At 44.1% G+C, this 288358-nt stretch overlaps 2 protein-coding genes across 3 annotated transcripts in view; both read left to right on the forward strand.

The window, feature by feature from the left end:
• Positions 1-43440: 43440 nt before the first annotated feature.
• Col6a5 (collagen type VI alpha 5 chain) lies at positions 43441-163146 on the forward strand. Its single transcript, XM_045136651.1, is given in 44 exon segments — positions 43441-43507; positions 45885-46490; positions 53961-54590; positions 58993-59185; positions 59187-59566; positions 62089-62332; positions 62334-62641; positions 64425-64994; positions 70017-70592; positions 73739-74035; positions 74038-74078; positions 74189-74270; positions 77456-77598; positions 78154-78246; positions 80745-80798; positions 82643-82714; positions 83609-83635; positions 83774-83818; positions 84303-84356; positions 86813-86875; positions 87869-87934; positions 90234-90287; positions 93352-93387; positions 93888-93950; positions 95802-95864; positions 97221-97283; positions 99270-99332; positions 101386-101436; positions 101559-101594; positions 102864-102926; positions 105360-105422; positions 109440-109475; positions 109594-109630; positions 111318-111329; positions 115225-115491; positions 115494-115711; positions 124112-124205; positions 124765-125424; positions 130611-130701; positions 133569-133774; positions 155018-155707; positions 158257-158353; positions 160588-160814; positions 163013-163146. Coding segments are annotated over 44 exon segments (7821 nt in total). The 3' UTR covers positions 163033-163146.
• A 42909-nt stretch (positions 163147-206055) lies between these two features.
• Positions 206056-288358, forward strand: part of Col6a6 (collagen type VI alpha 6 chain) — a 168539-nt gene continuing 86236 nt past the window's right edge. The window contains exons 1-12 of one of the 2 annotated variants that reach the window (XM_045136583.1): positions 206056-206102; positions 256585-256682; positions 259385-259981; positions 262465-263085; positions 264655-265215; positions 266270-266827; positions 269597-270172; positions 272777-273346; positions 277927-278270; positions 278359-278437; positions 285435-285589; positions 288007-288099. In XM_045136583.1, the coding sequence (XP_044992518.1) occupies positions 256616-256682; positions 259385-259981; positions 262465-263085; positions 264655-265215; positions 266270-266827; positions 269597-270172; positions 272777-273346; positions 277927-278270; positions 278359-278437; positions 285435-285589; positions 288007-288099 (4221 nt within the window). In that variant the 5' untranslated portion in view covers positions 206056-206102; positions 256585-256615. Of the gene's footprint in view, positions 206103-256584; positions 256683-259384; positions 259982-262464; positions 263086-264654; positions 265216-266269; positions 266828-269596; positions 270173-272776; positions 273347-277926; positions 278271-278358; positions 278438-282340; positions 282409-285434; positions 285590-288006; positions 288100-288358 lie in introns of those variants that run through there. The other variant, XM_045136585.1, reaches the window with a different exon arrangement.

Here is a 288358-nt window from a genome sequence, read left to right on the forward strand (position 1 = left end):
ATTGTATAAGCATAATCAGGTACCACTTTTGCTGTATACTAACCTTTTTGGCTTGCAAAAGGAGGTGATAGTCATGAGGTACTTATCCAAAGAGAATTCTGCTCCTCAGTTGGTAGTGAAAAAAGAGTTCTTCAGAATTCTCTCCCTAGGATGTTGAAATCAATCAATCAAACAAACAAACAAACAAACAAAAAATCATAAGATTGCCAAGGCCCTTGGTTTCCTGTGAGAAAGACATGGTAGGACCCCATTGCTGAAGACTTCACATGCGTGAGTAGCAAAGTCACTGAAAAATCAAGCTGGTGCTGAGCAGAAAACCTTCTCCCTGTAGCCCAGCCAACTGAAAGCTGGAAAACAAAAACTGCACTGTATGCAGTCTTATGTGACACAGAAGTCATGAGCGGTGAAAACAGTGGACATGGGAAACCTCAAGTTTGGCCAGATAGGCCAAATGACTGAATGAGTGCAATAGTGGAGCGTCTGCTCTAGGGGAAACCAACTGCTCTCTAATTGGACTGAAGGCCCACTCTATGGGAGGGAATATGTGCCTGGTACTGAAAACGTAATCAAAAGCCTATGGCAGGGGAGGTTATGAGCCTTAGGGGTATAAAACCTGCTCTTGGCTGGATAAATACATATATTATTCTCACCAAATTGCCCTGAAAGCACTACACTTAATGTTCATATTCACATACTAATGCAACTCTCACTTCTGGGTGGAGAAGCTTCTCTTTTTAGATGGCAATGACCACTGGGAATGCCCAAAAGGCAACATAATGCTAAGAAGAAAGGATGGAGGAGTGTCTAGCACTGAAACATCTCACGCCCTCCAAGGCTCAGGGTCCTTTGTGGAAGAGGTAGTGGAAAGAATGTAAGAGCCAGCCGGGCGTGGTGGTGCACGCCTTTAATCTCAGCACATGGGAGGCAAAGGTAGAAGGATCATTGTGAGTTTGAGGCTGCCCTGAGACTACATAGTTAATTCCAGGTCAGTCTGGGCCAGAGTGAGACCCTACCTCAAAACAAACAAACAAACAAACAAACAAACAAACAATGTAAGAGCCAAAGGAAGGGTACCACCCCTTCCATACAACTGTCTGGACAGAATTTAACCTTGATATCCAAGACCTCACAGTGCCTAGCAATACCCACACAAGACCCTCATAATAGGCAAAAAAAAGCTGATGCCATCAACTTAAAAGAGAGACTAATGGAGAGAGGGAGGGAATATGATAGAGAGCAGAGTTATGAAGGGGAAAGTGGGGGAGGGGAGGGAAATACCATGGTTTGTTGTAAGTATAGAAGTTGTCAATAAAAATATATACATATTAAAAAATTATAAGGACTTTAATTGTGTGGAAGTAAAAGAAAATATTAAGCTTGCTGGGTATTTTGGTGCCCTTGGGATGCAGAGGAACACCGTGAGTTCAAGGCCATCCTGAGACTGCAGAGTGAATTTCAGGTCAGCCTGGGTTGGACTGAGACTCTACCTCAAAAAGCCAAAACCAACCAACCGACCAATCAACCAACCAACCAACCAAACAAACCAACAAAACATTAAAAGAAACCAAACAAACGAACTTAAGCTTGACCTTGAAAGCAAAATTTTTCTCCTCTATTGTCATGAATTTCAGTTAATGTGTGTTTTTGTTACTTTTCTCAAAAAAAAAAAAGAGGTGAGCCCTTGCTGGAGGATGTTTGTCACTGCAGGGAGGGCGAGGGCAGACCTTGAAGTTTACTTGTCCTGTGCTCCTGGGCGTGAACTAGCTACCTCACTCTTGCTGCTACCTTCCGGCTCATGTAACAAGACGTGATGTCCAGTTTTGCTCTGTCATGCTTTTCCTGCTGTGGTGAAACTTCTCTTTGAAATTGCGAGCTGAAATAAATCCTGCTCTCCTATAGGCTGTTTTGGTCTGTTTGTCTCAGCAACATGAAGGTAACTGCTATAAGGAAGTCTTTCAAATAAATATTTCAAATAAATATAATTTTATAATCTGGAGCCTTTGATTGGTGGAATCTAGTAAGTTCCTGAAATTCCCTCAAGGCTTGACTTCCTTTTTTGTTAAAAGTTTAAAAAAAAAAAACTTTTATTTGGTACAGAGAGCGAGAGGAGAGAGAGAGAGAGGGAAAGGGAGGGAGGGAGGGGGAGAGAGAGAGAGAGAGAGAGAGAGAGAGAGAGAGAGAGAGAGAGAGAGAGAGAGAGAGAATGGGCACACCAGGGCCTCAAACCACTGCAAACAAACTCTAGATGAATGTACCATGGTGTGCATCTGGCTTACATGGGTCCTAGAGACTGAAACCTGGGTTTCACAGGCAAGAACCTTAATCACTAAGCCATCCCTCCAGCCCTTGAATTCCTTTTAATGGTGGTAATCTCTCTAATATCCAAGTACCCTCCCTTACTCAAAACTTTCAAATAGGGCTGGAGGGATGGCTTAGCAGTTAAGGTGTTTGCCTGCAAAGCCAAAAGACCCAGGTTTGATTCCCCAGGACCCATGTTAGCCAGATGCACAAGGGGGCACATGCTTCTGGAGTTCGTTGTCAGTGACTGGAGGCCCTGGTGTGCCCATTTTCTCTCTCTCTCTCTCCCTCTTTCTTTGTCAAATAAATAAATTAATTAAAATAAAATTATTTAAAAAACCTTTCAACTGACTCCTTTGTGGCCAGAATGCACATTCTATAAATCCTTCTTTCCTGTTGTTTGCTCCCAATCTCACTGTAACCCTGGATAAAAGTGGTAGCAGTAGTGATGCCACAGTCTAAATGCTATGGTGTCTTAAATTTTCCTCTGCTCGATTAATTGGTCTGCCATTAAAGTCAGCCTCCCACAAAGGCCCAAGACATGACAAAATGAAGACAAATTCTTTGCCAGAATCTAACACAAATGATGTGAAGTTCAATTCCCAATGCAGTCCTTGTTCTCATCTGAAACTTCACCATTCAGACTTTCCTGTTTCACATTTTTATTAGCATTCTGGTCTTCCGAGCTCCCATCAGAATTACCGAGTAAGCTCTGGTTGCTACAGTTTAGGTGTTCTGTAATTCTCATCTCTAAACTCTCCTAAATTCCTTCCACACACCAGTTTTAATGGCTCAAGAGCCACACGTGAGGTTTAGCTATAGCAAGGATCCCACCTCGCTGGTACCCGTTTTGTGTATTAGTCGGTTTTTCATCACTGTGAATAAATGCCTGACATAAACAATTTAAGGGAGGAAAGATTAACTTGACTATTGGTTTCAAAGGGTTCAATCTGTGATCCCCTTAGCCCCACGCAGAACAGCATGGAAGCAACGGTGTATATTGGTAGAGGAGTCTGTTCTCTTCAGGGCAGACCAGGTAGCAGAGAGCCAGCCAGGAGCTAACCAGAAATAATATCACTGCAAGGACTTACCTCCATTGACTCACTTCCTCCAAAACCTGGAGAACCTCCCCTACAGTAATACTAGCCAGTTTTAATGGCTCAAGAGCCACACGTGAGGTTTAGCTATAGCAAGGATCCCACCTCGCTGGTACCCGTTTTGTGTATTAGTCGGTTTTTCATCACTGTGAATAAATGCCTGACATTAACAATTTAAGGGAGGAAAGATTAACTTGACTATTGGTTTCAAAGGGTTCAATCTGTGATCCCCTTAGCCCCACGCAGAACAGCATGGAAGCAACGGTGTATATTGGTAGAGGAGTCTGTTCTCTTCAGGGCAGACCAGGTAGCAGAGAGCCAGCCAGGAGCTAACCAGAAATAATATCACTGCAAGGACTTACCTCCATTGACTCACTTCCTCCAAAACCTGGAGAACCTGCCCTACAGTAATACTAGCTGGAGACCAAGAATTCCAACCCTGAGCCTATGGGGTCATTTCAGATTCAAACCATGACAATGTGAGCATAGATTTCATTATATTTTCTACACACTTGGGTTTGGGAAGCATTTGGAATTCTTCTATAAAATCCTTTATACCGGGGCTGGAGAGATGGCTTAGCGGTTAAGCGCTTGCCTGTGAAGCCTAAGGACCCCGGTTCGAGGCTCGGTTCCCCAGGTCCCACGTTAGCCAGATGCACAAGGGGGCGCACGCGTCTGGAGTTCTCGTTTGCAGAGGCTGGAAGCCCTGGCGCGCCCATTCCCTCTCTCTCCCTCTATCTGTCTTTCTTTCTGTGTCTGTCGCTCTCAAGTAAATAAATAAATAAAATTAAAAAAAAATCCTTTATACCAAGAAGAAGGATAACCAAAAATTTCCATCTATCCACTGAAGATATATTATAGACTTCTAGTGTGACCAAAACATAAATGTTCTCTTTTCAAGCATTTCTTGTCTCACTTAGTTGTGCTATATTTCTTTTGGGGAAAGAATGCAGATAATGGAAATGCTAGGCTATATAGCTGGAATAATATCAGGGAACCCCATTTTAGACCATCTTGACAGTATATGACTTGGTAGTTGAGTAAAATTAGCATTGGGAACTTGAATGTTTTCATTTTTAATATGATTTAGGGACATTTTTATCCAATTATGCTGATGCTTGACAGATGTTTAGTGATTCAGGGATAAACAATGGAGAATTTAAATATGTAAACATAGATCTCAGTTACTCAGTAGGTCAGGCAGGGAGTCAATTTCCCAAGAGAACCAAGTAAAATAAGTAGAAATGGAGCCAAAGCACCTAATAGTTCTTTTGAAATTTTTACTTGGATATACGTGGATCACAACATCTAAATTAGTTTCTTTTGATTCTTGGTGTATAAAATAATTTCCAAAGCATCATTATAATAAGAACTAAGAGCCCACCCTTCCTTCCTTCGTCCCTCTCTCCCTCCCTCTTCTCTTCCTTTTCCTCTTCCTTCCTTCCTTTCTTTTTTTTTTTTAGGTAGGGTCTTACTCTAGCCCAGACTGCCCTGGAATTCTCAGGCTGGCCTTGAACTCACAGTGATCGTCCTCTGTCTGTCTCCTGAATGCTGGGATTAAAGGCATGTGCCACCATGCTTGGCTCTTTCTTTCTTTCTTTCTTTCTTTCTTTCTTTCTTTCTTTCTTTCTTTCTTTCTTTCTTCTTTTCTTTCCTTCTCTTTCTTATGGTAAGCAGTTGTTCTACTACTGAGCTACATGCTCAACCCAGAATATAATGAATTCACTTCGAGATAGTAAAATGACCTCAGACTACAGTGTTGTTTTGGACAAAAGTCCTAGAAATGTTGCGAGACTGAATAAATCAATAAGCCAATAAATGCATATATTTGTAAATAGAACTGGAAACTAAAAGACCCAGGGCTGTGAGAAATTCTCTGTAGATGGAACCTATAGCCTAGTTCATTTGTGAGAAAATGTTACTTAGAACAACCAAGAGTGTTTCATGCTGAAAGACTAGAGAGCAGAAGGCTCAGAGGCAAGTGGCAGGGTGATTAGTGGAAGAAACGTGCCTGTAGTTTTCCCTCATCTTGGGCCATGTGTCAGCACTGGGGGAATCTTCCTGCTCCAGGCAAGATACAGGCTCTTGAGTAATATTCTGAAAGAAATCTGGAAGCATGGCAAGAGGTATGCCCCATTCTTTGCCAACTTCACTATAGGCAGTGTGGTGGGCCAAAAGGCCAGCAGCTTGCCTTTTCTTTTAAGATTATTTTTATTTATTTATTTATTTTTAAGATTTATTTATTTATTTATTTGAGAGCAACAGACACAGAGAGAAAGACAGATAGAGGGAGAGAGAGAGAATGGGCGCGCCAGGGCTTCCAGCCTCTGCAAACGAACTCCAGACGCGTGCGCCCCCTTGTGCATCTGGCTAACGTGGGACCTGGGGAACCGAGTCTCGAACTGGGGTCCTTAGGCTTCACAGGCAAGCGCTTAACCACTAAGCCATCTCTCCAGCCCTATTTATCTATTTATTTGAAAGAGAGAGAGAGAGAGAGAGAGAGAGAGGGAGAGAGAATGGGTATTACAGGGCCTCATTCTACTGCAAACGGACTCCAGACACTTGCACCACATTGTGCATCTGGCTTACATGGGTCCTGGGGAACCGAACCAAAGTCCTTTGGCTTTGCAGGCAAGTGCCTTAACTGCTAAGCCATGTCTCCAGCCCAGCAGCTCTTTCTTACTTCCCCTCCGAGTGGGCTGTAGGAAATCTCAACTACAAAGACAATCTACACAATGAAAGCTCACCTGAAAGTCAAATAAACCCAGGGCCATGCAAGGACAAGACCTGCACACCCAAGGAAGTGAGGTGAGTGGAGAAGTAAGGACTCCACACACCGTTTGATCAGACTCTGATTCTGTGCAGTTCTCTCAGCAAACTTTCATCTCCATATGAATTTCCTTCAGGGAAGCAAAACACAGAAGGGATTTTAGGCTTTGGACCTGTATATCACACCTGCCAGAAAAATTGAATATCCAGAATTAGACTGGAGAGATGGTTCAGCAGTAACAGGTGCTTGTTTGTCCTGGTTTGATTCCCCAGGACCCTTGTAAAGCCAGATGTACACAATGGCTCATGTGTATGGAGTTCATTTGGAGTAACTACAGGCTCTGGTACATGTGCACACAGACACTTTCTCTCTCAAGTAAGTAAATAAAAAAAATATATATGTTTAAGAGAGAATATCCAGAATTTCTAGCAAGTAATCTGAGAGGCAGATGGCCAGGACCAATTCTTAAACAGTTCATGTGTCAGAGGACAGCCAGACTCTGAATGGATAACCTTGGATTGCTTGAACCAGTGATGGAAACAAAAGGGACATTACTTGATTTCTTAGGCCAATCAAAATCAGTTCCTGAAAATGGATATTGCCCCATGCTTTTATACTCACAGAAACTTTAATTCTTTCCAGTCTCAAGCTTGCTGGCCTTTGGACTAGGAGCAGAAATATCAACTTAAAAAATTAAAAAAAAAAAAAACTTACTTATGAGCTGGAGAAATGGCTTAGTGATTTATGTACTTGCCTGCAAAGCCTAAGGACCCATGTTTGACTCTCCAGATCCCATTTAAGCCAGATACACAAAGGTGAGGCAAGTGTAAGGTCAAACATGCCCAGTAGGTGGCGCAAGCATCTGGAGTTGGTAGTGGCTGAGGCTCTGGCATGCCAGTTCTCTCTCTCTAAAAAAAAAAAAAAACACTGGGCTGGAGAGATGGCTTAGCGGTTAAACGCTTGCCTGTGAAGCCTAAGGACCCCGGTTCGAGGCTCGGTTCCCCAGGTCCCACGTTAGCCAGATGCACAAGAGGGCGCACACGTCTGGAGTTCGTTTGCAGAGGCTGGAAGCCCTGGCGCGCCCATTCTCTCTCTCCCTCTATCTGTCTTTCTCTCTGTGTCTGTCGCTCTCAAATAAATAAATAAAATTAAAAAAAAAAACAAAAAACACTCTATTTTGGGTGTATACATGTGGTCATGCCAGTGTCTCTTGCTATTTCAAAAGAATGCCAGATGCATATGCCACTTTTTGCACCTGGCTTTACATGGGTGTTGAGGAACTGAACCAGGATTGTCAGGCTTTACAAGCATGTGCCTTTAACCATGGAGCCTCTCTTTATCTCCAGAAACATCAGCTCTTTGGGCTTGGTCTAGAACTATGCCATCAGTTTTTCTGGGTCTCCAGCTTGCCAACTCAGCTGGAGAATCTTGACATTTGTTAGTCTTAATAACACACACAGGCATGCACAAATATGCACTCTGGTTCTGTTTTTCCAATGAACACAGAATTACAACGTTTTAAGGTATCAAGGTCAAGCATGTAGAGAAACAGGCTTCTTACTTAGTGAAACATCCATTGAGAGCATCATGCCAGCAGTACAAACTGCACACTTCTTTTGAGAAGCAATCTTCAGTACCTTTCCATACAGGTTATAGGAGTTCTGGGCCATTGTTTTCACTCCTCTCTCTCTCTCTCTCTCTCTCTCTGTATTTGACTTGATGAGTTCCTTTGTTTGTGTTTAAGGGAAATATTTCCCTACTCTAATTTTAGCTCTGTCCATGTGAACCATAGATTTAAGAATGTGGAGCTGGAGGGATGGCTTAGCGGTTAAGGTATTTGCCTGCAAAGCCAAAGTACCCAGGTTCGATTCCCCAGGACCCACATTAGTCAGATGCACAAGGGGGCACAAGCGTCTGACGTTTGTTTGCCGTGGCTGGAGGCCCTGGCACACCCATTCTCTCTGTCTCTTTCTCTGTCAAATAAATAAATAAATAATAATAAATTAAAAATAAAAAGAATATGGAGACCTGCTACCAACCCAAAGCCTGCAGCAGAGCCACCTAGGACAACCTGCAGCCTGCATGTCAGACAGATAAATCTTACTGTGATGAGCCCGAGCCTTGAGAGGTTTGCTAAGCATGGTTATTGCAGAGACACAGGTGTCATAGAGGTGGAAATGAGCCTCTAAACAGGGTAAGTTTCAGACTGAGCCCCAAACAGGAAAAAAACCCACCTAGGTATGAAAGAGATGTATGATGTGCAAATGTGGATAATTAATTATATGGTCACCTTTTGAAGTGGAGGGAATTTTTACAATTCCTCAAAGTCATTTATTTAATCACAATTTTGTTTTAAAAATTATAGGTTGGGCTGGAGAAGATGGCTCAGGGGTTAATTGTGGCCACACACTTCCGTAATCCCCATCTTGCAGGAGAGTGGAGACCGGGGAATCCCTGGAAGGAGTAAGGGGGCGGGGGATGTGCAGGGGTGGGGAGACCAAACTCTGGCTCAAAATAAGAATTTCAGGGGCTGGAAAGATGGCTTAGAGGTTAAGCGCTTGTCTGTGAAGCCTGAGGACCCCCGTTTAAGGCTTGACTCCCCAGGACCCATGTTAGCCAGATGCACAAGGGGGCGCACGCATCTGGAGTTCCTTTGCAGTGTGGCTGGAGGCCCTGGCGCACCCATTCTCTCTCTCGATCTGCCTCTTTCTCTCTCTGTCTCTCTCGAATAAATAAATAAAAATAAACAAAAAATAAAAAAAAAAAGAACTTAAGAACTGGTTGAAGATCTATTGAGTCAGACACTTGAAGAGAGTTTGATTTCGGGCCCCCATAGGCCAGAGAACCTCCCTGTAGGTAAGTACATGGGGTGTCACAAGGAGGGCACACACACACACACACACACACACACACACACACACACACACCCCAGGGTCTCTTGTCACTGAAAACAAAGGCCAATCTGGCTTTACATAGGTGGCTAGGGAATTGAACGCAGACCAGAAGGGTTTAACAGCAAGTATCATTAGCACTAAGCCATCTACCTAGCCTCTGTGACTCAGTTCTTTGGGCTAGCAAACCTCATTTTGGCAGTAATTTTATATATTTATATAATGTATTTTGATCATAATTCTCTCCTATATTTACCTTCTCTTGTCCTTTCTTCCCTCATACCCCTTTCATTGAGCCCTTCTTCTCAACTAGTTCTATTTTTTTTGAGAATTTTATTATACGAACATATTGCATACTGGTTATATTCCCATAGGGTTATACCCTTCCTCTCCCCTGTCCCCATTCCAATGAGGGCCCTCCTCAGTGGGGTTTATTGGTATTCAGTGTGGGGTCATGAATACAGCAGTCAGTCTCTAGGATTGGGGGAAAATGTCTCAGATACACCTCAATTGGATGTATAGCTGTTGAAGATTCCTTCCATTCTGTATACTGTCTCTGTTGATGGTTTGCTTAGTGGTACAAAAAAATATTGATTTCATGATATTCCAATGTTTGAGTGTTTATGTCATTCTCTGGGCTATTGAGGTCTTACTCAGAAAGTCTTTCCCTATGCCCATATCTCAGAGTGTTATTCCTACTTCTTCTAGTTATTTTAGAGTTTCAGGTCTTATATTGATGTTCTTGCTTCATTTGAAGTTAGTTTTTGTGCAGGGTGAGAGAAGGGGGAGTTTAAATTCATTCTTCCACATGTGGTAATCCAGTTTCTCAAGCACCATTTAATGAAAATGCTGTCTTCTCTTCAGTGTAACTTTTCATCCTTTTTATTTAAATGTAGGGTCTAGCCCAGGCTGGCCTGGAATTCACTATGTAGTCCCAGGCTGGCCTTGAACTCACAGTGATGCTACCTCTGTCTCCTGAGTGCTGGGATTAATGGATGTGCCAGGACCTCTAGCCACTGCAACTGAACTCCAGATGCATGTGCCACTTTGTGCATTTGGCTTTACATGGATACATACTGGGAAGTCAAACTTAGGTCATTAGGCTTTGTAAGCAAAAGTCATCACTCCCACCCCAGTTTTAGACTTTAAAGATCAAGTAGGTGCAGTGACTAGAACTTATACCTGTATCTTCTATTCCATCGATTTGTATGAGTTTTTGTACCACTTCCATGCTATTTTATTACTATGGCTTTGTAGTATATCTTAGAATCAAGAATGGTGATTCCACCAGAAGTACTCCTTTTTGCCAAGGATATTTTTGGCTGTCCAAAATCTTTTGTGCTTCCATATGAATTTTGAAAGCATATTTTACATTTTTGTGAAGAATGGTCTTGGAATTTTGATTGGAATTGCATTGACTCTTACATTGTTTTTGCTAGGATGACCATTTTCACAATATTAATTCTTCAGATTCATGAGTGTCAGAGAACTTACATCTTCTTCTGGCCTGATCAATTTCTTTCTTCTTTGGTGTTTTTTTTTTGGGGGTGGGGAGGGGGTGGGGAGGTTCTTGTTCTAGTCCAGACTGATGTAGAATTCACTGTGTAGTTTCAGGCTGGCCTTGAACTCACAGTGATCCTCCTACCTCTGCCTCCTGAGTGCTGGGATTAAAGGCGTGCACCACCATGCCCAGCTCTTCAGTACTTTGTTTTCACTGTGGAGTCTTTCACTTCTTGGTTAGGGATATTTGAAGATATTTAATTTTTGTAGTTTTTTTTTTTTTGAGGTAGGGTCTCACTCTACCTCAGGCTGACCTGGAATTCACTATGTAGTCTCAGGGTGGCCTTGAACTCACGGTGATCCTCCTACCTCTGCCTCCTGAGTGCTGGGATTAAAGGCATGCGCCACCATGCCTGGCTTGTAGTTATTATAAATGGGACAGTTCCCTGATTTATTTCTCCATATGGTTATCATTGTATATTTGAAGGCCACTGATTTTTGGGGGAATTTTTCTTCTACAATTTTGTTGAAGATGCCTACTATGCCTTTGGAGTGGAATTCTTCTCCTTCTATTATGCCCTGAATTCTTATATGTGATCTTTTAATAGTGTCCCAAATATCTTGAAATTCCCACTCATACTTTACTGTAAGTTTTTCTTTCTCTTTGTTGGCCTGTATTAGATCTGCCACCTGGTCTTCTAGCTTAGATATTCTGTCTTCTCCTTCATCCATTCTACTAGTGAGATTTTCTACAGAGTTTTTTATTTCATTAACTGTGTTCTTCATTGCTAGTAATTCTGACTGTTTTTTCTTTATTATTATTATTATTATTATTATTATTATTTTTTTTTTGGTTTTTTGAGGTAGGGTCTCACTCTAGCTCAGGCTCACCTGGAATTCACTAGGAGTCTCAGGGTGGCCTCGAACTCACGGTGATCCTCCTATCTCTGCCTCCCAAGTGCTGGGATTAAAGGCATGTACCACCACACCCAGCTTCTTTATTATTTCTATTTCTTTATTTATGTCTTGTATTGCCTTCTTTATTTCATGAAATTGGTGTCCTGCGTCTTCTTTGATTCCTTTGATTTCCTCTTTGAGTTCCTCTTTGACTCCTTTGATTTGTTCTCTGACTTCTTTGACCATATTTACAATCATTCTTTTGAAATCTTTCTCAGGCATTTTCTCTAACTCGTTCTCACTAGAGGTCATTTCTGATGCATTAATACTGTTGGGTGGATTTATATTGTCTTACTTTTTAGTGTTTCTTGTGTTATAATGTATATATTTTTGCATCTTGGATTACATTAATGCTTGGATTTTCTAGCTAGTTAGGTATTCTTAGCTGTATCAATTGATTTGATGTTATATATCTTCAGGATAGGAGCTTAAGGTGTTAGGTGTGGCTCTCAGAGTATCTACAAAGATGCTCCTAGGGGTTGAGTTTCCCTGATATGGGAGTATTCAAGTAGGCTGAGTGGAATAAAATACAGGTAGATTCCAAAATTTAACTAAACACTGTACACATTCAATCAAAAACAGCACCGAATATTTATGCAAGAGTAGTTATTATAACAACCAGATCCTCTATCAACAAAGAGGTTAAGATTTCTGGTCTGTTGAGGGATCCAAGTCAGCTTGTGACCAAGTGAGATCCTTCCCTGATACAATCAATACCAGTTACCTTTTTGGATGATTTTGGTCTCAGTCAAGTTGCTGGCTGGGTCGTTGGGCTGCTGTCCTGATTTCTGGAGCTGGGCACTGGCTTTCCCTGTGGGGCAAACCGAGCCTGGCAACTGTGGCCCTGCAGATCGGCACCCCCGCTGCTGGAACTGCTACTGCTGCTGCTGAAGCTGCCACTGCTGGGTCTGTCACCGCTGCTACTGAAGCTGCTGCTGTTGGATCTGCTGCTGCTGCCTCTGAAGCTGCCGCTACTGGCTCCGCCGCTGCTGGGGCCGCTATTGCCGGTGCTGGAGCCGCTGATGTTGCTGCTGGACCCTGCTCCTGCTCAGGTCCCATTGTCAGCTCAAGTTGGCATGGCCGGTCCCAGGACGTTGCTCTGTTCACTGGAGCTGGGCTCAGGCGGTGGGGGAGGGGAGGGAGCCGCAGCTGCTCTGGTTCTCTCGCTGCTCCACGTGTTCTTCTACCTCGCGGTCTGCTCCTCCGTTGCTCGCTGCCGCTCTCTCTTCAAGTGTCCTGAGTTTGCGGAGAGCGCGGTGTGAGTGGAAGCTCCCCTTGCCTGGCTTTTCCTGCGGCTGGAGCTGAGCCTGGCAGCTTTCTGGTATGCTGCCACCACTGTCGCTGCGGTTGGTGGACCTCCCGGGGCTGCTTTTGCCGGCCTGTGCGGGCTCTGGATCTCTTCTACTTCTCCCCTACAGTTTCAATTTCTTATACACCTCGTTTTTTAGTAAAAGTGTGTATTTTGCTGTGTTTTTTTGGTCTCCCCCCGCCCCCCAGGCTGCTTTGGCGTGGTACCTACACCATCATCTTAACCGGAAGTCAAGGCCACTGATTTTTGTGTATTGATTTTATATCCTGACACTTTGTTTAAAGAGTTTATTAGCCCCAGGATTTTTTTTTTGTGGACTCTTTTGGTCACTTACATATAAAATCATATTGTAAATAAGGTTAGTTTGACTTCTTCTGTTTCAATTTGAATTCATTTTATTTATTTCACTTGTCCCATTGTTCTTGCCAAGACTTCAAGTATAATGTTAAATAGCAGTGGGGAAAGTAGACACCCCTGTCTTGTTTTAGACCTTGATGGGAATGCTTCAAGTTTTCCCCATTTAGTATGTTATGGGTTTCATATATATATATATGTATATGTATATATATATATTTCATATATATATGTATGTATATGTATATATGTATACATGTATATATGTATATATATGTGGAAGAATCATATTTCAACATAGTAAGGGGGAGATACATGCATATACATATACCTCCCCCTTATTATGTTGAAACATGATTCTTCTATCCCTAGCCTGTTGAGTTTTTAAAATATATTTTATTTATTAATGAGGGAGAGAGAGAGAGAGAGAGAGAGAGAGAATGGGTGCACCAGGGTCTCCAGCCACTGCAAATGAACTCCAGATGCATGCACCATCTTGTGCTTACATGGCTTACGTGGGTTCTAGAGAGTCGAACTGGAATCCTTTGGCTTTGCAGGTAAGTGCTTTAACCACTAAGCCTTCTCTCCAGCCTGTTTAGTGTTTTAATCACAAAAGGGTTGTTGCATTTTGTCTTTTTGTCAAAGATCCTTTCTGAATCCATTGAAATCACCATATAATTTCTCTCCCTCAATTTATTTATGTGATGCATTATGTTTATTGATTTCCATTCTGTCGAACCATTTCTGTATCCCTGGGATGAAGCCTACTTGATCAAGGTAGATGATATTTTTGATGTGTTCTTAGATTTGATTTGTAGGAACTTTATTGAGAATATTTGTGTCTAAGTTATTAGGGATATTGCTCTATAATCTTCTTGTGTCTGGTTTTGGTATAAGTGTAACGTTGGCTTCTTAGAAGAGGTCAGGGAGCATTCCCTCACCTCAGTTTTGTGAAATAACTTGAGATGAAGTGGTTTCAGTTCTTCTATAAAAGTTTGGTAGGATTATGCAGCAAATCCATCTGGGCCTGGACTGTTTTTTTTTTGTTGTTGTTGTTGGGAGACTTTTAATTATTCCTTCAATCTCATTAGATGTTATAGCTCTATTCAGGTAATTTATATCTTCTGAGTTTAGGTTGGGTAGGCCATAAGAGTCAAGAATTCATCCATTTCTTTCAGATTTTCCAATTTTGTGGAATATTGATTTTTGGCAAATGGCCTAATGTCCTTCCCTCTTTCATTGCTGTCTGTTGTAATGGCTCATTTTTCAATTCTAATCATTGATTCAAGGCTTCTCTCTTTTTCTTTGATAAATTTAGCCAGGAGTTTATCAATCTTGTTTATTTTCTAAAAAATTAGCTCTTAGTTTCATCAATTAAAAAAATTGTTCACTTCATTTCTAATTCATCAATTTATGCCCTGATCTTGATTATTTCTTTTCATATGGTGTTTTGGAGTTTGGATTGTTATTGCATTCAGATGGTTCACTATTTATGTGACCTCACTCTCTTTTTGTAATGTAGACATTTAGAGCCAGAAACTTCACTCTTAAGACTGTCTTCATTGTGTCCTGTACGTTTTGGTATGTTGTATTTTGTCATTTAGTTTAAGGCTTATTTTAATTATTATTTTTTTTTATTTCTTCAACAACCCAGTCATTGTTCAGTAGTATGTTTTGCAATCTCTGGGAATTGGTGTATTTTCTGTTGTTTCTCTTGTTGATTTATAGGTTTACTGCATTGTAGTCAAATATAATACAGGGAGTAATGCTAATTTTCCAAATTTTATGGAGGCTTGTTTTATCTCCTGATATATTACCTATTTTAGACAAAGTTCCATGAGCTGCTGAGAAGAATGTATATTCTATAGAGTGTGGAATGTTCTATTGAAGCCTCTTAAGTCCATTTGATCTATATATTGTTTTTTTTTTTTTTTGGTTTTTCGAGGTAGGGTCTCACTCTGGTCCAGGCTGTGATCTATATATTGTTTAACTCCATTGTTTTATCACTTATTTTCTATTAAGATAATCTGTTCATTGATGACAGTGGGGTATAATGACATTCCAATTATTGTGATGGGATTTATTTCTGATTTAATATCTAGTAGATTTTGTTTTATAAAATTTGGTACACTTATTTTGGTGCATATATGTGGATGGTTGTAATATCCTCTTATTGAATTGTTCCCTTGCTAAGTATAAAGAGGCCTTCTTTGTTTTGATTGTTTTTGATTAGAGGCCCCCCTTTTTTTGAGTTAGGGTCTTGCCCTAGCCCAGGCTGAACTGGAATTCACTATGTAATCTCAGGATGGCTTCAAACTCATGGTGATCCTTCTACCTCTGCCTCCTCAAGTGCTGGAATTAAAGGCATGCACCACCATACCTGGCTAAAGTCTAATTTTATTTATTTATTTTTATTAATTTTTTTGTTTACTTTTATTTATTTGAGAGCGACAGAGAGAGAGAGAGAGAGAAAGAGGCAGATAGAGAGAGAGCATAGGCATGCCAGGGCCTCCAGCCACTGCAAACCGAACTCCAGATGTGTGCACCCCCTTGTGCATCTGGCTAACGTGGATCCTGGAGAATCGAGCCTCGAACCGGAGTCCTCAGGCTTCACAGGCAAGTGCTTAACCATTAAGCCATCTCCCCAGCCCTAAAGTCTAATTTTAAATACTATTTTTATTTACTTATTTGCAAGGAGAGAGAGAGAGCAAGCGAGAGTGAATAGGCATGCCAAGGCCTAATGCTCTGCAAACAGATTGCAGATGCATACACCACTTTGTGCATGTGGCTTTACATGGATACTGGGAAATTGAACTCAGGCCATTAAGTGCCTTAATGCTTAATGCTGAGCCATCTCTTCAGCCCTTAATGTGTATTTTGTCAGATATTAGTATAGACACACCTGCTTGTTTTCTATTTCAATTTTCTTGGAATATATTTTTCATTTTTTCACCCTAAGGAAGTGTCTGTCTTTAATGGTAAGGTGGGTTTATCAGAAGACAGAAAATGTATGGATCCAGTTTTCTGATCTAGCCTCTTAACCTGTGGCTTTTCACTGGGGAACTGAGTCCAGTGATGTTCAGAGTTCTAAAGAAAGTCATCTCTCCAGCCCGCCAGCTCTAATCTTTAGACAGATGCTTTCACTGTGACGAGAATGTGACTTCTTCTTCTTCTTTCTTTTGCTTTTTCAAGGTAGGGTCTCACTCTAGCCCAGGCTGACCTGGAATTCACTATGGAGTCTCAGGGTGGCCTCAAACTCGCAATGATCCTCCTACCTCTGCCTCCTGAGTGCTGGAATTAAAGGCGTGCGCCACCACGCCTGGCTGAGAATGTGACTTCTATCACTTTGGACTCACATTTGTCTTCAGAAAAGTGGAAACTCAGTTTTCTTGCATCTCAGATGCTAGGGTTGATGGGACAAACTTGGGGGAGGGGGCCATCCCCAGCCTAAAACTGTGGCTAACAATATGAGCGCCTAAAAACAAAATGACAGCCCTGCTTGGAGTCATGTAGTTAGGAAACTGCTTCCCAGAAGAGAGAAAGGAAGATGCATTCAGGGATGCAAAGCAAAATAAGTGTCCAGTATAGTCATGATGGTTACTTGTTAGAATCCTTTTGTGGATGTGGTGGTTTGAATTAAGTGTCCACCATAAAGTCATGTGTTCTGAATGCTTGATCCCCAGCTGATGGATAACTGGGGAAGAGGAGGTGTGTGGTTAGGGATGGGCTTTTGAGTGTGGTAGCCAGCTCCCCCTTTCCAGAACTTGCCTTAACTTCCTGATGCTATTGTGCATCTGCTGTGGTGGAAGTTATATCTAGTCTCTGCTTGTCTTTCCCCTGCCATCATTGATCTTCCCCTCAAGATTGGAAGCTAAAATTTAAAACAAACAAACAAACAAACAAACAAATAATGTGTCCCCCCCTCCCATCAGCCGCTTTTGGTTGGCTGCTTTGTCTTTGCAAAGAGAAGGTAAGTACCACAGCAGCTCTCTCTCCCTCCTTTCCTCACGTCCTCTCTCCTTCTCTCTATCCCTTTTTCCAAAGTAGATTAGGTTAGATTAGAGAGGCTGAATGGCTTGTCTGTGAAGGAGGGAAAGGTTTAGGACCCAGCTCTGCCTCCTGGAAGCTGAGAAGTGGGATGAAGCCAGGCTTCTCAGTATAGGGGGATGAGGTAAAGTGGGCTGTTCCAGCAACAGGCTGTAACTGTGTCCAGTTGTCCCTGGGGCAAAGGGAGAAGGTTCATTCTGCAGCTCTAGGGTCATTGGGAAGGTCTTGAGCAAGACACTCAAGTAAGAGCAGGGTAGAAAGTGGTCTCACTTCCTTGACAGTAGCAAACAGAACTTGGAAACAGGGCTGGTGAAATGGCTTAATGGTAAAGGTGTTTGCCGGCAAAGCCCAAGGACCTGGGTTCGATTCCCCAGGACCCACGTAAGCCAGATGCACAAAGTGATGCATGCGTCTGGAGTTCTTTTCAGTGGCTGAAGTCCCTGGTGTACCCATTCTCTTTCTCTCTTTCTCTGTCTCTTTCTCTCTCTCCCACTCTCAAATAAATAAATTAAAAAAAAAAACCTTGTAACTACAATGGAGACGCCAACTCAACTGACTCACTTGTCTGGAGACCCTGAACTGTGTAAGATAGGCTCTTGCTGTTCCTCAAATTTGCTGTGCTCAGGATTCCTGGAATAAGAGCCCTAGCAGTCTCTGGAGAAGCAAAACTCTTGTCCCCATTGTCTCTGGCCATGTTCCCACAGGGACCAAAAGGGTAAAAAGGTGTTTTGCTGGCAACTTTGATCCCAAAAGTCCAGACTACATTGAGAGCCTGGTGGACCAGCTGGTGACCCCAGTGCAGAATAAGGACCGTCTTACCATCTTCACCTTCCTGTCCATCTACCCAATGTTTTCTACCACCTGGGCGGTGCCAGACCCGGTGTTGAAAAGCTCTGCATACTTCCAGGCCGAGTGTGGAGAGGATGAGACAGACAAGAAAGCCACAGTCTTCCTTTTGCAATTGTAGATGGACAAGTTGCCACAAGAGTTTTGGGAGACTCCAGACCTGGCCAGGCTGAACCAGCAGATAGCCTTCTTGGATCTCAACATACCTTCCTCAGACCTTGCAGCCCATGTCCATCAGCTCCTGTCCCTGCTGGAGGACCAGGAGGACAAGAAGGCAAATCCCAAGGCTGAAGACATGTTTTGCCCAAGCCTGCCCCGAGACTGTAATTTGTGGAGCCAAGTATGTCAGCAGCTGCAGAGCCAGCACCTCTCCCCAGTGCTGCTCATGTAGAGCAGCCTCTGATCACATTAGCCGACACAAAATCATGCCCTGATGTGAAGCAGTGTCTTTCGTTATTCTCCACTCCATTCACCAGGCGAACCAGCCCGTAAGCTTCCGGCAGGTTCTCCCGTCTCCACCTCCCTTGTCACCACAGGTTACTGGAAATACAGATGCTCACTACAGCATCCAGCTCATTATGTGAGTTCCGAGGATCCAAATTCAGGTAGCTCCCCAGCCCACAGCATCAGATTTTTAAAGAACAATGAAATTAGGAGCAAAGCATCTAGAGTTTAAAATCAGTTTCATCAAAAGGTGGTGGGGGTGGGTGTGGGTGGAGAGATGGTTTAGCGGTTAAGGCATTTGCCTGCAAAGCCAAAGGACCTCGGTTTGATTCCCCAGGACCCATGTAAGCCAGATGTACAAGGTGGTGCATGCATCTGGAGTTTGTCTGTAGTGGTTGAAAGCCATAGTGCACCCATTCTCTCTCTCTCTCTCTCTTTCTGCCTTTTTCCCTCTCTCAAATAAGTAAAAATAAAATATTAAAAGAAGGTGGGGGGGGGCGGGGAATGGAGAGATGGCTCATTGGTTAACAGTACCTCTGGTCGGTGTAAGCATGAGGGCCTGAAGAGGCCTGAGACACTGCTCACGTTAGTTGCCCGGCCCCAGCTGAAAGCACAGAGGAATTGGGGAAATGAGCAAGAGCACTGCTCTCTCGGTGAACCTGATACCAGCACAGGGGTGAAGGAGACAGACACGGAGGACACTCAACACCTACTAAACCCGAGCTCCAGAGGCTCCTAAGGGCCCATCACTGAAGTAGACTTAAAACAAACCTGACATGGCTCAGGGAATTTTACGGAAGAAGGGGCAGAAAGATTGTTAGAGGCACAGTTGGGACATTACGCACAGAGACATTGCCTGTCCCCCATAGCTGACGTTTGCATGCATGACCCACAGTCCCCATGGGGATGACGGGCATCCCCAGCGAGGAGGGTCCCTTTGGAAGGGGGAGGCAGAGATGAGGGAAAGGATGGTACCAACATGTGCTGTTTACATCCTAACTATGCCCATAACTAATAAACAAACAATTAGATGCCCAGGACCCACATAAACACTTGGACCTGGCCACACGTGTCTGTATCCCAGTCCTATAGGGGAATAGAGATCCAATAATTTCCAGAGCTCCTCCCACCAAAAAAAAAATCAAGTGGACAGCAGGCCTGGTGAGCAATGAGAGACTTTGACTCAGATAACAAAAGGCAGAAGAATGATGGAGAAGGATACCTGCTGTTCTGCTTCAGTCATCACAGGAGAGAGTGAAGGAACCCCAAGACAGGGACCCCACGCTCTGCCCGGATATGGCGACACCCCAAATCACTCACGAGAAGCGGTCTTGATGCAAACTGCAAGAGGACTTTATTCCAAGCGCTCTGGGGCCCACAGTCGTACACCACGCAGGGGTAGAGGACTGCAGAGCCCCGAATGCAGGAACGGGACAGTTTTTATAGGGTTTCTAACAAAGCCTGTGCATTAGACCAATCATTTTTTTAAACATCAGGAGCCCACGGGGTGCAAGCCAGTCAGTTTGTGCCACTCCATAGTTTCTAAGCCAATTAGTTTAATTTGTTCAAGCCCCTCGTGGACCAATCATTCTCTTATGACCTTGGAGGTCAGCATTTGCGCAGGTCCTTGGGTGGGAGTAGCAGAGTGTGGTATCAGTCTCCTATGACCTTGGTGGTCTGAGGCAGGCTGCTACGGTTTATGGTGCGGGCTACTAAGGCTTACAGTGTGGGCTATTAAGGCTTATGGTGCAGGCTATTTACAGAGACCAAATAAGTGGTTCACTTCATTACTCATTTCCCATCCTTGAGGGCTATCTCATGCCCTTTTTACCTAGTTTTATATTAGGAGCGGGCTCTGATATAATGAGAAGAGGGATTCTTTACTTGCTTCCAACAGAGAGTAAAGCCTGGAGTTTGAGGTATGCAGGGGCCCGCTTAAGCTCCCTTTGGAGCGTGATAGTATTTCTGGGCTTCTGAATTCTTGGGCCTTTCAAGAGCAGCCCCTTGCAGGAGAGAAAATGTACCACATGGGCATATGCACATACATGCACACTCACTACATCACACACACACACACGCACACACACACCCCAGAAACAAATTCACTTCATCCAAGATCCTAAAGCAAATCTCATAAAATGTATTCACATGGCTCTCAGATGTGTAGCCCAAGCAGGAGAGGACACAGTTCTGGTAGAGTACTTACCTGGTTTGCACAAGGCCCTGGGTTCAACCCCCAGCAGCTCAAATGTCGGGACGGCCTCTTAGCAAGTTGGCGGCACGTGCAGCCGAGATGACACGGAACCTATGCAGCTGATGCTTAATGTTCATTTCCGACCCTGGTGACATTTCAGTGCTGGTTTTCAAGTATTTGACAAGTGCTCCTTACAGGATGCTTTCCTATAAACCCAACACCAGCCCGAGCCTGAAATACTTTAATATTCTTATCATTTCTTTTGCTTGTGTGTGTGTGCGCATGTGTGTGTGCATGTGTGTGTGTGCGTGTGTGTGGTGTATGCACAAGCATGTTCTCATGCAGCTCTCCATGAACTTGACAGGGTGTGCTCCTTTAGGTGCTGACACCATCATTCATCTATCCATTCTTTTTTGTTTTAGAAAGAGAGAGAGAGAGAATTGGTGCACCAGGGCCTCAGCTACTGCAGGCGAGCTCCAGACACTTGCAACACATCGTGCACATGTGCAAACTTGATCTTGTGCCACCTTTTTACATCTGGCTTACGTGGCATCTGGAGAAAGATCAAACATGGGTCCTCAGGCTTCGCAGGCAAGCGCCTTAACCACTAAGTCATCTCTCCAGCCGTCTTCCACCCATTTTTAATACGCTAGAAATTCTTACTCACCCTGAAAGTTGCTTTTTTGTGTGTGTGGGTCCGAGTGATGCTAGGTTCTCTGTTCCACAACAGGGCTGGGGTTTGCCGAGGTCCAGCCTCAGCGGGGCTGTAGAACTCGCAGGGGACGTGTGGAGCCGGCGTTGTGAGGAAATGATTTGGACCAGTAGATCACGTGAAGCATACTGGTTGCATCTTAAACATCTTAAACAAGAAAGTCAAAGCCTGCAAGCTGGTTAATATCTTACCCAGGCTCATGGAAACTAGCCAAGAGCCCTGGTAGGTAGCTCTTGCAGCTGTTAGGTGGTAGACATTTTTTACCTTAGAAAGGGCCACTCTCTGCATAATATTACTTTGCGGCCTGAATAACAGTGTGTTTCTCTATTTCTAATCCAGTACTGATTTAATTGTCTTTCTATGACCTTTCTTTGTTGTCCCATTTTACAGTTTGGCCCTGACCTTGCAAGTTTCTCCATAAAGGAAGATTTTGATATTTAAATCTTTTTCCATTTTTCTAGACCATCCTTACACCATTAATGAATGCCCCTGTGTATGGTAAAGGCTGATCTATCCAACCAGTGTTTTGCATTGATGTCTTTCCTTTAGGAGCCCACCAAACTCTATTGTTCATTCTGAAAGTTACATATTCTGTTTTACTTCCTTGTGTGGGCCCAACCCGATTATGTGAAAGATGTTTACTTTTGATCCCTAGCAGTTCAGGCTCCTTTTCTAGTAAGTCACCTGTAGGTTCAGGAAATGTGCCCATTAATTCCTGTCATCATCTCGACAACAAGAATTTCTTTGTAAGAAGTGTTTCTTGGGAACAAATGATAAGGCATGTAGCATAGCATTGCCAGGATCATGTCTCATTAGGTGAAATATACATTTGTGGTGTTAAGGAATTTTGTTCCTTCAATCTAGTCGTAGGTTCTGGATCCATAATCCATTTAAACATTACAGCCTCAGAAATTCCTGTTTAATCATTGGTGACCGTATAAACTCATCTGAATTGGATCCCTTATTATTACTGAGAAGGGGAAAATGAAAGCAAAAATAAGTAGTAACAAACTTACAATAACTCCAAAAATTCCAAGGAAAAGATAGCAATAGCACAGACTGTCCAACAACAGGCGCTCCAGGAGGTCGCCGAAAGGCTTCTTGGCACTGCCAAAGAAAGTCTCGGATGCCGCAGCCCTGCCGAACGGTGTCCCATCGGCGTCACACTCCATTGATGCCATTTGGCCACTGTCAGGGGTTATAGACACACATGGCCATGCTCAGCTGTTTATGTGGGTTGAACCTCCTCAGGCCCTTATGCTTGCAGCAGAAGTGTTTTTAACTGCTGAACCATCTCTCCAGTTCACCTTATATATGTTTTATTATTATTATTAATTAGTTTTGTACTCAGTGAATACAGTCAAGTTGGTACCATTGTTAGGCTCTTCCATGTCCTACCCCCTCCCCCGGCCCCTCCTTGTTGAGATATATGGGTCGTGCATTGTGGAGTTAGCCCACAGTTATAGGTGGGAGAAGTGTCTCTGCGTATCATGACCCAACATGTGGCTCTGACATTCTTTCCACCCCCTCTCCAGCAAAATTTCCCTGAGCCATGTTGGGTTCATTTTTGGTCAGCATCCGTGATGAGGTGTTGGGGGTCTCTGGGTCTCTGGATAACTGATTTGGTAGGAGTTGATTGTTCTCTGTGTCAATCTCCTTCACCCTTGTGCTGGTACCTGATTCACCAAGAAAACCTTGCTTGTTTCGCCAATTATTCTTAGTTTCAGCTGGGGCCCTTTTGAGGTAGGATGGGGTGGTTCTCTACTTAGGATCTGCGTCCATCTGAAAAAGAGAAGCAGATCCAAACATGAGCCTGCTCTCCATTATCAAGCTTATAATTTTATACCTTATAATTAAAAAAAACTACCTTTTCATTTATTTGCAAGGAGGGGGGGGAGAGGGAAACAGAAAGAGAGAAAGAGAGAGAGAGAAAATGGGAAGACCAGGGCCTCCAACCACTGGAAAAGAACTCCAGATACATGCACTGCTTTGTGTAACAGGCTTTTCAAGCAAGTGCCTTTAACCACTGCACCATCTCTCCAGTCTCCCTTGCAATTTTATATCTGTGCATCAATCGTATTATGATCACATGTTCATTTGTTAACAAATATTTATTGAAAGCTTAGTGTGTTCCAGTCTATTTTAAGTGTTGGAAGCAGCTGAATAATAGATAAGATTCCTGTTCTTAGAAGCGTCCATTCTCAAGTGAAAGAATTCAGAACCCCCTGCTTCCCGAGGAGGAGAAGAAGCGTGGGGTGACACTGTCAGAGTCTGGAGAGATGCTCTGGACAAGAGTCCCTCTTGGAGGCAGTGACCTTGAAGTTTGGCTGAAGAAGCCACAGTGCTTGAAGAGCCAAGCAGGGGAGCTCTGTGCACAAAGGCCATGCATCCGGGCAGACCTCCCTGCATTTCCTAGGAATTGACACAACCCAGTATCATCCAGACACAGTATGGGGGAGGCACTGGCTTGTAAGGACGTGGGGACGGAGCCAGAACCTCGGCAAGACTGTGCGAGTTATAATGAAGGGGCTGGATTTTATCAGCATCGTGATGAGGAATTTGTTGAACACATTGAAGGAGAAGAAGCATAATCCATGAATAACATTTCTTTTTAAAGCTTACATGGGCTTTTGTGGGGAGGAGGATGGGGAATCGTCAGCTGGAAACCCGGAGGGTTAGCTGTCAATGCGTTGGGTAGCCAAGCAGAGATGACGGCAGCCTTGACAGGGGCCATCGGTGTCACACTGCAGTGACATGACAAGGGTCTCACCTCCCTTTGTCTTTCTGTCTTTGTGGCAGGGAGCAGTGAGCAGTACGTAGCCCTCACCACACAGCCATGCTGGCTGGGCTCCCCCAAGCTCATCCATCCTCTGAGGAGGGTCTTCTGGGAACCATGGTGACTCAGCCGCATGTTCTCCAGAATCTTCTGGATTCTGAAAACATCACTGCAGTTTACAGCTGGATTAAACCGTAGGTGTTTTTTTGTTTTTCTTTTCTTGAAAAGTTAAACTTTTGGACTAGGGAATATGGCTCAGTGGCTAAAGTTCTTGCTGTGCAAACATGAATAAACAAGTTAGGACCCCCTAGACTCCATCTAAAGCTGGAAGCTGTGGTGGGCTTCTGTATACCTACAGAGAGATGGGGGGCAGATGGGAGAATTTTCTAGAAGCTCATGGGCCAGCAAGCCTGGAGAACCAAGCAGTAAACAACAGGAAAACTTACCTCAAACAAGAGAGAAGGTGAGGACTGACACCCCCGTGTTGTCCTCTGACCCATGCACACTATAGCACATGCCCACCAGCACTTGTACACATGAACACACACACACACACACACACACACACACACACACACACACACACACACACCTGAACTTGTTTTCATGTCTTCAGTTGGGTCTGTGAAGGCGCCTATTTACCTGCTTATCTATATTCTGCTAATCCTTAAAGATGCACTCAGATATTCTTCTCTGCATTCTCTTCCCCATCCTTATCTCCACTCAGTGGTTGTTGTTCTGGTCTCTGTTGGTCACACACACACACACACACACACACACACACACACACACACGCACGCACACGTTGAGTGCGACTCACAATAAAATATTTTTTTGCATGCGTGTCATGTATGGTGTGGTGTTTGTGTGGTGTATGCACTCACCCAGTGTGCACCCAGAGGCCAAAAGAGAATGTGGGGTGTCCCTCTATTGCTCACCCTCATGTGGAGAAGGTAACTGCTGTGCATGGAATCATAAACCCCGGGGGGGGGGGTGCTGCCAATGCCAGGCTCCTCCGAAGCCCACCAGAATGCCCTGACGATCAGACCTACTGCAGTAAAAGGGAACTCCGCCGCCATGGGGCCTCCTGGGTTTCTTAGAAAGGCAGTTGTGGGGGGGGCGGGCGGGGGTAACAACAGGGATTAGGTCTCAGCCTGGATGGTGGGGTTTGCGTGCCAGAGAAATGCTTGGGTCTGGGTGGTGTGTGTGACGTAATGACTGGGTGGGTGGACCGCAGGGTGATGAAGGACCTGAAGCGAGTCTTCTTGAGCAAGCTGGTTTTGCTTAGTGTCGTAATAACTGCCTCGTTGTTGGGACAAAGCACCCAGCCAAAAGCAGCTGATGGGAGGTTATTTTGGTTTACGGCCTCAGGGGAAGCTCTGTGATGGCATGGGAAAGCATGGCATGAACGGAGGCCGCCCATCACCTCTGCCACAGCAGGTGGAAAATGGCAGCAGGACAATGAGCTGAACTCTGGCAAGGGGAGCAGGCTATGACACCCCAAAGTCCACCCCCAATGGCACACCTCCAACAAAGCTCCACCACCACACTTCATTGGTACGCAAGCGGTTTTGGTGAGCCACAGTCTTGCTTTTAGAAGCAAGTATTTCTTGGAGGAAGCAGCAAGTCACTTTTACTTCTTGTTGGCATGGCCTCAACGTAGAGAAAGGAAAGTCAAGTAGATTCTAATATTTAACAAAAAGAGAAGAAAGGGTGCTGGTTTCAGTTATCAGCAACGTGTTTCAGTTATGAATTTATTTTCTAAGGACATGTAGGCATGTTGAAACCACATTGAGAAAAGTGTTTCCTGTTGTTCATTTTTTTTTTCCCCATGAAATAGTATCTCACTCTAACATAGGCAGACCTGGAACTCATTCTGGAGTCCCAGGATGACCTCAAACTCACAGCGATCCTCCTACCTCTGTCTCCAAGAGTGCTGGGAATAAAGGCGTGTGCTACCATGCCCTGCCTGGTTTCATCTTTTTTGTTTGTTTGTTTTTTTTTGGGTTTTTGAGGTAGGGTCTCACTCTAGCCCAGGCTGACCTGGAATTCACTATGGAGTCTCAGGGTGGCCTTGAACTCACGGTGATCCTCCTACCTCTGCCTCCCGGGTGCTGGGATTAAAGGTGTGTGCCACCACGCCCGGCTTTGTTTCATCTTTTAAAAAATATTTTTTTTACTTACTTGATCATGTGTATGTGTGTATTTTTATGGGAGTGCCAGGGTTTCTTGCCACTGCAAGGGAATCCCAGTCTGGCTTTATGTAGGTGCTAAGAAATTGAAGTTGGACTTGCAGGCTTTGCAAGCAAGTGTCTTTAACCCCTGAGCCATTTCCACAGCTCCTTTATTATCTTTTGGTTAACTGGGTTAATGAAAAGCCAATATAGGTCAGTGGGTAAAGTGCTTGTTGTGAAAGCGAGTTTGTAATCCCAACACTTGGGGGGTGAAGACAGGTGGACGGACCCCTGGGGCTGGCTGGGCAACCAGTATAGCAAATTAGGTGAGCTCCAGGTTCACTGAGAAACCTTGTCTCAAAAAATAAAGTAGATGGGTTGGAGAGATGGCTTAGCAGTTAAGTGCTAGCCTGTGAAGCCTAAGGACCCCAGTTTGAGGCTGTATTCCCCAGGACCCGTGTAAGCCAGATGCACAGGTGGCACACGCATCTGGAGTGTGTTTACGGTGGCTAGAGGCTCTGGCATGCCCATTTCTCTCTCTCTCTCTCTCTCTCTATCTATCTGCCTCTTCCTCTCTCTGTCTGTCGCTCTCAAACAAACAAACAAACAAACAAAAAGAGGCTCAGAAGTTAATGGTACATGCTTGCAAAGCCTGATAGTCTGGGTTCAACTCCTCAGTACCCACATAAAGCCATATGCACAAATGGGGGTAGGCACAGCTGTTCTCTGTCCCTCCCCTAAATAAATAAACATTGAAAAAATATGATAGTGAAGAGACATAGAGGGAGACATCTAATGTTGACCTCTGGCCTCCACACACATGCATATCCATCCAAACACATGTGTATATCAACATACACATAGATCACAGATATATACACACATATATAAAATGAAAAAAACAGGGCTGGAGAGATGGCTTAGCGGTTAAGCGCTTGCCTGTGAAGCCTAAGGACCCCGGTTCGAGGCTCGGTCCCCCAGGTCCCACGTTAGCCAGATGCACAAGGGGGCGCACGCGTCTGGAGTTCGTTTGCAGAGGCTGGAAGCCCTGGCGCGCCCATTCTCTCTCTCTCCCTCTATCTGTCTTTCTCTCTGTGTCTGTCACTCTCAAATAAATAAATAAATAAAATTTTTAAAAATATGGAAAAAACATAACTAATGATGAGATATACTAGGAAAAAATAATTAGTGTTTCTATACTTGGAGATTCTAGGTTTGTTTTTCTTTTATTCCATGTCTTGCTTTTCTGGAGAAAATGCTCAGGGAAATCCAAATCAAATAAAGTAAATCAAGTCCATTTGAGTCCTTTTCTGTTCTGCAAAGTTGTAAACCTGATCTTTTTAGTGCCTGAATTCTTTCAGCTGTTCAGCCCCAAACTCTAACTTTCTGAACTAAATTAAATACCAATAGAGTAAGTGCAATTCTCTGTAGAGGATTAATTTTGCATCCAATTTCTGTAGGGAAATTTTTGTCTCCATTTTACTAGCAGAAGAATTTTCTTTCTTTCTTTCTTTTTTAAATGACTCCAGTGCTTTTTGACTATTTGCCCAATTATGATGAATAAAACTTCACACTTCTCTTGAAGTGAGGTAGACTCCTCTCCCCTTTAAGGTTTCTCTTTCTTTGGAGTTTGGAAGAAGAGCTCAATGAGTAAATCTTTTGTGTGTGTGTGTGTGTGTGTGTGTGTGTGTGTGTGTGTCTATCAGGGGAAAAGCTTCTTTCCAGCCTGCCATGAATATGAAGCGGAAGTCTATTTTGTCCCTAGACTCCAGCTTCCTGATAGTTCAGCCCTTGCTGTCATTCTGTGTTGCGCCGTCGTGGCCACTGATCTTTTAAAACCGGGACAGAATCTCAAACTAGCTGACACTGAAGAGCACGGAAAATTCAGGGTTCTCAGGATGCTCTGTGAAGGACACTGTGTAATCCCGACTGTTCTAAGTGGGTTCAGAACAGAGCAAACAAACTCTTTTGAGACAAATAATTTGCTTCCTGCATCATACATGCATGCGTGTACACAGAGATGCATAAATAAATAAATGAAGGGGGAAATATGGGGCTGGTCATTTTCTGATTTCATAATCCTCTGGACCCTGTTCTTTTGGGGGGTAAATTTGGAAACTTTCTTTTTGATTTTTAAAATAACATTTTATTGGGCTGGAGAGATGGCTCAGCAGTTAAAGGTACTTGCTTGACAGCCTGGGTTCAGTTCCCCAGCACCCATGCAAAGCCAGATGCACAAAGTGATTCATACAAGTGGAAGTAGTTTGTAGGGGCAGGAGGCCCTTTTGCACTCATTCTCTTTCTTTCTTTATTTCCTTCCTTCCTTCCTTTCTTTCTCTCTCTCTCTCCCTGTGTTTGCAAATAAATAAAAAATATTTTATTAGAGAGAGAGACAGAGAGAACACAAGGGTCTCCTGCCACTGCAACAGAACTGCAAAAGCATTCACCACTTTGTGTAGGTGGCTTTATAGGGGTATTGGGGAATTGAACCCAGGCCAACAGACATTACAAACAAGTGCATTTAACCATTGAGCCATCTCCCCAGCCCTGAAAACTTTCAAACTTCACAAGTAATCCCAGAATGGGGTGGACTGGTGCTCTAGAGGTCCTTGCTGAGTGAGAGAGAGCCCCTCATCCCTCATGCTTCCTTTTGGTCTTTTAATAAATTTTCATCTGTGAAAGTAAGTAATTATAGCAGGTGGCTTCAGGGCAGCCATACAGATAAAGATAAAGATAAAGATAAAGATAAAGATAAAGATATAGATATAGATATAGATGATATAGATATAGATGATATAGATAGATATAGATGATATAGGTATATAGATAGATAGATGTAATAAGAAATCTCAACCCTGAGTACACATCCATGAGAAACAAACAAGCAAGTGTAAGAAAATAAGCAATCCATGGAAGAGGATAGTTCACACTCTCGAAGAGTTATTCACTCTGGTGTGCTGTTTGTGCCAAAGTTACCCTTTCCTCTTCCTTCCCGGCTCCATCTCTCACCCTGGCCCTTCCTTACTTAGCAGGGAACTGTCTTTCTTCCGCTCTTGGGGCATTGCCTCTCACGTGGAGATTTTTCTCTGCTTCCCTGCAAGCTGGCTCTGAGGAGCAGCAAACCTCAGAGCCAGATGGCCACTCCTCGACCCCAGTAGCAGCGGATGACCTCAGCTAGCTGAGACGGATTACCCTGGGTTTCTGAGAAACTGTCTTCCAAAGTTCTTGCAGCTTCCCTGAAACCCGCTGCCGGGTTGTCTGTAGACCAAGCCAAGAGCCAGCTGGAGAGACCTGCGGAAACTCACATTCAAATCTGCAAAGAGTTAAGAGTCTCAGGGGAGGGCCGGGTCAAGGGCATCAGCCCGGGCGGGCTTAAAAGAGCCGCACAGGGCAGGCAGTGAGCGGTGAGCATTCCCTGCTCCTGGGCTCAGCACCTGCTGCTCAGCAGCCTGAGAACCAGGGACTCAGGAGCTCTGTCCTGAATGCGCAGTTGAAGAACCAGGAGCTCCAGAGGGCTGGGGTGGCTTCAGAGAACCCAGGTGTCCCCGAGGTCTGGGAAATCTTGGTGAGTGTGAGGTGCCTGAGGCGGGAGGGCAGAGAGTCCAGGGTGACTGCCTGGGTGAGAGGATTTTTCGCATGGGTCTACGGTCCAGGTTGAGGAATTCTGCCAATGGTTGGGACTAAGGTTCTTAGAACCTAGTGCAGTGTCATTTCCATCTTTTGGAAACTTGTTAGGAGTGGTCATTCTTGGGCTGGGGAGATGGTCCAGCAATAGAAGGTGCTTGTTTGCAAAGCCTGAGGGTTCTGGTTCAATTCCTCAGTACCCATGAAAAACCAGATGCACAGAGCAGCACATGCATCTGGAATTCATTTTCCCTTACTCTCTCTTTAATAAAGTAAAGAAATATGAGCCAGGTGTGGTGGCACACACCTTTAATCCTAGCACTAGGGAGGCAGAGGTAGGAGGATCACTGTGGGTTCGAGGCCACCCTGAGACTATGTAGTGAATTCTAGGTCAGCCTGAGCTAGAATCAAACCCTACCTAGTAAAGCCAAAAAGAAAAAAAAAAGCACAGCAAGAATATGGGGCTGAAGTGATGGCTTAGTGGTTGAGGCACTTGTCTGCAAAGCCAAAGGAACCAGGTTTGATTCCCCAGGTCCCACATAATCCAGATGCACAAAGTGGTGCATTGGTCTGGAGTCCCTTTGCAGTTGCTGCAAGCCCTGGTGTACCCTCTTTCTCTCCCTATCTTTCTCTCTCTTTCTGGGCCTCTTTCTTTGTCTCTCTTAAGCAAATAAATAAAAATTTAAAAAATAAGGAAAGAAATTTATACATACATACATTTGTGCTCAATCTCAGATTTGAGAGTCAAGGATGTGGGTTTTCACAGTTTCCAGCAGATTTTCATGTAGCTTGAGTTGAGTCAGGTCATTTAGTCTAACACTTGGACCCCCAAGGCCAATGCTGAAAGCCCCTCAGCCCCTCACAATTAACAGCAATGGGCTTGTGTAGATAACGAGACACAAGGCATCGGACACTGGAGGCGGCATATTCCAGGAAACCTGGAGGCCTTTGAGGTCTCTGGGGATTGCTAGATTGTCTCAGACTGTAAACTGCTCTGTGCCATTTCTCCGAAATAGCACCTATGGCTTCAGTATACATTGCTGACTTTATAGTGTGTGTAGGACTCCATGGAAAGTTTCTAGCATGTGCAGGACACCAAGGAACATTTCTAGCATGTGCAGGACTCCAGGGCATGTTTCTAGCGTATGCAAGACTCCGGGGAAATTTTTATTTTTCCCCCATGCAGGGAAGGGGAGGTGGGAGTTATATTCTCCCAGATTCTTCCCACTGCCCCATGCTATCTCTTAACTGAGATCTTGGAAGAGACATATTTATTTTGTGAATTCCGAACCAAGTTCGTTAAAAAGAATTCACACGCACAAAAGAAAAATTCACACCGGCAAGGCATATTTTCCACTGTGCTGTATTTTATCGAAGTGCCACAGTTTACAGGTAGCATACATAAGGATCCTGGGCTTCTTAGGAACCGATGTAGAAGACACAGTTCTGCAAGGCTCTGAAGCAGCCCTTCAGATAAAGCAGCCTCCTCCTCGTTGCTGAGAACTTGACTCAGTAAGGACTTGGTGAGGAAGGTGCAGGAACAGCCTACTGTCACCTGTTTCTTCTGGTGACTTAATTTAAATATTAAATCTATACCTACCATAGACTTATTGTGAAACTCTGGTGCAAACCTCTTTGCTCTTGCAGACCAGTTTCTCCCTCTCTTTGATGGATGGATGACATGTGTGAAGTCTTTCTTTTACTGTTTACTATTTATTTATTTGAGACAGAGAAAGAGGCAGGGAGAGAGAGACAGAGAGAGAATGAGAGAATGGATATGTCAGGGCCTTTAGCCATTGCAAATGAACCCCAGGTACATGCACCACCTTGTGCATCTGGCTTACCTGAGAACTAGGGAATCAAATCAAATCAAAATCCTGAGGCTTCTAACCTGGGTCCCTACGCTTCTCAGGCAAGCACCTTAACCACTAAGCCATCTCTCCAGCCCCTGTGCATGGAGTTTTGATATGGTATTTTGCCAGTATTATTCCAAAGCACTTCCTCAGAGTTCCCTACCTATACAAGCTTATGACATTGAATCATCATTATTTTGTTAAGTAAAACAGCAAAAGTATTCAACACAATGATCAGATCAGATTGATTAAAGTTGTTTAAAAACAATTTGAGAATGTCAGTTAAATTTGGAGCCTTTGCTAGGAATGTGATAAGCCTGCAAAAAAAAAAATCGCTTTCCAGTGTTAATTTTATGAATTAGAATTGTGCACAGAGCATATTCACAAGCACACAGCAAGCATGTGCTTGACGTCATTCTACAATGACTTGTAAGCTTTACAGCCCGTGCTTGGTTTTCATGGTCCTTTGGGTTGTGAAGTTAGTTACATTAATTTCAAGATTTATTTAAAATAGCTTCTGGGAGAGTAGAAGGAAATGATATTTAAATGAATGCAACATGTAGGAGACATTTTTCTATTTCAGAAAGATTAAGATATGGAAAAGATCATTTTGTTTGTTGCATGTATATATATGTGCGGTGCACATGACTGTGCTTGTGTGTGTGTGTGTGTGTGTGCGCGTGTGTGCGTGCGTGTGCGTGTGCGTGCGTGTGTTTGCATGTGCACTTGCTTGCTTGTGAAGGCCGTGGTTGAAGTTGGGTGTTTTTCTTAATCACGGTCCACCTAATGTATTGAGGCAGAGTCTCCCACTTGAGCTCACAGCTCACTGACTCAGCTAGTCTAGTTAGCCAGCTTACCTTGGGGATCCCTGTCTTGGCCTCCCTGGTGCTGGGATTACAGCCATGGCCTGCTGAGCATTTATGTGGGTCCTGGGAAGCTCAACTCAGGTCTCATGTTGTGTGACAAGTGTTGCCCAATGAACCATCTTTCCATCCTCAAGATGTATCTTTTAATTAAAGAAATGTAGAATTAGATGAAAACTCTCCCAAAGTGAGAGACTATCTAAATCGACAGATCAGAAATCTCATCATATTCTAAACGTTAATTAATATCAGCACAAGTGGTATTTAGGTATAAAATATAAAAATATCTAGACTTTTTTTTTTTTTTTTGCTGGCTGTATGATTTGTTTTGGCAACGTCAGTTTCCTGAAGACAATTGCTCATGTGAAGAGCTTGTTAAACAGCAAAGGAGAGATGAGATCTAAGAATTCTATAGTCACGTTCTCTCTGTGGCTCGTATTACCGCTGTATTAGATTGTATTAGGTTGAAGGTGCTTTCTTGCAAAGCATAATGTCCTGGATTGGATCCCCCAGTACCCACGTAAAGCCAGATGCACAAAGTGATACATGAGGCTGGAGTTCGCGCGCAATGGCAGGAGAGCCTGGAGCACTCACGCTCATTCTCTCTGTCTGTCTGTCTGTCTCTCAAAAGTCCTGTGGATACTCTGGGGCACAGATCTCCTTAGCTTCGGGCTGAAGGATGACGGGCTTGATGCAAAGAGTGTCACTTTGTTGTGCACGGTGGTCACCTGATCCGGCTCTTGAGCATTTGAAATGCCCCTGGTCTCAAATGGGGTGTAGAATAGAAGTAAAATATTTACCATGAAAACGAATGAAACATACTTCATAAAATGCATCATTATCAATATTGATTTTCATTGATACATATTCAAATGATAATACTTAACTTATTGAATTAAATAGAATATCAAATTAATTTCACCTGATTATTTACTTAAAAAATTATCTATTTGTTTATAAGTGGAGAGAGACACAGAGAGAGAGAGAGAGAGAGAGAGGACTGGCACACCAGAGCCTCTAGTCCCTGCAAATGAGCTCCATATGCATGTTCCTTTCCGTGTATCTGGCTTTATGTGGGCAGTGGAAGAATCAAACCTGGGTTGTTTAGGCTTTGAAGGCAAATGCCTCAATCACTGAACAATCTCTCCAGGTGTTTTTTTTTAACTTTTAAAAGATGCATCTGATATAAATATTAAAATTATGCGTGTGGCTTGTATTATACTTATTTGTACTGGATAGTGCAAATATGAATTACTATATATAGCAAAGGTAATCAAAATTTAAAACTCTGGCCGGGCGTGGTGGTGCACGCTTTTAATCTCAGCACTTGGGAGACAGAGGTAGGAGGATTACGGTGAGATCGAGGCTACCCTTTGGAGCAGATGATCTGGGAGTTGGGGCCCCACGGGCCCTTCAATCAGGAAGGCAGAGCAAGGGTCCTACTTCCACAGCAAGCTTTCAGGGTCCAGGCATCCCTGAGCCAGCAGCAGGGGAACAGGCCTGTAGTTTTTAAACATAGACTTGGGTCATGTTTTGTTAGGTTTATCCTATGTATTTATTTGGGAGTGTGTGAAATGATATATAACATTGTTTTAATTTCATATTCTTATTGCTTACTGTCAGAATACAGGAAAAGTACTTGAATTGTCTATATTAATGTTGTGATCTATTCTCTTGTTATAAATTATTAGTCCTAGGAGGGTTTTTGTTGCTGATTCTTTGGGATTTTCTAGGATGAAATCATCTGCAAACCAAGACAGTCCCACTTCTGCCTTCTCAATCTGTGTAGGCTTCATTGTGTCTTCCCTAACTGCGCTGTACCTTAGTTTTTGTGACAGAGTCTCTCGGTGAATGTGAAGTCTGCTGACTCAGCTAGACAAGCTAGCTAGAAAGCATGAAGGAGTCTTCTGTGCCGCCTCCCCAGCTATGCACTGCCTTGCCTCCAATGTGGTGCTGGGGATCCGAACTCAGGTCATCATGCTTATGCAACAGACGCTTCATTAACTGACCCATCGCCCCGTGCCCTTTCTTGCTGAGACGGAGTCTCACCATCGATCTCAGGCTATCCTTACAATCTTCCTTCTTCAGCAACCCGAGCACTGGGATTCTAGGCATGGGCCACAATGTATTGTAATAGTTCCCCAACATGAGACTGTGGCTGGGGACCACCAGCTCAAAGTTTGTCCTCTCTTAATAATATCATGAGAAGAAGAGCAGGGCCACATTGTGTTTTCTCAGCAATAATTCCAATGATGAGGCACGCACTTGGATCTCAAGGAGATCCAACAGTCATAGGAAAGAAAGTGACACCCCCCCAGGGGGAATCAGGTGTGGAGCATCTGGATGGTGGTGATGCCAAGTGACAAGCTTCCTGAGCTGAAGGGAAGCTACTCTCCAATGTCAGTCTCTGTTCATGTGGATATAACAGTGTTGCAGTCAGGTTCACATTGCTGGTAGAAATGACCTGACCAAGGGCAGCTTGTGGGGGAAAGAAGGGTTTATTTTGGCTTAAAGGCTTAAGGGGAAGGTCCACAATGGCAGGGAAAATGATGGCATGAGCAGAGGATGGGCATCACCCCCTGGCCCACATAAGGTGGACAATAGGAACAGGAGAGTGTGCCAAATACTGGCATGTTAAACTGGCTGTAACACCCATAAGCCTGCCCCTAACAATACACTTTTCCTGGAGGTGTAAATTCCCAAATCTCCATCAGCTGGGAACCTAACATTCAGAACTCCTAAGTTGATGGGGGTCACCTGAATCAGACCACCACATTCTGCCCCTGTCCCCCATAAACTGACAACCACACATGATTTAAAATGCAATCCATTCATCCAAATTTAAAAGTCCCCATAGTTTTTATCAATCCCAATGATATTCAAACATTCCCATAGTCCAAGGTCTTTTAACTGAACCATAACGCAAAAAAAACCCCAAAATGGCACAGAATAAGCATTCACACTGCAAAAGATGGCATTGGGCATAGTAAAGAAGTATTTAAACAGGGCATTCATCAAACTCTGTAGCTTCAAGTCCAACAACTCTAGCCGGTGACAAGTCTCCAAGTTTGACAACTATAATCAGCAACAAGACTCTGGAGTTCCAATTCAACCCCTCCAGCTACGCTACTCACAGTCCTGGCAAAGGTCACTAGGGCCAACAGCTTTCCTTAGCGGCCATCTCGTGGTCCTGGCATCTCCACTGGGTCTCCACTGCAACCTGCGATTCATCCTCATGGCTCCATCGGGTCTTCTGCAGGCATCCAGCAAACCTACTTCACACTGCCAATGGCCGTTTCCAAAACACAAGACCGTGTTGCAAAATCAATGACCCCCTCTTTCCTGCATATTTTACACTCCACAATACCACGTAAGGTACCAATTTGTTAATCCAGGGGGGAATAAAGCAGACTTTGAAGAACAGGACACTCCTTAAGCATTCAGGCCCCTTCAAAAGAGTCGACATTCTTCCTGTTGCTCCAGTGCCGGTCAGCTGGCCCAGTCTCAATGGTTGTAATCTTTCATATAATCGCAGCTGAATGGGCAGTAGTTTTAGCCCAAAGATTTCTTTCTGTGCCATATCCCTTTGCACACACCAATCCATTTCTATATACTGCAACCCTGCACAAATTCTCAAGACACAGACATAACAGCAAGCCTCTCACATCAACTTCTTGTAGCCCAGTCCAGACAAAGATCCTTTTCACCCTGATAAGCCAAACTTCCCAGTCCATAGTTCTTACTGCATTTCAGGTCTTCCAGCTCTGACCAGAATAGCCCATCAAGCTGTACTTACAGCACTGCAAGGTGTCTCTTAAGCCAAGGTTTCCAATCCTTCCACACTCCTCTTGAAAATCAGCTCCAAAAGGCCAAAGCCACACAGTCAGGTGTTTAGCAGCAATCCCACTTCTCTGGTATTCAGATTACTTTTGCAGTCAGGTTCGCATTGCTGGTAGAAATCACCCAGCCAAGAGCAGCTTGTTTGAAAAAAAAGAGGTTTATTTTGGCTTACAGGCTCGAGGGGAAGCTCCACGATGGCAGGGAAAACGACGACATGAACAAAGGGTGGACATCACCCCCTGGCCAACATTAGGTGGACAACAGGAACAGGAGAGTGTGCCAAACACTAGCAAGGGGGAGCTGGTTATAACACCCATAAGCCTGGCCCCCAACAATACACTGCCTTCAGGAGGCTTTAATTCCCAAATCTCTATCAGCTGGGAACCTAGCATTCAGAACACCTAAGTTGATGGGGAAACACCTGAATCAAACCACCATAAATAGGCTTTGTGATATTTGGAAAATAGAAGCATTAGAAACATAAGCAAGACTTTGTTCTTGTGGGGATATTTATTTAAAGAAAAAAAAAACCTGGTGTGTAAAAGCTTATGGAAGGAAGGTGTGGTGGCTTACACCTATGATCTCATCACTTGGGGGCGGGTGAGGCAGGTGGACCGCCATAAGTGTAAAGCCAACTTGGGCTCCATAGTGAGTTCTAGGGCAGCCTGGAGTATATAGAGAGAAATTGCCTCAAAAAGAATCTTATGGATTGGAGAGCTGAAAAGAATAAGACTTGAAAAATTAACAAACAAACAAACAAACAAAAATCATGGGGGCTAGGAAGATGGTTTGGCAGTTAAAGACACTTTCTTGAAAAGCCTATTTACCAGCTAAGAAAAAGACAAAGTGGTACAAGCCCCTGACATTCCTTTATAGATAAAAGAGACCCTGGAGCACCCCTCAACAACTAAATAAACAGAAGTTAAAAATTAAGAGGCAGGGGCTGGAGAGATGGCTTAGCGGTTAAGCGCTTGCCTGTGAAGCCTAAGGACCCCGGTTCGAGGCTCAATTCCCCAGGACCCACGTTAGCCAGATGCACAAAGGGGCACACGTGTCTGGAGTTCGTTTGCAGTGGCTGGAAGCCCTGGCGCGTCCAATCTCTCTTTCTCTCTGCCTGTTTCTCTCTCTGTCGCTCTCAAATAAATAAGAATAAACCAAAAAATATTTAAAAAAAATTAAGAGACAAAATAACGTATGTTGCTTGAGCCCTCTTACCGGAGGGCCTTGAGGATGCCCCAGTGTGGTGTCTGGTTAATGTTCTGCAAACAGGGTGACTTCATGTCTTTCCTAGAGCTCTGCAGTTTGAAAGGCCCAGACTTTGGAGGTATGTTATACCTTGGCAAAGCCCATGTTCTCAGTAGGCTGGAGCTCTACATCACCAAACGAGAGGTCCAACCTTCTTGCTCTATAGATTAAAGAGCAGGTCTCAGAAAGGGGCTCATGATTGGCATGATGAGAGTTCTGATTCCTCAATACTAGTGTTTTTCTATCGCCGCCTTTTGTTCTAGTAATGCCTGGGATTGCTGCTGAGGGAGGTTTAATAAACAGTTGAATGTCAAAGGCAGACTGACTAGAATTTATTATCTCCTAAGTAATTGGTTCAATTGAACAAACATTTTTTTGTTTGTCTGTTTTTGTTTTTTGTTTGTTCGAGGTAGGGTCTTACTCTGGCTCAGGCTCGCCCGGAATTCACTATGTAGTCTCAGGGTGGCCTCAAACTCTCAGCGATCCTTCAACCTCTGCCTCCCGAGTGCTGGGATTAAAGGTGTGCGCCACCATGCCCGGCTGAACAGACATTATTTTTTGAGACCCGTTCTAGGGCAGACATTGAACTTGACAAGTGACACCTTCAGTGGGGAGAGTTGAGATGCCCAATCCTGTCTGTAGGCATTCAGGTGTTTGAAGTGATGAAGGACGGATCGAGGAAAGTGTTTCGATAATCATAGAACGTGGCCACATGTGATGGAGGCCCAGTGGGAGGATGAACATGGCTGTTCAGACAGCTGGAGTGGGCATCTGGGTGGGTCGGTGGAGGTGGAGGTCACACGTTCTGATCAGCAGACTCAAGGAACAAGCAAGGGAACCACGGACAGCAAAGACAACAGAGCTATGTGGCAACCACGTGAGCAACCAACCCAGTAAAAAAGGGTTTGGCCTTACAGTTCCTTCTGACGGGAAGACCCAATATACCTTCCAGATGCTCCCAGAAATGGGCCAAAGCGCTGGAGGCTGTGTGACCTCGGATTTGCCATACAACTCCAGGGGTCCTCAGCTGGAAGGGGGAGTGTGGAACACACACGGTCTGGTCTCTCACCAGCTGGAGGTTGTAGCTTCTGAAGTTGTGATTCTAGGCTGGTCCTGGCCTGTTGAGGGGCATCTATTCTGAGTGATGAATGGTGAACCAGGAGCCGTGGAGGAGGACAGGCACTGGGGAGAAGAACGTGGTGGAGGATAGAAAAAAATGGCTTGACTTTTCTTTCTTTCTTTCTTTCTTTCTTTTTTTTTTTCGAGGTAGGGTCTCACTCTAGCTCAGGCTGACCTGAAATTCACTATGGAGTCTCAGGGTGGCCTCGAACTCACGGCAATCCTCCTACCTCTGCCTCCCGAGTGCTGGGATTAAAGGCATATGTCAGCACGCCCAGGATTTGACTTTTCTTTTTTTGATGATCACCCATCTCTTCTTGTTCCTTTAGCTATAAAAGAAATTAAGCTTGATGGTTTCAGAGTGCTATTTACCCTGTATTTGAGTTAGAATTTAGCTGTGTAAACCTCCAATAAACTGTTTATGTAAGCATTGGCAGTCCAGTGGACTCAAAGCATGCATCATTGATGTTGCTGTGTTATAATTCACTAAGAAATTTCTAGTTTCCTTTAGTGTCTGAACTTGCCAGAAGACTGCAAGCCTTTTTTTTTTTTTTTTTTTTTTTTCTTTTTGAAGTAGGGTCTCATTCCAGCCCAGGCTGACCTGGAACTCACTATATAGTCTCAGGGTGGCCTCGAACTCACAGTGATCCTCCTACATCTGCCTCCCCAGTGCTGGGATTAAAGGCGTGCTCCACCACGTGTGGCTAACTGCAAGCTCTATCAGGGGATTAAAAAAAATATATCTTCGGGCTGGAGAGATGGTTTAGCAGTTAAGGTGCTTGCCTGTGAAACCTAAGGACCCAGGTTTGATTCCCCAGGACCCACATAAGCCAGATGCACAAGATGGCACATGCATCTGGAGTTTGTTTGCAGTGGCTAGATGCCCCGGTGCACCCTTTCTCTCTATCTGTGCCTCTCTCTCAAGTAAATAAATAAATAAAATATATAAACCATATCTTCATGTGTGAATGTATGTGTATGTGCATGAGTGTGTGTGAGTGTTGGTGCACACATGCCATCACGCATGTGTGGAGGTCAGAGGGCACCCTTTGGTGTCAGACCTCACTGTTTGCCTTATTCAAATAACAACCTCAAGGCAGGTTTTTTTTTTTTTTTTTTTTTTTTTTTTGTTTTGTTTTTGTTTTTTGTTTTGAGGTAGGGTTTCACTGCAGCTCGGGAATTCACTATGTAGTCTCAGGGTGTCCTTGAACTCATGGCAATCCTCCTACCTCTGCCTCCCGAGTGGTGGGATTAAAGGCGTGCACCACCACTCCTGGCTTTTGTTTTTAAAAAACTTTTTAATTGGCAACCTCTGTAAATATAGACAACAAACCATGATCATATTCTCTTCCTACCACCCTTCCATTTCCCTCTCCCAAATCCCCTTCTCCACTGCTGAATCTCTGTTTCTTTCCAACTATAGTCTCTCTTGTATTTTGATGTCATCATTTTTTCCCCTCCTGTTATGTTGATCTTGTGTGGGTAACCCCAACCACTTTGAGGTCATGAAATATCAAGGCCACTTTGTGTCTGAAAGACAATATTGTAAAAACACCTCCCCTTCCTTTGTCTCTTGCATTCTTTCCACCACCTCTCTGCCTCTTCCACAATGGTCTCTGACCCTTGGAGGGCGTGATAGGGACGTCTCAGTACCGAACACTCCACTATCACTTCTTGGCACTTTGGTGAGTTTTGAGCTTTGTTGTCTGCCCAGGGCCAGCGGGGAGTTGAACAAGGACCTGAGGGGAAGTTAACCTGAATGGGAGAAGGCAAACAGAAACAAGAAGGAGACCATGCTAGGTGTTTGTCAAGGCCTCGAGATTTATTCAGGCAGACATAGCTTATATATAAAAGACAGAACTTTTTTTTTTGACAATGTTTACATGCCTAAGGTTATGTTAATCCCTCTATCAGGCATCCACTCCTCTTAGGCTGTATACTAAACAATGCTTTAGGATCAGGAGTTTACTCTATCTAGGCTGTATACTAAAAAATGCTTTAGGATCAAGAGACTAGGAGATTAGAGATCACCCTACCTCCCAAGGTCGAAGAGCAGCTGCAGATCATGAGATCTCTTTTGTATTGAGAGATAAGAGAACACCCTTAGTTCCCAAGGTCAAAGAGCAGCTGGGGGGCTGGAGAGATGGCTTAGCGGTTAAGCGCTTGCCTGTGAAGCCTAAGGACCCCCGGTTCGAGGCTCGGTTCCCCAGGTCCCACGTTAGCCAGATGCACAAGGGGGCGCACGCGTCTGGAGTTCGTTTGCAGAGGCTGGAAGCCCTGGCGCGCCCATTTTCTCTCTCTCCCTCTATCTGTCTTTCTCTCTGTGTCTGTCGCTCTCAAATAAATAAATAAATAAATAAATAAATAAAAATTTATAAAAAAAAAAAAAAAAGAGCAGCTGGGGCTCCTGACAGTTATCTGGCTAAATGGATATATTATGCCCACCAAATTGCCCTCTAAATATTGAAGTTTATGCCCATTTATTAATGCTACTCTCGCTTTTGGTTTGAGAAGCTCTTCTTTTCAGGTGGTGGTGACCACAGATTGTCTTGTTCACCATTGCCATCACCAGTCTAGCTGGCTAGAGGGCTTCCAGGGACTTTCCTGTCTCTGCGTCTTGTCTCACTGTAAGAGCACTAGGGTCATAGATGTGTGCTGTTGATTCCAGCTTTACATGGGTTCTAGGGATCTGAACTCAGGAGCTCATGCTTGTGCAGCAAGTAAGTGCTTTATCTACAGTTCTAGTTCCATAGTCTAGTAGCTACTTTTTTTTTTTTTTACTTTGTTAAATTAAGTTTTTCTTTCCTGCTTCACCAAACCACTTCACAAATCCGCACACCATACGTCATCAGACATATAGCCCCAGGCTTTAATCAGCAGCAGCCCTTGGGCATGACAGCTATTATAATCCTTGGCTTACTGCAGTAGTGAGCAGCAGCAGCTGATAGTAGCAAGCAGCAGCAGGTTGCACCTTCTAGTGTTAAAGCTCTCGAATCGCCCTTGGGCACTGGGGTTATTAGCCCTAGTGACAAAGCGTTCCTGGTTCTGGGGCTTTTGGGTCTTTAGCCCTTGACAGTGGCTAGTATTATAGCCTTTGGTGATAGGGTAATTGAGATGCTTGGTAGTTCTTGGGGACACTTCTAAACACCAGTGCCTGCAGTTTCTCTGGCTCTTTTCTTTTCTTTTCTTTTCTTTTTTTTTTTTTTTTTGAGGTAGGGTCTCACTCTGGCTCAGGCTGACCTGGCATTCACTATGTGGTCTCAGGGTGGCTTCAAACTCATGGAGATCCTCCTACCCCTGCCTCCCGAGTGCTGGTACTAAAGGCGTGCGCCACCACGCCCAGCTTCTCTGGCTCTTTCTATTCATTCATTTTTAGCTTTTTGTTTTTATTGACAGCTTCCATAATTATAGACAATAGATCATGATAAATCCCCTCTGCTTCTTTACTGCTCACAAACCCACTCTCCATCATATTTCTGCCCCTTCTCGATTCATCTCTCTTTATTTTGATGTCATCCTCTTTTCCTACTATTATGAAGACCTTGGGTAGGTAGTACCACGCACTGTGAGCTCATGGATATCCAGGCCATTTTGTGTCTGGAAGATTGCATTGTAAGCAGTCCTACCCTTCCTTTGGCTCTTGCATTCTTTCATTTATTATTATTATTATTTAGAGACAGGGAGAAAGAGGCAGACAGTAAGAGAATGAGTACAGGCATGCCAGGGTCTCTTGTCCCTGCAAACGAACTCCAGATCATGCGCCACTTTGTGCATTTGGCTTTATGTGGGCACCAGGAATTGAACCAGGGCTGTCAGGCTTTTCAAGTAAGCACTTAAAAATTTTTTTTGTTTGTTTATTTATTTGACTGCGACAGACAGAGAGAGAAAGAGGGAAAGAGAGAGAGAAAGAGAGAGAGAGGGAGGGAGGGAGAGAGGGAGAGAGAGAATGGGGACACCAGGCCTTCCAGCCACTGCAAACGAACTCCAGATGCGTGCGCCCCCTTGTGCATCTGGCTAATGTGGGTCCTGGGGAATTGAGCCTCAAACTGTCCTTTAGGCTTCACAGGCAAGCGCTTAGCTGCTATGCCATCTCTCCAGCCCAGCACTTAACCACTGAGCAATCTCTCCTGCCCTTCTCTGGCTCTTTATAGCCTTTTGCCTTAGCACTATCCATCCTTTCTCACTTTCTCTGTGCCTCTGTCGTCCCTCACTGCCCGTGCCTCCCCTGCTCCTCATCCTCTGCCCTGCCTAGTTGTCCGCTAAACTCCACAGCTGCCTCTAGCTGCTATTGCCATCGTTCCTGCTGCTGCCTTTACCATGACTACTGGCCAACTTCCACTTGCTCTTGACTGCTCCAAATGCTTGAATGTTTTGTGAATACACCCACCATCCTTGAGAAATAGTTCTTTTCAGTATATTGTGCACTAACCCAACTATCCTGATATTTAGTTCCTGGTAGACAATATCGCATATAAGTCACATTACATTCTTTTTGCAGAATAAAAGCAAGAAACCTTCACTGATAAAATGAATATCCGGATAATTGCAGCTCTTCTAATCCTTTGGGCCAAAACATTGGCACACCAGAGTCCAGGTAACAAGCATACTTTTATGGTTATTATAATTTGAGAAAAACAAACCTTCTTTATGATTCATTAAACTTTGATAAGTAGAGAGAAATAAAGATTTTTTTTTTTTCCTGGCAAATAAAAGGGTACAGGACGAGCCAGCTTTCTTCCCCTGTCACCATGGATTCCCCATTATGAAATTTCCCCTGGAAATTGGAAACTGAAAATAAACCATTTTCTTCTTGAAAAAAAAAAGTGCACAGCATTCAGCAGTAGGCATTGTACACAATATCAAATAAACGTAACCTCTCAAAGGTGGGGCAAAGCTACGGATGCCACCCACAAGTTATGTGTACCTGGCTAGAAAAACTTCATCCATTGATTTGCTTAAGTCCCAATGTTCTCCATGTCAGTAAGCCCATAATAAATGATAGTTAAGTGGACAGACGAAAACTTCCCACAGAATGCAGGCTCTAAAGTAGTTTTGTGGCTAAGCCATTGCTTTTTACACTTACAAATAGTAAATACGCGCGTGTAGCACTTACCCTCATGTTCCTGAGACAAACTCCCAACCGGAAGCAGCTTATGGGAGGAAAGGGTTTATTTTGCCTTACAGTTTTGAGAGAAAGCTTCATCAAGGCAGGGAAAGCGTGGGAGAACAGGCAGCTGGGGTGTCACATCTTGTCCCAGCAGCAGAATGGAAATAGTCTGCGTGAGCTAGCTCTGAACACTCAGTGATCTGGTCTAATAAAACTTAAGGTCCACCCCCCGTGACACGCCCTTCTATCCAAGCTCTGTGTCCAAAGGCTCCACCAGTTGGGGACCAGGTAGGGGCCTGACTCACAAATGCCTTAGGCTATGGGAACACTTTATACTTACACCACTGCACTGACCATCACAAATCTGAGAGTCCTTAATCTGATTTGGTCCAAAATACAAAATGTTTTAAGCCCCAACGTGACACCATAAGTGGAAAATTTCACACTTGACTTCATGTGACAAAATTGAGTCAAAATACAGAGACACTAAATGTTATATAAAATTAGCATTGAGGTTACATGTATATGAAGCATAAATGCATGTTGTGTTTCTAGTCGGTTCATACCCAAAGATATATCATTATGTATATGCAAATATATCAAAATTAAAAAAATACAAACTCTAAAACACTTTGCGTTCCAAACATTTTAGCCAAGGGATACTCTGAGTGTATGTGTGATATGAAGGTTAAGTTTCTCTAAAGTGTGATTACTAAAACTCATGGTTCAAAGAAATATTTTTAAACTTTTTAGGTTCATTTTTTGTTTATTTGAGAATGACAAACAGAGAGAGAAAAGGAGAGAGAGAGAGAGGGAGAGAGAGAGAGAGAGAGAGAGAGAGAATATGAGCACACCAGGGCCTCCAGCCACTACAAACAAACTCCAGATGCATGCGCCCCCTTGTGCAACTGGCTAACGTGGGTCCTGGGGAATCGAACCTTGAACCGGTGTCCTTAGGCTTCACAGGCAAGCGCTTAACTGCTAAGCCATTTCTCCGGCCCTCAAAGAAATATTCTTGTTAGTGAATATTCACTGTACAAAATAATAGGTTTCATTATGACATTTTCATGTGTGTGTTATCATGCACTTTGGTCCTATTCAACTTTACACATCGTTGCATGGAAGCGTGTTTAATGGTGCTCTGTGCCATCTTGAGGATTTCCTGATGAATTTCTGAGTGGATGTGCAAAAGAGCTCCCTGTTCCTGTCCGGCACCTCGCTGTGTTTTGAAACAATAGTTAGAAACTACTAGTGTCGACAGGGTGGGTGCTGCTCCCCTGCCCACTGTCTCTCTGCGAGGCGGGTGCACCCACCCCCACCCCAGTTGTCAGCGTTACCTGCCCCGGTTCACAGCGGCGCTGCATTTTCTGGTTTCCCAGAGCCTCTCCATCCAAGAAGTTCTTCCTAGTGCCCTCTTCCCTCTACCTCTGTCGTGGTTCGAGTATAAAATGCCCCTCACAGGCTCACGTGTTTGAACACTTGGTCCCCGGCTGGCGGTGCTATTTGGAAGGCTGCCCAACCTTTAGGAGGCAGAGCTTTCCTAGAAGAAGTGGGCCACTGGGAGCTGGCCTTCATCTCCATCTTCATCCTCTGCTTCCTGACGATGGGTGCAATGTGCCCAGCCAGCCTCCCGTTTCTGCTGCCATGCCTTCCCTGCCTTGATGTTCCCTGAGATGTAAGCTGAGATAAATGCGATGCTTCTTGGGCATGCTGCGTGATCAAATGATGGACACATAGGGGAGTCCAAAAACTGGTTTTCTTGCCTCAAAGAGGGACGATGGTAGCAATTTATGTTCCGGAGTGATCTGTAGACCAGACCAAAGCCAGACTTTTTTTTTTCACTTTTTTTTTTTTGTTTGGACAGGGCCAGGTCCTGAGTACGCAGATGTGGTCTTTCTGGTGGACAGCTCCGACCGCCTGGGGATTAAGTCCTTTCCATTTGTGAGAACTTTCATCAGCAAGATGATCAGCAGCCTCCCCATAGAGGCCAACAAGTACCGCGTGGCCCTGGCGCAGTACAGCGACGCTCTCCACCTCGAGTTCCACCTGGACACCTTCAAGAGCAGGAGCCCCATGCTGAACCACCTCAAGAAGAACCTGGGGTTCATGGGCGGCTCCCTGAAGATAGGACACGCCCTGCAGGAGGCTCACAGGACCTACTTCTCTGCTCCCACAAACGGGAGAGACAAGAAACAGTTCCCCCCGGTTTTGGTGGTCCTGGCTTCAGCCGAGTCTGAGGACGATGTGGAAGAGGCCTCGAGGGCCCTGCGGGGAGGCGGGGTGAAGATCATCTCGGTGGGGGTGCAGAAGGCTTCTGAGGACAACCTGAAGGCCATGGCCACATCCGGGTTTCATTTCAACCTCCGGACGGTCAGAGACCTCAGCACGTTCTCCTCCAACATGACGCAGATCATCAGGGACGTGGTCAAGCACCGGGAGGCAGCAGCTGTGGCTGATGCCAACGGAACAGGTAAGGAAGCCCTGGGCTGAAGAGGTGCCCAAACCCATGGGCACTGTTTCTGTCTACTTCTACCCATCAGAGCTCCTACTTGGTTTCCATGACTAGCCATGTGGAAGCAGTGGGAAATTCCGCATGCCACCCTCTTCTTTGTGCCTCTGCCCCTGTCCTCTCGGTCAGGGGCCCTGTCGTCCTCCGTTGCCTTCTTTCAGTGGAATGACTCCCTCTACCTTTATATCCCAGCCCTGTGTTCTTATTCTCTCAGAGTGCTTTCACTATTTCTTTTTTGGGCTCCCTCCCACAGTTTCTTGGACAACAGTATGTCCTCTAATGATCACTTTCTATGTCTGTCCCTGTCCTGTAGCCACGAAAGGGCAGTGCCACAAAGGGCAAAATTGGAAGTTTGTGTATTATTTGGGCCTACACAATGAGCTGGTATTCTGTTTTCTTTTCTTATAAAAATTTTTAAAAATATTTATTTATTTATGAGAGAGAGAGAAAGACAGAGAGAGAGAGAGAGAAAGACAGAGAGAGAGCTAGGACATCTAGCAGACGGACTCCAGACACATGTGCCACCTTGTGTATCTGGCTTACGTGGGTCCTGGGGAATCAAACCTGAGTCCTTTGGCCCTGTAACCACTAAGCCATCTCTCCAGCCCCTGTTTTCATTTTAAAATGTATACACTTATTTATGTGTATGTGTGGGTTGGGGGAAGCTATGCATGCATGCCAGGGTCTCATGCTGCTGCCAATGAGTGCCCATCTGGCTGCACATGGGTGGCTGGGGAGGGGCACCTGGGCCAGAAGGTTTTCTAAGCAAGAGCCTTTAACCACTGAGCCATTTTCCCAGACTCTGGTGTTCTATTCCTTATTGATTAAGTGAGCGAAAGTCTTACAGTCACACAAATAGGAAACTCACCTGATGTCTTTCCCTTTTCCTTTTGTGAGACTGAACCATAACTCAGCCATTGCCCATCCAGTAGCAGTAGCAACACCGACTGCGCATGAGAAACCGCTGAAGGAGGTACTCACGAACACGCGTTTGTACTTTGTGTCAAACTCGAAGCAGAGGGAAGACCCTCAGTGTTTGCCAGTGCAATGCAGTGGGCTGTGGTGCATCCATGCCGTCACCATTTCTTCCCTTTGAAATAACTCTCTTTCTCTCTCTCTGTCTTTCTCTCTTTCTCATAAATAAATATTTTAAAAAACTTTTAAAAGAAAAGAAAACAGAATACTAGATGCATCTTTGCAAAGCACCAGGGCATCTTATCCATTCGATATTAGGACATGTTATTCAATAGTGTTTTAATAATTTTTTTTTCCCTGAAGAGTTGTGCGGCGGTTTGAATGCAAAATGCCCACCATAGATTCATGCATTTGAATACTTAATCCTTGGTGGGTGGCACTGTTTGGGAAGGTTGTGGCATCTCTAGGAGGTGCATGGCTGAAGGAAGTGCCACAGGGAGAGGGTCTTGGGATATTAAGCCCATCTTGCTTGCTGTTCACTCTCACTCTGCTTCCTGTTCCTGCCAGTCTTTCCCTGCCATGACATGGACTTTCCTTCTTCTTTTTTTTTTTTTAAACATTTTTTGTTTATTTTTTATTTATTTGAGAGTGGCAGACAGAGAGAGAAAGGCAGAGAGAGAGAGAGAGAGAGAAAGAATGGGCGCCGCAGGGCCTTCAGCTACTGCAAAGGAACTCCAGATGCGTGTGCCCCCTTGTGCATCTGGCTAACGTGGGTCCTGGGGAATCAAACCTCAAACTGGTATCCTTAGGCTCCATAGGCAAGCGCTTAACCACTAAGCCATTTCTACAGCCCCCTTTCCTTCTTTTTAAAAAATATGTTTTAAATATTTTATTTATTTATTTGAGAGAGAATGAGCACGCCAGGGCCTCCAGCCACTGCAAACGAATTCTAGATGCATGCAACCACCTACCTTGTGCATCTGGCTTACGTGGGTCCTGGGGAATCAAACCTGGGCCCTTTGGCTTTGCAGGCAAGTGTCTTAACAGTAAGCCATCTCTCCAGCCCATGGGCTTTCCTTTTGAAGCCAAAAATAAGCTCTTGTCTTTCTTAAACTGCTTCTGAATGAATATTCTCCCCCTGCCCACCAACAATGAGAAAGTAACTGACACATGCTGTTATTAAACGAGTAACTTCCAGGAGACACAGAGATGTGCAACGTTTTGACATGGTGATAATAATGCTGTCAGTCCACAAAAAGTGTTGGGCTGTACTCCTAGTTGTTTTGTGTTGTATGCAGGTTGGACAAGCTGGTAAAGTCCATCTTTTTTTTTTTTAATTTAAAACAATTATTTATTTATTTACTTGAACGTGACAGAGCGAGAAAGAGGCAGATAGAGAGAAAGAGAGAATGGGTGTGCCAGGGCTTCCAGCCTCTGCAAACGAACTCCAGACGCGTGCGCCCCCTTGTGCATCTGGCTAACGTGGGTCCTGGGGAGCCGAGCCTCGAACCAGGGTCCTTAGGCTTCACAGGCAAGTGCTTAACTGCTAAGCCTCCAGCCCATAAAGTCCATCTTTAAATTAAAGAAATACTGGGCATAATTTTGACACACTTACGGGTGTGAATGAGAGCAACTAGAAGCAGTTCAAATTAAACTGGCTCAGCACCCTCCCTCATTTAATCCAAGACCTCATATATCACGCCTCCTAGATGAAGTTCTCCCCAGCTTATTTTCTAAGAGCCCCCAGGTATGTCCCATGGACTTATCCTCTCCCTTGCTCCAAGTCTCCATCACCCATGTTTATGTTGGTTGTGTGCAAAACTACATAAGGGTTATACTGACCCTAACCATTGCTGCTGGTTTCCTTTGGGGTTCGGATTCCCAGGCCAGAAGCCATCTCCTATTAGCCTTAAACAGCAGGTGCCAAGGCTGCCTCCCTTCCAGCTCCTGGGACATCTTTATATCATATAGTTCTCCTCAACTGCTTTCAGATTCTAGGCCTGTTGCAGTCCGGTTCACATTGCTGGTAGAAATCACCCAACCAAGAGTACCTTCTGGGAAAAAGAGATTTATTTTGGCTCACAGGCTTGGGGGGAAGCTCCACGATGTCAGGGGAAAACGATAGCATGAGCAGAGGGTGGACATCACCCCCTGGCCAACATAAGGTGGACCACAGCAGCAGGAGGGTGTGCCAAACACTGGCATGGGGAAACTGGCTATAAAACCCATAATCCCGCCCCCAACAATACACTCCCTCCAGGAGGCATTAATTCCCAAATATCCATCAGCTGGGGAGCTAGCATTCACAACACCTAAGTTTATGGGGGACACCTGAATCAAACGACCACAAGGCCCAAAAAGGAATGCCTAAGCCCGACTTAAAGCTTCTCATTTAAAAATGATTTACTTGTTTCTTCAGTGCATTCTCCATGATTTCAAAGCAGAATGCCCTCGAGAACAAATACCGGCATCCCAGAATGCACCAGTTAGAAACGAGAAACATAAGCTGGGAAGCTGCACACGTTGTGTTGATGGGCAAGCGAACAGGCCAGTCATGGCTCCAGGGCTCTGCACAGTGTGCTGCGCTGATGACAGCTCTGAAGACTCAAGAAGCCCCCTGGGGGCTGGGAAGTTGGCTCAGTGGCTAAAGGCTCTTGCTTGCAAAGCCAGATGATCTGGGTTCGATTCTCCAGTATGTGTGTAAAGTCAGGTGCACAAAGTGGCATGTGCATCTGGAGTTTGCAGTGGCAAGAGGCTCTGGCATGGACATTCATTCTCTCTCTCCCCCACCACCTCTCTCTGCTTAAAAATATACAAAATGTTAAAATAAAAAAAAAAAAAAAAAAAAACACCAAACAAACCAGAAGCCACCTGGTGTGGTGCAAAGTAGCTTCATTTCAAGGTCAGATGATCCAGGTAATGCCCTAACCCGGCATTCCTATTGTGGAGGAGTGAAACATCTCTCTGGGCCCTTCACCAGAACCCCCGTTTGTTTTGTGAATTGATTTGATCTTGTCGCTTTCTTTCTGCGTGGTCTATTTTCTCTCACTTCTGTAGCTTTAGCCATGGAATGGTTGTCTTTTTTTTTTTTTCTCAAAGTCAGATCAAGCTAGGCTTAGATAACAAATAAATTTTATATCCCTTGTAATATTCCTTGGCAAGTGCTTAAGGTACCAGTTGATGTTCCCATAGTTGAATATTTGGGTGGGTGATGACTTTCTCAACTTCAAGTGTGACCTCCAACGTGCTCTAGGAATCAGCATACAGAGGCTAGAGGGGCAAAATGATGGAAGGTTACCCAAGGAAGCATAAACCCAGAGGCTTTATGGGGTAAGCCTGGAAGAGAAGGCTTTGTTCACAGTTGATGCTGACCCTGAGGCATTGGGAAGTCCCCTTCCCTTACCCCCTTCCTTGAGGAAAATATAGATACCCCAACAAATTCTTAGGGTATGTGCAAGAAACATCTTGTGATATCCCACCTTGGGGTCCTTGGGATCCTCTAATTCTTTTTTTTTTTGTTTTTTTTGTTTTTTTGAGGTAGGGTCTCACTCTAACCCAGGCTGACCTGGAATTCACTATGGAGTGTCAGGGTGGCCTCGAACTCACAGCAATCCTCCTACCTCTACCTCCCAAGTGCTGGGATTAAAGGCGTGTGCCACCACGCCCAGCCATGGCATCCTCTAATTCCTTAGGTGGCTTCTTAGCTGGAGGAATGCCATCATCTTAGAAGGCTGCATAGGCTCATCATGCTTCTCTCCTCCTAAATAATCTCACAGTAGAACTAGACGAGGTATTGCTGGACAGAACTCTCTTCTTGCCTTTCAGGGGTTGAGTCTTTGCTGTATAGTCAGGAATGTCTGACTTCAAACCATGTCTGAATGGGCTGCCTAGAACCTTGAGTAAATTGGGCTGGAGAGATGGCTTAGTGGTTAAGTCGCTTGCTTGTGAAGCCTAAGGACCCATGTTCAACTCTCCAGATCCTACATAAGCCAGACGCCAGATGCACAAAGGTGAGGCAAGTGTAAGGTCTCACATGCCCACTAGGTGGAGCAAGCATCTGGAGTTTGACTGCAGTGGCTGAAGCCCTGGTGTACTGATTCTCTCTTTCTCTCCTTTCTCTCTGTGTGTCTCTCTTGCTCTCTCTAAAACAAAACAAAAAAAATTTAAAATTTAAAAATTGAAAGAGAAGCTTGAGTAAGTTACTTTACCTCTGAGCTATTTCTTTCTTATGTGTAAAGTGAGGGTCACAGTGTTTTTTCTTATAATATGGGTGAGGTTGCTTGTGTGGTGTCTGTTTACTACTGTTGATAGTAACAGCTATTAGCAAATACATGCTGACCTAAGCCAGTTCTTCTGGGAGTCTGGGTTAGTCATGTGTGGGATTCAGAGTAGATTGGGAGATTTATGAGAACTCACTTTTAACTCAACACATATTTTTGATCTCACACCAGGTGCCAGACACTGAGGGGATAGAGATAGGTAAGACGTGCCTTCTGCCCTCTGAGATCAGAGAGGCTGATTGGTAGATCATGGAAAGACAGTTCATCTCTTGGCTGCACTTTCTAGACATAGGGGTTCGTCCACCAGGGCTTGGAGCAGATGTTCTATGGGAACATGACATCTTTTGCTGTAGATTCTAGGCTCTTGCAAACAACTGCGTGTGGCATCTCCTCTTGGATGCCCAGTGGTATCTGAGACTCATCCTGTCTGAAATGGAACTCTTGAGTCCCACCTATAACTTGTTCTTCCCACTATCTTCTATCTTCCCTACCTTAGAAAAAGACACTCCCAGCACCTACTCAGGTGTTCAAGTCCAAAGCCCAGGAGTTCCTCTCATTGATTTTTCTTTTCTGTACAACATAACGAGTTTTCTGTTCTACTTATGAATCATGGCTCTCAACACTGACCTGTTGCTCTGTCTTAGCTGCTATGATCCTTTCTAGAATCATCTCTTTTCTGGATGAAAGCAGTTACTTCTTCAAATTTTTTTTCCTTTGACAATTTCATACATGCCTATTGCATGTTGATCATACATTTGCCTATTACTCTTTCTTCCCCTACTCTAACCCCAATGGACTCTTTCTTCATCCTAACAAATTCTCTCCACTGCTTTCATCTCTCTTTCTTTCTCTCTTTTGCTTCCTTGTGAATACACAAGGGATTATTTACTGGAACATGGTTATACTACAACAGCTGTTTCTTAATTGTTATGCCTGAATTCATCTTCAGCTACCAGAGGGACACTTAAGAGATTTACATTAGAACATGCCTCCCAGATCACCTCTAACCTCATCCAGCATCATTTCCCCTCACTGGCCAGCTCAGGTCACTCCATACTTCCTGCTTGTTCCCACCTCTTGGTAGTGTTTCTATCAGAATCCTTCTTTCTTCAAATTCCACATGCTTGAACCCTTCATTCATATTTTGACTCAAATGGGATCTCCTAGAGGCGTCCTCCCTGACTTATGTGTCAAGTAGGTGGAGTTAGTCCTGCCCTCAACTGCATCACCAGCACAGCCACTCAGTCAAGCCACATGTTTTGCTTCCTTCGCAGCATTAGCTCCTGAAATACTGTAGTGTAGTTCTGGTAGAGGGTGAGCTTCTCGAGGTCAGAACTGTGTCTGCTAACTCCTTGCTGCATCTTGGTATGTGAGGGTGGTCATGACAGTGAAAGGTGGGTGTGGGGTGGTGGTGGAGGTGATGGTCATACTGGTTATGGTGGGTGGTCATACTGGTTATGGTGGGTGGTCATACTGGTTATGGTGAGGGTGGTCATACTGGTTATGATCGGGGTGGTCATACTGGTTATGGTGGGTGGTCATACTGGTTATGGTGAGGGTGGTCATACTGGTTATGGTGGGGGTGGTCATACTGGTTATGGTGAGGGTGGTCATCCTGGTTATGGTGGGGGTGGTCATCCTGGTTATGCTGGGGGTGGTCATCCTGGTTATGGTGGGTGGTCATACTGGTTGTGGTGAGGGTGGTCATACTGGTTGTGGTGAGGGTGGTCATCCTGGTTATGGTGGATGGTCATACTGGTATGGTGAGGGTGGTCATACTGGTTATGGTGGGTGGTCATACTGGTTATGGTGGGTGGCCATGGAGATGATTGTGGAAGTTTTGGTTGTGGACCATGGAAGGAAGATTGGTGAATAGAAATCTGCCACAGACAGGGAAACATATGTGAAGGCTTTGCATTCAATAACCTTGTAAATCTTTTCCAGAATTTTGATCGTTAGCTAACTAACTAAGTTGAAACAGCACTGACCATGCCTTTCATGACTGCCTGTTTTCTGTGCTGGAGTTACTGGTCTCTGCGCACAGCCACACCTGGCTTTTTCCGTGCGAGCTGGGAACCGAACCCATGTCTTCACGCCTGTGCAGCAAGGGCTCTTGCCCACCGCGCCATCTCGCCAGCCCCTTTCATCGGTGCCTTTTAGCAATCAGTAAAGTACTCTCTCCTCACCGGTCGGCCGGTGGCTTACCCTAACCCTCCCACTTTTTCTCTCTCCATAGATGCCTTTCCCATATCCTGTCAGAAAGATTCACTTGCCGACCTTGTGTTCCTGGTGGACCAGTCGGTTGGGACCACACAGAACTTAAGGGGCCTGCAGAAGTTCCTGGAGAACGTTACCAGCTCCATAGACGTAAAGGACAATTGCATGCGCCTTGGACTGATGAGCTACCGCAGCAGCCCCGAGGCTATTTCTTTTCTGAAGTCAAGCACCAACCAGTTTGAGTTCCAGCAACAAATCAGGAAGCTGTCCCTCAAGGCTGGGAAGTCCAATGTTGGGGCTGCCATTGAACAGATGAGGAAAGAAGGTTTCTCGGAGTCTGGGGGTAGCAGAAGGGCATAGGGCGTCCCTCAGATTGCAGTGCTGGTCACCCACAGGCCGTCAGATGATGAGGTGCGTGAGGCGGCGCTAGACCTTCGCCTAGAGGGCGTAACCATGTTTGCCATGAGCATCCGAGGGGCCAACAATACACAGCTGGAAAACGTCGCCTCCTACCCTTCTGGAGAGACGATTTCCACGTTCAACTCCTATGGAGACTTGGAGCCTTACAGTAGGACCTTCCTGAAGAAGATTCACAATGAAATATGGACCCAGGTTTCCACTCGGGCTGAACAAATAGAGCTTGACAAAACTGGGATGTCTCAAAAACACTTTAAATTTAATATAATATGAATGGTCTCCTGGGGTTGCGGAAGGAATGAAGGTGGGACACAATTCAATATGGAAAGTTTTGGGAGTTGTGAGAATGTTCTAAAACGATTTGGGTGATGGTTGCACAACTTCATCAATTTACTAAGATATATCTAACAATATACTAATGATTCTGTTTTTTAAAATGCTTTTATTGTTTTATTTAATATACAGATTTATAGATAGAGAATATGGGTGTGCCAGGGCCTCTTGCCACTGCAAATGAACTCCAGATGTATGCACCACATTGTACATCTTGCTTTATGTAGGTACTGTTCAGGCTTTCTAAGCAAGTGCCTTTAACTGCTGAGCCATCTCTCTAGTCCACTAATGAATCAATCTTATCACATGGGAATAATGCTTCCATAAGATATAAAAAGTCATGCAGCCGGGCATGGTGGTGCACGCCTTTAATCCCAGCACTTGGGAGGCAGAAGTAGGAAGATTGTCATGAGTTCAAGGCCACCCTGAGAACAGAGTGAATTCTAGGTCAGTCTGGGCTAAAGTGAGACTCTACCTTGAAAAACCAAAAAACAAAAAAAGTCATGCATGTAAGTTGTCAAATATTTTAACAGTAGGATGGACATAAAGAAGAAAATAAAATCGTCTGGCGTCCTGTCTTTAGATATAACTATTGACATTTAGTTGTCTTATTTTTAGTTCTTTCTGTCTTTCTTCATCTCTTTTTCTTTCTCTCCAGTTATTCTACCCATGTGTGGATTCCCAGTCAGAGCTTTAAAAACTGCTATCATAGTGTCTACATTGCAGCTGCCCCATAGAATTTTCTTTCTTTCTTTCTTTTTATTTATTTATTTATTTATTTGAGAGTGACAGACAGAGAAAGAAAGAGACAGAGAGAGAGAGAGAGAGAGAGAGAGAGAGAGAGAGAGAGAGGAGAGTGGCCATGCCAGGGCTTCTAGCCACTGAAAACGAACTCCAGACACGTGTGCCCCCTTGTACATCTGGCTAACGTGGGTCCTGGGGAATCAAGCCTTGAACTGGGGTCCTTAGGCTTCACAGGCAAGCGCTCAACCGCTAAGCCATCTCTCCAGCCCCCGATAGAATTTTCTATGGTGATGGGATGCTCTCTATCTGCCCTGTCCAGTAAGGCAGCCACCAGCCACATGTGGTGATCAAACCCTTGAACCGTGTCTAATGTGATGGGGGAGCTGAAGTTTAAATATCATTAATTTTGATTTATTACAATAGCCGTGTTTTGGGTGTCCACTGAATTGAACAGTACAGAACTTGGCTACATCTTACACCTAATTGTAAAAATGGCACATGAAGGCCCAGGTAAAAATCGGTGATTCAATTAGCATAGAAGAAAAGAATTCTGTTGGTGAGAGCCAGCATTGTAATCTTACCTACTTGTATAGCATCCACATCTTAAACTTTTGTTTGTGACTTTAAATATTCTGTTTAGATTGGTGACACGGTTCCATCGTGTGGGTTTTTTATATCTTGGATGTTGTGGGCCATCGGCAGCACTGCGCTCCCATGAATCCTTATGCATAACTAGGATTGCTTCCCTACATTTTGATCTTTTTTACATTTTATTTTATTTTATTTTTTTTTTGAGGTAGGGTGTGGAATTCACTATGTTGTCTCAGGCTGCCCTCAAACTCACAGCAGTCCTCCTACCTCTGCCTGCCAAGTGTTGGGATTAAAGGCGTGCGCCACAATGCCCGGCTATATCTTGATCTTTTTAATTGCTTCTAATTCCACCATTCTAGTGAAGGATATTCTAGTTAAGATGGTTTGTGAATCTGCTGTGGCTTATGGAGCATGTTTTTTTTTTTTTAAACAAAAAGGTATGTATTTTTAAAAAATTTTTATTAGCATTTTCTAGTTTTGGGATGTTTACAACACTGAGAAATGATCTTTGTCTGACTTAGTATCTGATGTATGTAGCCACCATACCTAGCACATGGTAAGTGTTCAATTTGATAAATCAAGGGGGAACTCACATTAGGCCACTCAAAACACTGATAGATAGAAACACACACACACACACACACACACACACACACACACACACACACGGATGATGACAAAGGAGTAGCCATGAGACTATGTGGGGCTAAGAAGATTCCAAGGGAAGAGGGTCGATGCAAAGACCCTGGGACATATTTAAAGAAGAGAAAGCACTCTAGTGTGATTCAAGCACAGTGATACAGGAGTCAAGATAATGCCCATCTTTTTCACAGTGGCTGATGCTACCTACACAAGACCTGCCTAGTAGGGGAAAATGATGGCATCAACATAGAAGAGAGACTATTAGAAAGAGGAGGAAGCCAGTGGAAAGAAGATGGGAGAGAAATTGTGAGGCTGGTGGGAGGGGATTACAATCATGGTTTATTTCCTCTGTGCACAGAGGTTGTCAGTGAAAGCTAAAGAGGCTGCAGAGATGGTTAAAGGCACTTGCTTGCCAAGCCCGACAGCCTGAGGTTCATTCCTTGGTACCCCTGCGAAGCCAGATGCACAAAGTGGCACATATGTCTGGAGTATGTCTGCCGTGGCTGGAGGCCCTGGTGTTCCCTTGTCATTCTCTCTGTGTTTGTAAATAAGTAAATAAATAATATGCTTTCTAAAGGCTAAAAGCAAAACCAAAATGAGGCATATTTTGACTTTTTTTCCTTCTGGTTTTTCGAGATAGGGTCTCGCTCTAGCCCAGGCTGACCTGGAATTCACTATGTAGTCTCAGGGTGGCCTTGAACCCAGGGAAATTCTCCTCCCAAGTGCTGGGATTAAAGACTTGTGCTACCATGCCCAGCTCTGAACTTTTAAAAAGTATGGTAATTTTTTTATTATTTGAGAGAGAGAGAGAGTGGCAGACAAAGCAAGCAAGCAAACGAGAGAGAGTTAGAGAGAGACAGAGAGAGAGAGAGACACAGAGAGAGAATGGGTGTGCCATGGCCTCCAGCTATTGCAAATGAACTCCACATGCATGTGCCACCTTGTGCATCTCACTTATGTGGGGCCTGGGGAATTGAACCTTGGTCCTTTGGCTTTGCAGGCAAGTACCTTAACCACTAAGCCATCTCTTCAGCCCTCTACTTTGAATTTTTTTTTTTTTTTTGAGGTAGGATCTCATTCTAGCCTAGGCTAACCTGGAATTCATTCTGGAATTTCAGGGTGGCCTCAAACTCATAGTGATCCTTCTACCTCTGCCTCCCAAACACTGGCATTAAAGGCGTGTGCCACCATGTCTGGCTCAACTGTGAATTTTTAATTCTAAACGCAACAATAAATCATTTAAGTGGAAGAACAATGATTTTAACTTTAACATATTGTTCAAGTCACTTTGGAAGGAAGAGGTTCCTGGGGAGGAAGTAGAAGGTCAACAGCCAGGCCTGGTGGCAACTCTCTTAACTTGGGAGGTGGGGGCAGTAGGATGGAAAGGTTGAGGCCAGCCTTGGCTACATAGAAACTCTGACTCAAAGCAAAACAAACGGAACCAAACAGAATATATGGTCATTAATCTCATGTTTCTCCTCAAGAAATGATGACATATGCTCCAAAGAGGTGGGTATGGAAACTAGAGAACTGCTTTGACTTAGAGCCCCCAGGCCTGGGCATCTGGTCCTTAACTCTTTAGCTTACTATCTGTGTGGTCTTAGGTAAACCACTGGGCCTTGCTGTGTTGTAGTTTCTTCCCAGGAGGTGTAAGTTTCAATTTCTTTCCAGGAAGGGTGTAAGTTTCAAAGAAGTGGACATGCACATTCCTAATGAGGTTTCTAGACTCCACACAAACACAAGAAGCCTTGTTCTTTAGAAACTGAACTCCCTCCTGTTCCCTCACAAACCTGCTTGCAAAATTCTCTCCAGATTCCCTATTACTGGGCTGGGGAGACAGTTTACTTGGTAAAGTGCTTTCTTTGCAAGCATGAGGGTTTGAGCTCAATCCTCAGATCCTACATTTAAAAATAAATCCAAGGGTTTAGAACCCCAGAGAGGCTCACTGGCCAGCCAGTCTGGCCTGATTAGACAAACATTAAGCTAGTGAGAGATTTTATTTTTTTTTCTAGGTAGGGTCTCACTCTAGCTCAGGCTGACTTGGAAATCACTGTGTAGTCTCACGGTGGCCTTGAACTCAGCAATCCTTCTACCTCTGCCTCCCGAGTGCTGGGATTAAAGGCGTGTGCCACCATGCCTGGCTAAGTGAGATTTTTTTTGCGGGGGATGGGCCATTGAGGGATGACATCTGAGGTTGTCTTCTGGCCTCCATATACTTGCACACACACATGCACACACACCCTTGTGTACACATACACAAACACGGAGATTCTCTGTAATTAACTGAATGTGCTTCCCACTTTCTGTGTGTTCCCCCCCCCCCCCAGGCTGCGTGGATACCAAGGAAGCCGACATCTATTTCCTCATTGATGGCTCAACCAGCATCCAGAAAAAACAGTTTGCACAAATCAAGTCATTTATGTCATCAGTGATAGACATGTTTAGCATTGGGCCTGACAAAGTCCGAGTTGGGGTGGTGCAGTATTCACATAAGAATGCAGTGGAATTTCCCCTCTCTGTACTACAGTGACATTAGCTTAAAGAAGGCGATTTGGAACATTAGGCATTATCTACATTATCTACACGGTAGCGCGTTCACCGGGGGAGCCCTGGATTTCATGCTGCCGATGGTCAGGGAGGGCAGGAAGGAGAGGACAAGGGAAGGTCCCTGTCACCTCATTGTGCTGACCGATGGGATGTCGAAGGACGGCGTTCTGGAACCCGCGGAGAGACTAAGGGCCGAGCAAGTCACCGTCCACGCGGTTGGCGTCGGAGAGGCTGACAAAACCCAACTGCGGCAGATTGCTGGGGAGGACGACAGGGTGAGCTATGGGCCAGATTTTGACGCCCTGAAAAGCATAAGAAATGAGGTCGTTCGCAGTATCTGCTCTGAAAAAGGTAAGAGAAGCAAGACATAGGAAGCGGTGTATAGGAAACTGGGGACTTTCTGGGAAATGCCACTTCTTGGAAGGAAACTTGCCTAGAATGGGAGAAGCCCCGGATTCAATCTCAGCAATGCAAAATCAAGCCCATGCAGACAGAGAATCAAATCAAACCAAACCCAGAAGGAGGGTCAAGTTTCACTGGCGAGGAAAGCAAAAGGAGGCGAAATATGTCTGGATTTTTCTGAGCCACTGGGATACAAACAGGAAAATCAAATAAGTAGCATTAACAACATGATTTTGTTCATCTTCCTCTCCATTATGAACAATCTTCAGGATGTGTAAAAAAAAGATGATGAGAGTAAGAGTTTCCAAGTTTCCTGGAGTTGATGCCAGGAAAAGGGTTTCAGGAAGCATAAAGTAGATTATATCTCTTTCCAAAACATCTTTCCAAAAGAGAAGGTTCTGGAGAGATCTGGGTGGGGAAGGTGGTGGGGGGGAGACATCTCTTTCAGTTCAGGTCTTCAGCCTGCACAGGGATGCTTGTGGAGAGCTATGTGGACAAGAAAATGAGTCCCAAGTGGTGAGTGGAGAGCAGAAATGTTAAGGGGTCAGAAAATGCCATCATGCCTCAGAGAAGGTGCAGATGGAATAAGGCACCATGTATCAGTGTGGCAGAGTAGACTTCTCAAACTGAAACGCCGAAGTCCTTAATACAGAATGTTATTTCTTCCTATTCCTCTCTTCCATGATTCAGGGAGAGCAGTTTGGCTCAGTGCAGAGGCAGGCCCATCCTCCACCTGCAACTGCAATCGGTAGGTCAGAAGTAGAGCTCTACACCTCCCCTTTGGGGACAGAGGTCAAAGGGAGCCCAGCATACTCACTTGTTTTCATGGTAGGGCACAGAAGGGACCAGTCGCTGTTGCTCGCTCATTTATTGGCACAAAGTTAGTCAGCTTCTCCAAGGAGGGCTGGCAAGCAGGGTGTTGCTGGGAGCCTTCTGCCTGGCTGGAGCTCAGCTAACATGGAAGAATGCCGAACAGGGAGTAAACTCTGTCGCCAGGAGAGATAAGGGGATGGAGCTCACAAGACTATTAAACCGCATGGGAAAAAATCTATTTCTTTTGTAAATTTTATTTATTTGAGAGAGAGATAGAAAGAGGCAGAGGGGGGAGGGAGGGAGGGAGACAGAGAGACAGACAGAGAGAGAGAGAGAGAGAGAGAGAGAGAGAGAGAGAGAGAGAGAGGGAGAGAGAGGGAATGAATGGGTGTGCCAGGGCCTTTAGCCACTGTAAACAGACTCCAAATGCATGTGCCACCTTGTGCATCTGGCTTACATGGGTCCTGGGGAATCCAACCTGGGTCCTTTGGCCTCACCGGCAAACACCTTCACCGCTAAGCCATCTCTCCAGTCCCTAAAAAAATCTACTTATTTATTCATATTCCACAAAAAAGCATCTTCCACATTTCACTTGACCTTGGGGCTTTGTTTAAGTCACAGGTATTTCTAGTGACCTCCCTACTCAGCACTTTCACAGCGGTTCCAGAGCAGCTGGCATCCTAAGCATCATCATTTCCCCCTGGTGGATCAGAGGGCTGGGGCTAACAAATAATGGACAAGAACATCTTTTCATTTTCCCATACACGAAAGCTTAAGTATTGATTTACTACATGTACACACTACTTGCACGGGAAACCCCCCGAGTGTTGTGCGAGAGAGTGACAGACAGTATAGGTAGGTGGGCAGACAGGCAAAAGGGATATGGTGGAGATATAAGCTGAAGAAAATAGATTTGCACTGTCTATATAAACATCATCTCAGAAGCGTTTTTCTCCTTCTTAATTAACTACAGAAACTGGTCTTACATGTGTGCATGTATATATATATGTATATGTATATGTGTATAAACATTTCCAGTTAGAAACATAAATGTTTTGTATAAACACAGAAACAGTCCATGGTGAATGGGAATATATGCTTACTAAAACACTTAATATTTCTAGAAAAAAACCTTTTCACTCCATTTTCTAGTACAGTATCTATCAAATCCACTGAAATTAGACCCCCCACGAAGCTGCTTAAAGTTTACTTAGACTTATATTTTTTCAAGAATGCATCTAAAATCCTGGAATATTAGTCCTATGAATGCTGGAAGTTGGCTTTGATTATTTAAATGAAATTTTAACAATCACCATTGCATCTTTAATATCTAACCTGAGGCCTGGCAATTTATACACCTTAAGAAATATGAATGAATGAATTATGAATGAATGATGTATGCATGGGTGACTGGATACCCATTTTGAAAGTTGCACTTCCATTTTAAAACTTCTTTAACTTCTTTCTTCAGCGAATTTCTAATCCATGAATGTAGTCATCAGGCTTCCACTAAAGATGCAAATAAAAGTTTCAATGTAACCTAGCAGCTCCTTGAGTTAACTTTCAATGTTTTCTCATGCGTGTGCTTGTTATTATCATCATTTCCACAAACTCTGCGAATCTCACTGATTTTTGGTCTTTTTTTAAATGCCATATAGGGTGTAAAGACATGAAGACTGACATCATGTTTCTGGTGGACAGTTCTGGCAGTATAGGATCTACAAATTTTGAGACAATGAAAACCTTCATGAAAAACCTGTTGGCAAAGATTCACATTGGTGCAGATAAAACACAAGTTGGTGTTGTTCAGTTCAGTGATTATAATAAGGAAGAATTCCAGCTTAATAAATACTTCACACTCAAAGAAGTTTCCGATGCAATAGACAGAATGTCCCTCATCGATAGGAACACTGACTGGAAGCGCCCTAACCTTTGTCAGTCAGTACTTCAACCCCGCCAAGGGGGGGCGTACTCGAGTCAGAAAGTTTCTCATCCTCCTCACGGATGGAGAAGCCCAGGACCATGTCAGAGATCCTGCTAAGGCTCTCAGGGACGAAGGTGTGACCATCTTCTCCGTGGGAGTGTATGGTGCCAACAGGACTGAGCTGGAGGAGATCAGTGGGGACAGCAGCCTAGTTTTCCACGTGGAGAACTTTGATCATCTGAAGACAATAGAGAGTAAACTTATCTTTCACGTGTGTGCTCTGCATGGTAAGTGGCCCTGGTTCCCTTTGAGACCCTGAGATGAGCAAGGTAGTCTGGCCACAGATGATGAGCCACTGACTGAAAGAGGAGAAAAAGTGCTGTAAGCACTCTGGCCTTGGCCTCTTCCTGGACATCAGCATTAAGTTTAGGTCTTACCCTCTGTGTTAGTAAAATACCCATAACTTTCAGAGAAATTCCAGATGAACAATTTGGTAGCTAGTTTGGTACAAAATGATTTTGCTTTGGTGAATTCAAATTTTACAGTAAACTTCCAACTCTCATTCCTTCATACATGGATTTTTCATGACCATTTAAAAAATATTTACTAATTGGTTTATTTAGAGAGAGAGAGAGAGAGAGAGAGAGAGAGAGAGGAGAGAATGTGCATCCCAGAGCTTCTAGCTAATGCAAATGAACTCAACTCAATATTCTAATTCAAGAGGCCAGGATGGTGCTTAAACAACTGGGGAGTTCCGTCATGTACATGGGGAGGTTTGCCCATTGAAGCTCTGAAGATAGCTGGAGCCAGAGGGAGTAATATTTTAAAAAAGTATACAATGAGTTCCTGAACTCTTTAAGATAGCAGGCCAGTTTGCTAAACTGTATAACCCATCATTTAATTTAAGTATTTATATATTTTTTGCTTTGTTGAGGTAGGGTCTCACTCTAGCTCAGGCTGACCTGGAATTCACTATGGAGTCTCAGGGTGGCCTCAAACTCATGGCGATCCTCCTACCTCTGCCTCCCGAGTGCTGGGATTAAAGGTGTGCGCCACCACGTCTGGTTTCCATCATTTTATTGTAAGCCATTTTGTAAACCAGTAAGTCCCCATTTCTGTTGTCCTTGAACTAACTTCTGACACTGCCTTTCTATTGAAAGCCTGTGTAGCAAAAGGCATTACCTGGCCTGAGGCAATGGAACAGAGCAGCTGTGGAGTCCCATAGTGTCCATAGAACCATGGTCTGGGAAAATTTGAGGGTACATATGTCATTAGAATCACGGTCCAGACAAGTTCACTGAGTTGTAGCATTGTTCTCTGTAAAATGACAACAGCCATCTCTGAGTCAGGCAGTGTGTCAGGCACCTAGTAGATTCATGGAAAAGGAAGGGTTTTGCGTCCCTTCTAAGCGAACTGTGGAGGATGCTCAGCAGGGCTTATGATTTCTTTCTTTCTTTCTTTCTTTCTTTCTTTCTTTCTTTCTTTCTTTCTTTCTTTCTTTCTTCCTTCCTTCCTTCCTTCCTTCCTTCCTTCCTTCCTTTCTTTCTTTCTTTCTTTCTTTCTTTCTTTCTTTCTTTCTTTCTTTCTTTCTTTTGTGAGAGAAAGGCTGATGGGTGGAGGGAGAGAGGGACAGAGAAAGAGTATGAGCATGCCATGGTCTCTCTTTTGCAAATGAACTTCACACACATGTACCACCTTGTGCATCTGGCTTACACAGGTACTGGGGAATGAAACCTTGGTCTAAGAACCTGGTTCTAAGGCAAGTGCCTTAACTGCTAAGCCATCTTTCCATCCCATCTTTTATTTAAAAAAATACATTTATTTTCAAGGAGGGGGCGTGAGAGAGAAATAGAGATACAAAGAGAGAGAGAGAGAATGAGAATGAGCACACCAGGGTCTCTCTTGCCACTGGAACTGAACTCCAGATGCATTTACCACTTTATGCGGGTACTGGGGAATTGAACCCAGGCTATCAGACTTTGTAAGCAAGTGCCTTAACCGATGAGCCATCTCTTAGGCCCCAGCGATTCCTTTTGTGTGTGTGTGTGTGCTTGTTTGTTGTTTCTTCAGATTGCAAGAGGATCCAACTGTTAGACATCGTGTTCGTGCTGGATCACTCAGGAAGCATAAATTCACACCAGCAAGAAAGCATGATTAACCTCACCATCCATTTAGTGGAGAAAGCGGATGTGGGCAGGGACCGAGTTCAGTTTGGAGCACTCATATACTCCGATGACCCTGAGATCCTTTTCTACCTTAACCCCAACAAATCAACGATCATTGAGCAGCTGAGCAGGCGCAGGGACACGGCCGGGCGTACCTACACCGCCAAGGCCCTCAAGCGCTCCCACGACCTGTTCAGGGAAGAGCATGGCAGCCGCCTGAAGCAAAACGTGAGACAGATGATGATCGTCATCACCGATGGCGTATCCCATGACCGAAATGAGCTCAATGACACGGCCCAGAGACTCAGGGACAAAGGCATCACCATCTTTGCAGTGGGCGTGGGAAATGCCAACCAAAAGGAACTGGAGGCCATGGCGGGGAATAAAGAAAATACTATTCATGTAGAAAATTTCGACAAATTGAAAGATACTTACCTGCCTCTCCAACAAAGTATGTGTATCAATGCACAAGAGGGTAAGTTGTTTCTTCTTTTTAAAGCCTCTAGGTGGATAGCAATATAAACCTAAACAAAAACCTAACTTAATTTTAAATATGTGCATGGCAAACATGCATGTGTATATGTGCGTTCCTGTGCATGTGGACATACATATGTATGTGCATGCATGTGCAGAGACAGAGGTCAGTGATGGGTGAATCCTGTCACTCTCCATGTTGTGTTTGAGACAGGATCTCTCACTGAACCCAGAGCTCACCAATTCTGCTACTCCATCTAGCCAGCTCACTCTGGGGATCCATCTCTGTCTTCATCATTCGGGTACTGGAATCACAGGTGTGCACCACCACACCTGGTCTTTATGTGGATGTTGGGATCTAAACCCTGGTCCTCAAATTTGCGTGGCAAGCACGTTACTGATTGAGCTATCTCCCCAGCCTCAAAAACACAAGAATCTTGGCTTCCTGTTACCTGGGTGCTATGGGCTGAATGTTTCTCGATGTGGGCTACCAGTTTTCTCTAAAAGAAATGGACGGATGTCCAAGTTTCCCCTTCCCAACTCAGCATGCATTTCAGAGATGATACAAGAAGGTGTCAAGGTCACATGATATTGTATTGGCACTTCATTGCCTGTTTCTCGCAGAAGGAAACACTTCTTAGGGGCGTGGTCACCTTTCTCCCTTTAATAGTGACTCATACTGTCCTCTTTGCTTATTTAATGGTCTCAATGCGGCCACCAGGCATCAGGCAAGATTCAAATGGAGAGTTCATTGGCTTAAACTTTATACAGGTAGACTTTTGTCTTCAAAGATCCAGGGCCCTCCGGTTGGAATTATAGGCATTCTACAGGCTCTGAGAAGTTCAAATGGCCTGATGTGCTTTTCTAAGAACTTCTCAAGTGGAGGAAAGACCTGGGGAGTCTGAATGTAGGGTAATGGAGCCTGGGTGCTTGCAATAGGAAGGGAAGGGGACGAGGCTGGTTGTATGAGCTCCCACTGGACTGGGTAGACTGCCAGAAAAAGGGAGATTTGCCAGCTGGTATCAAAGACAGCAAATTGACCAGTCATCTGGGAGGGTTACTGCGCCTTCTCAGAAGGGCTGAATCCCGCCATGTATATGTTTGGACCAGTTCTCCATATTTAGCAACTGAATCCGAAGATCAATTTTTCTTTGTTTGCTTCTTTCTTCATTTTTCACTTTCTTCTTTCTTTTATACCAGTATCAAATCTAATTTTTTTTTTTTCTGGCCAATACAACTCATGTTTCTAAGACTAACATTAACTCCCATTTCCGTACCCAGTCAAAACCCAAACAAAGGCTTTCCCAAATCTGGCACGGATCAGTATTTACTTTGTTGAGCGGTGCTCTGCCTGACCACCATAACTTTATCTTACTTAACTAAGAAACAAGTTCATCTTCTTAGCATCAGATATTAAATGAGGGGATTATCTTAATCTAAAGAAATATGATTGTTCCCAAGGCAACGGGACAGTCTCGGCTCTTGTGCCTGGGCTGTCTGCTCCCTGCAACCTCACCTCCTCCCCATCCATCCTGTCCCCATGCAGGTCACTCAGCACGGCGCCGTCTTTGTCACACATGCTGAACTCTGTCATGTCACTAACTACAGCGTTTAGAAGCTTAAAAAAAAAAATCACTGGGGTGACGTCCAAACTCCTGAATTCCATCTGACCCCTGCCCACCCTCTAACTTCTTGTTGCGCCACCTTATGTCCACCTTGTCATCCTGAACTTTCTCCACGTATTGATTTGTCTGTGTCATTCTATTCATGATGAAGGCCCAGCATATCACTTCACTTGCCTACGTCTAAGTTATCTTCCAAATTTCAACCTTTGCTTGGAGAATTTTCAGGCTGGACGTTTGACTCCATGTCCCTGTTGCACTCCTCAACAATTTCTTGGTGTGTATGGCGTGTGTGTGTGTGTGTGTGTGTGTGTGTGTGTGTGCACATGTTCATGTTCTTATGCATGTGTGTGTAAGTGTGAGTGCACGTGCCCACACATGTTTGCATATGCACAGGGAGATCAGAGGTGCATGTCTAGTGTCTTCCTTGATCACCCTCCACCTTATTCTTTGACACAGGAGCTCTCATTGATTCTGGAACTCTCCAATTCGCCTTGATTGGCTGCCCAGCAAGACCCTGGCACCCTCCAGGAGCTCATCACCACACTCAGCTTTTAAAAATAATTTATTTCAGTTTATTTTTTATCTTTTGGTTTTGTGAGGTAGGGTCTTGCTCTAGGCCAGGCAGACCTGGATTTCACTACGAAGTCTCAGGGTGGCCTCAGACTCATGGCAATCCTCCTACCTCTGCCTCCCAAGTGCTGGGATTAAAGGCGTGCACCACCACGCCTGGCTAAAATATTTTATTTTTATTTATTTATTTATCTGACAGAGAAAGAGGGAGGGAAGGAGAGAGAGAGAGAGGGAGAGGGGGAGAGAGAGAGAGAGAGAGAGAGAGAGAGAGAGAGAGAGAGAGAGAGAGAGAATGGGCGCGCCAGGGCCTCCAGCCACTGGAAACGAACTCCAGATGCATGTCCCCCCTTGTGCATCTGGCTAACGTGGGTCCTAGGGAATCAAACCTGGGTCCTTTGGCTTTGCAGGCAAGTGCCTTAACCATTAAGCAATCCCTCCAGCCCCTCACCCAGCTTTTTATAAGGATGCTGGGGATCCGAACTCAGGTCCTTGTGCTTGCCTGGAGAGTACTTTACCAACTGAGCACCTCCCTTACCCGTGCCCCCACCAATTCTTGCTCCTTGCTTTCTCCCTGTGGTAGCCCACGATGCACGTGTGTTGTTTTCTTCTCTTCCCTTCGGCAGGCTTGGTCTCCTGTTTATCATCGGTTTCCACCAGATCTAGAACATCACTAAGAATAGTCTTGTCTGAGGAGGGTGGATGCTGTTTTATTCCGAATCCCCTCCCCATGTTTACATTTTGGAGGCAGATGCTAAGATGGATTTCAGGATACGAGATGTTTATTGGGGATCTCCTCCTTTAAATAGGGGGGGAATAAGATGGCACATTAACATGTGATATATACTCAATGAAGTTGTAGGCTTAGCAGGCAGTAGTGTCCATCTATTTATTTATTTATTTGACAGAGAGAGAGGGAGAGAGAGAGAAAGAGAGAGAGAATGGGTGGGCCTCTAGCCACTGCAGACAAACTCCAGATGCGTGCACCCCCTTGTGCATCTGACTGACATGGGTCCTAGGGAGTTGAACCTGGGTCCTTTGGCTTTGCAGGAAAACACCTTAACTGCTAAGCCATCCCTCCAGCCCCTTTGCAAGGTATCTTTATAAGAAGGCAAACCCAGAAGGAGCTGACAGCTGGGGGCTGTTCTCTATCAGAAGGAAGGTTTGTCTTCTTTGAGGGCCTATCTGGGAAGCTCAGCTCTATGCCTTCCATCCCACTTTTACAAGGGGATTGCGTGGCACGGGGAAACCCATGGCCTCAATTGCATTTCATGGGGCTGCTCCTACCCCAGCTATGGAGTTTGGTTGAAACTGGCCAACAGTTATCCCTTGGTTTTGCAATATTTCACATTGAACGTCAAGGAGATGACCCCATGCTCTATTTCTTAGCCACTAACACTTGTCCCGGAAAGTTTTAGTATTTGATTATGATTTTTTTTAAAAAATTGCGGGCTGGAGAGATGGCTTAGTGGTTAAGCCCTTGCCTGTGAAGCCTAAGGACCCTGGTTCAAGGCTCAACTCCCCAGGACCCACGTTAGCCAGATGCACAAGGGGGCACAAGCATCTGGAGTTCGTTTGCAGTGGCTGGAAGCCCTGGCGTGCCCATTCTCTCTCTCTCTCTCTCTCTGCTTGCAAGCAAATAAATTTAAAAAAATAAATTAAAAAAAATTGCAAGGGTTAGGGAAAGGGCTCAATGGGTAGAAATGCTTGCTGCGAGTACAAGGCCCTTCATTGGCTTCAGACTGCCTGAGTTCGATTCCCCAGGACTCACATAGACAGCTGAGTGTGACCATGCATGTCTGCAAACCTGGTCCTGCAAGCAGTCGAGACCAGAGAATTGCTGTGCGTCACAGCAGCTGCACATCCAGGAAGAAACTTCGTCTCATGGAAATGCATGGACAAGAGGTGAGGGCGGGCTGCACCTGCCAGTCTCAGTGGACGCAGCGTGTGAGCGCACTGCACACATGCAACAAAATCCCCCCCCCATTACAGTAGCAAAACTATTGCATTTAAGCCAGACGTGGTGGTGCACGACTTTCATCCCAGCACTTGGGAGGCAGAGGTAGGAGGATCTCTGTGAGTTCGAGGCCATCCTGAGAATGCATAGTGAATTCCAGGTCAGCCTGAGCTAGAGTGAGACCCTATCTCAAAAAAACAAAACAAAACAAAAAACCAAAAACCAAACAAACAGAAAAAAAACTACTGGACTTGAAGGTTAAAATAAACAGATCTAGGGGGTTCAGATACAACCTTCCCTCGTTTGGAATCATGTGTTCTTAGGCAAGTAGCCTAATTCAGAATCCCATTTCTGTCCCTATGAAGTCGTTGTAAGGTAGTTGTGGATATTTACCATGTTATTGTACCCCAAAAGCCTTTAGAAATGACACTTCTCAAAAGCCATGGAGAGCAGTGATGGCAACACTACCGAGGCACTATCACAAAGCACACAGAATTGCTACCTGGACTTGGGTGAATGTTCCCATCTGGGCATGATGGACAGACTCCCAGGCATTTAAAATCCCTCCTCATGAATATTTGCAATCTATGCCAACTTCTTCTTTCCTTCCTGAGTAGCTTGCAGTGTCTTTTCCAATGAATCATGCAAATAATTTCAATTTGAAAGACCTCTATTATCATTCCCCTTCCTGCTATTTTTTTTTCCCCTTCTCTTTGAGGTTCAATCAGCGATTCTCTCTTCTGTTAATTTGGCTCAATTTGCTACTAATGTAAGGCAATTTAAGTACTTAGTAAAGCAATTTAAGTATTCGGGTAAAGGAACAATTTAGCATGATGCATGAAGAAAATAATTTATTCTCTTCTCTCTGTTACAGTCTGTAACCTTCACGAAGCCGATGTGATTTTCCTTTGTGATGGCTCTGACTTGGTGTCTGATTCAGAGTTTGTTACCATGACGACGTTCTTGTCAGACTTAATTGATAATTTTGACATTCAGTCCCAGAGAATAAAAATCGGGATGGCTCAATATGGGAGCCGCTATCAGGAAATCATTGAGTTGGAAAGCTCTCTGACTCACACCCAGTGGAAATTGCAGATTCAAGCTGTCACCAAGAGCAATGGGTCCCCGCGGCTTGACTTTGCCCTTAAACATGTGGGCGATATGTTTCATCCATCTGCTGGTGGGAGAAGAAATGCTGGCGTCCCTCAGACTTTGGTTGTTATCACATCTGGGTTCCCCCGCTACAATGTAGCAGATGCAGTAAAAACCTTGAAAAACCTTGGAATTTGTGTCCTGGTTTTGGGCATAGGGAATGTTCATAAGGAACAGCTTCTGCCAATAACAGGCAATTCTGAAAAAATAATCACTTTTCAAGACTTTAATAAACTAAAGAATGTGGATGTGAAAAAAAGAATGGTCCGTGAGATTTGCCAGAGCTGCGGCAAAATCAGTAAGTATTTATTTTATTTTTATGAGGGAGAGAGAGAGAATTGGCACACAGGGCCTCTAACCACTGCAGTTGCACTCCAGACATGTGCATCACCTTGTGTGCATGCGTCATCTTGTGCTTATGCGTCACCTTGAGTCTCTGGCTTCTGTGGGTTCTGGGGAGTTGAACCTGGGTCATTAGGCTTTGCAGGCAAGTGCCTTAATACTAAGCCATCTCTCCAGCCCTGGTACTTAGTTTTTGATGGTAGCTTCCATGTCTCCATTTCCTAAGGCTATCATATGGCCTAGCCTAGGCAGAACCAATGCTCAGAACAATGTGTTTGAGAAGAGACTTCACCCCTGCTTCTCAGAAGTTTGGGATCAGTCAGCCTTCCCCAGAGACAAGGAGAGAAAAAGATGCTAAGCAGAGGAGGGGCCGGACTGTGGTTCCTGGTCAGCTATATCTCCTCACAACTGTCCAGCATACATAATTCTCTTTATATCTGGGTCTCAGTGTACTTTTCTGGGAGTTCTGGGGACAATTTTCTGTGCTTAGTAGGAAGTAAGGAAAGTGAACATTTGTTGATTTGAATGTCTGTGTGTATGGTTATTGGAAGATGCATAGGTATGTTTTCATGAGGGTATGGAGACCAAAGGTTAACATTATGTGTCTTCCTCAGTCATTCTTCATCATTCTTTTTGAGACAGTCTCTCACTGCACCTAGAACTTGCTGATTTGGATATACTAGCCAGCCAGCAAGCCCCAGGGATCTTCTTGTCTCTGGCTCCCTAGTACTGGGATTACAGGCACACACCACTGTGTTTGGCTTTTACATGGGTCCTGGGGATTTAACTCAGCTCCTCGTGCTTGCTCAGTAAACACTTTGCCAGCTGAGTCATCTTTCCAGTTCCTTGAAACTTTTACTATTTCAACTTTATTTTTTTTTTAAATTGATTGGTTTTATTTTAGAGAGAGTGAGAGTGAGAACGAAAGAGATAGTGGGAGAGAGAGAGAGAATTGGCGGTGCCAGGGTCTCAACCACTGCAATCGCACTCCAGTTGCTTGTACCACTTGGTGGGCATATGCGACCTTGCGCTTGCTTCACCTCTGTGCATTTGTCTAATGTGGGATCTGGAGAGAGATCGAACATGGGTCCTGAGGCTTCGCAGGCAAGCACCTGAACCACGAAGCCATCTCTCCAGACCCTACTTCAACTTCATTAAACCCTTAAGGGAGTGTGTGTGTGTGTGTGTGTGTGTGTGTGTGTACTTTTTATGCGTACACACATAGTGTAGGTTTTCTTTTCTGAATAATGACATCCCTATCATCATTACATAGTTATGTTAGTTACCAAAAGCTGGAACAAAATACTTGACCAAAAAGATCAGTTTAAGGGAGGAAGACTTTATTTCAGTTTACAGTTCTAGATTATAGTCCATCATGTGTATCAGGGAAAGGCATCACGGGAGACCTGGTGACATCAGGCCAACCAGAAAGAAGCAAAGCAGACCAATGAATGCTGAGTGCTCAAGTAGCTTTATTCTCTTCCTGCAGCCTAGGGACCCAGCCCAGGGGATGGTGCCACCCACAGTTAATACTATCCACCTCAACTAATCTAATCTAGAAAAATCCCAAACCAAACCAAACCCCCTCCCAAAAAAAAAAGAAAGAAAGAAAAGACCAAAAAAAAAAAAGCCTCTTAACAGACATGCCCAGAAATTTGCTTCCATGGTGATTCTAAATCCTGTCAAGTTGACAACCAAAGATTAATCATCACAACAGTAAAGCTACGATTGTCCTTAGGGATTATGAGATCCAGAATTTTACAAATATAAATGGTCACAAAGGTCGTGTGGGTAATGCTCCCATTTTTTTTTTCCGAGGTAGGGTCTCACTCTAGCCCAGGCTGATCTGGAATTCACTATGTAGTCTCAGCCTGGCCTCGAACTCACGGCAATCCTCCTACCTCTGTCTCCCCGAGTGCTAGGATCAAAGGTGTGCACCACCACGCCCCGACCAGTTAATGTTGAAGAATCAGCTGAGCTATGTGTGAAGATAGTGAATGGAGAACAATGACCCATCTAGCAGGGAATGTCACTTTTCAGCTGCACCCGACATGGACTCTGGAGCTGTTGGCTGGGCTGGGAGGTGGTAAAACAGGAATGGCATGCAGGAGCTGCCTGCCTTGTGTGGACTTGTTACCACAAGCACAACTTCCTCAATCTGAGACAATTCTGTTGTCTCGAGTTGTTCCAACAGAAGCTGCTTACTTCCCAATATGTGTTGGCCTTTGCAAGTGCACCCCATCTTTTCTGTCCCGTGTGAGTGCTTGCATGGAGTTGAGCGTCCTGGAGGTGGGAAGAGCTGGCCTCACAGCCCCCGAGAATCTCTCTGTGGCCTCGTCTGGAAATGCACTTCTGGCCAGGATCAGAGACCGTCCAAGGGCCACTTGAACATGTAATTTACTTGTCCTGTCCAGAGCTGACAGCTTGTTAAGTTAATTGTTGGCATTAACAAATTGGAGAATATGCCAAGGAAAATGTCAACTTCGAGCTCTGTTTTGAAAGATCAGACAATCTAACAGCATTTGCCCCATTTTCCACATGATGGCGACAGTGCAGACAGGGCTGTGTCATTGTCCCTCAGTTCATTGTCCTCACGCCCTGTCCATTGACTTGTCTGTGTTATCCATCTGGCCTTTACAAGCATTTGTATTAAGACCTGTGGAAATGCATCTCTGGGACAACTCAACTAATTAATGGTATGATTAGGTGAATTAGAGTATATCTTCATTAAAAAGAAGAAAAAAAATGCATCTGCACACGAAGCCACTGAGAGTGAGCCTGGATATGATTTAGTTCCTGGGACTTGTAGGGAGTAGATCTCGGTCTCTGTCCTAGGTGCTATAGGTCTTGGGACTCTTGTGGCCACTGGCAGAAAATGCTGTTGGTGACCTGCTGCCCTGGAATCCTCATTGAGCTCCCTCTCTCCTCCCCTAAGCGAAGGAATGTTGCACCAATGTTTCATGTGGGTAGAGCAGCCAGTATCTTCCTTCTTGAGTAGGCTGAAGATGCCCTGGGGCATGACAACTCTCCTCCCTGTCTCTCTTTTGTCCTTCCTTATTCCTGTTCACTCACTAACCTGGGCTTGTTTTGCTCCGCCTCCAGATTGCTTTGTGGACATAGTGGTTGGGTTTGACTTTTCCACTCACCATCAAGGGCAGCCACTGTTCCAGGGCCACCCCCATCTGGAATCACACCTCCCAAGAATCCTAGAGGACATCACCTCTGTCAGAGGGGTGAGCTGCGGGGCTGGTGCCGAGACCCAGGTGAGCCTGGCCTTTCAGGTGAACGACCACCAAGGATTCCCCGCCAAGTTCCAAATCTATCAGAAAGCGATATTCTACAGCCTGCGGCAAGTCGCCGTCCGTGGGCCAACTCATCTGAACGCACAGTTCTTGCAGTCGCTTGGGACACGTTGGAAGAGAAATCTGCATCCAGAGGACAGGTACCCTCGCTGCACTTTTCCACTCACTCCTCCGTTGTCTGTTCCTCTTTCCCCATGTTTGTGTCTGTTTCCTGCCATCCGGGTCTTTTATTTTGTTCCTATTCATCTAGGTGCTGCTAATCTTTTCAGACGGACTCCAGGGTGAAAGCATCACAATGCTGGAGGATGAGTCGGACAGGCTCAGAGAAGCAAGTACTGACGTGGAATGTCACACAGGGTACGCAGGACAAGTCTCTGTCCAAGGTGCTTTAGATCGCAGGGTCCCTGTGGCCACTTGCGGAAAATTCTGCCAGTGACTTACTCCATGCTCCGTAGTTAGCTCCCACTCTCTCCCCTAACTGGGACGTGATGACCAGGTACTTACACCAGTGACCTTCTCCAGACATGCGCCCTTGACTAACCTGAGGTGTTTGGAGTCGGGTGGTAGATTAGTTACTTTCCTCCTCAGTCTGAGAAAACGTGGTAAGAAGTGACTTAAGGAAGGAAAGGTTTATCTGGGCTCACGTTTGAGGGGACACGATCCTTCATGGTGGGGAAGACGACAGGCAACTCTGTGGCAATGGGAATATGTGGCCATTGCTTACCTACATCTTGGGAGGGGCAAGAAACAGAGAAAAGGGAATTATGAAGCTCCACTTCTTTCTTCTTTGTCCTTTTATTTAGTCCAAGACTATAGTCCATGGGATGGTACTGACCACATTCAGGGGCAGCCTTTTTCCTCCCTGAAAATATCCTCAGACACACCTAAATGTGTGTCCCACTAATGCCCTAGGTGCTTCTTTTTGACTATTTTATTTTTATTTATTTATTTGAGAGAAAGAGGCGGGGAGAGAGAGAGAGAGAGACAGAGAGAGAGATAGAGAAAGAGAGAGAGAGAGAGAGAGAGAGAGAGAGAGAGAGAGAGAGAGAGAGGGAGAGAGAATGGGCACACCAGGGTTCCAGCCACTGCAAACAAATTCCAGATACATGTGCCACTTTGTGCATCTGGCTTATGTGGGTCCTGGGGAATCAAACCTAGGTCCTTTGGCTTTGCAGGCAAGCACCTTAACCACCGAGCCATCTCGCCAGCCCCGCCGCACCCCTCCCCAGGTGCTTCTTAATCTAATCAGGGTGACAATAAAGTGTAACCTTCACAAGTGGGGCCAGGCCGTGTCCCATCTTAGTGGGTGTGGCAGTCAATGATGCAGGCCATAGAAGCCCAGTACTCTTACCTCCTGGCACAGCTCAAACTCCAGTGTCCCCCATGAATGAGGTCAGAGCTAAGACTTTGCTGAGATAGGAACCTGCTGACAACTTCCTTTGTTGGTTTTGATTCTCAATAAGCCACCCAAGTACAAATTTCCCTCACAGAATCAGCTTCAAGTAAGTCTAATCTAAGCCATTTCTTCCTGTTGTTTCTGAGTATCCATGTGAGAGATAGCAACGTGGTTTTGGAAAATCACGTCTTGGTTCCATCAGTTTTGGATTGAGGTAGATGTGAGGTGCCAAAGTTGAGAGGAATCTGTAGCTGGAGGGATGGCTTAGCAGTTAAGACATTTGCCTACAAAGCCAAAGGACCCACGTTCGATTCTCCAGGACCCATGTAAGCCAGATGCACAAGGGGGTGCATAGGTCGGGAGTTCATTTCCAGTGGCTGACAGCCCTGGTGCACCCCCTTTTCTCTTTTCTCTCTCTCTCTCTCTCCCACTTTCTCTGTCAAATATTTTATTTATTTATAAAAATAAAATATTTTAAAAAACCCACAAATTAGTCTAATTGTCAACTGTGACACACGGTCTGAGACTACCTTGAAAGAGTCCCAAATTGACCTCTGGGATTTAGTTTCCACAAACTCCCATAGCCACAGATGGTACCATCTTCCCTGCTAAAGTTCTTCCAGCACTTCCCCTGCATTTGAAACATGTATTCTCTTCCTGAACGTGCCGTGGGGGCCTGCAGACTCCACCCCTGCTCTCTGCTCAGGTCTTAGTTCTCTGCTCCAGCTCAGTGTTCCAGGCACGCAGAACTTTCCTCCTCTGAGGCCTTTACAGTCTCATTCCTTCTAGTCCTTGTCTAGAGCTCTGCCCACCCTCCTTTGCTCCCAGTTCTTCTCTACATCTTCTATCTCTGTCTCTTTCCTTTGACCAATTGTCTTTGAATCAGTTTCAGATCACTTTCTCCAAGAATTCTTCCCATGGCCACTAAGAGTGGGTCTTCTCCACAAGTTGTTTTGCTACATCCTGATGGTCCCTGTCAGAGACCTTCTCTGAATAACTTTCTAATTCTATCCATCTTTCCCATTTGACCCTGAACTTTGGGACAGGAAAGAGTATGTCTGATCTACCCATCTTGTATCTTTATTTTTCTTTATTTGTTTGAGAGAGAAAGAAATAGGCAGGGAGAGAGAGAGGGAGAAAGAGAGAGAGAGAGAGAGAGAGAGAGAGAGAGAGAGAGAGAATGAGTGAGTCAAGCCCTCCAGCTGCTGCAAATGAACTCCAGATGCATGTGCCCCCTTGTGCATTTGGCTTACGTGGGTCTTGGGGAATCGAACCTGGGTCCTTTGGCTTTGCAGGCAAGTGCCTTAACCACTAAGCCATTTCTCTAGCCCTGCATCTTGTATTTTTAGCACAACAACTGGTATATAAGTTCTTAAGAAAGAAATACTTATGGGCTGGAAAGATGGCTTAGTGATTAAGGTTCTTGCCTGAGAAGCTTAAGGATCAGGTTCAATTCCCCAGTATCCATGAAAGCCAGATGCACAATGTGGTGCATGCATCTGGAGGTTTTTTTTTTTTTCCCCCAGTGGCTAGAGACCCTGGTGTACTCATCCTCTCTCTCTCTCAAATAAATAAATAATAATTTTTTTTTAAATGAAATAAGTACTTGACTAATGACAGGTGGATAGAGTCACTGAACTAATGGAGTCTGTGAATGAGTGCATGGACTGGACTGGATGTATTCAGCTGAGATGAGAGTCACCCAGGGCCTGGGCTCCAGGGTGAGGGGGACAACTCTCATGAACCTACATTCTAGAAATTCCAGAACCCCATCCCCAAAGATGAACAATGCCCATTCTTCAAAATGCTCAATAATTGCATCAGTGTGAGATTCTGAATGCTGTTTTCTGTTGGCGTTTTTCAGTAGATTTCAGTGGTTTCTCTTGAATGCTTTTTCTCAGGGGATTTTATGCTAAGGCAGAGAGTCTGATGCATATTCAGAAATGCAGGCAAATCTGCTGTGCTGCTAGGTTATTTGCATTTTGGGAATCTTGCTTCCTGTTATGTTTTTTTTTTTTTTCTTCTCTTGTCTGATTCTTTGGATAACTCTCATGGAGTGGAGTTTCTTTTGTGTGCACAGCCCTTTGGTTTTCTGTCTCATTTATTTATCTCACTGAATAGGACTTGACGCTCTGCTGGTGGTGTCCCTTAACACAGTTGATCATGATGAGTTTTACAGCTTTGAATTTGGGAAAGGATTTGATTATAGGACTCATCTGACCATTGGAATGACAGACCTGGGCAGTAAGCTATCACAGTACCTGGTGAGTTGTTGAAATATCCAGTTACTCCCAATTCTATGAGGGCTATGTTGGAAACTTGGCATTTCCAAAGACTACTTTTGTTTGCCCCATTAAATTAAGTGCATGGTATTTAGTATATAGTCAGAAAGACCAGAACTCAGTTTCTTTTTGCATTCTCTTTTCACTCACTGTCACCTCACTAAATAGTGCCTAGGGAACTAAAAGCTCAATTAATCAGTAATCTATTTTAAAAGCTTCCAATGCTATAGAAATCCCTATTTTAGGAGATGGTCAACCAGAGACCAGTAAGTCTCAGGCAAATTTTGCTGGTGGCCTTCTGTGCTTGGTGCCCTTCCTGTACATCGAAGTCATTTCTTTGGGGAGCAGATATTGCCCAGTTGTTGGCCTGGTGCTGTCTCTTCACAATCCTGTCAAATACCCCTGATTCTCTGCATCCCCTCACCTGAAGGCAGTGGTTGGGCTTGTGGGTATTGGATTATGACTTGTCGACGTAGAATTCTGATCCAGTGAAATTCCTGATGCTCATTGCTCACCCCGCTTTGCTTTGTTTCCCAGGGAAACGTCGCAGAGAGGACTTGTTGCTGTACGTTTTGCAAATGTGCAGGAGTCCCAGGGCCTCATGGGACCCGAGGACTGCAAGCCTCAAAGGTATCATTCAGTTGTGATCCTTTTTCTCTAATCAGCCTGGCTTTGTCATAGGTGGGACTGAGACTGGGCGATTGAGTTTGCAACCTTTACTCCCTTGAGCATTTCATGTGATTTTCATGGCGTAGGATGCAGTTCAAAAAGCTCACTTTTGGTACTGTCATTAAGAATGACTCCCTTTTCTTTTATATAACCCTGGTGATGTTGCTTCTTGGGTTTCTGATTTACACCTTCTACATCTATTTTTAAACATTTATTTATTTGGGGGGGGGCGGGGAGAGAATGGGCATACCAGAGCCTCCAGGCACTGCAAACAAACTCCGGACACATGCGCCACCTTGTGCATCTGGCTTACGTGGATCCTGGAGCATTGAATTGAGGTCCTTTGGCTTTGCAGGCAAATGCCTTAACTGCTAAGCAATCTGTCCAGCCCCTACATCTATTTTTAAACAGCTAGGAATATATTTAAAAGAGCAGACAGAGTTGTTTTTCATTAATATTTTTAAACATTTAAAACAGCTATAAAGATCAGCAACACAGCAATAGGATGAAAACTGTATCATGGTGTTTCCATTGAAATGCTCTATGTCAATGCAAGCGAATGAACTTAAACTACACCTAAAAATGTGAGTAAATTTTTACCAACATGGCCATGACCAGAAATCCAAAACCAGAAAGGCAAACAGATTGAGGAATACATGCGATATGATTCCATTTATTAAAATTTGCAAACAGGGAAAGTTGAGGTACAGGGTCTAGGAATATATACTTCAATGGTGAAATATTTTGAAAAGGCCAGGAAGGGGCTGAGGAGATTCCACAGTGGATAGAGCTCTTGCTGCACAAGTGTGAGAATTTGGTTTTGGGTCCCTACAACCCACATACAGCTGGGCGCAGTGGCGTGAGTGTCTCCAATCCCAGAGCAACCCTGGCGAGATGGAAGGTGGAGAGAGGAGAATCCCCTAGACGCTCACAGGCACATGAACAACAAGAGGCCCAGCCAGCAACATGGTGGAAGACAAGGAAAACAAGATGGCCTTCACACATGCACCACGGCGAGCATAGGCCCACGTGCACACACCCCAAAGAGAAAGTCCAGGAAGCATTATCACGAGCTTTATCGGCACACTCCCGGAGTGGGGTCAGGGGAGTGGGGTGGGGACAGTTGTGACATGGTGGGCCCTGTACTTGAAACTGGCACTGTTCGGATGCCTGACCTGGGTGAAGACTTCACGGACAGCACATATGAATATTGTAGAGAACTCGCTTCAGCTTGGCATGGTGGGGGCATACCTTCAATTCCAGCACTTGGAAGGCCAAGGTAGGTAAATAACTGTGAGTTTGAGGCCGGCCTGAGTCTACGTAATGAATTCCAGATCAGGTCAGCTCAGGCTTGAGCAAAACCTACCTTGAACAACAACAACAAAACAAAACAAAACAAAACAAAAAAAAAAAAGAAAAGAAAAGAAAGAAAAAAGAAAAAGAAAAAGAAAATAAAAGCTCACTCTGTAATAATTAAGCATATCTTTATAATTTGTTCATTTTATGTACATTTTGTATGGATTTTAGGCATGCCGATAAAGAGATTAACCATAATGCTTGCTCATGCTTCCCACATTGCTCATTGTGCGCAGGGGTGATTTATATGAGGTGCCCTGCTGCATCGTGCTGTTTGATTTATTGAAGTCTCTCGTGGGTCAATGGTAGAATTATATGCTAGGAACACAGCCTCTCTGTCAACCAGAACAGACAGCAAGGACCTGTGTCAGAGGGTAGGGAAAAGTAAACCTCAGTGGGATCTTTGCCATGCACAAGCCACGAAGCCATTTGTGGCGGAGAGAGAGGTGACTTAATTCAAATAGATATACCCTTGTTGTTAGAAGTGCTCACTTTCCCTTGAGCTCTGAAGAAAGCAGGAAAAAAAAAAATTGATGGGCTGGAGAGAAGGCTTAGCAGTTAAGGGGCTTTCCTGTAAAGCCTAAGGACCCAGGTTCAATTCCCCAGTACCCACATAAGCCAGATGCACAAGGTGGAGCATGTCTAGAGTTTGCAGAGGTGAGAGGCTCTGGTGCACCAGTTCTCTCTCTTTCTCTCTCTCTCTCTCTCTCTTCCTTTCTTTCTTTCTCTCTCCCTTAAATAAATAAATAAATAAATAAGTTAAAAAAAATAAATGACCCTTTTACTACTTATGTGATCAAGAGAGATGACCATAACAGCTGTCTTTCTAGCAAATCACTCAGATTCAGGAGTGGCCCTGGGGCCCTCATCCACAAGTCAGATTCCAAGGGTCAGTCTCCTGCATCACTCCGAAGGCCTCTTTCTGCAGAGTAGCTTCAGAGAGGAAAGCCAGGTGAAAGCCAGCTGCATACAATGTTGGATTCTGTCCACGGTCATAGCCTCACATACCTAGGTCCAAGGGAGGAGCTTGTTAGGAATATCCAATGACTTCATGTGAATGTATGGCTGATGTCTAAGATGTCCTTTTCTTTGTTCCCTCCTAGGGCTCTTCAGGTCTGAGAGGCAGCAGAGGACACAGGGGTGAGGATGGAGATCCTGTAAGTTTTTATAATTCCCTGCCCCCAAATCCATATTTCACTAATTTTCTTTTCATGAAAAGCTTGACGTTCGTGTAGAAGGAGTAGGCGGAGGCTTGTTTGTGTTTTCTTTTTATAATAGTGCCTGAGAGAAAATGTTGTTTTTCTTTTCCTTTTCTATTTTCTGAATCATAACTTGGGGAGGAAACAGCAGAGGCTCACATGAACGTGGCATGGCATGGTTTTCTTGGTGTAAGGAGCCAGGCGGGCAAGATTCTCTGTACCTGTGTGGCAGTGACCTTCTCATGGCTGGGACAAACACCCAACCAGAAGCAGCTTATGGGAGGAAAGGGTTTATTTCAGGCTGCCAGATTCTGGAGGAAGTTTCTCAATGGCAGAAGAAGCTGGCTTTCTTCAGCATCTACAGGGAGATGGGGGGAGGGATGGAGAGAGAGAAACAGAGACAGAGAGAGAGACACCAACAGCAGCAAGAACAAACAGCCAGAGCTCAAACTGGTTCTCCATAGGCCTGGACTCAAGATACACTCCTAATGACACACCTCTTCCAGCAGGCCTCTTCCTGCTAGAGACTTAAGTAGGAAGTTTAATGAAAAAATACCTGAGTCTACCGGGGTCATGTGTTTGCATTCAAGCCACTACAACCTCCAAGCAAGATGCAGAAGTTTATCTACTAGGGAGCTCTCATTATGCCTGAAACCCAGTGATCTGAGCGTGGCTCAGAGCTGGAGCCGATGTACATGGGAAGTAGGTGGGGAAGCCCAGGGCATGGCTTTATGACTACATGCTACACAGAGCTTTGGGATCCTCGATACTTGACTCTAAAACCAGAAACCTCACTTGCTTCATCAGCGAAATTATGAGTAGAATCTGGAGGGACTGAAATCCCTTGGGCAGCTCCTTTGGGGGATGGGTGCTTAGGGAACTTCCAGAGCTTGTAATGTCTGAAAGCCCAGAGTTTGGGATCTGACTGTCAAGGGTTGACTTAGATGTGAGACCTTAACCAGGATATTGAACTCCTTGATTACTTCTCTGAGCACCTCTACGCTGACCTAGCTTACAAAGGGACCACTAAAGGAGTGCTCTAAGTGGCTCACTCTCCAAACCGAGGGGTTTCAGAGACTACCTTGCCAGTGTGAGAGAGCTTTTGTGTCTGTGAGAGCCCATAGCTGGCTGAAAGTCCAGGGGATGGGAAGTCAAAAGGCTCCATAACCCCTGCTTTTATCAAGACTCATCCCCAGAATAAAGAAAGCAGAGCAGGGGAAAAGGAAATAGCTTGTTCCCCGTCTTATTAGAGCATACAGAATTAAGATAGATGCTGAACAATTTCTTTTGCTCTCGCTGTGAACTCTAAGTAAGCATCTACTATGCACCGAGGCACAAGAGACCCGATGGCTGAAAAAGACGGTGGCACCTCATGGAGCTGTTCTCACGAGCTTCATTTCACTCTGGCGCTTAGCTGTCTCTCCACACTTCCTTGGAGAATCAATCAGGTCTGGTGTGAAATGCATTGTCATGGGTAACCAAGATCACTGGAGCAGTTAACAATGTGGCTAGAAGGGAAAGCGACTTTCTGAATTCTTGCCTGCATCATCTGATGAGGGGTCGAAGCAGCCAAGCTCATCTTGTCCTTAGTCCTGACCTTTGCATGTGTGAGCAAGCTCCCAAGACTGTCAGGGAAAGTGTGTGAATGGTGGGGGGCGGGGAAGGCATTGAAATGCAGGAGCCCACAGGAGCATGTGCTTCGTCGAAAGCTCCCATGCCATGTACTCCAGCTCAGAAAGCAAACCACTGGCAGTTCCTGGAAAAAGTTCCACTTTGGCCATATGCTTGAATCCTTTTCTTAGGGAAGACGAGGAGAAGCTGGACCTCAAGGTGACAGAGGGATTGCAGGATGTCCGGGGGAGCCAGGTCACAAGGTACGGCTCCGCTTCCCCGTATCGTGTCCTTCTCCCTCTCTCCTCCACTGCTTCCGTTCCTCCTTTTCTCGTTCTCATCGCTCCTTCCTCTCCCCGCTGCTCCAGTCACACATGCTAGTTTCCTTCTTTGCAGACTAGAGTCTGGAGCAGTAATTGAATTCCATCCACAGCCCTTTCCCATGTGTTGAGCTAGAACCAACGGAAGAGATAATGTAAGAGAGCTCTCTCTGGGGAAGGTGGCTTCTTCCCGTTGTACTCCATGAATCGCTACTCTGTCTTTGATGCACCAGGGACAGACATTTATTTAGTTAGTTTTGCTTTTAAAAACATTTATTTATTTATTTATTTATTTGAGAGAGACAGAGAGAGACAGGCAGAGAGGGACAGAGAGACAGAGGCAGATATGTAGAGAGAATTGGCAGACCAGAGCTTCCAGCCACTGCAGATGAACTCCAGACATATGTGCTGCTTTGTGCATCTGGCTTACCTGGGTACTGGGAAATTGAACCTCGGTTCTTAACCTTTGCAGGCAAACACCTTAACCACTAAGCCATCCCTCCAGCCTCTATTTATGTTTTTGTTATTTGGGTTTTCTTTTCCAGGGACAGGCTGATCCTGAAACTCATGCTGTAGCCCAGGTTACCACTGGACTCACAGTGATTCTCTCAGCTCAGCCTCTGGAGTGTTGGGATACAGGCCTGAGCCACTACAGCTGGCTTACTTATTTATTTTTCATATAGGGTCTCATGAAGTCCAGGTTGGCCTCAAACACAACATGTGGGAAAGGCTGGCCTTGAACTCCTGATCCTCCTGCCTTCACCTCCCAATGCTGGAATTGTAGCTGGGCAACCATCACACCCACATTGAGTAATGTATTGATTTACTCTTTTGCAGGGAGCTAAAGGACTTTCTGGATCTAAGGTATTATACTCTCTTTTAAGTCAAGTTTGATGTCCTAATGGGAGTCATTTCCTAAGAAACACATGTCAGATGCCTGACTGCTTGCAGTATTATTACCAGTCATCGATTTAACCTGACCTGTGTGTCGTTGTCCCTCAGGGAGAACATGGAGACGATGGGATTGATGGACTCGACGGAGAAGATGTAAGCCCCTTGTGTTTGAGTTACCACAGAGCCACCACCAGGTTGATTCTTTGGGAACAAACACACATACCACATGTACATGTACATGTGGTATGTGTGCATGGGTGCGTATGCATGTTCGTATGTATGCAGGTGCATGTGTATGTGGTGAAAGCGAACATTACATATGTGAACATGCATGTGAAGGCCAGGTGTGAAGGTTGGATGTCTCCATCACTCACCCTTCACCTTCTGTGTTGAGCTGGAGTCTCTCACTGACCCCAGAACTCACTGGTTCACTTTGGTTAGGTAGCCGGAAATCCCTAGGGATCCTCTGTCTCCATCTCTCCAGGGCCGGGATTACAGGGTGCACCATGGAACATGGCTTTTCTATGGGTGCTGGGGATCTAAACTCAAGTTCTCCTGCTTGTGTAACAAGCACCTTACTAACTGAGCCATCTCCCCAGCCCCCCTTTTTTTTTTTTTCTCCTTTATATTCTTTTAGGGATCTCATGGATTTCCTGGGAGAAAGGGAGAAAAAGGTGATCCTGGATAACAGGTAACTCTTCTCAGGAATCACAGGAGCACCTGGTGACAGACAGCCCCATTTTCTGTGTGTCACTGGCTATTAGGGGTAAAGCTGACAGCTGACATTGCCAACATACTAGTAACTTTTCTCATGACCATGAACAACAATAACAACAAAATTTGTGTTGGCTTACAACTCAGATGAGCACAATGCATCATGGAAGAGAAAACATAACAGTGAGAATGTCCTGGACTATGGTTCCCACCACAAAATGGGGAAATGCCAGTGCTCTGTTTGCTTTCTTCTTTTTCTGTGTTTGTTCAGTCCAGTACCCCTGCCCATGGGATGGTGCTTCCCAGTGAGGGCAAGTTTCCCTCCTCAGTTAGACCTCATTGGAAGTGTCCTCACAGGCATACCCAGAGAAGTGCCTCATAAATTCCCTAGGTGCTTATTAGTCAATGGATCATCAAAATTACCCTCACAACCACATGCTGAAAGCCAGTTGCCATCAAATATATTCCCATTCTTGTTTGGAACAAGTAGGCTATTGTGTAATTTTTAACAATTTCCAGCTAATTTTTTTTTTTTAAGGGTGCAAGGTCCCGTGTTTATCATAGCTCTGGAAATGAATACTTTTGGCCAATAATAATATCTTCTATCTTCATTTATAGCACCAGAAACAACCAAAAAAAAAAAAAAAAGAAGAAGAAAAGTTATTTTGGTGGCCTTGATGTAGTAAATTACAGTGAAACCTTTTTTTAACCTTAAACTCATTCCAGCACTCAGCTCTGCTTTTATGTTCTGGTTCCTTTGTTTATTACATAGCTTTTGGCTACTTGTCACAAATCAGGCACTGAGTTATTTGTTAAAGAATCAGAGATGGATCTCACAACCCTTGTCCTCAAGGATCCCACATTCCACAAAAGGTGACTGGGGCCCCATTGTGAGCATCTGTGTGGGAGTCCACGGACAGATACCTGACAGCCTAGGGTTGCAGTGTCCAGAAGTGTTCCTAGAATGAAGTAGGAAGAATGGTTAGCAAGGCACAAATGGGGAGGAAGAGCATCCTACATAGGACAAACAGCGTAGCCAGAGGCTTGGGGACACTGTAAGTTGTTCTGCCTAGTAGATGTAGAGTCCAGCAGAGGCAGATAGTCTCAAGTAGTGGCAGAAATACAGGACAGCACCAGTGAGCCAAGGGAAGGGGTTTGGCTTTTCTTCATTAGGCCATAGTTGAGGATGGAAAGGAGCTTGGAAGGTTGTATTATTATTATTATTTTGTTTTTGAGAGAGACAGAAAGAGGCAGACAGAAAGAGAAAGAGAGAGAGAGAGAGAGAGAGAGAGAAAGGGTGCGCCAGGGCCTTTCAGCCCCAGTGAACGAACGTCAGACACGTGCGCCCCCTTGTGGTGCATGTGTGACATAACATGCTTGAGTCACTGTGCGTCTGGCTACACGGGACCTGGAGATTCGAACATATCTTCTTACGCTTTGCAGGCAAGCGCCTTAACCGCAGAGCCATCTCTCCAGCCCTGGAAACGTTTTAAGTAGCAGGATTGTAATCGGATTCGCATGTTAGAAGTCTCCTTCGGCAGTAGTGCGGGGGTTTGTTGTAGAAGACATGGGTGTAAGGAAGGATAAGAGGTGGAGCTGTAATCACAGAAGTGAGATGGGATGCAGTCTTCAAGTCAAACAGTGGCAGTGAGAACAGACACAAGGGCTATTTAGTCCAGTTTCCATCTCCTCTCCCTTGGTGACTCCTGCTCATAGTACAAGGTCTGTGGTGGAACAAGTGGCTGTGTGGATTCCAGAAGACATCCACATATTATTTTGAAAATGGACTTCCCTAAGCATTGCAATTAGGAGCTTCTTTTGCCCCACCCTAGCCATAGTTCTGACACGTAAGAGCTCCCAATATGGGCGACCAGAGGAGCAGAAAATAGGGAGCCAATCAAAATGCCCACAAGGATCCTGGCCTGCGTAATTTTCCTTGGGAACAGCTGAGTTTGAGGTGAAAGCGGAACATTCCTGTATCGGTTTCTGGTGTGACATCTAAGTTTAAACATCAGAAATTGCCAAACTGGCTAGGACATCCAATGCTAGTAGCCGTTATCCATATATGAATACTTAAATTCAAATCAATTAAAGTTGACAATTCGACTGTCCAGGTTCAGTAGCCACATTTCAGGTTCTTGATAGCCATGGGGGACTAGTGACCTCCACATTGGACATTCTAGCTGTGGAATATTTCCATTGCTGCTCAAAGTCCTGTTGGACAGCCCTACGCTCTACCAGGGGAAGAGTCCAGTGTCTTAGCCTCACAACAGACAGTCTGCCTGGAAGTCTGGGGGAACGTGGATGTGTTTGAGAAACATACAGCACTTTAACTGATCACTTACCCACGCCTAGGTGTGCTAATGGACCTTGAACTCCTTTATAAAAACCACCTATAGGCTAACATAGAGGTTTAATTAAATTTTTTTTTAGGGCAGCCCAGGTTCCAGAGGTGCCCCTGGGGGATATGGAGAGAAGGGCTTCCCAGGAGATCCTGTAAGTTACCAGAGTCCACCTGACTCTGAATTTCGTGTTTGTTCAAGTTTCCATCTTTTCCTCCTTGTGACTCATGCTAACAGTCCAGGCAAATGCTGGTTTCAGGGTTCAGGGTGATAGATGTCACCTGAGGCTTCTTTGTTTAGGCAAAAGCATGTTTGCATCTCACCTAGGCTGATTATTTAAATTTTTTGAGGTAGGGTCTCACTCTAGCTCAGGCTGACCTGGAATTCACTGTGTAGTCTCAGGGTGGCCACAAACTCAAAGTGATCCTCCTACCTCTGCCTCCTAAGTGCTAGGATTAAGGCATTCACCAGCACACCTGGCAGATTATTTTAAATTAAAAAATACTTTATATTTGCAAGGAGGGAGGGAGAGAGGCAGAGAGAGAGAGAGAGAGAACACCAAAGTTTCTTGTATACTCTAGATGAATACACCATTTTGAGCATATGGCTCTATGTGGGTCCCGGAGAATCAAATCTGGGTTGACGGGCTTTGCAAGAAAGTGCCTTTAACCCCTGAGCCATCTCTCCCCCAACCCATGTGTCATGTGTCAGGAGTTTGTTAGCAACAGGCTCTGGTGTGCCCATACTCTCTCTCTCCAATAAAATAACACCATTCAAAAAATAAAATGAGCTGGGTGTGGTGGCACACACCTTTAATCCCAGCCCTTGGGAGGCAGAGGTAGGAGGATTGCCATGAGTTCGAGGACACCTTGAGAGTACATAGTGAATTCCAGGTCAGCCTGAACTAGAGTGAGACCCTACCTTGAACCCCCGCCCCCCCCAAAAAAAACATTAAATTAAGTTAAAATAAGCAGTCAGCTGGACATGGAGCACACAATGGGGAACTTCTGACTTCAAGTGGGCATAGGCTACATGAGTCTCAGGGCCAGCCTGGGTGGCGTAGTGAGACCCGGTCTCAAAGCAAGCTACTTAACAAACAAACTCTAATGTTTCTGAGTTCTGAAATGGCTTTACCATCTTCTTCTAGGGTAATCCGGGGCAAAACAGTCACGTCAAAGGACAAAAGGGCTCCAAAGGGGAACAAGGAAGACAGGTGATCAGATCCAGTTTACATTGATATGTTGACTAAGTCCACTGATTTTTAGAAATACTTATTTACTTCACTCGATAAGTTGATCATATTCCCCTCACATCACCCTCTTTTGACCCCCTTTCCCGCCCCTGTTCCACTGAACCCCCTCCCTTCCCAGCTATCTCTTCTGCTTTGCTGTCTCATCCTTTCTGTCCTCCTCCATCGTCTCCATCGAAATGCTGCTGGGCTCGATATTGCGCAGGTCACATGGAGGTGACAATGACTGTGAGGTCATGGATGTGCCGGTCAGACCATGTCCAGAGGACAGTGCCCCGAAGTATTTCCTCCCACCCTGTGCCAACCCCCTCTTCTACAATGTTCCCTAGCCCTTGGAGGGTGTAGAAGATAAGTCTCATTTAGTGCCAAGCATCCAAAAGCCCCTTATTTTCAGCAGTGTGATGAGTTTTGATTCTTCTTAGCATCTACCGCCGGCTCCACAGAGAAGCTTCTCTGGGCGGCAGTGAGAGCAGAGAGAGAGGTAGTCTTCCTGCCACCTCCTCTGCCTGATCCCTGACAGGTCCGATGGAGGTGTCTTTAGCAGTGGACTGTCTCTTCTTCATGTCACCTTTATGAGTCTGCCTCCCTGGTATTCATTACCATCCACAGAAAGCTTCTCTGTCCAAGGGTGAGAACAGCTCTAATCTATGGGTATAAACATAACCATTTAGGGGCAATTTGATGTTTCCAGTGTATCCATCTAGCCAGAGAACAGTGGTAGCTTCTCCCTATAGGCTTTTGGAGCCATAGGCTTTAAAAATATATTTATATTTATTTTTTTATTTGAGAGAGAGATACAGAAATAGAGAGAGAGAGAGAGAGAGAGAGAGAGAGAGAGAGAAAGAAAGAAAGAAAGAGAGAGCCAGGGCCTCCAGCCACTGCAAATGAACTCCAGATGCGTGCGCCACCTTGTGCATCTGGCTTACGTGGGTCCTGGGGAATTGAACCTGGGTCCTTTGGCTTTGCAGACAAGTGCTTTCACCACTAAGCCATCTCTCCAGCCCAGAGCCATAGACTTTTGACTTAGTTTTCAGTACCAGGCATGGACCAACCCTGCATGGAGCAGGCTTCAAAACCGTTTAGAAAGCAGTTGGTTACTCCTGTAACTGACCTACCACCACTGCAACCGTGGGGCACATCTTGCTTGTCTGAACTGTTGTGTCCCACTGTTGGTTACGACTGGTGCTGTCCTCCCTCAGAAGCCCACTTTGCAGCACTATGTCAGCTAGCCACCAGGAAGGACATACCCAGCTCAGTTCCAACTTGATTTGTCAGTGTCCTGCCACTAAAGCATGTAATACCTTCCGCCATAGAGTTCTGGTTAATAATCAAGGGTATCGGCAATAATCTGTATTGTGTTGGGGTGACTCGTGGGCTTCCTTGACCCACTAGGGAAGAGGAGTGGCCCTCCCCTGGCACTGGGACTTACCTGCCACAATCCATGCATGACTTCTTGGCATAGCATTCTACACTCCAGCATGATACTTCTGCCCAAACTTTGTTTTTAAAATATTTTTAAAATTTTTTTTCTGTTTATTTTTATTTATTTGAGAAAGAGGGAGAGAGAGAAAGAGAGAGAGAGAGAGAGAGAGAGAGAGAGAGAGAGAGAGAGAGAGAATGGGCATGCCAGGGCCTCCAGCCACTGCAAATGAACTCCAGACACGTGCACCCCCTTGTGCATCTGGCTTACGTGGGTCCTGGGGAATCGAGCCTCAAGCCCAGGTCCTTAGGCTTCACAGACAAGCGCTTAACTGTTAAGCCATCTCTCTAGCCCTTAAAATATATTTTTTAAATTAACTAATGAAGAAGTAGGTTTTTATAAGACTTATTCATAATGTCTTTAGTTTTGATTATCTCTCCTTCCACCCCTTCCATCCCTCCCTCCATTTTTCAATGCCTTTGCTTAAATAAATTTAGCAAGCTAACTGAACAAACATCCTTAAGCCCTTGAACAAACATACCTTAAGAAAGTATGTTTGAATAAGGTTACACATCTTTGGGAAAAATTATTAATTTTCTGGGAAGTGGTGATATGATACTTCATTAGTCACCATTTATTATATTTATTACATCATTTTTATATGTGTCTATCCCCCTGCTCTTCTTGAGTGGATTATTAGCCAACGATGTTAATATACAGAGCGATTCTAACGCAACCCCTTTGTTCTGCCGTTTCAACAGTGTTCGATGCTTGATACTGACTGATGTCTTTAAAAATTACAACCTTGTGCCTTATGATTTTGAGCAACTATCACATTTCTAGGGCAGAGCTGGATATCAAGGGATGCAGGGCAGGCCTAGCTCCGGAGGAAGAAGGGTAAGCATTCCCCTGGACCTTTGCTTCCCTCGTCATCACGTGCAGGGGACATGGAGGTGAGCACAGTCTTTCTTGCTACAGAGTCAGCTGACCCCAGCTAATGGACACGCAGAGGTTCTGAACGTTAGCACTGTTGGTCTTTTGAGCCAGAGAATAGTTTGGTTGTGAGCAAGCACTTTGCTTCCAATTTCTCCGCTGATGGGATGTCAGTGGAATAATCTCTTTCCCCCTGGCCCACTTGTGACATCCAAATAGGTCTTCGCATCTTGCCACATGTCTGTGGTGGGTTTTGTGGGAGGAGGAGGCAAAGATCTCCCTGGTTGAGAACCACTGTTTTCCACTGTGCCTTTTTCTTTCCACTTCCTAGAGGCATTTGAATATCATTTATTTAAAAATTAAAATATATATATATATATATATATGTATATTATTTATGTATTTGAGAGAGGGAGAAAGGCAGGCAGACAGACAGACAGATAGATAGATGATAGAGAGAGAGAGAGAATGGGCATGTCAGGGCCTCCTAGCCACTGCAAATGAACTCCAGATGCATGTGCCACCTTGTGCATCTGGCTTTACATGGGCACTGGGGGAATAGAACTTGGGACCTTTGTCTTTGCTGGCAAGCTTAACCACTATGTAATCTCTCCAGCCCTTAAATATCTTTGAAGATAGCCCATCAGTAGTTTCAATATCACCACAGTCCTCTTAGCATCTGGGAACTGTGTCAGAATATTATGAATTATAGAAATGACATATGTTCTACTTGTTCCCTGTATACATTGCCAGTGGGAAAGAAGATCAGAGATAAATTCTTTCTGAAAGAACTCAAAACACTGGTGATTAGGGCCAACTCAGTGGCAAGTTTGAGGGCCTAGAGTATTTTGTTAGCATCATTTTATATCAAGCCTCTCACAGCAAAAATGGGACATTGGATTTCTTTCTATAGTTTCAGTTACCAAGAAATCTTCCATTCTACTCTGAAGCTAGAGGCAATAGTCAGTTAGTTGGTTAGGTTTTTTTTTTTTTTTTTAGCTAGGCTCTTTATTTATTTATGTATTTGGTTTTTGAGGTATGGTCTTGCTCTAGCTCAGGTTGACCTAGAATTCATTATGCAGCCTCAGGGAGGCCTTAAACTCACTGCGATCCTCCTGCCTCTGCTTCCCGAGGACTGGGAAGATAGGATCTTTCTGTGTAGTTCCTGGCTAGCCTGAAACTCACAATACAGGCCAGGCTACCTCTGTCTCCTGCGTGCAGGGATTATTGACATACACTGCATGTCTGCCTTACAGATGAGATTTGTAAAGTTAAAAGCTCTGTTATCACATCTTCATCATGGACATGATCAAAAGAGAATAATGTACAAAACTCTAGGCTTGGCCCTGAGCCTTGTTCAGAGGAAATGAAAATACTTGGCTTTCTTTTCTAGCACGAATCTGGACTCTGCATCATGTGAATGAAGGCTGTGGCTGATGGCCCCTTTTCTGGGAAGAGGGACTATGTCTTAGTTCCTTGTGCTTTTGTTTATCTTGAATCACAGCCCCGAGTGGCCAGGATTTGCAGCCCAAGGGGTTAGACTTCCCAAGCTTCCGAAAATGTTCCTTGGACTTTTCCTGATTCTCCACTAAAAGGATTAAATGTAATTGGAGGATGCAATTAGGATAGTGAGATGAGCTAACTGTTGTAAATTTTCAAGATAAACATGTCTTTTTGGCTTAAGAAAAAAACACTTTTAGTTAGAAATAGCTTTACAACTGACACCCATTAATCATGTATTTAAGGGAGAAAAAGAAACAAACAAAAAACCGAGACTCTGGGGTAATGGGAAGGATTAATCCCTGAACACATTAGTCAATGACTTCCAAGTTGCCCTGAGGATGTGCAGATGTAAGCGCTCCACTTTTACTCACTTCTCTGTTCTGTGGCTTCCTTTCTTTGCAGTTCATGAAGGTAGTACTGATAATTGTGTTCATATTCAAACAACAGTGAGCTTTTCTACCCTGCCCCCCACCTTTCCAATGTCGGTCCGAATTCTGTCACGAGGTCAGCCATCTTTGTTTTCTAACAGAGACAGAATTGTGCAGTCACGGAAAACCACAGCCTCAACCTTCGCTGACATATTTGATGAGATGATTTGTTCTGAGGAACTTCAGGAAGTACATGGGGTTGAGAGGAAAAGACAAGTCTGAAATAATTCCCAAGTAACCCATGAAGAAATAGGTTTGTTTTAGGGATATTCTGTACCTAAAACAATCATAGTTATTCATCAGAACATGATATGAGTTGGTGGTAGAGAATGTTCCGTGATTTTCTCAAAGTGAGAGTGATGGTAAGGTGCAGCCTTTACTGGTGTAGATTCAGAAACAAAGCGAGGTCCTTGGGCCTGAACCGTCTCCCAGCTTGGCTCTCCTCTGGGTGGGAAGCAGGAGAGAGGGTGAGGAGAGATGCCCTTGAGCCTGCACTGGCAGCATGACCTCCCTCCAGAGTGGCTGGGCCTCGCGGGACCAGCCTGGCGATTCTGTGACAGACGTACCTAGCAGCGTTTAGGGACAGAACAGAGCGCATGCCATCAGCCGTTTCCTCCCCGCAGAATGCCAGAGACAAACTCCATGGGCCCATGTGATGCACTGTATCCAGAAATTTCTCACTGATCCAAGGGGCACAGTCAGGGAGCCGCACGGGGCGAGATGACCACGATGGTGCTCGCTCTCCTGTCCCCCTTTGGGGAGCCTCTGCTCGGCAGGCAGTTCTTTGTGGCATTACCAGGGAAGGTTCCCAGCAGACGCTTTCTTTGGAATGAGCCGATCCTCCACTCAGCCTCCTTGGTAACTGTCAGAAGCTGTCAGACCAGAGTTGAGCTTGTGATGACTTTTGGGTTGGTTTGCGGTCAGTCAAATGCCCAAATGCTAGTGTCTAAGTAAGTGCCCAGTGTGAACACGTGTCCTCAGGGAAGCCACTTCTGTGAGCTGCTCACTAATCCTGTCAGTGAGGGACTATGAGAGGCCGCTTTGCCTGAAAAAATCCGCCTTCTACATATGCTGAAACTTTGCCTTTTATATTCCAGGGAATGGGAGGCCGAAGGGGGACCCAAGGTCCCTCCGTAAGTATCTTTGTCCTCTGTGGAAGCATACCAAAGGGATGCCTCCTAGGCAGATGGTGCTAGATACGTGAGCATTGGGCAAGGATGTTGTAGGAAGTGCCCAACAGTGGACATCATCCCAAGTGACTAGTGGAAAACACAAGTGACCATTGGGTCAGCTTCCAGGATCACGACTGGCCCCATCTAAGGCCAAGTCTCCCTCACAGATATGCCTCGTAAGCAAACAGAGCATGCGCAATTCCAAATGTTGTGTGTTTGACTGATGGTCATGTGTGTTGGGAACCAACGTGCAAGGAGAGTGAAATCTTTATGAAAACGAGAGACATTGTTGTGTTCATTGCTGACAGTTGGAAGAACACAATCCTAGGCAGCGTAAAGTGTTAGGCCATCCATGAGTGAGATTAAGTAGTACCCATGTCTTATTTAAATGCTGTTAAGAAGTGGTCTGTTTGGAAACCACATGGAGACAAATTTTAACACTGCAAACTCTCATTCATCAGGGAGAACCAGGAGGCCCTGGACCTCAAGGTGTACAGGGAGCCGAAGGACTGCAAGGTCGACAGGTGTGTTGGGGCGTGGCATAAATATTGGTAAATGATGTGAAGTTGTTTTATGGGAAGAAGGCAAGCGGCTGTGTATAAAAATAACTGCTCAGGGCTGGAGAGATGGCTTAGTGGCTAAGGTGCTTGCCCACAAAGAGTGAGGACTCCTGCGCCAATCTCCAGGTCCCACATAAGCCAGATGCACAGTGACACAGGTGTGCGGTGTCACGCATGTGCACAAGGGAGTGCCAGCATCTGGAGTTTGTTTGCAGTGGCTGAAGGTCTTGGTATGCCCATTCTCTCTCTCTCCCAAATAACTTTAAAACACTGGTCAAATTATTATGTATTATTTATTTTTTTTTGCATGTGTCTGGATGTGTGAACACATGTGTGTAAGCATGTGTGTATGCAAGTGCATGTGTGTGGGTGTGTGTACATGTATGTAGAGGCCAGGGGTTGACCTTTGGTGTCCTCCTTGGTTGCTCTCCCCTTTATTTACTGCAGCAGGGTCTCTTATTTAAACCCAGAGCTTGCTGACTCAGCTAGTCTAGCTAGTCAGCTTGCCCTAGGGGTCCCCCTTTCTCCACCCCTGGAATGCCACAAGGCCCACTTGGCATTTATGTGGGTCCTAGGCATCTGCACCTCAGTCCCCATGCTTGCGCTGCAAGGACTTGATCCACTAAGCCATCTCCACAGCCCCTCCCGATAAAAATTTTAATCTGCCACCCCATCAGATTCTGTGTTTCTCATCATGGAGAAAGATTTTGGTCCATCAAGCCTGCTCCAACATTTGAAGCTCATTAATACGCCTCCAGAGAAGCAAGTTGCATTCACGCGTTCACCTGGGGTTGTGTCTGGGTGCTTGGAAGAATGAACGATTAGGACCTTGATATTCTATCTGCAATTAATTTTGGCACCATCGAATGTGTAGATGCATGTGCTCATGCACTTGTGTGTAGAGGCCAGAGGTCAGCATCAGGGGTCTCCAGCAATCATACTCTACTTTACGTACTGAGGCAGGATCTCTCACTTGAACTCGGAGCTCACTGATTCAGCTAGACTGGGTAGCCAGCCTGTCCCCGAGATCCTCTGTCTCTGCTTTCTGAGGGCTGGGAATACCAGTGGGCCCCATGCCCACCCAGCACAGTGGTGCTGGGGTACCTGGGTGCTGGAGATCAAACCTTCAGTCTTAGTTTTCCCTCCATGCAAGAGGATGGTATGAGAACTATGTACTTGATGGTAAGTATCAGAGAAATACATGTTGTTAAAAGTATATTATCTTTCAATTTATTTATGTGTGTGTGAGAGAGAGAACGGGCATGCCATGCCTCCAGCCACTGCAAGCGAACTTCAGATGCATGTGTCACCTTGTGCATCTGGCTTTATGTGGGTCCTGGAGAGTCGAACCTGGGTCCTTTGGCTTTGTAGGCAAGCACCTTATTACTTCTCGTTATTGTTGTTAGTCTGGCAGAAGTCTACTGCCACATCTTCCCTTAGTGTTAACTTAAAACAACTTTGTTTGTATCTTACACATTGATAAGTTCTTTGGACAAGGAACCACCAATGGAATTCATTTGTATCTTCCGTTCTGGGCCTTAGTTTTCTTCTTTGGTGTATATATATATATTTTTTTTTTAAATTTCTCCCTGGAGAAGAAGTATGAAGCACTTATATCCAGGCAGATAATTCCTTAATAAGATCTATGCTACTCTGGGCCTGTCCCCTGCTACTCTCCTAACACAGACTTAATCTCACAGGTACAAGGCTGCTTAAAGGGTAAGACCACCGCTTTTCCTCCAGCAAGGTGTTTTGGAACTCTAAGAAAGGAAATTTTATCCATATCACATTGTATTTCTTTTGTTACTACAAAAGGGGTTGAATGGAAATCCTGGCAGGAGAGGAGAAAAAGGAAGTGAGGGGCACAAGGGACCTCAGGTGAGTGACTAAGAGACATTAGTCAATGACGCTTTCCTCTTGCTGGAAAACACCTTACTATGTGGCTTACTTTATATTATCTATTTAGATAGCATTATTTCATCTGGAGGCTATTGTGGATCAGTTATTTTTTAAGCCCAGATCAGATTCTTTATACCTAACCAACATAGTCCTCTTTCTCCCTCACTGGCCTTTTACTCAGAATGCATAAACCCACTTCCTCATCCTCAAGAAAACATCTGGAAGAGCAGCAATACCGCTGAATCATGAACACCCCTGAACTAATCATTCTACTTCTCTTTTAAAAACTATCTATGCCACACACATATATTTACTGATTGCTTTCCTTGTTGCTGTAACCCGACAATAAACAACTTAAGGAAGTTTGTTTTGGCTCACAGTTTGAGAGAACAGTTGGTCATGGTGGGGAAGGCTTGGTGTCAGGAGCAGGAAACGGCTGGTTGCATTGCATCTGTGGTCAGGAAGCAGAGTCATGACTGCCAAGGCTCTGCTTGCTTTCTCCGCTTTATTTCGTCTGGGACCCCAGCTCGCATGCAGCTCGTGGCTAAGGTGTGTGTATGTTTGTGTGTGTGTGTGGGGTGGGGGGAGAGGGCTTCTTGCCTCAGTTAACCTAATCTAGAAAATCACTCACAGACATGCCCTGATTAGCCACCACTGTGCAGAGATCCCTAGCTAGACAAATCTATTTGATTCCTAAGTGTAGCTCCTGAATTCAGCATCTGAGAGTCTGTTCGTTTCATGAGTGAGAAATGAAAGGAGACTTTGGATGGTAAGGGGTTTGTTGTGGGACTTCTGAATTCTTTTAGTTCTTTGGCCAGAGCTCCGGAGACAAGGGATGCTCTAACATGCTCTATTATCTTCCTAGAGGGTGTGTGAAAGATGTGTATGTCCACTTTTAGTCTGGGATACTGAAATATGCCCACTTTTAGTTTGGGACACTGGAATATGCCCGCGATGCCATGATGAATTACACACAGGGTGGAAGCAATGTGTCTTTTTCCAACAAAATCACCATGTTACATTGTATGAGTTTCCCACATTTGGAAGGAATATGCTGGTTGAGTCAAGGGAGCCTTTTTTTTTTTTTTTTGACTCCCTAAAGTCCCATATGGGCTAGTGACTCCCAGTGGATGCAGATCTGTGGTCTGCTGCTTAGGACTAGACTCTGAGACATCTGGTTGACTTCAACATGCTCTCCCACTGGGTGGTTGAACCTCTTGCTCCTTAAGGAGCCCTGAAGGGACTGTTGGGAATGACATGAAGAAAAATGACTCATTCCTAACGGGCCTCGAGAAATTTCTGGGATGTTAACTTTTGCATCTCTCACGGTTTTAGGGTTCTCCTGGGCCAGCAGGACCTAAAGGGAGCACTGGAAGACCTGGATTTGTGGGGAGGAAGGTAAATGTAATTTCTCATGGACTTCAAGTACTGATGACAAAAGTAGCTGCATTTTTTCTTTTTTGAGTGTTGTGTTAATTCCTCACGTGACGGAGTCCAACCACCAGCATCAGCCCAGCTGCCTTACGCTGACACATTCTCTCCTCCATTGAGCGAGCAGAGAATTTCTCACTGCTCTCATTGCCCCTTGTCCCAGGACAGACTCTGATCTGCCCATCATGAAACATCCCCAAGACGTCTCTTAACAATCAGATTCTTCTCTTTCAGGGTTGCATCCTGGCTGAGTTGAGCAGAATTGGGCGGGGGGGGGGGGGCGGTGACTATCAGAACTTATGCAGTTCTCTGTCTAACTCAGCCCCCTATGGCTTAAGTGGCTGTAGTGGTGATTGCCAGAGAGAAAGCCTCTGGCCCCATCATGGTTTGACTCTCGCCCAGGCCAGCATCAATGACCTAGGCTCTGAGCTGTCATATAGAATCTCCTGAGAAAGGGACCTGCTGAATTTAATGCTCTCTTATCAAGATTTCTGAGTCCCCTCCCCCCCCTCTCTGTGTGTGTGTGTGTTGTATGCACATGAATGTGAATGCATATCATTCATGTGCTTGTGGAGGCCAGAGGATACCTTTGGGTACCCAATTGTGTACTTCCTTGAGATAGGGTCTCTCCCTAAACCCAGAGGTGCCAGTATTTGTTAGCAAGCCACAGTGAATCTCTGGGTTTTGGCCCTTGTAGACTTGAGTTACAGGTGTGCATGACCATGCCCTGGTTTTCATATGGGTTCTGAGGGATTTGAACTTGAATGGTCTCAGTCTCTCCCACTCCTTCATGCTTAAGCAGCAAGTGATTTTAACCACTGGGTCCTCTCCTCAGTCCCATGGTCTCAGAATTCTCTCTCTCCGTCTCTCTTTATTTATTTATTTTTTTTAGTATTAGGTCTTTTTATTGAGTAATAAAGCCAAACATTATGGAAAGAAATTCATGTTATATTTAACATAATTTATGCCCTAAACACAGCTATATACACATTCTTTTGAAACTAGAATTCAAATATTTACTTATTTTATGAGAAAGAGAGAGAGAATAGGTTTTACAGGGACTCCAGCCACTGCAATTGGATTCCAGACATGTGTACCATCTTGTGTGCTTGTGTGACCTTGCACGCTTGTGTCACCCTGTGTGGGGCTTATGTGGGATCTGGAGAGTAGAACATGGGTCCTTAGGCTTCACCGGCAAGTGCCTTAACCACTAAACCAACTATCCAGCCCCAAATATTTATTTTCATATAATTTTCCCCATAACATAACATCTTTCCCATTATGACTATAAAGGAGAGCACTTGTGCAAAAGACACTTATAAAGATTTCATTATAGTCTGAAAGACTTTACCTTTGATGTTCAACTTCTCAATTCTTAATTTTTGAGTCAAGAGCCTAGGTTTCCCATGTACAGTGAGCTCACGAAACTATGCAGTAACCTTCCCCTTTGTCATTGCCCCTGAGAATATCTTCAGATTTTTAAAATAGTAAGAAAAGTAAGAAGAAGGAGAGAGGAAGAGAATGAGTAGCCATCTAGCCTGTGGTTGGCCTCGGAAGCTTGAGTGCTTTGGGCTCCTGCTGGTTGACATGGTGTCGCCAAAGTTGGCTGGGTAGATGCACCAGCAAACAAACCAGCCTTCTGTGGGGTAAACTTTCTACCCTGCCTTGTCTTTTAGTCCTTTGTCAATCAGCAAAGTATAAACCTCTGTGTGAACGCACACAGTGGAATACTGTTCAGTCTCAGAAAGTACTCAAGCACATGCTTGGGCTGTGCCGAGTGTATTATTTTCTCCTGTGGGAAGATCACTATGAGCCTTTTACTCAGACCCCCACAGAGCACTGACCCCCCACCCCCACTGAGAACCTCACGTTCCCCCACCTAGTGGACAGAACTGCCTGTGGTAGGTATGTTTGACTTGACTGATCAGACACTCTTCTTGCTCATTGCCTTAGGGGGAACCTGGAGTTTTTGGAGTCCCAGGGCCAGTGGGGCCCCCTGGACAGCGAGGGAAACAGGTATGAAGCACAAAGCTATTTACCTCCCCAGTTCTGAGTGCTCAGTTCTGAGGGAAGGGGATGGGACAGAAGTCATCAGCTTCAGCTCCTGGGTCAAAGAAGGTATTTCCACATCTAGGAAGATATGGAACAGCTCTCTTCACATTGCTCTCAGTGATGGAGGATGGGACAGGAGAGGCAGAGGGATGCTAGGTGGGTCAGAGCAGGGCTCTTCAATATCTTAACAATGATGCGATGATGTGCATACATTTGACCATAGATAAAGCAAAACAGCCTCATTTTCTCTCCTTTTGGCAAAACTCTAGGTTGAAAAGAAGTAGAGTAATAAAGCCAAGAAATGAGTCATTTTTTTTTTTTTTTTTGTGCCTCTGGCTGTACGAAAAACTTAGCTATGGGACAGACAATCTAGGGACAGTTGTTTTATTCCTTTAAGTAATAATAATAATTCTTACATTGTTATTTTTATTACGGTATTATTAAACTTACAAAAATTTTGTGTAGATAGCATAGGAATTTTATCAAGTATCAGCATTACTCACAATAGTCAAGAGAAGGAATCAACCTAAGTATTTATTTGTGGATGAATGGATAGAAAAATGGATTAGAATGCTACTCAACCTTAAAGAGGAAATAAAGCTGGTCATTTATGACAACATAGATGAACTTGGAGGACATCATGTGTAAAAGAAGGCAGATATGGAAAGACAAACACCATTCTATGTCATCTCGCTTGCATTAAACTTGGAAAGAGTAAAATGGTGAATACCAGAGACTGGAGGAGTGGAAGACAGAGGTGATGCTGGTCAAAGGACACATGACTTCAGATAGGAGGAACAAGTTTAAGAGCTCTATAGTATATCATGGAGATTGTAGGTAATAGCAAAGGAGCTTTGAAAATAGTGAGGAAGGGAGAGAGGAACCAGTAACTAGCCATCAAGATCCAGGGGCTGCTGGGCGTGGTGCACACGCCCTTTAATCCTAGCACTCGAGAGGCAGAGGTAGGTGGATCGCCGTGAGTTCAAGGCCACCCTGAGACTACATAGTGAATTCCAGGTCAGCTTTGACTAGAGCGAGACCCTACCTCAAAAAAAAAAAAAAAAAAAAAAGAAAAAGGAAAAGATCCAGGGGCCTACAGAGAATATAAGGGTCTACTAAGCTTTTACTTGCCACATCTCACTGTCTGCAGCCTCCACAGAGACTTCCAGATGCCCGTAATTGAAGTTTCTATCTATAAAGTTAAATCAAAGTACTTGTAGAAATGGTCCAGTGGTCCAGTCCTCTATTTTTCTTTTTAGGCAGGGTCTCATGTAACTCAGGCTGGCCTTAAACTCACTTTGTACCTGAGAATGACTCTGAGCTTCTGATGCCTGCACCTCTCAAATGCTGGGATTACAGTCGTGCACCACCATGCCTAGCTTTTTTTTTTTTTTTTGGTAATGAGGCCTCATTCTGTAGCCCAGGCTGTCTTGAAACTCACTATGTAGTTCAGGCTAGCTTCAAACTTGTGCCAGTCTTCCTGCATCAGCCCTCCCAAGTGCCAGAATTAAAGGTGTGGAGTACCAAACGTGGCTTATCTTTCAATCTTAAACTTGTCAGTCTTGCCAGGAAATGTGGTGTGCACACCTGTAAATCCAGCATTGGGAGGTGGAGGCAGAAGGGTCATGAGTTCAAGGTCATCTTAGTTACATAGAAAGTTTGAAACTAGCATGGGGCACATAAGGCCCTGTCCCAAAAACAAATCAACAAAAATAAAACAAAATAAGACACCAAAAAGCCATCGGTGGCCTCCTGCAGTTGTTGTAGAGTGGAGGTGGCTAAAGAAGTGTCAGGGCATGTATCAGCAAGTAAGGGGGCTGTGGTTGTCATTCAATGATAGAGCACTTGCTTAGCCTGTGCAAGACCTTGGATTGACCCAACACAGGTAGGAGGTGGGGGAGAAAGAAAGTGAAGAAGCACTGAATATCCACAGTTTCCCCCCACAACACTATAATCGCCCCAGTATTGAAGATGATTTTCACTTTTGAGAAATTGACATGAACTGGTGTGCTTACAGGGCGATTATGGCCTCCCAGGCTATGGTCATGTGGGACAAAAAGGAGTAAAGGTAAATATGGAAACCAATTATTTTTTTTAATTGATAAATCATATCTAAATAATTCCAGAAGAAATTCTCATGCTGAGAAAATGATGTGTTGATTTACTTTTGTCTTCTGCTGGACATTACAGGGCTTCCAAGGATTCCCTGGAGATATGGGGCTGAAGGTATCATGCACAAGAACTTCTTTCACTGTTACCACAGGAATCTTCAGAACTGACACGAGCCCCTCAGCCTGGATGCAGTGGGAAAGGGTAGAGGGCGAAGGGGGCAGCTGCGTCCATGGGGCTTTATGAGGACAGGACATTCGTAACCCTTAGGAGTCTTTATATTGGAAAAGCTCATCCTGACCTTTGTTCACTGGTGCCCTGCATCTTGAACTCTACCTTCAGGAACCCTCTCTGGTTTAGTTGTCTGCCTGTCCTCTTTTGGCTGGTTTCTCCTTGGTGATCTCATTCAGCCTTGGTCATTGCTGTTTGTCTTTTATTATTCTGACATTTCTTTCTTCTCACCTACAAAAACACATTCTTCTCATTCATCTTCTACTTCCATCTCTCCCCCCCCCTTCAGTTAATCCCAACTGCTACTGTTCCTAGGACCCACTGCCTTAAGCAGAGCCTAATTCTTCTATTTTCATGATCAAGCATCTTCCAGCATTCCCCATTGCCTATTAGACTAAATCCAACTTCTACACTGAAGAAGCAGCTATGCCTCCTGCCTCCTCCAGAGAGGCTCTCGTTCTGTCTGTATACACCAGGGTTCTGCATTATGATATCCTTTTCCAGAAAGTGTCAAGAACAGTGTCCTCCACACAGGGGATTCTCAGATTAAAATGAAAACTAGAATATCTAATAAAACATCTCTAGGCAAGCCTCCAATTTTTGTATCATCTTAAAAGTGCTTTTAACTGATGAATTTCCAAAGGTGATTCTTTCCTTCCATACAAGAGACTACATAAATAACTATCAGAGCAAGAATTTTTTTATGTTAGAAGATCAATTTTCTAGCTTATTGACAAAGGGAGAAATTCATCAATTTACTGATTAATGTGAAATAGGTTATTTGTCATTTGATAAATAACTACCACCAATGTCAGATTAAACTTTTTATCTTCAGCTTTTCAGGAAACAACTCATAGACTTAGGAAGTGATTCATTATTTTATTTTTTGTAGTCAATACTCCACATTCTCCAGCAGTTTCTCTGGATTATTTTAGTAACAGCTGGTCACTGAGTTGATATTTTGTGTTATATTATTAGAGTATTGAAATTAGTTCACAGACTATTTAAATATACTGATGGTTTAGTCCCAAATGTCAGGAAAAAAATGGCATTTTATATTGTGTTGGACTTCATTAATATATAAATGTTTGGAGAGAAATTTTAAAACTTTCATAGGAAATATTTTAACACCTTGATTTCCTCTGTCTGAATCAGGGTGATGTTGGTGATCCTGGAATTCCTGGAAGGCCTGGACCCAAAGGATTTAGGGGACTGACAGTAAGTGGTCCATGACTCCAGAAATAATAATTGTTTCCTATGAAGATTGTGGCATTAGCATTGTAACCATAAATGTGGAGTATTCATCCTGTTCAAGGGCATCTTGAAATGCCACTGGCTAGCTCTGTGACCTTTCATACTCCTCTTTGGTGCTGGTAGCAATGACTTTCTTGTTGCTGGTACAAAATGCTCGACTGGAAGCAGCTTATGGAAGGAGACAGTTTATAGTTTTTTTTTTTAATTTTATTTATTTATTTGAGAGAGAAAGGGAGAGAAAAAGAGAGAATGGCTGCACTAGGGCCTCCAGTCACTTCAAGCAAACTCCAGATGCAAGTGCCACCTTGTGCATCTAGCTTACGTAGGTACTGGGCAATCGAACCTGGGTACTTAGGCTTCTCAGGCAAGTGCTATAAGTGCTAAGCCGTCTCTCCAGCCCTAGCTTACAGTTTTGAAGGGAAGTTTCACCATGGTGGAGGGAAGCATGGCAGGGACAGCCAGCCAGGTGTCCATCTTCACAACGGAAGGGAGGAAGTAGAGCAATTGAGCTGAGTGTCGCAAGTGGCACTGGAAAAAAAAAACAAACAAACCTCAAAGCCTACCCTCAGTGACACACTTCCTCTATCAAGTCTCCACAACCTTTCTAAACAGCACCACCAACTGGGGATTGGGTACTCATTAGTCAATGGGAGCCATTGCACATCCAAACCTGCACAGGATTCTATTTCTGGAATATAAGACCTGAACCCGGTAAAACAGAAAGTGATTTTTAGCACTAAACTTCTATGGTCCCATGAATCTTAATAATTTTAAGGATTTAAAAATCGATAACTGGTTGTCACAGAAATGTCAGTGTCTTCATGTCTTTTCTGAGGCATCTGTAATGCCAGCGTATTTACCCAGTGAGTGGAAATGAAGCTGTAAGCTTGTTCTTGCACTGCTCTTAACCCATAACCTGATAATTGCATTATCCATAAGTTGATCATATTTAGTATTCCTTTTAAGGAATAATATTGAGATATTCTGATTAGTAGAGCATAGAAGAGAACATCATGCTTAAATACAAACATCTTTTCATTTTAAAATTTGAGTGCCCTGCCACTCACTGGTCACCATGGGTGTGAAAGAGATACTTTCCATACCTGGATATAGTTTGCTGGTTTCTCTAGCCATCACCCTGAGCTATAGGAATGATGCAGTCTGCTCACATTGTTTACATGAGACATCACTTAATTATTTGCTCTTTTGCTGTCTTATAGATGGGACATTTTTACATTAGATCTTAACATGCCATGGTATATTTGCTCTTCTTGTTAGCACCAGGCATTAGTTTGTGACTAATTTCGATTTAAGTTCATGGCTGGTGTCAGTTTTCAGCCATCGTCAGAGCAAAGTGTTTCACTAAATTAAAGGGCTAGGAAGAAAATAGATGCTCACCAGTGGTTAAGAAGGGATGATTTGCAGGGTGGGAAAATGTACCATGGGGCACTGCCCTCCTGACATGAACAAACTGGTACAGTCATGCCCCCACCGTGGGTACTGATACCCATACAAGACCTGCACTGTTCTTAATCCATAACCATTCTGACATAGGACAGAGGAAGACAAGAAGGAATGAGACAAGAAAACACAGAAAGTTCTACTTTGAAAGAGGAGTTTCCTCAGTGGGATTGAGGTGGAGGAGAGGGGACAAAAGAAAATAACCTGATAGGAATATGACCAGTTACAGTAGGTTCATATATTAAACTTCTCAATATTTTTCTTAAGTGTAGAGAAAGGAGAGTCTCTATTCGCTGCTGGTAAGAGTGTAAGCTGGCAGAGTCACTACAAAAATCAATATGGAGATTTCTCAAAAAATTAAAAATAGAATTACCGTATGACCCAGCTATATTACTCCTGGGCATGTAGTCAAAATCCTACCTTAGAGGTAATTGCACATTCTTTTTTTTTTATTGCTGCATTATTCAAAATAGCAAGGAAATGGAACCAGCCTAGATGTTCATCAATAGATGAATAATGAAAGTGTGATTAATATATACAATGAAATTTTATTTAGCCATAAGGAAAAATGAATTATAAAATTTGCAGGAAAGTTGACAGAGTTGGAAATTTATATTAGATGAGGTTATCCAGACTCAGGGGAAAAAAACAAAGAATGAATGGCTTATATTATAGGTAGACAATTTCTCTGATTTGAATTAATAGCATCTGTCCTCTATTTTCAATTAAAGTATTTATAATTATTATTATTATTATTTGTGGTGCTAGGAATGGAACCCAGCATTTCACAGATATTAGGCAAACACTCCACAGAGATATACTTCCAGTCCAGCTACTCTGTTTTAGAAACTACTGTTGAGACTACAGTTTCGTGAAAATGGACTTAGTCCCCATGGAAAGAAAAATGTAGAAACTAATGAGCATTCGTGTCGTCAGCTCACTGTAGGCTTGAATGGTGAAAGGAGACCTCCTGGATCACAAGGCCCTCCAGGACGGAGAGTGAGTATTCTCATGAATTCTAAGCAGCATGTGCTCATTTCTGGTCTACCCAATTGGAAGGACATAGAATTTAAAGGCAGAAGCACTGAGTCCAAGTCCACATTTTATTTCTGACCAGCTGTATGTCCTTGGACCAGTCATCATTGGGCCTTTCTGTTTTTCTCTTTCCTTCCTTTCTTTCCTCCTGTTTTATTTTTGTATAGTAATGTTTATGTGTGTGTATATATATGGATGTGTGTGTGTGTTCATGTGTGTGGGGGGGTGCACACATGCCCCGCATGTGTGTGGAGCCCAGAAGACAATCTCAAGCATAGGTTCTCACCGACCACTTTGATTGCGGGAGGGTCTCTTGGTTGCTGCTGTGTATGTCAGGCTAGCTGACTTGTAAGCTACCAGGGATCGTCTTGTCTCCACCTCTCATCTCACTGTAGGCGCACCTGGATTACCAATGCCATGTCTGTCTTTTCGTGGGTTCTGGGGACCCAAGCTCTGGTCTTCATGCTTGGGCCAGGAGGGCTTTCACTCACTGAGCCATTTCCCTGGGCATCTCAGTTTTCTTCTAAGGTGAAGATGGCCTGGCTTATTCTAACTACGTCAGAAGGTAGCTGTGAGGATCAGATAATTGAGTGTAAACACTCTGTACACTCTCAGGTGCTGTGTGCAAGTATTTGCTGTTATTGGGATTTATGGCTGTAGCCTTGACAATAGAGATGGGGTTGCACATGTTTCACAAAGGTCTTTTTGTTTTGATTTTCGAGGTTGGGTCTCACTCTAGCTCAGGCTGACCTGGAATTCACTATGTAGTTTCAGGGTGGCCTCGAACTCACAGTGATCCTCCTCCCTCTGCCTCCCAAGTGCTGGGATTAAAGGTGTGAGCAACCACACCCGGCCTTCACAAGAGTCTTGTGACAAAGTCCCATCATGCAAACAGACTGATAGAACTTGCCACAACCACTGTTACTGTCTTTCTATCCTCAATATAGATTGTAGATAGATCTGGAAATATAAACATAACTTTCTACCCGTGATTCCGTCACAAGAGGGATGTCAAATCTGGATGTGTTCCCAGCAGTCAGGCACACCTACCATCAACAGAATATCTGTATCTCTGTTTTCATGCCTCTCGTGTAGTTGTAATGACTTAATTTCATGTCTCTCTCCCTTCTCAAGCATAGTCAGGCAAGAACTAAATACGGCTAGCACCTGCTGTGCAAAGGAGGAGGCCCAGATGGCCTTGTGTAAAGAGAGGAGACACTGTTTATCTTGTTTTATGCATTGAGGAGTTCTTGAACTTGGGACTTTGTAAAGCAGACGGTGGATGGTTTCACGGGCAAAAACATCTATGGGGAGAGCCCTCTTTGGAAAGGGGCAGAGATGAGGGAAAGGTTGGTACCAGTATGTGATGTTGCCGTACTAAGTATGTCCATAATCAATTAAAAAATTTAAAAAGATGAAACTTTTAAAAATCCATGGGGGAGTGAGATTTCTGTCAACATTGTTCTGATTCAGTCACTTTTTTTTTTTTTTGTTTTCTTGTTTTGCTTTGAAGAATGGGTGATTTTTATTTTTATTCATTTGTTTATTTGTTTTTTTGAGGTAGGGTCTCACTTTAGTCCGGGCTGATCTGGAGTTCACTATGTAGTCTCAGGCTGGCCTCGAACTCACAATAATCCTCCTACCTCTGCCTCCCGAGTGCTGGGATTAAAGGTGTGCACCACCATGCCTGGCTTTGGTGATTTGGGGGCTCCGCATCTCTGAGGTCTTATACTCTTGGCCTGGCTGTTCTGACCCAGAAGGTGATTTCTTTGTCTACAGCCCTTGCCTCTCAGCCTTTGCCTCAGTACTTCAAAATTATCCTTAAGCTTCACTCTTTTAGGGAAAGCTCTCCTCACTTATGAAACTCTGTAAGATATGTCTGCCCTTTCTATTCACTAGCAAGGAACTTTTCCTCTGTTTACATGGTCATGCATTATTTCTCTGTTTTCTGCCATAGCTAGACTCTACCTACACCTTTCGGTGATTTCTCCACTGGGTAGAATCACAGATTCCACTCAGTTCTGGTTAACATCAGCAGCATACCATTGGCCAGCCCAACATCTAGCAGACATTTAACTGTTTATTGGATGGATGGGTGGATGAATAAATGGATTTGTGGGTAAATAGGTACATGACCTAGTTGTTATTCAGAACAGGGGTTCTTATTCTAACATCCTAGTTGATGAGGGCAAGTGTCCAAGCAAATTCATGCATGTAACTTCATAGCATTTTGTTCTGAAATGAGCCCTCTGGCATTCACTAGTTGCCTTAAAGATATATGTGGGGAAATGCATCAAGAATCACTAGTAGGGCTTGAAAGATGGCTTAGCAGTTAAGGTATTTGCCTGTGAAGCTTAAAGACCCAGGTTTGATTCCCTAGAATTACCTTGTAAGCCAAATGCACAAGGTGGCACATGTGTCTGGAGTTCATTTGCAGTGGCTGGTGGCCCTGGGGTGCCCATTCTCTCTGTCTTTCTGCCTCTTTCTCTCTCATAAATAAATAAATGAAATATTAAAAAAGAAAGGGGCTGGAGAGATGGCTTAGTGGTTAAGCGCTCGCCTGTGAAGCCTAAGGACCCCGGTTCGAGGCTCAATTCCCCAGTAACCACATTAGCCAGATGCACAAGGGGGCGCATGCATCTGGAGTTTATTTACAGATGCTGGAAGCTCTGGAGCACCCATTCTCTCTCTCTCTCTCTCTCTCTCTCTCTCTCTCTGCCTTCTCTGTGTCACTCTCAAATAAATAAATAAACAAAAAAATAAAAAAAAAAGAACCACTACCAATAAGAAGCGTGATTCTAGTGACAGGAAATAAGGAAAGGGAAAGAGAAAAGCTCAGATCTATGAGAAGCCAGGCTGACTTTTCCCCACAGGCCTTGCCTGCCTCATTTCACCCGATTGTTGACACCCTCTTGCTCCACACCTCATGGTGTTTATGCGATTATCTCATATGCATCTGTGATGTCTACTTTGCTATGCAGTCGTCTTTGGTTCTTATATATACATCGAGGCTTCTTGTTTTCCCCTGCACTTAAACTTCTTGATTTATAATACAACCTAACTTTGCATTTTCAACCAACCCCTTGCCTCGGTTCTACCCTTTGCAAAGTCTGCTGCTGCTTACACTTTTAAGTATCTTTTTTTTTTTTTTTTTTGAACTAGGGTGTTACTCTATCCCAGGCTGACCTGGGATCACTAGTCTCAGGGTGGCCTCAAACTTTCAGCAATCCTCCTACCTCTCCTTCTCAAGTGCTGTGATTAAAGGCATGCACCACCACACCTGGCTAAGTATCTTTTTAAATTTTTTATTTATTTATTTGTGAGGAGAGACAGAGAATAAACAGGTGCATCATGACCTCTTGGCACTGCAAATGAACCCCAGATAAATTAGCTATGTTGTGCATCTGGCTTTTTGTGGGTACTGGGGAATTGAACCCAGGTCACTCCAATTTGGCAGACTATGTAAGTAAGCACCTTTAACCACCAATCCATCTCCCCAAGCACAATTTTAGGTATTCTTATGGGAAATACCTTCATCCAAGTATTGCAAGGTTAATACAAACATATGAAGAAATACTCTTGTTTCTTTACATCTTTCCACTATAGAACAATAGTTGAGTTCATTTTAGGGAATTATTCACTTACTTAATGTTAATAATAAAACAAAAGACTTTACATACTGGCATACTCCTGTGATCCCAGCATTTGGGAGGCTAAGACAGAAGGATCATGGTCAGAAGTTCAAGACCAGCCTAGACTACATAAATGAGGCAACCTCAAAAAGCAAAAAAAAAAAAAAAAAAAAAGTTTACACACTTGCTATGAAGAGGAAAAAAATTCATTGTTGGAGTACTTTAACCATTCTCTGACTACTGTATTTTCAGGGAAGAAGGCTTTGTTTTGTTTTGTTATTGCATTGTTTTAGTCTTCTCACTAAAGGTCCAGTTCTTGAACCAATGACTTGTTCTTTTTCCTCTCTAGGGTCCTAAAGGCTCAGCAGGACAGCCCGTCTATTCTGTATGTATCGCCTGATTCATGAAAACAAACAAAACCCCCACCCAGTTCACTGAAAAAAAAAAATCATCCTCTGGGTGATCACGTGTTCATGGCAATTTTCTCTCTTTTAAAATCACAGCCCTGTGATTTGATGCAGCTCATGCGGGATCATAGCTGTGAGTATCTGTCATGGTCAAGAGCATCAAGAGTTGGTGAGGCAACTTAGGATTGAATACTATGAGTCTGTGGGATCTGAAGGCTGAGCCCGCAGGTGCCTCAGGTACCAACTGTAAGGCCCCCTCACTACAAAGAAGGGGCACAGAAGGTGTGAATTAAAGTGTGAGCTCACGTGGTAGGATGCATTCAGGAAAAAGACATATGCATATGGCAATAATTAGAGACCCCCACAAAAAGGTGTGTATTGTGGTCGGCTTTGCGTTGCTGGACAAACATTGAACCAAAAGCAATTTGTGGGAGGGGAGGGTTTATTCCAGACTTACATGGTTCAGGGGAAGACCATTGATGACAGTGGAAGCTGGCTCACTTCTACTGATCCAAGCAGAGAGAGACCACCAAACAGCCAAGACATACCAACAAGCAGAGCACAAACAGCCAAAACTCCAGACTACCCTCCACATGCCTTAAAGGTCCACCCCCGAACACATCGTAGGGCTGGACTTTTGGGGCTTTGTAGGTGACATTACCAAGGGTCCTCAAAGTTAGACCCCTCATTTCCCATCCTGTTCTGCTGGAGCTGTGGATCAAGGGAATAAAAAGAGAGAAAGAGAGAGAGAGGTAGTTGAGAATATAACAGGAAAATGAATGAACACACTAAGTGAGGTGAATTGATTTCACCCCATAGTCACCCGGCTTGGAGAGACTCACATCTAGTGGGTCTCAGGGTTGGGTTTGAGGTCATCATGTGAGAGTTCCCAGGCAGACAGGAAAGATCTATTTTCACCATTAGGATGGATACACAGGAGGCCATGGGTTATGAGTGATGGCTGTGGGCCGTGGGCATGTCGGTGGCCGCAGTGTTAAAATCAACACAAAATGTTCCTAGGGGCTGCTAAGAAGGGACCAGGTGTCGGGGCAGCAGGATGGAAGACTGGTTTGTCACCAGTGTTAATAAAGTCTTCCATTAGGTTGGAGGGACTCATTGGCTTCCTAGGGACTGAGTTGGAAAATTTCAAGCCTGTGCTTTCCTAAGGGTTTACCAGCACTTTCTCTGATGTGCCTCGGGTTTACAGAGAGAAATTTAGTCAGACAGACCAGATGTTTCCCTGCTCATGGAAACCCTTGGGGTCCTTTTCTCTTGCTCTCTCTGGAAGTGGAAATCACTCAAAAAGAGCTGTATTTTTAATTAGAGACAAAGTTCATTTGGAAATCCCCACCCCCCAATGGTTCTACAGAAAAAAAACATAGAGGCTCCCAAGGTGTTCATCAGGGAAGAAATCCAGACCCCATGTTTTAGCCTGATGTTGCTGAATGAGTCTCACAAGACTATAAGAAAAGAGACAAAAACCAAATTGAATTTCAGCTATCTGGCCATTTAATCAGAGCCTCATCTATTGTGCTCTCAGATAAGAGTTCAGCATTTCAGCTCTCACTGAAATCCTGCTGAGGTCTGCTAGCCATGGTTCAAAAGGGGGAAAAGTCAGGAATGTTCCCAAATGAATACAAATCTGTGGACAGCTTCCTCAGACCTTTCACTGTGGTTTCTTGTCACACAGAAATTGGCTTCCTTTTCAATTATATTCAAAATCTTAAGTGTTGTTGAAATTTTATTTGTGGATTTTTTTGTTTTTTGGTATGTGCTCAAAAAAAAATGTAACAAAATCTATCTTTCTCTCCTTTGTATAGCTTGTTGTAAAGGTGAGTGTTCTACCCATATTGTTTCTTACTGAAATAATTATTGTGTTTTGGTTAGACCAATTTGAAAGGAACCCTTACCTCCCCAAGTGAAAAGGATGTTCTTCTATGCAGACATTTCTGCCTGTTGCAGTCTGGTTTGCATTGCTGGTAGAAATCACCTAACCAAGAGCAGCTTCTGGGAAAAAGAGTTTTATTTTGGCTTATAGGCTCGAGGGGAAGCTTCACGATGGCAGGGGAAAACGATGGCATGAGCAGAGGGTGGACATCACCCCCTGGCCAACATAAGATGGACCACAGCAACAGGAGGGTGTGCCAAACACTGGCAAGGGGAAACTGGCTATAAAGCCCTTAAGCCCGCCCCCAACAATACACTCCCTCCAGGAGGCATTAATTCCCAAATATCCATCAGCTGGGAACCTAGCATTCAGAACACCTAAGTTTATGGGGACACCTGAATCAAACCACCACATTCCGCCCCTGGCCCCCATAAACTGATATCCATACATGATGTAAAATACAATGCTTTCAGTCTTACTTTAAAAGTCCCCATAGTTTTTATCAATCTCAATGATGTTCATATATCCCCATAATTCAAGATCTTTTAACTGAGCCATAATACCAAAATATAACCTCAAAAAAACCCATAATGGCACAGAATAAATATTCACACTGCAAAAGATGGCATTGGGCATAGCAAAGAAACATTCAACCAATACAAAATTTAAAACAACCAGGGCAAACATTTGTAGCTTCAAGTCCAACAACTATAGCCAGTGAGAAATCTTCAAGTTCGATAATTCCAACCAGCAACAAGTCTCTGGCATTCCAATTCCGCCCCTCCAGCTAGGCTACTAACAGTCCTGGAAAACTTCACCGGGGCCGGCAGCTCCTCGGCAGCCATCTCATGGTCCCGGCATCTCCATGGGGTCTCCACTGCAAGCCACGGTTCATCTTCATGGCCCCATGGGGTCTCTATGCAGGCAACCAGCAAACCTGCTTCACACTGCCCATGGCCATTTCCAAAACACAAGACTGTGTTGCAAACTCAATGACCCTCTTTCCAGCATTTCTTATACTCCACGATACCAGGTAGGTGCCAATTTGTTAATCCAGGGGGGATTAAAGCAGACTTTGAAGAACAGGACTCCTTGAGCACTCAGGCCCCTTCAAAAGAGTCTACATTATTCTTGTTGCCCCAGCACAGGTCAGCTAGCCCAGTCTCAAAAGCTGTAATCTCTCAGTTGCAGCTGAATGGGCAACCCAAAAGATTTTTCTTTCTGTGCCATATCCCTCTGCACACACCAGTTCATTTCTACGCAAAGCAACCCTGCACAACTTCTCAGGACATGGGCACAAGAGCAAGCTTCTCACACAAACTACTAGCCCAGTCCAGGCAAAGCTTTTTCTCACCCTCATAAGCCAAACCTCACAGTCCATAGTTCTTACTGCCTTCAGGTCTTGTAGCTCTGACCATAATAGTCCATCAAGCTGTACTTACAGCACTGCAAGGCATCTCTTAGGCCAAGGTTTCAACTCCTTCCATATTCCTGTTGAAAATCAGCTCTAAAAGCCTGAAGTCACATAGTCAGGTGTCTAGCAGCAACCCCACTTCTGGTACCACTTTACTGTTGCAGTCCGGTTCGCATTGCTGGTAGAAATCACCTAACCAAGAGCAGCTTCTGGGAAAAAGAGTTTTATTTTGGCTTACAGGCTCGAGGGGAAGCTTCACGATGGCAGGGGAAAACGATGGCATGAGCAGAGGGTGGACATCACCCCCTGGCCAACATAAGATGGACCACAGCAACAGGAGGGTGTGCCAAACACTGGCAAGGGGAAACTGGCTATAAAGCCCTTAAGCCCGCCCCCAACAATACACTCCCTCCAGGAGGCATTAATTCCCAAATATCCATCAGCTGGGAACCTAGCATTCAGAACACCTAAGTTTATGGGGACACCTGAATCAAACCACCACACTGCCTTTTAACAAAATTTAATTTTATTTATTTGAGAGAGAGATAGAAAGAAGCAGAGAGAGAGGAGAGAACAGGCACACCAGGGCCTTTCAGCCTCTACAAACAAACTCCAGACTCATGCACCACCTTTTGCATCTGGCTTATGTGGGTCCTGGTGAATTGAACCTGGGTCCTTAGGTTTTGCAGGCAAATGCCTTAGCCATTAAGCTATCTCTCCAGCCCTCATTTCTGTCTTTTGATTGTCAATATGTTTTCATTTGATTGTTACATGGTAACTCCTAAGCCCTTCACATAATTGTCCTTTCCAGGGCTTGTCACATTTTTCTATTCTTTTTTTATTTTTTATTTTTTAACAAAGTAGGTCCTGTGCTTGGGCATGTGGTCCACGGGACAGGGCCCTGTCTGGTCTGTGCTTGGGTTACCATGTCTACTGCTATCCCCATCAGCTGTTGGGTGTGTTGTGTGTCTTGTCTCCCTTAGGCCTGCATTCCGGCCAGCGTCATCTCCCCAGGCACTGCAATGTATAAACTTCACCTGCCTGTGTGTAATAGCGCCAGTGTCTATAGTGTGGTCACAATGCCTGACTCATTAGATCCCCTGGATGATGTGCCTGGTGAGGCCAGATATGTCGGTCTCAGGACCTCCTGGCCTGACCCAGGAGAAGAACCTCAAAGTTTGGGACTGTTCATTTTATTCCAGCCAAAACAAAACAAACAAACAAACAAACACCAACCCACGAATCCTTATGAATGTTAAGTGCTCAGTAAGTTTCTGGATTTGAATTAACTATACCAATGCCTTCTGGCCACTGAGGGAAGGATCGAATACACACAAGCAAGTTGATTCTATCTTCCAAAAGAGCTTGGGAGGATATGCCAATCTAGGGCAATGCTTTTCAACTACTTTTGCCAATTGTTTTTAGTTATAGAGCTAAGAAATAAGGAATACTCCAGTTTAGTATTCTACTATCCATTATTAACTTTTAGAAACATTTTTATTTATTTATTTTCAAGGAGACAGAGGGATGGTGGTGGGCACGAGAGAGAGAGAGAGAAAATAGGCATACCAGAGCCTTGTACCACTTAACTGAACTCCAGATACAGGCATGACTCTGTGTACTTAGCTTGACATGGGTCTTGGGGAATTGAACCCAGGCTGTCAGGCTTTGCTAGCAAACGCCTTTACCAGCTGAGCCATCTCTCTAGCCCTGTTATTAACTTTCATATTTTCCCCCCACAGGTCAATTCCTTTATTTCAAACATAGCAATACATTCACACTTTCTTATTTATATTACAAGGAATGGTGGTTGGGATATTGGGTTTGTTGAGTCACAGGCTTTGGGAGGTAGGCCAGGTTGGAGAACTGTTGGGTTTGATTAGGGTTATTTATGGGAACATGGGCAACTTACCAGTGGCTACACCCCTGAAGAAAATGCTTCTCCCTCCCCCAGAAGCTCAAGGAAAATATTAATGCTTTAGATTTATGTAACACTTTCATGTTTATGAAGGAAAATCCTTTCCTTCTTTGTACATGACCCCTCCACCCCCACTTCTAGATAGGGGATGAAAAAGCCCAGGCTTTTTACTTCACTGTGAACCGACTTCACTGGAATAAAGGGTATGGGAAAATCTTTGATCTAGTGAAACAACTTAATATTTATTTTTAAATATTTTTATTAATTCATTTGACAGAGAAGACACAGAGATGGGGGGGTAGAGAATAGGTACACCAGGGTCTCCAGCCACTACAAACAAACTTTAGATGGGTGCACCACCTTGTGCATCTGCCTTATCTGGGTCCTGGGGAATTGAACCTGGGGCCTTTGACTTTGCAGGCAAATGCCTTAACCACTAAGCCATCTCTCTAGCCCAACTTTATATATATATAGTTTTTTTTTTTCCTATCCATTTTTCTTTTGTAGCAAAGTGTCCAGTGTATCCAACAGAGCTGGTATTTGCCCTGGATCAGTCTTCTGGTGCCACTGAACACCGATTTAATGAAACAAGGGACGTCATCACTTCTATTGTCAGTGACCTCAACATCAGGGAACACAACTGTCCCATGGGAGCAAGAGTTGTTGTGGTGTCCTATGACACGGCCACCAACTACCTCATTCGTTCGTCTGACCATCAGAGCAAGAAACAACTCCTGAAGCTTCTTTCACAAATAGAATATCGAGTCCCTGCACAGTCCGGGACACCGGCGAGGCAATGAGATTCGTGGCCCGCAGTGTTTTCAAACGGACATCTGCGGGAGCCAACGTGAGAAGAGTCGAGGTGTTTTTTAGCAACGGTCAGCCAGCCAGCAGATCGTCCATCCTTACGGCCACCATGGAGTTTAGTGCCCTGGCCATCATCCCTGCCGTCTTTGCTTTTAATGAGAGAGGTTTCTTCGAGGAGGCTTTTGGGGTAAGAATTTGCCTTGGACTTCTTTATTTAAGATACTTGTATTGGGCTGGAGAGATGGCGTAGCCGTTAAGCGCTTGCCTGTGAAGCCTAAGGACCCGGGTTCGAGGCTCGGTTCCCCAGGTCCCACGTTAGCCAGATGCACAAGGGGGCGCACGCGTCTGGAGTTCGTTTGCAGAGACTGAAGGCCCTGGTGCGCCCGTTCTCTCTGTCTCTATCTGCCTCTTTATCTCTCTGTCACTTTCAAATAAGTAAATAAAAATAATTAAAAAAAAAATAAAAAATAAAAAGATACTTGTATTGGTGTGGGAGCGCGGGAGTCGCCACGAGACAGGGGTGACGTGTGATGTCCTGACCCCCTTTGCAGCTTTTGTAGCTGCGTTGCTGTCTGTGACTAGGAAATCCAGTTCCCGATGCCAACCAGTCCCAGTGGCAGCCAGGCTTGCTCAGCGCCTGCTGTGTGCGGAGGCCCGGCCCCGCGGCTTCGGCACACGCTCGCGGTTCTCCCCACGCGGCACTTCCGTGCTGGAATCGCGGGAGCCGAGGCTTGCCGCAGAGCTAGCAAGCGGCTAAGCGCGGAACTGCACTCAGATCGGCCTGAAACAGAGGGGCGTGAATGCGTGCGCTACCAGCCTTCTGCTGGTCTAGGGGTTTTTCAGTTCGTTATCTGTTCCCAGTCACCTGATGGGACACTGCCTTTACCTGTGATAGAAAAAGTTCTGGCGCGCGGAGGGGTTTGGGGGTGGGGGATGGAGAGATGGCTTAGCGGTTAAGGCACTTGCCTGCAAAGCCAAAGGACTCAGGTTTGATTCCCCAGGACCCGCATAAGCCAGAGGCACAAGGGGCCGCATGTGTCTGGAGTTCATTTGCAGTGGCTGGAAGCCCTGGCGTGCCTATTCTCTCCCTCTCCCCCCTTCCTATTTCTACATCTCTCCCTCTCTCTCTCTCTCTCTCAAATAAACAAATAATAAATAAAATATTTTGAAAAAAGAAAGAAAAAGTTTTGGGGAGCTTTGAACTGCTAAAGTGGTTGCATGTGTATAGGGTGGGTGTCAATATTATCTCCCTAGTGGTTCCATCTTTTTTTTTTTATTTGATCCAGAGATTCTGAAGGGATTGATGCCCCTCTCATCTCCCACTTAAAAAAAAAAACACAAAAAAAAAAAACCAATAAAAAACCTGAAGTGCCACATTTACTGTCCAGTGACTTTCAATGTTTTGATCACCAGTGGAACACCCCGACACCTGGGTGTTGGCTACTTTTGACATGACCAAATACCTAATTTTTTTAGTGAGCTACAGAGAGACAAAGGGAGAGAGAGAATTGGTGTGCCAGGGCCTCAGCCACTGTAATCAAACTCCAGATGAGTGCGCCACCTAGTGGGCATGTGCGACCTTGCTCTTGCCTCACCTTTGTGCGTCTGGCTTACATGGGTCCTGGAGTCAAACAAATATCTGATAAGAGCAACGTAAGTGGGAGAAGGATTTCTTTTGGCTTTCAGGTTAAGAAGGGATACGGTTCATCATGTCAGGAAGGCCATGGATGGAGGTGCATGGAGAGGCTCGTCACATTGCTTCTGCAGTAAGGAAGAAGAGAGAAAGGACTGGAAGTAGGACCAGGCTATGAAGCCTCAAGACACCTTCCCCCAGTGACTTCCTCCAGCAAGGTTCCACCTCCTAAAGATTCAACAACTTTCTAGCCAGAGCACCATCTAGGAGTGAGTCCATGGGGGCATTTCACATTTAATCCCCAACAAGCTGCCATCCTGTTCCTCAGGAGGTTGTAAAGATCTCTTCCTAAAAAGCACAGGTTTCTACTGTGAAAAGCAAGAGAGGCTGTCTGTAACATGTTAGCTTCTAACACACCCAAGAAATTTCTGGAACCAAGAGCCACATAGAGAGTCACAACAGCGCTTGACAGAAAGGATTATAGGAAGACAATGTCCTGTGGTTTTTAGTTTTCCCTTTTTCAGAATTTTTCTGACTCCCTAATTTTGCTCTCTGGAGGAAACAACTGCCATTTCTGCTCTGAGAGCAACATCAAGTTCTAGAATAGGAGAAATCTGCAGGATACCAAATTCCATCCTTTATCCTCTGACAAGACCATCCATGCCCCAAACCCCAGGGAACCCCCTCCCAACAGCAGAGCAGCACCTCCAGCCACTCTTGTCAACAAGTCGCTTTTAAATCCTACCATCTGTGCAGAGAGTGACTCAGAAAGTTATTTCTTACCACTCTGCTCTTATCAGAAAACCTCACATACTAAGTCTGACCACATGTTATGACTGAGCCACGCTCCATCTATTCATTGCTTGTGTATCCATTCTTCACCACTCAGGAGACCCCTCTCTCTTCATCAGGTTTTTGGTTTTTTGCAAAGTTGGATCTCACTCTAACCCAGGTTGACCTGGGACTCACTCTATAGTCTCAGGCTGGCCTTGAACTTGCAGCTATCCTATCTCTCCTTCCCTAGTACTGGGATGAAAGGCATGTGCCACCGTGTCCAGCTACCCTATCAGACTGTTTAAATGTTTTACTAAAGACAACAGAGTATCCAGTTGTTATGTTCACTATTTCTGTGTGAAGTTAAGCTCTTTTCATGTTTTTATAGGCAATTTGCATTGTTCTGTGCCACCTCACATTCCTGTGTCACTTTTTTTGTATGTGTTTTGACAAGTCTACTCTAAAATATGTACTCTGTCTCAATTGGAAATTGGTTTCTCACTAATGTTCTAGAAATTTCTCAAAATGTTTAAAAAACTTTTTAAATGTAGTTTTAATTTTTATTTATTTGAGAGAGAGAGAGAGAAAGAGAGATAGAGAATGAGTGCTCCAGTGTTCCCAGCCACTGCAAAGGAACTCCAGACGCATGCACCACCTTGTGCATCTGGCCCATGTGGGTCCTGGGGAATCAAACCTGGGTTCTTTGGCTTTGTATGCAAGTGCCTTAACCACTAAGCAATATCTCCAGCCCTAAAGTTTTTTTTTTTTTTATCATCATTATTAAGTAGAATCTTTTTTTTTTTTTTTCTAGGTAGAGTCTCACTCTAGTCCAGGCTGACCTGGAACTCACTATGCAGTCTCAGGGTGGCCTTGAATTCACAGTGATCCACCTACCTCTGCCTCCCGAGTGCTGGGGTTAAAGGCGTGAGCCACCACGCCTGGCTCTTAAGTAGAATCTTTGTATGGACACATCATGTACTGGTATCATCATTTCCTTCCTCCCTGCCCCCATTCCACTGAAGCTCCCCTCAGTAGGATTGCTGGTATTCACCATGGAGTTGTGGGTTATGAGCTGTGAAAATAGCAGTTATCCATTGTGGGTGGAGGGATGTCTCTGTATAGCCCCTCCCTCCCTGTGGCTCTTAGAATCTTTCTGCCTCCTCTTCCACAAAATTCCTGGAGTTGTGGTGGGTGTAGTTTAAGTCTATTTTAGTGCTGAGCTCTCAGCAGCTTCTGGATTTCTGCTTTGGTGTGTTTTGAGTCTCCTCAGTGTCTGTCTCCATTACCCTGGCGCAGGGTGTTGGGCTTGCCATGGAAGCAGCGCTCTTGCTCATCTCACCAGCTCCTCGGTGGTTTCACTTGGGCCCTGGCTGCTGTGGGAGGCGTGGCTCATCTCCCCCTTCCAGGGAGCCAGGTATCTATTCATGTCTGGTTGATAGATCAATTTTCTCTCTTTATGTCAAATCATTATAATCAGAGGGGGAAAAATACAACTTTCTTGGCCCAACTTTATACTTTAGTTATGGTCTTAGCTTCCTGTGCAATGATTTCTTAGGGGAAAAAAAAAAAACCCACTGTCTATATTTGCTGCCGTACCTTTCCTTGCATTTATATTTTCTATCTTGACATGGGGTCTTGTTATGTTGCTTACACTGGTCTTGGACTCATGGTCTCACAAAAGGATCTGTTCTGAAACTAGTCCTGTTAAGGCACAATGATCTCCCTCTTTTTTTTTTACCCAGGGCCTGATTCCCATACTTAGCTCCCTTGACTTACTACCAGTAGGGGACATTATTGTTTTGTCACTGACTCAGCATATCTCATGTTGCGTGAACTTTTCCCGAGGAGACATGAGCAAGTTAAAAACATCAATGACTGACCAAAGAAACAATCCCACGCAAGTCAGGTCAGGCTTGGTGTACCAGTGATGGGTTACTTAGAGAAGTGTGGGTGAGGGGTTACTCAGCAGGGCAAGGTGACCCTTCCCCCAGCAACTGCACCCCTGCAAAGTGCTACCTCAGCATGGATGGAGTCTCCAGTCTTAACCTTCCATCTCCTCAGTATGCGAGCATCTCCCATGGTGTTCAACTTCTGGAATGGGGCAGAATTAACATAGCTATGGGGAGTGATGGAAGCAGGAGGAAGTGTCTGGGATCTCTGGTGAGGATCCAGTGGCCCACCACACCTCCTCCTTGTAGGAGAAACCATCGCAGGTCAGACCTCATTGCTGGTCTCTTGTGGGTGATCGCGGTTGCTCTGATGAACATGGCAATAGACTTTATGCTTCAGGGTCAGTGTCCCACAGTGCTTCATTGCCCTGGCTTTCCTTTGGCCTCATTTGCTACCCCTTCTTAGTGTTAATTTTTCTTTCTTTTTTACAATGTATTTATTTATGATTATCTATTAAGCCATGAATTCATAGGGAACAGGGTCTTTTCCATTAGTCCTCACAGAGTACATGTCTCTGGGCAGAGCAGGCAGCTGCTTCAGCTGCCCCCAGCTTCCTTTCTCTTTGGCCTCCTTCTTCTTCTGATCGTTTTCCCTCACCCATTTCAGGAAGCCGTCTCGGCTCTTAGAGTGCTTAATATGCTCGATACACACATTAATTCTCTTGGCAAGAATCTTGCCCTTGACTTGCTTGTTCACAGCAATGCCAACAGCATGCTGAGTGACACCGTAGACTCTTCCAGTCTTCCCGTGGTGACATTTATGAGGCATTCCCTTTTGGAAAGTACCCAGTCCCTCGATGTCTGCAATATCACCCTTCTTGTAGATGCGCATATACGTGGCCAGGGGAACAGTCCGTGTTTCCTAAAAGGCCTGGAGAACCTGTGCCGGTGTCTCTCCTCGTTCCCTTTGTGTCTGTCACTTTGGCAAGTTACAGGAAGATGGCAGCTCCGAAAAGAGTCTCTCTTTCTTATTCATTCTCTAGGTGAATTTTATTTTCATGTCACCAAGCATTTCCCATCATAACTATCCTAGTTTTTAAAATAATTTTTAAAAATTTATTTGCAAGGGGGGGGGGTAAGAATTTGTGCACCAGGGGCAAACTCCAGGGGAATGTGCCACCTTGTACATCTGGTTTTACATGGGTGCCAGGGAATCAAACTAGGGCTGGCAGATCTTACAGATAAGCGCTTTTAGCTGCTGAGTCATCTTGCCAACCCATAGTTTTTATTTTTAAAAATAAAATCATTGCAGGGTGTGGTGGCACACGCCTTTAATCCCAGCAATCGGGAGGCAGAGGTAGGAGGATCACCATGAGTTCGAGGCCACCCTGAGACTCCATAGTGAATTTCAGGTCAGCCTGGGCTAGAGTGAGACCCTACCTCGAAAAACAAACAAACAACAACAACGACAACAAAAAGTCATTACCTCCCAATGTTCTAGAGAATTTATTTATTATATCTATGGTAGATCTTCTGCCCCTCCCCCCTGCCAAATAGAATGTAAGGTAGAGGTTTGATTTTTTTTCCCCATTTCTATGGTCACAGCAGCAAAACTGTACAGGCATTCAGCACACATGTGTTGGATGAATAAATGAATGTGGAGCACGTGGTTCAGCCATGTGAGTCAATTTCCTTGGTTCAGTGAGTCAGCATGCAGCGAAGATCAGGTGCAGACTCATACTCAAAGCATCCAATTTCGTAACAACGAGGAGAACTGGAGCTGTAACAGATGACTTTTCGCCCCACCACTAGCATGGTCATGGGTATCTTAAAGGGGCCGGATAGGTGGCTCAGTCAGTGATGTGCTTGCTGTGGGAGCACAACAGTATAAGTTAGGATCCCAGCACCTATGTGAAAGCCAGGTGCTGTGACACACAGCTGTAATCCCAGTGCTGAGGAGGCAGAGACAAGGAATCCAGTGGGTTTGCTGGCTAGCTAGCCAAGATGAATCGGGTGACCTTCAGGTTCAGTGAGAGACCCTGTCTCAAATAAGAAGTGGAGGGCTGGAGAGATGGCCCAGCAGTTAATTAAGGTGCTTGCCTACAAAGTCTAGTGACCAGGGTTCAACTACCTAATACATAAGTAAGGTTCACAAAGTGGCACATGCATCTGGAGTTCATTTGCAGTGGCAGGAGACCCTGGCATGCCCATTTCTCTCTCTCTCTTTTTGTCTCTCTGTGCCTGTATCTCTTTTTTTGCACATAGTAAATAACTAAAATATTATTTATAAAAAAGAATATGGGGCTGGAGAGATGGCTTAGTGGTTAAGGCACTCACCTGCGAAGTCTAAGGACCCATGTTTGACTCTCCAGATCCCACATTAGCCATATCCACAAAGGTGAGGCAAGCACAAGGTTATACATGCCCACTAAGTGGCGCCAGCATCTGGAATTTGATTGCAGTGGCTGAGGCTCTGGTGCACCAATTCTCTCTCTCTCTCTCTCTCTCTCTCTCTCTTGCTCTTTCTATCTCTCTCTGAAATAAAATTAAAAAAAAAAAAAAGAATATGGAGAATAATTGAGGAAGACACCCAGCAATGTCTTCTGACTTCCATATGCACACACACATGTGCACATGAACCTACCCAGACACACACACACACACACACACACACACACACACACACACACACAGCTATGTTCAAATGCTCAGCCCTCTACAGAAAAGCAGAGGGTGTGGCTTTTCTCATCTTTTTATGTTCTGAGGAGAAGGAGAACAATCCTGTGCATCTCTGTGGGTTGAGAGACATCCTCATCTCCACGTGGGGAGGATGCATTTCTTTCATAGTGATAGGAGAGTCTGCCTTGCATGGGGCCTCAGAAGTAAATGTTCTAAATGTAGTTAATGACTCAATGAATGAATGAATCGGTGTTGTATGTTGCCGTTTCAATGAGTACTAATGCAAAAAACTAATCAAAACCCAGATGAAATCAGAGTGAATGAAGCCTTATTTACAGGAATGTGAGGCATTATAACCAAGAATTTTGGATAAATGTAGTGTCTTGTGTCTACTATCTTTCGAACTGGAGTCTGTGATTGAGAATGTTCATCCAGAAGATGAACCCTTTTTAATGGACTAGAGTAGAAATAGTCTGTATCATGACTTAGGGCACAAAGGGAAACCTGAGAATGCAAACTTCTGTAGGGTTCAGCTTCAGGAGCTGGTGTGCAGCGTCTAAACTTGAGGTACAGAGTCAGAAGCATGTTAAAACCAGCCCAGAAACCAGGTGTGGTGGTACATGCCTTTAATCCTAGCACTTGGGAGGCAGAGGTAGGAGGATCACCATGTGTTTCAGACCACCCTGAGACTACATAGTGAATTCCAGGTCAGCCTGGGCTAGAGAGAGATCCTACTTTGAAAAACAAAACAAGAGAGATTGAGAGGAGAGAGAGAGACCAAAATCAGCCCAGAATTGCAAGACTTCAGTCTTGAGTCTTGAGAAAAGAGATTTCAAGACATGCACTAGGGAGTGATTCTGGTCAGGTTATCTTGTGACAGTTTTCTCACCATAAAGTAGGATGCTGATGAGCGCTCTGTGCATGTATTCTTTGGGTTATGTTTAAGATATGAGGAGGATTGCACACATGCTCATGTGTGTCTTATACCGAAAAAAGGATTGTAAGCTGGTATTTGGGTGTTTTTCCAGCTAATCCTCATAGTGACCGTGGGGTAGCATCCTAATAATGACTTGCAATGAGCAAACAACTCTTTTTTTAAAAAAAAAATCATTTATTTGATAGAGTGAGAGAGAACAAGGCAGAGAGAGAGAGGAAGAGACAGAATGGGTGTGCCAGGGCTTCCAGCCACTGCAACAAACTCCAGATGAATATGCCTTCTTGTGCATCTGGCTTACATGGGTCCTGGGGAATTGAACTAAGGTCCTTTGGCTTTGCAGGCAAATGCCTTAACTGCTAAGCCATTTCTCCACCCCAAAACAACTATACTGTTTTTGAGAGAGAAAGAGAAAGGGAGGGAGGAAGAGAGAGAGAGAGAAAGTAAGAGAATGGGTGCACCAGGACCGTCAGCCTGCCGTGAACAAACTCCAGACATGTGCGGCCCCTGGTGGTACATGTGCAACATTGTGTGCTTGCGTCACTGTGCATCTGGCTACATGGGATCTGGGGATTCGAACATTAGTTCTTAGGCGTCTCAGGCAAGTGCCTTAACCACTGAGCAATCTCTCCAGCCCCCACACAACTTTTCCTTCTTTTTTTTTTTTTTCCAATACAGTTTGACAACACTGGAGCATTTCAAGTGATTCCTGTCCCTCCAAATGGGGACTATGAACCTATAGAAAGAATTCAGCGATGTACACTGTGCTATGGTAAGAATAAAATGAGTTTGCTGTGACAAAAGCCTAAATGCCTTCAGGGTGAGTAATTGAGTTGGGCTTTAATTGGAGGTTTCCAGCTTTGATGGTAGGTTTTATTTTCTGTTTTCCAGTTTTGAAAATGCCTTGTCAAGATTCCAGTCTCTGTAATGTTCAGTATTTCCATAGAATGTGAAAATTGGTTAGAAAATTATCCTAACAGATATAGCCTATCCTGGGAGCAATTTTGTAGCTTGTATTGAAAGCCTCTAAAACACTGAAAAATAGATTCTAAGTGAGTTTGAATATAATTGTGGACATCTGGTATACCTGCTGCCTAAATAAGTTTTCAACAAAGAACTCCCCCCGCCCACACCAGTTATCTGCCAGTGGCTTTCAAAATACTGAACCATTGGCAAGTCCTCATTAATTTAAATGATGAGCCACTGAAGAAATAATTGACTAGGTTATCAGGTCTCAGTGATTCGCCACTGAGTGGTAGTAGTCATAGGAAGATCTCAGCGTCTTGTGCCAGCACTAACCCAACGATGCATCTCCGTGTGTGTGTTTCCAGATAAATGTCTTCCAAATACTTGCGCCCATGAGATTTTATTACCTGAAAATTCATACATGGATGTAGCCTTTCTCCTAGACAATTCTCAAGATGTAGCAAATGATGACTTCGAGGCCATGAAAACCTTAGTGAGCACAGCGATTGACCACTTCAGCATCACTTCTGACCCTTCAGGCTCCGACTCAGGAGACAGGATAGCCTTACTGAGCTACTCGCCTTGGGAGGGTTCTAGAAGCAAGAAGGGCACAGTAAAGACAGAGTTCGGGTTGACGACTTATGACAACCAAGCCGTAATGAAGAACCACATCCTGACTTCCCTCCAACAGCTAAACGCAGAGGCCACTGTTGGCCATGCCCTGCAATGGGCCATGGAAAGTCTCTTCCCCAGAGCCCCCAACCTAAGGAAACACAGAGTCACTTTTGTGATCACGGCTGGAGAAAATCGTGAGAGGGTAGGATTTGTGAAGAAGATGGCTTTGAGAGCCAAGTGTCAAGGCTATGTCATCTTTGTGATTTCTCTGGGCTCCCTGCACAAGGATGAGATGGAGGAGGTAGCCAGCTACCCACCTGATCACCATCTGGTACAGCTTGGCAGAGTGCATGAACCAGATCTGAATTATATCGTGAAGTTTCTAAAACCGTTTGTGTATGCAGTCAGATGTAAGTCTTCGTTCTTTGTTTGTTTGTTTTTGTTTTAAGGTGTAACTACTACTGATAATCTAATGTTAACATTTGGTATCTTCAACTATTCTAAACATATAAGTTAGGAGATGATATGGGAGCAGGGATGAGGCATGTCTTGATCATATCTTGTTCATGGAATGGTTAAGTAACAGAAATGTGGGCTGGAGGGATGGCTTAGTGGTTAAGGTGTTTGCCTGCAAAGCAAAAGGACCCAGGCTTGACTCCCCAGGACCCATGTAAGCCAGATGCACAAGGTGACACATGCATCTGGAGTTCATTTGCAATGGCTGGAGGCCCTGGCACATGCCCATTCTCTCTCTCTCTTTTCCTCTCTCCCTCTTTCCCTCTCTCTTTCTCTCAAATACATAAATAAATAAAATTTAAAAAAAATCTAACAAAGTGTCTCTTGACAAAATCTGAGCAGTAGAAATTGTAGTCATTAAGTCTCCTGAGTTCTATTTGTTCCACCGGAAGGAGTTCTGTCAGCTTTTAGAAGGTCTCTAGTTTAGGCATTTAAATGAAAGACTTGCTGTGACACTTCGTTTATTTCCAATGTTGGTACACCGTGGAGACTTGCATGCAATGTGTAGACGGCACAGTTGTACACTCTCTCAAAGTCTGAGCATCCAGACCCCATAGGAGTCACAATGGCCTAAGTGCAAGCTCCCATTCAGTGTGTCTAGAGTGGAGCTGAGATTCAACATCGCAGGTGCCTGCGTGATTCTGGTGCTGTGTGTATGCAACACATTGAAGAATCATGGCTCTTAGGCTGGAGAGATGGCTTAGCAGTTAAGGTGCGTGTCTGAGAAGCCCAAGGACCCTGATTTGATCTCCTAAGGCCCATGTAAGCCAGATGTACAAGGGGGGCATGCATCTGGAGTTTGTTTGCAGCGATTGGAGTCCCTGGTGTGCTCATTCATTCTCTCTCTCTCTCTCTCTCTGCCTCTTTCTCTTGCTCTATCAAATAAATAAAGAAAAGAAAAAAGAAAGTTCAAAAAACAAGAATCATGATTCTATGCAGTATGCCACAGTGTGTTACCACTTGGATGGATACCAGCTCAAATTGACCTGTGAAGAGAGCTAAATTCGGAATTTGACAGGATACACCTTAGAAACCTTTAAAGGAATTTGAAACTGATTGCTGCAGAGTCCTAGTGTATGATCCGGGACTCTGTCTCACTGGAAACGATATAGAGTGAAAACATGAGCCTGCCAAGGGTTAGAAATAAAACGCCCTGTCCACTATCATGAATGGTTTAAGAAAATACTTCCCTAGAGACTAGCCTTCCTTCTCCTCCACTCTCCATTCTTACTCCCCTCCTCTCTCTGTGATTATTTTTCCTCCAGGGAACAGGTGGGAATGTCTGTGACTTTTTTTTTTTGTTTGGCTCTCACAATTTGAAATGCTACTAGTATCAGGAAGATCAAAGTTATAGACACTGCTAAGTATCCTGCAGTTCACAAGACGGACACCTGTATCCCTCCCTATACCCGAAGAAAAATGACCTAGCCCAAAAAATGTTTAGCGTAATGACTGGGAAAGTGTTTATATTAGTCAGCCTGATATAAATACATAAGTGAGGTAATTAACTTATAAATAGAAATGATTTCTTTTGGCTCATGCTTGAGGTCCAAGGTCAGGTAGCAGTGCTTTGGGCTTCTGGCCGGGGTGGGGGAGAACATCAGGACAGGTGTGTGTGGTGGAGCAAGTCTGCTAAATCACAAGCCAGAAAGCAAGAGAACTAGGAAGGGAGTCCCACACTCCTTTCCAAGGGTTCACCGCAATGACCTAGGTCTCACCCGATCCAACCTAAAGAGCCACAGTATCTCCCAAGGACCCCACTCGAGGGACCGAGTCTTTCACCCTTTCAGGACATTTATCTAAGTCACAGCATCGTTCTCCACAGACTGGTGCTAAATCTGTTCTTCTTTCTGGGAATGTCAGATTATATCTAGATTCTGCACCCTGTAGCTTTGTTGTCCCTGATTTAGAAACAATGTTCCAGAACCACTGCAGGGATAGTACCTTGAGAATCCAATCTTTTTTTTTAAAGAAATATTTTATTGATCTATGACAGAGAGGGAGAGAAAGAGAGAGTACATGAGTGGGTGTGTTAGGATATCCAGCCACTGCAAATGAACTCCAGATGCATGTGTCACCATGTGCATCTGGCTTATATAGGCACTGGAGAATCAAACCTAGGTCCTTAGGCTTCACAAGTAAGCACTTTAACTGCTAAGCCATCTCTCCAGCCCAAGAGAGTCCAATTCCACTTTTTTTTTCCCCCTATGACTCACATTAAGTTGAAGAATCCACTACTTTCCCTCTTGGGAATGGTCTGTTATTTCCTTAAACCTAATATGTCTTCACTTGCATGCAATAAGGAGTAATTAAAAATGCTTTCAGGGGCGGGAGAGAGAGGGCTCAGTGGTTAAGACAACTTCCTGTGCCAGCGTGAGGGTCTGAGAGGGCCTCAAAGAGCACTTGAGTTTAGTCTCCAGGACCCACATGAAGAGCAGAGAGCAGAGAATTGCTGGGGCCTGCAGGAAAATAAAGCAACAAAAGAAACACAGGGAATTCTGGGTTCAGTACATGACTGGCTCAAGTAAGAATAGGTGGAGAATGATGGAGTGGGTCACCTCATGTTCTGCTTCAGCCGCCACAGGTGAGCACAGCCCGCCACAGAATTTACATGCACATGGGGTACCACTGCACGGGGACATACATGTGCATGCACCATACACACACACACACCACACACACACACACACACACACACACACACACACACACACTTGCCTTCATGTCTTTTAGACATGCACTTCCATATATCTTTATGCTACATACATAAAAAGCAAACGTTTGTGAAATAGGCTGGTGTGGCATTCCTAAAACAACTTTAAAAAAAATTTTTTTTAAAATTATTTATTTATTTATTTGAGAGCGACAGACACAGAGAGAAAGACAGATAGAGGGAGAGAGAGAGTGGGCGCGCCAGGGCTTCCAGCCTCTGCAAACGAACTCCAGATGTGTGCGCCCCCTTGTGCATCTGGCTAACGTGGGACCTGGGGAACCGAGCCTCGAACCGTGGTCCTTAGGCTTCACAGGCAAGCGCTTAACCGCTAAGCCATCTCTCCAGCCCAGCCTTTTTTTTTTTTAATGCGAGGGAGTGAGAGCGAGCGAGAGTGAGAGCGAGAAAGAGAGAGAGAAAGTGAGAGAGGGAATCGGAACACAAAGGCCTTTAGCCACTGTAACCAAACTCCAGATGCGTGCGCTGCCTAGTGCACACGTACACACTTGTGTGTTTGCGTTACCTTGTGTAGCTGGCTTGTGTGGGATCTGGGGAGTGCAGCATGAGTCTGTAGGATTCACAGGCAAGTGCCTTAACTGCTAAGCCATCTCTTTAGCTCAAAATTCAGTATCTTTATTTCTTGACTCAGGAGATGTTGATATCCATCTTTTCCCATGCAGAGATGTCATTTGTGCCATCAAGATCGATGGTAATGCAGTATTTGAAAACTAACTCAAAGCTGGTCCTGCTGGGCCCTTAAGTGGCTTTGCAATTAAGCAGAGCTGGCTTACTTTTGACTCTCACCTGTGCAGTGTGGCTTAATGCATGGAACCCCCTGCCTTCCTAGAACTGCTTCAGCTGTAGGAGTTAAAAGACTGCTCTTCCATCATTTCTGGGATTTTTTTTTTTTTGCCACAGTACTGGCCCCATTCTGCTCAGTGTGGCATTTGCAACCTCTGCTGTCCCCACACCTACAGAAGTGACAGCTGCATCAGCTTCTCCTTTGCCAATGGCAACTGTCAGGTGAAACTGATCAGACACATATTCTCATTTGAGGCGAATAGAAAAAAAAATAAAGAAAATAATGCTCGTTCTAGAATCCCAGAATGGGATTATTATAAAACTACATTCTTTGAGTTATTTTCATAGGATCTTTGATCCTCAAAAGAGCTTTCCTTTCATGAAAAACTAGGTTGGGGGGGGCGACGGCCCTGTGGCTACAGGCACTTGCTCTGCAAGCCTGCTGGTGAGATTCAAATTCCTGTCACCCAGGTAAAGCCTCGTGGGTAGGAAGTGGCACATGCATCTATAATTACAACAGACCCACAGCGGCGGGAGGCAGAGCCAGGAGAATCCTAAAGCTCATGGGGTTGGCTAGTCTGGCCTCCTCACCAGCATTACCACCACCGCCATAAGACAGATCCTGTCTCAAGCAAGGTGTAAGGAGAGGACTAATACTTTGAGGTTGTCCTCTGATCTCCACACATGTTTCATCTCTCTCTCACACACACACACACGCACGCACGCATGCACATGCACACACACATACACACACACACACTTTTTCCTAAATAAGAGGAAAAATTACAAGCCGTTATATTCTATAACTTACAGAACAATGCCAGAAAGAGCGTACAGAAATATATTATCTAGGGTAATAAGATATAATATTTTCTGTGATTCCTTTCCTCAGAGGAGCTCAGTGTTTGTTGGTGCGGAAGTAAAGGCATAGCATCATGTAGTTCAATTCCATCTTTTCTCTGTTTGGTCTAGTAGCTTAAGTCTGAGAGAAAAAGCCTTAGACTAGAGAATCGGCATAGATTATCTCTTAGATTATTTTTGGTTCAGACATGCAGAAATCCTGTGGCCCTGTGTTGCAGTTAACCCTTAGATGAACAACTTAAGCTCTTTTTCCATGACCCTCGCAATTCTTTTATTTTTATTTATTTATTTGACAGCAACAGACAGAGAAAGAGGCAGATAGAGAGAAATAGAGAGAATGTGCGCACCAGGGCCTCCAGCCACTGCAAACTCCAGACGCGTGCGCCCCCTTGTGCTTCTGGCTAACGTGGGTCCTGGGGAATGGAGCCTTGAACCGGGGTCCTTAGGCTCCACAGGCAAGCGCTTAACCACTAAGCCATCTCTCCAGCCCAACCCTAGCAATTCTTTAGTTGCTGAGGCACCTTGAAGTCAAGCGGTGAGCGCAATTTCTAGCTGGTAGCATTTTCTGCTTTCACCACAGCCAAATTCTGTTGAAATATGTTACTAACATTTATTGCTTCAAGAGAATTCCTATTGGGATGCACTGCCTGGAAAAAAAGAAACAATTTCTTGTTTTAAAATCAAACTATAACTTTGTTCTATCCATAGGTGGATTCAATCAGTACCCACCACCGATGCTGGAGAACGCCTGCAGGCTCATCAATTTGAAAGGAGAGGATGAAGAGAATGGGGGTCTTCAGTGAGTTGCAGAGCTGTCATACGTATAAGTGACTGCTAATTGACTGATGGGCGCATAACTGGCTGATGGCAGGTTATTAGGCTAAGGGAGCCTGTAAGGTCTCTGAAGTAAAGGCTTTCCATAGATTCTATTTCTGAAGCAGAACTCACACATCAAAAGTGCTTTGCAGTTTGATGTTTTTTAACATTGGGTGCTGTATTAAAATCTTGCCTTTAAGTTCATGGTTTTCTCAGGAGTCTCTGAACGGAAAATTTACCCCAGAATAGAAGCCACAATTTATCCTCAGCCTCACTTCCCAGCTCCTCCCGCATCCTGATTCTTCTAGTTATAATAGATTTTTTGTTTGCCCTGTGTGAACCAGGCTTTTCTCCCTGCCTAGTTTCTGGTCGAATGCCTGGTATCCTGGTCTGTCTGGTGACACCCTGTTCATCTTTCCTGGTCCCAAGGAGAGCTGTCTTCTCTGTCAGCCCTTGCCATCTGCCTTGTTTGAGGCAGAGTCTCGAGTTTACCACTGTGTTCACCTGGCTAGCTAGCTTATGAACTTCCTGGGGATTCTCTTGTCTGCACCTCCCATCTGGTCACAGGAATGCTGGCATCACAGTTGTTCATGCTACAGCCTACAGCTCCATATGGGGCCTGAGGGTCTGAACTCAGGTAGTCATACTTGCAAAGCAAGTGCTTTATCCCCTGAACCCATCTTCCCAGCATCTTATGCAGCTGTTAAACCAAAACCAGTCTACATAGCAAATCTAAACAAACTCAGTAGGACAAAACATTTCAGCATTAATTTCATATAATGACTGATTCTGTTTTCCAAAACTGAATTCCTAAAAACCAAAACCCGTCTAGCATATCCTGGTAAATACGTAAAAGATGCATGCCGTGGAGGTGCGTCTGTACTTAGCTGACCTCCCCTCTTGCATGACAACTTCACTTCTCACCAGTTACTCACCTGTGCAACTGCAAAAGCGTTCTCCACACAGCGTGCCATCATGCCGTGTGTGTGAACATGCTATTCAATATTGTGTCAACTTCTCTCTCCCGACAGCTAAAATAATAAGGTATCAAACTCAGGTGAAAAAAAATATTGAATTAAAATTAGCTGGTCAAGAATAAGCATCTATTGGATATGTTTTCTGTAATTATCTCAATAAAAAACACAGAATTCAGGCTCAGCAGTTAAAGGGGTTTGCTCGCAGAGCTGGATGGCCCAGATTTAATTCCCCAGCACCCATGTAAAGCCAGATACACAAAGTGGCACATGTGTCTGGAGTTCATGTGCAGCAGCCAGAGACTCTGACACACTCATAGTCTGTATCTCTCTCTTTCAAATATTTTAAAATATTTGAAATAATTAAATATTAAATATTTTCAAAATATTTCTTTTTTTCTTAGCTTTTTGTTTTTATTTTTATTTATTTGAGAGTGACAGAGAAAGAGGCAGATAGAGAGAGTATGGGCACGCCAGAGCTTCCAGCCACTGCAAACAAACTCCAGACGTGTGTACCCCCTTGTGCATCTGGCTAACATGGGTCCTGGGGAACCGAGCCTCGAACTGGGGTTCTCAGACCTCACAGGCAAGCACTTAACCACTCAGCCATCTCTCTAGCCCAAAAATACTTCTTAAAAACACAGAATTCTCAAATGATCACAGAGAATTCTTTAACTGCCAATCATATAGATGCTGACACCATTGCAAAAGGCGCAGATACCAGTAGGACGTCTGTTTGGGCATGTGTGTATATATGGCATGCATATGTGTGTATGCATTCATATATGTGTGGGTCTGCATGTGCATGTGGTATGCATGAGTGTGGATGTCAGAGGCTAGCATCAGGTGTTTCTTCAATCATTCTGCATCTGTTTCTTCTTCTTCTTCTTCTTCTTTTTTTTTTTTTTTTTTGAGGCAGGCTGACCTGGAATTCACTATGTAGTCTCAGGGTGGCCTCGAACTCACGGCGATCCTCCTACCTCTGCCTCCCGAGTACTGGGATTAAAGGCATGTGCCACCACGCCTGGTTTACATCTTCCATTTCTGAGAGAGAGTTTCTTACTAGACCCGGAGCTCACATGGTTGGCTCGATTAGCTAGTAGTAGGCCCTGGGGATTCTGTCTTGCTCTCGCCAAAGCTGATATAGCCTGCCATGCCCAGCTTTCATGTAGATATTAGGGATCCACACTCAGGTCCTCATGCCTGTGGGGCAAGCACCTCCTGAGCACCCCATCACTTTTTTGAAACAAGGCCTTATGTAGCCAGGCTGTCCTTGAACTCACTATGTAAGCCGAGGAGGACCTTGCCCCTCTGGTCCTCATGCTTCCTCCTCACAAGTACTTGGATTACTGGTCAATGGGATTTCTTTTCTGTAACCTCCTTTTCAGAGCAGTGCTTTATAAATGAAATGACTTATTGATGGTAATTGGTATCCATCTGAGAGACAACAAGGTTGTTCTGAGGAACCGATGATGGAGTCCCTTGTCCTTTATTGACAGCTCTATGCAGATAAGACTTGGCTTATTCCACAGTAATATGTCATAGGCTATAAGTAAATGCAAGAAAAGAAAGGATAAATGGACTGAAATTCTTTTTCGAGATAAGGTCTCACTCTACTCACTCTAGCCGAGGCTGACCTGGAATTCATTATGTAGTCTCAGGGTGGCCTTGAACTCACAGTGATCCTCCTACCTCTGCCTCCCGAGTGCTGGGATTAAAGGCATACACCACCACACCCTGCTCATTTTCAATTTTTTTTTAACAACCTGATTCTTTTTCTTTTAATAAAGAATGATAGTAAATTGCTAAGATACTTTTTATTTGCCTTCTTCAAAATTATCAGGACTTACTTAAAACATTCCTTTTCTTAATCTAGACTGACTGCTGAGCTACATGAAGCTTCTGCAAGCAAGAGCAGTCACATTCAGGAGCTAAGTGCAGGGAAAGGCTCATCTTTTGTGCTCGAGGCTAGTAGAGACAACCATCTGGTTTACATTCCAAGCCAGCCGCTGGAGCCTCATCAATTAGTGAATCACTATGAAAAGAGTCGGATGCCCTCAGCAACTCCAAGGCCCACTTCCGGTAAGGAAATGAACTTTGGGAACTTTTAAGTAGCTAAGAGCCTCATCTTTTAATACTAGCAGATATCCAAATGAAGTAAAGGTAGTCATCTAAATCAAAGTTTTGTTTTAAGTTAGGAGGTAGCTTCAACTGTGTGTGTGTGTGTGTGTGTGTGTGTGTATTTTGAGAAAGACAGAGAAAAAGGCAGCTAGAGAGAATAGGCACATCAGGGCCTCTAATCACTGCAAATGAAGTCCAGATGCATGTGCCACCTTGTGCATCTGGCTTATGTGAGCACTGGGGAATCAAACCTGGGTCCTTAGGCTTTGTAGGCAAGAGCCGTAACTGCTAAGCCATCCCTCCAGCCCTCAACTTTTGATTTTCTTAAAATAGAAGCATGTGATGACAGCTACCTCTAGGGATATCACTGATAGAAAAGCTCAGCAATATCCTTGGTGCTCTTTGTAGCTCGTTACTGGTTCACTGCTGCCTGTGACCTTTGACAATCCCCCTGCCCCTGCCCCTGGCAGCCTGCATAGCACTTGCCAGCACTAAGACAACCAGCCAGCAGGGAGGAGCCTTCCAGCTCGGGGCTAGCTTGTTTCTAAGAGTCCTGACACCAAAGCATGTGGCCGCTTCAGCAGCAGAGTCTTGCCATTTAGTCTAGATGAGCAACCAAGGGCAATAGCTTGTATTGTGTCGAGAGTCTTAGGGGGCCTTCCCTGACCAACGCCTCACTAGGAGGAATCTCAACCCGGGCACTGGGATTTTTCTGTAACAACCTATGACTTCTGGGGGCAGCACTATCCACCCATGGAGGGCATTCTGCTCAAACTCCTTTTGGAATTATGTATTATTTAACTAGCTAACAAATAAGTAGGCTTCCCTATGTGCCCCTCTCCTCTAACTCCCTTCCCTATCCCTTAAAACTCCCGGTATCTACTCTCCCTTCCCCTTGGCCCTCTCCCTCACCCTTCCTCATTGTCCTTTCTCGCTTCCTGACCTCTACTCGCTCTTACTCCAACTTACTTACAAGTCTAAGAATTCGGAGCTGGGGTGAGCATAGGAGAGAGAGCAAGCAGGGTTTGCCTTTCTGAGCCTGGGTCACCTTACTTGGTATGTGATCCAGATCCACTCATGTTCCTACACATTGTGTGATTTCATTTTTCTTTACAGCTGAATAAGTTGTGTATGTGGACCACATCTCGATTATCCACTCAGCGGTGGATGAGCATCTAGGCTGCCTATATTTCCTAGCTTTTGTGAATAGAGAGTCCTTAGGGTGTATGCCTAGGAGCGGTATAGCTGAGTCATACGGGTAGCTCTGTTTTTAGGTTTTTGAGAAATCTCCACACTAATTTCCACAATGGCTGTGCCAATTTATATTCCTACCCACAGTAAATCAAGTTTTGTTCTTTCTCTACCTTTGCCTAGCATTTGTTCTCATTTAGTTTTTTGATGATAGCCATTCTGACCTGAGTGAGATGGAATCTCAAAGTGGTTTATTTATTTGAGAGAGACAGAAAGGTAGAGAGAAAGTGGCAGAGAAAGAGAGAGAGAGAGAGAGAGTGTGTGTGTGTGTGTGTGTGTGTGTGTGTGTTTGGGCACAGCAAGGCTCCCTGCCACTATAACTGAACTCTTTGAACTCTTTGAGCATCTGGCTTCATATGGACACTGGGGAATTGAACCTGGGCCATCAGACCTTGCAAGCAAGCCCCTTTAACCTCTGAGCCATCTCTCCAGCCCCTTCATAGTAGTTTTGTTTGTATTTTCCTGATGGTTAAAGCTGTTGAACACTTCTAAAATATTTATAACCTGTTTGTATTTCTTCTTTTGAGAACTCCCTGTCCAGTTCTTTAGTTCATTTTTCCATTGAGTTGTTTGATTTCTTATCAAGTTTTTAAATTCTTTGACTATTCTAGAATCAATCCTTTGTTAGATGCATAGAAAGTAGAGTTTTTCCCCTTAGTACGTAGGCTGTGTCTTCAGAGGGTTAACAGTTTCTTTTGCTGTCCAAAAGACTTTTTAATTTCATGGAAGTCCCATTTTTTTTATTATTGTGCCTGTGTGTGTGTGTGTGTGTGTGTGTGTGTGTGTCTGCATGTGTGTGTGTGTGTTGTGTGATGCATGTGGGGTATGAATGTTGGTGTGCCTTGCAGATGCCTGTGATGGCTGTCCTGCTGTATTGCTCTTCCATGGTTCTTCTTTGAGCTGGAGTCTCTTCCTTATACCGGAGCTTGCTGCTTTGCATGAGCTGGGGCAATTCGCTGGTCTCTTTGCTCCCCTGTGGGCCTGGGATTACAGGTGTACCTGCCCCACCCAGCTGCTTCTGTGGGTTCTGTCGATTCAAACTCAGATGGTTTCAGTCCCCTGTGTTTGCACAGGAAGCACGCTTAACAGCTAATCCGTCTCTCTAGCATCTTCAGTGAGTAGTTTTGTCAAAAAAAAAAAAATCAAATGTCTGTGCCTGTGTGGGTGTATATCTTGTCTTCTTTTCTGTTCCGTTGATCTACACGTCGATTTTTATGCTTGTACCATGCTGTTTTTTCTTATGTTGGCTCTGTAATATGCCTAGAAACAGGTATGGTGATACCTCCAAATTTATTTTCTCCATCTATCTATCTATCTATCTATCTATCTATCTATCTATCTATCTATCTATCATCTATCTATCAATTATCTATCTATCTATCTATTTACTTTTTGGGCTCAGCATTGGCCATCCAAGGTCTTTTGTGCTTCCAACTGAATTTTAGGGGTTTTTTTCCCCTCCAAGATAGAGTCTTGTTGTAGCCCAGGCTGACCTGGAACTCATTTAGTAGTCCCAGGCTGGCCTCAAATTTATAGCAATCCTTCTACCTCTGCCTCCCAAGTGCTAGGATTAAAGGCATGCACCACAAGCCATAGGATTATCCATTTATTTTTTTCTATTTCAGTGAAGAATGCCATTGTAATTTTGATGGGGATTGCATTAAATCTGTAGATTGCTTTTGGAAAGATATCTATTTTATTTTTAATTTTTTTAATGTTTTATTTATTTTTGTTGAGAGGGGAAGAAAGAGAAAAAGGAGAGAGAGGGAGGGAGGGAGAAAGAGAGAGAGAGAGAGAGAGAGAGAGAGAGAGAGAGAGAGAGAGAGAGAGAGAGAGAGGGAGAGAGAGATAGGAAATGGGTGTGCCAAGGGCTTTAGCCACTGCAAACAAACTCCAGATGCATGCACCGCTTGTGTATCTGGCTTACATGAGTACTGGGGAATCGACCCTGAGTCCTTTGACTTTACAGGCAAGTGCCTTAACTACTAAGCCATCCTGCAGCCTAAGACAGCCATTTTCACAATATTGATTCTTCCAATTCATGAGCATGGGATATCTGTTCATTTCCTAGTGCCTTCTCCAATTTCTCTCTTGAGTGAAAGCTTTCATTGTGAGGTCTTTCATTTCCTTGGTTAGGTTTATTGCAAGGTGTTTTTGTGAGGTGATTATGAATGTGAGTGCTCCGCTGATCTCATCCCCAGCACGTTTGTTATTGGTACATTGGAAGGCTATTAATTTCAGTGTTGTAATTTTGCATCCTGCTGAAGCATTTATCATCTCTATAAGTTTTCTGGCTGAGTGTTGAGGGTCCTGTAGGTATAGAATCATATCATCTGCAGATAAAGATGATTTGACTTCTTCCTTTCCTGTTTGTATCCCTTTTTTTTTGTTTTCTTCTCTTATCTTATTGCTCTAGCTAAGACTTCCAGCACTACAGTAAATAAAAGTAGAGAAAATGAATACCTTGGTCTTGTTCCTGATCTTAGTGGAAATGTTTTGGGTTTCTTTTCCCATTTAGTATAATGGTGGCTATAAGTTTGTTGTATCTGAGATTTATTTATTGTTCCTTCTATTACCAGTCTTTAGGACTTTTATCACAAAGCGATACTGGATTTTTGTTAAATGCCTTTCTATATCTGTTGAGATGATCTTGTGATTTTTGTCCTTGAGTCCATTTCTATGTAGTGTATTACAACTTGTGTATGTTGAACCATCCCTGCATCTCTGGAATAAAAGCAGTTTGATCATGGTGAGTAATATTTTTGATGGGTGCCTATATTTAGTTTGCAAGTATTTTGTTGAGAAAGTTTGCATGTGTATTCATGAGAGAAATTGGGCTCTAATTTTCCTCTTCTTTTTGTTGTGTCTTTACTTGATTTGCTATCGGTGCAATACTGGCTTCATCAAAGGAGTTTGGTAGTGTTTCTTCCTTCCTTATTTTATGGAATAGCTGGAGAAGCACTGGTGGCGTTTAACTTTTCTGTGAGAAATCTGTTACGATTCTGATGGGACTGCTCTTGTAAGTGAGTGCTTCCCTATCACTGCTTTCAATACCCTTTCTTTGGCCTCTATCTTTAGTACTTTAATCATGATATGATATGAGGAGGCTCTTTCTGGTCTTTTCTGTTTGGTGTTCTAAATGCCTCCTGTATTTGTATTGCCTCTCTTTCCCTCATTTTTGGAAGTTTTTTTTTTTTTTTAAATTTTATTTATTTATTTGAGAGCGACAGACACAGAGAGAAAGACAGGTAGAGGGAGAGAGAGAGAATGGGCGCGCCAGGGCTTCCAGCCTCTGCAAACGAACTCCAGACGCGTGCACCCCCTTGTGCATCTGGCTAATGTGGGACCTGGGGAACCAAGCCTCGAACCGGGGTCCTTAGGCTTCACAGGCAAGCGCTTAACCGCTACGCCATCTCTCCAGCCCTGGAAGTTATTTTTTTAATAACCATGTGGAAAATAATTACTATGCTTTTAGACTGAAAATTTTCTCTTTCTTCTTTGCCCAGCAGTCTTAGATTTGATCTCCTCAAGGTGTCCTGAATGTCTTGAAAGTCCCACTCATACCTCTTATTAATTTATCTTTCTTCTTGCTGTTCTCCATCTTGACTTCAAGCTCACATATCACACATTCTTGCCTTGACTCATGCTATTGGTGTGGCTTTCTATGGAGTCTTTATTTGACTTACTGTGTTCTTCATTTCCAGTATTTCAAATTAGTCTTTCTTTAGTGTTTCTATCTCTTTATAGCTTGTATTTAACTCCTATTTCATTTAGCTTATTTCTCTTTGATTTCTTTGAATATACTTGTAATCTCTCTCTATATATATTTCTCTGTCTGGCATTTCATCTAATTCACTCTTGCTGGAGGTCATTACTATGGAATTTTGAAGGAATTATGTTGGCTTGATTTGTGTGTGTGTGTGTGTATTCCTTATATCACTGCATTGAGATGTCCACATTTTTGTTTTGCTTTGTTTTGTTTTGTTTTTTTTTTTTTTTCGAGGTAGGGTCTCACTCTGGCTCAGGCTGACCTGGAATTAACTCTGCAGTCTCAGGGTGGCCTCAAACTCATGGTGATCCTCCTACTTCTACCTCCTGCCGAGTGCTGGGACTAAAGGCGTGCGCCACCACACCCGGCAAGATGTCCACATCTTGAGTTATTTCATTGCTTGAATTTTTTTTTGTTTGTTTTATCAACTGTATTTGTAGGAGTGTAGTTAAGAAGTTATCATCTCAGTCCAGGGTGCCTGGTGTGACTTACTATATTATTCCCAGAGTAGAATGCTAACGTCAGGAGTGGCATACCCGCTGTGCTCAGTTGTGAAGATAATGCCCTTCTTGGTGCACTCTCCACCTGACTTTCACCAGCTGGCTCAAAGTTAACTGGCAGGTAACTGACCATTCCTTCCAGGCATGACCCAACTTCCAATAAGGCTGCTCCAGTGTGAGTAAGCATGGGAATATGGTCTGTGCAGTCTCGGGGGTTTCAGCCCATGGTTACTTGGTCCAGGCGCTTTGGGAGTGTGGTGGCACACGCAGTAACATCATGAAGAGATCTGTCCACCCCATACTGGCCGGGAGGCAAAAAGGGAAAGGAAAAGATCTACCATCCTACTATCATCCCTGATACTCCTTTTGAAAATTTACATTCTATTTTTATTTATTTATGAGAAAAAGAGAGAGAATGGCTGCACCAGGGCCTCTGGCCACGGCAAGCAAACTCCGTATGCATGCGGCTGGCTTGTGCATCTGGCTTACGTGGGTCCTGGGGAATTGAACCTGGGTCTTTAGGCTTCTCAGGCAAGCACCTTAACTGCTAAGCCATCTGTCCAGCCTCATCATCCCTGATATTCTTAACCAGGTTTAAGATTTCTATAGAATATATAACTTAGAAGATTGGGGTGATATAGAAAGAAGATAGAGAATATCACGGCAAAGAGGAGATTATAATGATTTATAAAACTTGGCCTGCCCCCTAGTTTGTGATTCCTTGAGGGGTATAAGTTTTACTTTGAGGTGCTAAAAAACAATGGAAAGAACCCACCATGCCATACTCTACCTCTATATGGAATATAAAGTAAGTGTGCCTGTGCGTGTGTGTGTGTGTGCCTGTGTGTGTGTGTGTGTGTGTGTGTCTATGTGTGCATATTCATGTCACTGTGCATATCTGATAATCTGAGGACAGCTTTGGAGTGTTAGTTCTCTCTTCACACCATGCTTGAGACAAGGTATCTCCTTTACTGTTTGTTTTCTACCATGCATGTGCCAGTCTAGATGGCCCATAAGATTCTGGGTTCTCTTGGCTCTGCCTCCTGTTGCCATACATACATTGGCATCACAGACACTTGTGCCACTTTGCATCTAGCTTTACATGGATGCTGGGAAATTGAACCTGGGCCAGCATGCTTGTAAACATGCACCTTTAACTGCTGAGCCATCTTCCCAGGCCCATTCTGTACATATTTTAATGACAAAGTAACTATGATCAAGATTTAGCAGTTTAAAACTGACACCTAACCAGAACGCCAGCATTTGAAGTACTGTGTGCAAGGGACTGGTATATAGTTAGACTATGCCAGTGTGAGTGTGAAAGGGGGTCAATTTCATGCCATATGTCCCCACAAGTATTTCTGATAGGCAAGCATTTGCACTTTATTTTAAAAACAGTCAAGTTTGCCTTTTAAAAGCTACAATAAAGAACTTAAAATTCAAAGATTAGATGAAAAGTATATTTGCTTTAAAATTGGATATGTGTAATCCCATTTTGTTAATGCATTAAGCATGCATGTGATTTCGTTGAAACAGTTTTACATTCTCATATAGGGATAGCCTAAGCAAAAGGAATAGCTGTTTGTTCTTTTGAATGGATATTCTTAATTTGGGTTGTTTATTTAATGACATGGGGATTACAGTGATCCTTGAGGCACAGGAATTCATTATTGTTTGGCTTATGAAGAAGAATAAAATGTGTTTTGGCACAGTCCCAGCACAGTGAATTTTCAGTTGTGATGGTTTTGTTAGTAGGTAAACATATCAAAGTCTAGGAATTGAGAAATATGGATCATTTCAGGGAAGGAGAGAGAGAGAGAGAGAGGGAGGAAAGAAGAGAGAGATAAAGGGGGAAGGAAAGCAGAGATGAGGAGAGGAGACAAGGTCATCAATGCAGCCATCATCCATGGTCATAATTCAGAAATAAAAGTAAGGCTTTTCATTTTGTTTTGCAGATGTCTGAAAATCAAGACACTTGCAGCCAGTTTAAGGTCCAATTTGCTTGAAGAAACTATTTTTTCATATCTTTAGCGGGAAGAAAGTAAATTCCACCCCACCCAATTTCTGAAGGATGTAGGGGGGGTTCCATGAAGGATTATGTCAGATTGTGATAGCCTGGCATAATAGTGTCTCAGGGCTAAGGATGATATGTTTATAAATTTAACCTTTAAAATAAATCTGAGCCTATGGATTGTGTGTATTTTGTCTTTTTAAAAAATCTTATTTTTATTTATTTATTTGTGTGAGAGAGGCAGACAGATAGAGGATAGGAACACCAAGTTGTCTAGCCACTGCAAATGAGCTCCAAATGCATGTGCCACCATGTGCATCTGGCTTGCATGGGTGAGTGGCTGGTTGTCATGGTAGCAGTTTCCATGTGTGTTTACCATAAGAAAGAGCTCTGTTAAATATTTAGATGGATTTTTCCCGTGATTATTATCTGAGTTAGGGCCTGAGCTTGACACTTTAGGGAAACTAGGAGATTAAAAAAGGATTTAGACAAAGGCCCTGTCTCCAAAGGACTGATTGTTTGCTGACATGTTCAGTGTGTAGAAGAAAAAAATAACTAATAAATGTCAGGAAATATTTACATCAATAAAAATATAAATGGAATGATTTGAGGCAGCTATTCATACCATGCAACATAGTTCTCAAGGTATTGCACATACTGTCTCACTTGACCGAAATTCATTCAATAGCGCGTTAGAAATAAGCGTAACCACAGGAGTCATTGCCCTTTGGATGCCATGAGGGGCTGGGCACTGTGGAAGTATTTTACAGACATTGTTTCATTTGATTTTTTAAAATAAAAATGATTATATTCCTTAATCTTGTCTTCTAAAGACACTGACATAAGTTCTCTTTTCATACAGGATTTCGTTTAGTTTTTACAAAAGGCTATTGATTTTATGACTCCACTTTGCAGATGAAGACATTGACACAAAGGTTAGGAATCACATGCAAATCATATAAAGTATAAGTGAGAGAGTCAGGACTTAAGCCTATGGCCATTTGTATTTAAAAGCTGATTTTTAAAGCATTTTATTATTAATTAATTAATTAATTAATTTGAGAGAGAGAGGGAGAGAATAGGCATGCCTGAGCCTCCAGCCACTGCAAACGAACTCCAGACACACAAGCCACCTTGAGCATCTGGCTTTACGTGGGTCCTGGGGAATCAATCCTGGGTCCTTAGGCTTTGTAGGTAATTACTTTAACTGCTGAGCCATCTCTCCAGACATAAGCTCGGTTTTTTTTTTTTTTTTGCAGTATATGTGTGTATGCTTTGTATGAAGGTGTGTATGCATGTTCATATGTTTGTGGGCACACACGTGTGTGCAGGTGTGCATGCATGTGTTTGTTCAAGTGTGTGGAGGCCAGAGGTAGATATCACGTATCTGCTTCAGTCAACTTCAGTTATCTCTTATCTTTGAGATGGGGTCTCCTGCTGAACCTAGAGCTCACTGATTCACTTTCTAGCTAGTAAGCACTAGGGATTCTCCCATATCCATCTTCCTAGCACTTCACACGCATTGTTTTACTTGGGTGCTGGGGATCCAATCTCAGGCCCTCATGTTGGCATAGAAAACACTCTACCCCTTCAGCCATCTCCCCAGCACCAACCTGAATCTTTTTAAGAAATATTTTTTTAATTTTTATTTCTTTATTTATGAGAGAGAGAGAGAATGAGTGTGCTGGGGCCTCTAGCCACTGCAAACAAACTTCAGATGCATGCATCACCATGTGCGTCTGGCTAACATAGGATCTTGGGAATTGAACCTGGGTCCTTAGGCATTCACAGGCAAGTGACTTAACTGCTTAAGCCATCTCTCCAGCCCACCAAGCTGACTCTTAACTATGCATGTCACATTGCTTTGTGATGACATTTCTGGATTTACAAATGATGAAATATATATAATTGTCAAATTTGAAAATGTTCAATTATATCACTATTTGGGGATTATTATCTATATTTGGTTTTTCAAAGTGGGGTCTCCCTGTAGCCCAGACTGACTTGAAATTCACTCAGTAGTGTCAGGGTGGCCTTGAACTCACGGTGATCCTCCTACTTCTGCCTCCCAAGTGCTGGGATTAAAGGCATGTGCCACCACGCCTGGGTCTTTTTTCTTGGATTTTTTTGTTATTGTTGTTGGGGAGTTATTTTATTTCTTTGTTTTTAGTGTATGTGTGTATAGTATGTGTTGTGTGTTGTGAGGGCTGCAGCATATGCACATATATGTACAAAAATGCATGTGGCTGATATACATGTATGTTGCACGTATGTGAAAGCCAGAGAAGGATGTAAATTGGCCTCTTCTACCTTATTTCTTTGAGATGGGATCTCTCATTGAACCTGGAGCTCACATCATTTTTTGGTTAGACTGATTGACCAGTGAGCACCAGTAACCTTCCTGTCTCCACGTCACTCGGTGCTGAGGTTACAGACATGTGTGGCATGCTCAGCTTTTTATATAAGCATTGGGAACTGAACTCTAGAGCAAATGCTCCTATCTACTGAACTATCTCTCTAGCCCTACTATTTTAAAATAATTTGGAGACACATTTCTAGTGTTTTAAAAATTTAATTTAAAAAATCTGCCTATAAAATTACTGTTGTAGTCAGGTTTGCAATGCTGGCAGAAATCACCCAACCAAGAGCAGCTTGTGTGAAAAAAAAAAAAAAAAAAGGTTTATTTTGGCTGGCTTACAGACTCAAGGGAAAGCTCCATGATGGAAGGGAAACATGATGGCATGAGCAGAGGGTGGGCATCACCCCTTGGCCAACATAAGGTGGACAACAGGAGCAGAGGAGCATGCCAAATACTAGCAAGGGGAAGCTGACTTTAATACCCATAAGCCTGCCCCCAATAATAAACTGCCTCCAAGAGGTGTTAATTCCAAAATCTCCATCACCCGGGAACCTAGCATGCAGAACACATAAGTTTATGGGGGATACCTGAATCAAACCACCACAATCACCTGTAAACAAAAAGCACAGAATAATTCCCGCTAAAACCAAAGGGCCATCCGAGTCTGAGGTATCTTGCTTAGTATAATTCTTGCCAGAGCCATCTATTTTTCTTTCATGGAAACTTTGTAAGCTTTTTTGTCCTTACTACCAAGCAAAGTTCCAGTGCATACATGTGCTAGAGCAATAAGAGATGGCAAGGAAGGAGGGCGGGGGAAGGGTGAGAGGGCGCATGTGGCAAGGGAACAGAGCTGGGGGAGAATAAAAGATAGAATAAAGGGATCTGGGAGAAGAAAGGGAAGAAAAATAAATTTAAACAAAGTGTGCTTGAAAATTCCATAATGATACCTAAAACTCTATGTCAACAAGAGCAACAGCAACGACAGAAAAACCAAGCAGCAGGTACAGGGGGTTCAGGCATAGTGACCCCCAAGCTTGCATTCTTTCCCCAGCATGCGGGTACTTTCTGCCACCACTTGTTTCAGGCCATGAAATGGTCCCCAAGAGTTGCTGTTGTCCTCTAAGAGCCGCCTAGAAAAGTCAAGGCCAAAATGGACATTTGTTCTGGCTTTGGGGAAAAGGATGAAATTATCTTAAACAGTTATTTATACTTATTTAGGCAAAGGGGGAATAATATCTTACACAGAATAACAAGCACATGTGAACTGTCTGTATTTTCTTCTGGCTTAAAACTTGTGGCACGCAGTCAGAGACACACACTGCGCCTGCCTCCCTCCTCCCCCAGCCCTGAGCCCCTCCAGTGACCTCACCAGGCAGAAGGGAGGACAGGCCTGCGTTGGAGGGATAAAGGAGGACGGACTGCCAACTCCTCTCGAGATAAGCATTGCAGAGCAACAACAGTCACCCTCCTCCTCCCTCCTTCTCTTCCTTCTCCTTCCTTGATTCCTTCCTTCCTCCCCCCATTTCTCGCTCTTTCTCATGTATGTGTTCATGTGGAAACCAGGGGACAACTTAAGGAATTGCTCCTTATATTTTATCCACCTTTTTTGTTTGAGACAGAGTCTCTCAGTGGCCTGGAACTCACCAGGGACGTTAGACTACCAGGCCAGCAAACTTCCTGTTTCTCTGTAGAACCAACATTACAAGCATTGACCAGCATATCTGGCTTTTTTTCTTTTTTACATTAGTTCTAAACTTCAGTCCTCATGCTGCTAAGGAAAGTAGTTTATTGACTAAATTATCTCCCCCGGTCATACTTCTCACGTTGGAGAGCATGCGTGTAAACATGTCGGTATGTAAGTTGTAACAATAGACTTTGGCAGTTCTTATGAAAATCTTCAGAATATGTCATCATAGAACTCCTAGATGCCTAAGATTTTATATTTGCTTTTATCCTAAAAATTAAATTTGTGTAGCACTTGGGATATACCGTGCACTGTGCAAACTATTCAATTTTTTTCTCACTTTTTAATAACATTTTCCATGATTATAAAAAATATCCCATGGTAATACCCTCCCTCCCCCCACTTTCCCCTTTGAAATTCCATTCTCCATCATATCCCCCCCCCCCAACTCAATCAGTCTTTGTTTTATTTTGATGTCATGGTCTTTTCCTCCTCTTATGATGGTCTTGTGTAGGTAGTGTCAGGCACTATGAGGTCATGGATATCCAGTCCATTTTGTGTCTGGAGGGAGCACGTTGTAAGGAGTCCTACCCTTCCTTTGGCTCTTACATTCTTTCCACCACCTCTTCCGCATTAGACCCTGAGCCTTGGAAGGTGTGATTGAGATGTTACTCAGTACTCCAGTCACTTCTTTCCAGCACTATGATACCTTCTGAGTCATCCCAAGGTCACTGCCATCTGAAAAGAGAAGATTCTCTACCCAAAGTGAGAGTAGCATTAATATAAGGGTATGAATATTAAGAGAAGTGCTTACTGGGCAGTTTGATAAGCATAGTATATATATGTATATACATACATATATATATATATATATATATATGCACACACACACATTTATCCAGACATCAGCAGATGTCATACCCCTAGGGCTCATGACTATCCCTGTTTTAAGTTTTCAGTATCAGGGATGTATTCCCTCCCATGGAGCAGGCCTCTAGTCTAATTGGAGGGCAGTTGGTTTCCACCATGACAGATGTGCCTCTATTGCACCCGTTGGCTCATTTGGCCTGGCTGGCCAATTATAAGGCTTGCAGTGTCCACTGTTGAGTATCTTTACTGGTGGTATCTCTTTCTCTCATTGAACTACATGTACAATGGCTTCTTCCAGCTTTCTGTCAGCTGGTCTACATGGAGGAGGTTATCAGCTCAGTTCCAGCAGGATATCTCAGTGGCCTTGCGCCCAAGTATACGGAGTCTTTAGCAATAGGGTCTTACCATCTATTGCTGCTGGGAAACCAAGGGCCTCACCAATAGCCTATAATGTTTTGGGGGCATCAGGGACCTCACTGTCCAACGACTCACTGGAGGTATCCCATTCCTGGCACTGAATATTTTTCTAACAATGATCTATGGCTCCTGAGTGTCCCATTGTCCAAAACCAGAGGATTTCATATGATTTATTTGTATCCTCTTAGATTTTAATTAGCCCTCCCTCCACCTTTCCTTTACTCAGTCTCTTCCCCTGACCTCATTTTGGGCCTTTTCACCCTCGTTAATCTATTCTTCTACTTACATATATATGATACCAACCTAGTAAGTACCCTTCTCCCTTCCTTTCTCTTCCCTTTATATCTCCTTTATGACTTACTGGCCTCTGCTACTGAGTTTTCTCCTTCTCACACAGAAGCCCAATCATCTGTAGCTAGGATCCACATATGAGGGAGAACATGCAGTGCTTGGCTTTCTGGGCCTAGGTTACCTCACTTAGTGTAATCCTTTACAGATCTATCCATTTTCCTGCAAATTTCATAACTTCATTTTTCTTTACCGCTGAGTAGAACTCCATTGTATAAATGTGCCATATCTTCATTAACTACTCATCAGTTGAGGGATATCTAGGCTGGTTCCATTTTCCAGCTATTATGAATTGAGCAGCAATAAACATGGTTGAACATGTACTTCTAAGGAAATGGGATGAGTCCTTAGGATATATGCCTAGGAGTGCTATGGCTGGGTCATATGGTAGATCAATTTTCAGCTGTCTTAGGAACCTCCACACTGATTTCCACAATGGCTGGACCAGATTGCATCCCCACCAGCAGTGTAGAAGGGTTCCTCTTTTTCCACATCCCCGCCAGCATTTATGATCATTTGTTTTCATGATGGTAGCCAATCTGACAGGAGTGAGATGGAATCTCAATGTAGTTTTAATCTGCATTTCCCTGATGACTAGGGATGTAGAACATTTTTGTAGATGCTTATATGCCATCCATATTTCTTCTTTGGAGAACTCTCTATTTAGCTCCATAGCCCATTTTTTAATTGGCTTGTTCAATTTTTATTTAATTTTTTGAGTTCTTTGTATATCCTAGATATTAATCCTCTATCAGATGTATAGCTGGCAAAGATTTTTTTCCCATTCTGTAGGTTGCCTCTTTACTTTATTCACAGTGTCCTATTCAATTTTTTAAAAAGATTTATTTTATTTTATTTATTTGAGAGTGGCAGGCAGAGAAAGAGGGGGAGAGAGAGAGAATGAGCACACCAGGGCCTCCAGCCACAGCAAATGAACTCCAGATGCATGTTCTACCTTGTGCATCTGGCTTACATGGGTCCTGGGGAATTGAGCCTCAAACCAGGGTCCTTAGGCTTCATAGGCAAACACTTAACCACTAAGCCATCTCTCTAGCCCAAAGTATTCAATTCTTAAAGAAACTTTGCAAGGGTTGCAGTATGTTAGTAAAATGTCTTAGGTAGTGTAACTGTGGCATAAAAAGCATGCAGGATCACAGAGTGAGCAGAGAGAAGACTCAAACTCCAAGCCACTGCTCTATAATGCCTAGAAAAGAAAGGACTGCTAATTTAAATAACTACTTTTAGAATAAAAATATTCTCTAGTGGCTTCTGTTAGAAGCAATGGACTAAAAACCTTATTCTTGAAAATGGGCCCATGGTGTTTTCTGGCATGGTGAATATGTGCCCTATCATCTCTACCCTCCCCTCCTGAGTGATGACTAGTTTGTGTGAAGGAGTTAGGCATTTAGACAAAGCTGAGTTCAGATTCTGATTCTACCTTTTATAGGCTATAGTTATTTCTTGGCCAAGTCATCTACCCACTCCAAACCTCAGTTTGCTCATCTGTAAATGGGGGTTATGATAATTCTACTCTCATAATTCTAAAAAGATGACTCAATGAGAGAAGATGTGTACTTCCACCTGAAGCAGATGGAACCATTCCATTTAGCACCCAGGAAGTAGAAATGCAAAAGAAAGCATTGTCAACCCACGAGAAGTCATTAAAAAAAAATCTTAACTTGAAAACTATAAGCTATAGTTCATGTGGGCAGAACCCTATAGATCAGGTAACCTCGGTGAGGCTCACTTATGGAAATTGCACAGTGAATTTTGGTCCCTGAAAAAAAAATTCCAAGGCAGACCACTGGGTAACTTGTGCAAGTCTTGAGATTCCGATTTCCCACACAGGCCTTGGCAGACAGCAGAGCTGCCTCAGAGAACACATGAACCCAGCTAAAGGGCCCATGCCCCTGAGACTCTTCCTCCGTCAACTTTTCTCCCACCCCCTCTTGCCCCTTACGATGCTGTGCCGTGTACACTTGGCTTGATGGCTTACATCCTTGGCCAAGGTTAGATTAATCTCGGGGGAGAGGAGGTGCTTCCCTGGAAATCCAGCCAGATCCATGATTTCACCCAAAGTCTATCCATAACAGAGTGGGGCAGCTCTTCCTCCTCTGCCATTCCAAAGAAGTTCTGCAGAATTGAAGGTAGGAGTTTGGTTCTTTGACATTTTTGGAAAATACGGGAACATTGCTGTGAGCGATGACTAAGTTTTATTCCCATGCTTCTGCCAGGTTTTCTTGAAGTAAAATATATCTGAAGTCCCTGTCTCCCTGAGTAAGATGACTTTTGACTCAAAAGAGAATATTCACACTTTACATTTGACTAAATTTTAGCATTTTCAAGGCATAGTCATCTATATTTAGTCTTTTAAAAAAGTTTCTATGCTAATCCTGCAAGTAGCAAGTGGCAAGGGAACATATTTTTAGAAACTTTGTAGGTGAAATATGCCTCGTGAGGGGAAAAAAAATGTATATTTTTGCTGGGTACTTTGGGAAATGACTGAGATTTTTACTCATTTATAAAAGGAAAAACTAGGGAAAAAAGTGATCTGCATAAGAAAATATTCCACTACTATTGTAAGTAAGTCTCCTTTTCTACCAGAACATTTGTGAAATTCTTTAGTAAAAGTGTTGGTTGGCCTTAAAAAAAAATGTGAAAAATGGAGATTTTGGTGATGGAGTAGATAATACTTAATGTATCAATTACCTTTTCGTTGCTGGGACAAAATATCTGACCGGAAGCAATTTAGGGAAGGAAGGAGCTTGCTCTGGCTTACGGTTCCAGAGAACAGAATCCACCATGGTGGCTGGGGAAAGCTTGGCCGGAGCAGGAGGCCAGGGTCCCATCACACCAGCATGGAGGACGTAGAGAGGGATGGATACAAATGGGGTTGGACTGTAAAACCTCAAGGCCCGCCCTGGCGACACACTTCCTCCAACAAGGCTCCATCTCTTCAAGGTTGTGCAACCTTCCCACACAGCACTGGGGGGGTCAAGTGTTCCAACTCATGAGTTACGGGGGACATTTTACCTGCAAACCACCACAGCGGAAATGTCCGTTCCATTAATCTTTACGGTTCCCAGCATACTGTAGTTGAGGGACTTAGATGTTTTTAGATAGCATTCTTGTTTCATTGTGACCTCCAATTTCAACCAGAAGTTTTAGGAAGAGTTTGAAACTAGGTTCCTGCTGGGGGAATGGGAGACTTGCACATTTCAAACATGCTCATGAGATTCAAAGTCCTGATGGATTGGTGAAGGAAGGATTTGGTATATACACAACCAGTTTTGGCTCCTTTGTGAGAAGGAAGGCAACACAGAACATCTCAAACAGGGTGGTAAATCTCCACCTCTTAGAACTATCCAAGTTTGCCTCCTCCCTTATACAGCCAACAGGAAGAATATATCGATGAAGCCACAGTTTGTTAAGACAATGGATATTGAAAAATGAAAGATGTGCTCCTGAGAGATGGGTAACAAATAAGGCGAATAGGCATTGCCTCAGTTTCCTGAAGAGAGTTTCCATGGCATGGCACAGGAAAAGAGAATTCAGGTGGGGCCAGTGAATTCCCAGAGGTGGAGGAGACAGATAGGAGAATCCAGGGAACCTAGGGGGTTACGATGTCACAGGACAGAGGACCCTTGAGGAGAGAACTGTAGAGAGAGAGAATCCCAGAGATCTACAGGCAGTGTCCCAAGAAGAGTGCTGATGGCATGAGAAGCAGAACATGTGTGTGAGGACATCACTTTAGACCAGGGTCGGAGCCATCTGAAAAGAGTACAGAGCCTCGCATGCAGAGGGCCAGGGGTAGAGCCCACCAGCAAGGCTGGAAAGACTCACAATTGATGGAGTGTTGTGAGAACTTCAGGGAACTCAGTAAGGGTTTGCCTTCACGGCTGGAAATAATTTGCCTCATATTAACCTCTGCTCCAGACTCACCAACAAATCGTAGCAGCATGACACAAAAAGGACCAAACTCTTTCCATGTGGTTTAACTTCTTTCCAGGACACAGATATATACATACATATATATACACACACGCATATATACATATATATGCACATATACATATATATGCACATATATACACATATATACATATATATGCATATATACACACACATATATACACATATGCATATATGTATATATATGTGTGTGTGTATGCAAAATTATCCCAAGAAGGAGAATTTTAAAATACCAGACATGAAACGTTCAGAAAAACTTGACCTGCAATGAAGGGTATAATTGCTTAAAACCAAACCAGACTTGATACAGATGTTAAAATTAGCATAGTATCAAAACAGTTCTAACTGCATTCCATATCCCATCTCCAGTGATTTCTTCTACCAGGCAGGCCCCACCTCCTAGAGGCGCTACAGTCTTCAAAATAGACGGGGTCCTAGCATTCAAAACGTGAGTCTTGGGCTATAGAGATGGCTCAGAGATTAAAGGCCCTTGCTTGAGAAATGCTAAGTCTGTAGAAACCATTTTAGGTTCGAACCATAACAATATGTTACAGTTGGGATGAGGCAGAGCCCATGTCAAAAGAGATTCAGATAACATTTGTAGAGATGAAATTATAATGCCCAAGGTGAACAATACACAGGGTAGATTAGTGGCAGTTGAGATTTAAATTAGCAAAGAAAAACAATACTGCATGTGAAGATGTAGCAATAAAAAATTACTAAAGTAAAAAGTGGAAAGAGGGCTGGAGGATTGGCTTAGCTGTTAAAGTGCTTTTCTGAAAGCCTAAGAATTCATGTTCTAATCTCCAGTTCCCAAATAAGCCGGATGCACAGTGACACAAGCTCACAGTGTTGCAGTGTGCACGAGGCGGCAGGCACGTTTGGAGATCATTCGTAGTGGCTAAAGGCCCTGGTATGCTCTCTCTCTCTCTCTCTCTCTCTTTCTCAAAATAATTTAAAAAATGGAAAGATTAAAGACTAGAATGAGGGCTGGAGAAATGGCTTAGTTGTTGCCTGCAAAGCCAAAGGACCCAAGTTTGATTCCCCAGTACTCATGTAAGATGCACAAAGTGGCATATGCATCTGGAGTCTATTTGCATTAGCTGGAAGACTTGGTACTTCCATTCTCTCTTTCTCTATCTTCCTCTTTCTCTCTGTCTCTCTCAAATAAATAAATGAAAATAATTAAAAGAAAACCCAAACTAGAATGGACATCAATGAGTTTCAATATTCTCTCCTGATAACTGATAGAAAAACATAGACAAGAAAATCAGCAGACATGTGGTAGATTTTTTTTTAACAAGACTATGAGTTAATTTGACCTATTTGGCATTTCTAGAACACTCCACTTAAGAGTAGAATGCACATTGTTTTTTAGTGCTTATAAAATGCTTATCAAAATAGACCATACTGTGTATCATCACATAACACTTGAGATTTAAAGGAATTAAAGTCATACCAAGGATATTTTCTGACCAAAACAGAACTAAATTAAAAATAAAGAGCAGAAATATCTTTGAAAAATCCCTAAGCTTTTAAAAAATAAATGAAACACTTTAAAATAACCCATGATGAAAGAAGGAAATTAGAAAATTTTTGAAATGGATGAAACTAAAATCAGTATACCAGAATTTGTTAGTTTCCATTAGAGTTATACTTAGAAGGATTTTTTGGTTTTGATTTTTAAGGTAGGGTCTCACTCTAGCCTTGGGCTTTGAAGGAAATTTTAACATTAAGTAAGAAAGAAGAGAGACTTCAAAAAATGACTTCAGCCAGGCATAGTGGCACACACCTTTAATCCTAGCATTCAGGAGGCAGAAGCAGGAGGATCACTGTGAGTTTGAGGCCACCCTGAGACTACATAGTGAATTTCAGTTCAGCCTGGGTTAGAGTGAAACTCTATCTCAAAAAACCAAAAAGAAAAAAACAAAACAAAATAATGACTTCAATTTCCATTCTCAAGAAACCTGAAAATAAAAAAAGATAAAATAGAAGAGGGCTGTAGGGATGGCTTAGTGGTTAAGGCATTTGCCTGCAAAGCCAAAGGGACCCAGGTTTGATTCCCAGGACCCATGTTAGCCAGATGCACAAGGAGTCACATGTGTCTGGAGTTCGTTTGCAATGTCTTGAGGCCCTGGTGTGCCTATTCTCTCTCTCTCCCTCCCTTCCTCCCTCTCTCCCTTTTTCTCTGTTAAATGAATAAATAAATAAAAATGTTTAAAAATAGAAGAAATATTTTAGTTGGGCGTGGTGGTGAACACCTTTAATCCCAGCACTCAGGAGGCAGAGGTAGGAGGATCACAATGAGTTCAAGGCCACCCTGAGACTACATAGTTAATTCCAGGTCAGCCTGGACCATAGTGTGACCCTACCTCGAAAAACCAAAAGAAAAAAATAGAAGAAACATTTTAAACCCAGGGTAAATCATGAAAAATAATAAAATGTAAGAAGAAGTCATAAAAATGAACTGGGGAAAAACAGTGGCGAAAAGGTAATAAACCCAAAAGTTATTTTCTTGGGATCATTAAGATTGAAAAGCTCTAATCACATTTACCATGATAAAGGAGAGGATAGAAATAGTCAATGTTGGGCTAGAGAGACATCTTAGCAGTTAAGGCACTTGCCTGTGAAGACTAAGGACTCATATTTGATTCTCCAAGTCCCTCATAAGCCAGATGCACAAAACGGCACAAGCACACAAGGTCACACATGTACACAAGGGGCTGTGTGCGTCTGGAGTTCAAGTGCTGTGGCTGAGGTCCTGGTGTGCCAATTCTCTCTCTCTCTCTCATGCTTGCCTCAAATAAACAAAGAAGAAATATCCAATATTAGGAATGAGAGAGGAGTCATATTCCATAGACATTAAAAGGTAACAAGAAGGCCGAGTGTGGTGGCGCATGCCTTTAATCCCAGCACTCGTGAGGCAGAGGTAGGAGGATCACTGTGAGTTCAAGGCCACCCTGAGACTTCACAGTGAATTACAAGTCAGCCTGAGCTAGAGTGAGACCTTACCTCGAAAAAGAAAAATAAGTAAATAAATAAAAATAAAATAAAATAAAGGCAGCAAGGAAACGTAATGATTCATTTTTACATATTAATCAGGTGAGGTAAAATACATTAATTTCTTACATCCACAAGTTACCAAGGCTCACTTAAGAAGAAATCACCTAACTAGCCTATATCTATCAACACAATTGAATTTGTAGTTCAAACCTTCCCATGAAGAAGACTCTAGGCATAGATGATTTCATTGCCAAAGTCAACAAATGTCTGAGGAACAATAATAATTCTACACAAACTTGTCTAGGAAGTTAAAGAGGAGAGAATATTTAACAACTCATTTTGGAGGACCAGATCACCCTAATGCCAACACCAGACAAAGAGATAACATGAAATGAAAACTGTAAACCAACATTTCTCATGAACGTGGGTGCAACATTTCTAAACAAACATTTTGGAAATCAAATCTAACAATAGATTTTTTTTTTTTTGCCCTAGGAATGCAGTGAATAGAAATAGTACTGTGATTCTAAAGTCAGTATTTATGTCTGCTTTCATAACATTGTTTTGTGGTGCATTTTACCTATGTGTGTGTGAAAATGGATGAATTTGTGAAACGTAGTTTTGACATCTATACCTTCTCTTGATAAAACGTGGAGGAAAATGCAAATGTGCACTTCAAATGTTGGAATCATGTGCCATGCACTAAAAACAGTAGCATGTTTCTCATCTTACATGAAAATAGATCCCTGGGGTCAAATCAGTCCTTTTATAAAAATCTGAGGTGGGGAAGGAAATAGGTTTCTTAGGTGACAACATGTATCAAGTAACAATAGATAGCTCTGCGCTATGTGAAGACAGATTTGGAGAATACATCTCAGGAGCAAGCCCTGGGATTGATTGGTGATGTCTGCCATGGGTGTGGGAATGAGGAGTGGTGACACTGCATGCCATGTGTTTTGCCACTCATGGCTAGGAGCTTCAAGTTAATTCTACTGCGAGTGTCCTGTTTTTCTTTTGCAGGACATCAAAGTCATGGTGGAGGAGAAGAATCAGGTCTTAATGATAAGCCTGGAGATGCGTTTCTTCAAGACTATTACATGGATGCAGTTTTCCTCATAGATGCTTCCCAAAGAGTAGGAGTTGATGAATTTAAGGAGGTGAAAGCATTTCTAAGCTCAGTACTTGATTACTTTCACATCACCCCCAACCCGCTGACCTCTGTCTTAGGAGACAGAGTGGCCGTCGTTACGTACTCTCCTCCAGGCTATCAGCCCGACACTGAAGAATGTCCGGCCTACTTAGAATTTGATTTACTCACTTACAACAGTCGACACCAAATGAAGCATCATCTCCAAGACTCTCTTCAACAGCTCAGTGGAGATGTTTTTATTGGTCATGCCCTCCAGTGGACAATTGACAATGTCTTTGTGGGAATGCCCAATCTAAGGAAAAACAAAGTTATCTTTGTGATATCTGCTGGTGAGACCAACCCTTTAGACCGAGAAGTCTTAAGGAATGTGTCTCTGAGAGCCAAGTGTCAAGGTTACTCTATATTTGTATTTTCCTTTGGTCCCATACACAATGACAGGGAGTTAGAAGAATTAGCCAGTGACCCCCTGGACCATCACTTAGTCCAGCTTGGGCGAACACACAAGCCAGATTGGAACTACATCGTCAAGTTCATCAAGCCATTTGTCCATTCAATCAGGCGTAAGTCATTCAAGCTTTTCTCTTGTTTTGGCAATAGATTTAATGTCTCTGCATATAGTCTGTCGGCGGATTTAGTCAATCCATCTTCACTTCAGTCAAGAGTGATGGAATGTGAGTGAGCAGACTGAAAAATCTCCGAGGGGGGAAAATCAAAACAAAACACAGGTTATGTTGACCTTGAGCATTGCTAGTAGCTGCACAGTCAAGGTTTTGGCCTGGAAATCCTCAGATAGAAGAAAGACTTCCTGGGCTGGAGAGATGGCTTAGTGGTTAAGCGCTTGCCTGTGAAGCCTAAGGACCCCGGTTCGAGGCTCGGTTCCCCAGGTCCCACGTAGCCAGATGCACAAGGGGGCGCACGCGTCTGGAGTTCGTTTGCAGAGGCTGGAGGCCCTGGCGCGCCCATTCTCTCTCTCTCTCCCTCTATCTGTCTTTCTCTCTGTGTCTGTCGCTCTCAAATAAATAAATTAATTTAAAAATTTAAAAAAAAAAAAAAAAAAAAAAAAAAAAAAAAAAAAAGAAGAAAGACTTCCTTTAGGTCTAAGCTGTGAACAGGTAACTGTGTACTGGGTTCCTTGAGCAGATTGTGTCATTTAATCTTCAGCGCAACCCTCAAAAGGAAGTGTCCAGACCCCTTTATACACAGGGGAAATTTAGGCTCAGATTCATTAAACAAATTGTTCAAAAGTTCAAGTTAATAACTGGCAAATTCTAGATTCAGCTCTTCCCCTCCAGACACACATACTCTGACCTCAGGGTGATGCTCTGGTGTCCATCAGACTATGCGTCGGTTACTACGCCCTCCACAGGGTATGCTGCTACTGTAAACCACACCAGTCCCACTGCAGTGTGTGCAGTCCAAGGACTGCTAGTTTGTCCTGTCGTGATAAACTGTCCTTGGTTCTGCCTTGAATTCTTACGAGCCATTGGCACAAATGTCTTGGAGAGTCTCTGTCCCAGACATCTAGTCCAGGCACGGCTACATGGGGACTGTTAACGGAATCTTGACACCATGAGGCTGTGGCAGTGGCTGCCTCAGCTGCTGCCCGTGGGATGTAATTTTATACATATGTATAGTGCGGCCCAAGATTGTTCAGTATTGATAAGTTCTGGCCTGTGCTGGAAATCAGGAACTGGGCAGAGGCCCCACTAAATGGTTGGCTGCACTGACTGGGAGCTGGCTGGAATTTCAGAGGGATCAAGGTTTTCTGGAATACACAGAGTCCCAGGACACATGTTGACCTCAGGAATACTTGAATTTGGGAGCTATGTGGAGTAGTAAGTAAAAAACAATGTTTTTCCAAATCCCAAGATTTTTTTCCCCAAAAGAAGATTTGATAGCCAGTGAAATTGTTTTTTAAAAATATTTGTTTATTTGTAAGCAGAGAGGAAGGGAGAAAGAGAGAAAAAAAAAGACAGAGAGAATGGGAACTGCAAATGAACTCCAGATGCTTGTGCCACTTTGTGCGTCTGGCTTTATGGAGGGACTGGGGAATCAAGCCCAGGCTGTCAGGATTTGCAAGCAAATGCCTATAACTGCTGAATCATCTCTCTAGCCTACTCATGAAGTCTTAGAAAGACCCTCCAGGCCTGGGGAGATGGCACAACAAGAAAAGGGCTTGCTGTGCTAGCATGAGGACTTGAGTTCAGGTTCCCAGAATCCACATCCAATTCTGGATATGGCACTGGAGAGATGGCTTAGTGGTTAAGGCGCTGGTCTGCAAAGCCAAAGGACCCAGGTTTGATTCCCCAGGTCCCATGTAAGCCAGATGGACAAGGAGGAGCATGTGCCTGGAGTTTATTTGCAGTGGCTAGAGGCCCTGGTAAGACCACTCTCTCTCTCTCTGTCTCTCTTTCTCTCTCTCAGATAAATAGACAAAAATAAATTTTAAACAATTCTGGGTGTGGCAGTGCACATGTGTAATCCCAGCGCCACTGAGACAGATAAGAGGATCTCCCTGTGGCTGATTACCTAGTTTGACCAGCTGAATTGGTGACCTCAAGTCCTGTGAGAGACCTTGGCTCAAGAAGCTCTTTGCTATAATTCTCAAGATCATGATGTTACTCTATCTGAAAAGAGATGTAATCTGGTAGCAATGCAGTAGCTCAAATATAGACATTTACATACTAAAAAAAGTACGTTGGAGAGCAGTAGAGGACACCCTCCATGGATCTCTGACCTCCACACACACCTCCACATGAGCACACACAAACATGCATATGCACATACATATACAAAACAAGAAAGAAAGGAAGAAAAAGGATCCTCCACTCCCAGGGGAGAAAATAGATGGCGAGAGGAATTAAGAGATGTTCTTGCCGATAATATCACAAGCCTATCATGGACAGAGAGTATGGGAACTCAATTTCTGCTATCTCTCGTTGAGTTGGCCAAAACGAAGGTCTTTCAATGTCAAGGTGCCAACTTTGCTGAATCCCTTAAATGATTCATCTTTTATGGAAGACAGGGCCAGGACAAGATGAACTGACTTAGGGTGGTTGTCATGTGGAAGGGTAAAACTGGACTACTAACCAGACCTCTCTGTCTCTAGGTGCTATCAACAAATATCCCAACCAAGACCTGAGAGCCAAGTGTGATAACACCACCTTCCCCAGCCCTCAGAACTCTGGCGTGGATGACACTGTGCTGTGAGTTTACAAACAAAATCTCAAATATGGGGAGTCCTATACCTGGAAATGGTCCTTCAGAAATGTGAAGTGAATAACATTTTAGTTTTCAGGATGCAAGTTATTGGGATGTGTGTGTGTGTGTGTGTGTGTGTGTGTGTGTGTGTGTGTGGTGTGTTTTAAATGCTGTTTTGTGATTAGAACTCAAGTTAGCAGCACATAGTACCAAGTTTCAAGCTTGAATACAACTGAACCTATTGGGGAACATCCATTCAAGCTGCCATGACAGGGATAAAAGGGGTTTCTCATCCAGGAGTACAAGGAATTCCCAAAGTAAAGAGAGGGAGAATTGAGTTCACAGCAACCAGAGACGGAGGTCGTGAGGGCTTGGAGTGCAGTCGCAGAGTTGAGAAATGACAGGGACAAGAAGCAAAGCCACAGGTCCTCAGTGGGCAGCGAAGCCCTGAAATCCCGTGAGGGAAGGGGCCTCCCAAGTTTGAACACTCAAGGTCTCCCTTTGCAGTGACGGCTGCATTGCTTGGAGATGTCACCTGGATAAGCCTTGATGTCAGTGGGGTCTGGAGGGGTACAAGTGTGCAGCAGTTCTGATATCTGCACGGAGGTCAAGGGCAGATAGAACATGATCCTATATTAGAAATAACAATGCTGGGCTGGAGAGATGGCTTAGCGGTTAAGCACTTGCCTGTGAAGCCTAAGGACCCCGGTTCGAGGCTCCATTTCCCAGGACCCACATTAGCCAGATGCACAAGGGGGCGCATGCATCTGGAGTTTGTTTGCAGTGGCTGGAGGCCCTGGCATGCCCATTCTCTCTGTCTCTATCTGCTTTTCTCTGTCTGTCGCTCTCAAATAAATAAAAATTTTAAAAAACTGCTACATTAAAAAAAGAAATAACAATGCTGTCATATCTGTTGGTTTTTAACCAAAAGAACCACTTATTAGTCCCTTATTAATAATTAAGTAACACAACTCTGGTATTAGGTAGTGCCAAGACAAGAGTTAAAATAGCAAAGGTTAAAGTAGAAGAAAAACATGAAAAAGAAAACCAATCAACATTGTGAATTCAGAAAACATACACGGAGTTGGAGCGATGGCTCAGTGTGTAAAGTGCTTGCCATGCTGGGCTGAGGACCTGAGCTCAGATCCCCAGCACCCATTTAAAGCCCAATACTATAGCTGCATTGAGAGGAGAGACGGAGACAGGACAGCCTCCTGGAGGCTCGTGGGACAGCCAGCTTGGAGAATGCAGCCGGGCACATCAAGGGACCCTGCCTCAAACAAGGTGGAAGGTGAGGAATGACACCTGAAGTTGTCCTCTGGCCCCCACACAGGCGCCATGGCAGGTGTGCATGTACATTCACATGCATGAACATGCACGTGTGTGACACACACTCACACGGGAGATGCAAGAACATACATAAGAAGATTGGCAAGACGTATACGCTTAACTTTGCACAGTTAAAACCCTAAGCATGCAATAAAAACTCCAGTGATGGAAACAACATTGGTTTGGAGTCCTAAACCTCTTAGACAAGTAAATGTTTAATTTCCCTTCAGAATATTAGAAAATTGTCCAGGAATTAAATTATACCCACAACTACATTTTGACTATTCCAATCACATGCATAAAATGGCTTCCTGTAAAAAAAAATAAAACAAAATAAAGACAAACAATTAAAAAAATTTTGTTTATTTTTATTTATTTATTTGAGAGTGACAGAGAGAGAGAGGAAGAGGCAGAGAGCGAGAGAGAGAATGGGCACGCCAGGGCTTCCAGCCACTGCAAATGAACTCCAGAAGCGTGCGCCCCCTTGTGCATCTGGCTAATGTGGGTCCTGAGGAACTGAGCCTTGAACCAGGGTCCTTAGGCTTCACAGGCAAGTGCTTAATTGCTAAGCCATCTCTCTATCCCTAAAGACAAACAATTTAAATCACTGATAAAGTGGCTTAACACTTAAGGCATTTGTCTGTGAAGCCTAAGGACCCTGGTTTGATTCCCCAGGACCCACGTAAGCCAGATTCTCAAGGAGGCACATGCATCTGGAGTTCATTTGCAGTGGCCGAAGGCCCTGGCACACCCATTCTCTCTTTCTCTCTATCTGCCTCTCTCTCTCTCAAATAAATAAATAAAATATTTTTTAAAATGTCTTCCTGGCCTATTATCTGGCTGTATTTACATTGACTTCTACGAGGGACTTTGCTAACTCCTTTCTCTTCTCTTTCCTTCATCTCCTCAGGCTTATTCCCGAGGTATATGAAGTAGAGACAGAAACCAGTGAGCTGTCTGGAGACTTGGGTTCCCAGGAACGGCATCTCTCTGTACTAGAGAACAGCCACAGTAATGAGTCCACAGCTGATTCGATCCACCACTTATATTTTCTCTTTCCCTCTGGGGAGCTGATGGTGAATGACGGTGACGAGTCGCATTCTGGAGAAACTGCAGTCCCAGTCAATGACAAACAAGGTGATCTCTGGCGTGGGCAATGACCCTGAGCACCTTTGTTCATTTGGGCTTTCCCCTGGTGGGAGAGGAGCCAAGAAAGCACAGTGAGGCAGGTAGGAATGATAGGCTAGGTGGTAGACAGAGTAAGAATCAAAGGATGGGCAGAGTGCCTCAGAACGCTGGCTTCCAGACACGAGGTGTGGGTTGCATTCATGATTTCACCGCGCTGTGCTGCCTGCATAATATTGGGCCCATCATCATGTCGTCATGGATAATTGAAGAGGGTAAAAAAAAAAACAAAAAACGACATTAAAACAGAAGAGGGACTAGTTGGAAATAAGAGACGGTTGAATGGAGGGGTGTGGGGAAGGGGAGAACAAAGGAACGTGGTGGGAGGGTATTGCAATCAGGGTACTTACTACGTGTGTATGGAGGTTGCCTAGTAATGTTGAAATTAAAAGTAAAAAGAAATGATACGCTAGGTATAGTCGGCAGCTTCATGCTGCTGGAATGAACCTTCAAACCAGACCCGGTTTATGGGATGGAGAAGGGATTTATTGAAGCTTACAGATCCAGGGGAAGTTCCATAACGGCAGAAGAAGCTGGCCCCCTTTCACAGGTCCATGCACAGAGAAATGCTGCCGCCATCACCATCACCGTAGCCAGCACGCTCCAGGAATCCCAGGCAGAACTCCCTCTGCTCTCTGCATACTAAGGCAGAATCCCAGACCTGCCCCAAAGACACCTTAGGGCTGGATCCTAGGATCCGCCCACAGTGACATCAAGTTGCAAGCTTGAATGCAACTGAGCCTACTGGGAACATGCATTTGAGCTGCCACAACAGGGATAAAAGGGGTTTCTCATCCAGGAGTACAAGGAATTCCCAAAGTAAAGAGAGGGAGGATTGTGTTCACAGCAACCAGAGACGGAGGTCGTGAGGGCTTGGAGTGCAGTCGCAGAGTTGAGAAATGACAGGGACAAGAAGCAAAGCCACAGGTCCTCACTGGGCAGCGGAGCCCTGAAGTCCCGTGAGGGAAGGGGCCTCCCAAGTTTGAACACTCAAGGTCTCCCTTTGCAGTGATGGCTGCCTTGCTTGGAGATGTCACCTGGAGAAGCCTTGATGCCAGTGGGGTCTGGAGGGGGACAAGTGTGCAGTAGTTCTGAGGTCAGCACGGAGGGCAAGGGCAGGTTTCTAGTCTGGGTGGGGAAATGGTTATAGATCTGTGGCTAAAGAGGAAGTGGGAAATGAAAAATAGGAAGCTATACTGGGTTCCAGCTCAGAAATCCACATCCCTTCTTGTATACCAGCATGGGGCTGGAGGTTGGGGGAGATCTTATTTTAAACTAAATATTTCTGTGTCTATAACAAGCATATTTGGTAACTCCTCATCTTCATTTCAAAAGCCATGGACTAGAATATAGCCACTATAGTAACTCCCAGATGGGAACAAACATGTCATACCCACATCAATTAAATATCAAAGAAAAGAACCCACGGAAAAACCAGCCCGGGGTGTCATTTCAGCAAAGTCCCATAGAGGGCAGTGGAAACCCGGGCAGTAAAGGGACTCAGAGGGCTGGCTTAGGAAGTAGAGCTATACTGGTCTGAGGCTGGAAACTGGGCTTTCTAATTCTCTCCTAGATCACTCATTTGACAAAAAGCTGCTATAGGGGAGGGAGGTTAATTTCAGGGAGAGAGAGAAATCCCGGGCACGCACGGAGCATATGGTTGGAGTACATCCTTCATCTCAACAGCCAGCAGGTGCTGACCAATAGCAGGTGCTGGTGCTGGAAGTGAAGCCAGTGCTCGTATGGGGATCGTTGGGGTAGGGGAGCTTGGCAGAGGGAAAGTAGGAGGAGAAGAAATGTCCTAGAATTAAATGATAGAAAAGGGTCAAAGGGATTCTGAGCTGGGCTCTGACATGGGTGTAATATACATCCCTGTTTAATCATCCCAACTACTATATTTGCTGAGTCTGGAATTTCACATCGTGACGACACCAGGGTTTCTCCCAGGAGAATTCCATCTGCAGTTCAACTTACGTACTGCTCGCTTACATCTGCGATCACAGCACGTGGAGTTGTACTTTTAGTTTGACTGCCGAAAATGGTGACATTCACCTTATATTTGGTGCATAAGGGAGTAAGTAGGCTTATATAGGAGCATCTTGAAGCCAATGTAGGGGCATTAAGGGCAGTGTGTCTTTTGTGTTTTTCAGATGGTGAGGACATAAGATGATCCTAACCAAAAAGAAGATGGCCTTCATTGGCATGGGTAATGCCATGCAGTTCTAACCAAAGAGTGGAAATCATTTGTTGCAAGTGGCAAACAGCAGGAATATTTAGTGCCCACAACGAGACAGACATGCTGAATTTAGTTTTCAGACTCCAATCTGAAGGAAAGACTCTTCTCAGTAAAGATGTCAATAAACAGATCTGAGAAAATAGGAAATGTTGTTATCTCTCTGGAAGACTGGAGAAACTAATTGGCAGATGTAACTGATCTTTTCTGTAATAGCTCTGTTCATTAATTTTGACCAATTCTGATGATGCATCTGTCTAAAGAGAATTTTTGTCATAAATTTCAATTACAACTCAAATCAGACTTTTGGGTAAAAACAAGTTACAATTAGAATTGTTCAGAACTGTCCATTTCCCATATGTAGAACTACAAACTAATGGCCATGTATTTGGATCTAACACCATCCTTATATTGAATCGAGCACTGGCTACTTGTGAAACCATCAGACAGCTACTGCCCATGGCCCATGCATTTCTCTTAACAGGATATTTACAAAAGAATGAATTCATGGGAAAGAAAAGGGAGGACGGCTGTTTTATGGACAGCTATTTTGTACTGTGATCATCTGTCTTATATTATTTGTGTGCTTTGCTTTGTGGATGCTTGATTTTTGCTGCAAAAAAAGATCAGGTAAACACATGTGTACTTGATAGGAAAAGAGGTGTTCTTGGGAACTGCCGTATAAGAAGACACCATTTCTAAAATTAAAAATAAAAAGCTTAACTCAGAAACGCATTCTGTTCATTTTTTATCTAACTGTAGTCTAACTCAGATCCATGAGAGTACAAGTTCAGGAAAAGACACGTAAAATATTTGGGAAACACACATACAGTGTAAAATAAACCATTAGTGAATTTATTCTAAAAAAATTTAAGTTAGTATGACATATATATGAATATATATGTATGAATATATATGAATAGTGAATTTGTTCTAAAAAATTTAAGTTAGTATGATATATATATGTGTGTGTGTATACATATATGTGTATATACACACACAATACAATGGAATATTATTTTGACATGAATAAAATTGTGTCACTTGTAGGAAAACAGATGGAACTAGAATAAAATAAGCCAGGCTCAGAGATGAGGACTGTGTGTCCCTTGAGTGCGGAAGGGGAGAAAGGGAATGTGAGGAAAAAAGGAAGACAGTTAAGGATTTGGAAGGATTTGGAAAGAAGGAATGGGCGGGGATAAGAAAAAGTAACAGAGGAGGCAAATACAATGAAAGTGTTTTTCGTTCCTGTCTGAAATGTCATAATGAAACTCATTATTTTGTAGAATTAATATATACTAATAAAATCACTCCATTTTATTAAGGCAACAAGTAATTACCAAGTCAATGAGCATGCATTATTATAAAAAATGAAATGACTATGCTAATATAATCATACCACAGGCAACTTTGTGTTTGTCCCACACAATTTTCCTTAACATGACTGCTGTTGTTTATGCAATTTAAAAATAACCCAATCAATTAATTCTAAACTGTCCGAATTCGTAAGCAGCCATTTATTGCTCTCTTGGAAGTTGTACAGAGAAGTCTATTCCGTTACTAGTTTTACTTATCCCTAGGAATCTGATGCACATGGATGTGTCTAAATGTATGCGTGAAGATACATCAGATGGCTAAATCTGAAAACGACATGAATGTCAATAGAATGTGTGGCAGTTACCTTTTCATTGGTAGGGAAAGACATGTGACCAGAAGCAGCTTATAGGAGGAAAGGGCTTAGTTCAGGCTTATGGTTCCCAGAGGAAGTTATGGCATGGCGGAGAAAGCATGGGAGAGCTGGCAACTGGTTCACATCTTCACACTTCAGCAGCAGCAAGAGTGAGCTAGCTAGTGAACACCCAGTACGGTGGGACTCACAAGCCTCAAGGCCCACCCACAGTGACAACGTACCTTCTCACCCGCCCCCCAGCAAGGTGCTGCCAGTTGGAGACTGAGTGTGAGGCTTAATCACAAACACATAAGGCTGTGGGGGGCATTCCACATTCAAGCCAACACAGTGTGAAACCATAGAAACTCATGCTCTGCTGATAGGAGCATAAGTGGTTACCATTCTGGGCAGCTACGTAGTGATATCTAGTATATACCTAGTGATATCTTTCAGCTCAGCAATCAATCTACACAAGACCTACATATGAAAACTTTCACACATACATATACGAGGAACTGAATACTAGCATGTAAATTGCAGCACTGTGTGCTTTAGCAGAGTTGAGTTTCTAAATATATAACATAGTATAGCACATTCATATAACAGTATGGTACAGGAGTCAAATCAGTACATGGAAGCTGCAGACTGGCAAGATGGCTCAGCAGTTGAGGTGCTTTGCCTGCAAAGCCTAATGACCTGGGTTCAATTCCCAAGTACCCATGTAAAGCCAGAGGCACAAAGTGGCACATGCATCTGGAGTTTGTTTGCAGTGACTAGAGGCCCTGGCATGCCCATGCACACTCTCTCTGCTTGAAAATAAATAAAAAGAAATTTTAAAGTAAATTGGAGGGCTGAAGAGATGGCTTAGCAGTTAACCACTTGCCTGAGAAACCTATAGACTCTGGTTTGAGGCTTGATTCCCCAGGACCCATGTAAGCCAGATGCACAAGTTTGCAGTGGCTGGAGGCCTTGGCATGCCCATTCTCTCTCTCTCTCTCTGACTCTTTCTCTCTCTCTGTCTGTCACTCTCAAATAAATAAATAAAAATAAACAAAAATAAATTTTAAAGAAAAGTAAATTGGAGCATTTACAAAAGACAAATCTCAATGACAATTCTGAGCCAAAAAGAGAGAGAGAGTTGCAGAAAGATACATTATAGCATCATTTGTATAACATTTTCAAGCTTGAGAAACAATACAGTGTGTTGTTTATGATTACAGGTGGCTCTAGCAAAAACATCAAGGTACATTGGGCTGGGGACAAGATAGCCAAATTGAAGCACTTAATAGTCATTTTCACAAAGAAGTACAAAAGTAATATATTTAGGAGAGCAGCTGAAAGAGAGCCCTAGAATTTTATTTTTATTTATTGATTGGCAAGGAGAGACAGAGAGAGAATGAGTGCACCAGGCCCCCCAACCCCTGCAAACAAACTCCAGATGCATGTGCCACTTTGTGCATCTGGCTTTACATGGGTCCTTGGGAATGGAACCCATGTCATGAGGCTCTGCTGGCAAGCACCTTAACCACTGAGCAATCTCTCCAGCAAGAGCCCTAGAATCTTAACACCAGAAAAAAATGGAAACCTTATAAAGCTATAGGTTTGGGGTCGCAAGTTATCAAGAGTAACAAAACATTGCCTGGGCTCCATCACCAGCAGAGAGAGAGTTGCCCCTCTGGTGGGGGGGGGGGGTCACGGTGAAGATGTCCAGTGAATTCTATCAGTGCAGGTACTAGCAATTCTGGCTACTAGAAAGATATGTGGCCCTTGCAGGCCACAGCCTAAAGAGGTAAGAGGTCTGAAATCTGTGTAGCAATTAGGCTTTGGAAAAGGAATTCACTTCATCTCCCCCAAAGCATAAAATCACATTTGGAAATATCAAATCCCAAACTCAAGATCACAGTTATCATTCACGGGCGAGAGGTAAAGTGTGTGGGCCAAGGGTCCAATTGTCACTTTAATGTTTTTATTTATTTATTTTTTTAAGCTGAGTAATAGAAAACTGCATTCTGTATATTCTTCTTCTTCTTCTTTTTTTTTTTTTTTGTTTGTTTTTCGAGTTAGGGTCTCACTTTAGCTCACATAATCTCCGGGTGGCCTTGAACTCATGGTGATTCTCCTACCTCTGCCTCCCAAGTGTTGGGATTAAAGGCGTGTGCCACCATGCCTGGCTTGTATTATTCTTTTTTTATAAAAACATTTTTTGTTTATTTTCATTTATTTATTTGAGAGTGACAGACAGAGAAAGAGGTGGAGAGAGAGAGAGAATGGGAACATCAGGGCCTTCAGCCAGATACATGCGCCACCTTGTGTATCTGGCTAATAGTCCTGGGGAATCGAGCCTCAAACTGGGGTCCTTAGGCTTCACAGGCAACCACTAAGCCATCTCTCCAGCCCCTATACTATTCTTTTTTTTTTTAAAAAAAAGACATTTTATGCATTTATTTGAGAGAGAGAGAGAATAGGCACATCAGGGCCTTCAGCCACTGCAAACGAACTCCAGATGCATACCCCCCTGTGCATCTGGCTTACGTGGGTCCTGTGGAATTGAACCAGGGTCCTTTGGCTTTGCAGGCAAATGTCTTAACTGCTCAGCCATTTCTCCAGCCCGTATTACTCTTTTTATACATTTTTAGGTGTCTGATACTGCATGATTTAAAAGAGAATAAGTCAAATCATTAAAAACCATGCACAAGTTAGGCAAATCCTTATGCCATATCTAAGGCCATATTAGTAATTGGGAAGGGATTTGGAAAAAAAGAATAGCTAACTCTCCATGCCCTTGGGAAGTTTGCAGTGAGTCAAGGTCATCAGAGTCAGAAACATTCCAGGATGATGAGTGCTAGAAAACTTAGTCTCCTTCTCCAACGTGCTCTATGACTTGGATCAGTAGATAAAACTGCCTTATGTTAGCCTGATGTCGATTCAATGACTAGTCATTGGTGGTTGTATAGAACACAGCACAACTTGATACATGTCAAGGGTGATAGTGGTTACAAGCGCTTTGTTGGAAGATCATGTATTGTTATTATAAGTCGCTTTTTAAATTTCAGAAGCCACAGGCTGTTCCAGAGTCCACAGTTCCAGAGTCGGGGAGCTACCAATCAGGGAGGCCCATGAGTGCCCATTGTAAAGCAATACGGGCTATTGCCAACTGCTGTGATCACCTTCTCTTTGTTGGGACGAAACACCTGACCCAAAGCAGTTTAGGGGAAGAAAGGGTTTATTTTGGTTTACAGTTGCCATAGGAAATTTCATCAGGGTAGTGATGGCATGGCAGAGCAGAGGCTGGGTGAAACATCTTGTCACAACAGCTGGGAGGTGGAAGGAAGTTTGAGTTAGCTGGAGAACCCCCAGCAGGACCGGACTAATAAACCTCAAGGTCTGCGTCCAGTGCCGTATGTCTTCCAGCAAGACTCCACATGCCTGAAGCTCCAGTAGCTGGGCAGAGCATATGGAGCCTAGTCACAGACACTTGAGGCTGTGGGGGACATTTTAAATTCAAGCTATGCCATCAATACTCACAAGTCAGTGAGATATCTGTATCACACTTGCCAGGGCTCAGGGAACAAGGTGAAGGTGGTGGCAGAAAAAAAACAAAACAAACAACAACAACAACAACAACAAAAAAAAAAAAAAAAAAAAAAATATATATATATATATATATATATATATATATATATATATATATATATATATTAGTGCTGCTCTCACTACTTGCCAGAGCAGCCTCTTTTTAGAGGTAGATATGGAGACCCCAAACTCATTGGAGTGCTGAAAATGAGTGGCTCTTGAGAGCTCAGTGCTGAATGAGGCATCTCTATCATACACCTCAAGGCTCAGGGATTACTGTGTATGGAAGGAGTGGAAAGAATGCAAGAGCCAGAGGGTGGGAAGGAGGACTTTCAGACACTATCCTACAGACATGAAGTGACTGGTGAGCGTGTCCCCACAGCAGATGTCACTACCTCCATAAGAACCACACCATATTGGGCTGGAGAGATGGCTTAGCGGTTAAGCGCTTGCCTGTGAAGCCTAAGGACCCCGGTTCGAGGCTCGGTTCCCCAGGTCCCACATTAGCCAGATGCACAAGGGGGTGCACGCGTCTGGAGTTCGTTTGCAGAGGCTGTAAGCCCTGGCGCGCCCATTCTCTCTCTCCCTCTATCTGTCTTTCTCTCTGTGTCTGTCGCTCTCAAATAAATAAATAAATTTTAAAATATATATATATTAAAAAAAAGAACCACACCATATTAAACTCGTCAACATTTAAAAAATGATTTATAATTAACAAGTTCCATATTGTAAACAATATCCTCCCCCCACTTTCCCCTTTGAAACTCCACTCTCCATCATATCCCATCAACATTTTGACATAGATGATGGAGGGAGGAAAAGAAATGAATGAAACACCAAAATGGAAGAGGGACTACTTGGCAAGGGGAGGGGGCTCTGTGGAATAGGGGTGTGTGGGGGGTAAAAGAGTATAGTGTGGGAGGGGATTATAATCAAATTACAGTATGTTCACGTATTGAAGTTCTTAATTAAAAATTTATGCATTTATATGTGTGTCTGGGGGTGCACTTGTGGGCAGGAGCACCCGTGCATATGCACGTGGAGCTCAGAGGGCAGCCTTGGGTGGTATCCTCAGGAATGCCATCCAGCCTTCTTCGAGACTGGATCTCTCAATGAACCTGGAGCTCACCAATTAGGCTAGATTAATTGGCCAGCAAACCCGGGGTTCCTCCTCTCTCCCCAGAGTTAGGAGTATAGGCTTTTTACGTGGGGACCAGGGATCCAACTCAGGTCCTCATGCTTGTGAGGCAAGCACTTTATCAGCTGAGTGATCTGCTATCCTATTAGCCCAGAAAGAGTATTTTTAAAAATATAATGTATATATTATGTCATTCGAGTCAAAATTAGAATCCTTGCATGGGTACTGTGGGCGCAGGAACACCAAGAAGCAATGGCATGGAATGGTGCCACGATGGTGAATACAGTGCACAGATTCAGAGTGAGGCATCTTAGTAGAGCCCGCAATCGCTCCAGAAATCAAAGAAGGAGAAAAAAAAAATATCATGTAGGATTTAAATAACTGGAGAAGACTTCAGGGAATGGGTGAGAGCATACCAGATTCCTACTTTAGAGTAACACTACTACCTAGCTTCCTATCCCCCTGTGGTGACAGTGCATTGGAAGGAGTCTAATGTGACCCTGTTCATCTCTGTCCCTACTGCAATGAATTCCTTCCCAACCTTCTATCCATTTCTTCCAGGCTGCCTCTCACCTGAACCGTCTTCTGTATATTGCTCCAAAGTGGGCAGATGCATTTGATACTTTTCTCATTGCTGTGACAAAAGCAACTAAAGGAAGGAAGAAGCTCACAGTTTGAGGATACTATGCGTTGTAGTTACCATTTCATTGCTAGGACGAAGCACCCGACCCGCAGCAGCGACGGCAGGGAATTGTTTATTTAGTTTACAGTCTGAAAGGGACTTCATAGCATGAGCAGAGGTTGGTCATCACTTCTACCACAGCAGGAGAGCGAGCTGAGTTATAGCAAGGAGGAGCTGGCTACAACACGCTACGCCTGTCCCCAACCACACACCTCCCCCAGCAAGGCTCCACTTCTCAGAAACCATGGGGGTTATATAATACAAACCTTCACACTGTCCTCCCTGGAGTGAAAAGAATGTGACAGGTGGTCACATTGCATGTCATCGGGAGGAAGAAAGAGATGAATGCTGGTGCTCAGCTCACTTTCTATCAGTTCCAGGAGCCCAGCCCACGGGATGGCACTGCCCACATCAAGATGGGTCTTCCCAGCTCAATTAAACTGTTCTGGAAATATTCTCACAGGAACACCCAGAATTGCATATCCATGGTGATTGTGAATCCAGTCAGGTTGACAATGAAGATGAACCATCACAGCCTGGTAGCCTCACCCCACTGCATATTCTCTGAGACCCTGGACCACTTCTTCTGGGCCCTCACCAGTGAAATATTGGGCCATGCACTCGTCAGTGTCTCCATGGGGCGTTGAAATGGGCATTTGGCACTTATAAAGAATCCAGTGAGGGCTGGAGAGATGGCTTAGCGGTTAAGGGCTTGCCTATGAAGCCTAAGGACCCCGGTTCAAGGCTCGATTCCCCAGGACCCACGTTAGCCAGATGCACAAGGGGGCTTATGAGTCTGGAGTTCATTTGCAGAGGCTGGAAGCCCTGGCTCACTCTTTCTCTGCCTGTGTTTGTCGCTCTCAAATAAATAAATAATGAACAAAAAACGCTTTAAAAATTCTTAAAAAATAAAAAAGAATCCAGTGAAGATTTGATGATGGAATGAACCAGTTTAGCATTTTACCATGAAGGTTTGGTGGTGAAGCAGGGGAACTGGCATGAGCCAGTTTCTAACAAAAGTTAGAAAGAGCCGGGCGTGGTGGCACACGCCTTTCATCCCAGCACTCAGGAGGCAGAGGTAGGAGGATCCCTGTGAGTTCAAGGCCACCCTGAGACTACATAGTAAATTCCAGGTTAGCCTGAGCTACAGTGAGACCCTACCTCGAAAAACCAAAAAAAAAAAAAATTTTTTTTTTTAAGTTAGAAAGATACTGGGGTGAGTGGGAAATTGGCAGTGTGTCAGCTGGGCTTGTATGGTGGCCAGGGTGGCTGGACTGGGAAGCAGAGACCATTGCAAGTATGATGAAAAACATGTCTGTTGCTTTTGTTTCTAAACACAAACAAACAAACAAACAAACAGAAAACCCTGTAGAAGACAAAATCTCAAACAACTTCACAGCATGCAACCATTTGAACTTGGGGTGATCTGTGAGCAGAAGCACATGCCCTTAAAAGAAATGATGGTAGGGCTGGAGATATGACTTAATAGTTAAGGCACTTGCCAGCCAAAGGACCCAAGTTCAGTTCCCCAGGACCCATGTAAAGCCAGATGCCCAAAGTGGCACACACATCTGGAGTTCGTTTTTTTTTTTTTGGGGGGGGTGCTAGAGGTCCTGGTGCACCCATCTTCTTTCTCTCTCTGATTACAAGTTAACAAAAATAAAAATAAAAGGAATCATAATAAATGAATTAAACAACCATTTTCCAAGAAATTCTGTGCAGAAATGACCCGTGGCTGAGCCCCTGCAGCCCTATGGGACATGAGACAGCGCACTGCAGAACAGCTGGGCAGAACAACAGATGAGTAAGAACCCTGTGATCTCTCTGGAAAATTTCATTTGACATTTTCAGTATGATCCCTACATCTTTCCTCTAAGTGTGAACAGTGGGGATGAAAACTTGGAGAGTTGAGGTTGTATCTCTTATCAGTCTCTCCGAACTGAAACCTCTTTCTACTTCTTTTAAACAACTAGTGTTTCCGTCAAAAGCATCTCACCTGCTCCTGGAGTATCAGGGAGCCAGTGTCAGAATTCTGGCATTTTCTTTTGCCTAAATTTCTTCTGTAGCCCTCCACTACTCAGCACGACAGACCGTGAGCCTTTCACCTTGAAGAGCATTAGAAAGCCAAAAGGGGCCTTAATAACCATCTGTGCTCATGCAAGGAGGGGTTAGGAAGAAGAGCTGTCTTGCAGAGCCTCGATTGTATCCTGTTGGCCTCTCTTTCTCCCTCCCAGCTTGTACTTCCCAGAGTAGATTTGTATTCTGTTCTGAAAGAAAAAAGAACTGTAATAGCTTGAGATTGTCCTCCACACAAATGCTGCTGACATGGAAGCTCTCACCTCCTGTGGAGGTGCTGTAGTTAGGGTCTTGAATACTCCCCCCAAAGACCCATGTGTTCTGAGCTTGGTCTCATGTTCACGGCACTATAGGGAGGCGGTGGGATCTTTAGGAGGTGGGGCCTAGCGGGAGGAGGTTAGGTCCTTGTGGGTGGATACCGGGATGCTGGTCTCTTCCTCTCTCTCTTTACCTCCCACCTTTGGTTAAGATAAGCAGTTTCCTCTAATAGGCCACCTACCAATGCGCTGCATTCTCATAGCCCTTGAAGCAACTGGAGCCAACAGCTAATGAATTGAAACCTCCCAAAATGAGCCAAAGTAAATCTTTCATCTTTTAAGTTGCTTTCACTCAGGTACCTGTGAGAGCAATGGAGAGCTGACTAATGCAGGCAGAGACAACTTCTGCACAGTGGAGCAGCTCACAAGGGGCGTGTGCGTAGTCTCTTTCAAACAGAGACAAACAGGTAAGGCTCCATGGTGGTGGATATTAGGAGAGCACATTAGCAAACGGCACAAAGCATCTTTGTCTTCTCAATCACTAGCATACCTCTCTCACCCCCAGACAATTTCCTAGCATGACATGGCACACCTGCTCTGCGTATAATGGCTTTGGACGGTTGCAATCATAGTACCCAAAGTGGGTATCACCAGCATGCGTGACAGAAACATCAGCATCTCCTGGGATCTTGGTAGACATGCAGATCTTCTGGACTCTGAGTCTATTTGACCACAATCTCCATGGTGACAGGATTCCTAGGTGATTCACATGAGTTTGAGAAGTAGAATTCATTGCCTGGAGCTTTGTGCAGGAGCAGGGGCCTTTGGTAGCCTTGCTGGAGGAAGTAAGTCACTCCCTTGGGTCTTGAAGGCCTTAAGCCCAGCCTTGCTTCCTGTTCGCCCTTTGCTTCCTGTGCTGTGGTAGTTTGAATGCGCAATGTTCCCCATAGCTTCAAGTGTTTGTGATTAAGCCTTAGAGCAGACAGCTTCAGGTCGCTCAGATGAACTTCCAGACCAGGCATATTTATGGAGGAAGGGGTTTATTGAAGCTTACAGATCTGGGGAAGTTCCATAATGGTAGAAGAAGCTGGCCTGCTTTCACAGGTTCAAGGAGGGAGAGAGAGAGAGAGAGAGAGAGAGAGAGAGAGAGAGAGAGAGAGAGAGAGAGAGAGAGGGAGAGAGAGAGAGAGAGAGAGAGAGAGAGAGGCCACAGGCCAAATCCCTAAAGCCACACACTTCTGGAACTCCAGGTGGAATTAGACCCTTTGCATATCTTTCGATTGGAATTTCAAATCTACTATCACACCTTAGAGCTGGACCCTAAGATCCAGTCAGTGGCACCTTCTCCGCTCAGGTGGCTGTGGATCTAAATTACAAACTGTAACAGAACACTGAGTATATTGGGGACCATCTATTCCAGCTACCACAAGCCTTGCACTCAAACCCCGGCCGGTGGAGCCTTGCTGGAGGAGGTGCATCACTGGCGATGGACCATAAGGTCTATTAGTCCATCTCCAAGCCCAGTACTTAGACTACTTCCACCCAGATATGTGACAGATCTTTCTCTACCATGCTGTACTGCCCTGATGAAACTTCCCTTGGAGGCTATGAGCCTTTTCCTCCCATCAACGGCTTTGGGTCGTGTGTTTGGTCCCGGCAAGGAGAAGGCGGCCCCAACACCTCCTGACTGGCTAAAATGTGACTAGATGGCCCCCTACGCCTTGGGCCATGCCTCCCCCTCTCCACAACGGAATATATCTCCTTGAATCTATAAATCAAAATAGACTCTTCCCTTCCATAAGCTATTTTAAATATATTTTATTCCTATTTATTTATTTGAGAAAGAGAGAGAATGGGTACCATGGTCTCCAACCATTGCAAATGAGCTCCAGACATGTACCACCTTGTGTATCTGGCTTATGTGGGTCCTGAGGAGTTGAACCTGGGTCCTTTGGCTTTGCAAGCAAGCACCAAGCAATCTCTCCAGCAACAAGTAAAGTTACTAATATACCATGTCATCCATAAAGCAGGGATAAAACTTTTGCACTGCTCATTGGACCAAGTGAGAGAAGAGCCAGCATGATGTCCTGCCTGTGGAAGATGCTCAGATAAGCTCTTGTGACTGACGGATCACTCGCCACTATCAGGAATCAGATGGGTTTGGGTTTATCTTCCCTACGATTCCTTCTGTTTATACGTACTGTGATTAGGAATCGGCTACTTTCCTTGGCATCTGCAATTGCTCTCTGAAGTTCTTTAACCAGTGGCTTCATATTATTTGGGTCTTTGCTGCAAACCAGTCATGCTCTTCCTGAACCCCTCATGCACCCAGACCCAGGCTTGTTCCCTGGCCATCCATTCCCGTTACTGAGCTACGTCCGTGTCTTGGGGTTCTTCCTGGATGCCCCTCATTTCTCTTGTGCAGTGTTGCTGTGTTCAGCAGTGCCTGCATGAGAGGCCTTATGCCAACCCAGCAGGATTTCTGTCCAGTGAACACATTTGCGGTGATAAATGGACCACTCAGCAGCTTCGACGCTAATGATCTCATTCTGCTATCTGACGCCCTATAAACTTCGGAGATGTGTCTAAAATGCAACTTGGAATCTCATAAAGAACACGATTTGTTCTACATGCCGGCTATCTGGCATTGGTCTTGGGGCTTAACTTACTGGAGCCTCCATTTTTCTCATCTGTGAAATTGGTTTTGTGAGATCTGTCACATGTGAGGTGTTTGAAGCAGGATCTGGCTCAGAGCTGTTCCTCAGAGCAGGGGTTGGGAACCATCCCTAATAATTCTATTTGGGAAGCTGGTGATAGATAACATTCACAGTAGGCCAAGAAACAGGGTGGAGAGAGCTAATTGTTGCTTTTTAAACCTTTTTTTTTTCAGATTTGCTATCATCATAACACTTCTGTCATTGTTTAAGTAGCAGATTTCAGCAACAGATTCCACGTGGGGATTTCTTTTGTTCTTTTGTTTTATTATCTATTTATGAGAGATGCATGCACCAGGGACTCTAGCCACTGCAAATGAACTCCAGATGCATATGCCACCTGGTGCATCTGGCTTTACGTGGGTCCTGGGGAATTGAACCCTGGTCCTTAGGCTTCGCAAACAAGTGCCTTAACTGCTAAGCCATCTCTCCAGCCCTTGCATTAATATTTTTGTCATTCATTTGAAATGGTTTAATAGGTGCTATTTCACTGGTGAAGTTAAGGCCATACTGAATTAGGATGGACCCTATATCCCCAAGTCAATGTGCTTATAAAAAGACCATGTCAAGACATAGAGACTCACACTATGGAAGGAAAGGCATGTGAAGACAGAAGTAGCGATTGAAGGGCTCTATAAGCCTTGGCATGCTAACAATTGCCAAAAGTTGGGAGAGAAACATGGAACAGGCTCTCCCTCGAAGCCTCCAAAAAGAAACCAACCTGCTGATCCATTGATTCTGGCCTCCACAGCTCTGGCAGAATATATTTTTACTGTTTTAAGCTAACCCATTTGTAATGCTTTGCTATGGCAACCCTAACATCTTACCCCATTGTGTGGAATACAAAGTGGATGATGGACTGTGGTAATTAGTTGACTAACTCAACAAACTTACTCTATTTCAGAAATTTGCTGATGGAAGATGATCTTGGCAGATAACTCACAAAGTGTTCAAATGAGGAGAGAAAAGAAAAAAAGGATTTCGATGGAAATGGCTCTCTCTTCTTCCTATAGGCAGTCACTTCTCCACAAGAACACACTGATTGGAAATGAGCCTCTCACATACTTTCCAAAGACCGTTTATCTTGTCAAAATCTCACTAGAAAATCCCTCAGGAATAAGAAAACATTAGCTCAGAGCCAGAATTCAGAGAGATGGCAACAAATTATTCATGGCTCAGGAAAAGAATTCCCATAAAATGTGTTGAATAATCGCATTTGAAATACTAACAAATGTTTTCAAATTCCCACGAGTAGGCCAAAACTGGCCGATTTTCTCTCATATTGGGCACTGTCTGATAAAATAATTTAGAAATGCCTATTCCTGAAAAGTAGAAAATTCATGAAAGGCACATGTAAGGAATCTTTTCATTATTTTTTTTCCCAGTAAAGATGAACTTACATATTCTTTTTGAAATTTTTGTTCTTTATAAAAGAGATGTTCAGTTATAGAAACTCTCCCTCTCCTCTTTCCTCTACCCACATCTCCTTTCTCTTGCCTCTCTCAAATCTAAAGCCTATAGGTTTTTGTTATCATATAATAAAATACACCTTAAAGCAGAAAGACGGGGGGAGAGGAGGGAGTGAGAGGAGGGGTCAACCAAAGCTAAGTATTATGAAAATGCCATCTGGAAACCTGCTACTTTGTAAGAAAATTAAAATAAAATAAATTAAGGGGCTGGAGAGATGGCTTAGCAGTTAAGGTGCTTGCCTACAAAGCCAAAGGACCCTGGCCCGACTCTCCAGGACCCACGTAAGCCAGATGCACAAGGTGGCACATGTGTCTGGAGGCCCTGGGGCACCCATTCTCTCTCTGTCTCTGTCTCTTTCTCTCTCTCAAATAAATAAATAAAATATATTTAAAATAAATTAAAACATTGATAGCTATATGCCCTTTGTTAACAAACTACAAACACTGTATACTGTGCTTTATTCATTGAAACACATATGTAAAGCATACATTAAATTCAGTTTATGCATACACACACACACACACACACACACACACACACACACACACATATACATTCAAGTTAAAAATACCTTGAATAATTGTTTTTGTTGTGCTGGAGACTGAATACAAGGTCTTGCACATTGTGATGTTAGTGCCTTACCACTGCACTACATTGCCAGGTACCCATAATGTTTTTTTTTTGTTTGTTTGTTTATTTCTATTTATTTATTTGAGAGTGACAGACAGAGAGAGAAAGAGGCAGTTAGAGAGAGAGAGAGAGAGAGAATGGGTGTGCCAGGGCCTCCAGCCACTGCAAATGAACTCCAGATGCGTTTGCCTCCTTGTGCATCTAGCTAATGTGGGTCCTGGGGAATCGAGCCTCGAACTGGGGTCCTTAGGCTTCACAGGCAAGCGCTGCTTAACCCCTAAGCCATCTCTCCAGCCCCATAATGTTTTGAAATGAGTATGAAAAGACTTAGTACACCAGTGAAGGTACACAGCGTCAGCAACAAACCCAAATACACATATACTTTACATATATATTGTACTTGATATTTTGACTGAATTCTGTTATTTCAATGTATGGTACTATTAAAATAGCCTTAACCCCTGATCATTGGTTGTGTATAGGGAAGCCGTTATCATCCTGGTTGCTTGAAGTAGGGTTGGTGTGTGCCTTTTAAAATTACGTATGTATCTGTGTATTGATGGATGGATGGCATCATGGTGTGGTGTGGGTATGCATGTGTGTGCGCCAATGTGTGTGTGCATGTGAAGGACAGAGGAGAATTTCAGCTGCCCTTCTGTAGCTCATCTGTGTACTTCCTTGAGATGGAGCCCAGAAGTTCTTTAGTTTCCCTATTTCCCCACCTCCGTGAACTGGGGTTACAGAAGGGCATGGCCATGCTTTGCAGAGACCTTCTGTTGCCGGGCAGAAGCAGCTTATGGGAGGAAAGGATGTATTTCAGGCTTATAGATCCCAAGGGAAGCTTGAAAATGGTGAAGGAAGCTGCCCCGGCTCATCATGCATCCATAGCAGAGAGACAACGGCAAGCGGAGCTGCTCTGAACACACAGTAGGGCTGCAATCCTCAACCACAAGGTCCACCCCTAGCAATACACTTCGTACTGTAAATAAGACTCTACCAGCTGGGGACCAAGTAGGAAGCTTAATCAAAAATACCTGAGGCTATGGGAGACATGTACATTCAAACAACCATACCACATCTGCCTTTTTACATGGGTCTTGGGGAGTCAAACTCAGGTGGTCTCAGGCCCTCCCGTGGCCCCATGCTTAAGTGACAAGTCTTCTGAACCATTGAGCATCTCCCCAGCATCTGATTGTGCCTTTTATCTTGACAATTATTAATGGTGCCTCCTTTTGCTCTTAGAAATACCCATTTGGGGCTGGAGAAGATGGATTAGCTTTGCAGGCATTCGCCTGCAAAGCCAAAGGACCCAGGTTCAATTCCCCAGGACCCACGTTAGCCAGATGCACAAGGGGGCACATGCATCTGGAGTTCATTTGTAGTGGCTGGGGCCCTGGCATGCCCCCTCTCTCTGTCTCTCTTGCTCCCTCTTTCTCTCAAATAAATAAATAAATAAAATATTTCAAAAAATATCCATTTGGATGATGTACTGTGGGCTCATTCAAGTTATATCTATTGTTTCTAATTTTCTTGTTATAAGCAATACTTTAATAAATATCCTTGCAGTTTAGTCCTTGCACATAATTTTTATGTGACTTGATTAATGTATGTGTGTTTTAAGCTTTTGATATATATATTATTTTGCCTTCCAGAAAGATGTTATCAATTTATACTCCCACCCAGCAATTATAAGAAGAGTCATTTTTCCACGACTTAAAACAATTTTTACCTGTCTTTGTCAGTTTGATGAGTGAAGCAATATCTTCCTGTTTTCTGGTGCATTTGTTTCATGAATGTTGTGGGTGAACATTTGTAATGTGGGTTTTTTTTTTTTTAATTTTAAGAAATGACAATAATTCTGGGTGAGTTCAATGATGGAAGATGCAGAGAAATGAGCTCAGAGGTCCGTAGAACGAACGGAAAGCTAACAAAGTAAGCTCAGCAGTGGGCAGGACCCGGGCGCTTCCGGGGGCAAAGAACAGGTACTTGAACAAGGGACTCCGTGTGGAAGAGCACCTTTGGGTGGGGATGCTCAAGGCGCCATCACAAGACTACAACAGAGCTGCATTTTGGTCTTTTTAAACCTCTCTTATGATTCAAGTTCTAGTTGACTTAGTTAGGAGTACATACTTGCCTTTAGGCTAAGAGGAGAAAGGCCTTGATTGCAATCCCATTTAATCATAGCCAAAGAGAAAGGGGTCATTTCTTCAGGGAAGCCAGAGTCTGGTTAGAAAGGGGAAGTAGATCATGGATATGCAACCAACCTGCATTCATGCTGCCTGCCTAGCTTTTCCAGTAGAATTCATCTTTATTTTATTGACTTGTAAGAGATCTGTGAAGACATTTTAAAGCTGACCTCAGTAGGGCTCTGCAGAAGCTGCCTATTGATTTCTTCATTTCTTCTCATTGACAAAAGTTCGTCCCACTCCTCTTTCAAGTTTTGTCGCTGTTTGGTCTGTGGTCTGTGATTAAAATGTGTTAAGACAGCTGGTGAAGGGAAGGGAGGAGATGGCTCAACTATTAAAGTGCTTGCCTTGAACCTGGGTCCCTTGGCTTTGGTGGCAAGCACCTTAACCATTAAGCCATCTCTCCAGCCCTACGTAAAGCCAGATGCACAAGGTGGCACATGCGTCTGGAGTTCGTCTGCAGTGGCTGGAGGCCCTGTCACGTCCGTTCTCTCTCCTTCTCTCTCTATCTGCCTCTCTCTTTCAAATACAAAGGTGAATGGCATTCCTGAGGATTGACACTCAGGTTTGTCCTCTGGTCTTTACACACTGGTGCACACGTGTGTATGCACATCTATGTACACACTCACTCACACACACATATGCATATATAAAAAGTCATGGCACCACATGTACCGTAATACTTCAATCTCAAAATCTCACTGCTTTAGGAGGTGACTTTAGAATGCAATTGATCTATCGTAGTCTTGGGCTCCAAAAAGAAAAAAAAAATGTCTTTAACACCTGTCTCCCAAAATCGTTACCATTCTTCTCCTTGACCAGTGCGACCCACGTCTTGTCACTTAGACCCTGGATTCTATGACTACTTGGTCAATAAACCATGGCAGATGTGACATTGTGTCTGTTTTGGGATCCAGACTTCACAAGTCTGTCACCTTGGTCTCTCGGGACATTTTGTCTTTGAGCTCAGCAAGCAGTCTGCATTAAGGCCAAGAGGAAGACACGCTGGAGGCATCCTGTCCTCAACCCTGGACGAGCTCCAGCTGTCACCCAGCACTTCCTTGATGGCCATGTGTGTGTGACTATCCTGAAAGGAAGTCTCCAGCACTCACTAATATCATAAGGAGCAGAGGAGGACAGCTGCCCTTGATGCGAGTGGTCCAGATTAAAGTTTTATCAGTAAAATAGATAATCATTATTTTAAGCCCCTGCATTTGGGGGAGTGATTGCTCTAATCGCGACAGAGTGGAAGCAAAGTGGCATGTCAGGAGCTTGTGTCTCTTACTTGCTCAGCCATGTTTACTGTTGCCCTGTTCACAATAGCTAAGAATTGGAACCAGCCTATATGCTCATCCATAGATGAATGGATAAGGAATATGTGGTACCTACACAGAAGAATGAAGTCATGACACTTACAGGAAAATGGGTGGAACTAGAAATCACTATTTTAGGCAAACTGTCCCAGACTCAGACAGACAAATATGGTATGTTTCCTGTCTTGTGTCTTGTTTATATATGCGTATGTTTGTGGAGTGGTATAGTTAATAAAATTAGAAAGGTCACTGTGAAAGGCGGGGAAGAGGTCTTAAGGGAGAGTTGGGAGGGTGGGGGAGAAAGGTCATAGGATGCATGAGACATGCGGCAGAAAGGGGGCTACTGTGAAAGGAAGGGGGGCTTTGCAGGATGATACAGTGGGACCAAGGAGAGGGACAGGAGAGGAGGCTCAACAAAAAGAAAGAACGGAGGAAGACAGCATAATGCAACCTATTACTTTGTGTTTCGATGTTAAAAGAAACTAATTAAAATTTATAATAAAGTGCCATGGGGGTGGCTCAGTGGGAAGAGGATTTGTCACACAAGCATGAGGACTGGAGTTTGGATCCCCAGAAGCCATGGACCCTGAGCTCTTTAACGCTCGTATTTATGGGCAAGAAGGGAGGCACAGACAGTAGAATTGCCTGAAAGATCACGGACCAACTAGCCTGGTGAACTCAGCGTGAATAGAAAAAGGAGAGCTCTTGTTTCAAATACAATAGAAAGAGAAGAATGACACTCGAATGTTGTCCTCTGATGTCCTCACACTTGCCTTAGCACACTTGTGCACACACACACACACACACACACACACACACACATCCACCAAAATCAATTTTGTTTTGTTTTTAAGCTTGCTTCTCTTTCATGGTTTAGAATTGATGCTGTGGTGAGGGAACAAGCTTCTTTCTGTGCGGTCATTCGGTAGCTTAAAGGAGATTCCTCCCCCCACCCCGTTCTCTCTGGGGAACGAGGAAGGGAGGCGGTACAACGAGCTGCCCAAGAGCTTTGGTTCCCGGAAGAGCTCATCCTCCTCACAGCGTGTCTACGGGCTCAAGCCGTCATAAGCACAGGGACAAGTGGAAAAAAGTCTGGACACTGTGCTTCCCACTGGGGGTGGGGGACGAAGCACAAACCTTCTGTGAAGCAGGAAGCGCTGTGACACACTTATCAAAGAGACTGTGACTTGATGGTTTTAAAATATAACTAATGAGATATTAGGTCATGCTTTGATATATGTACCCTTTGTGTAATGTTGACATCAGGTTAAACATAGCCATCTCCTCAAACATCTGTTGTTTCTTCAGGGTGAAAACATGCGACATCCTTTGTCTAGGTCCTCGAGATGCATAGTATAAAGTTATCTACTTATTACCCTACAGAGCTTCCTGCATATAATTCTTAAGGTTTTATGAATCAATTAAAAAAGAAGGACCGGGGACTGGAGAGATGGCTTAGCAGTTAAGCGCTTGCCTGTGAGGCCTAAGGACCCTGGTTCGAGGCTCGATTCCCCAGGACCCACGTTAGCCAGATGCACAAGGGGGCGCACGCGTCTGGAGTTTGTTTGCAGTGGCTGCAGGCCCTGGCGCACCCATTCTCTCTCTCTCTCTCTCTCTCTCTCTCTCTCTATCTGTTGTTCTCAAATAAATAAATAAAAATAAACAAAACAAATTAAAAACTAAGGACTATAGAGATGGCTCAGCAGTTAAAGAAGCTTGCTTGTGCAGCAAGCCAACCTGGGTTGGCTTGGATTCGATTCCCCAGTACCCATGCAAAGCCAAATGCACAAAGTGTACATGTGTCTGGAATTCATTTGCGGAAGCAAGAAGCACTGGCACACCCATTTTTCTCTCTCTCTAATAAATAAATATGTTTAACAAATTTAATAGCACAATATAGCATATACCAGGTTTTGAAATTTTAGTATATTGGTGTAAAATATTTTAATTTATCTACATTCTTTCATGTTGAAATAATACTTTGGATACATTGGCTTAATAAAATGCATGATGAAAATTAGAAAATTATGGAGTTAAATCTCTATCTTTTAGGGGCATGCATTTGATGATGGGAAATTAAGTAATTTCTTAGTATGAAATCAGTCGTAGGTGACTTAGAGGAAGATTTCCCTGCATGGTAGGCTGGAATGTAGAAAGCACAGAGGAAAAATAGGGACGGTAGTTTGATCCTTGGCTCTGGCACCAATGTAGTGATCTTTCTTACCTTCCTTGAAGCTATATTATGGCAGGTGGGATAGATCTTATTCATTTATTTTGAGTTTTTGAGGTAAGGTTTCACTGTAGTCCAGGCTGATCTTGAATTCACTCTGTAGTCTTAGGCTGTCCTTGAAGTCATAGCAGTCCTTCTACCTCTACCTCCTGAGTGCTGAGATTAAAGGCATTTGACACTACACCCCGGCCCTAGATTAGATCTTTTTGAAGGTTAAAAAAACATCTGCAGGGTGTGATGGCACATACCTTTAATTGCAGCACTTGGGAGGCAGAGGTAGTAGGGTTGCTGTGAGTTGGAGGCCAGCCTGAGACAACATAGTGAATTCCAGGAGGTCAAGCCTGGGTTACAGCAAGACCCTACCTTGAAAAAAAAAAATGAAAAAGACGTCCCCTATGAGTTTGGGGACAAGTATGAAAAAAGTTTCAGTGTTACAGAAAAAAAGTAAATTATTTTACTATTATATGTCAACAATTGGCATTCATACTCTTCCCAATAAAAGAATGCTATCCCCAAAGTCATTAGGGTGTGAATTATGGGTAGTTCCATCTTTGCATAGTGTTCCCTTAGCAACAACAGCAACAGAAATTTCCTTGGAATAGATAAGACCCTGTTGCTGAAGACTCCACATACTCAGGCCGCAAGGTCACTGAGAAATCCTGCTGAAGCTGAGCTGAAAACCTCCTCCATGTAGACTAGCTGACAGAAAGCTGGAAAAGGCCATGCTGCATGCAGTTCAATGGGAGAGAGAGAAATCAACAGTGGAGATACTCAACAGTGGGCACTGCAAGCCTTATATTTGGACAGCCAGGCCAAATAAGCCAACAGACACAATAGTCTGTTATGGAGGGAAACCAACCACTTTTTAATTTGACTGGAAGTCTGCTCCATGGTGAGGGAATACATCCCTGATACTGAAAACCTACAACAGGGGTAATCATGAGCCCTAGGGGTATAACGTCGGCTAGTGTCTGGTTAAATGTATATATCATGATCACCAAACTGCCCAGTAAGCACTTCTCTTAATGTTCCTACCCTTATATTAATGCTATTCTCACTTTTGGTTGGAGAAACTTCTCTTTTCAGATGGCAGTGACCTTAGGATGACTCAGAAGGCATTATGGTGCGAGAAGACATGACAGAGGAGTGCTCAGCACTGAAATATTTCTATCACACCTTCCAAGGCTCAGGGTCCATTACGGAAGAGATAGCAGAAGGAATGTAAGAGCCAAGGGAAGGGTAGGACTTCCCACAATGTGCTCCTCCAGACACAAAATGGCCTGGATATCCATGACCTCACAGTGCCTGACACTACCTACACAAGACCATCATAATAGGAGGAAAAGATCATGACATCAAAACAAAAGAGAGACTGCTTGAGAGGGGGAGGGGGTATGATGGTGAGTGGAGTTTCAAAGGGGGGAGTTGGGGGAGGAAGGGAACTACTATGGGTTATTGTCTACAATTATGGAAGTTGTCAATAAAAATAAATAAATTTAAAAAAGAAACTTTCTTGGGAAATGAAAGATGTAACTTAGGGCTCTTCCCTAGATTATTATCACCCCAGCTTAGCATTCACGGGAGTCCATGATTTCAGCAGAAAAAAAATGAAACTGAAATCACTTCCTCCCCACCTCCCGAATTTAACCAGAGGGATCTGCTCCCAGGCGCATGTGCGGGAGCGAAGTTACACAAACAAATCCTGCATCTGCTCTCAAGTGGTAATCAAGAGAGAGCACGCCGGGCTCTGCTGTCTGCAGAGTGCTGACGAGTTAAGTCCCAGGCTTAAGTCTTAGCAAGTAAAGCTCTACATCTGGGATGCATTTGCTGAGGGTCTCATTTCTTTAGGCAAGTTTGGATAGCATGCGCAGCCCTAACCATTCTCCTATAATCCTAGGACTACTGTGAAGACAAATTCTGCTTCTGTCTTTAGGAACTGGAGCCTCAGCAAACTAGAGGAGCACATATGCAAATTTCTGCACAATGTGTGTCTGCATGTGTGTGCCTGCACATGTTAATTCCCCACCAGGGGTCCCGGCAGGTGGGTGACTAAGCACAGGAAACCTGAGCTTCCTCAAAGATTTTAGAGTGTACATGGGGAAGAATTCTGCATCCAGTGTTTAATAACAGCAAGTTCCGTGTAAGAGACTATAAGATGGAAATAACACACAAGATGGGTTGAGTTTTGTGAGACATAGTGTTGGGGGGAGGGTATTGTGCAAGTTCTTTAACAAGGTTTTCCAGAAATAATAAAATATTAAGGTGCACACACACACACACACACACACACACACACACACACACACACACACTACTCTTTCTTGTGAGATGGGACCTGGCCCAGGGGGTAAAGTGCTTGGCACACAACATCTGGTCCTGAGTTTGAATCTCCAGTGCACACAAAAGCTGAGAACAGGCTTCAAGAGGTGACTTTGCAGTTAAAGGCACCTGTTTGCAAAGCCTGATGATCCAAATTAAATTCTCCAGTACCCATGCAAAGCCAAATGCACAAAATGGTGTATGCATTTGGAGTTTGTTTGCATTGGCCTGTTCTCTATCATATATATATATATATTTTAAGTTGAGCACATGGGCTGGAGAGATTTCTTAGTGGTTAAGGCATTTGCCAGCAGAGCCTAAGGACCCATGTTTGATTCCCCACTACCCACATAAGCCAGATGCACAAGGTGGCACATGCGTCTGGAGTTTGTTTGTAGTGGCTGAGGCTCTGGTGCACCCATTCTCTCTCTCTCTCTCTCTGTCTCTCAACCTGCCTCTTTCTCTCTGTCTCTCTCAAATAAATAAATATATATATTTTTTTAAAGCTGAGAACACTATCAGGCTGAGAGCAGTGTCAGGCACTCGTCATCCCAGTCCTGAGGAGGCCTGGAGACTTGAGGGTCGAGGGCTTGATGGGGATATTGTGTAGCCCAGTCAGTAAGCTCCAGGCTCAGTGAGAGACCTGGCCCAAAACAGTAATGTGAAGAGTGATTAAGAGTCCTCTGCACTCCACACACGTGTGACCCATGTGCATGTGCACTCTCACACATGTGTGTGCACCTACACACTTGCCACACATCTATTAGTATGTATATGTATGTGTATGTGTACATACATAGATATGCATCCACACACATGCACATCACACATCTACACATACAAAAAACAGTCTTTCTTACAGAAAAATGACCACCTGGAGTAATGTCAATCACTTGCTCTGATAGTAACACTAATTGAAGTTTTCCATGTATCTGTTACCTTTGTTAACCATTTCTTATTCTCTCTCTTTTTTTTTTTTTTTGTCAAGGTAGGGTCTCACTCTAGCCTAGGCTGACCTGGAATTCACTATGGAGTCTCAGGGTAGCTTTGAACTCACAGTGATTCTCTTTCCTCTGCCTCCCAGTGCTGGGATTAAAGGCATATGCCAACATACCCAGCTTTTTTAAAAAACGTTTTTTTTGGTTTTTCGATCATTTTTTAATGTTTATTTATTAATTTGAAAGTGACAGAGAGAAAGAGGCAGAGAGAGGGAGAGAGAGGAGAGTGGTTGCGCCAGGGCCTCCAGCCACTGCAAACGAACTCCAGATGCGTGCGCCCCCTTGTGCATCTGGCTAACGTGGGTGCTGGGGAATTGAGCCTCGAACTGGGGTCCTTAGGCTTCACAGGCAAGTGCTAAACCGCTAAGCCATCTCCCCAGCCCCTTTTTCGATCATTTTTTTATGCTTTTAAAAATATTTTATTTATTTATTTGAGAGAGAGTGAGGGGAAAAGGCAGGTACAGAGAGAGGGGGAGAGAATGGGCACACCAGGTACTCCAGACACTTCAAATGAACTCCAGATGCATGTGCCACCCTTGTGCATCTGGCTTATGTGGGTAATGAGGACTCGAACCTGGGACCTTAGGCTTCACAGGCATCGCTCCAGTCCCCCTTTCTTAATCTTATTCTTGTCTGTTGGAGAGTATTAAAAGCTGTTAGGGTGATGGGGATTTAGTTCAATGGTAGAGCTCTTGCATACCAAGAATAAGGCCTTAGATTTGATTCCCATCACTGTAGGGAAAATGTAGGGAATTACTATTTATACTTTATCCCAAAGACCTGGAACTTATACCAAAAGAGTCTACTGAGTTGTTAATTTTTAATGTTTTTTTTTTTTTTTTTTTTTTGAGAGAGAAAGAGAAGTGGCATGCCAAGGCCTTAGCCACTGCAGTCAAACTGCAGACGCTTGCGCCACTGTGCACATGGGTGACCTTGTACTTGCCTCTCCTTTACGCATGGGATCTGGAGAGAGATCAAACACGGGTTCTTAGGCTTTACAGGCAAGTGCCTCAACCATTAAGCCGTATCCCCAGCCCTTTAATTTAATTTAATTTTGTTTTTGTTTTTGTTTTTTGAGGTAAGGTCTCACTCTAGTCCAGGCTGACCTGGAATTCATTATGTCATCTCAGAGTGGCCTCGAACTATCAGCAATCCTCCTACCTCTGCCTCCCAAGTGCTGGGATTAAAGGAGTGTGCCACCATGCCAGGCTTAATTTTATTTTTTAAAATATATTGTTTATTTATTTGAGAGAGAGAATGAAAGAAGGAGAGCGAGAGAGAGAGAGAGAGGGAAAGGATGGGTGCACCAGGGCCTCTAGCAACTTCAAACAAACTCCAGAAGCGTGCACCTCCTTGTGCATCTGGCTTTACATGTGTACTGGAGCATTGAACCTGGGTCCTTTGGCTTTGCTGGCAAGCACCTTAACCACTAAGACATCTGTCCAGCCCTGAGTTGTTCTTAAGGGGACTAATAATATCTATCTGAAAGTTCTGATTTTATTATTATTATTAAAACAAGTTTGTCCAAATGCCTGAAATCTGGCATTAGCCCAGCAGTCCCAATAAGACCCTCTCCCCTGGCTGAACAAAAGTTCAGAGAACTTGTTTGCGGGAGAGCCTTCACCTTTCCCTCCATGATAGACTCCTATAATTTTACTAAACATTGTCTGATCTCTTCTTTACAATGTGTTTACCACACAAGTTTCTCTCCAAACTCAGTATTTCTATTTTCATGCTTCTTCAGAGACTGCCAAGTCAATGTGAACGGAAAGTGGGTGTACGGCTTTTGAATTCAATTGGTCATGCTTCCTAAATCTTGTGTCCCAGTGGCTGTCCTCCGGTTCCTTAAATACTGCTGAAACAACAGATGGCATGCTTTTGGATGAAAGCTCACACTTCCTAGTGATTTCTTGTTTAACTCTAAATTCTGAAGCTTAATTAATGTGAAATTATAGTCTTGGAAATGTAACATCAATGCTCACTAGATAGAAGAACAATATATATGCCTTAGCTTGAGAATCATAAATAATTGGAGAACGATGAAGATCCCCAAATAAAATTTGCTTCCAAAGAGTACGATGAGGTTTTTTTCCTTCCTTCCTTCCTTCCCTCCCTCCCTCCCTCCCTCCCTCCCTCCCTCCCTCCCTCCCTCCCTCCCTTCTTTCTTTCTTTCTTTCTTTCTTTCTTTCTTAGAAAAAGAGGCAGAGAGAGGTGAAAGAGAGAGAGAAAAAATGGGCATGCCACTGTAAAGGAACTCCAGAAGCATGTGCCTTCTTGTGCATCTGGCTTCCATGTGTACTGGGAAATCAAATCTGTGTCCTTAGGCTTCGCAGGCAGACGCCTTAACCACTAAACAATCTCTCCAGCCCAAGCATCATGAGTTTTTCCAAGGGATTTCCTCATAGGCTTGTGAGAACCTCAGAAGCATATCTGAAGGCCTAAATTAACCACATCGTTAGTGCTTGTGCTAAGAAAAGTAAGCAAGTGGAAGTCACGTTCTCTGTGGTCTCACTTTATCTGCTCTCTGGGCAGGAAGGAGGATGGTCAAGCTCAGAAGTAGAGAAGAATGGTGATTGCCAGGGCCTGAAGGTGGGCAGAGTGATGTCCGTCCAAGTGTACACAGTTACAAGATGTTCAAATGCTGAAGAGTCCACATATAACAGCTCAGTGACAATATTTAATAGCCCTGTATTGCACACTGGAAGTTTTCTCAGAATGTTTGGAATTGTTCTCACCCAAAAGAATAACTATGTGAGGTGATGGGTGCGTTAATTAACTTCATTTTGATAATCATTAGACATATATAGACCAAATCATTATGGTGAGTTTTTTATTTGTTACTTGTGTGTGTGTGTAATGTGGAGTGTGCACGTGTATGTGCCCTTGGAGAACCTTGTGTGCCCACTTGTAGTGGGATGCACTTGTCTGAGGTGGCCGGAGTGGCAAACTGGGTGTCTGTCACTCTTCTGCTGGTTCATGTTCGAGCTGGGGTCTCTAAAACTTTAAATATGTACAGTTTTATTTGGAAATGACTCTTCATACACTGATAAGAAAAACGAGGTAATTCAATAACATTTCGATCACACCTTCCAAGGTTCAGGGTCTAATGCGGAAGAGGTGGCGGAAAGAATGTAAGAGCCAAAGGAAGGGTAGGACTCCTTAGAACGTGCTCCCTCCAGATGTCAAATGGCCTCAATATCCATGACCTCACAGTGCCTGACACTACCTACACAAGAGCATCATAAGAGGAGGAAAAGACCATGACATCAAACTAAAACAGAGACTGATTGAGATGGGGAGGGGATATGATGGAGAATGGAATTTCAAAGGGGAAAAGGGGGGAAGGAGGGTATTACCATGGGATATTTTTGATAATCATGAAAAATGTTTTTAAAAATTGAAAAAAAATTAAATAAGATTATAAAAAAAAAAGAAAAACGAGGTAATTAACTTATGGTGGAGTCTGGAGGGTGAGCTCTAATACTGCATGACCTCCAAGATCAGACAAAATAGGACGTATTTGGGGGGGGGGGTGTGTAGAGTGGGATGCCCATAGATGACTGTTGTCCTATAGTTAAGAGAATCAGGACACCTACAGGTACTGAGGAAAGTACATGAACACTTGGAAAGAGGAGGCCCACCAATGAGTCATGGAGAGGGAATGCAAAGAGCCAAGTCTACAGACTTCTAGGTCATGGGCTGCCAGTCTTCATGGCCATATGAGTCAATTATTTTAAACAAAAATATTTATTTATTTGGGGGAGAGAGAGTGTGTGTGTATGGGTGCATCTGGGCTTCTTGCCTCTGCAAAGAAACATCAGATGCATGCACCTGGCTTTTCATGGACACAGGAGAATAGAACTCCAGGCTGGTAGGCTTTGCAAGAAAATGCCTTTAACTGCTGAGCCATCTCCCCAGCCCCCATGACTCAACTATTTAAATTTCTTCCACTGAAGTCACACATTCCTCCAAAGGAAAACCTTGAAAAACTCATTATGATAGATTAATCAGCCTCCCCCTCATGATAAGAAAATGCATACAACAAAGGGATTCATGTTATGGCTTTAAACCTTCTACCTAATTTCCAAGTCAGCAAGAGACTTGTTCATGTGAGCCAGGCACTCAGTCAACACATTGAATTATTGCAGATGTAGGTATCCAAGAAAAATCAAACCTTGTCAGATGAAGAGTCATCACATTCTGACCCAGCTTCTGAGCTGTTTTCAGTAATGTTCAATTAAACTGGCTGTCAGCTAGAGTTCATTAATCCTAACAAGCCCCGTGCACGTGGCCCAGCTTCTCTGGGCCACTTCTGCCGTGCCTCCATTCCTCAAATAGAGGTGTAAGTAATTCTTGAGGGTAGACAAGTGTTTCCCCCCCCACACCCCCCTCCACCTCCACAAGCACCAGCTGAGCCAATGGCAACCGAGTGGAAGAACAATTTGGAGGCAGGCAAGACAGCATGAAAAGAGTGACGGGGTCCAGTGTGGGAGTGTTCCTGCACACAGCCTCAGGAGGCTGCTGTACACTGTCTGATTTGAGTAACGTGAGTCTGCAGTGGGTCTGTCATTTTCTTTTCCGTTGATCTGCCACACGCCTACGAGCTCGCAGGGCCCCCAAGACTCGAACAGTCCTTTCTGCAAGATGCTGTCAGCATGTCCCTTCCCTCTGCAGATTGCATCCCATCTGCAGAAGGCTGGCTGTCCTGCCTGCTCCCAGGGCCAGCTGTGATCGCATCCTTGACTTTGCACAGCCAGTGGCAAACTGGGATTTGGCGGACAAGCAGCTGGCCCTGGGAGCCTGCAGTTTCCCAGCATTCCCCAGTGGGACTGAGCTCTAGCTGCCCATGGCATGGTGACCACTGGTTGCTTGCACGGCCTGCGCTGGCTGCCTTCTGTTCCCTATCCCACCTCTCCCCTCTGGAGCAGCACTTCCCACACAATCCCACACTTGAATCCTGGTCTCAGGGTCTGCTTTTGGGTTGGGAGTAGGGGACAAACGGGGGCAGTCCCCATGTCCAGTGCAGAGAAGACAGTAGAGTTCTTTAACTGGGCAACATGGGAGAGATACTGCGGCCCTCCCGAAACACAGCCCACCACTGGGACCTTGTAGGCCACATTGCTTGTTTATCTCGTGCCCTCTTGTTTACTTCCAGGTTCATTTTCTGACTTTGAACCATAGCTTCAAAATATAGTAGCCATGGCTGGACATGGTGGTACACACCTTTAATCCCAGCACTCGGCAGGCAGAGGTAGGTGGATTGACATGAGTTCAAGGCCACCCTGAGACTACATAGTGAATTCCAGGTCAGCCGGGGCTAGAATGAGACCCTACCAAAAATAAAAGAAAAAATTAGTAGCTATGTGACCTAGCTTGGACAGTCTCCTTTAATTTTTTGGTGTGCTTATTTCTTTATCTTTACCTACCATGTGGAGTTAACTTATTGCTATTTTTTGGTTATACTGAGTCTTTACACAGTGCTGTGGGGCCTTCTGGCGCTATGATGAAGAAACTAAGGGGAAAGTTTTGAGCCTCCTAATGCTCAAGATGAAGACTTTGGGAATGATAGCAGCACCTAGGAGGGAAAGCTGCCTTGAACAACATGAATGTAGGGCTCAGTAGTCAGACCCACAAAATCCAGCCTGTCGATTCTGGGCGTTCTTATGAATTGGTTTGATTATAGCAAACAGTGTGTTTTCTTATGGGAAGTGTGGTGGCTGGAATATGAAATGGTCTCCGTAGCCTCACACACTTGTGACTAAGCCACATACTCAATCCCTAGCTGGTGGAGCCTTTGGGAGGTAGAGCCTTGCTGGAGGAGGTGTGTCACTGGGGGCAGACCCTGAGGTTTATGAGTCCAGCCCTGCTGCTTGTTCACAAGCTAGCTCACTCTTGGCTGCAACCTCCCAACTGAGGTGACAAGGTATGATGCCCATCCTTGGCTCTGCCACGCTTCCTCTACCAGGATGAAACTTCCCTTTGGGGCTGTAAGCTGAAACAAAGCCCCTTCCTTCCATCAGCTGTTTTCGGTTGCATGTATTGCCCCAGTCATGAGAAGGTAACAGCTACCAAAGGCCAGAAAAGTTCTACTCCCTCCCAGGCTGTGTTTGTTTTCTGTTCTTTTAAGCACAAAGCTGCTTGCCGCTCCGTCTCCAGAAGAGCACTGGGAGATTTTCTGGTGAATCGTAATTACCCTCTAATGGCCTATAACAGTGAACTGACCTCTCATAAATTGTGCAAGTAGAGTAAATCACACAATGAAAGAATTTGGCTCAATGTACCTAGCTTCTTAACATTTATTCCAGTGAATAAGGGGAAAAGATCTTGCTCTAATCTGACTTCATGGCTGATTTGAAAACCTCAAGGCTTGAAATGGATATCATCTGTCTTTAAGTGACTCAGCACCTTCTCTATGGAATTTTACCAGTGTGCCTGCCACGATATGGTAAGTGGAGTCTGAAGATCAGTTGCATAAAATTCAAGGTTGCATTATTGCAGTTAGTGAAAAAAAAAATCAATGTTTTGGAAAAAAAATTTATATGATCTCAGAGGGCCCAAAGGGAAATAATATTTATTCTCTTCTTAACTGACTAAACGGGAGAGTCCTTAGGGTGTGGTCATTTCCTGATATCTCCAGGCTTCCTGTCTATGATAAGAACTTGAACCCACCTATATTGTTCACTTTTCCCATTGCTATGACAAAATACCTGACAAGGGCACTAAGGAAGGAAGGGTCTATCTGGCTCATGGCGTGAGAGGGCTGTGCATCATGGCAGAAGTCATGGAAGCAAGAATTGGAGAGGGCTGGTCACATCGCATCAGCAGTCAGGAAGCAGAGACATGAATACCGGTGCTCAGCTTGCTTTCTCCTTTTGATCTGAGTCTAAGACTCCAGCTTGTGTATTGGTTCCTGCTTCAGTCAATTTTTTTTTTTTTTTTGCATGGGGTGGGGGATGCCCTCTTGGACACACCCAGAGGTGTATTTCTATGACATTCCTAAGTTCAGTCAAGTTGACAGTGAAGATGAGCCGCCATGCTCTCTCCCTCTCTTGAAATGAGGATGTGTCACAACCTTCAAAGCTCAGGGAACATTGTGGATGAGGGAGGGCAGAAAGAATGTAGGAGGATGGGGAGGAGTGCTTTGGGACTCTGTCTTCTGGACATAAACTGGTCGTTGCATTTATGACCTCACAGCAGCCATCATTAACTGCACAAGGCTTGCACAATATTGGGCCCATCAGCATTCCATCTTGGATGATGGGGGCGGGAGGCCAAATTAGGATGAACTAGTTGTAAATAAAACGGCATAAGGAGGGAGGGGAGGGACGTTCAGTGGAATAGGCGACCCAAGAAGGCAATATGAAGGGACTGTGATCGAAATACATTATATACATGTATGAAAATTGTCAATAAAAGTGTTATTAAAAATGAGGATGAGGGGCTGGAGAGATGGCTTAACAGTTAAGCGCTTGACTGTGAAGCCTAAGGACCCGGGTTCGAGGCTCAATTCGCCAGGACCCACATTAGCCAGATGCACAAGGGGGCGCATGTGTCTGGAGTTCGTTTGCAGTGGCTAAAGGCGTGCCCATTCTCTCTCTCTCTCTCTCTATCTGCCTCTCTCTCTCTGTCTGTCATTCTCAAATAAATAAATAAAAATGAACAAAAAAAAATGAGGATGAGGCACAGACAGTGTGCCGGTGGGTAGGCAGGGCGGTCTGGAGTGAGTGGGGCCAGACCCCTGTTTCCAGGCTCCTCCCAGTTCCCTGGTCCAAGTCCCCTGAGCCAGTCTGTGTGCTGGAGAGCGCAGAGAGGAGTAAGGTCAGATCCTCCTGTTAGGTCCCATTGCGCCTTGCTTGGGAGAGGGGGGCCTGGTCCCTGTGTGAGCTGTGGAGTCAGGCATTTTGCTCAGGTATCCTGACTGGCCACGGGGTACCAACATCCCTGAGTCAGCTGAGGCAGAGGGTGCACAGGCCAAAGGACAAAAACTTGCTTCCTCCTCAATAAAATAAAGAGTCTTCCTAAAACGGGTAGACAACAACACAAAAAAGCCAACGGAAGTCAGAAAACAGAGGGCTCTCCACCAAGGATGCCTAGTCCTACAATGGAAGCCTCCAGTGAAGCCATAGAGAAATCAACAGAAATTCATTCCCAAAATGAAAACACAATAACCAAAGAGACCCTGATCAAAAAAAATCATCGAACTGGAAGCAAATGATCAAAGAACCAACAATTGTATCAATGACACTGAACAAAATGGTCTCCTAGAGCATTCAGCCTTTGACGGTGGGCTTAACTTCATTGAAGAAAACGTTTTGACCCTCCAAAGAGATATGAATAAATTGAAGGTAAGACAAGAAAGGGAATATCTCAACAACAAGTTGATTAAGCTTAATGAAGACTTGATCAAATGTAAGAATGAACTCCAGGAAGCATTAAGAAAATCAGAACTCGAATTGAAATCGTACCGGTAGTCACCTGTGCTGGACGGTTTTCAGATTTGGGCATCCTTAAGTTCACCCATGTTGCAATTACCTTCATATTCCTGGGACAAAACACCTGGCCAAAAGCAGCTTATGGAAGGAGAGGGATTGTTTTAGTTTACAGTCTCAAGGGGAAGTTTCATCATAGTGGGGAAACAAGACAGACCTGAACAGAAATCCTAGGTCCTATCTCCACGCCCACAGCAACAAAGTAGTTGAGAGAGCTAGCTAGTGAATACCCAGGAGGGTTGGACCACCAAACTTCAAGTTCCCCCCTCCCCGCCTCACCATAACACACCTCCTCCAGCAAGGCTCTGCCTCCCCAAAGCTCTACCGCTGGGGATTAAGTATGAGGCTGAATCACAAACATGGGACTCCATGGGAGATATTTTACATCCAAACCACCACGACTTGCATCTGACCTCTTCCAACCCTCCCACTGCCTCAAGCCTCCCCCCCCCCACACTTTTTTCCTGCTCACCCCTTAAATTTCATCTATTTCCCAGGACTTGGCTCTCGGTCCTTGTCTGTTATCATTTAGAAGCAATAATATTTTCTAAGCAGAAGTCACTCTTCTGCTCTAAGCCCTCCATCCATCCTCATATCCTGTCCTCCCCCTTCCCAAACACCTGCCTGATGTTCACACCCTCCCACCCTTCCCCGGCTTTCACCACATTAGTCTCTTCTTTTACCTCTCATCCCCAGCGATGCCTCTGCCTCAGAGCCTCGGAATAGACCTTTCTCAATGCCTGCATCACTTTTACTGCAGATGTCTCTTGGGCTTATTTCTTTTTTTTTTTTTTTTTTAAAGTTTTTTTTTTTTTTTAAATTTTTATTAACATTTTCCATGATTATAAAATATATCCCATGGTAATTCCCTCCCTCCCCACCCCCACACTTTCCCGTTTGAAATTCCATTCTCAATCATATTACCTCCCCATTACAATCATTGTAATTACATATATACAATATCAACCTATTAAGTATCCTCCTCCCTTCCTTTCTCCACCCTTTATGTCTCCTTTTCAGCTTACTGGCCTCTGCTACTAAGTATTTTCATTCTCACACAGAAGCCCAGTCATCTGTAGCTAGGATCCCCATATGAGGGAGAACATGTGGCGCTTGGCTTTCTGGGCCTGGGTTACCTGACTTAGTATAATACTTTCCAGGTCCATCCATTTTTCTGCAAATTTCATAACTTCATTTTTCTTTACCGCTGAGTAGAACTCCATTGTATAAATGTACCACATCTTCATTATCCACTCATCTGTTGAGGGACATCTAGGCTGGTTCCATTTCCCAGCTATTATAAATTGAGCAGCAATAAACATGGTTGAGCATGTACTTCTAAGGAAATGAGATGAATCCTTTGGATATATGCCTAGGAGTGCTATAGCTGGGTCATATGGTAGATCAATCTCTAGCTGCTTTAGGAACCTCCACACTGTTTTCCACAATGGCTGGACCAGATTGCATTCCCACCAGCAGTGCAGAAGGGTTCCTTTTTTTCCACATCCCCGCCAACATTTATGATCATTTGTTTTCATGATGGTGGCCAATCTGACAGGAGTGAGATGGAATCTCAATGTAGTTTTAATCTGCATTTCCCTGATGACTAGTGACGTAGAACATTTTTTTAGGTGCTTATATGCCATTCGTATTTCTTCCTTTGAGAACTCTCTATTTAGCTCCTTAGCCCATTTTTTGATTGGCCTGTTTGATTCCTTATTAGTTAACTTTTTGAGTTCTTTGTATATCCTAGATATTAATCCTTTATCAGATATATAGCTGGCGAAGATTTTTTCCCATTCTGTAGGTTGCCTCTTTGCTTTTTTCACTGTGTCCTTTGCGGTGCAAAATCTTTGTAATTTCATTAGGTCCCAGTGGTTAATCTGTGGTTTTATTGCCTGAGCAATTGGGGTTGTATTTAGAAAGTCTTTGCCAAGACCAATATGTTGGAGGGTTTCCCCTACTTTTTCCTCTAGCAGTTTCAAAGTTTCCGGTCTGATGTTAAGGTCTTTAATCCATTTGGACTTAATTCTTGTGCATGGCGAGAGAGAAGAATCTATTTTCATCCTTCTGCAGATATTTATCCAGTTTTCAAAACACCATTTGCTGAAGAGGCTGTCTCTTCTCCAATGAGTATTTTTGGCATTTTTATCGAATATCAGGTGGCTATAGCTACTTGGGCTTACATCTGGGTCCTCTATTCTGTTCCACTGATCTACATGTCTGTTTTTGTGCCAGTACCATGCTGTTTTTGTTACTATGGCTCTGTAGTATAGGTTAAAATCAGGTATGGTGATACCACCAGCCTCTTTTTTGTTGCTCAGTATTATTTTAGATATTCGAGGTTTTTTATGATTCCAAATGAATTTTTGGATTGTTTTTTCTATTTCCATGAAGAAAGCCTTTGGAATTTTGATAGGGATTGCATTAAATGTGTAGATTGCTTTAGGTAAGATTGCCATTTTCACGATATTGATTCTTCCAAGCCAGGAACAAGGGATGTTTCTCCACTTTCTAGTGTCTTCTGCAATTTCTCGCTTGAGTGTCTTAAAGTTCTCATTGTATAGATTCTTTACTTCCTTAGTTAGGTTTATTCCAAGGTATTTTATTTTTTTTGATGCAATTGTGAATGGGAGTGATTCTCTGATTTCATCCTCTGTGTGTTTGTTGTTAGCATATATGAAGGCTACTGATTTCTGTGTATTTATTTTGTATCCTGCTACATTGCTGTAGGTTTTGATTAGCTCTAACAGCTTGCTAGTAGAGTCTTTAGGGTCCTTTATGTATAGAATCATGTCATCTGCAAATAATGATAACTTGATTTCTTCCTTTCCAATTTGTATCCCTTTTATGTGTGTCTCTTGCCTTATTGCTATGGCTAAGACATTCCAAAACTATATTAAATAGAAGTGGAGACAGTGGACACCCTTGTCTTGTTCCTGATTTTAGTGGAAAAGCTTCCAGTTTTTCCCCATTTAGTAATATGTTGGCTGTAGGCTTGTCATAAATAGCCTTTATTATATTGAGATATGTTCCTTCTATTCCCAGTCTCTGTAGGACTTTTATCATGAAGGGATGTTGGATTTTGTCAAATGCTTTCTCTGCATCTAATGAGATGATCATGTGATTTTTGTCCTTCAACCCATTTATGTAATGTATTACATTTATAGATTTGCGTATGTTGAACCATCCCTGCATCTCTGGGATAAAGCCTACTTGGTCAGGGTGAATGATCTTTTTGATATACTCTTGTATTCTGTTTGCCAATATTTTGTTGAGAATTTTTGCATCTATGTTCATGAGGGAGATTGGTCTGTAATTTTCTTTTTTTGTTCTATCTTTGCCTGGTTTTGGTATCAGGGTGATGCTGGCCTCATAGAAGGAGTTTGGTAGGATTCCTTCTTTTTCTATTTCCTGGAAAAGCTTAAGAAGCAATGGTGTTAGCTCTTCCTTAAAAGTCTGGTAAAATTCAGCAGTGAATCCATCCGGGCCTGGGCTTTTTTTAGTTGGGAGATTATTGATAACTGCTCGGATCTCCATGTTTGTTATAGGTCTATTTAAGTGATTAATCTCATTTTGATTTAATTTAGGTAGGTCATATAGATCAAGGAAATCATCCATTTCTTTCAGATTTTCATACTTTGTGGAGTATATGCTTTTATAGTATGTCCCTATAATTTTTTGAATTTCTCTGGAATCTGTTGTGATGTTACCTTGTTCATCTCTGATTTTATTAATTTGTGTCTCTTCTCTCTTTCTTTTGGTCAGATTTGCTAAGGGTTTATCAATCTTGTTTATCCTTTCAAAGAACCAACTCTTTGTTTCATTAATTCTTTGGATTGTTCTTTTTGTTTCTATTTCATTAATTTCTGCCCTAATCTTTATTATTTCTTCCCGTCTACTACTTTTTGGTTTGCCTTGTTCTTCTTTTTCCAAGGCTTTAAGGCGAAGCATTAGGTCGTTTACTTGCGACCTTTCTAATTTCTTAATATAGGCACTTAAGGCTATAAATTTACCTCTTAGAACTGCCTTCATTGTGTCCCAGAGATTTTGGTATGTTGTGTTCTCATTATCATTTGACTCTATAAATTTTTTGATTTCCTTTTTGATTTCTTCATTGACCCACTCATCATTTAGTAGTGTATTGTTTAGTTTCCATGATTTTGTGTATGCTCTATAGCCTTTCTTGCTACTGATTTGTAGTTTAATTCCATTGTGGTCAGATAGAATGCAAGGAATTATTTCAATTTTCCTGAATTTGTTAAGATTTGCTTTGTGTCCTAATATATGGTCTATTTTAGAGAATGTTCCATGTGCTGCTGAAAAGAATGTATATTCTGCAGCCTTTGGATGAAATGTCCTGTATATATCTGTTAGGTCCATATTTTCTATGACCTCATTTAGTCCAGATGCCTCTCTGTTTATTCTTTCCCTGGATGACCTGTCAATTGATGAGAGTGGGGTGTTAAAGTCACCCACCACCACCGTGTTTGGTGTTATCTGTGACCTTAGTTCTAATAGTGTTTGTTTGACGAATTTGGGAGCCCCCATGTTAGGTGCATATATGTTTAGGATTGTAATGTCCTCCTGTTGGAGTGTGACTTGGGCTTATTTCTTATGTCTCTTTCTGACTTTTCCCAGAGCCCCTTTGCATTATATTCAGATGTTGAGGTACAACAGTGATCTAGGATGTGAAGAAATTGCAATCCTCATACATTGCTGGTGGGAATATTAAGCAATGCAGCCACTTAGGAAAACAGGCAGTTCCTGAAAAGTTAAAGCATCGAGTTCCCTATGACCCAGCAGCCCAGAAATTTCCCTCATAGGTATGTGTCCACGTAAAGTCCTACCCCAAAATTGTGGACAAGTGTTTACAGCAGCATTATTTATAATCAACAAGAACAAGCAAATGTCCATCAACTGATGAGTGTACAATGAGAGCTGGTTTAACCACATAGCAGAAAATTATTTGACCATAAAAGGAATAAGGTACTAATACATGGCACGATATAAATAAGCCTGGAAAACGTTGTACTGAGTGGAAGAAGCCAGTTACAAGGATTATATATGATTCCTTTTATGTGAATGGTCCAGGATAGCATATCTATAGAGGCAGAGGAAAAATGAACAGTCACTAAGGGGATGGGGCATAGAGATGTGATAGTCAGAGGGCAGAGGATTTCCTTTTGAGCTGATGGGAGTGTTCAAAAGTTTGTGATAGCTGCATGTATCTGCAGATAAACTAAGACTATTACATTGTACATTTGTTTTGTTTTAATAGCTATTTATTTGAGAGAGTGCAAGAGAGAGGAGAGAGAGCAATAGAAAGTAGGGGGGGCACCTTGGTCACCAGGGCCTCTTGCCACTGCAAATGAACTCCAGATGTATCCATCATTCATGCATCTGGTTTAACATGGATACTGGGGAACTGAACTCCAGGCTAGCAAGCTTTGCAAGCAAGTGCCCTTAACTCCTGATGCATTTTCCCAGCCTGAATTATACATTCAAATAGATAAGTTGCATATGAATCATAGCTTAATGAGGCTGTTGAAATCAGAATAGATATACTATATATGTATACATATGCATGATTAGATAGATTAGTATTTTATTTATTTATTTTTTATCTGAGAGAGAGAGAATGGGAGAGAGAGAGAGAGAGAGAGAGAGAGAGAGAGACAGAGAGAGAGAATGGACATGATGCCAGGGCCTAAAGCTACCGCAAACAAACTCCAGACATAGATGCCACCTTGAGCATCTGGCTTGCATGGGATCTGGAGAATCAAACCTGAGCCCTCTGGCTTCACAGGCAAGCAACTTAACCACTAAGCCATCTCTCCAGCTCTAGATTGCTATTTCAAAAATGACCCTACTCTTCACAATGCCTGGCCAGCTATTAAGTCTTTGACATACAGACAGTTCCTGACTTATGGTGGTTCAGCTTAGCAATTTTTTAAAATTTTTTATTAGCATTTTCCATGATTATAAAAAAAATCCCATGGTAATTCCCTCCCCCCCACACTTTCCCCTTTGAAATTCCATTCTCCATCATATTACCTCCCCATCACAATCATTGTACTTACATATATACAATATCAACCTATTAAGTACCCTCCTCCCTTCCTTTCTCTTCCCAGCTTAGCAATTTTTAAATTGCTTATTTATTTGGTTCTCTGTTTGTGTGGGTGGGTGTGGGTGCACATGCTCCAGCACACACGTGGAGATCAGAAAAGAAATTCAAGGTCTATGTGCTCCGCCTTCTTTGAGACAAGGTGTCTTGCTGCTGCAAACACAGTGCCAGATGGCAAACAAACGTCAGCCTAGCTGACCTGGGAGCTCAGGGTTCTCCTGGCTCTGCTTCCTATTGCTGAAGTCGTATTGGGGTCATGGATGCACGCGCCATTTTGCATCTGGCTTTACATATGCATTGAGGAATTGAACCCAGGCTGGCAGGCTTTGCAAGCAAGAACCGGTAACTGTTGAGCCATCTCCCTAGTCCCAACTTGGCATTTCTTGACTTCATGATATGCAAAAGTAATTACACCTTTGATAGAAACTGTACTTAAGTTTTTGAATTGGGTGGGCTGGGGGATGGCTCAGTTATTAAAGGCACTAGCTTGTAAAGCCTGATGATGCTCGCTCAATCTTCCCCAGCACCCATGTAAAGCTGGGCTCGAAGCGGTACATGCATCTGTGAGCCCAGTGCACCCACGAGAATGGGAGGCAGATTGGTGTTTGTTCACAGCAGCAAGACACCCTGTCTCAATGAAGGTGAAAGAACACACATATAGATACCTTAGGATATTCACGAGTGCACCATAACGCACATATGCATGTACACACCTATATACACTTTTTTTTTTTTTTTTTTTTTTTTTAGTTTTTCAAGGTAGGGTTTCACTGTAGTCCAGGCTGACCTGGAATTCACTATGTAGTCTCAGGGTGGCCTCTCAAACTCATGGAGATCCTCCTACCTCTGCCTCCCAAGGGCTGGAATTAAAGGTGTGTGCCACCACTCCCAGCCACATACAATTTTTAAAAAATATTTTACTTATTTATTAGGGGGGGGGGATGGAGGGAGGGAGGGAGAGGGTAGGCATGCCAGGGCTTCTAGCCACTGCAAATGAACTTTGGACACCTGCACCACCTCATGCATTTGGCTTATGTGGGTACTGGGGAATCGAACCTGGATCCTTAGGCTTCACAGACAAGTGCCTTAACCACTACACCATCTCTCCAGCCTACATAATTTTTTTCTTATCTTTCTTATTTTCTTTTTATTTACTTATTAGAGAGAGAAGGATGGGGGAGAGAATGGGCGTGCTGCAAATGAACTCCAGATGTATGCACCATCATGTGTATCTGGCTTACGTGGGATCTGGAGAATAGAACCTGGATCCTTAGGCTCCATAGGCAAGCACCTTAACTGCTAAGCCATCCCTCCAGCCCCCACACAATTTTTTAACTTGGTGTTTTTCTGAGCTATCAGTATGTAATACAATACTCTCTTATCACGCTAGTCTGTGCAGTGAGTCACAGACCACAAATTAGGTCATTAAAGTCAGCAGAGAGATTAATCAGATATGTGGCTTAGTGAGATCCCGGTCAGCATGAAGAATGAGATGGTAGGAATTGGGTAGGATGAATGAAGGAGAAGATTGGTTTCTGGACGATCCACTGGGACGCAACCTCAGTGGCTTGAGGATTTGAAGATTAGCTGGGTTGATTTGTAGTCTAGCTGGGTTGAGTTCTGGAGATATCTCTGAAGTAGTCCAAGTGGCTCTTCTCAGGCTAATGAGAACTGACTTTATCTCACAGGCTTGAGCTATGAATGCATTAGATCCTTGAGCTCTGCACTGTCCATGGTAGACCAGCTTGTCCCTTGCTGTAATTCACAGCCTGTTTGATGAGGCTGTCATGGGCTTCAAAAACCCATCCAAATACATATGGCAGACATCCTTCCACTTAGGTTGCAGATGTCTGTAATACATCAGAAAAGCACTGGCTATTGGCCTATTGTGTCTCTGGTCCAGAAATCCAGGGGTGCTCAATGGGGAAAACCGGGGTCACTTTAGGCAACCATCTGCATTTATCAAATCCAAGAACTTCTGGGTTTTTTTGTGGGGGTGCCTTTGTGCTCTAGGCCAGATAAAACAAAGCCCAATTCCTTGGGTGCTGGTCTGAATTTGATCCGGTTTTGAAAACTGGTTGGGACATCTGTGAAAATACAGGGTATCAGATAGAGTGCCTTGAGATATCTCAAAATATTAGGTCAAGAGAAAGTCAATGCATTGCGTGAAAGGCAGTGTTGCCAAGCCATCCCATGGGACAGACATGATCATGGATCCTGGCTTCTCACTTCCATCCATCAGTCCCTCCTGCCACGCTGGATTTCTTATAGGAACATTACAGAATGGGCAGGGTTTACGTGTGGGGGGCACTTTTTTTGTTCATTTTAAAAATTTATTTATTTGAGAGCGATAGACAGAAAGAGAGAGAGAGAGAAAGAGGGAGAGGATGGGCACACCAGGGCTTCCAGCCACTGCAAATGAACTCCAGATGCGTGTGTGGGGCACCTTTTAAAGTAGTTTTGGGTGAGCTGGCAATTGGCAAGAAACTTTGCCACCTAGAAATCCCCTCTGCCACTTTCAACACTGACTCTGGAATGAGATAAGTACACTTGTATTATGAAGTGTAGATTAAAAATGGTAACTATATGAGAATATAAAGACTTTGATCTTAATCACTAAGGCAAATGTGATTATAATTTGAGACCTGCTAATGTTGACTCTTACGTTGCTATTCCAATGTCTTTTCAGTCTCCCTTGTGCAAGGCTACACAATGAAGAGAAGGGACTCATTTTTTAGAGAGAGAGAGAGAGAGAGGGAATGTGTGTGTGTGTGTTTAGGTCAGAGGGCAACCACAGAATGTTTGTTTTTCTTTTCACCTTTTAACAAAATATTTTATTTTTATTTATTTATTTGAAAGGGAGAGAGGCAGAGAGAGAAAGAGAGAAAGGGGAGAGGGATAGAATGGGCACACCAGGGACTCCAGCCTCTGCAAATGAACTCCAGACGCATGCGCCCCCTTGTGCATCTGGCTTATGTGGGTCCTGAGGAACTGAACCTGGATCCTTTGGCTTTTCAGGAGAGCACTTTTTCTGCTAAGCCATCTCTCCAGTCCCTCTAACCTTTCCTTGGAGACAAGGTCTCTTGCTGTGTGTGTGCCGATCTATCACTTTCCCTGGATTCCAACTGGTGTGGATTCCCAGTGCGCCACTTTGCCTCCAGCTTGATGTGGCTACTAGGGAATTGAACTTGTAAACAAGTGCCTTTAACTGCGGAGCTTCTCCCCAGGGCCCAGCATTTTGAAGCCACCTGTCCTGGCGCTGCTCTTCCAGCCCTATGAGCCAGAACATGAAGCCAGTCTCCTGGTCCAGGACACACAATATCTTTACTATTTACATCCCATTGGGAAAGAAACTGAGGTTAAGGACATGGCCCAAATTGTAATTGGTCGATCGTCTCCTTGAGTCTTGAAGATTTCAGAGAGATCACCATTCCCTGGCAAACAGCTTCTATATTGAATCTGTCAGCATGTATTACAAGAAAACACACACACACACACACGCACACACACACGAGCTCAACTCTGCATTCTGCTCCCAGTTCTACTTCTTTAAATTTGAATTTTTTTTTTTTTTTTTTTTTTTTTGTGGTAGGGTCTCACTCTGGCCCAGGCTGACCTGGAACTCACTATGGAGTCTCAGGGTGCCCTCGAACTCATGGCGATCCTCCTACCTCTGCCTCACGAGTGCTGGGATTAAAGGCGTGCACCACAACGCCTGGCTTAAATTTGAATTTTGATTCAAGTAGGATGGCAACAAAATAGCAAGGTTGTTTTTTTTTTTAAGTATATATATTTTTTGAGTTAGGGTCTCCGTCTAGTCCAGGCTGACCTGGAATGGAACTCACTATGTAGTCTCAGGCTAGCCTCGAACTCTCAGAGCTCCTCCTGCCTTTGCCTCCCAAGTGCTGGGATTCAAGGCTTGTGCCACCACGCCCCGCTAAAACAGCAAGTTTGGCAAAGCAGACTTTTGGCTCTTCCTGGTTCCTTTGTCCTTCTTGCTGCTCTTCCATGTGCTTGGGACCGTATTCCTGATTTTCATACCTAGCTTAATCCTTGGGGTTCATGTGGGAGTTAAGCTTCTCTTGACCCAAGTTTAAGTGAGGTGTTTCCCGCTCAGCGGTTGCCTCTCGTTTTCGCTTCCCACGCGTGATCTCTGTAACCAGAGCTAAGGAGCTCCACTCATTTGGTTTTGTAACCTTGCTACCTAATCGTAATGCATAGCAGGTACTAAAATACTGATGGAATCAATGGCTAGATAAATGAATGCTGACAGCTAGTAGATCAAAGAGTAACTATTTGGGGTCCGGGCGGGGGGGAGGCTTCTGATTGTGGGTAGAGAAGCCCCTGGCTCGCGCTGGTGCAGGGTGCGGTGACTTAGGTCTACAATCCCCAGCACTTGGGCGGGAGAGGGTAAGCTAAGAGGAACGCCGCGAGTTCAAGGCCAGCTTGGGACTACAGAGTGAGTTCCAGGTCAGTTTGGGTTCGAGTGCGATCTTGTCTTCAGCCTTCTCCCTGACCCCCAAAGGGGAAGACATTCTTGCCACTTTAAACCCCTGAGTCACTTTGCTAGACCCTGGCTCTCCTGCGAGTCCCTAGAACATACATTAAAGCCCCAGGCGATCTTGGGGGTCCAATGATGGGAGCCTAGCAGCAGCTCTGAGTGCGCCCAGTGGTCTGTGGGATGTGGAGGAGAGGAGCGCCAAGTGCGCCCCAAGTTCTCCGCCCTCCATTCCTTCTCACCGTCCGCAGCCGAGTGGGGCGGTCCACGGAGGACAGAAGCCAGCGGGTCAGCGCCAGACTTCGCGCATCTGTCACCTCTCCAAAGCTGCGCCCCTTCCCAGAGGATGTGGGCGCAGGGCCCGGGGGCGGAGAGGGGTCGGCCGGGGGCGGGGAGAAAGGCGTTTATAAGTGGAGGCGAGGGGCGTGGGAGCTGTTCTCGGGACCCGGGGAGCCCAGGAGGCCGCCCGCGCGCGCCCGGGTGCGTCCGTCGGTCCCCTCCAGGCTCGCGATCCGGGACGCACGGAGCTGCGCTGGGGACGCTGGGGGCCGTGCGCTCCGCCCGCGCTCCGCAAGTCGCTCGTGGCCCGGGAAGCACAGGCAGGGCCCGGGTTGCGAGGACAACGTGTCCCCGAGGTAAGTCACCGAGTCCGCCCGGGACAGCAAAACACAGAAACCGAGTGCTCAGCAGAGAGATGCAGGCGAGGATGGGGAACTGTGGTGGAGGGAAAGAAGTGAATTCTTATTTGGTCGTTTTTCTTTTCTTTCTTTCTTTTTTGGGGAGGTTGGGGGGAGAGGGTGAGGTAGGGTTTTTCTCCAGCCCAGGCTGACCTGGAACTCACTATGTAGTCTGAGGGTGGCCTCGAACTCACAGCAATGCCTCCTACCTCAGTCTCCCAAGTGCTGGGATTAAAGGCGGGTGCCACTACACCCTGTTGAAAGAAGTGAATGTTAAAGGTTGAGAGTTTTCTCCTTTTGGGCTTTCACCACTTCCAGGCTGCTCTCCGGTGGGGTCCTTTAGGGCCCACTCCCCCTCGCCCCCATCCATCCCTTGCTTCTGAATGTCGGAGGAGGAAGCCACATTGGTTGCGGTCATTCACTGCTTTGCGCTGGGAGTTCCCCAGCACACGCTTTGGACAGCCTCACCCAATACTATGTTCCCACTCCCAGGCCTGGCCTGGGCTCCTGGCAGACACACGGGCCTGCTCCAGGATCAGGTCAGTGAGGTTAACTGATGACCCATCAGGATGAACCACTGTCAAGGCTGCAAAGTACTCAGCTTGTACATGTAACCCCAGCACCTCACACAGGTCTCTTAAACGCAAGGTTGGGGTTTCATTGTTGGCTGAGGGGGTGGGGGAGGAAAAGAGGGGAGGAGGGAAAGATGCATTTTTGTCCCCCAAATCACTTCCCACTGAGTGGAGCTCCCTACTTGGCTTAGAGTCACTCTTGCTTCTGCTGAGGAAGGAGGCTGCCGCCAACGAGGGTAATGTCTTGGAACTAGCAAGTGGCTTTCTTTGCTTCTGTGTCCTCTTGTGATAAGGACTTCTTGTTGCCAGCGTGGGGATATTTCAAAGAAACCTCTGCAAGTGTCCTGGGGTTTGACAGGGGAGATGGTGTCGAAGAATAGCTTAGCTGGCCAAAAACATAAGACCTGAGAGAACACGAATATTAGAAAACTTTTGTTAAGAATGTCTTTTGCTGCAGACAGCAGCAGTCCTATTGGCTCTTTATTTTCAGAGGGACCTATTGGATGAATACTGTCGAGTTTGATTTTTATCTGCATTTATTGTATAACTGAAACTGTCTGCATGCCGTAAGCTGTTGTTTCTTCACTCTCTTGGGATAGCTTGTTTTCCTGTGTGAATTCCTTTGAGGAAGAATCTATTCCTTTTGGGTAAGAATTTAGTCCTTTTTGGTTAGGGTCAACCTCCACGCTTGGTGGTGGTGGTGGCTGGGGGGTGGCTGTGATGGGTGATTGTCACCAGGAGCTCTCTCTTAAGTGTAATGGGACGTCGTGGGTACTTTGCTCATCTGGAGATATTCCATGACCACAGAATCTCTGTCTAACCCCTGAAGATCTCTGGGACTCTCTTCAGTCTTAAGCATATGCAGCAAGAAAATGTATCACTCACTTAAGCTGGGTGTGGTGGCGCACGCCTTTAATCCCAGCTCTCGGGAGGCAGAGGTAGGAGGATCACTGTGAGTTTGAGGCCATCCTGAGACTACACAGTGAATTCCAGGTCAGCCTGGGCTAGAGTGAGACCCTACCTCAGGAAAAAAAAAAAAAAAAAAAAAAAAGAAAGAAAGAAAGAAAGAAAGAAAGAAAGAAAGAAAGAGAGAAAGAGAGAAAATGTGTCATTCTTTGGGTCACCGGCCCTGAGTCCCGCCCCACTCTCTGGCCTGTGGTTATTTAGTGACTTTGCCATGGTACCCCCAGAAAGACATACTGCTTCTGGAAAGTGACATCTTTAAGAGTCTTCATAACTTTCATTAAAAAAAAGAAAGAATTCTGTGGGTAGGTATGTGCGTGCTGTGTGTGTCTGGGTCACGTGCACATGCACAGTGTGACTGTGGAGGTCAGAGGACAACTTCAGGGTGTCACTTCTTTCCTTCTAGCTTGTTTGAGACTGGGTCCCTTGTTTGCCGGTCGCTTGTTGTTTGCGGCTGGGAACCAGCCACCGAGCGCGCTCTGGGATTCTCCTCACAATTCCGCCACCCTTGGCTGCGGGCTGTGGGGTTACAGATGGGTGGGCCAGTGCACATCTAGGTCTATTTGGGTGCTGGGGACCCGGAGCAAGTGCCTTTAACTACTGATCCATCTTACCAGCCTTCCATTGAGTGACTTTTTTTGGATATGCAATTCCTGGGTGGCCTAAACAGCTTCATGGTGCTCTTAAAGTGAACACAGAGATTTGAACCCTTGGATGTACATGATTTTGAGGAGTTTTCTGGGCCAAAGGGTTAATGAACCATTTTCACTAGTCACTTCAGACCACTTAGAGAAGATATGTATATTTTTAATGCATGTCATTTCCTTTACATATATATATATGTATATAATTAATGTTCAGGAGTACAATGGTCAGATGAAGTAATTCTCAAAGAAAATACATATTTATTTTTCATGGTTTCTTTTCTTTTTTTTTTTTTTCGAGGTAGGGTCTCACTCTAGCCCAGGCTGACCTGGAATTCACTATGGAGTCTCAGGGTGGCCTCGAACTCACAGCAATCCTCCTACCTCTGCCTCCCAAGTGCTGGGATTAAAGGCGTGCGCCACCACTCCCGGCTTTCATGGTTTCTTAGGAGTGTACATTGAAATATTATTTGTGGAGGGCCTTGCCTAAGATATCTTATCTGCATTTTAAAAATTATTTATTTATTTAGTTGTTTGAGAGAGAAAGGGGTAGGTAGATAGATAAATGATAAATAAAATGAGCATGACAGGGCCTCCTGTCACTGCAAACAAAGTTCAGATACATGTGTCACTTTGTGCAGCTGGTTTATGTGGGTACTTGGGAATTGAGCCTGGATTCTTAGGCTTTGCAGGAAAGTGCCTGAACCCCTAAGCCATCTCTCCAGCCCCCTTATCCTTTTTTTAAAAAATTTTTATTTATTTATTTATTTATTTGAGAGAGAGAGAAAGAAAGATGCACAGAGAGAGAGAGAGAGAGAGAGAGAGACAGACAGAGAGAGAGAGAGAGAGAGAATGGGCGCACCAGGGCCTCCAGCCACTGCAAACAAACTCCAGATGCATGCGCCACCTTGTGCATCTGGCTAACATGGGTTTGGGGGTGTTAAACCTAGGTCCTTTGGCTTTGCAGGCAAATGCCTTAACCACTAAGCCATCTTTACAACCCCCTTATCTCCAATTCTGCTTCTAGGAGTTTTTCAGTATTAAACTGTGAGCTTTCTTAAAGTAGTGCAAACAACTGGCTGATTTACTCTAAACCACTCTCCAAATTGGTTCTGCAAAGGATGCTGTATAAATTTTTGCTCCTCACTCTTTCCATTATGACACTTATCCCAGGGTACTGCTCTTAAGTAGGCCAATTTAAGGTTACAGTTTATTGCTTACTGTTTAGCATCTTCACAAATGGGGTCATGTCATAGCTACCTCCTCATTTGCTGGGACAAAACACCCAGCCAGCAACAGCTTATGGAAGGAAAGAGTTCATTCTGGTCTACAGTTTTGAGGAGAAGTTTCATCATGGCAGGAAAAGCATGACAAGACCAGATAGCAGGGCATCACGTCTTGTCACGTGAGCGGGGAAGAAGCAGTGGGGATGAGCTGGCCAGCACTGGCAAGGTGGCTGGCTGGATTACAAATCCCAAGGCCCATCCCTGATGACACATCTCCCTGAGCAAGGCTCTGCTTCCCAAAGCTCCCATGACTTTTCCAAATTGCCACCAGCTGGGGACTAAGTATAAAGCACAAACACATGAAGTTATGGGAGACATTCTATATTCAAACCACAACAGGTCATGTTCATCAAAGTCCTGAAGCTTAAAAAAAAAAAAGATTTACAAAGGCCAGCCATAGTGGCGCACACCTTTAATCCCACTACTCAGGAGGCAGAGGTAAGAGGATCGCCATGAGTTCAAAGCCATCCTGAGATTACAGAGTGAATTCTAGGTCAGCCTGGGGCTAGAGTGAGACCCTACATCAAAAAAAAAAAAAAAAAAAAGTTTACAATATATAAGCTTCAGAGGTCTCATTCTCATAAGAGAATGCCCTTTTCTTCAACTTTTATATTACTTCAAAAGATTAGAAATGCAGAGGAGAACATGGAGTGGTAAGGGTTTCCTCCACTGGAAAGTGTGGTATACTTTAGAAGTTAAGCCATGTGAAATCAAATTCTATGATGTTCATAATGCTTATGTTCAGCACTTATAAGAGAGCAAACTTCTTGCCGGGCGCGGTGGGGCAACGCCTTTAATCCCAGCACTCAGGAGGCAGAGGTAGGAGGATCGCTGTGAGTTCAAGGCCACCCTGAGACTCCATAGTGAATTCTGGGTCAGACTGGGCTAGAGTGAGACCCTACCTCGAAAAACAAAACAAAAGAAAAAAAAGAGAGAGTGAGCAAGTTTCTTTTATGAATACAATCCTTTGGATTTTAAGTCTTCTTGTGAAAGAATTCTATAAAGAATACTATAGTTAAACATAAAATGTGGGCTGGAGGGGTGGCTTACCAGTGAAGGCACTTGCCTGCACGCCAAAGGATCCAGGTTTGATTCCCCAGGGCTCATGTAAGTCAGATGCACAAGATGGCACGTGTGTTTGGAGTTTGTTTGCAGTGAAAGGAGGTCCTGGAGTCCCCATTCTCTCCCTCTTTCTCTTTCTGCCTCTTTTTTTCTCTCAAATAAATAAGTAAAAATAAAAATTGTTAAAATAAAAAAATAAGATGCAGTTTAATTTTTGCCTTCCTTTTGAATAATCTAAATTTCAGAAAGGTTTTGTATTTGTAGTATCAAGGCAGGGAATATTTATTTATTTATGCAGACAGTACCAATTGCATCTAAGAGTACCACCAAATAAGGATTAGGCTGCAAGAATTATGAATAGACACTGGTGCATTATTTTTTCATCTATATATGTGGTTGGCTACATAGTTCCACTAATGTAATAAAAATGACTGATTAGGGGTTGGGGAGATGGCTTAGCAGTTAAGGCACTTGCCTGCGAAGTCTAGGGACCCATGTTCAATCTCACTCCAGATTCCAAGTCAGCCCGACTCACAAAAGTGAGGCAAGTGCAAGGTCACACATGCCCGCTAGGTGGCACAGGTGTCTGGCATTCCATTGCAGTGTCTGAGGCCCTGGCATGCTAATTTCTCTCTCTCTCTCTTACTCTCTATTTTAAAAAAGAAGTCTGACCAGGGCTGGGAGAGCCATGATGCAATGGATAAAGTGCTGAGATTCTAGCACCTACCAGCCAGAGGCAGTGGTAGTGGGTGTGTCATCCTGGTGCTGACCCGTGGTGAGACGGGAGGTAGAGACAGAAGAATCCTCTGGAAGCTTGTGGGCCAGCAAGCACAGTGGTAAACAGTCAGAGACCCTGCCTCAAACAAGGCGGGAGGCAGACCCGAGATTGCGCCTCACCTCCAAATGCTTGCCGCGGCACACACATGCCCACACTCTCCCACACATGAACATTTGTACATGCCGTAAATAATGTCCTCAGTAAAACTCTCAGCACATGTGTCTACCCTGGAATTTCCTAAAACCAAGTAATGCTAGCTACATTCCCAGGTAAATAAGCCAATATTTGCTATTGAGCATGCACTCCTACAGTCTCAATAAATGTACATAAAGGCTAGGTTTTCTAGGCTTCCACTTACTCCTCCTTCTTTATTATGTTTTGGTTTTTCAAGGTAGAGTTTCACTCTAGCCCAGGAAGACCTGGAATTCACATTGTAGTCCCAGGCTGGCCTTGAACTCACAGCGATCCTCCTACCTCTGCTTCCCAAGTGCTAGGATTAAAGGTGTGCGCCACCACACCTGGCCCACTTACTTTTGCTTATATGTCATTAATATGAGACTTTTCTCCTGGGGATTAAATGCTGGTCTTCATGATTTTGTGGGATGTCAGGGTCAAGAGAGTCACAAGCCATTTTCCTCCCTTTCTGACCTTTCTGTTGCTATTGTCGGTTTTCAGAATAGGAAGTGGTTAGCTTTTTTTTTTTTAACATTAAAAAAATTTATTTTCAATTATTTATTAGAGAAAGACAGAAAGAGGCAGGTAGAGAGAAAGAGAGAGAATGGGTGCGCCAGGGCCTCTAGTCACTGCAAACGAACTCCAGATGCATGTGCCACCTTGTGCATCTGGCTTATGTGGGTCCTGGGGAATCAAACCTGGGTCCTTTGGCTTTGCAGGCAAGTGCCTTAAATACTAAGCTATCTCTCCAGCCTGGAAGTGGTTAGCTTTGGTCTGCAGCAGGTCTAGGATCAAGTGACCATGAGCTTGGCACATCTTCACCTCACTGAGCCTCACTTTCCCACCTCTCACATGGAGCAACCACGCTGCTGGCCTTACAGGAATGTGTGAAGAGAAAACCAGGGGAGGGTCTTTGCTAAAACGCCAAGCATGACTTCACGATCCATGAGGGTGACCGTGAGGGAAGAGGTATAGCCAGGGAGATGGCTCAGCAGGTAAGAGTGCGTGCCGCACAGCATGAGAGCCTGAATGATCCCCAGGACCCAGGTAAAAATCCAGGCATGGCCACACATGCCTGTGACCCAGGACTAACCCGGCAGGGACACAAGAATCACTGGTCAGCAAGCAAACAACAACAACAGGAATGGTGAGCCCCAGGTTGAGTGAGAGACTTCGTTTCAAAGAAATAAGACAGAAGAACGATAGAGGAAGATCCCTGTTGTCTGTCCCTGGCATGTATGCTCATGGGCTGTGTGCATCTTCAAACACATGTGCACTACATGCACACACCACTCATACTACACACACACACACACACACACACACACACACACACACACAGCTTAAGAATCGAGCAATCAGAGCTGCTTGTGAGAACTAGAAGGCTAGTTTTATTCAGTGTTCTGACCTCAGTGAAAAACCTTGTTTCCATGGAATGTAACATGTGATTCACGGAAGTGTGCCAAGAGCCACCTCCCTTTTCTCCTGGAAGTGTTCCTACTTCTAAGGATCATTTTAAAGAACCAACCTGTCACTCTGGCCTGCTGCTGTCGGGGAGGAGCTGCCGGGAGGGGTGGTGTCTGTGTTGAGCTCATTACCTGTCTCTTCATATCTTAGGTTTTACAGTCGGGGGAATCTTTTCCCAGAGAGGTCAAAATAGGTGGCTTGAAAAAGGTACCTCAGTGTTTTTGTTGCTAAGGATAATAGTTTTGTGATAATAAAAGAATATCTTTCTAGGGCTGGAGAGATGGTTCGGTGGTTAAAGTCACTTGCTTGCAAAGCCTGATTGTCTGGGTTCAGTTCCCCAGTACCCACATAAATCCAGATGCAGAAAATGGCACATGCATCTGGAGTTCATTTGCAGTGATAGGAGGCCCTGGCATGATCTATACTCACTCTCTTTCTCTCTCAAAAAAAGCTTTTTTAGAAAATCTTTCTAATTTTAGAAAAAGGGAATAACGATTAAAATGCCTGTTAAAATGCCCATGATATGTCTGTAATTTCAGTGCTCTGAAGGCAGAAGTAAGAGGATAGAGAATTCAAGGCCAGCCTCAACTACATATTGAATTTGAGGCTAGCCTGGGCTATAATGCGACATTGTTTCAAAATAAAAATAGTCAAAACTCTGGCTGAGGTTAGTATCTTAAATAAAGTGCAGCAGCTGCATTCAGAAAATCCAGTAACATGCAAATTTTTAGAGCACTTAAAATTTTATAACATGAATATTTACATCTTCGGAATCTTAGAGTAAAAAAAATCTCCCAAAGCAACTGTAAGTGGCTCAAGGGTAAAAAGAATGAAGATTTGGAAAGGGATAACAAATCTTTTGTCAGACAGGGGCTAATTAAAAGGCAAACTTGTAAATGAAATAAGAGGGATTTCTCCTCGCCCTTTCTCCTGGTTTCTCACCCTCCTTCCAAAGCTGATCTTGGAGTACTTGCTCAGCCTTGGCATAGGAATTTGGAAGTGATTACCAAGAGTGAAAATGGACATTGCTTAGCCAACAGAAGTACATGCCAAAGAAAATATCTCTTGTGCTTTTTTTCTCCTTCATGCTTTCCTCAGCACCTGGCACTTAGTAGGTACTCAATCAATATTTGATAAATGAATGACTTGTGTTTTCAAAACTCTGGCTGGAGTGTGTGTCTCATGGAAAGTTGTGCAGATGCTCTTAGAGGCTCCAATCACATGCAAAGTTCCACAGTACTTTAAAATCAACAACATGCAAAATCTCAGGCAGGATATGTCCATGTCCCTGCCTTGGCTGGTCTATGAAAACTGACTCTAAACCTCACCTCTGAGAGCTATCTTGATTGGCTGTGATACTAGTAAGAGCTAGGCATTTTTTTTTTTAATGGTTCCAAGTAACACATCTAAGTAAATTTACTGATTTAATTTTGGCATGTAAAGAGGACTCTATCCAAATCTGCAAATGGTGAAAGGGTAAGGAAACAAAGAGAATGTGAAATCAAACTTAGTTTTATGAATGTAAACTTTAAAATTCTCCTTAAGCCACGAAACTGTAAGAGTAGCTGCAATCGTTCGTTAATCATTTATAGTTATGGATGTGAACATTGATTTGACTTCAAAACGTTTTGAGATGTAAGTATTGTATGCCAGACTTATAAGGGGGAGTTTTTTTTTGTTTTCCTTCTAGAGTTAGTTGGCAAAAGCCATAGTTTAGGTTTGAAAAACCACAAGCTAATCACTTATAAGTCCTTTAAAACCAACTTGATTAGTGCTTGGCAAGAAATTCTGACTCAATATCTCCATTTATATGTCCAAATATAACTGAACTTTGAAAATCATAAGCAAGTCATCATCATAGTTGGCCATTATTGTTTGGTGGGGGAAAATATCACACAGGGTCAGATGGTGCAAGGGCCATGTTGATCGTTCTTCCTCACCCCAGGTCAGCATAGTTAAGTCTTACTCACTTATACATTTTCTCTGGGGTAGTTAGAATCCACAAGCCTAAGGAAATGGCACACATTTCAGCAGATTTCCACAGTGTCCTGGAGTTGTCTTAGTATCAGATCCCTGGCCATGACCTTCTGCCATTTACTTTCCAAGTGTGCTACTTGGCTTCTTTATTATAGCACCATGGCTCTGTCTGAGAACTTTCTCAGCATTGGGCACTTGCCTGCCTGCTGTGAGATGGGCCAGGGCGCCTGGGAGTTAACACATCTGCGAGAGATGCAGTAACAAGTGAGAGTTGCTGTGGTGGCTTGAGTGTAAAATGTCCCCCTGTGTCTCAAGTGTTTTCATTTTTATTTATTTATTTGAGAGAGAGAGAGAAGCAGACTGAGAGATGGAGAGAGTGGGTGCGCTAGGGCCTCCAGCCACTGCAAACGAACTCCAGATGCACGCACCTCCTTGCGCATCTGGTTTACGTGGGTCCTGGGGAATTGAACCGGGAACCTTTGGCTTTTCAGGCAAGTGCCCCAACAGCTAAGCTATCTATCCAGCCCTCAAGTGTTTTTGATTAAGTTTCTTACTTAGACCCCAGCTGATGGAGCCTTTTGGAGGTGGTGTGTCGCTGGAGGACTTGAGGTTGGTTAGTTTAGCCCATTGTATGCTCAAAGCTAGCTCACCTTTGCTATTCTGTCTGTCTGTCTGTCTCTCTCTCTCTCTCTCTCTCTCTCTCTGTCTGTCTGTCTCTCTCAATGTGAAGATATGAGCCTGTTACGACGTTTTCTCCACCATGATGAAACGCTTCCTCAAAACTGTAAGCCTAAAATGAATCCTTCCTTCCCATAAGCTGCGTATGGTCAGGTGTTTTGTCCCAGCAATGAAAAGGCACCTGTTGTGGTTGGTAAGTACACGTACCGCCCTCTTGACCAACTCTCAAGGTTTGATCTGACCGATTCTTTCAAGGTGCTCAGTGGAATTAAGTACCAGCTGCCCACCATTGTAACTTACCTGCTCATTAGCATTGGTTTTCTTCCTATTTCACTTCCCAACTCCTCTTCCAGCACGTTCTAGAAATCACCTCCCAATAAGCTAGTAGTGTGAATTCTTATCCAGGGGCTGCTTTTGAGAGAACCCTGCCTACCATAGGCTTGCTACTATTTCAGTGCTCAGAGTGGAGGGTATAATTCAATTAGCTATACTTAATCTTAAGAATGCTGCACATGCCATTCTAGCCAAACAGTGCATCGAGAAGAGTATTCTTGGGACTGGAGGTGTAGCTCAGTGGTTAAAGGCATTTGCTTGCAAAGCAAAGGCTGATGGCCCCAGTTTGATTCCTTGGTGCCCGCAGAAAGCCAGATGCACGAAGTGGCACATGTGTCTGGAGTTCATTTGCAGTGGTAGGAGGTCCTGGCACACCCATACTCACTATCTGTCTGCCTTTCTCTCTCTCTCTCCAGATGAAAATACATTTTAAAATTTTTTTTGGTTTTTTTCAAGGTAGGGTTTAACTCTAGCCCACGCCATCCTGGCATTCACTGTGTAGACTCAGGGTGGCCTTGAATTCACAGCAATCCTCCTACCTCTGCCTCCCTAGTACTGAGATTAAAGACATGTACCACCACACCCAGCCCCAAATAAAAATATTTTTTAAAAAATTTTATTTATTTATTTGGGAGTGACAGAGAGAGAGAGAAAGAGGCAGAGAGAGAGAGAGAGAGAATGGGCATGCCAGGGCTTCTAGCCACTGCATACGAACTCCAGATGCATGTGCCCCCTTGTGCATTTGGCTAACATGGGTCCTGGGGAACCAAGCCTCGAACCGGGGTCCTTAGGCTTCACAGGCAAGCGCTTAACCACTAAGCCATCTCTCCAGACCCAAAATATTTTTAAACATAACAGAATTCTTGCTTTTTATACTAAAGAAGAGAATTTTGTCTCTAGATAAGGCTGTCTCACTTGTGTCTGAGCCAGTGAGTTTATGGTCATGACCGGCTGCTAAATTCCCACCAGATCTTTGGAATCTCTGTTATGGGACGTGGAGGGAGACAGTGAGGACCTCGGAGCAGGGAGGCCGTGCTGGAACCCCATCCTTGGAGAGCACGTGCTGTTCCTCATGGAAGTGGTTCAGACATGTGCTCATGCAGATCCCTCTGGCTCTTCCACGTGCTGGCTTCCGGTTCCAATTCCCTCCATGGGTTCGGTCACCACTGGCTTAGCAATGACTTCCAATCCACTTCCTCCAGTCAGATCTCTCCGGAGCACTGCAGGCCCAGACATCTCTCTCACACCACAAACCCCAAAATTCCAGAGAGTGCTCACCCTCATCTTCCCTTTGTCTGAATGGCACGATTCGAGTTGCCATCAGAAAACCCTGAAGTAGTCATGAAACCCTGTCCTCCGCTCTAAGCCCTCATTAGCAATCCTGTCTCATCGGTCTCCAGATCCTAATGATTTAATTTTCTGATCATCTCTGCAAACCTCCCCCTCCCCTTATATCACTGCCCCTCATTCCCAACACGGCCGTGGCTTTCTTTCACTCGTGCAATACCTGCTTTTGGCCTATCTCCCCACATCTACTTTTGCTCCCCTTAGAGCAGTCTCTGTATTTGAACCTGAGTGACCTTGCTAACACCATCTACTTGTACTTTTCTCTGCTTGAAATGCTCCAGGAGCTTGAAATCCAAAATCCTTATTCCTGGTTGAAAATCCTTCCACCACCCAATTTGTATGCATTCCTCCTGCCTATTTTTTTTCTAGGTAGGGGCTCACTGTAGCCCAAGCTAACCTGGAATTCACTATGGAGTCTCAGGGTGGCCTCGAACTCACAGCGATCCTCCTACCTCTGCCTCCCGAGTTCTGGGATTAAAGGCAGCGCCACCATGCCCGGCTCGCCTTTCTGTTTCTTGAACACCACTCCCATTCCTCTACTTCTTGTGAGAGGCTTGTTCCCTCCCACTTCCTGCCATTTGCATCAGGAATTTCCTCTGCTTAGATCAGTATTCTCTAGACTCAGGCCAGCCAGCTTCCCCCTCCTCTTTCACGCACGCGCGTGCATGCGTGCGTGCGTGCGTGTGTATAGTGTATGTTGTAGCATGACACATTCTGGGAAGACCCTGATAAGCACTTGCTCTCCTCCCCCCCCCCCGTCCCAGTGAGGGCATCCTCCACAGGCTCAAGGCTGATTTCCCTAAAGTTCAACCTGTTGAGCCAACGAGTTGACCTCCTTACAAGCTGTCATAGGTGAGGGGTTACAGGACCACGGAGACCCCCAAAGCAGCCATACCATTGGGAAGTCTTATCCCAGAGATGGCTTAGTGGTTAGGGCACTTGACTGTGAAGCCCAAGGACCCAGGTTTGATTCCCCAGTAGCCACATAAGCCAGCTGTACAAGGTGGCACATGGGTCTGAAGTTTGTTTGCAGTGGCTAGAGGCCCTGGTGCACCTGTTTTCTCTCTCTCTCTGCTAAAAAAGAAATCTCAGCCCAGCATGGAAGACAAAGGAGATGGAGTTCCACGGCCTCATTTTCCACTTCTTTATGTTGTACCTCCCCCGAGGCCATGAGATCTCATGCTTCATTGCATGTAACTGGTGCCTGACATCTCGGGTGAGCATTTAACCACCTTCTCCTGCTCTCTCCTTAGGGGGAATGTCAACAGGCCCAGCCTTAATGAATCAATCAGCTGTTTCTGGTAAATATGGGAATAGTTCTTTTTCTTGGACGATGGCATTGTAACACAAGGGGAGGGGTGTAGGTCAGGGGTTGACTTTGGGTGTCTTCCTCAATAGTACCCCACCTAATTTTTGTGAGACAGGGTCTCTCACTGAACCCAGAACTCTCTGACTCAGCTAGATTAGCTAACCAGCAGGTCTTGGGGTTCCTCCTGTCTCTGCCTCCCCCGGAGTTGGCATGAGAGCTGTACTGGGTATCCGAGCTTGAGTTCTTGTGCTTGCCTGGTAAGCATTTTTCTGACTGAACTATTCCTGGCTTCTCTCCCTCGGTGGCTTATCTGCTAAATCCACTTCTGAGAGGAGCCTGGTGGGACGTTGTCTACGGGGAAAAGTTACGCTGCCCTGGATCTGCGTGGTACCCTTAACCCTGTCCATCGCATTGCTCCCTGATGAACTGATGTCTTTGCCTTCCATTGCTCACTAGGCAAGCTTCAGGGCCAAGCCCTGGGTAGCTCTTCAGTAAATGGCCAAGGATGAATAAAGGAGCTGACATCAGGTTCTGTACTAGCTGGGAACCATGAGCGAGTCACAAAAGCTCTTTGAACTTTAGTGTGTCTCATCTGTCATGCAAACAATACCCCAGCATAAAATAACTGCAAAGATTTTCTGGGGCCGGGCGTGGTGGTGCACGCCTTTAATCCCATCACTCGGGAGGCAGAGGTAGGAGGATTGCCATAAGTTCAAGGCCACCCTGAGACTCCATAGTGAATTCCAAGTTAGCTTGAGTTAGAGTGAGACCCTACCTCAAAAAAAAAAAAAAAAAAAAAAAAAAGATTTTCTGAAATTATGGCTTTTGGGTTCCTGGTGCATAGTTGGTGTTTAATAAATAACAGTTACATTGGATCCAGCAAGAGAGGACTCTGCTTGCATTGACCCTGTGATGCTTTGGAACAGTAAAGGCCATATTCCCCGAAGTGTAAGCTGCAGGAGCATTGATAGACCAGCCTGGGTGAAGCTTTGTGCAAGGAGAGCTGTCCGTCACTCAGCTGGAAGCAATCGAAGTTTCCGAAAGCTCCTCAAACTTGGCGTGGGGTGCGCTTTGCAAATCCAAGGACCACCATGCCACTTCCATGCTTTCCTCCAAAGGACCCTCCTCAGGCTTTGACATCTTCCCTCCCTGGATGAGCGCCATGATGCCAGTTTCTAAGCTGCAGGGCTACCCCGCCCCCCTTCCCAAGAGTTGTGCGACAATAAATTACTCCCCACTGCGATTGCTTCTCCGGCGCATCCCCTCCTCCCTGATCACTGTCATCAGCCTGGAACAGCGCCATTAGGCACCTAATTGTTGGGCCTCCAGGGAACCCTCACCACAATGCTCCTGAGCCGCTCTTGCCACATGCAGGTGAATTAACTGGGTGCGGGCGCCCGCTAAACAAACCCGCTGGCTTGCTCTGCTGGGTGAGGAAGGGAAGGGACTTCTCTGATCTGTGCAGCGAGCAGCAAGTATATAATTACGGTGGGAACATGGATAATAGCTCTCCAGGGAGTTGTGTGAAGGCTTCACAAGGACTTGTAGATGTTACTGGCAAGTTACCGATTTGACCCACTAACACAATCCGTGACAGAACCACTTTCAAGCACATGGGGACAGGGTGTCCAAGCCTGGCCCAGACACACCAACTTTGCAGATTCTCCTCATCTCCATATAGCCTAATAACTATGGCACGCATAGTCGCTTGTAGTTAACTGTCACTATGCCAGGAAAACGAGGTGAATTGATGAATCACGGTGTTTAAGTTAGGGGCTGAGGCTCAACAATGCACTTGCCTGAGGAACTGAGTTCGATCCCAGTATCATGTAAAATGCCTGACGTGATGGTATGCTCAGTACTCCCTAGTGTAGCCTGATTGATGGGCACCAGGCCGAGGAGACAAAGGAGATAAATGGGGACACCAAGAATGACACCTGAGGTTGTCCTCTGTGCACACAAATACACGTGAGCTCACACACGCACATGCATCTGCACATAAAAAAAATGTTAAGAAGTTTATTTTCGAGTGCCACTCGGTTTTCTCAGATAGCTATGACTAGATGAATCCATCAATATTTATTCTTGAGTGCAAAATACTTTAACTGCATGCCCTCTCACTCCCCAGGCTCAAAGGTTTTCATTTTACCTGTTTATTTACTTATCTCTGGTGCTCCTGAAGGCCTTTTTTTTTTTTTCATGGAGAAAGTCACAAGTGGACACGAATGTGCCACCTTCAACTAGCAGCAGAGGCAGAGCTGGGCAGTGCTCTGGACACCCAGAGAGAAGATGTGATGTCTCCTCTCCTGGCCCTGCTGAACTCCTTTCTGGAAAGACAGGGAGCATGCTGTGTGATAAAGAACCTCAATGGGGGGAGGAATGGATAGGACCACCCTGAGGAAAAGGAGGTGGGAGACTCCAGGTCTCACAAAGGGGACCTCTGACTCTTCCCCCCAGGTAGGATTTCAACCAATTAATTCAGGATTTATGAAGCACTTTATATACATTAGTGGCATTTCATCAGCTCAGCAACTCAGCAAAGAAAATGCCAGCTCATCCCTCTTCCACAAACCAGTGCCTGAGATTTCAAGCTACATCAGTTGCTGAAGATCACAGCTGGGGAGATTTGAATGCAGGAATGAGGTAAAACACACGCCTTGACATTGCTACCTGTCTATGCTGCTCGGAAAAGAAAAGGTGTCTGCTTCAAAGGCCTAGAAACTAGGGCCTGGGGAGAGATCTCACTGGGAATCCCTGTGCTGATTTGGGGGCGAGACAGATTCTTGGGGCTCACTGGCTAGCTAGTGTAGCAGAATGGGTTAGCTTCAGGTTCAGTGAGAGACCCTGTGTCAGAAACTAAGGTGGAGGGCTGGAGAGATGGCTTAGTGGTTAAGCGCTTGCCTGTGAAGTCTAAGGACCCCAGTTCAAGGCTCAATTCCCCAGGACCCACGTTGGCCAGATGCACAAGGGGTTGCATGCATCTGGAGTTCGTTTGCAGTGCCTGGAGGCCCCTGGCACACCCATTCTCTCTCTATCTATCTGCCTCTTTTTCTCTCTGTCTGTCGCTCTCAAATAAATAAATAAAAATGAACAAAACAAAAACTAAGATGGAAAGTTATTGAAGAAGACATCTGATATCGACCTTTGGCCCCCACATGTGTGTGCATGTGTGTGTATGTGTGTGCATGTGTGTGCATGTGGAGGCCAAAAGCTTAGAAACTTTGCGCTGACACTCAAATTAGAGTCGTGAACATCAGAACGAGAGGTCAGAAGTTTTTTTTTTTTCTTTTGAGGTAAACCCAGGTTGAGCTGGAATTCACTATGTAGTCTCAGGCTGGCCTTGAACTCACAGTGATCCTCCTAGCTCTGCTAGGATTAAAGGTGTGTGCCATCATGCTGGCTGAAGTTGTAATCTGGATTTTTTTTTTTTTTTACGAGGGGGAAGAAAAGGAACAAAATGTACTTAATCTAAGCATAAAGCCCCAAAGTGGTAGCTAATTAATGAGAAGCCACAAAATTCAGTAGCTTGGGACCTAGGACATGGTTCAGTTGTAGAGCACCTTCTAGCAATGCCCTGGGCTTGATTCCCCAGCACTGGAGATTAAAAACAAAACAAAAAAAAAACTTCAGAAGCTTTAGTCTCTGCCATTGGAATTGACTTTGGTTAATATTTCCAGAAATCTTAGAATAGCAGAAGTGGACCTAATAAATCTCAAGTATTTTTTGTTAAAAAAAAATGATTTACTTCCATCCTCCTCCATTACTAAATTACTTTTATGACTTCCATTGATCTAGGAATAAAGGCATATAGCATTAGTGGGTCCTGATGGACATGTGTGGCCTGGCCACTTCCTCTTCTCAGCCTCATTTAATGCTCTGCTTCTTGCTGTCTACGTCTTGCGCTTGCGGATTTCCTTTGATTGCTGGACCACACTACTATCCTTCCCACTTAGGACCTTTGCATGAGCTATCCCTCTCCTGGAACACACACCCCTGGTCTGTATAAATCCTCACCCTTTCTTCGTCATTATACACTCCCTTACGGAACCCTTCCCTGATCCTGAGCTCTCTGAGCTAACCACTTCTTTTTATTTATTTTTTAATATTAAAAAAATATTTATTTATTTATTTCTTAGACAGAGAGAATGGGCATGCCAGAGCCTCCAGCCATTGCAAATGACCTCCAGATGCATGCGCCACCATGTGCATCTGGCTTATGTGGGTGCTGGGGAAACAAACCTGGGCTCTTAAGCTTTGCAGGCAAGCACCTTAACTTCTAAGCCATCTTTCCAGCCCCTAACCACTTCTTATTACATCAAAAATTATGTCATTGCAATATATATTTATGTATATGTTATATAATACATGTATATGTATATAATTCGACAAATACCCATGAAGCATCCTTTTATGTACAAAGTCTATTATAGATTTTAGATGTTAGGGTGTAAGATGGACAGAGTCACACTTCAAGGGAAAAGACAAAGAGAAGACTCAACAAATCAGTTCCAGCAGGTAGTAAACACCACCTTGGCTACAGGACTAATGAAGGTGGCTGGTAACTGAGACAAGGTTGGGGAAGGTAATTTCAGATGGGCAGGAAGGCCTCTCTGAGAAGGTGACATTTAGGCAGAGATCAATCTCTCAGCATCTTTGAGTGGTTCTACTGGAGCAAACATGGGACTCTGGGGGAGGGGAAGGACAAGGACATTTCTAGGCAGGGCCAACTTAGGCAGGTTCAGGGGACAAGGAGGCCAGAGTGGCTGGAACGCAGTAGGAGAGACTGAGCACAGCAGGTGAGATCAGGACCCTGTGGGCCGGCCCACCTTAGGTAGAGTCCTATGAGGCTTATGGGGTGGAATTTAGTCTACGCATGATGGACTCACTAGGAATGTGTGTGTGTGTGTGTGTGTGTGTGTGTGTGTGTGTGAGAGAGAGAGAGACAGAGAATAGGCTAGAGGTTGACATCAGATGTTTTCCTTGGTTGCTCTCCATCTTATTTTTTGTTTTTTTAAAATATATTTTTTGAAATTTTGGTTTATTTTTATTTATTTACATGAGAGCAACAGAGAGAGAAAGAGACAGATAGAGAGAGAGAATGGGCACGCCAGGGCCCCCAGCCACTGCAAATGAACTCCAGACGCGTGCGCCCCCTTGTGCATCTGGCTGACGTGGGTCCTGGGGAATTGAGCTTCGAACCAGGGTCCTTAGGCTTCACAGGCAAGCGCTTAACCGCTAAGCCATTTCTCCAGCCCGGTTTTTAAAAATATTTTATTTATTTAAGAGAGAGAGAGAGAATGAGAATGGACACGCCAGGGCCTCTAGCCACTGCAAGCAAACTCCATATGCATGTGCCACCTATACATCTGGCTTACATGGGTACTAGGGAATCAAACCTGGGTCCTTTGGCTTTGTAGGCAAGCACCTTATCCGCTAAGCCATCTCTCCAGCCCATTGTTATTGCTTTTTTTTTTTTTTTTTTTTTGAGACAGGGCCTTGCTCTAGCTCAGATTGACCTGGAATTCACTATGTAGTCTCAGGCCGGCCTCACATTTTTAGTGATCCTCCTACCTCTGCTACCCGAGTACTGGGGTTGAAGATGTGTACCACCATGCTCATCTTATTTTGTGAGGCAGGTTTTCTCATGGAACTCAGAGCTCACTGATTTGGCTAGACTAGCTAGGCAGCAAGCCCAAGAGATTCTCTTGTCAAGGTTGTGCACTGCCACATCCAGCTTATCCAAGGACGCTCACCAGCAAGATTCAGGTCTTCAAACTTCAGCAGCAAACGCTTCACTAACAGAGGCATCTCCCCCGCTGCTCACTGGAGGTTGTGAACATGGTGCTTAGCCACCTGACTTACAGTCTTCACAAAGATCTGTCTCTGCACCAGGAACAGATCAGGAGGAACAAGGCTCCGGGAACTTGGCTCGTACAATAATCCAGCTAGAAGCCATGGTTATACGGATCTGGTTGGGAAGTCGCCAGACCTGGTCAGTTTGGTATGAATGAATGTTGAAGTTACTGTTGAATGGATTTGCTAGTGGGTTGGCTAGGGAACCTCTTCTTTACAGGCATCGTGGTGTTGTGCTTTGCACTTATCCATGAGTCCCCTGAAACACCTCACTTCACTCTCTCAGTGGACTTTAAACTAGTTTTATGTGTGTATGTAGGTAGGGGATGCACGTGCCTACGTGCACATGTGGAGGTCAGAGGACAACCCAGGGACATCACTCCTTGCCTTCCATCTCTTTTGAGACAGTGTCTCTCTTGTTCACTACTATGAACACCAGACTAGCTGGTCCATGAGCTTCAAGAGCCTCCTGACTCTTCCACTCATTGCCAGACTCACGTTGGCATTATAGACATCTTAGATATATGTGCTTCATGTGTCCGGCTTATGTGGACTATGTGAATTTCATCTCCAGTCTCAGGCTTGCAAAACAAGCACTGTTAACCACTGAACCATCTTCCCAGCCCCCCTGGTTTTACTTTTATTGCATAGCATCTGCCTAATATGCTCTCAACCATTTGGTGGATGTTGAAGAAATATTACATGGATGGATAAGGGACTGGTAAAAATATAAACTCAAATCCACTTTATTTAACAGGTGAGGAAAATGAGTCTCAGGGTTTAACTTGAGAGGTTGGCCTGAGCCTCTCAACACAGGCTGGAGCCTGTTTTTCCACATTCCTCTTTCGGGGGGCGTTCTGCCTTATAGTATAGTCCCTTTAAGCCTCATTCTCCTTTATCAGAGGGAGGGAGGGCTTACTAAAATACATTTCAATTATTCCCAACAGAAGCTAGTCTGTCTTGCCTGGAACCTACCAATGGCAGCAGCATTATTTTACACATATACCACCACCACCACCACCATCACCAGCAGCAGCAATATTTTAAACACACACAGATATTTATATAGATTTTTACAAAGGTTATAGTGTTGAATCTCTTCACCCTTGGTCTCTATTTCCCTGATAGCCCTCCTCAGCAGAGTCCTTGGTGTTCACTGTGGGGTCATTAGGGCCTCTGTCAGTCTCTGGGCAGGGGCTGTACCTCGGGATATTTCTACCCACTCTGTGGCTCTTACAGTCTTCACGCCCCCGCCCCTCTTCCACTACAGTCGCTGAGCCTTGGCAGGAGTGTTACCAGTTTGTTTTTAGTGTTGGCCTCTCTGTAGACTGTATTTCCGTTACAATGTGTTTCAGTTCTCCACCATGTTTATCGCTGTTTCCCTGGAGGCGGTTGTCAGGCTATCACTGGGAGCAGCACTCATTACTGCTTCCTCTGTAGATGTTTCTGGATTCGGGTGAATGTGGTAGAGGCTGCACATCTCGTGGTGGGGAGCTGCTATCTTTTCTTCGTAATCAATGGATCTTAGATCTCCCCAATATTCTCTGCCATCTATAAAATAAAGCAGATTCCCCAACCAAGGGTGAGAGCAGCTTTGACTAAGGGGGATACGCATGTTATTTTGAGAGACATTTTGGTGAGGATACCCACTCACCTTATCCAGAGAACAATGGGGGCTTCTCTCTGCTGGTTGAGCCTCTGTTGGGCCACCTTGAGTCTGTGACATGTTTTCTCTTCCTCTTAAAATCTGTTTTCTTTCCAGTAAAGACCCATGGTACCAGCTCACCATGTGTGAGTGCTAGGCTAGGACCCGAGGGAGGGCAGCCTGAACGGTCTGACTTGTGTGCCTGTTTTGAGAGACATTACAGATCTTCAGCCAGGAGCAGCTGGAGTGCTTAATTTTCACACAAGAAGCTCGCCATTCGAAAATGTCCACTCCCCTGCAAGGGCATTTGGAACAAAACCAGTTGAGGCAAGCTCTGATTAAGAGGAAACAGATACTAGGAGGCAATCGAGGCTTTACTGGGCTTTCTTGGAAGAGAACAGCAGCCTGACGTGTTTCCCTTCTCAGGCAGCCATCCTCTCCTGGGCCCTGGGCCTCTCTAATGAAATTCCTGGGATATTTTCATGTTTAACAAACAGCTGGTGAAAATTGGATCCTAGCTCTGCAGTGCTTTACCAAAGCACCGTAGATTGTCTGCGTGGTTGAACTAACGTTAGCAGTCGAGCCCGGAAGACTCTAGCAGGAGGGGAGCGCTAACCTAGCCGCTCTCATGCAGGTCTGCCTGCGCCCCATCTCCCCCGGTCTGGGCTGTGTAGTCATTTGTCCTCTGCCGTCAAATCCCTCTCGTTGTCGCTGTCCTCTGGTGCAGTCAACACCCAGCGTGATCTGTACGCTTTTTGCATGCACGTATGTGCGGACATGTGTGGGGTGCATGTACGTGTGTATGTGGAGGCCAGGGATTGACATGAGTGTCTTCCTTGCCCACTCTCCTCTTTGTTTTACTAACTCTAGGTCTCTCACTTGGATCCAGCCAGCTGGCAAACTTGCCCTGGTGGGTTCCTTGTCTCTGCCTCGCCCATGCTGGGATATCCCAACATTTATGTGAGTGCCAGGGTTCTGAACTTTGACCTATGCACTTGGACAGCAAGCCTTTTATCCACTGAGCCATCTTCCCATTTTTTAATTGTTTATTTTGCTTTATTTTTTTATGTGAGAGTGAGAGAGAGAGAGAGAGTAGGAGAGACGGAATTGTCACGCTAAGGCCTCCAGCCACTGCACTTGAACTCCAGATGTGTGTGTCCCCTGTGCGCATGGGCCACCTCGAGCGCCTGTGTCTGTGTGTGTCTGGCTTACGTGGGACCTGCAGAGTCAAATACGAGTCCTTTGGCTTCGCAGGCAAACCTTAACCACTAAGCCATCTCTCCAGCCCTTGCTTTATTTACTTATTTATTTATTTATTTTTTGACAGGGTAAAACTAGCTCAGACTAGCCTCAAACTCCTTATGTAGCTCAGAATGACCTGGAATTCCTGATCTGCCTAGCCGGCTTCCCATGTGCTCTGATTACAGGCGTGTGACACCTCTGCTGATTCATACTTTTTTAGAGCTGTTTTTACATTCCATGAGACTCAACCTTCAACCCGAAGAGGCTCCTTTTAATCTCCTGGCTGGGGTAGGGGTAGGGAGGCAGGGGCATCAAAGAGTTACAGATTTGAGTAATGTTTTGAAGAAAAATAACAAGGTGCTGTGAAGGAGGGGGAAAAAAATCACAAATGAGACATCATTTAATGGGGAAGACAGAAGGGTAGAGACTGAACAGGAGCAGCGATGAAGGCATAAAAAGGCCACAGAGGGCAACGGTGAGATGGACACAGGGAAGGACTTTTCTAACCTTTAGGTACATACAGGTTGCCTGGGAAACCTGTCATGCCGCAGCTTCTGATTCTGTTTGCATAACCAGAGAGTGTGCATTTGTAACACACTCGTGGCCACGGCAGTCTGAGGACCACACAGTGGCAATGGACTGGGGAAGGGCTGGCTATGATGCTGTAAGGGACCAGATAATACAACATACATCTTGGGCTCTGCGTGTCATCCCATCTCGGCCGTAACCACTCCCGTGAGCCACCGGGGAATCAAGGCAGCTGTGGACAGTACACAAATGAGTGTGTATGGCTGCATTCTATAAAGCTGTAATCACCAAAGCAGGCAAGAATGTGACCTTGGGCTCACAGACTGCACGGTGCTGATGCATTGTAGAGGATCAGGTGGTCTTGTTTCTGAGTCTCAGCTGCATGTTGTTTAAAAATAAAAATCAAAAAACACCCACCAGGCCCTACTTACCAGTGATAGTGAAATCAACATCTCTGGGCAGAGCCACCTATCCTGTGCTTGGTTAATTTGCTTCAGTTAGAGGACCACAGGTTAGGAGAGTTAGTGTTGACCCAGGAACCAAGTAAATCCTGGCTCCTTCGCTTCTAAAAGGTTTAGCTCTGACTGATCTACTTCACCTTCCTGAACCTCAGCGTGTTCATCCATGAAATGGAGTCGGTAAAAAAAACCATAGCAGCTATTGCAGAGGCCTAACTCGAGATAAGCCGCCCGAAGCCGTTAGCACTGAGCTGTTTAATGAGGGTAAGTGCTCAGCATAGGCTGTTAATGCTAAGCTGTTTGTGTACCCCATGGAGACATTCTTTAACTTCTCCGAGCCTGACTTCCATTTAGCTTTACAACAAAGATAGACTTTGCAAGTTAAATGCTTGTAATGGTAATTTTTAGATGTGATTAACACTGAATTTGGTAGATTTTTTTGTCTAAAGCATAAAGGATCAACTGAAATTCTTAAAAAGCCGTAGGTTCCCCAGAAAGGGAGGGAATTCTGCCTGCAGAGTAACTAACACCTTCAGACATGGGACAGTCCACTCCAGTAGGCCTTTCCGACTGGTAGATTTGGGACTTGCCACCCGCCCCCATAATCAGATAGGCCAGTTCCTTAAAATAAACCCCTTTCTCTCTTCTCCCATGCCAAACACACCTATATCCTATTTGCTCTGTTTCCATGAAGAACAAATACAATGTACTAAATATGCATAGGTTAGGGGTTCTTGGCAGTGGACGTTGGGCAGCGTGATGTTTGGTGACAGGGAACCGTCCTGAATCTCGTGGGATGGTGAGTAGGTGTCAATAGTAACCCCCACCCCCAAAGCAGCTCCAGATATTGCCACGTGTTCCATAGGGGTACAAGACTGTCTCTAGTTGAGAGACACGGATACGAACAACTACAAAATGTAAGATCCCTTTGGCCCTTGTTCACTCCTTTTTTTTTAATTAATATTTTTTACTGACAACTTCCATATTTACAGACAACAAACCATGGTATTTCCTTCCCTCCCCCTCTCCCCCCCGTTTTGCCCTTCATAACTCTGCTCTCTGTCATATCCTCTCCCTCTCTCCATTAGTCTCTCTTAATTTGATGTCCCTTGTTCTCTCCTGCTGAACCTTCACAGAACGGCTGCCTACAAGCTCTCACCCGAGCCACAGAGTACAGTGAGCTGAGCTAAAAGGACGATTGTCCGATGATGGTCCCCAGACAAGCCACGTTAGCATCACCTGGGCTGTAATTGGCTCTGGAGGCAAATCCTTCCCCCAGACCAGACCCATTCACTTAACAAGTTTATGTTCCACAAAATCTAGTTCAAATTCCGTATCTCCAAAGGTAGTCTCATATCCTGTCTCCCCTTTCAGCTCCCACTCGGCCTCTTGTTTCATCAGTTTTTCCAGGGAGCTTTTCAGAGCCCCAGAGACCTATGCTGTGTTTTGTCTGTTCCTATGGAACCCTCTAGAAGGCAGGGCCAGTCCTGAAAGAAGGAATAATTTGAGTTCAAATTGTGCTGCTTACCCACTTGTGGCTTTGGGAGAATCACTCATTCATCAGTTCTAGCATTCATAGATGTAAATGGGAGTTCTTGCGTGTACTTTTTAGTGGACTCACCCCCAGAAGTGAACTCGTGACCTTGTTTTTATCTTTAGCTTAGACCTTTGAAAAAATACCAAATGGACAAATGAAGGAATGCATGAATTTGCATTTTTGTTTTTATTTCTTCTGGTTGCTTTTGAAGTATTGTTGGCAGAGTCTTAACTGTGTCCTTCTGAGATTAATATATTAAAAAAAAAAAAAAAAAAACCCTAATGGGGAAGTTGCCAATGTAATGCAACTTACCTAGTTCTTGACTTCACATTCCCGGAACTGATGCTCACAAACGTTCCCATTGTCCAGGTCTTACCCCTCAGGGAGTGCCTGTGCTTAACACTGCTCTTCTTTCAGAATGTTTTAAAGCAGAAAGAGGCGGTCAGAGTGGGTATGGGCATGCCAGGGCTTCCCGCCACTGCAAATGAACTCTAGATGCATGCGCCACTCAGTGCATCTGGCTTTGTGTGGATACTGGGGAATCAAACCTGGGCTGTAAGCCTTTGTGACCAAGTGCCTTTAGCCACTGAGCCATCTCTCAGCCCCTCTCTTCCTTCAAATGTACTGTAGTGACTATCTTATGGAAGAATACTGCCCTGTACCCCCACTAGCTTGCTCGCTCACTTGCTCACACTCTCTGTCTCTCTAAAGCATTGAGGTGTCTCTGTCACTGACCAGCTTGGCCTTGCATCCTAGCACAGGTCTGGCCCCTGCCTCTCAGGTTTGACTTTCCGAAGGCTCATGAGTTATTTGGCTAAAGCAACTGAGTATCCTCATGAGAAGGGTGTTGACTCACAAAGGCTCCAATACTGTGTGTGTGTCTTCGGCTTGTAGGATGTCTCAAGCCTGTGATAGGTGGACATGTCAAATTCAGCATTTTAAGATACTAAGCCTGGTGTCCTTGCTTTATGTACCAGTTAATCTAACATTGCAGGACAAACTTTTCAAAAAGTAAGCTCTAAAACAGCCATCATGGTTCTGTGGGTTGACTGGGTAGCTGGGCTGGTCTTGCATGGAGCGTTGGTCAGCTGGTGGACCTAGCTGGAGCCATTGGGAGCATTTTTGGTCACATGTTTAGCACCTGTTGGGATAGCTGAATCACCTGGTGACTGGGGAGGCATCTCTCCAGAGCACTCCACACAGCCTCTCCATGGAGTGGGCTCATTTGTCTTTATAGTGTGGTAATCTCCTAAGAGGATATGCCTTGCATAGTAACTGACTTTGCCCAGCGCAAATGATCCAAGAGCTTGTTCCCCCCCCACCATGGGTGTGTGGTGTGCATACTTGTGTGTATGAGGGGGAGGAGGGTATGTGGGTGTGGAGGCCAGAAACTAATGTTCAATGTCTTCCTTTATCGCTCTGCACTGTATTTACTGAGGCAGAGCCTCTCCCTTGAATTCAGAGCTTCTCAATTCAGCTAGTCTAGCCAGTGAGCAAGTTCACGCCTGGAATCCCCTGCCTCCCCCTCCTCCCCTCCCTAGTGGTGGGATTCCAGGCGGGCCTCTGTGCCCACGTGACATTCACATAGGGGCTGCGGGTTCAAACTCAGAACCTCACCCTTTCCCTGCAAGTGCTTTATCCATTGAGCCCTCTCCCCAGCCCAGAACCTGGCGTTTCCCTAGGCAGTGACATTCATAGTACCTCTGCTGTGATCTGCACACTCAAATCCACGGCCGTTTTCTGTTAGATTCTATCTGTTTGCCAAAATGTTTCCTATGGCCTACACATTAATCTTCTGTTTAATGTTTTGTCCTAGTTGAGTTGCTTATTTCTTGTTTATGATGTCTTTTGTCAGCATTTAGTGTTTTAACGGCATGGACTCGCCCTCCTCCTTTATGGCTTGTTCTTTCACTGGCTCTTCCTTCAGAATTTTAACAATGATTCTGGATGCTCTTTTTTTTTTTTTAATTTTTATTTATTTATTTATTTGAGAGTGACAGACACAGAGAGAAAGACAGATAGAGGGAGAGAGGAAATGGGCGCGCCAGGGCTTCCAGCCTCTGCAAACGAACTCCAGACGCGTGCGCCCCCTTGTGCATCTGGCTAACGTGGGACCTGGGGAACCGAGCCTCGAACCGGGGTCCTTAGGCTTCACAGGCAAGCGCTTAACCGCTAAGCCATCTCTCCAGCCCCCCCTGGATGCTCTTTTATCATGGTGCCTTTGGCGTGTCTGTTGATGGACCTAACAGAGGTTAATCTTAAGAAACAGCTAGACTGTTTTGAAGAATACTGACTTGAAATGAATGCTCCTTAATTATGCTCCTCCCATCGTGTACGTTCTTATTGCTAAGTATTTTAGTTATGCTTCATTTAAAAACACCCTCAATTAATAAAAAGATATTAGGGGGCTGGTGGGATGACTTAACAGTTAAGGCGTCTGTCTGCAAAGCCAAAGGACCCAGGTTGAATTCCCCAGGACCCACATTAGCCAGATGTACAAGGGGGCACACGCCTCTGGAGTTTGTAGTGGCTGCAGCCCTGGCGTGCCCATTCTCTATCTCTTTGTCAAATAAATAAAACTAAAATATCTTTTTTTAAAAAGGTATTAGGGATGGAGAGATGGCTTAGCAGTTAAGGTACTTGCCTGCAAAGCCTAAGGACCCAGTTTTGATTCCCTAGTGCACATGTAAGCCAGATGCACAAGGTGGCGCATGCATCTGGAGTTCAGTCGCAGTTCCCTGGCATGCCCATTCTCTCTTTCTGCCTCTTCCTCCCTCTCTTTCTCTCTCTCAAATAAATAAAGTTTTACAAAAAGATATTAGCAGCCAAATATAGTGATGCATACCTTTCATCCCAGCATGTGGGAGCAGAGGTAGGAGTATCTCCGTGAGTTCGAGGCCAACCTGAGACTACATAGTTAATTCCAGGTCAGCCTGGGCTAGAGTGAAACACTTCTTGGAAAACAAAACAAAACAAAACAAAATTTATTAGCATACCAAAAATAAGGCTTTATTATGGTGTTTTCAAACACATTGTTTCTCATCACCCCTCTGCCTCTTCCCTGTACCCCTTGTGTCCTCCCCTACAAATTAGACCTTCTGCTCCCATCCATGTTTCCTTCCTTTTCCCCTTTTCTTCACCCGTGCTCCCCTCTTGAGGTCTCCCAACTTGACGCGTGGCCCGTAGTCAGTCTCACATCCCCGTGTCTACATACAGGCAGACATGAAATGTTAGGATCCACATGTGACAGACAACATGGCAATTTTTTTCTCTCTTGGCCTGAGTTACTTCACATGGAATTTTTTTTTTTCCTCCAATTCGATCCATTTTCCTAACTTTGTCTTTTCTTTCTCTCTTCCTTCCTTCCTTCCTTCCTTCCTTCCTTCCTTCCTTCCTTCCTTCCTTCCTTCCTTTCTTTCTTTCTTTCTTTCTTTCTTTCTTTCTTTCTTTCTTTCTTTCTTTGAGAGCGACAGACACAGAGAGAAAGACAGATAGAGGGAGAGAGAGAGAATGGGCGCGCCAGGGCTTCCAGCCTCTGCAAACGAACTCCAGACGCGTGCGCCCCCTTGTGCATCTGGCTAATGAGGGACCTGGGGAACCGAGCCTCGAACCGGGGTCCTTAGGCTTCACAGGCAAGCGCTTAACCGCTAAGCCATCTCTCCAGCCCTGTCTTTTCTTTATAACTGAATAAAACTTGATTAAAACACCCCAAACTTTATTTTTTCCATAATTAATACTCTGATTTATGTACGTACATTCAAATTGTTTCCTCATCTTTTCCTGCATTCCTTTCCTTCTCACTGACTTAATTACACCCCTTAGTAGTGCTATAAGTGAAAAATCTAAAAGGAGGTTTAGTCTGTATATGTTTTCATGCTCATATTTTGAATTATAAGTTATTGGGATATTGAGTTTTCCTTACTTTCAAAAGATATTTGCATCATTCCCCAACATCTATTGATGCAAACAACAAGTCTATTCATCACATCCTCTTCATTGCTGACGTACTTTTCTTCAAGTTTCGGGTATCCATATTTTCAGTTCTGGAACATTGCACCCATGACCTCTTCAGACATTCCCTCTTCATTTCCCCCCGCCTTGATTTTCCACTATACGCATGCTCACTTGATGCTGTTCTCTTTCCTGTTGTATATTTTTAAATATCATTTATTCTGCCTCCACTCGGGGCACCTATCTGTTTATTTTACATTTTCTCTACCAAGCCAAATGCTTAATACATCCATTCTGATTCTCGGGGATGGTGGCTTTTCACACTTGCGTTTTATTTCTTACTCTTCAGGAACTGGTAGCTTTAGGTGCTGCTGTTGTTTTGTATGGTAGCTCTGCTTCCCATGATCTTCAGTGCCTCTTGTGCATTTGTCCAGAGGTCGCTTTCAAATCTTCCTGTTTCGTGCTTATGAAGGTCACATTTCTTTGTATAGCAGCTTGCCTCCTTCTCAGAGGGGTTCGTGTACTTTCATAATTATAACTTTTGCCTTGGTATCCTCTTCGTGGTATTTTAACTGTATGAAAGAGTCCTGTGTACCTAAGTTCCTGAAAATGTCTGAAAGAGTGATTTGTCTTTTTTACAGTAGCCTTAGTCTCCTGGTTGAAATCAGTTATGACCTTAGCTCTTTGGTTTGAGATCGTACCATGTGGTGTTTTATGTTTAAACCCTGTACATACATTAAAAAAAAAACAAAACAGACATGAGTTTCTAATCTTACCAGTACCTCTTTTCAAATATAAGATGCCAGGCCAGTTCTATTTCCCCAGGACCCATGTAAAGCCAGATGCACAAAGTGGCACATGCATCTGGAGTTTGTTTCCAATGGCAAGAGGCCTTGGCACACCACACACCTATTTTCTTTCTCTTTCCCTGATCATAAATAAATAATAAATGTTTGAAATATTAAGATTCCACTGCAACACTGTGATTAAGTCCTGGAAATTTGATGTGAAACTATTTGGGTTCCATCCTGTTTGTGCTACTTTCTCATGGTTGGACCTTGGATGCATTGCCCATTTCTTCTGAGCCTTGCTTTGTCATCTGTAAAATGGGCATGATAATAGAATGTCATGGAATTATCATTATAAATTCTAACCAGATGGTAGCTGGGACATGGTGAGTGAGTCTGATATTCTAGTTATTTCTCCAAACGAACGAGCCAAGTGTTTCTATGTCCCTTTGCATGTGAGTGTGCATGTAGTAGGTGTGATATGGTGTATGTGTGCACGCACTTGCTGTGTGTCCAAGTGTGTGCAGATGTAGTGCCCTATGTGTGTGCAAGAGGCCAGAGGAGAATGTGGGGTGTCCGCCTCCGTCGCTCAGCTGCTTATTCCCTTGAGACCGAATATCTTCACTGACGGGAGCCTTTATGGTTTCATAAGCCCAGCGCCTCTCTGGCTCTGCCTCCCACACTGCTGGGGCTGCGGATGTGCGTGCTAGGCCAGCGGTCACGCCTGTGTTGGAGGTTCTCTTACCTGCTGAGCCTTCGCCCCAGCCACTGTTTATTTTACAGAAGGGGTACTCCCTGGTAAAGCTTCTCCACAAGTCTGTGTGACGTGGCGATTTTGTTCATGTATCTTCTGAGACTCCATTTCTTCTCCCCCCCCCACCACACCGCCCCTTCCTCTATACATGCGTTCTGTCCATCCTTCCACACCAAATTCAAGTCTCTTCTCCTCCATGAGGCCTTTTGTCCTGATGCCGCAGCCAGCTCCTCCCCTTTTTCATCCATGCGCCTATCATCCATCCGTTCACCACCGCGGGGGCAGGAGCGGTTCCAGACCCTGGAGTGCCATTTGTAAAGGGACAACTTCGTGCTCGCATGATGCTTTCATTTTAATGAGGAAATACATTGCCTCAATAGAGTCTCAAAGGAAGACGTGTTTTCTAGAGAAACCATGCAGTAACAGTGACGGAGGGGAAGCAAGTAAAGGGGAGATTATTTCCAACAAGGGGTGCCAGCCAAGAGTCCCTTTAAGGAGGACATGATACAGAAGCAGACAACTAAGGAAAGTGAGAGAGCATGAAAGTCAGAAAGGAGCTCAGAGGTAGAACAGAGAGCCCTTCACAAGGACAAGCACAGTGAAGCTGGGGTGCCATGGGACCAACGACTGGGGAGGAAGGCGATGGGGCCAGACGTTAGTGGCGCTCAGATCAGACAAGGCCTTGGGGAACATGAGGAAAGGTTTAGTCTGTAACTGGTCAAATGCAGAAGCAAAGAGTCCAACTAGACTTTTGTTAAAACCCGGGTGAATCAATGATATCTTAAATTAGCATAGATTTATAAAAGGTGTTGAGAAATGGCTGGATTCAATTTTAAAAGTAAAACCATCCGGATGTACTCAGGAACATGAAAAAAAAAATAGTGATTTTTTTTTTTTTCTATGCTACTAGGCTGGGCATCTTGTTGAATGATACTATTTACTGGATAGTTTATTCAGAGGTGAATAATTCAATAGCTGTTTAATTATTTTGTGTATTTGTTACATCTCAATTATAGCTTTCCGTTTTGGGGGATTTTTTTGTTTTTTTTGGGGGGGGGGTTAGAGGTAGGGTCTCCCTCTAGCTCAGGCTGACTTGGAATTCACTATGGAGTCTCAGGGTGGCCTTGAACTCTCGGCGATCCTCTTACCTCTGCCTCCTGAGTGCTGGGATGAAAGGCGTGCGTCACTATGCCTGGCTTCCTGTTTTTTTTAACATGGCCAAACATACTTGGAGACACTCGGTTCACATTTGACTGAGGTAGACTCTTTAACACCTGTGTGATTTCTGGCAGGCCACATAACCCTCTAACTCTGTCTTCTGTGTAATGCAAGTGAAGTAATTTTTAATTCTTGCTGTGGTGTTAAGCCTGGCACATAAGTTATTCCGTTCTACGTTTGGGACAGGGTCTCATGTAGCCCATGGACTAGCAGCTATGTAGCATAGAATGACCTTGAATTCCTGACGTGTCTCCACCTCCTGAATTCTGGCGTTGCGATGTTCACCATCAAGCTTGGTTTACGCTTCTGGAAGCAGAACCCAGGGTTGCCTGCAGACTGAGCAATCCCTCTGCCAACTGAGCTAGATCCCAGTCCTGCTCTTTCCTATTCCAGGATCGCTCCCATTCCACTCCGCCCTAGTCAGTCACGTCAGGGCTCTTACGCATTACTCTCTGTTGCCTTTGCTCAGTGCAAGGTCAGAATAGGCTAGAAAGGTGGCTTAGCCGGTAAGCTGCTTGCCTGCAAAGTCCAAGGATCCAGGCTCAATTCCTCAGTACTCATGTAAGCCAGATGAACAAGGTGCCACATGTATCTGGAGTTTGCTTGCAATGGGTTGCGGCCCTGGCACACTCCTCCTCCCTTTCTCTCCCTCTCTCTGCCTCTTAATCTTTCTCAAATAAATAAATACAATAAAGATTTCTTTAAAAGAATGTATTTTTTTCTTGATTCCTCCCTCCCCTGTGCCATGTTATTGCTGATAATATTACCAAATACTTGAGCTAACAGAAAACCCATGCGGGCCTCGGAATGCTTCTCTCTATGTGACCGTCTTTAGTTACAACTGTTTTCCAGACTTTAATCTAGGAGGTCAACAATTAGCAGATATTTAAATGCCTACTTTGAGCTTAACCACTGAGCTATAAGAAAAGGAATAGGCAGACCTCGTTCCCGCTTCCTACTTTACCAGCTCAGGCATGCTTTCGATTTAGCTGCAATTAATAAATATTTTATCAGTGACCCAATGTATTTTATTACCTCTCTAGTCCTCTGGGGTTTTTCTGGACAGATTTCAGACCAGCTGATGTCATTGCTGGCTTTTGTGAATTGTATCAGGGATAGCTCTTGTATCCTTGGCCAGATATAGAAAATAGCAACTTGGAGCCAGAAAGCCTTTATTCAGACTTAATGAAATCAGCTGTCAGCAGCAGAAATTCACAACAGTGGTCCCCTTTCATTGAAAAGGAAGACAACTTAAATAATTCCCAGTAAGAACAAAAAATAACAGTCGGGCTGAAGAGATGGCTTAGTGGTTAAGGTGCTTGCCTGTGAAGCCTAAGGACCCAGGTTTGATTCCTCAGAACCCACATGAACCAGATGCATGTGGTGGCGCATGTATCTGGAGTTCATTTGCAGTGGCTGGAGGCCCTGGCCCATTTTCTGTCTCAATCTCTCTCATAAATAAATAGTAATTGCAAACATAGATCCTCTGGTGCATAACACATTAGATAAGATTCCTTCGTCTACAGAAAATAGACTATCATATTAAGCTTTGTCTTGAGGAAAGCTTACAGCTGTGTACTGGGCTTGACTGATCACCAGGACTATCTGTGACCTGAGGAAACGGGAAGCCTAGCCAAGCTGCAGATGTCCTTTGTGAAAGGGGAGTAATAATTCCTACCATCTTCACATGTATGCTTCCAGTATCCAGGGAAATAATGCTATGAAGAGACTTGGGAAGATGCCCAGTGTTATACCCATTCAAGCCCATGCATGTGTTAAGGTTCGGAAGTAGACAGGGGAAAAGATTAATGAGAAGTCATGTTCCCTTCTAGCACATTCCTGAGCTGGTGCCTTTGTAGATTACTTGCGAGCATTGTGAAGGGAGGGATGCCTAGCGTAAGTAATGCTAGCTGGGCTGGGGAGATGGCTCAGTGGGTAGTGCTTGCCATGCAAACATGAGGGCCTGAGTTCAGATCCCCAGTACCCACATACAAGCTTCGTGATGGTGCTTGTAATACCATCCCTGGGAAGGCAGAAACAGTAGATCCCCCAAGACCTGCTGGCTAGCTCGTCTAGCTGAATTGGTGAGTCCTGGGTTCAGGGAGGGATCTTGTATCAAAGAAACAGTAAAAGAGCCGAGCGTGGTGGCGCACGCCTCTAATCCCAGCCCTCGGGAGGCAGAGGAAGGAGGATCACCATGAGTTAGGGCCGCCCTGAGACAACATAGTGAATTTCAAGTCATCCTGGGCTAGACTGAGACCCTACCTCGAAAAAACAAAAACAAACAAACAAAAACGGTAAAAGAACTATTAAGGAAGGCATCCAACAGCAACCTCGAGCCTCCACAGGCATGTGCTCATATGCACATAGAGACATGCATGCACGTACACACACGCACACACACACACGCATCTAGAGGTTGTAGTTGCCTGCTTGTTGCTAGGACAAAACACCCAACCATAAGCAGCTGATGGAAGAAAAGGGTTGATTTTGGCTTTACAGCTTCGAGTGCAAGTTTCGTCATGGCAGGGAACGCATGCAGCGAGAAGGAAGCTGGCCACATTGTCACATCAACAGCAGAGAGGAAGAGAGAGCTGGCCAGCACTGGCAAGTGGAGCCGGGTTATGAAACCTCCAAGCCCAGTCCTGGTGACATAGCTCCTCCAGCAAAGCTTCACCCCCCAAGGACTTTGCTAGCTTGGGGATAAAGCAGGATCACACGCAAGGCTTAATCACAAACAGAGCTATGAGGGATGTTTTGCCTTCAAACCTCTACACCAGCTAACACGGATGTCGGTTGCAAGTCATACCATTGACTCTTTCACATACATTAGTTTATCTCATCCTCATGAATCCTTGACAAGGGTATGGTGGCTAACCTCATTGTATAGGTTAGAGGCAGACTCCGAGCCATCAAGTTACTAAGGCAGGCGTGAAATCTGTGGGTCACAGAACCAGAGTTTTCATTGGTCTGATGCCAGAGCCCATGACCTTTAACTGCCAGGCTACTCAGCCTTCCATCCGGGTCCTAGAGGAACTGGACTGTGGCTTCAGCAGTGTGGCTTTCTGGGCTATTTTGAGTGGGTCCATTCGCTCTCTACTCCAGCCCCCATTCCTCAGGAATTTGTCCTGTTCTCAGATGCAGCCTGTGGTTCCTCTCCTGTCTCTACCATTTTGGTCTGTCTGACCACCACTGGGTGCTGGAGGCTACATCTGTCTGGGTAACATTCGGTGTATGAAATAAACTCCCAGTGGGTACTGGTTCCCCTGTGAAATCCTTCCAGCTTTCACAGGGGTGAGTGGATAAGTTACGGGATGACTCTCTTCCATGCAGTCATTCGGGCCCCCACATGGAGAGTTGTCTTGCATCTTTTCCTTGGTATCTGAGGTTGTGTTGATTCCATTTGGTCAGAAGGAGGAAGGCGTTGGAGGGCAACTGGTGGGACATTCTCTGCCTCCCCTCTCATGGACTGCAGCTCCAGCCCTGAGCCCCTAAGTGGGAGGAGAGAGGTAGTTCCCAGCTGTCAGCTGGGGCTCAGTGGCTACCTCACACTGGTCATATTTCTCCCAAAGAGCTAGAAGTCCCCGTCTCAGGCACCAGGATTGCTCCTAGATAAGTTTTTATTGTGGCGTTTTTATTTCTGCTGCTGGGGGGGGGGGGCGTGGAGATGGCTCAGTGGGTAAGGGTGCTTGCTGCCTAAGCATTGAGGACCTGAGTTCAATCCCAAGCACCCACACCAAAACCTAGGTTTGGGGCTGGAGAGATGGCTTAGTGGTTAAAGCATTTGCCTGTGAAGCCCAGGGACTCATGTTCGACTCTCCAGGTCCCATGTAAGCCAGACACACAGGGAGATGCAAGTGTGCAAGGTCACATATGTGGCCAGCCTGTTGGGTTTGCCTCAACAGCACCACCACCACCCCTAGGCGTGGCTACATAGGCCTATGGCACTGGGGTGGGGTGGGAGGGTGGACAGGAGGGTCACCAGGGCTGGCTTGTCAACCAGTGGAGCCAAAAAAATAAATAAATAAAATGGGCTCCAGGCTTACGAGAGACTTTATCTCAGGAAATAAGGCAGAAGAAGGGTAAAGGAAGGCGTAGCTAAAAGGAAGGAAGGCGTAGCTAAAAGGAAGGAAGGCGTAGCTAAAAGGAAGGAAGGCGTAGCTAAAAGGAAGGAAGGCGTAGCTAAAAGGAAGGAAGGCGTAGCTAAAAGGAAGGAAGGCGTAGCTAAAAGGAAGGCGTAAAAGGAGGCCATCATGTCCCTATCTTTCTGTCTCTCATCCACACACACGCCCGTGTGCACACCTGCACACATGTGTACACTCACGCTATATAATAAACACTATATATATCCATACCTATAGTACACACACACGCCCCCCAAACTTTTTCCTCATTAGCTCCTTTAATTAGGTCCTCAGGGAGGCCATAGGAACTAAAGACTTGGAGGAAGGGTGGAGTTTTTTTGGTTTTGGTCCAGATATGCTTCTTGTCTCCCCCCCACCCGCTCACAGCCCCAATACTGCACAAAGCCATCACACACGACAGCCCGAGGGAACATATTTCTCTGTTCCAAGCCTATTCTCGACATCTAAAAGGTTTTGGCTTCACTGCCTGATCTCTCTTGTTGTTCCAGTATTATTTAATTTTGAAATGCACATACCATTTCTATGCAGTTACTGGACCTCAGGCAGACTGAAGTTGGATTAATCTCCACGGGTCCTTGGAAGAGGCTCCATCTGCTTATTAATATCAAGCCATAAAGCCCTTCCTGCCCGATGGCTGGAAGGTTGATGGTGAAGACGTTTATGACGACTCCACGCCCGGCCTACCCCTTGCACCACATATGTATGCAACCATTCTCGTGGACCTGAGGTTTATTAGTACTCTGCTTATTAAATTAGCTGTATATTTTAGGGCAGTTTTAGGATCCCAGAAGAACGGAGCTCTAGGTACAGAGAGTTCCCATTAAGCTTCTGCTCCCAGCACAACCCAATTCCTTCCATTATCAAGATCTTCCATTAGAGAGGTGCATCGGCTTCAGTGATGGACCCACCTCCAATGGGAGGCCATTACCACCCAGAGCCCGTACTCGACTCACTCTTGAGGGTGTATATTCCATGGATTTGGCCAAATTTAGAGTAACATTTGTCTATTTACTATTATATCAGTGGACTCATGGCTTTAAAACATCCTTACAAATAACCTGTTCATCCCTTCCTGCTAACTACTGCAAACCACTGGTGACTTTTTTTTTTTTTTTACTGATTCCATAATTTTCAAGACTAATGATTGTCATATGGTTAGAACCACATAATATGTTGCCTTTTTATATGGGATTGTCAAGTTACTAGTAAACATGAAAGTTTTTTCTCTTTCCATTGGTTGACAGCTCATTTCTGTTTAGTGCTGAATAACATTTCATTGTTGTTGTTGTTGTTGTTTTTATTTGATATAGCCTGTGTTCTGGATCCGTGGCCATCCTAGTAAGTGTGTGGTGGTATCATTTTTAATTTGCATTTCTCTGACATGATGGGGAATGTCTTTTCATGTACGTCTTTTAAGGGGTGTCTGTTTAGACTCTTGGTCTATTTTTAGTTTTTTTTATCAAGTTTTAAATTATTTTGCATATTTTTCATGATTTTCTACCAGTCTGTGGATTCTCTTTATCAGTCTGTTGGCAATGTATTTCACAAAGCAGAATATTTTTCTGCTAATGAAGTCAAGCTTATTGATTCTTTTAAAAAATATTTTTATTTATTCGAGAGAGTGAGAGACACAGACAGTGAGATGAGAGAGAGAGAGAGAAGTAAGTATGGGCACACCAGGGCCTCCTGCTACTGCAAACAAACTCTAGCTGTATGTGCCACTTTGCGCATCTGGCTTTACATGGGTGCCGGAGAACCGAACCTGGGCTGTTGGGCTTTGAATGTGAGTGTCTTTAGCCTGAGTCATCTGCCTGGCCTATCAGCTCTATCTCTTTCATGGATGGTATGAAATCCAAAACATCTTCACCAATCTTAGGACACCAGGTTTTCAACTATGTTGTCATTTTGAGTGAGTTTTTGTGGCTGTGTCCACACTTGCTTTTTCTGTGTCTGAATGTCCGTTGTTCCAGTAGCATTTGTTGAAAAGTCACCATTTTCTCCATTATATTGTTTGCTTTTTTTTTTTAATCCAAAACCAGTTCAGCGTGTGCATGTGCATGCCTGTGCGTGTGTATTTGTGTGTTTCTGGGTTCACTATTCTGTTGCACTGACTGTGTTAGCACCGTACCGTCCCGTTTGCCTTTAGCTTTAAAGAAATCTTGGAGGCAGGTGATACCCTCTCCCATCCTTGTTCTTCTCTTTTAATGCTATGTTGGGTGCTTTGCCTTTCAATACAAACTTCAGCATCCATTGTCAATATCCATGAAATAACTTACTTGGATTTGAATGTGGATTACATGAGTGTGTATAGAACAAGAGATGGCTTAGCGGTTAAGCGCTTGCCTGTGAAGCCTGAGGACCCTGGTTCGAGGCTCGGTTCCCCAGGACCCACGTTAGCCAGATGCACAAGGGGGCGCACGCGTCTGGAGTTCGTTTGCAGTGGCTGGAGGCCCTGGCGCGCCCATTCTCTCTCTCTGTCTATTTGCCTCTCTCTGTCTCTCTGTCACTCTCAAATAAATAAATAAAAATGAACAAAAAAATTTAAAAAAAGAACAAGATAGGGACCAACCTCTTGATAATGGTATCTTCCTATCCATGAAAGTAGACATTTGATCCATTTAGCTCCCCTTTGATGTCTCTTGTCAGAGTTTTGCAGTCTACCTTATAGATTTTGTGCACATTTCATCTTTTTTATTTTTTTATTTTATTTTTTTTTTGAGATAGAGTTTCACTCTAGCCCAGGCTAACCTGGAATTCACTATGTAGTCTCAGGGTGGCCTCGAACTCATGATGATCCTCCTACCTCTGCCTCCCAAGTGCTGGGGTTAAAGGCATGCACCACCACACCCAGCCACACATTTCATCTTTTATGAGGAGAAATCCATTAAGCTAAATATTGATGTTACGTATTTCATTTGGGGGTGTGCAAATATAAATGCTACCGTTTAATTACAGTTTTAAAAATTATTTTTATTTATTTGAGAGAGAATGAGAGAGAGAATAGGAATGCCAGGGCCTCTAGCCAGTGCAAATGAACTCCAGACGCATGTGCATCCAGCTTTACATGGGTACTGGGGAGTCAAACCTGGGTCCTTAGGCTTCACAGGTAAGTGTAACTGCTATGCTATCTCTCCAGCCCTAATTTCAGTTTTAAAGTGTTATTAGTATATAGGAAAGTTATTGGCTTTTGTATATTAACCTTATATCCTAAAAACTTAACACTTTTTTTTATTAGTCATAATGGTTAAAGACAGTTTTATTTTCTTCCCCCAACCTGTGTGCCTTTAATTTTCCTTCCTTATTTTATTAGTTAGGACTTTCAATATGATGTTGAAAATCAATGGTAAGAGGGGCAATTCTTGCCTTGTTCCTGAACTTAATGGGACATATAATTTCTCATCACTAGACTATGCTGTTAGCTATAGGTTTAATGTGGGTATTCTTTCTTGGCATGTATATGTGTATGGTGTGTCTGTGTATGCACATGGATGTGTATTTGTGTATGTGCATGTGGAAGTCAAAGGTATTTGTCAGGGGCCTTCGATAGTCACTTGCCACCTTATTCTTTGGGACAAGATCTCTCACTGAACCTAGAACTCATTGGTTTGTCTAGACCAGCTAGCCAGTGGACCCAGGGGATCTGTCTTTCCCTCCACAGTGCTGGGATTACAGGTGTGTGCCACCTTGCCTGGCAATTTTACATGGGTGCTAGAAATAGAACTCAGCCCTTACCAGCATGGCAAGCACTGTCCCCATTGCCCAAATATAGATATTCTTTATCAAATTGAGACTGATTCCTCTATTGCTAGTTTAAGAATGTGTTTTTTTTTTAAATTATGAATGAGTATTAGATTCTGTCAAATGCTTTTTATGCCTCCACTGGTAGGTTTTAGGGCCCTTTAACCTGTTGTGATGGATTATATGAATTAGTTTTCAAATGTTGAGCCACATTTACATATTTGTGAGAAATCCCAAATTGCTACTGTGTAATTCTTTTATGTGATGTTGGGTTTAGTTTACCAATTTTGTTGAAGATTTTATATCTGTGCATAAAATATTGATGTGCAGTTTTCTTAGAATGTGTTTGATGTGCTGGGAGGGTGATGTTGGTCTCAGTATATTGGGAACTATTTGCTTCTACCTCCTGAGAGAGATTACAGAGAATTTGTATACTTTCTTTCTAAAATGGTTTGATGGAACTCACCAGTAAACATATCTGGCTCTGGCATTTTCTTTTATTTAACATTTACCTATTCATTTGGGATAGAGAGAGAGGAGCAGATAGAGAGAGAATGTGCATGCCAGGGCCTCTAGCCCCTGCAAATGCCACCTTGTGTATCTGGTTTTATGTAGGTACTGGGGAATTGAACTTGAGTCCTTAGGCTTTGCAGGCAAGAGCTTGAACTGCTGAGCCATCTCTCCAGCCCCCAAACTTGTTTTTTTAAAAATTTTTTTTTATTTATTTATCTATTTGACAGAGAAAGAGAGAGAGAGAATGGGTTGCCAGGGTCTCCAACCACTGCAGAGGAACTCCAGACACGTGTACCCCGTTGTGGATCTAGCTAACATGGGTCCGGTGGGGGGGTTAAAACCTGGGTCCTTTGGCTTTGCAGGCGAATGCCTTAACCGCCAAGCCATCCCTCCAGCCCCCCACAGTTTTTTTTAAATGGATTAATTATTGGCTTAATTTCCTTAATAGATATACACCTGTTCAGATTAGTTATTTCTCCTTGTGTGAGTTTTGGAAAAATTATGTCTTTCATGAAATTGGCCTAATTGATCTGGGTTACCACATTTGTGGGCACAGGGTGTTCACAATACAGTCTGCAAACCTTCAATGTCCCTGAGATATATAATGACATACCCTGTTTTGATTCTGAAGTTCACAAGTTAGAAGTGTATTATCAGGTTTATTATTTTCCCCTGCAAAGAATCTGCTTTTGGCTTTGTTGAATTTTTTTTCTATTGATTCTTGGTTTTAATTCCATTGTTTTTTTTTTCTTTTTCCATAACGTGTGTTGCATGTGTGAGTAGCATATGTGTTCGTGTGCTCAACAGATGTGTGCCGCCCATGTGCACATGTATGGAGGCCAGAGGAAAACTTCTTTTCTATTACTCTTCCACATTATTTCCTTGAGAGGAAGTATCTAGCCGAACCTGGAGCTCTCCATTTCTTAGTCAAATGGCTGACCGGTGATCCCCAGCCATTCTCCCGTCTCTATTCCCCTCATCGTGGTGTTTAGGGGCATGCATGGCCACCCTAGGGTTTTTAACTGGGTGCTAGGGATTGAACTCGAGCAGAAAGCACTCTTATCTCTGAGCCATCTCCTCAGGCTCCTGATTTCTTCTCTAATCTTTTAATATTTAATTGTTATTGTTTCTGATAGTAGAAGCTTAGATCATTAATTTTCATGTCTTTCAGTTTTTCTACTATTTGCATTCACTGTTAAGAATTTCTGTCTAAATACTGTTTTTGCATCTTACAAATCTTTGTGTTTCAATGGGCTAGAGAGATGGCTCAGTAGTTAAGACACTTGTCTGCAAAGCTAAAGAGCCCAGGTTTGATTCCCCAGTACCCACATAAAGTCAGGTGCAAAAGGTGGCATGTGTGTCTGGTATTTGCAGTGGCTAGAGTCCCCTGGCATGCCCATTCTCTTTCTCCTTCATAAATAAATACTTTTAAAAAGATGCTTCCATTTTCATTTAGTTCAAATTATTTTCCCATAATATTTAGTCTTGGATCCATGTATTATTTGGAAGTGTACTTTGTGAAGTTATAAAATTTTTAATGTCTGTAGTTAATATAGCTACTCCTAACTTTATCTTGACTAGTATTAGCATGACACATCATTGTTTTTAATCTAGAATGAGTATGTCCATATTTGAGGGGGTTATTTGAATCTTCTTTTGTTCCACTTTGACAGTCTTTGTCTTTTTGTTGGGATATCTAGAACAGCTCTTCAAAGAGATTATTAATAATTCTACATTTATTGTCTACCATATTTGTTACTGATTTCTTTTTGATGCCTTTGGTACTTCTTCCTGTCTTTGTCTCCTTTCTTGCCTTTTCTTGTTTTTAAAAAATAACATCGGGGCTGTGGAGAGACCACTTAGTGGTTAAGGTACTTTCCTGGTAAGAAAAAGGACCCAGGTTCAATTTCCCAGTACCCACATAAGCCAAGTACGCAAGGTGGTGCATGTGTCTGGAGTTTGTTTGCAGTGGCTAGAGGCCCTGACATGCCCATTCTCTCCCACCCACCCACCCCCTTCTCATTCTCTATCTGCCTCTTTCTCTCTCTCAAGTAAATAAATATTTTTAAAAATAACATGGGGCTGAGCAGATGGCTCAGTTGTTATGTGCTTGCTTGTAAAGCCTGCAAGCCTGGGCTGAATTCTACAGTACCTGTGTAAAGCTGGATGTACAGGAGATACTGGCATGTCCATTCTTTCTCCCCCTCTCCTTCTTTCTGCCAAATAAATATCTTAAAAACCATTTATTTATATGTGTGTGTGTGTGTACCAGGGGTTCTTACCACTGCAAATGAATGTCAGATGCTTTATTCTACCTTTTGCATATGTCTTTATATTGGTGCTGGAAAATTGAACCTAGGACAGCAGGCTTCGTAATCAAGTGTCTTTAACTACCAAGCAATTTCTCCAGCCCCACATTTTCCAGTTTTAATTGAACGCTTTATTATTGCATTTCTCTCTTTAGCATGACTCTTGTACCTTTCCTTTAACTTTTTTTAGTGGTTGCCCTAAAGTTTGCAGTATATATTTACAATAAACCCAAATAACCTTAAAATAACACTGTGCTGCTTCATGAGTGATGAAATACCTTATTAGAAAATAATCCCGATTCCTCCCTACGCCCATTTTAACACTGCTGCCATTCATTTTACGTGTGCCCAACTATACATAAAAAATGTCTAAGCAAAGCCAGGCGTGGTGGCACATGCCTTTAATCCCAGCACTCATGAGGCAGAGGTAGGAGGAGTTCTGAGAGTTCAAGGCCACCCTGAGACTATGTAGTGAATTCCAGGTCAGCCTGAGATAGAGTGGGACCCTACCTCAAACAAATAAACAAACAAAGTCTAAGCAAAGCCAGACATGATGGCACATGCCTTTAATCTCAGCACTTGGGAGGCAGGGGTAGGAGGATTGCTGTGAGTTCAAGGCCACCCTAACACTACATAGTGAATTCCAGGTCAGCCTGGGCTAGAGCAAAACCCTACCTCAAAAAAAAAAAAAAAAAAAAAAAAGTCCAAGCATATGTAATTAGATGTATTATTCAACTTTCAGTTATTCCTTCTCCAGTGCTCTTCTTTCTTTTGTTAGAATATTACTTATTTATTTCTTATTTGAGTGGCAGGGCCTCCAGCCACTGAACAAACTCCAGACGTGTGTGTGCATCTGGCTTACATGGGTTCTGGAGAATCAAACCTGGGTTTTTTTTTTTTTTAGTTTTCACAGGCAAGTGCCTTAATGGCTGAACCATTTCTCCAACCCCTCTTTCTTTCTTTATGTAGATCTGGACTATTACCCATTTCTGTATGTCATGAGCATCAAGAATCCTAAATTCAATGCGTTATTTATAACCCTCACATTGTACATTAGATCTCTAGACTTGCTCATTTTTCATACGTGTAATTTTATATTCTTCTACTTGTATGTTCCAATTTCCTCTTCTCCCTTAGTAATCATCATTTTTTCTATTTCTGTATATTCTCTTTTTTTCTGTTTTAGGATTCTGCATATAAACGAGACCATACAGTATGTTTCTCTCTGCATCTGGATTACTTTGCTTATGTATAATGTCTTTCAGGCTCATTCTTGTTTTGGCAAATAAGAGGCTCTCCTCTTTTTTAAAGGATGGCTAATATTACGTTATATATAATATTATATACAAACATATCACACTTTGTTTTTATCTTTCCATCCATCGACAGACCCCATATCAGATATTGGAATAATGCTGCAATACGCATGAGGTTGAGGACACCATGGGCCTTGCTATAGCCCAGGCTGACATGGAATTCACTATGTAGTCTCAGGGTGGACTTGAACTCACAGCTTACCTAGTGCTGGGACTTAGAGGCATGTGCCACCACGCCCAGCTGAAGATTCTATTTTTGCAAGGTGCTGATCTCATTTCCTTTGGGGATCTTCTTAGGAGAGGCATTGCTGGGCAGAATGTCAATTCTTTGCATGGTGGCTGCACCAATCTACATTCCCACCACCAGCGTTAAAGGGTTGCCCTTTGACCCCTCCCCACACTGCCATTTCTCATCATTTTGAGTCATCCTAACAGGTGTGAGGTAGCAGGTTAGTATGACTCTGGTTTGCATGTCGCTGAAGACGAGTGAGACTGAGCACCATTTTTCATACTCTCGCTCGCCATTTTCTGTTATTCGGAGAAATTTCTATTCAAGTGTTCAGGTCATCTTTTGACTCATTTTATACCCAAGTTATCTTTTTGCTATTATGGCTTTATGTCTTGAGGTGGTCAAATCTTGAGTAGTGTGACCTTTTAAAATATATATTGGGCTGGGGAAATGGCTTAGTGGTTAAGGCATTTGCCTATAAAGCCCCAGGACCCACGTAAGCCAAATACCAAAGGGGGCGCATGTGTCTGGAGTTCATTTGCAGTGACTGGAAGCCCTGGCACGCCCATTCTCTTTCTCTCTGCCTCTTCCTCTCTCTCTCAAATAAGTAAATGAAAAATATTTAAAAAATAAAATTTAAAAATGTGGGTTTTTTAGTGGCAAGCCCAACAGACTGACCTTTTTCTTTTGCAAGAGCGAGTGAGTGAGTGAGGGTGTGTATGTGAGAGAGAGAGAGAGAGAGAGAGAAATTGGCACACCAGGGCCTTCAGCCACTGCCATTGAACTCTACACGTGTGTGCCACCTCGTATCATGTGTGACCTTGCATGTTTTGTGCATTTTGTGCGTCTGGCTTATGTGGGATCTGGAGAGTCAAACATGGGTCCTAAGGCTTTGCAGGCAAGTGCCTTAACAGCCAAGCCACTCTCCAGCCCTAAAATCTTATGTTAACACATTCTCAGATATATAGTTGACAAGTGTTTTCTCAATCTATAAGCTGCCCTTCTCTGTGTGTTACTGTTCCTTTGTGCTCTTCCTGCTTTTGTGGCTTGTAAGACATTAGATGTAATTTTCATCTTTGCTCCTCTGTGAGAGTTTTTGTCCTTTGGTTTTTTTTTGTTTTTTTTTTTTTCCAGGATATCTTCTTTATCTTTAATTTTCTATAGATTGAAAAATAACATGCTCAGTGTAATGTTTTTGGCAATTATTCTGCTTAGGGGTTCCCTGAGGTTCCTGTATCTGCTACTTAATAGCTACCATTAATCTGGGGGAAATTATCAGCCATTACTTCAGGTATTTCTTCTGTCTCTTTTCTTCTAGTATTTTCATTATACATTTTGTAGTCTTACAGTTCTCAGATATTTTTTTTCTTTTTTTTAAACTTACTTTTTTTAAAATTTAATTAATTTATTTATTTGAGAGTGACAGACACAGAGAGAAAGACAGATAGAAGGAGAGAGAGAGAATGGGCGCACCAGGGCTTCCAGCCTCTGCAAACGAACTCCAGACACGTGCGCCCCCTTGTGCATCTGGCTAACGTGGGACCTGGGGAACCGAGCCTCGAACCAGGGTCCTTAGGCTTCATAGGCAAGCGCTTAACCGCTAAGCCATCTCTCCAGCCCACAGATATTTTATTCTGTTTTTTTTTTTTTTTTCCTCTAGTCATTTTTGTCTGTCAGTCTGGGAGGCTTCCACTAAGATGACCTCAGAGATTCTTTCCTCTTCCCAGTTCAGGGTGCCAATGTGCCCACCCAAGGCATCCTCCACTTCTGATGCGGTGTTTAGGGTCTTAGTCACTGCCTTCTCTTTCAGTGTTGGAATTTCCATCTCTCTGCTGGCATTGCTTATCCTCACTTGACCAACATCTATTGTATCCATTAAAAACCCCTAGAATCTATACTAAGAATATTTTGCTTATTTTTGTGAGAGAGCGTATAGGTGTGCCAGGGCCTCTTGCTGCTGCAAACAAACTCCAGACACACATGTCCCAGTGTGTACCTGGCTTTATGTATGTGCTGGGAAATTGGACCTCAGCCAGTGGGGTTTTCAAGTAAGTGCCTTTAACTGCTGAGCCATCTCTCCAACCCATAAAACCCTTAGAATCTTAACATGTTTCTAATTCCTAGGCTGATGACCCCAACATTCCTGCCATGGCTGGGTGTGTTTCTGATAACTACTGATTCTCGTAAAACTGTGGTTTTTGCCTTTTAGTTATGTCTTATAACCTTTTCCTTTTACATGTGTGTAGATGTGTGTGTGTATGTGTGCAGTGCATGTACATACATGTACATTGGGAGGTAAGGGGAGAACCTCAGGCGATGTTCCCTAGATACTCTATCCACTTCTTTTATTATTATTATTTTATTCATTTATTTTGTTTCTTTTGAGGTAGGGTCTCACTCCAGCTCAGACTGACCTGGAATTCACTATGTAGTCTCAGGGTGGCCTCAAACTCACCACGATCCTCCTACCTCTGCATCCCAAGTGCTGGGATTCAAGGTGTGCACCACCATGCCCAGCTTATTATTTTATTTTTTGAGAGAAAGAGAGGAAGAGAGAGGGGGAGGGGGAAGGAGAGGGGAAAAATGGGCATGCCAGGGCCTTCTAGCCACTGTGAACAAACTCAGACATGTGCCCCCTGTGTGCATGTGTGACATTGTGTGCTTGCATCGCTATGTGTCTGGCTATGCGGGACCTAGAGATTCGAACATGCATTCTTAGGCTTTGCAGGCAAGTGCCTTAACCACTAAACCATCTCTCCAGCCCATCTACTTTTTTTTTTTTTTTTTTTTTGAGACAGGGTCTTTCATCGGTCTGGAGCTAGACTGGCTAGCAAGCAAGTCCTGGGGACTCAACTTGTCTCTGCCTCTTGTAATCTTTTCTTGATAGCTGGATATTATATGTTGGGTAAAAAGAATTGCCCCAAATAAGCCTTAAGTAGTATGATGGTAAGAGGTGGTGGTAGAGGGGTGTTTTGTTATCCTACGATTATCTGTTAGCCTTGTAGTAAGGCCGAGACTCTGCATTGTGGCTTTCATCTGTATTTTACCTCTTCTGGCCTCCCTCTGGGGGACTGGCTGGCTGGAGTGGGAAGGCAAGTCTTTGCTTGCTCCATGTGGAAGGCTAGAAAGGGCTGGGATTGTTTCTCCTCCAGGGAGATTAGGTTCTGGCAAACTCCAGAAATTCAGCTCTGGTTTCTTCAGAAGGGTAGGCCTGGCTAAGAAAAGGAAAATGTTCTTTTTATCAATCAGTATCCTGAGTTTTGTTGTTTCAAATCTTAATTTTCCTTAATCTTATCTTTATCTTTGTTTTTTTTTTATCTTTCATGTTATCTATTGCGCTGATTTATGATCTAATTTTTTAGTATTTGTATCTCCTTTGAGTTGATTCCAGGTTTCTAACTTGTAAGTTGGACAGTTAATGTCTAGTGAATTTGCATTGCTGAAATGCCAGTGCCCCGAACGTCATGGGGTTGATCCTAAAAGACTTGAGTGGCGTTTGACCCAGAAAGGATCAGTGGTCAAGACCCCTTTGTTTGCTGGTGGTGTTTGTCCTTCCAGTTCCCCAGGGATAGGTGGTTATGGGGGGGGGGGGATTTTCCTCTAAGAGACAGTTTCAAAACACATGCTCAGGGTTCCAGTGCACTCTCGGCTCCAGTCATTGGCACAGTCTGTGTGCTGTTATTACTACCAGATAGGGCCTGGGTTTTTACATGTGGCTTTTAAAAATATATGATCACAGATATTATAGACTAGGTCCTTTGTACTTGACCAAGCACCTCCTCAATATAGAAGTGTTTATCACACAAAGTGACAAAGCCCTGCATGATCACCCTGTGAAGATTCCTTTTGTGAGTCTATAAAATGCAATCGGAGAGAAATGTGACATTGACATTTACAGCTTTGTAGCTCGTTGGCTCCAAGAATGTGCTTTGTTTTCCATGCCGTCATGGGTTTCATATTCACTGGTCCCTGCTGTGTGCCAAGGACTCATTCCGTAGCACTTTAACATGGATCAATATCTTACTTTGAGTATTTCCCTTTTCATCTATTAAAAAAGGTTTATTTGAGAGAGAGAGGGAGATAAAGAGAATGGGCATGCCAGGGCCTCTAGCCACTACATACAAACTCCAAATACATGTACCACCTCGTGCATCTATCTGGCTTATGTGGGTACTGGGGAATTGAACCTGGGTCCTTAAGCTTCACATGGCAAATGCATTAACACTAAACCATCTCTCCAGCTCCCTTTTACCTTTTAAGATAAGTAGAAGGAAGCAGTAAAGCACGGAGGACTAAAGATGGTTGAGGAAGGAGCCATCGGCCTTTAACACTGTGGCAAAGACCCAGTTGCTTCTAGCAGTGAAACAGCTGATTATTTTATTTCTGACAAGAAAGAAGATCAGTACCTAGAACTGATGTATCCTGTGTCCCTTGTTTCAAAGGAAAGAAATGACATTTATCTTAATTGTACTGAAGTCTTATTTGTATCCCTTCCGGGCTTTAAATATCTTTTTTTTCTTTTTTTCCTCACAGACATGCCCTGGATTGTGAATTGGCTTGTATGAGACAGAAGTCTCCCCAGGACCCCTGGTTTCTAACAACCTCGGGAGAATAGGGGCTGCAGCCGAAACCCGGGTGGCTGTGTTGCTTTGGCAGCTGTGCCTTAAATTAGAACCATTCTACTTCCCAACACAAATAGTAACAGACCCATATTTTCTTTAAAAACTATTTCATTAAAGCCGGGTGTGGTAGCACACGCCTTTAATCCCAGAGCTTGGGAGGCAGATGTAGGAGGATCGTTGTGAGTTTGAAGCCACCCTGAGACTCCATAGTAAATTCCAGGTCACCCTGAGCTAGAGCAAAACCCTACCTCAAGCCCACCCCCCCACACCAAAAAAAATTTTTTTTATTACATGGATCTTCAAAAAGAGATGCATGGACCCCAGCTTGCTTGATTCAGAGTGGAATGGAATGCCATGCAGTTCAGATTATGGCAGCCTGTAGTTCTTGTGCTGTGAGGGAAAATCAACGTAAAGATGATATGCGGCAAAGGGGCGATTGCTCGGTGGTTAAAGGCACCATTGCTCTGTAAGCCTGCCCATGTGAGTTCAAGCCCCAGAACCTACTGAAATCCAGATCCAAAGGTGCCTGTAACTCCAATGTACCTATGGCAATGGGGGAGGCAAAGCCAGGAGAATCTAGAAAGTCAAAGGCCAGCTAGACTGGTCTTCGCAGCCAGCAACAAAACAAAGGTGATCCTATCTCAAGATGTAGGATAGGTTCCACACCCACAGGATGTGTTCTGGTCACCACAAGCAGACCATAGCATGTGTGTGTCCATGAACACATACGTACACACATACACATTTAATTTTAAAATGGAGTGTGCTGTGAGCCTGGATCTTATGTTGGTTAGGCATCATTGCTTACAATTCACATGTGAGCAAATCCTGGTTGCGTCTGGTAGAAGAACAGCAGGCACGTTATAGACACTTCATCCATGTTTTGATATAATAAAGAAATAAACCTTGTCCTTGCCTCCCAAGCTCTAATGTGGAGGGTATTTTCTCTACCACAACCTCTTCTCCACACACACACAAAGTAGGGCACATAAGTCCCAAGGGAACCTTTCCCTGGCCTTCAACGTTGTAGAGCCTGACAGTATAACACACTTTGGATTCCAGTTAAAGGCTGGAAAAAAAAATAGTTGCACGTAATGCTACTCTGGACATCTTAACTGTTAATGACGAGTGGTCTCAGCGATCTTCATAGAGGAATTTCCAGTTCTGCGTGCTCCTTTGGCTTTTTTTGTTTGTCTGTGTGTTTCTTTCTTGAGGCAGGGTCTCCCTCTAGCTCAGGCTGACCTGGAATTCACTAGGTAGTCTCAGGGTGGCCTTGAACTCATGGCGATCCTCCTACCTCTGCCTCCCGAGTGCTGGGATTAAAGGAGTGCGCCACCACACCAGGCTCTGTGTGCTCCTTTGGGACTGCTGTGATCTCTCTTAGTCCTTCTCTGTAAAGATGTCTAACCTTGCTCAGTACTCCTTTCCTCCCTTCCTGATTGCTGACATCATTGATATCGATCCTATGCACTCATTGTAAAACCGTCTCTCTTGTCTCTCCTAACTCCAGAAGACTGCACTAATGAATCAAGTTCATCCTATAAACAGAAAATGAAGAAAATATTATGAAGCCCTGGTTTTAAAAAGTTTATAAACATCTGCCAACATCTCCTAGTACTTAAAGACAGAAAATAAAGAAGTCGTTGGTTGATGACATTGAGGTTGGGGGTTTCTAATGACAAGTTTAGGAGTTAGCTGTGCCTCCTTGGTGGCTTACTTAACCCATGTGGACATTCACCTGTGATATACTTCTCCTTTAGAAATCTGTGTCTTTGTCTGCAAAATGAGAATGATAACTGCACCTTCTACTAAGGCTGCTAGTGTAAACAAAACAAATGTAGAATTATCAGAGTGAGTTATGGAACTTAGTAGAAAGTTCAACACATGATAGAACTTGTTTGGTAGTCTTACGCATGGTAATAGAAAAAAAAAAGTACATGATTTAGGCATTCTATTTCAGGACTTAGGTCCTTTAGAATGAAGGGATAAAACTACAAATAACCTCTCAGAAGCCCCTTTTCAGCTCAACAATTGCCACTTAAGTAGGACTGACTTATAGATCTAAGCGTGTGTCTGTTGTGATGGACCAGAACAATGGAATGGCTGAAGAAATAGGGAATGCAGCCATGTTAAAGGTATCTTTCCTGAAGAAGTGAAATATTAAGCTCGAGGGGGTGAATGTGAAATGGAGGGAGGTGGTCATAGATGGTACACAGATACACATCTGAGCAGCAAGTAAGCTATTAGTTGATGGATAAAAGAAAATGAACCAACTCACTTGATTTTTGTGGAAAAATGGTGGAATAAGCCTTCATCTGATTTGTTTTAATATTTATTTCTAATATCATTATTTAATTCCATGAAATGAGCTGGCTGAACTGAATCTGCAAGACCCTTGCTTCGTGGGGTTCTAGGTGATGGACACAAACTGAGCCCCTTGTTCTAAGGAACAAGACTTTTCATGTTCCACCTAAAACTACTCAAGTTGTGTGTGTGTGTGTCTTCTCTCAAATTTCAAACTAAAGGGAACACATTGCCTTTCTAACTAGGGAGGCAGAGGGGGCTTGCGGGGACTTTTGACCGCATCTAGAAATGCTACTGGCTCAAAAAGCAAGCGTAGCTATGTGTTCACAATGGTGAGATTGTTTTAGAAGTCTTAGACCAACTGTGTCCAGCTGTGAGCTCAATAATGACAACCAGTAGACAGAGGCTGCACAAGGGCTCAGGGGCCACGACTAATGCGAATGCACAATGCGGCTGGCACTGGATCACATCTGGCTACCATCACCCGCTATTCAACCTCTCGGATTCCCAGAGGGTCTGAGGACCAGGAGAAACTCATTTTCGTCAGAGGCACCTCACAGATGAGAATGTTAGTAAACCTTAGGCCTCCCTCATCCCTCGGCACACCTAGTTTCTTAAATAGTTTTGTGTGTTCTTATATGCATCCTGATATGCAGAACATCCACAACAATCTTACATGTTTTTATTTTTGCCTTTTCAGCTTCCAAGTTGGAGAGTTTTCAGGTCATAACATGAAAATGTTGCTGATTTTCTTCCTTGTAACAATTTGTTCCCATATTTGTGCGAACCAAGATTCTGGTAAGGAAAAAAAATGAAAAGAATTCTGCTCCATGATTTTTATTATACTCAGTAGATAGTGAATGAGTTTGACCTATTTACATGTGAAGAGCTTTGATTGATTTTTGTTTTAATTTTGATGGTAGTGAGGAGGGAGAGGAGGTAAGTATTTTGAGGTCACCCTGTGTTCCTTTGAAAATCCTAGGTCTTATTTCTTGTTCCTGATAAAAGATATGAAGGCTGTCATTCTGTTCTTAGTTTCAGTCCACTTTGAGACTCCTGGGAGGTTACATGAAAATTTTGTTGTTGTTAGGTTCAGATCTGGAAAATTCAAATGCCTCTTTTTAATTGATTTGTTCCAAAAGATTGTCTTGATTAAGGGTCTCGTTTTGTTCCAACTGCAATTGTCTGCTTACTGTAAAAGGAAAAGCATGCTAGTATTTGCCCTGGTGAGCAAGTTCCTGTCTGTCTACTGTCAGCCAGTGTGGCCAGCAACTCAGGTCCAGTGGAATTAAGGTCACACCATCCTTCGCCACTCCTCTCCCACGGCTTAAGTAATAGGTGCTTGTTGCTGATCCGTTCATGTCCAGGACCACCTACATTGGCCTTTATAGCTTCCTCAAAGACTTTGACCTTTGAAACAAGTTTTGTGAAGAGAGAAACTAGACTTTGCCCTAAAAACACCACCCTTTGATGTCCCCCTGAGCCTTAAGCTTTTTAAGGAGAGGTGGGTTTTCGCCAGTAATTTCATGGTTTAGATAAAATGAAGGACCTGGATTTTCATTGCTGTTTAGCTGTCTTTTCCTACAGAAGATATAGGTGCCTTAGTGATGAATACAGTTGTCAGTGATGGTCACACGTACATTCATCCTGAGCACGGCTCTCCTGACAGATGGTGCTGACTGGCTGTCAGCCTGTGTGTGTGGTTGTTGGCAGTCTCAGGTTGGTGGGAATGAAGTCATTTACAAGATAAGGAAGAAGCCATGGTATGGTGGTGCATACCTTTAATCTTATCACTGGGGAAGCAGAGGTAGGAGGATTGCTGTGAGTTCGAGTCCACCCTAAAATGACACAGTGAATTCTGGGTCAGCCTGGGCTAAAGTGAGACCCTACCTCAAAAAACAAACAAAACCAGCAAGGACCAGTTTATCTACATTGCTTTGATCAGATGCTCCAGACCCTACCAACTGCAGAAAAAAAAAAAAAACCCAAAAAAAAAACCATAGAAGCTATTTCAATTCGACTAGAATTTAATCCAGTAACCACTTTCAACCTCATTCTGATAACCTCAGAGTGAGGATGTGGCCTTGCTATTTTCTAATTGAATCTACTAATTTTAGACTAGAAGAAACTGAAACCCAAGTGTATTAGATGTCTTGAAAGAGATCAAATTAGCTGGTGACAAAGTCAGGCCTTTCAAGACTTAACTGCACTGTATTTTCTCAGCCATAACACATGCACGTGCATGCACATACAAATGCACGCTTATTTCTGTATCTTCTATGGACAAGAAGTTGGGCTTGTGCTAAATAAATATTGTGAGTCCAGACAAGCAGATCACCTCTAAATATCACTAGTGTTTGAACCCTGTGATTCTGTCACATAAACATACATAACTCTAAAGCTGTGCATGGTGGGACATGCAATCCCAGGACTCAGAAGGTAGAGGCAGGAGGATCGGTTTAGCCTTGGTTATATGAGACCATGTCTCAATATATATACATACATATACATGTATATATATATATACACACACACATATTGAATTTTGCATTGAGAAAGTTCATCAAGGATGTGTGTTTCTATATATAATATATTTTGATGGAAATTAAAACAGTAATTCCCAGGTTAATGCTTTTGCCAACAAGGCCAAAGGACCCAGGTTGGATTTCCCCAGTGCCAACATGTAAAGCCAGATGCACAAGGTCATACATATGTCTGGAGTTCATTTACAGAGGCTAGAGTCCTTCATGCACCCATTTTCCCTCTCTCTCTCTCTCCTCTCCCTCTCAAATAAATAAAATATTAAAACTATAATTCCCTTTCTCACCTAAAATATTTTGGAGCCATTGGATTTTGCATATGTGAGAATAAATTTACCAGTTATAATGCTACTTATGACTCACCAAAATATTGTAAATAACTTCACAATAGATTAAGTCAATTCCATATTTTTGTGATTTGTCTAGGCCTTTTTAAAAATTTTATAAATTCAACACTTAAAATTCATAGGTTAATTAGATATCCTGTGGCATTTACTTAAATGAGAATGGCAAGGACTTTCTGATTTTGCTATTCAAACCAATTTGAAGAAATCTGATGCTTAATTAAAAATTTTTTTCACTTTAATGTACATTAAACTCAAATTCTGAAGAAAAATACAGTGGGGGAATTATCCATTAGAGGCATAATAAAAGCCCACAATTTTTTACTTTTCTAAATTTACCTATTCCTAATTGGCTGATTCTTTGCAAAATGATGCTTAATATTGCGTTCATTTCAAATGTGAATTTGTCCAAAGCAACCAATCCAAGAAACACAAGGTTTTTCTTCTTGAGAGAATGTGCATTTAGGAGCTACTATTTTCCATTTATTAAGAAGGTACTGTAAAATAAAAGGGGAAATGAAGTTTCTGGTCATCAGATATACTTAGCATTAAACATGGCAGAAAACTTTTAAAAGTTTATTTTTTGCTTTGTTTATGTTTGCTTATGGTTTGACAGGTCCTGAGTACGCAGATGTGGTCTTTCTGGTGGACAGCTCCGACCGCCTGGGGATTAAGTCCTTTCCTCTTGTGAGAACTTTCATCAGCAAGATGATCAGCAGCCTCCCCATAGAGGCCAACAAGTACCGCGTGGCCCTGGCGCAGTACAGCGACGCTCTCCACCTCGAGTTCCACCTGGACACCTTCAAGAGCAGGAGCCCCATGCTGAACCACCTCAAGAAGAACCTGGGGTTCATGGGCGGCTCCCTGAAGATAGGACATGCCCTGCAGGAGGCTCACAGGACCTACTTCTCTGCTCCCACAAACGGGAGAGACAAGAAACAGTTCCCCCCGGTTTTGGTGGTCCTGGCTTCAGCCGAATCTGAGGACGATGTGGAAGAGGCCTCGAGGGCCCTGCGGGGAGGCGGGGTGAAGATCATCTCGGTGGGGGTGCAGAAGGCTTCTGAGGACAACCTGAAGGCCATGGCCACGTCCGGGTTTCATTTCAACCTCCGGACGGTCAGAGACCTCAGCACGTTCTCCTCCAACATGACGCAGATCATCAGGGACGTGGTCAAGCACCGGGAGGCAGCAGCCGATGATATCATTGTGGAAGGTGGGCTGAATTCACATTCGCAGGAATGGTGACAACATACTTTTGGTGCTTTTACATGTGTATGAGCTCACATTTGTGAGTACACGTATGTACACATGTAAGGTGGGTGGCAGGTATCTTAATTTTGCTCCACTTCACTTATTGATTTATTGATTTATTTTGAGACAGTTTCTCACTGAGCCTATCACTCACAGACACATCGGGCAGCAGGCCCCAGGAATTCTCCTGTCTCCACCTCCCAGTCTTACCATTACATAGGGATGTGTTCCCATGCTGGGCTTTGACATGGGTGCTGGGGATTCAAACTCAGGTCCTCATGCTTGTAGGGCCCAGCCTTTTACCCACTGAGCCATCCCCCAGCCCAGAAATTCTTTTGAAAGGTCCATGCTGGGAAAGGACTTAAAAATTTTTGTGAACTCACCTTTTCCCAAATGGGCTACATTTTCAGGCATGAAATATCCATTTCAAGAGAGTCCAGCAACCGTGGCCATATTAAATCCGATGAATGCCACGGGCCATGGTTTGTCACACTCATTTACCCAGGCTGCACAACGTCACTCAGGCTTCTTGCCTCTCAGGTGGGCCCTGAGCTACCTCCCAGGGCTCTGGTTGCCCCGTGGTTTCATTGCCAGCTCATTTCACACGCGAATTTACTCCTTGAGGAAACCTTTGACTCCTGAAGCCATGTAATGCAATCATGGGATGATAGTGCTAAAATGAACTTCTGGTTGTCCAAACCCTCTGCTCTGCTGTGAGCACATAAAGTGACATGGTCTGTTCCAGAACCAGGCGGCAAAATGAAGCCAGAGCTAGGCCCGAACCCCCTGACTTCCGGCCACGTAGTCCGAGCCCCAGATCGCCTCCCTTGTGGCTGCTTTGTTCTGAATTAGCTTGCTGCGTCCTCCGTGGCCAATGGGCAATCTGGGGTCTGGTTTGTTCTCATTGGTAAGTCAGTTTGGGATGACATATCTAATTGCCTATTGGTAATACAGGCATTTCTCTTGTGATAACATCTATGATTCCTTGTGACTAGCATCTTTCTCAAGAGAAATGATTAAAAGTACAAGTGTATCAGTGGTCATTTCTTTGAAATATTTGGACCCTAACTGCTAATTATAATGGCAAATGACAGTTACATAATTTTAATATTTAACAACCCATTGGTTATTGAATGAATTTTATATACCAAGCTCCCTGCTAAGTATAGGATCTCATTCATTTTCACGCTAACTCTTTATTTTTCTTTAAAATTTGTATATGGGGCTGCAGAGATGGCTTAGCAATTAAGGCACTTGCCTGCGAAGCCCAAGACCCAGGTTTGATTCCCTGGGACCCACATAAGCCCAGATGCACAAGGTGGCACGTGTATCTGGAGTTTGTTTGCAGTGGCTAGAGGCCCTGGTGTGCCCACCCCCTCATCTCAAATAAATAAATAAATAAAAATATTTTTTAAAATTCATGCAAAAATTTTTTCTTAATTGTATGTGTGTGCAATTTGTGTGTGTGTGCAGTATGTGGTGTGTGTGGTGTACACACATGCAGATGTGTGCAACGTCTTATGTGTACAAAGGCTACAGAGGATGTCGGGTGACCTCTATGACTCTTCTACCTTACTTCCCTGAAACAGTCTTTCATTGCACCTGAAGCTCCCCCTTTCCTGGTCAGACAAAGGATCTCCAGTGATTCACCTGCCTCTGCCTTTTCTGTGCTGGAGTGACAGGCATGCATGGTTACCCTGAGCTTTTTTATGTGGGTGCTGGGGATTGAACTGAGGTCCTTGGACTTGTGCAGTGAGCACTTTTGCCCACCAAGCCATCTCCCCAGCCCCTCCCATGCCAGTTGTATGAGATAAATATCACATCTTATTTAAATGTATTTTTATTTTACTTATTTGTGGGGGGTCAGATAGAGAATGGGCATGCCTGGGCCTCCAGCTACTGCAAACGAACTCCAGACACATGTGCTGTCTTGTGTATCTGGCTTACGTAGGTACTAGGGAATCAAACCTGGGTCTGTCGTCTTTTCAGGCAAGCACCTGTACCACTAAGCCATCTCTCCAGCTCACTTAGATGAGGGTGTTGAAGCTGGGAGCTTAGCTGAGATCCAGTATCTGGACCCAGGTACCACTGATCTTGGATTCCCCAATATTTCCTGTACTTTTCTTTCTTTTTTTTTTTAATTATTTATTTATTTGAGAGCGACAGACAGAGAGAAAGACAGATAGAGGGAGAGAGAATGGGTGCGCCAGGGCTTCCAGCCTCTGCAAACGAACTCCAGACGCGTGCGCCCCCTTGTGCATCTGGCTAACATGGGACCTGGGGAACCGAGCCTCGAACCGGGGTCCTTAGGCTTCACAGGCAAGCGCTTAACCACTAAGCCATCTCTCCAGCCCCTTTTCTTTCTTTAAGTGTGTGAATGGGCTGTGATATATGGTCTCCACATCTTCCACTAAAACTTTGCTTGTCCATTCTCTGCCCACGCAGCTTGCCAAGGCCCTTCTGTGGCTGACGTTGTGTTCCTGTTAGATGTGGCAATCAATGGCAGCCAGGAGAACCTTGACCAGCTTAAAGCATTCCTGGAAGAAAGCGTCTCTGCCCTTGACATCAAGGAAAATTGCATGAGGGTTGGCCTGGTGGCCTATAGCAATGAGACCAGAGTGATCAGCTCCCTGAGTATGGGTATCAATAAGTCAGAGATCCTGCAGCGCATACAGAGCCTGACTCCCCGGCTGGGCCAGGCCTACACTGGGGCCGCCATCAGAAAAACCCGGAAGGAGGTCTTCAGCACGCAGAAAGGCAGCAGGAAGAATCAGGGGGTGCCCCAGATTGCCGTGCTGGTGACCCACAGAGCTTCAGAAGACAATGTGACCAAAGCGGCTGTCAACCTCCGGCGGGAGGGCGTGACCATCTTCACCATGGGCATAGAAGGGGCCAACACATCCCAGCTGGAAAAGATCGCATCCCACCCCGCTGAGCAGTTTGTCACCAAGCTGAGCAACTTCTCGGACCTGGCTACCCACAACCAGACGTTTCTGAAAAAGCTGAGGAACCAAATCACACACACGGTCTCTGTCCTCTCAGAACGGACAGAAACCCTCAAATCTGGTAAAGTCTCAGTGTGAGAAGCCTGTCTAGAACCTTCTGCTGTCTTTGGATGTGATCGATGCACAAGGGATTGGTGACGTCTCATGTGGGCGGGCAAAATACATTCCCAGTTTGCACTTTAGCTCGGTGCTCTGAAGTGTGTTGATGTGTCCTCAGGGGAGAAGGGACTGGCCCCTCTTCACTGCCTCCTTGGGGTGGTTTTCCTGGGAATGGTGACTCCAACCCTCTGGCATGCCGTCGTTGGCCATTTCTCATCCTTCCTTCTTTTTTCTCATTCTTTCCTTTGCCTCCATGATCCCTTGCTCTTTCCTTTACCCCTTTATTCTTTCTGTACTTTTCCTTCTCTTCTGTCTTTATCACCAAATGCCAGTAGAGAGAAGACCCAGGAAATGTGGTTTGTATAGAAAACCAAGTGATTTGTATGAAGCGAACAGCCTAATGTCCGTGAGTGGAGAGAGACAGGGAAGCGTGTTTTATGTTTGTGTACAAGTGGCTATGTATGTTATTCATACATGCACATACACACATACATGTTATGTAAATAGTTCATGGATATGTATATATACAAGTACATGTATGCATACATTGTACAGCAATTATTGATAGCATATTTATTATAAGTGTCACTGTCTTTGACACACAAGGGCCTTGGTGATATGACCTACTGTAGTTGATTGACTAGGGCTGGGTGAGGAGTAAATGATTTCCAGGACTCCAGATTTCAAGAAGAGTTTCACATAGCTACAATATCCTGTTAAGCACCTTCTGATTCAAATATATTACTTAACTTTCTTCTAAGGAATTCTCTGCTAATGGAGAAAGCAACTTGCAAAGGGAACTTAAACTTCAGAAGACGTGAGGGAAGCAAACATCAAGTTTTACCGATCTTAAGTTTTACTAATCTTTTCCTTTATCTGTATTCAGGGCCAAGAACTAGGGGTACAGGCTTAAGCTGTCAGAAGCAAGTCATTGGGCACAGATGATGCTAAGATCTGCTCATTGTAAGCTAGGAAAGCAAGTTTTTATTTTTATTTTTATTTACTTTTTTTCAAGGTAAAGTCTCACTCTAGCCCAGGCTGGCCTGGAATTTACTATGGAGTCTCAGGGTGGTCTCGAACTCACGGTAATCCTCCTACCTCTGCCTCCCAAGTGCTGGGATTAAAAGTATGCGCCACCACACCCGGCAGGAACGCAAGTTTTTTTAAAAATATTTTTAAGATTTTTATTTGCTTATTCAGACAGAGAGAGAAAGAGGCAGATAGATAGAGAATGGGCATGCCAGGGCCTCCAGCCACTGCAAACAAACTCCAGATGCATGTGCTACCTTGTGCATCTGGCTTATGTGGGTCCTGGGAAATTGAGCCTCGAACTGGGGTCCTTAGGCTTGACAGGCAAGTGTTTAACTGCTAAGCCATCTCTCCAGCCTGGAAAGCAAGCCTTTAAGGGCTGGAAGCCATTTCCCATTTTCCTTCTGCAAAAGCTTTTTAAGTATTCTTCCTCCCATTTGTACCTATTTCTCTTTCACATTTGTCCCAAATGTCAACCTCAACCTTCTGGTTCCATTTTTAGCCTGTGTGGACACTGAGGAAGCTGACATCTATCTGCTCATTGATGGCTCAGGGAACACCCAGGCCACAGACTTCCACGAAATGAAGACCTTCCTGTCGGAGGTGGTGGGGATGTTCAACATCGCTCCCCAAAAGGTGCGCGTTGGGGCTGTTCAGTACGCGGACCGCTGGGATTTGGAATTTGAGATTAATAAGTACTCGAACAAGCACGACCTGGGAAGGGCCATCGAGAACATCAGGCAGATGGGTGGGAATCCCCACATGGGGGCGGCCCTCAATTTCACGTTGAAGCTGTTGCAAAAAGCAAGGAAGCAGCGAGGAAACAAAGTGCCTTGTCACCTTGTTGTTCTGACGAATGGCCTGTCCAAGGACAGCATCGCAGAGCCGGTGCACAGGCTGAGAGAAGAGAACATCCATACACATGCTATTGGGGTCAAGGAGGCCAACCCGACACAGCTCCGAGAGATCGCAGGAGAGGAGAGGAGAGTGTACTATGTGCATGACTTCGATGCCTTGAAGGACATTAGAAACCAAGTTGTTCAAGAAATCTGTGCTGAGGAAGGTAGGCGAAATGGTGGCTCTAACCTTTGGACAGCAGCTTAGAGGAATGGCATGCATTTCTTTACTTTTATGTATTTATGAGAGGGGGTGGGCAGATAGAGGACAGGCACAGTAGGGCCTGTAGCTGCTGTAAACAAACTCCAGACACATGTGCCACCTTGTGCATCTGGCTTACATGGGTCCTGGGGAGTCAAACCTGGGTCCTTGGGCTTTGCAGGCAAGCGCTTTGACCGCTGAACCGTGTCTCCAGCCCTGGCATGCATTTCTAAGTTGAGATTTGTTGACCTGTGAAACTAGATTTGCTCTCCGGAACAAAACTGAGAGCCCATTGCAATGTCCTATCCAAAGACTAATGGGGCCTCTAGAGAAATTCTAGTAAATTTTAATTGGCTTCCTCCAACAAATCCTGGATAGGATGTATGATTAGACATCATAGGGGTAGTCTACAGCCATATCATCCTGAATGCGCCCGAATCTTGTCTGATCTTAGAAGCTAAGCAGGAATGGGTCAGGTTGGTACTCGGGTGGGAGACATCACAGGTGTAATATGATGACATGTGTTTAAGTTTTGATGAGAACTTCCAGTCTATTTAAACTTCAATTTAAAAAAAAAACAACACTTCAGTTTTATAATTATTTGATGACTTTCTAGCTTAGACCAGTTTGCCAGTAGTTTTCAACTCTGAGTTAGTTTGGGCTCTCAGAGGATTGTAGGTAACTTTCGAGACGTCTTTCTCTAACTGTGGAGTGTTATAAGCATATTGCAGGTGAGGTCAGGGATACTGCTGGCCATCCTATTGGACTGCTCACCATAGTCAAGCTCTGTCCGCTGATGTCTAGTACTACAGTTGAGTAGCCCTGAGTTAGTTTCTTACGCAAATTACTAAATTAATGGAACAATCTTTCTCTTACTGTCTTTAATGTTTTCTTTGCCTACTTACTATCTTTACCAGTCACTAATTCATATAGAATAAGTTATGGTTTGGAGTTTCCTGTTGATTCAGTTTCCTTTACCCGTGATGACATGAATGGACATCTCCATTTCTCCTCTGCAGCCTGCAAAGACATGAAAGCTGACATCATGTTTCTGGTGGACAGCTCTGGCAGTATAGGACCTGAAAACTTCAGTAAAATGAAGATCTTTATGAAAAGCCTGGTGAGCAAGTCTCAGATCGGACCAGATCGCGTGCAAATTGGCGTGGTCCAGTTCAGTGACGACAGTAAGGAGGAATTTCAGCTCAACAAATTCATGTCCCAAAGTGACATCTCAAATGCCATAGACCAAATGGCTCACATTGGAGAAACAACCATGACGGGCAGCGCCCTGACGTTCGTGTCCCGGTACTTCAGTCCTTCCAAGGGCGCCCGGCCCAACGTCAGGAAGTTTCTCATCCTCATCACGGATGGTGAAGCTCAGGATGTAGTAAAGGAGCCTGCAGAGGCACTTCGACAAGAAGGTGTGATCATCTACTCAGTGGGAGTATTTGGCTCCAATGTCACTCAGCTTGAAGAGATCAGTGGGAGACCAGAGATGGTTTTTTATGTTGAGAATTTTGACATTCTGCAGCACATTGAAGATGATCTTGTTCTGGGAATATGCAGCCCCCGTGAAGGTGGGTATGGGCATGGGCAGAGTCGGGAGTGGGGCCACCCAAAGACTGATTCGTCATCATTTGAGTTTAGAGTCATATTTTTGTTGTTGTTGGTTTTGTTTTGTTTTTTTTTTTTTTTGAGCTAGGGTCTCACTCTAGCCCAGGCTTACCTGGAATTCACTATGGAGTCTCAGGTGGCCTCGAACTCATGGTGATCCTCCTACCTCTGCCTCCCAAGTACTGGGATTAAAGGCGTGCGCCACCATGCCCAGCTAGAGTCATATTTGAATGCTGTACACATTTTAGTTGAAACATTTATGCTAGTGGCTCCAGCCCGTCGAATTAACTAGACACGCATAGATAATCATGGTGACTTACAAATGTCATTCCAATACTAGGAGACTGAGGTAGGAGTACAGTGAATTTGAAGGCCAGCCTGGGGTGCACAGAAAGACCCTGTCTTTATTCTCTCCCCAATAAAAAGAAACAACAGGGCTAGAAAGATGCCTTAGCAGTTAAGGTGCTGGCCTGCAAAGCCAAAAAAACCCAGGTTTGATTCCCCAGGACCCACGTAAGGTGCATGCATCTGGAGTTCAGTTGTAGTGGCTGGAGGCCCTGGCATACCCATTCATTGTCATTCTCTCTCTCTCTCTCTCTCCCTCTCTCATAAATAAAAATAAAAACATTTTTAAAAGAAACAACAAAAGAGAACAATTTTGGTTTATCTAGATGGTTCTCACAGACAAATAGTCCTTGGTGATGCATGCTTCAAGAAAAGTGGTGTCATGCCAGGACTTAGGTCAGGTTCCCTGGGAGGAGAATTTGAATCAAGAGTTCTTGTGGAAATATCGATTGAGATCTTTCCAAGATGAGAGGAAGGGAAGCAGGGCAGAGACAGGAATTAAGCAAGGAAGTCATCTAAGTTGAGAGGCTCGTTTCAGTTGCACACGTGTGTGTGTGTGTGTGTGTGTGTGTGTGTGTGTGTGTGTGTGTAGGGGAGGTTGGAGGGAGTCTAGTACCATCAGGCTGCATGTGGGTTGCTCAAGCAGGTAGTAGAGATCCAGAACCTTCTGAGCAGGAGCACTCATGCTGGGTTCCTCATCTATTACTAAAGTAGTGTTTTTTAATTTCTAAAGATCAACACTTGATCATGCGAAATGTTTGCATAAACACTTTGAAGCCTATTAAATCTTATCGAGAATGATGGTGGTAAGGGAACTTATGCAATGGATGCTTCAAAAGAAGTGAGTGGAATAGTCCCCACTCTCTTGCTAGCACACTGCAGAGGAGTAGAAGTGATCAAACAGAAGCTCCAGGCTAGAGAGAAAACTCAGTGGTAGAGCATTCACCTGGCGTTGACAAAACCCCAGGCAGCTTCCTACCACTCTCCCCCAAAGCTGAGTTCATACAAGGGTTTGATTTGTGCTGTGATCCACAGGCTTAATGCCTGAGGCATTCTGAAAAGCCCTCTGAAGGAGATGGCCTTAACGGAGTTTTAAGGGAGGGGAGGAACATTGTTTTCTTATTCCAGTAACAGTTCTCTTCTGCTCCCACCATGAGTTTGACAATCTTTGTTTTTTGTTTTTTTGTTTTTTAACACGAGGGATACACCTGGTTTGCATTCCCTGGTAATTCTACTCATAATGAATATGAAAGGTTCCAATACTGGGCAATATTTTCCCATGTCTCCCCGAGTGATTCAATCAAGCTTCACAGCCAACTGAAGGCCAGAGGGACCTCGTTGTTCTTCTTTAGTGATGTCAGCCTTTCTTGAGAATCTGGTTTACAGCTCTACCCACACAGCCTTCAGCGAGCACTCAAATATATTGGCTCTTGGGCTTTCGGCAGTCCTCCACGTGGCTGGCGTGTGGCTCATGACAGAAGGAGAAGGAAAGACGGAAATCCTGAAGGGCAGCTGGGGGGTAATTCTTCTCACAATGCTGTTTCTCAGGAATGGATGAGCTAACATTTGGACTGTGGTTTTTTTTTTTCTTAAGGCTGGGAAAGAGAATGCACTATAACATAAGGTCGGGATGACTAGCCAACTGGCTTAAGATTCCACTTCTCCAAAATGGAGAAGTGTTTAGAACTTAGAAGGGAGGAATTCCTTTCGATGACCCATGCTACACATGAACTACTAACCAGGTCCTTCCTCCTTTACTTGTCCATGGCACTAATTTCATACAAATTAGGAATATCATGCCAGGGCAACTTAGTTGAGCCAAGTGAGACAGGGGCTCATTTTTGTAATGAGGTCCAATTATGAAAGATGTCTCAAGAAATGTTGTTTTTTTTTTTTAAAGGAACATGTAACCTTAAAAAATAAGCCATTATAGAACCTTGATAAAGAAGCATAGCGTTGCCAAATTCATTTTTGTTTGGGTTATTTCACTCACATTTTATCTTAATAAACACCTCAAAATCCCTCTAATTTTAAAAAGACAAACTTGCGAAACATGAATATGCCCTATGTGGAAGGAACCGTTTTAATGGGAAAATTTATTCAGAATCATGATTAAGTCCAAAGACTGAAACTTCACTTCCAGCGACTGATTGTCACTTCAACTTCTCCTACTTCTGCGGTACATGCCACATCCGCCTTGTCCTCGGGGCTCACCAGTGGGTCACTACATGCGCTAGCAGCTGGTCCTGTCATGCACATGTCCCGGTCATCCAGAACTGGCCGTCTAATGCGTAGCATGGCTCTCATGGAGCGACTTAAAAAGTCAGGGCCCCCTGCTCTGCCATCCAAGGCTAATCTCAAGCGTTTCTCCCTCCCTCCTCTTCCAGAATGCAAGCGCATCGAGGTTTTGGATGTCGTGTTTGTCATCGACAGCTCTGGCAGCATTGATGATCAAGAGTATAGTATCATGAAGGAGTTCATGATTGGCTTGGTGAAGAAAGCAGACGTGGGCAGGAACCGGGTGCGGTTCGGAGCTCTGAAGTACGCCGATGATCCAGAAGTGCTGTTCTATCTGGATGACCTCGGTACGAAGCTGGAGGTGATGTCGGTGCTTCAGAATGACCAGCCCCTGGGGGGCAACACTTACACGGCGGAGGCCCTGGCCTTCTCAGACCACATGTTCACGGAAGCCCGGGGCAGCCGCCTGCACAAGGGGGTACCCCAAGTCCTCATTGTCATCACGGACGGAGAATCCCACGACGCCGAGAAACTCAACGCCACCGCCGGGGCCCTACGGGACAAGGGCATTCTTGTCCTGGCCGTGGGGATCGCGGGTGCCAACCAGGAGGAGCTGCTGGCCATGGCAGGGTCAAGTGACAAGTACTACTTCGTGGAGACGTTTGGAGGCCTGAGGGGGATATTTTCGGATGTGTCCGCTAGTGTCTGCAACTCTTCAAAAGTAGGTAAGGCTTCTCGATTAAACTTTCCTAATGAAGGCATGCAGGCCCGAGGAGGTCTGACAAAAGCTGCTCAAGTTCAGCCCCGGGGACCCACATAAACATGTTTGACGTGGCCAGTTCTGTGGGTAGATAATTGCCAGGTCTCATGGGGGAAAAAAAAAATCAGCTTACTGGGATCAGTAAGAGACTGTGGCTCGAGAACCATGGGGAGAGCAATGGAAAGCAAGGCCTGATGTCCCCCGCCGCCCCGGGCTGGTGCAGCCTGCTGGGACGCGCATGCGCGCACAGAGCCCGCCAGCAAGCCCACCGCAAAGCTGCCCAAGTGACCGAGTCTCAGGCTTCAAAAGACCTCGAGAATCTTTCATCCAACCTCCTCCCCAAAGAGAGATGCAATTCAAATCACTTCTAGTTCATCACAGGAAGAGTCGCCACTTTAAAATGGATTTAATTTTATTAGAGTACAAATTTGCTTACATGTTTCTTCACACCCTCCCCCCCCTCCCAACAGTCCTCCTTCCTGCTCCCCGCGCAGGTTATCAAAATCGGTGTCCTCCTAAGGATTGCCCCCACCTCAGGTTACACATCCCTCGTTTCTTCATCTATTTCTGTTATGGTACAAATTCAGTGACAATGTAGGGAATGTGGAACAGCCCGAGGCAGTTCCAGGACAGAGGACACAGAGGTTCCCTTTGCCATGGACACCGTTTCTATTCCAGCAGCTGGAGGTTGCGCAACTGCATGTGCGTCTGAGCACTCATTCATCACCTCGTCACTCAACTGCCATTTTACACATTTAGTTATGAGTGACATTGTGCTCTACAACCCCCCACCCCAGCTTACTGGACATGGGGGAACATGTACATGTAGTTTCAGCACTTGGGAAATTGCCATCCTGAGCTACAGAGCAAGTTCCAGACCAGTCTAGCTACATCGTGAGACCCTGTCTCAAAGAAAGAGAGAGAGAGAGGGAGAGAACGGGAGAGGTTAGAGGTTAAGGCGCTTGCCTGTGAAGCTTAAGGAGTCAGGTTTAATTCTGCAGATCCCACATAAGCCAGATGCACATGGTGGTGGCACATGCATCTGAAGTTCATTTGCAATGGCTAGAGGCCCTGACATGCCCATTCTCTCTTTCTCTCCTTCTTTCTGTCTCTAATAAATAAATAAATAAATAAATACATTTAAAAAATCCTCTTCTTCCTAAGAAGCACTGTCCTTAGCTAAGTTCCTGCTACTCCACAGTGTCGACCATGCAAAGTCCTTTTCAACAAGTCATTGAGCTTTCCTGGTTTTCATGTCCCTCGCCTCCTTGGAAGGCAGCTGCTATCTTTTGCTTTGACAAAACTGATAATCTTTCTGTTTATCACAAGCTGGAAGAAATCTTTCTTCTTTATTGGTGAATGCCTAAAGTTTGATCTGTCTTCCTGAAGGCCACAGTGAAAACTGGCATTGCAGGTTTGGATTGAAACTTTCGAGTTAAGTAGAGGGGAAGTGTACTTGGTTTCCTTTGTATCTGAATCCAAGGATGGTAATAAGTTAACCATTTCCTGAAAGGATCTAGTTGCCATATTCTTTAAAATTTGAGAGAGAAAGAGGTGGGGAGGGGAGAGGCTGCGGGGAGCTGGCCATGCCAAGGCCTTCAGCTGTCGTAAACAGACTCCAGATGCATGTGCCACCCTTGTGCATCTGGCTCACGTGGGTCCTAGGGAACTGAACGTGGGTCCCTGGGCTTTGCAGGCAAATGCCTTAACCACTAAACCATCTCTCCAGCCCTATATTTGGTTTTATCTCTTCCTTGCCTATCTAGTTTTCTAGGAATCTGACAGACACCCTTCACCCTTCTATGGCTTCAGTGAGAATTAAGTTGGGCCTGTACTGGGATCACTGGGGAGTGCAAGTAAACATTGCTTCCCCAAAAGTTAAAGGTTGCAGGCAAGTGTGTGCCAGACATAACTCACCCATTGGCAGTGGTCTCTGATGGTTTACTTATCTCTGACTATATTGCATTGTGTGATATATATATATATATATATATTTTTTTTTTTTTTTGCCTACGTGCACCACAAAGGAGGCTGATAGAAGAGGTAAATCAACCAGATATAAACCAAGAAGCATGCTTTAAAATCTTTTCTATTTGCCCTAATATCATGAAAAAAAAATTATTAGCCTAACTGGACCAGAAAGGCCAAGTCAATAATACAGACCATCTGTTTGTATTGGAACCCCTAAATGGCTCCATGCTGTTGTTTTCTGCTCTACCGCTACTACCCCCAGGCTTTCTGGAAGGATTATAACTAGATTGCAGATAAAAACAAGTTTTATGTAGCCCCCATGGCCAGTTCTGTGGCATCTTGAGAAAGAAAATGGCGTGAGACCAAATGGACAAGCCAAAAGAAGTATAAAAGGATATATGAACAGCGGCTCATGCCTCATGTCTTCATGAAAGGCTCATTTGTGTATCTTTCCTCTCCAACACATGTGACTGCAGAGTAGCATGAGATTAGAAACCCCATTTCCATAAACCTGCAGCCACTTAATTAACTCTAAGTGGGCCCAAGAAAGAATTCTCACCTGGCCTTATCGTCGATTTTTTTTCTTTCCCCTTTGCAGATTGTGAAATTGAAAAGGTAGATCTTGTTTTCCTCATGGATGGTTCGAACAGCATTCACCCAAGTGACTTCAAGAAGATGAAGGAATTTCTGGCATCTGTGGTTCAAGACTTTGATGTCCGCCTCAACAGAGCGCGCATAGGAGTGGCTCAGTTCAGCCATACCTACCGGCCAGAGTTCCCTCTGGGAGCTTTCACAGGGGAAAAGGAGATATCGTCCCAGATTGAAAGCATCGAGCAGATCTTTGGGTACACCCACATCGGTGAGGCACTCCGGGAGGTGAGGCACTACTTCCAGCCAGATATGGGCAGCAGGATAAACACGGGTACCCCACAGGTGCTGCTGGTCCTCACGGATGGCCAGTCCCAAGACGAGGTGGCTCAGGCCGCGGAGGAGCTGAGACACAGGGGGGTGGACATCTATTCAGTGGGCATCGGGAATGTGGATGACCAGCAACTGATCCAGATCACGGGGACTGCCGAGAAGAAACTGACGGTGCATAACTTCGATGAACTGAAGAAAGTCAAAAAAAGGATTGTTCGCAACATCTGTACCTCAGGGGGTGAGAGCAGTGAGTATTGAACAAAAAATTCATTTTTATTTTCTCCCACCGTCTTCACTAATATTTTCCTCAAACTCTACTTACCTCCTCTGGGGTTTCTGGGAGAATTTAGATTTGTACCTTTGGATTTCAAGTTGAACTTTTTTACAGTTATCAACGATTTTTTTTTTTTTATGGCTTTTGTATTGAGTAAGAGGGTGTTGAAAATCTTGTGTCTTTTTTTTTTTTTTTTCACACTTTCCCTGGGGATGCCTGGCCCCTCTGTGAATAAGGAAGCCTGACTGCAGAGGGTGTGAGGAAAGGCCTCATCTACAATCTGGCTGCTTTCTGAGGTTGGAGACTGAGTCTCAAAGAAATGAGTCGTTTTGTTGGATTTTGGTTGCCTGGCAATAGAATTGCCAAGGCTGTGATTTAAGTGGGGAGGAAACAGCTCTGGTCATTTATATCTATATGGTGAAAATTCATCACAGGATATCTTCCTAAGAATTAGTGCATTTGGTGGCCGGGGCGATGGCTCAGTGGTAAAGACCTTGCTGTACAAGCATGGGCACGTGAGTTTGGATCCCCAGATTGCACGTCAGAGCTAGGCTTAGTGACGTGTGCCTGTTTTCCAGTGCTGAGGAACAGGAGACAAGAGAATCCCTGGGCTCAGTGGCCAGCTAGTCTCGCCGGCTGAGTGAGCTCCAGGTTCAGTGAGAGACCTTGTCTCAAAAACAGATAAGGTGAACAGTGACTGAGGAAAATACCCAACATCAACCCTGGTGTCAATGTGCCTGTGTGCTCACTCACTCGCTCTCTTTCTCTCTCTCTTGTGCATGTGTGTGTACACACATACACACTCACTCACAAAGACTCAGCCCATTTCAACAGTTCCGTAGGTGGAAATGCCCTAGAGGAGTAACTTTTTATTTTTCTTTTTTTTCTTTTTATTTTTTGGTTTTTCAAGGTAGGGTCTCACTCTAGTCCAGGCTGACCTGGAACTCACTACGTAGTCTCAGGGTGGCACATTGTAAGGAGTCCTGCCCTTCCTTTGGCTCTTAAATTCTTTCCGTCACCTCTTCCACATTAGACCCTGAGCCTTGGAAGGTGTGATCAAGATGCTACTCGGTACTCTAGTCACTTCTTTCCAGCACCATGATACCTTCTGAGTCATCCCAAGGACACTGCCATTCTGAATTTTTTTTTTTAATTTTTATTTATTTATTTATTTATTTGAGAGCAACAGACACAGAGAGAAAGACAGATAGAGGGGGAGAGAGAGAATGGGCGAGCCAGGGCTTCCAGCCTCTGCAAACGAACTCCAGACGCGTGCGCCCCCTTGTGCATCTGGCTAACGTGGGACCTGGGGAACCGAGCCTCGAACCGGGGTCCTTAGGCTTCACAGGCAAGCACTTAACCGCTAAGCCATCTCTCCAGCCCCCATTCTGAATTTTTTAATAGTATTTTATTTATTTATTTGAGAAAGAGGCAGATAGATGAGAGAGAGAGAATGGGCATGCCAGGGTCTCTAGCCATTGCAAACAAATTCCCAATGCATACACTTCCTTGTGCATCTGGCTTAAATGAGTACTAGGGAATCAAATGTGGGTCCTTAGGCTTCACAGGCAAGTGCTTTGACCACTAAGCCACCTCTCCAGCCCCCTTCTTTTTGGCTCTTGTTGCCCCTTACCTATTCTCATTCCTCCTATCTTAGTTGAATTCATGATTTCTCTTTGAAAATCAATGATAGCCTACTTCCTAGCTTGCTTCGAGAGCTACCCTTACTTGCAGTTCACTTACAGCACCCTAGGCAGATTCACTTTAAAGCATGGCCTCCTCACAAAGGCCTCCCCAGGGCTCCTGACCAAGGGCACTGCAGGAGAACCCACTGAAGTCAGTTTCTCCTCATCTCCAGTTGTGCTTAGAGACATGGCTGCTCAGTCCGGTCTCTCTCACCAAATTCTATCCCTTTTGTCAATTGTTATGGAATCATGTGTCAATTTCAGTTAGACACAGGAGCCTAGACATTGCATTTTCCAAATTTTTAGATGTAAAAATATATATGTGCAATTTCTATAGACCGCAAATCCCAGGGACAGTCAATGTCATTTTGATGTCCCTGCTGGTGGTTGTTTTTCCTAAGAAAGAATCTGTTTTCCTTGAAGGCAGTAATATATCTTTGTTACTGACTGGTTTTCTGTTCAAAGGTTAAAACAATGTTTATCTAAGAGTAAAGTTTTCAATCTCAAGACAGACAGAAGTTACAGGCTCAAAAGAATTTTTTTTTTTCAAGGTAGGGTCTCACTCTAGCCCAGGCTGACCTAGAATTCACTATGTAGTCTCAGGGTGGCCTCGAACTCACAACAATCCTCCTACCTCTGCCTTTCAAGTGCTGGGATTAAAGGCGTATGCCACCATACCTGGCTCAAAAGAAATTTTTGAAAGTACATATTCTAATGCTTATTTTTGAATGCCTTCTCTCTCTCCATTGCACTTTCTGAATATCCAAGAAGACAATTTCCAATCAAATAAAATACATTGAAGCAAAAAGACCCATCTCCTAAACTTTTTGATAACTTTGATTTACCTTAACTTTCTTGGTGAATATTGATTATCAAATACACCTCTATTTTCCCTTACTCAGATCTTTTCTCAAAAGCTGAATCTAGTTACTAGCCTTTGTCTTAAGAACTGAACTTGAAATTTTGGTTTCAAATACTTGAACTTGACAAATATGCAATGGATCAGTATGTCTGGGAAGTAATGTAAGCAAGCATTTGTTCATATGCCCTACTTGCCCCCCCCCAAAAAAAAAAGTCTGGAACAATTCCCGATTTAAGCAAAGCAAATTAAAAACCTCTCTTCCTTTTCCAAGCAAGATAGATGTATTGAGTTTTCTGGGAGAGGTTAGAGAGTGTTTGGTTGTCCAATTTGGACATTCTAGGAAGAAGGGTGTATGTGGCACATGATTTTAGTCTTCTGTAAGTATCTGTCTTTAGGAAGCAAATATCAAGCCCATCCAAATGTCTCTAGTGATTATACTTCCCTGGTGTTAATACAATGAGAGCAAGAACCCTTAAACACAGCACTTTTCTAATAATCATGCCCAATAGGTCTTTCTAAGTGACAGTGCCTTGGGCTTCCTGAGTAGCTGAGCTCCGGGAGGCAGTGTAGTCTTTGACATGGCTAATTTCGATAATTAGGTTTCCAGTTTCTTCACTTATAGGACTTCAGTCAAACAACATCTCCAGGATTATTGTTTTGGACATCCACTCCCTGTGTAGGTGAATGTGAGAGGTCCGAAAGTCAGGCCTGGGAGATAGCTCAGTCAGGAAAGTGCCCACTTCACAAGCAGGAGGATCCAAGACCAAGCCCCGTAACCCGTGTAAAAAGGTGCGTGCCTGTAGTCACAGAGCTGAAGAGGCAGAGACAGGCCGATCCCACGGGCTTGGACAGCTAGTCTAATCAGACAATTTCCAGGCAAATGAGAAACCTTGTCTCAAGCTGTGGACAGTGCCTGAAGAGTGACGCTTGAGGCTGTCTTCTGGTGCATGCACACACACGCACACATGCTCATAAGCCTGTACATACACATACGTGTAAAGTACCCCATACTAACACACAGAATTTTAAAATTATTAAGAGGAGGTAGAGTCCCTTTTTTAGAAAGACAAAGGACTGGTTTTGATCATTTATGACTTTTTTTTTTTTTTTTTGCTCTAAACAACTTTCTGTGTTTTTTTTAAATTTTATTTATTTGCAAGCAGAGAGATAGAAGAGAGAGAGAATGGGCATAGCAGAGCCTCCAGCCACTGCAAGCTAACTCCAGATGTGTACTCCACTTTGTGCATCTGGCTTTTTACATGGGTACTGGGGAATCGAACCCAAGCACCTTAAGCACTAAACCAGCTCTCCAGCTCCTGTTCAAATGTTTTCACTTTACCCTTATAATCATTATGATTTAATATTTGTCAAATTATCTCAACTGTTAAAGTCTAAAATATAGAATTCATATCATGCTATTTAACATCCCTACAATGTACTTTAGAGATACTTTAGTGATTCTGCACATTCAAATGTATTTTTAAGTGGCTATAGTAAAAAGATCTCATTGCTTTAGTTCTCATAGAATAGTCCAGATTTTATACCAGCTGGAAAAATACATTTATACTTCTACACGTTATAAATGAGTCCTAATCTCCCCCATGGTCCATACCCTTCCTTGTTTTTCCACTTTATGACTGGAATGGAAACAAAAATTCTTAGCCTCTAGAATCACACAAGGCAGCACCATCAAATAAAGGTGGTGTTAATTATTTTTCTTTTTACTTTTTTATTTTAGAGTAAGAGAGAGAGACAGAGAGATAGAGACCGAGAATTGGCATGCCAGGGCCTCAGCCACTGCAATTGAACTCCAGGTGCTTCTGCTACCTAGTGGGCATGTGTGACCTTGTGCTTGCCTCACCTTTGTGTGTCTGGCTTATGTGGGATCCAGAGAGCCAATCATGGGTCCTTAGGCTTTGCAGGCAAGCACCTCAACTGCTAAGCCATCTCTCACAGCCCAAAGGTGGTGTTAATTTAACAAGATGTGCTTTTCCCTTGAACCCTAGATTGTTTTGTGGACATTGTGGTTGGCTTTGATATCTCAAGTCAGAGGAAAGGGCAGATGTTTCTCGAGAGTCAGCCTTGGATGGAAACCTACCTTCAAGACATCTTGCGTGCCATCAGCTCCCTCAATGGAGTAAGCTGTGAGGTGGGCACAGAGACACAGGTTAGTGTGGCTTTTCAAGTGACAAATGCCATGGAACCGTACTCTGCCAAGTTTGAGATCTACAGTGAAAACATCCTGAACAGCCTGAAGGGCCTGACGGTGAGGGGCCCGGCTCGGCTGAACACTGACCTGTTGGGTTCTCTGTGGGACACGTTCCAGAATAAGTCAGCCGCTCGAGGAAAGGTAATGTGCTTCTCTTTTGTTTGTTGGTCTGGTTTCCAGTGAATCATCTTCTTACTCATTTTCTTTTGTCTTTTGAAAAATTTTCTAGGTGGTCCTTTTATTTTCAGATGGAGTGGATGATGGTATTGAGAAACTTGAACAAAAATCCGATGAACTCAGAAAAGAAGGTATTGAGCATGGAGGAGGGGAGGGAATGGAACACTTGTTAACTATCTGATGTTTTTCTTTGGTGACAGGGTCTCTGAGGCCAGGTTAGCCTGACCGACATAGTCAACTCATGGTTCGTGTGCTATCTGCAGCTCTATGCAGTCCATGTTAGCTGTGAATATGACCCATCATAAAATGATAAACTTACTAAAAGTATTGTGAGAGGTTTTGTGATTTTTTTTTTTTTAATTCCATTGCCTGGTCCCAGAGCATGAACTTTGTTTTTAGAAACATTTTTTAATTGAGAACTTTAATACCCAAACATACTTTGTAATTTAATCATATTATTCCCATCCCACCAGCCTCTTTTGTCTCCTCCTCCCCATTCCAGTGACCACCTTCCTCTTTCCAGGTAGTCCTTCTTCTGTTTTGATGACTCATTCCCTTTATCCTCTCCCGCCCATCCTCCATGTTAAAATATTAATGGGGTCAAAAGTGGGCAGGTCTTGGAGTAACGATGACCATTGGTGGGGAGGCGGGGGTCATGAATGCACCAGTTACCTCATGTCTGGAGAATATCGTCCCAAAGCACTCCTGTCCTCTCTCTGGCTCGTATTCTTTCTTCTCCCTCTTCTGCAACGTTCCCTGAGCCTTGGACAGCATGGTGGAGATGTCTTGTTTAGTGTTGAGTTCCCAGTAGCCTGTTATTTTCAGCTTTGAGTTTTGTGTTTCCTCGGTGTCTGAGTCTGAAGCTCACCATGTCAAGAGGCTGGAAGACTTGACTGGAGCCCAGGCTGGCCTCAAGCACACAGCAGTTCTCTCGCTTCAGTCTCCCAAGTGTTGGAACTGCAGGCATAAGCCCATCATGCCTAGCCGCTTGTTAACTGTATGATCTCAAAACTTTGGTCTCACTCTTTCCATGCTGTGTGGTTAATGGTTGTTTTATTTTTGGGGGGGGGGCATAGAGGTTTGAGGTAGGGTCTCACGCTGCTCAGGCTGACCTGGAATTCACTATGGAGTCTCAGGGTGGCCTCAGACTCATGGTGATCCTCCTACTGCTGCCTCCAGAGTGCTGGGATTAAAGGCGTGAGCCACCACGCCCAGCGTCTCCATGCTGCGTGGCATTAGTAGAGCAAATGTTCTCTCAAACATTCCGACATCTTCGTTTTTTATGGACTATGTGTATAAAATAACATTGAATACAGAGTTTTATCATTGGTCTTATATGAATATTTCTTTCTCGGTACCTCTCCCAGAGAATGTTCCTTTCTCTCTTGCCTCACAGTATCTGATATTTTTACTGTGATGTATGGAAGTGAATAGCATGTCTCTCCTTGACCAGGGAACAAGAGAACTGGATAGGTTTCTTCTAACACTGAAAGCTTCCAGAGTTGCAAGCTTCGCTGGACACGTTTACTGATGCCTTGGGGTTGTGTAATTGGTTCCTTCCTTCAGACCACAGATGGACCCACCACGGTGTTTACGAGGTTTTAAAGCTCTGGAACCAGGCCTTTGGCTTCGAGAACCAGTGGTCAGTCTGACTTACTGTTCAAATATGGGTCAGTGGAAGCAAAAAGCATCCATGAGTTCTGACTAGAGTCGGAGAACCAGTCTTCCTTTTACTGGCATCCTCACCCATCTGCTCATTCCTGTGAGTGTTGATGGCTAATGACTCCCAGCTTAACTCATTCTCTCAAGAATTTCACTTCACCATTGGGAGCCCTCTCACCTGGAAGGTTCTCTTTACCCCACCTCTGGGCAGTGGATGGAGTGCAGAGTTGGGCTGTGGTTTATGATCCAGAGCTCCCGGGGGTCAGGTGAAAGCTAGACTCCAGCTGAAACGACATCTCACTCAGGTTCTTTCCCTTACCCCCTTTCTTCTTCCCTTACCTCATTTCTCTTTCTTCTCCCCCCACCCCCTTTCTTTTTCTTCGTCCCTTACCCCCTTTCTTCTGAGAGAAGTTCCTCAACAAATTCTGTATATCCAAATCTTGACCTCAGGCTTTACTTCCAGGAAACCTGAACAAATACATCTGCCTCTTGCATTAGGTTAATTTGACAAGACTTGTTTTTTCTGCTTAGTTTTCTCTTCAATCTTAAAAAAAAGAAAGAAAGAGGGGCTGGAGAGATGGCTTAGCAGTTAAGCACTTGCCTGTGAAGCCTAAGGACCCCAGTTCAAGGCTCAGTTCCCCAGGTCCCACATTAGCCAGATGCACAAGGGGGCGCATGTGTCTGGAGTTCATTTGCAGTGGCTGGAAGCCCTGGCTCGCCCATTCTCTCTCTCTCCCTCTATCTCTTTCTCTCTGTCTATCACTCTCAAATAAATAAATAAATAATGAACAAAAAATATTTAAAAAAATAAAATAAAAAAAGAGAGAAAAAGAAAATTGTAAAGTCCACTAGATTTCCAGCCTTATAACAAAGGCTCTTATTTTATACTTTAGCTGCTAAAGCTGCTTTTTCTGCTATCAAGTCTTGGCCTTTTCCCATGAGCTATAAACAGAGATTATTTTTTAAAAATATTTTATTTTTATTTAGTTATTAGAGACAGAAGGAGAGAGTGAGAATGGGCACACCAGAAACTCCAGCCACTGTAAACGAACTCCAGATACATGCACCACCTTCTGCATCTGGCTCACACGGGACCTGGAGAATCGAGCCAGGGTCCTTAGGCTTTGCAGGCATGTGCCTTAACCGCTAAGCCATCTCTCCAGCCCCTAAATAGAGATTTTTAATTAAAATTAAGAACAAAGCCAACCATGGTGGCACACGCCTTTAATAACAGCACTGGGGAGGCAGAGTTCAAGGCCACCCTGAAACTACATAGTGAATTCCAGGTCAGCCTGAGCTAGAATAAAATCCTATCTTGAAAAACCAACAACAACAAAAAAAAAAAGGTTAAGAACAAAACCTTACTTTTAAGTTTAGGTGGAAAGTTTTGTTATTTTAATTATTTCAGCTTTTCTTTTTGAGAAAAAAAAAAAGATATATCCCTTGCAGACATTGTTAGTGTCTCTGCAGGAAGTGCTTTGGAAGATACAGACTTCTTAGACCTATCACTTTGATCCAACTCCCAGAGGAAAAGCAGCAGGATCCACTCCAGAAGCTAGAGGTTTGCTGAGTACAGCCCTCAAATTTGTCATCTTTGAAAACAGGACAGAGGAGAGGTAGTCACAATAAACTCTGCAATGTTTCACATGGCTCTCAGTATTGACAAGAAATATCTCTGTCCCTGGCTTCATGTAGCTCATCTATTGACCTAGAAAGCTGTCTTAGTTGGAGACTATATAGCTTTACATACAAACACCGAGAAGAGGCAAGGATCCTTGATGGCATTTGGAGTTTTATAAGTCATACATATGGATTAGTTTAATTTTCATTTTAAAACATGCCTTTGAATCCCCTCAGTGGTATTTCATTCACACAGTTTATGAATTTCTTTTCTTCCTTAACTCACTTTGAGTAATTGTATTGAAGATTATATGACTCAGCTTTTGGATGAGTCTGCAAGGAGCAGAATTGGAATCCCCCATTCTAAGAAAGGCAGTTATAAATTATATTTATATGCTTATTTCCTACAAATCAATAATCTCATGGTTCTTGTAACTCTTGGATTTTTACATTTCCTGAAGCTTATAGGAAAAAGCAGATGGGGTCCCCCCCCCCCATAAGTAGATCCCTAAGCATGCCTTCTCTTGGTCATTAATCTCTAATTCAGGTTCACGGCATTTCTCTCGTAGCCTGCCCTGCAAGCCTTTCTCTCCTCTCTCCTCATTATCCTTCCAGAAAGGTGACCGGCTATCCTAGCTTGCCATAGACAGGCCAAAGGTTTGCAGCACTAAAACCAGGAAAGTCCCAGGCAAACCAGAACAAGTTGGTCATCGCAGCCTTTAATGATACTTTCTTTTCTTTTTGTTTCATAGCCAACCACTCTGCCTCTCTTTAAGATGCCCCCGAAGCCCTATTTCCATCATTGTCTTCTTCAGCTGTGCATCACTTCATTCCAAAGTCATATTGGGGCTGGAGAGATGGCTTAGCGGTTAAGCGCTTGCCTGTGAAGCCTAAGGACCCCGGTTCGAGGCTCGGTTCCCCAGGTCCCACGTTAGCCAGATGCACAAGGGGGCGCACGCGTCTGGAGTTCGTTTGCAGAGGCTGGAAGCCCTGGCATGCCCATTCTCTCTCCCTCCCTCTATCTGTCTTTCTCTCTGTGTCTGTCGCTCTCAAATAAATAAATAAATAAAAATTAAAAAAAAAAGTCATATTGTGTAAACTTACGTACAAAGATGTGTCATGGCCAGGAAGACATCTTACTAAAAATGCTTGCTACACAAGCATGAGGATTTGAATTCAGTCCCCAGAACCCATGTAAAACTCGGCATGATCATGCATGTCTAGAACCTCACCACTGAGGGAGGCAGAAACAGGAAGATAGCTGGGGCTCACTGGTATGCCACTATGACTGATCAGTGATCATCTCCCGTCTCAGGGAGTGCCTCAGCCCCAGGGGACCAAGGCAGAAGAGCAATAGAAGAAAACACTTGAGCTGGAGAGATGGCTCAGTGGTTAAGGCACTTGATCATGAAGCCTAAAGACTCAAGTTTGATTCCCCAGTACTCACATAATTCACACAAAGCCAGATGCACAAAGTGGTGCATGTGTCTGGAATTTATTTGCAGGGGCTAGAGGCCCTGGTGCGCCCACTCTCTCTCTCTCTGCCAGGCGTGGTGGCTCTCCCCTTTAATCCTGGCACTCAGGAGGCAGAGGTAGGAGGATCGCTGTGAGTTTGAGACCAGCCTGACTACATAGTGAATTCCAGGTCAGCCTGGGCTAGAGCAAGACCCTACTTTGAATAAAAAACAAAAACAAAGATACCCCTTATTTTCCTCTGGCCTCCCCACATGGTGCACACATCTCTGCACACACTTGTGTATCACCCACCCATCAAACTCACATACACACTCACTCACACATGATGGTGTCTTGACACAGAAAAGTCTTGGAGCATTTTTTAATTTTTTTTTTTTTTTTTTTGGTTTTTTGAGGTAGGGTCTCACTCTAGCCCAGGCTGACCTGGAATTCACTATGCAGTCTCAGGGTGGCCTCGAACTCACGGTGATCCTCCTACCTCTGCCTCCCGAGGGCTGGGATTAAAGGTGTGCGCCACCACGCCCGGCTCTTATTTCTTGATCTACTCATATTGATACCTAAATATTTATCCAAATAATTCTTTGTTCATCCATAGAATAAGAGACTTTACAATTGCCCTTTATTCCATGATTATTTTCTTAGCACATTTTTGTTAAAGTGGCCATGAGTTTAAGGCTTTGGAATTAACTTTCTGAGTGAAAATCTAAAATTACCAAGTGACCAAGCATTAACCTTCTTTGAGCCTCTGTTTTCTTGTCATTTTAATATAGTTATTGCTATGTCTGAGTTCCTATAGGGCTGTGTTTGTATTTTACAAAGATAACGCCTGTTGAACACAACCATCTTCCAGGTGTGTAACAACGATTAAAGAATGGTAGCAGAATTGTTGACAGGCTATGTCCACCATAATGATTGCCAGGTCTACTTCATATTCTTATTTTTGCAAGATAAATCATTGGCCAAAATATACTAGCCCCTGGAATTTTTCTTTGAAGCTTTCTTACTTACAAAACTCTAAGGCCTGTGAGCCAAGCTCTCAATGGTTATTTGCCATTTGTTTCTACTTACAGTTTAAACTGGAATATCAGTTCCTTATGAGGTCATTTCAAGCAGATAAATCACCTTTCTCTCTCTCTCTCTCAATCTCTCTCTCTCTCTCTCTCTCAATCTCTCTCTCTCTCTCTCTCTCTCTCTCTCTCTCTCTCTCTCTGTGTGTGTGTGTGTGTGTGTGTGTGTGTGTGTGTTTTGGCAGTGCTATGGATTGAATCTGGGACCTCACCCATACTAGGCAAATAAATGCTGTACTTGGAGATTTTATTGAAATATAGATTCTAGTTCAGTAGATATGGGATATATCCTGAAATTCTTTTTTTTAACTATTTTATTTAATTTTGAAAGACAAAGAGGCAGAGGGAATGAGCACACCAGGGCCTGTAGCCACTGAACATGAACAGCGGACATAGGTGCCAACTTGTGCTTCTGGCTTACATGGTTACTGGGGAATCAAACCTGAGGCCTTAGGCTTTTCAGGAAAGCATCTTAACCTCAAAGCCATCTCTCCAGCCTAAGATTCTTTTTTTTTCTTTAGTTTTTCCAGGTAGGGTCTTGCTCTAGCCCAGGCTGACCTGGAATTCACTATGTAGTCTCAGGGTGGCCTTGAACTCGAACTCTCTGCAATCCTCCTACCTCTGCCTCCCGAGTACTGGGATTAAAGTCATGCACCACCATGCCTGGCAGATTCTTTTTTTTTTTTTTAGTGGATCATTTTCCTATGCAAATTTTGTACCTTATTGAAAGATACCATCGGTCAATGTGGTTATACAGCCCAAGAGGTTGTGCATGGCTGAGAAGCTCCTGGATGATGCCAATGCTGCAGCTTTAAGAATCCCCCATTTATGGCCAAAATTACAGGCATGTACTTTCTTGATGAGTGTCCCTTTATACTTCAACAAGCTGTGTGGACCTTATAATTCACTGTCTCACTTCAAGTCATCATAGTGCTGAAATTTCTCTTACGACCACCACCGCCCATCTCCAATTTAATTTAATGACTACAGTCATGGTACCTCTTTAGCTTTGTATCATGGGATTGGGGAAATGGGCACCAGAACACAACTGTTTACTGAGAATGAAAGCCACGGCTTCCATATGCACAATGCTGGGCGTGGTGGTGCACGCCTTTAACCCCAGCACTCGGGAGGCAGAGGTAGGAGGATTGCTGTGAGTTCACGGCCACCCTGAGACTACATAGTGAATTCCCGGTCAGCCTGGGCTAGGATGAGACCCGACCTCAAAGAACAAGCAAAATGTGCAGAATGACTGGAGTAACCCAGTCCCCCTCACCCATGGAATTGTGCATGTGCTACACAGGCCTGAACGCCCTCGTGACCGTCGCTCTGGATGTTGCTGCTGACTCTAGTGACCTGGCTGATCTCCTCTTCATCGAATTTGGGAAAGGATTTGAGTACAGAACACAGTTCACCATGGGCATGAGGGACCTCGGGAGTCAGCTGGCAAAGCAGCTGGTAAGTGGCTCAGAAAAGGCTGGGCAGTTAATTCTCCACCATGAGGTGCTGTTCATGATCATCTCGGACACAGGTTTACTGTTTGAATGTAAGCTTGAAGTAATCGTGGTCATATCAGTGCAGACCTCTTTTCCTGAGCTAGTCAACCGCCTAAGCAGAGGGTGTTTGAAAGAACTATAGTTGAGATAGGTCAAAGGATGTTGCATTGATATACTCGGTAGAAAAATGAAGAGGTGAAAGGAGGGAAGGAGGAAGCAGAAAAGAAAAAAAAATATTTCTTGGCACTGGCAATACCGCCCAAAGCAGTCTATGGGGCCAAAGAGCATCTGAGTTGTAACCATGCCTGGGCTGTGCTCTTCCTCTTCCTTGAAAATCCAAATGCCACAGCTCACCACGCAGTGTGAGTCTAGTGTTGAAGACGTGTTTCCCCTGCTGTAGCCGACAGCAAATTGTAATCGGTGTCCAAGCGAGAAAGAGCCGCCCGCCGTGTCGCGGGAGGAAGAGTTAGAGCCGACGAGCTCGTGCGGTGTGCTTTATACGCCAGTGAAAGAGTTTCCTTGGCTTGTCTTCACACCTCCAGATTCTTGCCATGTGTTCTATTTTTAGAATCGCACCCCTGTATGAGATGTGTCTCCATCTTTCTCTAAGAAGCATACAAGGACTCAAACTGGAGTTGGCCAAGCGTCACTGAGTTTGTGATGCTACATTTACTGTGATGAATAAGCAAATGATTTGCAGTTGTTTCAGATTTATAAGATTTTTTTTCATTGACGTATCAAAACACTATTCAGTGAAGTTCTAGTTGCTGCTGTTTTCTACCTGTAGAATTCGCACATGAATAGACAATGAAAAATAGCTTGTTCAAGCCAGGTGTGGTGGTGCACTCCTTGAATCCCAACACTCGGGAGGCAGAGGTAGGAGGATCACCATGAGATCGAGGCCACCCTGAGACTACATACTGAATTCCAGGTCAGCCTGGGCTAGAGTGAGACCCTACCTCGGGGGGAAAAAAAAAAAAAGAAAAATAGCTTGTTCATAAAAGTGATTATTGAAGGACTAGGGAAGTTTTGTTGCAATTTCTGTTTATTTTACAAAGTGTATTTTTTTCTGCTTAGAATTCTTTGAAAATGATCTTGTTAATTCATAGATGGGGGAAGTTATTCTGTAAAACAAGACCTCCAGATTTGAGATATTACCTACACACACAAAAATAATAAGAAAAACTTAATTTCAGAAGCAGATCTATTTGATTCTTAATAGTAGTAGGTTTGATGCTGTAGACTTTTGGTGACCCAAGGAAAATTTTATTAATATGAAATCGCAGAATCAATTGTGCTGTTATTGTTTGGTCTCATGCATTTCTAGCTTTATTGCTTTGATGATTTTTTTTTTTTTTGAGATAGGTTTTCACCATATAGTCTAGGCTGGTCTGAATTTTGCTGTGTAGGCCAAGCGTATCTTGACCTTTGGGTAGTCCTCCTGTCCTGCCTCTGGAGTGCTGGATTTATAGATACGACTCAACATAGTTTGATTTTCTTTTTTCCCTGAAAATTTCATGGGGGCATAAAAAGAGAATTTTATAATACCAGAAAAGTAATATTACAGAGCAGGGAATAAAGCAAGGTAATCAAATAATCAAAGACTTAGTGGTTAAAAACAAAACCAAAAAAAAATCTGATGTATTGTGCTAGAAATTTAACAAGAGGCTCAGCAGTACAAAGATAGATTTTATTCCATGAAAGGAGAACATGGAATTTGCTGCAAACAGAATTTTCCTAAAAGTGAGATCTGATACATTAATTATAAAACTACCATGCAACATGGCAGGTATCTGGAAGATGACTAAATCCAGGGAAAAAAAATATCCACCCATCTTTTAAAACATCTAACTTGGGCCAGACTATAAAGACATTATTCTCCCTGTGCCCACACCCTGTACAGAAAATGCTTCCAGAATGTTGGCATGCAGTGGGCATGTTTGAAATCCTGTCAGAAATATTCTGGAAGTGTTTCCATTGGATGCCGTTCTAAGCAGTGGGCACCATCTGAATACGATGACAGAGATTTCACAAAATGGGGAACAATGTATGTTCATTTCACTGAGCAGAGCTTGTGGGACAGAAAACACAGGAGAATGGATGTAGCCGTGGTCAATCCTGAGGTGGGAGAGGGTGAGAATAGGCAACCCACTGATAATTTAGCATGCAGTGAGCTGGCCATGGCTCAACCAGTGCCATTGCTAGAAGTCAGGATTCTCTTTTAGGTGGTGGGGAATTCCTCCAGGTCGCCAAGGACAGGTGTAAACAACAGAGCATAGCGACTGTGTGTCCGTGGGCAGTCTGACGTGGGTCACACAGCATGGGCATCCACTTTGGGAAGCAAAATCACTAAATGCCACGTCTTTCTTGTACTCCCAGATCAATGTTGCCGAGAGAACATGCTGCTGCCTGTTCTGCAAGTGCATGGGAGGAGATGGCACTGTGGGTGACCCAGGATCGCCTGGGAAAAAGGTGATTTTTTTTTTTTTTTTAATCAGAGAGAGAATCGGTGTGCCAGGGCCTCTGGCCACTGCAATCGAACTCCAGACACATGCGCCGCCTTGTGCTCATGTGTGACCTTGTACGTTTGTGTCACCTTGTGCACGTGGCTTTCGTGGGACCTGGAGAGTCAAACACGGGTCCTTAGGCTTCGCAGGCAAGCGCCTTAACTGCTGTGCCATCTCTCCAGCCCTAAAAAGGAGATTTGAGTTCAGACTTCCAGCTCATGTGA

The sequence above is a fragment of the Jaculus jaculus genome, chromosome 17, assembly GCF_020740685.1.
Source record: "Jaculus jaculus isolate mJacJac1 chromosome 17, mJacJac1.mat.Y.cur, whole genome shotgun sequence".
NCBI classification, from domain to species: domain Eukaryota; kingdom Metazoa; phylum Chordata; class Mammalia; order Rodentia; family Dipodidae; genus Jaculus; species Jaculus jaculus.